Raw genomic sequence first — 286,281 nt, 5'->3', positions numbered from 1 at the left:
CCACTACGGCGTGCCTCATAATCAGAAAGTGGTTTTGGCACGTAAAACCCCAAATATTATTATTACTACTGTTGAAACACTTACTTTGTGTCCTCCCTTGCCCGATGCCCTTAAATGGGCCTCTAAGGTGTTTTAAATAAATAAACAAATAAACAAATAAATAAATAAATAAATCTACAACGCAGAAAAAGAAATCCGGGGCCCTATATCATTCCTCTGGAGACAAATCCCCGCTCCACCACGCGCAATTCGACAGCTGCAGAGGCCGCGCGTAGCCAGACACCGTAAAATAATTTACACCCTAAAAAGTGAAAAAAAAGGGCGTAAATGTGTGTATAACTCACACCCTTAGAGTGTCCGTTACGTAGATAACACCCTAACGGTGCGAGTTATAGACACATTTACACCTTTTTTTCACTTTTTAGGGTGTAACTTATTTTACGGTGCAGCCCAACGTGAGCGGCGATGCGACGCCCGCGACGAATGGAGACTTCGAGCGGACCGCGTTTTGGACCGTGCAAGCTATACATCTAAGAGGGGGGGGGGGGGGGAGCAGTGAAACCCATTATTCGACAAAAGAAAAAAAAACGCAGTCTCACAGTGAAAGTGTTACGAGAGAGAAAGTCGCGATCCGGGATGTTTATATATATATATATATATATATATATATATATATATATATATATATATATATATATATATATATATATATATATATATATAGTGGGGGGGGGGGTCATTTTTACAACTTCCTGTTATCAGTGTGACCTGCGCGTTCTTATTTTTTCTGTTCCGCCTTGCTTCACTCCCGTCTTTACGGCCTTTTTCATCTTGCTGTTTCTTCATCTTCACTTCCCTTCTCCTGATCTCCGAATTCCTTTCCAATTCCCCTCCCCCCGCCCCCGCTTCCTAAAGAGTACAGGCATGGCTTTGTGCTCCTGTCCGTGGCAGTTGCCAGCCTGCTCCTTCGCTCTCTCTCTCTCTCTCTCTGTGCACTTGTGTTTTCATATGTAGTAACAATAACAACAATAAGAATCCCTCAACGGAGCCGTGTCTTAAAAAAAAAAAAGAAGGCGGAATAAAACGCCCTCATGAATTTCCCTCGTGCAAACCAGCGCTTCGAGATGCCTTTGGCGGGTTTGAGGCGCGCTCCTCGTATGGGGACGTTTCACTCATAAAAAAAGTTAGGGCACGCGCGCATCGACGAATTAAAAGGCCCAAGTTACGGGACGCGCTCTTCACCGAAATCCGCTGCTGCAGTCCCTCGTCGTACACCGCGGCAAGTTTCTACGCACAAGGTCGAGCACGTCGTCGCACGTGACACAACGCGTTCGAGTGCCGAACAAAGGTTTGCGCTTTCGCTTCAAGGTTCACCGTGACGGTGACCTTGAAGGGGTGGCCGGGGGTGACGCTTTCGGTCGCCGCTCGAAATCTGCAGCGCGATCCGTCGTCGTAACGGCCGCACGCTATCACTCACGAGATATACGATATCAACTCAAGGTCGGTTCTCCGGCGATTTTTTTTTTTCTTTTTCCAAGAACCACTTGAAGCGAGGGAGGGAGGAAGGGTGTCAACTTCCGGCGCCCGAAAAAGAGAAACACACACGTATACGCGCACACGGAGGAATAGTGTGCCGCTGCGCGCGACCGAAAGGCCAGAGCATAAATTGCCCACCCGGCTTTATAAAAGATGGCGCTCGTAAAAGAACACGCACCTCCCGCTCACGGAACGCAAAGCGCGGGGACGCAGCAGCGTAGAATAAAGAACCAACTGCAGCAGCTTCTGCAGCACGCCCACGGCAACGACTCTCGACGACCGACTATATGCAGGGCTCCAAACGACCGTCGCGCAGTTGGTCCTGTCCTCGTGATCAACCTCCCCGCTATTATACGCCACCGCACCGATGATTCCGTGTCCTCGCAAAAATCCGCGCAGCATGGAAATGACGCGAGAACCTGCAGAAAAAAAAATGCACTCACGCGGATCCACTCGCTTCTGAGTGCACGCAGCTGCACCACATTTCGTTACAGTGGAGTTCTAACGTGTCTAATCAAGTTTTGCGAGCACATTTCGAAGCACCAGCTATATGGGGAGCGCATGGCAACAATATAATGCGTTCTGTTCTGAAACGCGTTATTCGAAGCAAACGCTAGGGGACGCGACGGGCGGACAACAACAAGTGCTACGCAGACATCGACCAAAAGTTTGCTGCACACGAGTTCAAGCCACATGGAAGGCTCCTTCGATGCGACATAGATGCAGAGCAGAATGCGCCGAGCATTTCGAAACAAAGCGCCAACAATATTCTGCTTGTCTTCGTTAACGCTGATACGTTCTATACTGCAGCGAAATATTAAGGTACCCCCCGAATTCATCGGTACAAACGTAATAGGGAGAGTTTAGATGTGAGTAATTACTTCAGCAGAAAAGCTGGAGATTCGTCTGTTAAATTACGCTCTTAGCGGGCGACTCCAGCCGGCGGGAACACAAGGCTATAAGGTGACGTGATTAAAAAAAATAAGCGCCATCTCTCCTCCCCGTTCAAGAAGCACAAGGCGCGATTAACGGTGTAAACTGTGCGCGGAGTTTATGTTCACCCTTCTTTACTAGCTTCGAAGAAGAACGGTAATCCTCTAATACGCCAAGTGGTTACACGATCCGAAGACGTGTCTCAACTCGCGCCTCCTCCCGTACGCTTCCGTGGGATGCAAATTGGCGTCCTTGACCGCTGGACCCTTACCAGACGACAGTTTTCTTTTTATCGATCCCGAGTTGCAGACGAATACGAAACCACTTCTGGTCGCTCTATCACTCTCTCTGGAGCGATAAACAACGAGACTCGGAACGAAAAGTCCGCAGAGTACGACGTGCGACCTAAAAGCGGTGTGGGTGAGCTCCGCCGCCCTCTGCTGATTGGACCGGAAACAATTCGGCTTCGCAAGCGCTGCATGCAATTAACAAGGCACGCGCGCGATGCAGACGACAGCGAAGCGAGCAAGCGACCGCGGCAATGTATAGCAGACGAAGACGATAATAACAGCAAACGACCTGGAGAGAAAGAGCTTCTGAAGAGGCTTGGCCTGGCTGCGCGGGCAGTACAGAAGTACCCGAGGTGGGAAAGGGGGCGGCGAAGAGTATAGGGTTAGCACGCGCAAGAAAACGCCGCCGGTTCGTTGACCTCCCAGAGGGCACCGTGCCGCCTGCGACGCCGGTTTCCTCTGATGCCGACGACGTGCGCGCGCGTGTGTGTGACGCAAGAGAAAACACCAACCCCGCGCCAACTCTTCCTGCTCCGCCAAGCGCGCAAAAATATACATGAGCGCACGCGCATTATCTTACAAGCCGGGCTCGTGCGAACGCGTGCAACACTGCTCCGCCTCACCCCCCCCCCCCCCCGCTCACTTTCTGCGCGCGCGACCACCGCGCTAACTTATCGGGCGAGCTTAATTACGGATGCTTACCGTATACGTATAGGGGAAGGAAAATCCGTACCGGCGATTAGCGTCGTGCATGTAAGGCACTAATGAGGAAGTGCTGATAGCTATCGGGCGACGCCTTTTCGACAGACAACGCCGCCACTCTCAGAGCCTTCAAAGCGCACAAAGCTTACGCGAAAGAGAGCTTCCGGTGATTAGCCGCGTGAAAACAAACGATAATGAGCAGATACCAGTATCTATCGGCCGCGGGGCCACCTCGTGCGATGGCCGCCGCTACTTTCACTCGACTCCCGTTAGTTTCGCTCATCTTGCGATGATGCATGAGCTGTTTGTTATATACACAATTGCCATTGCTGAGCATCTTTAAGCGGCATTGAAGAAAATCGCTAAACAGGTTTAGACTGATAAAGTACTACTTGAAAGGCGATCTCCGTTAACTTAGCGGTTATAAGTTGATTATCAGAAGAAAGAGTGGAGGTTAAAAGTTTTATTTCTTTATTATTATTATTGTGCACCGAAATCCTAGCGCCGTTACGTCAGCGAGACGTCACGAATCCCAAAGTATCTTCATGTAGTGGGGTAGTTGTGGTCCAGTCAAGGTTTTCGAAATTTGATAAGTTCAGTCCTCAGATCTTTATTAATACAATTTGTTTTTTTTTTTCTGATAAATAGCTTAGTATATATGGTCGAGCAGAGGCCGTCAATATCGATGACGTCACGCCTGGGTGGTACGGAAGCTTGTACGCGGCGTCGCCACTAGTATCTCGTTTCATTGCATGTTTTTCTGGCTTCCCAAGCCTTTTCTGGCGGTAAAGACGGCTTTCTTGGTATTGTAGAAGGGTAATTAACTGTCCGAGAACTCAAATTGAAATTGTTCTTTAGCGTCCCTTTAGAAGCTCTTTCAAAGCCTGAAGACAAAACGCAAAGTGCAAGGACCGGATTATTATGCACGAACGCGAACGAGTGAAGCAAGTTCTAACGAAACTGTCGTCTCAGTTGTGCGAACGTCTACCCCCTCGCTTAGTGAGTAATGTTACCAACACCTTCAGTCGCTGCATGCAGTTACACCAAAGTAGTAAATGGTGCCACAGCTATAGATAGTAAGCACCAGGGACCTTTCCCTTTCCCTTTTTTTTTAAAGAGCGTACTTAACTACATTTTTATAAGGTCACGTGTAGGTGACGTCACCGAAAATGCGCACCGCACGGTACCCAGGAACTGCCCCGAACAAGGGCAAGAGCAGGGCAGTGACCTCGGCGCAAGCGAACACAATTCTCGCTATACAGCGCTGCCCCTTTGTCGCTACAGGAGGACCACATGCTGCGACGCTTGACAGTCGCATGCACACGCGAGCGAGCGATCTGTCGACCACGTCGAACGAGCGTTGCAAAGCCGCCGAGCAGATAGACACCCGTATACGCGTCCCGCTATCGACGTCACATCGCTGCCCCGCCCGAGGGGGGTCGCGTGTATAAGAGATGCGAAAGACCAAGCTCCACGAGGGTCAGAGGGACAGTTTCCTCAACCCGAAAACGAGGTGCGCTATACGGCGCAGGGTTATCGTGCAGAAGGAACGAACCAAATCGCATTGACGAAAGAGTGACCGAACGACTCAACGCATTAATTGTGAGCGAATACGTTAATGTACGACTGAACGAATGAGTCAACGAAAGAACAATGAACGAACGGACCGGTGAAAGAGTGAATGCACGAACGGGTGCACAAATCAATGGATGAACCATTGTATCAATGAACGATTCAGTGACTGAGCCGAAGGAGAGAGAGAAATACTTCACTGAGCAAGATAAAGGGAAGAAGTTGTGGAGTGGCTTCCTAGTCCGGCAGTCCACCGGTGATCCAGGCGCAGGCTGCACGCTCGAATAAGGTGGACCCGGTCGACGAGGCGTGCGCTGGAGGACACGCCTTCCCCACCGCACACGGGAAAGGATTGGGGATGTGGGGTTGATCCGGGTTCTTATCACACTCCCACGGGTTGTGGTAGGACGGTAGCTGGACGCGCGCAGTCTTCTCGCGCGTCCAACTTTGCGGGTCACGTGATCGCGCGAACTCTACGGGGGGGGGGGGGGGGCGGAGCGTGCCTCTCCACCTCAACAGCCCGGTCGGGGCTGCGCATAGCTGGCGTAGCTGTCCGCGCGGTGGTGCGCACGGGCGGTCCACGTGTCGTGTTCTTCCTGGGGTCATGTGGAGTTAATCTGCGACAGGTGCAAAACTACGAAGGCGGGCTGAGTTAGACTGAGTTGGCTGGTGGCTGTGTTTCCGAGCGCCTATAGCGCTGAAAGTGACGTTGGCGAAGCGAGAGGCAGCACGAAGCTTTCGCTTAAGGCTACCGGCGCTCGTCGTCACCCCTCCGGTGTTGTGACAACGAGAGTTCGCGGTCGTCGAGTGAGATCGGTTTGTGTTTGCTCGGGCGCGGGTGACACCGTGCTCGTTAATTTAAATAATGAGCGAATGTTCACTGAAAAGTTATGCGGCCGATAAAGCTACGTACCTTATTTCGTGTAGCTGCACAATATTTTGCTATCGTTACCATTGCTTCGTCTTTCGAGCGAAACTGCGACTTTTTTTCTTTCCTTCTTGTGCAGCAGCCATGTCGTGCCTGCAGTTAAAGGCTTAAGCGACGCGCGCCGATTCTGGCGCCAGATTTGCCTCTGGGTAGAAGCGCTGCATAAAACTCGATACTCCTGTAATATACCTACGAATACGCGCGTTCAAGTCGAGGAATACCGCGGCGACCTCACTTTAAAACATCTTCGAGGAGCAGTCAAGAACATGAGGACGGGGAAAAAACCTGGGGCTATCGCGTGGCGAGTGTACGATCATATATTACCGCACGGGTATTCGTATTCCAGCGCTGTACTTTGCGCATATCGCCACCGACGGGCGGAAACAAGGAACTGGTCGGCATTTTACGACACAGATAATTTGCCCATAAAAAAGAAGAAGAAAAGGACACCGGCGCCGAATGGCGCTGAGAGCCTTACGACTGCATAAAACACCCTGGGGGCAACACAGATACAGAGGCATGCACACAGTCACGCAAATGGAGATCGCGGTACGCACGCGAGCGACCACATCACGAAGAATACCGAAGAGAAAAACTATCGGAATAGAAGCGTATACGTAGTGGTAAAGTTCAGCGCGTTATGTTTGGTTGTTTGTTCGTCTGTCTGTCTGTCTGTCTGTCTGTCTGTCTGTCTGTCTGTCTGTCTGTCTGTCTGTCTGTCTGTCTGTCTGTCTGTCTGTCTGTCTGTCTGTGCGTTCGTCTGTGCGTTCGTCTGTGCGTTCGTCTGTTCGTTCGACCGTGTGTTCGTCCGACCATGCGTTCGTCTGTCTGTCTGTCTGTCTGTCTGTCTGTCTGTCTGTCTGTCTGTCTGTGCGTTCGTCTGTGCGTTCGTCTGTTCGTTCGACCGTGTGTTCGTCCGACCATGTGTTCGTCTGTCTGTCTGTCTGTCTGTCTGTCTGTCTGTCTGTCTGTCTGTCTGTCTGTCTGTCTGTCTGTCTGTCTGTGCGTTCGTCTGTGCGTTCCTCTGTGCGTTCGTCTGTGCGTTCGACCGTGTGTTCGTCCGACCATGTGTTCGTCTGTCTGTCTGTCTGTCTGTCTGTCTGTCTGTCTGTCTGTCTGTCTGTCTGTCTGTCTGTCTGTCTGTCTGTCTGTCTGTCTGTCTGTCTGTGCGTCCGTTTGTACGTCCGTCCGTCCGTCCGTCTGTTCGTTTATCCCATTTTGTATAGGCGGAGCTTTCTATGGCTCTTCCCGTTATGTTGTTTGGACGGTTGGCTGGCCGAGCAACCTGTGCCAAACCCGGACACAGTGTCATCAAAGCTGGGCCGACGCCGTAAGCAACGGTGCTAATTCTCCTAGGGGGCAGGGGGAGGGAGGGTTGTCGACCCACGACCCCTATATGCCATGGCAGTGCGCGTAGCGCGTCCGCGACGTGCCCGCTTCGCCACGCGGGTCGACTCTTGGAGGCTCTGCAACGTCACGGCAACCACATGACTCTCGGCATTAACCAACAGGTTAATGCCGCGCACCAATAAAGTTCACCGCGCACCAATAAAGTGCGCCAACCAGCCAGCAGCGACCAGCTCGGCCTGATCCACCGGGAAGCTATTGCCTGCTCTCTCTCTCTCTCTCTCTCTCTCTCTCTCTCTCTCTCTCTCCGTAGTTATACGCGGTCTTATATTTCCTCCTCCAACCGTCCGCATCTGGCCCTATTCTCTGTATCGTACATTTACCGTGCCGTATATTTGAGGATCACTGCCACCATTCGTCATCCCACTCCCCGCAAATACGTGCACACCTCCGTGTTCCTTTCAACTGCGCTTAAAAAAAAAATTTAGTTATATTCGGTGCCACCCACATTATCATATGGACTCTCGAAAGCGAATAATCAGATAAGCAGGCTCGGCATAAATTCGCTCCCGTATGCGCTCGCTTCCGAGATTTCGGCTATAGAGATGGCGCACGGTGAGGCACATACCACGAACGTTCCGAACGTCGAAATAAAATCGAAAAGGCGCGCGCGCCGAATGTAGAACCGCAACGTTAACAGAACGCAGCGTTATGATTCTGTGCGCCGCTCTCCGTGAGGTTCAACCCAAGCGAGGTGGCATAAAGCGCGTTTCTATTGTGCGCGTATAATTTAGGCCGAGCGGGGACGTATTAGCTTGCATGCAAGCGGCCGTTTTTATCTGCATATGCGCAACGCCCACGTGATATTTTAGGGGCGTGTTTGCCGCGTTGTTTGCATGCAGGCACGACCTGGAAAAAGAAAAGGGGGGGGGAGGGGGTGGAAGCGTCCATTAATCTAAATTCGAGATTAGATAAAGAGGTGCGGCGCGGGCAGAACCACCTTCCTCCGCGCGACAACTTGCAAGCAACAAAAAGCGCTATATACTATATAGGGTGTGGGATTATTCGAAACTTTCGAACTTTGAATCAAGCGTATATTGTCGTACTAGTTTCGCTGCTCGAATATAGTGCTTTCTTCGCCTTGCCATAGCACCGCGGTCGAAGCGCATTTCAGATTTAGTCTTGGGGGTTTTACGCAAATGCCAAAGGAGTAACAAGACTATCTTTTAAACCTTAGTTATGGTAATGCGCGACCACGTGCCCTCCGAAGGGTACAGAGTGTGCGAAAACTCCATATTCGTTCGTAAAGCTGCATTTGTGCTTTTTTTTAGATAAGGCGTGTTTCATAATGTGCAGTGGGCTGACCTACAATAGGATTTGAACGTTGTTTTATACTAATTAGGTCGGGATCAACTCGGACCTTTTCCCATTCCGATTGACGTAAAACGCACACAAATACTTTTATGAGACAACCGCTGTTATAGAAACGGCTCATTCGATTTGGATTTAAACTCGTTGCATTTGAAAGAGAAAGTGTTCTGGCAGCTCCAACGGAAGCAGAATTTTTACTCGGGACCCGAATTATCTTCACAAGAATTGCCGAAAATCAGTAAGCATAAATAATTAGAAGCACGAGGCTTACAAATCTGCGACTCTGCATCAAAACCACGTGTCGCAATACTGTAAACTGCAATCTGTTACGAGCATCTGCAGCGGACAAACTTGATATATGTGTTTATAGCTTAAGCGAAATTGTTAGTGCTTACAGAGGTTTTGCAAATGTCCTACTGACAAATTAGTGGTATATCAAGAGAACGGTGTATAATGCACCAATGTCGTCCGTTTTAGATGTATTACTAGGGTCAAGTTTATATAACTGTGATATCGTTTTTCTTTTTTGATTGCCGAGTTAGAGTTGTAAACTTGGTATATCAGCTATTGAAAAAAATCTGAATTTTCGCATCGAAGATTCACTTCCTACAGTTACTACATTAACTCCTTCTAAAGGCAACAAGTGTCACCAAAATCGACGGAGTGATTGCTGAGAAAAAGAAATGCGATTTTTTTTCCCGTTTCACCGTATACAAATCTTCTAAAGGCAACAATTCTCACCAAAATCGGTGCAGTGGTTGCTGAGAAAAAGAAAGGCGCTTTTTTTCCCGTTTCCGCGTATTCAAAAAGAAGTTCTCCAACTAAAGCTTCCCAAGCGATATTTTAGGTTTACTTTGTTATACCCGATAATTCGCTATATCCTTGTTCGTTACACTGAGGTTCGAATGAGCTAATCGAGCTACGGCGCCGTGTTGTTCTCCCGTCCAGTTTCTTGGCCATTAGCGTACTATATCCAGAATTAGGAGCGTTATATAGCTCGCACCAGTCACCACCACTGTACAGCTGGTGTGGAAAATCTTTTCAACCGCGGGTGTGCCGTAGTACGCGATCTTATAGGAGCGGTCAACTTGGCCGATAACGCCCTCGTACGCTACATCACGACATCGAGGCTCTGCCAGAGTCGAGACCCTCGCTGCAACAACGAACGACGTACAAGGGCAGAGCGAGAGGCTCGATTAAAGGTGATGTCCAAATCCACGCACCAGCGACGGCATTCGCCCTGAACAACAGAAACAGACCTCGAGGGCTACGACTTTTGCGGGGCCGCAAGCTCCGGAAGTGATCGCGGAGCCGGAAACACGTCACCACGGCCATGTACGTATTAGACACCACCTTATTGTTGGTCACAAGCACACGAAGCCAACAGGAGAGCCCAGGGGTAAAAGCGCTATCCAGTTTGACTTTGCCAGAACCACGGTCGCGGCTGTCGATGTGGTCGGATTGGATGCATCCAATCCAGTCTTGAGGCGCGGGCCGGCAAGTCGTCATCGTCGTGGTCGAATGCATATGTACACACGGAGCTCGAACGTGCGCTCCCGTTTGTACGCTCGTGAGGCGTGGAAGAAAAAAAGAAAAGAAATGTAAGAAGAAAGAAAACTGATCTGAAAAAGAAAGGAATAGCCCCGCTGCCACGCTTCAAGGCCGCGCGGGCCCAATCTCGCATACAAACTAGCGTCTCCTTCGTCCCGCCTCGACCAGCCCATCCGGCCTGCTTTTTTGCAGCGCGGCCTTGAAAAAAAAAAAGCTCCTGCTTGCTGCTGCCGCCGTTGCTGCTGCAGCTGCACGCGAAGCAGGGACAGAAGAGGAGGCTGTGTTCTAAGCCGGCAAAGTGTATGCCCTTCCGAACAAATGAAAGGCGAGAGCCCCCAGAATTAGGCAACTCTTCGCGGCGTACATGTATATATACCGGACGTTGCAGCGACCCCTCCGGGCTCTCGTTTCACAATCTGGGCTTTGGAGCGGTCGTTGGAACGACGAGAGCTCGCGAGAGAGTGCGCAAGCACTCTTCGCGCGTGCAAACCGCCGGCCTATATGGGGGCCGGTTGGAAGGAAGCCCGAGCATAGGCGAGAGCTCCTTTCCAAGTACCTCCAACGCAAGACCGGCACGTTCGAAAAAAAACGTTACCCGCAAAACATAGCGCTAACTACAGGACCACGGAAAGACGAAACGGCGCAGGCGGCTGTTTCGAGTCTTTATGTTGCTACCGTATGATTAGCGCTGTTTTAATGCGTTAGCATTAGCAGCGTCAAATTGAAAAAAAAAAAACAAGTTTTAAAAATTATGGGGTTTTACGCGCCAAAACCACTTTCTGATTATGAGGCACGGCGTAGTGGAGGACTCCGGAAATTTTCACCACCTGGGGTTGTTTAACGTGCACCTAAATCTAAGAACACGGGTGTTTTTGCATTTAGCCCCCATATAAATGTGGCCGCCATGGCCGTGAGTGGATCCCGCGACCTCGTGCTCAGTAGCCCAACACCATAGCCACTGAGCAACCACGGCGGGCGAGGAAAAAAGTTAGTATGAAAGCTGGCCAGGTGTTGTATATATATATATATATATATATATATATATATATATATGTATGTGTGTGTGTGTGTGTGTGTGTGTGTGTGTGTGTGTGTGTGTGTGTGTGTGTGTGTGTGTGTGGGGCGGTGTCATCTGAAGGGGATCGACAAAAAGTTCGATGTGTAGGGAATTCGATATACAAAACAAAAATTTTATACAAAAACTTCAAGTTTTACAGAATGGCTACCACGAGAAGGGGAGTGCGCAGTCGAGGTCAGCAGAAAACTAGGTGCGGTGATGAAATTAAGAAATTCGCAGGCGCTAGCTGGAATCGGTTGGCGCAGGACAGGGATAATTGGAGATCGCAGGAGGGAAAGGTTTTCGTCCCGCAGTGTACATAAATAGGCTCATAATTGGACACAATAATTGCTTATATGGGATTTCAATACATCCGCGTTCGACTGTATCAGTGCAGCGCAGGAGTCACGCTGGTCCCGGAGGTACCATTTCAGAGAAAGTGGGTACACGACATACGTCGTATTTTTGCACGACACGTTTCTGACGTTTCGGCTGGCCTTTGTCACACGTATAGTGCGACACCCTCACTTGCTCTTCGCTCCCCGCAGAGGCAGGACGCGTGTCGGGCGAGCTCCTGAACAACACTTCGCAATGTGGTTCTGAACGGGGCTTGATTTATGGATCCGGAGCGTCACAGAGGTGCGACGTAATTCTAGCACATTTTTCTCTCGCGTTTACCCCCTACATAGTCACCGATTTGTGTTCCGGAACGTTGCCCCGACCAACTACTCCAACCACTCGCTTCTTGTACATGGTCAGGCTACATTGCACAAAATTGGCTATTGCGCGTGTACACTTCCCTGTAAAGCGTGAAAATGATAACCACGACGAACTTGCAAGAGCGGACAACACGGGAAGTGTTACACAACGGAGTACAGTACCTCCGTGTACTGTACTTCAAGGACTCCTGTGCCTAGCGAAAATTTTGGCTGCTATAGTGCATGGTTACCTTCATCGTTGTGTGTGTGTATTTCCTTTATCGATATCGAGAACTTTAAACAGTGCTACATGCTTGAGAGTATTACACAAGCGTTCATGGTGTAAGACAATTTACGTCCTAAGCTACACTTTAATTCTGACTGCGGAGTGATGTTAAAATTTTGGCAGAGGCACTTTCTGCAAATGTAGCCATAGGCACATGGAAGAAGGAAAGCGGAGAAGAGGCCCCGCTAGCTCGGATCATTTGAAAGGGTGTGTGGCGGAAGTCACGTGGTGTCTTTCGCAGAGGAGCATTGGGACTGGTGTGCCAAACGTCAACGTCGCCATAGCAACCGCGCTCCTGAAGCTATAGCTACTGCTCCCGACCTCCGAAAAGCGAAATTAATATTTGTCAACCCGTGTCTTTCTTGCAGCACATTCTGCTCGCGAGGCAAGCTGACTTTGGAGCGTAGTGCGTAAGCTCTATAAAATTGTGTTTTGGATCTGCGAGTGTGATTGTCAGGCCAGCAAGAGAGACATTCAAGCAACCACGGCGCGGGCCTTCGTCGTCTTCGTCAAAGTGCCACGGGAAAAAAAAAAAAACGTAGGAGCGCGTGTGCTTCACTTAAACCGTTAAACAAGTTTCGCAGGCTTTGTTCCTGACGCGCGTCAGCAGCACACACTTCCGGCGGCTCGTATAGCAATGCAAGTTCAAACCTCGCGACTGTCTGCTCCGGCGAGCTGATTGGAGGCGCAAAGGCAGATGGCACACCAACGTGGTTGCGCTTCCGGCTTCAAAAACGTGATCTCAGGGCCTCTCCTATTCCGATTCTTCACTCCATGCCATAGACACTACTTTTGGGTAGATATATGGCTACATTTTTTTTTTCTAGCTAGAAGCCGGCCCCAACAGCTGCGCTCTAAAAACTCTGCCGACTTCGCGTCCGTCGCAGGTGTCTCACCAGTGCCTTCCAATCATGCTATGCTCTGACCAGCTTCAACGCGCTACATCAGTTAGCCTGGAACGACAGAAAGCTGAGCTAGTTGGTAAGGATTCATTATGCAAAATAGAAGTGAGGCGTGCAGAGAGCATGCGCAGATGAGTTTCGTGTCTTCTTTCTTTTTTTCGCCTTAGTTGCTCCCTTCAGTTGATAGTCTGCGTTCGTGTCGCCCACTTCTCTACTCTTGTGTCCTGTCTGCACGCCTCACTTCTATTTTGCAGCTAGCCTGCCTGTGCGAATTCTTTGAAAACCTCCATTTCAGCATTACACTAGTAATATTTCAGCACTAAATATGTATAAAAGGCAAATAAAACACTGCTACCACTGCTAAACAGGACGGATAGCGGATGCTGCAAGGCGTGGATGGGCCGTAAAATTAGCGCGCTGATAGCCACGTATATACCGCACATTACATCTGAACTTTTGTTATGTGTGTACAACCTGCGGACTATGAATCGAAAAATACGGTAGTCTATACGCATGTTGGCATCCGTGCCTCCCGGTATGCGAATTCGTAAAACGCCTGGTGAATTCGAATAAGCGGCGAGTATCTCCAAGCAGATTCGGCCATGCAGCTTCAAGAACCATATAGGTACGTCCTAACGTCTGCCAAGCGTAACAAGCACACGCCCGCTCATCTGTGCCCATCCAACTGCACGCTACAGCGCGGAAAACGCGGCACCCACCGGGACCCCTTGAACAATACAACGCACAAGGGACCGCGAAGCGCCTCAACGGGTCGACGCCGCGCCGTTGCTCTCATATCGCTCGCAACAACATCACGCTCGCCATTGTCTCTGCGCGAGCGCCCCTATAACAATGGCCGACGCTACGCGGCCCGTATGGCTACAGCCAAGTTCACGAACGCCACAACTTACGGCACAGCAAACGGCGCGGCAACGCTGTGTCGTAACACGTGGGAACATTTGGTCAAGCTTTATTAGTAAGCCACGCTTCTGCAATGGCAAAACGCTGTGGGAGGCTAGGGAAGCCAGAAAAAAAGACTCGATAACATAACGCAGGTGGCGACGCCGTCGGGAACTTCCCGCACTATGGGAGGAGCCGTTCGTAACGTTCGTACTATCGGTGCCGCAAATTTTGAACGGGCGTCAAAACCGAGCGCACATCTCCCTCGCTCCCTCTCCATCTCTGTGTGTATATATATATATATATATATATATATATATATATATATATATATATATATATATATATATATATATATATATATATATATATATATATATATCATGAGAAGCCAACAAACACTGACACCAAGGACAACATAGGGGAAATTACTTGTGCTTAATAAATGAAATAAGGTAACGATAACTTAATCGAAATTAAAGTGGATGAAAAAACAACTTGCCGCAGGCGGGAACCGAACCCACAACCTTCGCATTTCGCGTGCGATGATCTACCAATTGAGCTACCGCAGCGGCGTTTCCCCACCCACTCTAACACTCCCGGGGTTCTACTAGCACACACAAATACCCAAGAAAGTTGAAATGCGAAGGTTGCGGGTGTGCAGTTCCGGAACGACACCTTGTTCGTCTAAATTGACCATCCGTCCGTCCGTCCGTCCGTCTGTTTCTCTCCTCTCTCTCTCTCTCTCTCTCTCTGTATGCGTGTGTCCCTATCTCACTGTGTGCCTTGCAATAAAGCAACTTGTCTCTTGCATAGCAAACCTCCATGAGAGACCGCTATCGGACGAGTTTCTTTTAGGTCCTTGGCCTAATGCAACCAGCGCAGCCCCGGTAACAAGAGCCGCTGTAGCTTTCCTGCAAGCCACTGGGCTGGACGCACGCCTTTAGAGATACCACAACTCTGTGAATTTGTATATACGCATCTCTTCCTTATACCATCATCGTTCATCAGCCCTTTCCCTCCCCGTCCCTTTTCCCCAGAGTAGAGTAGCAGGCCAGAGCAAGTTATAGCTCAGGCCGACCTCTCTGCCTTTCTGTAAATAAATTTCTCTCTCTCTCTCTCTCTCTTTGCAATAAAGCTTGAGCGATCGCTTCGAAAACGAAAATATCTTCCGCGAACGTGCACGATCGATGGTCCACTCCGACTGCACGTACGCAACCTGCGACGACGACGGCGAGCTCCCTGCGGAAAGCATTCATCTCGCTGTTTCAGCTTCGTGCAAGCACGCGGGGGATACACGTCGTGACACAACGGGCGCTGATGAGCCGCGGCAGCGCGTGAGGGGGCCTGGCCGGCCGCCCGCCATTAGCGGCCAAGGACGCCGGGCGGCCGTCAAGGTCGCCGCTTCCAACAGCAACGCGAGCGCCGAAAATATCCAGCCGTGTCCCGCCCACCGGCCGTTACCTTTCCTTTTTTTTTCTGAGGCGAGGGGAGGGGGGGGGGGTGTCTTTCCGCAGCTCTCCTTCTGTGAGTTTGTAAACAAATGCAACAAGAATACTTCAATACAATACTGCTATTGCACAACAGTGTTACGTATAACAACACCGTAAATAACAATACTTCTTGTTGTGCTTGCTGTTTTTATGCAGTGTTTATCGGTTCATTCTTTTTACCTCTTTTTCGTTCTTTTGCGACATCTTTGCGTAAATATGCAAAATTTTATCGTTTTCGTCCCAATATTTGAATCCCTTTATGCATCGATATCTCTTTACCGATTGTATCTTGTGATAACCTGTGCCATATGCCCCCCCACCCTCACACTATGCCGCTTCGTAGGCCAACGAGATCCTACAAAATAAAAGAAAAATAAAATAAAGGAAACCACATCGCATACATATATACACGGCCGGCGCGACCTGCTGGTATCCATGCGAGGCGGTCAGTGTGGCCAGCCTCGTCGGCGATTCACATCGCCCAGTGTATCGAGTGAACAGCACCACTGTGCGAGTCCAGCTGGGCGCAGGCCTTTACGGAGGCGTGCGAGAGGCCTTTAAGGAGGCCTAAAAGAGGCCTATAAGGAGGCCTACAAGAGGCCTACAAGAGGCCCGCAAGAGGATTTTGTGGAGGCCAGTGTATCGAGTGAACAGCACCACTGTGCGAGTCCAGCTGGGCGCAGGCCTTTACGGAGGCGTGCGAGAGGCCTTTAAGGAGGCCTAAAAGAGGCCTATAAGGAGGCCTACAAGAGGCCTACAAGAGGCCCGCAAGAGGATTTTGTGGAGGCCAGTGTATCGAGTGAACAGCACCACTGTGCGAGTCCAGCTGGGCGCAGGCCTTTACGGAGGCGTGCGAGAGGCCTTTAAGGAGGCCTAAAAGAGGCCTATAAGGAGGCCTACAAGAGGCCTACAAGAGGCCCGCAAGAGGATTTTGTGGAGGCCAGTGTATCGAGTGAACAGCACCACTGTGCGAGTCCAGCTGGGCGCAGGCCTTTACGGAGGCGTGCGAGAGGCCTTTAAGGAGGCCTAGAAGAGGCCTATAAGGAGGCCTATAAGGAGGCCTACAAGAGGCCTTTATGGAGGCCCGCAAGAGGATATTGTGGAGGCCTACGAGAGGCCTTTTAACAGTGCTGACGAGTGAAGGCTGCAAAGGGAGGCTTGAAGGACGGCGTCGAATGCAGCGGCCGTTGCAGGAAGGGCCGCAGGAGGTGTATAGGCCGCGGCGGTACGCGAGCCATAATAGTACGCTACGGCTGGAACTTTCGTCATTGAGGGCGGCGTCGGTGTAGACAGCGCGGCGATAGGGAAGGCGCGTCGCGAACTACCGCTCCGTGCCGCGTCTTGCGTCTCTCTGCGTGATCGGCTCTCACGTTTTGGGGAATCGGTGCCAAAGTATCCCCGGGCCAGGGGGACAACCCCACGAAGCGGGGAAAGTTAAAACGTCCTCGCGGGCCGCATGCGTTGCACGTATACCCGCGGTGTTGAAGACGACGACGACGATGTGTGCTGCGCGTGCTGTTTGGATCTGACTGCTGGTACGATCTGTTGGGAACTCGGCGCTGACGCCCGTGGTTGTACCTGGGTCGCAAGCCCCAAGGGTAGCGTTGGCCTGGCGGCCTGGGGTACAACTGGAAGCATCCGAAGGTCCCGGCAAAGCATGAGTCGACTGGTAACAACGAAACAACTTGTTTATTTTAACATCGCAAAGAGTTGGTGGTCAGGTTTGACCGAAGTAGAGAGACGGGAGAGCACTTCACTCAACAGAAGAAATCGGAGCCCTCCTTTTGGCGTCCGGGGGCAGCTGTTTTTATACTCTCGCAGTTGAGGGCAAGAAGGAACCCCTCAAAAGACGAGCACGTGAATGTACAATGGGCTAATGGTGACGCACACTGTCGTAGCGATGCCGTAGCACCATGTCGAGCACGATCTCGTAGCACCCTGTCGTGGCGCTGCCGGTCGGACACAATGACTGTAATGAGAGGATGGTCCCTGCTTTGGCATCGCCTGTTACGGGCACAATGACTGGAATGAGATCCCTGCTTTGGCATCGCCTGTTTCGGGCACAATGACTGGAATGAGATCCCTGCTTTGGCATCGCCTGTTTCGGGCACAATGACTGGAATGCGAGGATGATCCCTAGGCGGTCGCATCGCCGCAGTCGCGCCTGGAAACACCTGGCGATGAGTGTTGCGGCGACGACGATCGGGCCAAAATGTCTGCCGCCCCGCCGCAGTCGCGCCGGCAAAACCACGTGTCGCAGGCGAAACGCAACAGTGCGTACATATCGACCAGTAGTAGGTATACGCCATTCTCCTTTCTGTAATACTTTATTTTTTCTTTGTTTTTTACCTGTGATGTATATAGGGTCAAGGGCAATGAATGCAAACTAAGGAAATGTCACAGTCACGGACCACCAGGTTATAACAGGTTATAAGAGTCACTACTACCAGAGCAGCTGAACAAATTCTAAATCACGCGCGCAACGCTATGAAGCGCGCGCAGAATAAAACAAGTGAGAATATATATATATATATAAGAAGCCCGAGAACCACGAGAGACTCCGGCGTGCCGTGAAATTCGCCTCGCGTGCGCTTCACACGCAATGTTAAAAAAAAAAAAAAAGGCACGTCTTCATCTCATTTCTCTTCCTGCTGAATAAAGAAAGAAGAAAGATAACGAAGGAGATGAACGTTACCTAAATTAACCAAGCAAGCTGCGACTCTTAACACGGCGGTATATACGCCGCAGCGCCGGTGTCGTATATAGCCGCGTTACAACCTATTCATGCACGCGTATGTAAATTAAGCACGCGGTTCCGTAAACGCGCTCTCTCTCCTATATACGGCGATTCTGTTAAGCGCGGAGTTCCGCAACTGTTTTTCGAGTCGCGGTGAATTTTTCCGAGTCGTGCGCGACGGCGCGGCCGACGTCGAATGCAAACGCAACGCAACGTGTGCATAGCGTACACTAAAATAATTTACGCCCTTAAATGCGGAAAAGGGTGTAATTGTGTCTATTACTCCCAGCCTTAGGGTGCGATTTATACACCCGACATCCTGAGGGTGTGAGTTATAGACACACTTACACCCTTTCTCACTTTTAAGGGTGCAAATTATTTTACAGCGCTATAGCCCCGAGTTCGCCTTTGAAACGCAACATTAAATTAGTGTAAAATAAGAAAGTTGCCTCGCGCATATTTCATTTGAATAGACAACTTATATGTGCGTTTTGTTTGTTTGTTTGTTTGTTTTCTTACCAGTAATCCATTTTCTTACCAGTAATCTCAGCCGGCTACACATCCGGCTGAGAAAAGCTGAACGCGGTGAACGCACGCCTGCCTGCTATCCGACACATTCAGAAAACGATTTATATACATATAACTTGAAGCCCACGCTTGGACTTCGATCTAAATCACGCCTGGCCGTTGAAACGCTCATCAATTAGCGTTTCCTCTGGTGCGTTCACGACAGGGCGTCAGCAGTTGGATCAAGTCCCACGCGTGGGCTTCCCTCCGAGATTATATATATATATATATATATATATATATATATATATATATATATATATATATATATATATATATATATATATATATATATATAAAATGGGTTTTTTTCTGAATACTCACGGTCGCGCTCTGACGCAGCAGCAAATGCTGTACTACCACGTAGGCACGGTCGGGATGCCGAACTCGGCAGTAAATCTTGCGACACGTATATACGATCGAAATCGTCGAAAATCACCCGTGCGCTGCAAACTGCGCAGTTCAGTATAATTATAAGCGTAAAACCCTTGACTGCTCTAAGAGACAGAGAGAAAAAAAAAAACAAAGCATTATTTGTCGACACGTTCTGTCCGCATCACGTGTTCTACGTACAGCCAATCATCAACAAGATGCAGATGGTGACGTGCGCGGGGAAAAAAAAAATTCGCTCGAGGTTATTTGAACAGCAACACAAGCGAACCGCGGGAAAACGAAAAAGAAAGCAGTAAGCCGAGTAAAAGTGACGAAGTGGACTATACATAGTCGGCGTTCGTTCATTTTAAAATGTGCCGAGTGACTACAACCAACACAAGGGCAACGTTCGATCGACAAGAAACCAATTAGTAGTTTTGCGCGCTCTCTCGTCCTGTTTTGATGTGTCCGTTTGCGTTACGTTAGCGTGATTATATAGTGTCACTCGGTGCAGAGCTCCAGATGACACCGTGCGAAACCGCAGAAGAATACACGCGCGATACCGTATAACCGCGATACCCTGGAGGTTCTCCCGCGGTGCCTGAGCGACTGCAGCGCCAGATTTTTCTTCTAGCGTTCGTAGTGCGAAACTCCGTGGTAGGCGTTAGGCGTAGTTTTTATTTGTAACGCGATAGCGTTAAGGGCCCCGTGTCATAGAAAATCAGGCGTCCGGCGTCGGACGTCGCTCCGGCAGACAAAAAATATTTTCGTACCAACTACGGTTCGAAAGTGAGGCGCGCACGACGGACACAGCGGAGCCCTGCACTGAAAGTAGCCGACCATTGCGATACGAAGACGAACGAAGCAGCGGGCGAAGACGACCTCCAGGGAAGGACACGAGGCGGAACACGCCCCCGAAGAATCCGCCCCAGCGGCAGAACAGAATAGAACTACAAGAGCTCCAGTACACTTTTTCACTCACGCGAACCAAATACCGAACCACGCACGCCCAACCACTCTCCTATACCACCAAAGCTGCTCATACCTTGTCTTTTCATTCCTTACAAAATTATTCCTCGGAATTTTGGGAACGGCAACCCACAAGCAAATGTAATGAAAAAAAAAAGAACACATACAGCGTATATCTTTTATGTTAGCTCTTCTCAGACTGAAATATTAAACGTGCGAAACAATAACGACCCACGCAGGAAGCCGTGTTTCTACCAGAAAGCGTGCCTTCGCGCACGGCGTTCGCAGCCAGCGTTTCCCGTTAATTAAAAAATTAAATTGTTGGGTTTTACGTGACAGAACCACTTTCTGATTATGAAGGCACGCCGTAGTGGAGGACTCCGGAAATTTGGACCACCTGGGGTTCTTTAACGTGCACCTAACTCTAAGTACACGGGTGTTTTCCCATTTCGCCCCCATCGAAATGCGGCCGCCGTGGCCGGGAATCGATCCCGCGACCTCGTGCTCAGCAGCCCAACACCATAGTCACTGAGCAACCACGGCGGGTTAGCGTTTCCCGTGAAACGTTACGGTTACACATGAGCTGCAGTTGCCGGGAAGCATGAAAAGCAGTCAGGGGTCTTTGAATGCTTTCGCGTTCCATTCTTAACGGAGAGGCTTAAGCGTCCTCCTAATTTTTTGCTTAATGCGTTAGCATTAAGAGTGTCATAGTTAAAAAAGAAGTGTACGTGTGTGAAGTGTGGGAAGCCGGCCACGTGGCAGAGGCATAAAGAGATATATAGATATAGACCTTGAAACCGGTCGTCGTTCCACCAGCCGAGACTGTCGCGCAAATAAACCGAACTGCTAAGTTGTGGTTTTCATCTTTCTAAACACGCTTGGCCCACTGAAAAATCAGATATATATATATATATATATATATATATATATATATATATATATATATATATATATATATATATATATATATATATATATATATATATATATATATATATATGACGGCCGAACACCGTAGGTCTTGTATCTCGCACTTATTTTTCGAAATCTTTCCTTTCCATTGAACAGCTCGCCAAACGGTAGCTGGGATACACGGTACACAGGTGCGCGTTTGAATAATGGCCAAACGCGTCATGCCGTCTGCACTTGCAACTCCTTGATCTTCCTTTTTTTTTTCGTTCAAACGGCGCTAACGGAGCACGGAGCCAAGCCGAGACACGTTCGCTTGTAGTTAAAACCAAACGGACTCGCATTCGTGCCCGTATATTGGCATAAGTGGGTGTGAAAAAGAAGAAGAAAAAAAAAAGAGAGAGAGAACAAATTAGAGCGAGCCCAAATAAAGTTCGCGCGAGCGGCTGCTTATATATATATATATATATATATATATATATATATATATATATATATATATATATATATATATATATATACACACACACACACACAAATGAATCGCGCACCCATCTGCGGGCCTGTCTTGTTGGCAGGGGCGGTCCATTATGTATATATGTGTATACGTTACACTGCGGACTGTTTCGTAAATGCTCAAAACGCAATTATACGCGCCCTCGTTCGAAATAGTGACTCTGTAAGAAAGAAAGAAAAAGAACGTATAAAGAAAAGATGGACTTGGATGTCGGACTTCTTATAGCGTTTACGCTGCTCGGTGTACCAGAAGCCAACCAGAGGCGGAACGAAAAGAAAGGAGAAAAAGATAAACAAGACGAGGAGAGAGACGATTTGAGACCAACCCGTTGTGTAGCTAGCTAGCAGTTCGTTTGCCGACCCGGTGTGTTGTAGCACAATCTCGAAAACGGTGCAATTACGAGCGCGCCCTGTTAAACGCGGGCCAGCGAGAGGCAACGATTACCGCGAGCAACCATGCGGTAAAAGAAGTAAAAAGAAAGAAAGAAAGAAAAAGTTTGGCCACGGTAAGGGATTGAAGGCAGAGGAAACAAAACGAGAGGGTAGAATGTAAACGAGGCGAAGTTAAGGAAAACACTGAAAACTATGTGCGTGTGTGTGTGGGGGGGGGGGGGGGGATCAAAAATGAAAGCAGGGCGGGTTGTAGTACTTCTGCAGCTCCAGAGCAGAAGAAGGCGTGCTTGTTTGTGCTCGCACTTATACACACACACACCGTCATGCTTCAAAGCCTGTCGAGGTCTCTCCGAGGCATGTATTAATACGCGAATGCCAGGGATATCTTTATACGAGCGAGCGATTTCAAAGGCCAACAGCCACTGCGGTACGCGGGCAACGAGATGCAACACGGCGAGACGGCCTGGGCAGGTTTCGTTTTTGTCGGTCCTTCTTTTTTTTTTTTTCGATGAAGAATCTTAAGAACGCGGTGAAAGTTTCTCCGAAAGCTTGTATACGCATCTGCGTTTTCTCGCTTCCAGTCTGTGTTCCACAAAACAGAGTCCGAAGGGGGTAACCACGCGGGTCGACGGCAACGCAAAGCTTTCTAGATGAAAACCCAACCCTGCTCCCACCCACCCATTCCCATCTGTCCCCGGGACTTCGTTGACCACCGCATGCTGTTGCCATGTTCTGCCGAAAAAGCTTGCACGCACGACAGTAGCGGATTAACGAATTGAATTAGGCCGCCTGTCTCAGCTAACGCTAGCCAAGATGTTTAAGTATATAATAATAATAATAATAATAATAATAATAATAATAATAATAATAATAATAATAATAATAATAATAATAATGTTAATAATAATAATAATAATAATAATAATAATAATAATAATAATAATAATAATAATAATAATAATAATAATAATAATAATAAAGAAAAGAATTCACGACGCAAGATACAATCGTACAGGCCTATATAGTGTTGGATAGTCAGAGGTCTGGCGAACGAACACCGCATAGCTCTTTAAATCTTACCTTGCACCGTGTTTGCGAATTACCTTTTCTTTGAACGGCCTGGATCACGTTAGCTGGGACACCCTATATATGTATACAGCCCTTATCTGCATTGCCCCTACAGATAAGCCAGTGGCCGGATCTCTTCTCTATAACGGAATTAGACAGCACGCATGCCCAGCTGTGAACTTTGAAATTAGTAAAATCCCGCGGTATAGCAACACAAAGTGGAGGTGGAGGAGGAGGAGGAGGAGGAGGAGGAGGAGGGGGTGGCACGCACAATTTTATTTTTTCTTGAAGCATTTTCTTGCAGCATTGTTTGAGAACACTGCAGCCAGTCATCTCAAATTAACAGTTTGGTTATTAGATGAGAAAATGAAGGTCGCGTTATCAGTATTTGAATTTCGCGCCGAAACCCCGACGCCGGTACGTCAGTGTGACGTCAGGGACTCCAAAGTAGGTTTTCGCATTGGGCCGCGTCGGCTGAGTAAAGGTTCCCGAAACTTGCCATGTCGAACGTATGGTTCCTTTAGAACACAATGTAGGCAGTCTGTACCCCTGTATGTCATCAAAATCCATGACGTCACAGCGACCAGGTGCGGAAACTTCAGGGAGGCGTTGCCACTCGTCTTTCGTTCTTGCACTTTTTCTGGCTCACCAAGCGTCTTATTGTGGTGAGAATTGTGTTTTAGCGTCGTAGAGAGGTAATTTAATGATGCACAAGACATCATTTTTATCTTTAGTGTCCCTTTAAGGAGCCCGTGCCGCAAAAAAATCCGGCGTCGGTGTCGGCGTCCAGCGTCGGACGACGCCTCGGCAAAAAGAGTTTCGAACCAGATTTCAAACCACGCATAACCAACCACCTCTCTACAACCAAAGTTGCTCATGCCTTGTCTTTCATCCTGTACAAAGTTATTCCTAGGAATTTTGAGAATGGCAGCCCACAACAAATGTAATCTTAAAAAAAAAAAAAACACTGACAGTGCATATGTCCTTTATTTTATTTTTTTATTTTTTTTTTACTCATACTGTGGACCTGTCGGCCGTTACAGGGTGGGTCAAAAGCAGCACTTCAACAATAATTGCAATGCATGGTATTACAATAATACATATAGCACAAAAATAAAAACAAGTCAATATCAGTATTTCGGCAATTAGTACAGTACATGAATAGTGTTTGAATAGGTGAACATAAGCGAACAAAGAAGGTATATAAGCGAAATAGTCTGCAGATATTCCGATCAATATGACTATAAATGCAGAGTTAATAAACGAGGTCATACATCCCCCCCCCCCTAAAAAAAAAGTTTGTTTTTTCTCTTCTCAAAAAGCTCCTCTCAGAATGAAATATTAAATGTGTGAAACAATAACAGGAGATCGACCCACGCAAGAGGCCGCGTTTCTACCACAAAGCTGGCGGTCGCCGCCAGCGTTTCCCGGTAAACGTTACGGTTACGCAAGCTGCAGTTGCCGGGAAGCATGAAAAGCACTTTAAGAGTGGCACGCTATAGCTTTCCACTCTTAATCATCAGCCCGTTTAAAAAAAAAGAAGACGTTCGTATATCCACCACCGTTTTAGCCACCCTGGAAACATGGATAACAAACACACCGGGTTACAACAGTTCTCAAGACGCAGAACACAAGTGCAGCGAGAAGCCAATGGGAATGCTTCGCCAAGTAAACCGTTCAGCTATACAGTGACGTCACACACGGCTCTCCGCTTGTGAAAACAGCTGCGCGACAGGAACGTTCGACGGCGCGCCCACGAACCTCGGGGGCAAACAAAAACTTGGAACAAGGAACGAAGTTACCGTAAATCGCCGTGTACAAGCAGCAGCGCACGTGACTGGAAGTGTCTCCAGAGGAGCTCGCGAAGCCGCACCGCTGGGATGCGTTGGAATACAAACAGCAACGTCGTCGTTCTTGCAGAGTTTCCAGACGACGACGACGCAGCAGCAGCATTTCGCAGTTTTCGCGAATTTATCAATTTCGACCACCTGGTGTTCTTTAACGCGCACTCAAATGGGCGGCACACGGGCGTTTTCCATCGGAATGCGGCCGCCGCGACGGTCATTCGATCCCGCGACCTCAAGCTATAGCATATGACGCATCATGGTATGTCGGAACATGCGAGGTTTTATATGTTCGCACGCGATCACTGGATACAGGGGCATTTGGGTTCCTTAGATGGCGTTATGGGATGCATGGACTCGGCTGACCCGAGACAGGAGTAACTGGAGATGGACGCGTAAGAGGCCTATAGGTAAACTAGGCAGCTGCTAATGATCTGCACTCAGTGCAAAACAACTAATGTACGTCTGAGATTCCGTGAATACGCAATGTCGCTAGCGCTACGACTAGTGTCCCGGCAAGTCGTCCGGGCCCGGTGTTGCTAGACCTCTGCGAACGTAAATTTTCGTAGCGTTCCCATAATTACATAGTAGTAGCCACAGCACGGTTTCTGACTATTAGCAGCTGCAGTCAATCCACACAATGCCCTTTGATAAACGGAGGGGGGGGGGGGGGAGAAAGGGCGTTAAGCAAAGTCGCGGTTTCACCGCCACCTACCTTTGCATGACGAAGCGTATCTGCCTTTTTCAACTTAGTGATGGCGTGTATTTTTTTTTCTTTTTTTTTTGTATGAAGCAACAGGCACGACTCCTCGCGTATGCATAGAACGAAAGAGTGGATCGCGCGGCCGAGCTAATGAAAACCTTTTGATGCGACCGAGACATCTGGCCTCTAACGACCGAACGAAAGGCAAGGGTGTGACAAGCGTCGGCGACACACTCGAAAGAGCGTCACAGTGAGCGAGTAGAACAAAACAAAACAAAATCTGCAGCCTGCAACGATTTCTCTTGACTCATTTATTGCGACAGGCAACAGCTGACATCGCTTTCTTCTCAACGACAAGGGAAGTTCGTGCGGATAAACGCAAACGTTCGGCGAGATTTTCATACCCAGAAGCTGTTCCTTACAACTTACGGGTAATTTAGGCAACTGATTACTATAACCATCCTTAAAAGCAGTCATACTGCTTTGCAAAAGAAAGAGAGGAACGAGAAAGCACTTTACACTGATATTCCGCAACTAAAGAAAAGGTGTCATACTGGCGCATACGCCCACTGATCATTACTCCTTTTATCGCCCACGCAAAACAGCCAATCACGTTACACCTTGCCAATGTTGCTCTATGTCTCGCATGTTCTTAGGACGGTGAGATTTCTTTCCGAAAATTGTGCTCTGTGTTAATGCCAGCTGTGTTCTTGGTACGTTTCGAAATGCTACATGCGAAGAACCAATACCTCAACCTCAATGAATGTCGACGCGCACCTCCGGATGAAGCGGCAACCTAAGCGTTCTCGCTCTTTATTTCCTTCTTTTCGTCTCTTAGCCCCTTTCCCCTGTGGTGGGTAACAAGCAGGACACACGCCTGGTTGACCTAGTACAAGGTCAGCTAGGTACTAGTAGCACAGTACTCTGCTGCCTTGCCTTTCTCTCGCTCTTTCTCTCTCTCTCTCTTGTGAAATGCTTCTATTCCGACTGAATTCATCATATGGGTATAGTCTGTAGAAGCAGTTGGAGCTCGTGTAAAGGCAGCAGGAGCCGGAGCTCAGAACATGTCCACGTCAAAATAGGACACTGGCACTGCTCACATGAGGGCAGGTCATCAAGGGGCTTTAGGGAGGTCAACACCACCGCTGTTATTTATACTCCGGGGCATGCCGGTATTCGGAGCGTGAGCATGTGAAAATAAAAGGTGTTAGGACAGTGTATGTGATATCTGCACAAATCTGCGTCACTAATTTTGATACAGGCTCGATCGAAAATCGGAAGCCGAGTAATGAGAGAAGGCGTGTAGCCTGTCAGCAGTAATAGCAAAGTATAGGTGGCAGACTTACGTATAAGGAGTAACCACCCCGCCTGCACTGCATGTTGTGTTTTTTTTTTTCTGTTTATGTAACCAAATGTAACAGGATTACAACACAGAATAACGCGCACTACCAGCCTTTCTTCTTTCTTTTTCTCCCGTAATGACGGAGTCGGACAGCAACAACCTGCAACCAACCGAACAGACGACAGACCAAAAACCGCTTCAAACGGCGTGCTACTAAACTGTGAACACGCTTTAAAAAGAAAAGAAAAAAACGCCAGGGTCGTAGAAAGACGCCGCCGTCACGCGAAATGATACAGATGAGCCGAAGACGAGACAGCAAGGCAAGGGTAGGCACAGGCTGCAATTAGCGACGCGACAAGCGGAGGTTGCAAAATAGAAGAAACTCGCGCTTCCTGGGCTAGCGAACGCTGTTAGGGTGCGGGCACCTTGCCAGGAAGAAAAGCAGACGACATGACCGAGCGGCAACCGGTCGGCGCAGCGCCTCGCTCCGCGTAGCGTACAAGCCCCGGCGGCTGAGGGACGAACTAACAAACCAAAACAGACGGCAGAAAAAGTTGATGATCAAGAAGCGGACGTGGCCGGTGGTAATGAATGGGTTGGCGGGAAAACAGCGGCTTTACCTTTTCTTCTTCATCTTTTTATCCGTCTCCATAAATAAAACGCAGCACGATGTCTCGCGCACACTGTCGAGCTGCACAAATTAGAGAAAACATGGGCGTTGCTTTGTCAAACCCATTCGTCACGTCTCTGGCGTGTCTGGTTTCTTGCGAAGTCTTTGAGGGGGAGTCACGTCGAGCTCCACGCAGTTCAGCCGCCGCCGACTTAGATGTGGACAATCAGTGCAACCAGCTGCTAACGGAACAACACGCGATCTCAACTTCAAAGTCGTACGTCTGTCAAAAAAACGGTCACGTCGTTATTGTTTCTCTCCACCAGATATCTTGAGGCTTTCTTGCCACGTCTGGTACGCCGCCGCCGTAACATGGAATGTTGTCGACAATGCAAAACAGCAAAGCCTATCAACCGACGCGCTTAACACGAGATAACTGCACGCACCAAGAACAGCGGCGCGCCAAGGTTATTCGAAAACTGGCCGCGTTCAGAGACCGGCCAGATTCCGGTCCCACTGGCATTGGAGACCGCCGAAGCGAGACCGCTCGCCGGCGCAAAGTTCAGTCACGCCGTCGATCAAGATCGTGCGTCGCAAAAAAGGGGGCCTCGATTACGCTTTCACCAACCTTCCACATAACAAGATAGGCCGTGGCCATGATCGACAGCTTCGCTTACTACAGCGGACGCGTTTATGAACAAGACCGTTTCATTTGTCGACAATGAATGGCGAACTGCTGCCAACACACCGGCTTGAAGATAGCGAAAGCCTGCAGGAGTCACCGTCAAGATCTCTGCTCACAGAACGAGTGCAGGCGTTGTCGAATGCCGCAAATCGCGGCAGTTGCGGCTGCAATGCACCTCAAACACGCACGGCGTTGCAGCCTAAACTGCCTTCTGCTCGGCCGAACCACGCAGAAGGCAGGTAAAGAAACATAACAATAATAATGGCACGAATTCGAGCTTCAAGAAGAAACCAATGCAAATTGGTTCAGCTGTTTCGAAACGTCGCGGCCACAACAACAGAAGCCCGCTCGCGAACACTTTCGCATACGTGCCCATTCATTTCCGTCTGCTGACTCGAGCTTTAAAAGTGCAATCACCTCGTTGCAGTTCTGAATGCAAATCGCCGCTGACGCTACATGCCTATGAGCCGTACAAACGTCTTTTTTTTTTTTTTCCTGAGTTTGCGATACAAACGTCATCGCAATATTTTGCACGAGAGAGCGCGTTAAGAACAGAATTCCCAACTCACCTTTCAGGCGGTCATGAAGAGGGCGACGTTCACGGTGTACGTCAAGCCAAATATCCCCGCAAGCAAAACCTTCACACGGACGCCGAAACCACGGTATCCCGAGCACCACAGGCTAGCGCACGCACACACTTGCCACACGCTCTGACGGCTGTCAAATCGCACGATAGGCTTAACCGGAAGGGCCGCCGGCGGTGTGTCGGTCAGCAGGGGCGAATTCGCCCGCCGTTCCTCTTCAACAGCGCACGAACGACACCCGAGGCTGTAGTAGTACGGCTAGAAAGCAAGCCACCGCGAAGGCGACCACGAGCGGCGGTGTAGTACGGTGCGGCGAGACATTCCAGGCGAGTCGATGGAAGCAAATCCCTGCGCGTTCTCGAGACGAAAGTCGGCCGAGCCGACGTATGCGGGGGTAGCCCTGCGCGGTAAATGCGAGGAGAACTTGTCTGCATGCACGCCGCATGCACGCACACGGCTCCTTGCAGCGAACTTCGCCCAGCTGTTTCGCGGACACCTGTGCATACACACGCGCGAGTCAACGCGAGTTGCTAGACGTCAAAACAAAGCACCGAGGTGCACCGCCCACTTGCGACGTCCGTTTTCTCCTAGCGGACACTGTTAGAAACTCAACCGCAAACATCCTCATTATTTAGGTTTTCTTTGTCCTGCTGCGAATATAGTGTTATTTTTTTTTACTCTACTGGTTATGGCTTTGCTAAGCGGGTTGTCTTGTTTGTTTAGACTACTATAGCTCCTGAACTGATCGCCATCACTAAAATCTCGCAAGCCGCAACATGGCCTTTGAGATTTGTTGGCGCGCGGTCTCGGAGGCCAAGTGTTTAACGGCATGGCTTATGCAATTTTATGCAGATGACTCGGCATAGCTACGAGAACAAAGAAGCAAATCATCATTGCGATCACGACGTGTACCTATCACGCCTATGTGTACGCGTCAGAAATAAAAGGCCATAAAGGGCGCAACGTATCCAAGCACCTACAGCAAACCTAGCCCTCCTTTCCTTGCCTTGTCTAGCTTTGTCTGCCCGCCCAGCGTGATGATCATAGATGACCATATATCCTATCGGTAATTTTTTGTTGAAATGTCCACCCACAGATGAGGCGTCACGCAATTTACTCAGTGAGACCATTGTGTGGGACAAAACGCACAGTCGACTGGATAGGAAACCGCCTGTGTACTTATTTCCATCGCCGCTATTCCGGAGGCGTTATCCAGTCAATGCACGCTTCAAAACAGCCGTGAGCAACGCGCATAATTAAACTTTATCGCTGCACATCATAGTGAACTAGAGTACCACACATGTTAAGCACATGAAATGCTTTTAGTTCCCGTTGTCGGCGACCTACAAGTGACCTCGAACAAAAAGCCGGAGCCGTTATCCGGGCACTCAAACGAGAACATCCGGGCAACCAGTCAAGACCGCATTACATACGCTATAGTTAATTTCCCATACAAGTCACAAAAAATATTGATTCGGAGTTCTTCCGAATGTTCATCACAATATACCGTTCAAGCTGTACAACTTCGGTGAAGTTTTATTTGCCCTTTCCAATAGCGACATTTAAAACGCAGGCACAGGGCACTACACTCTTGATCGTCATCTCTTCACGCTGAGTGCTCTTTTTTAACGCCAGCGGTCCGTGAGGTCCGCGGCGTGCCGCGAATGGCTGGTTGACCGAGACGATGATTGCCAGAGGCTCTATCTGTGACAGGAAACTATTGCGTCCACATGTACCGGCGCACTGCAGTACGACGGGGTGCGGTGCGATGTGGTGGGGTGTGCCTTTGCCAATGTGCACTGCACCCATTTTGAGATTGTGTGGCTAATATCATCTCCAACCAATCAGCTTTGCCGGTAGCCATTTCACGCTTACGCATCTACTCTCATTACAGGAGAGCCACCATTTTTCTGTCACTTATTTATTTATTGATTTATTTCGAAATACTGCAGGCCAATGCTATAGGCCCAAGCAGGGGTGAAATCATGCATTCTTATGCACTGAAAGTATAAAAGCGTGCAATTTCAACAGCAGACAGATACAAAACACACACACACAAAAATACATAAAACACAATTTTAGCAGGTAAATAGACGTTCTAGTGCCCCAGTAAAATGTTATGAGGAAAAACCAGATGGCGGTGACGAATTCCACTCTTGCACTGTTCTAGAGAAAAGGCTGTATTTAAAACTGTTAGTTTAGGCAAAAATTGGAGCAGCTGCATGTACCACTCTTTTCTGTAATGGCTTCGGTCCTGGAAAGCATTTAACAAATAAATAAATAAATAAATAAATATAGCACATCCAACAGGCAGCTTTAGAGCTTTTCAGAAAATTCTCGCAGTGCGGCTTACGTACATTCTGGATGTCGAAATCGAGCATGCAAGACACATGCTCCAGCTTGTAATTGGTGCGAAACAGCCGAATGTACCAGTTATTAATGCGGAGGTACGGTGGCGGTAATGTAGTGAGAAACTCTATGACGGTGGCTATAACGGGGGAGAGGGGGGGGATTCTTGACCTTACGCCCACAGCTAGCTTGCCCACGCACGACCACTGACCACGTGCTACTTCACTGGACCCAAATATGTTTCCGGTGGTCATAGATAGAGTTTATTCTGGTGGTAATGAGCTGAAAATAAGCGTCGACTTCTAGCGCCTTAATATTGCGCAATTCTAGGCAAGATTGCACGGCAGCTTTTTAATTATAGTGCAGCTTCTGTTTGTGTCACTTGCCTTATTTGGAACTTCTACAAATATTAACGGATTACGTACCTTTTAACTGGTTGTGCAGTGGCACAGACAAAACAACAAGGTGTAAAGGTGGACGAATCGTACATTTCCGATGGTTGATGTCCCAGGCTATGACAACTCGTTTAGTTCCAACGGTATCTCATGTTCGCACTGTTTCAGGCGTTCAGACGTATGCGCAGCCTCACACAGTCACAGGCCTTATTTTCTAGTTATTATCTCTGCTGTGTGAACCTTCTATAACCTCACTAATAAAGTTCTTCGTCTTCATTGATTGTGGCACAAACTTATCGCGGTGTCTCGTTCCAGCTAGGTTGTCCGCGCGTAGCCTGCGTGTCGTCTGTTAGGAAGCAGTAGGATAGTGTCGTCATACGACTAACACTTGGATACCCATGATTAAAAGAAATGCTATGCGATGGCTTTAAATGCCCTTAGTTTTAGACATGACACGGGCATGGCAAGTTCACTTGTTTCAGCGTTCTTCGAAGGGTCTGCCAGGTAGTTAGAGCGCGACCTCTGAGACCGACCAACGTTTTCAATCTCGGAGGCCATAATTAGAGGGCGAAGCATGCGAGCGCTGCTTTAGTCGACCCAGATTAATCCAATCCAACCCGATTCGCGTCGTCGCTCATGTCCGCACCCGCAAATGGCTGGGGGCAACTTGTACCGCGAATACATGAAAATCTGCAGCGCTTGGCGTGCTGATCCCGCCAGGAGCGGCAAATGCCTCGGCGAGTTCGTCCGGCGTAGGGTGGCCGAAGAGTTCCGACAGAGCGAGCAGACCATCGTGCAGGACCCTCAGGAGTGCGAGCGTCGGCTGGACAGCCTGCGTGCCCTTGCCTCCGATCGGTACGCCAAGCAGTACCCGAGGATCTCCGTGTCGTCCGCTTTGGGGCTCACGCGCGCCGAGTGCTCCAAGCTGATCGTCGAAAGCCTGCACACAGCCCAAGGCGTGAAGGAGGACCAATCGCTGCTGGAAAGGCTGAAGGAAAGGCTGTCCTTCAAGACCGACATCCCCGAATCGTCGCCTCCGGAAAGCAAGAAGTGAATCGCGAGCGCGGTGATCGCGACAAAAAAAAAAAAAAAAAAAAAGCAATACTTTGTTTCGTGTCCTGCTACCCGGTGTCGCGAGCGCCGGAGAGACGGTCCACGACACGCGACCATGAAGGCGAGCTACGCCTGCGTTCATTGTGGTGAGATGCAGCAGCAGCTCTACAGGAGCTACGGCCCCGACCTGCTAAAGTTGTCCCGATGCGTGAGTATCCCATTGTTTCACGCTTTCAAACAGAGCCCAGAGGATATGCACAGAGGAAGAAAGCGTGTGGCGGACCCGACTAATGTGATCTGTTATACGAGTCGTATTTGCTTGTAGGCGTCACTTCATCTGGAAAGAGGGGTTTGTACCATTAATCTGTGCTGAAAAAAAAAAAAAAAACGATCTGCAGGACTATATATCATATCTCAGCCGTAATTGATGGTGGAACATGAAGTGTGGGATCTCTTTGACAATGGACCATACTGTTCATTCAGTGACAAAATTCAACCCGAACATATGCCACCTTATCGCACAGTTAGGCATTCTTTTGCGTTTTGCAGTGAAGCTGTGATGGCCTGATTATTCTGTGGGCCTTGTGACACACTACACACCTCTGTACCAACCAGAGTGGCCAGATTCCAGCCATGTTCAACATTTGCGCCACCATATTGGGCTAGTGAAGAGCTCCGGACAGATATTGGCTATATATATGTAAAGAAAAAAAAAAACTTAACGTAAGGAAGTGTACTGCCATATCGTCGGCATGGTCTCTATGTGCATTTCGCTGATCCCATTTTGGTTTCCCTCCTTCACGTTTGAAAAGCGTGTGGGGTTTCAAACGTGCCCTTGGGACAAAGGAACGGCAACACAGTAGTGCAGACAATCACAAGGGCGTTTATTGAACCTGTTATACCCCATTCTAGCGAGCCAAATTATCGCCCATAGACATGGTGATGGACACTCGGCAAATCGACGAAGTCTGACTCACCGCGACCGGATAGCCAGTGAATATGTTCGCACCCTTGCCAGACACCAGAGCTTAATCACTGGTGTACACAGTCACGCGAACGGTGGTGCGTTCGAATGATCATGTTCATCCATTCCGGTGTCCTGCTCCTAAGCCTTTCGCAGGACGGTCCCACGAACGGCCAGCAAGTGCGGGAAACGTACACGCAGCTGGCTGGCCCCAAGACAGAAAAGAAACAGGGTTACTCAGGCCTTTTGCGCCCGAGTAACCTCGCCGTTGGGTCACATTAGCAGCATGACGCTCATGCCCTTGTACTGATCTGCAACTACACCGACCACCAGTGGTGCCCAGCTGCATGGGCAAGCCGGATTACAGGAGGTGCAAGAACCATACGGACAAAACAACATCAGGAGACGCATGAGAGTCAAGCGTCCCCATAAGCGAAAGCAAGACACAGGACGATCAGACGAAGCAACGACTTTCAAGAGTCAGCACTTTGTCCGCTCGTCTTGGGTCTTGTTTCGTTGCGTGTCGGCCCTAGCGCTACCCTTCAAACATGAGGAAGTACAAACCCAGCCAGTTTCTCTTTCCTGCAGACAATTGACCCCTTAAACTTAGCTGCGACCACCTGGGGACTGATGTCTGTTCTAGTTAGTGAATTTAAGTCAAAATTAAATTCTGGGATACTTTCATGTGCGCACGGTGCCCAAGCATTTTTGCATTCTGCCCCCATACGAATGCTGTCACCTCAGACAAGACCGAACCTGCAGCCCCGGGCTCAGCAGTGAAACGTTACAACCACTGGGTCCTTCCTCAGCAATGGGTACTTCCTCTAGTTGGCTCTACAGCTATGTGCTCACATGCCTTTGAAAGGAATATGCATCACCTTAGAAATTTTGTCACATCTTGTGATAGACATATGTCCAGCTCCCACCATCCAGGGAAGTGGTAATAACCATTGCTTACTGGAAGGAACATTTCCTGCATCCAGGAAAAAAAACATACCTTAAATCAGACAGACACAGGAAAGGCCAGCTGGATGTGGGCTACACCTCTTAACGCCATTCTGAGTACATGCTGTGGTTTTGTGTCTCTGCATTTTTCTTCAACTATGAACTGACCAGCTCAACAAGCTGTCCATTGCCACTGACATTCAAGGGGGGGGAGGTGCATTCTGTAAATATCCACCTAGCAGACATAGGTATCCATTCTTTTCTGCTGCTGGCTGAGCAAGGGTGTCCTTGCCCCGTCTCCTCTTTCATGAGAAGGAGACAGGGTGCCCCCAGCCAATCAGCACTTCAGCAACAGTGCAATGGACATGTCCACTAGGTGGATATATACAGAATGCACCCTCCCCCCTCTCCCAGATATCTTCCAACTTGTAATTAGACTTCTATTGCTTTCTTTTATTTTTTTACAGTCCCGTTGCAATCATGTGGTTGACGAGTACATTGAGATGGAGTTCTCGATTGTGCTGATCGACGTGGTGTTGCAAAAGCTGGAGGCATACAGGCACATCATCTTCAACGTCGGAATGGGGGTAAGTGCACACGTCCTGCTGTGTCTCATAATTCGGCAGAAATTCTCAAGATGATTAACTGTCTTGGCTGCATGTGTTCCAGAAGCTGTAGCACTCTTTCCACTCTTCCCCGTTTTCGACAGAGGCCTTGGAAGATTGCCTTGCTCTTCCTGCTTGGTGAAGCCCTGGAACACTGGATGTCAAGGCAACAGACGCACAAGGCTGGTTATGACTTGGAGTGGCACTTCTATATCATCTGCCTGTTCCTCACTGCTAGTAGGTGTCGACAATGTCTTTCTATTTCATTTCTGTTCTTTTGTAATGGAGCGTTTGAACAGTTCAGTTGGTAGCGTCTGTTCGTAATTGAGAAGGAAGGTCACGCAGAGCAGGAACAGCTGGTTGCCCGAACGGCTCGCGCTCGTGCTAAGCACTGGCGATCCGGCTGGCCCACTGGTTCCACTGCAGGCACGGAACAGATGATCTGGCTGGCCTTGTCCTTGTGCTCTTCTTCTTCATTACAATTTCTTTTTCTTTTTTTTACACTGCTCATCTACCCCCCCTCCCTGCCTTTGATCTCCGTAATGCCCGCTGCGTTTATCTCGCTGGCTACAGCGTACTTGGGTTTGATTCCTGTACACGGAGGCCACATTTCGATGCAAGTTGAACGCAAATATGCTTGTGTTACTCAGATTTAGGTGCACATTAAAGAACCCCAAGTAGTCAGAACTAAATCAGAGCCCTCCACTTCGGTGTCTCTCATAACAAACTGTGTAGTTTCGGGACATTGAATCCCACAATTTGAATATGAATTCTCTGACTGAAGTTCAGGTCTCGGCATCATGAATTTACCTCTCTTTTGACTTCCATTTCAGTTAGTAATAAGCAATAAACAACCTTTTCCTTTTTTTTTTTCTGTTACTGTGACAGAAGTTAAAAGCTCTAAACTTGCTGTGGCTGTCTGTCCGTTGTTATGCTATCATCATCACATACCTGCGAACTCTCCTGAATTTTTCATAAAAGTTCTGAATTTCCATGCATTCTTCAATTTTATTAATGCTGTGCTGCATTTCATGAAAAGGTAAAATTTTCTTTTTTTTTTGCGACCAGCACTTCGGATGTCGAAAGATGATGTGGCACAAAATTGCAAAAAACACATTAAAAAAGCAATTGTGATATGCTTGCACAGCTTTTTTGTGGAAAGGGAGTATAGTACCATGCACCATAGGGGCACTTGCTTGAGGCAGGTTTATTCAGTGCAGTTTTTGAAGCAGGCCAAACCGGCAAAGAACGCCCATGTGCCATGCATTGAGTGCAAGTTAAAGAACCTCAGGTGGTCAAATTTAATCTGGAGTCCCCCACTACGATGTGCCTCATAACCATATTGTGGTTTTGGTACGTAAAGAGATCGCAGGATTTAATTTTAAATTGGCATTAGCAGAGTCGCTGGAAATGTCACTCTTATCTGAAAACAGTGTGCTGCTTGTCAGTCTCTACTGTTGCGAGTTTCTTGCTGCTGCTTGTGTGGCTTTGTCTAAAAGTAAATCATGTAAAGTGCATCTTGGTGCACACCTCCGAAACGTGTACACTCGGGGCATTAAAAAAAAAATTGTGCGCTTTTTTTTCTTTTGCTGTTTTGTATTTTAAATAGCGTGCACCAACTCACCCAATCTCAGCCTCTCTTGGAATAAAATGCAAATTTGTAAATTTGTCTAGATCATCTGATACTCACCCATGTGAGTGTCAGATGGTCTGCTCAGACAAAAATTCTTTGTCTGTTGATGGTGGAGGGGTGTGGGTCATTGCCATTACAGTGAGGGTACAGATATATCAACGTTTTCCTGTTTATTGTTCCAGTTCCAATGCTTTCAGTACAACGAAGTTTTTATATAAGCGTTTACATCTTCACTGTTTAAAAGCTTATTTGTGTCACCCTTCCAGGTAATGCAGTCTTCATTGCAATGGTCATCTTGCTCACGAGTCTGTGTACACGCTGCCTTTGTGATAGGTGAGTGCGCAGTACCACTGTATGTGGTACTGCATAGACTCGTATAATGATTGCGCTTTGTTTTTCCAGTATGTTTAAAAAAAAAGAAGCAGGGTTACTATGGCTATATTGATAGACAGCATTTTTTTTTTCCTGCTTGAATATTTCTCAATTCTTCACCTGTTTGCTTTTATGAAGATTTGTGCAGACTGAAGTGAAGTAACTGAAATAACCACAGCTACGAAATGCATTTTGTGTGCAACGTAACATATTATGCTTGTAAACTCACTGTAATACGAGGCAGGGTAATAAAACAAATATCTCTCAAGACAGATAATACATTTTGAAATTGTGTTCATAGATTGTGTGTCAAGGCCACCTTTTTTATCTTGTTCCACTCATTTATTGTTCTGGAAAATGTGGGTGTTCATAGCATGCATGCGGTGTCTCAGTGGTGCGATTCATAGGCAGTGCTCCTTTGTCGGCCATTGTATAGTGCTGCATAAGTGGAACTGTGAAACATATCGATAGTGTTATCTATGTTTATTAGTTGCAAAGATGTGCATGGATGGCAAGCTATTGCTTCCGCTGACTGTTGTTTAAAAGGCTGGATGCATGTTATCCTCTCAGCGCAACCCCATAGCTCTGCTGTAATGAGAGAGTGAAAATTTCTGGCTAAATCAACAAATAGAGGAATGACTGGCTTGTGCTGCCTGTATATTGTGCTGGCAGTGTTAGCCCGACGTAGTGTCTTAATAAAAAAAAAAGTCAACTCTCACCTCTGCAAAGTATCTTCAATAGACTATGTTGACAGCTCTTAAGTATTGCTCTCTTATTTTCCACAGATGACCGTATAGAGTGTGGGGTTGGGTCTGTCAGTAATCCATAGCTTTCAGTAGACCAGAACATTAATAAAGCAAGCAAGGGGCACACGACTTCATCACTGTGCTTCTTTCTTTTACATAGCAAGTTGTACTTAGTGTTTCCACTGGTTTGTGAAGCCTCTTGTCTGAAGCCTTCTGTGTCACATGTGCCTCAGAGATCTGTGCCGAGCTGGCACTTTACTTGCACTAGCAAGTTACACTTAGGCTATGTTCACACTTGGTCTCGGAGCAGGCGGAAGCAGAAAAAAGCATGACAAAATCCGCCCGCCTAGGCGGAAAAGCGGGTGGAAAACCAGGCAGCAAGCCCGATCGGTCTTGGACTGATTTTTTCGCCACGACGAAGCGGAAAGAGGTTCCGCTTTACCGGAATCTGCACTAGCATGTAAACATCCGGTCGTAAAATTTAACATTTTCCATTATTCATTGTCTATATTTAGGAAAAGCAACTAGCTAAAACTATCGAAACTATGTCTTCTTTATCTTCCATGGTAGACGAAAGTTGACAACACGTGCAGTTGCGCGAAATGATGGCTTTTAACAACTGACAAGTCAATGAATGAACGTATGTCTTGAAATAGTGTGCTGAACAGCGCCACCACGCGGACAAACGTACGCAAACTATATGGATGTGGGCGAAAGCGGCAGTGGTTTCTGCTGCAGTGGCGAAACAAATTTGAACATCTTGTACATGCACGGAAAAGATTTTCCGCCTGCTTGCAGTTTTCCAAATGTGGACGTAGCCTTAGTGTTTGCACTGGTTCATGAAGCCTCTTGTCTGAAACTTCTTACGTGTCGTATGTCTGATCGCACACACACAAAAAGGTTGAAAAAGAAGCAAAGGTGTGCTCCAAAATCTCGGAGACAACAACTATAATTCATCGAATGCGCACTAAGTGGCATCGCACTTCCACGCTGCAGCAAACACAGAGGCTTCACCACAACAAATATATCTGTGCCTTGCTAGTGCAAGTTCATCCACGCATTTCAGTGGCTCCATGTGCAAGAGAAACCTGAACTTGCTATCACTAGTTCTTTCACTTGCAGTTCCATGCAAACAGCCTTCCTTTTTTTCTTTGTCTTTTTACTCTTGTTGAATACATACTGGTCTGCTGAAAGTGACGTGAAAAATTTCTTGGCACAACCTGTTGTCATTTCGCAGGACATTGCTGGCACGAGCCGTGGTACTGGGCAGCTACGGAAAGCTGCTGGCACTCCCCGCCAACCTGTGGGGGTGCGACCGCTATCAGTCGCAGCTCTTCCTCGCAACCTTCTTCCTGTTCTCCCAGGTGCAAGCCTGTAGAGGTACCTGTCTTTCGCCTAATTCCTAGGCGACCTTTAGTATGCCCTGTTACATACCTGTGTTGTGGGCGTGTGTGCTGAGCTCATTACTCGAGCTTTCTTACACGAAAATCCCAAGGACATGTTCTTTGTCTGCCTTTGTCTAGATAATTTTTCTTTTTCATGCTGAAAGTTTTAAGCTTTGGATTACCAACTAGCACAGATGAGTGGCACATTGGTGGTGGGTTTGTCTGTTAGCATTTTCTGTATCAAGGCTGTTATGACTTGCACGTGGCTTTGTCTCCTCAGCGCTGTTTAATTTCTTTGGTAGAAAAAGCTTACTAATCTTTTGAATTTCAGGTCGTGTCAGAAGAGAGCATGGTTGCATACAGATGAACCTCAGTACGGAAATATAAGGAATTATTGGATTTAACGAAGTAAATCCAAAACATTTCTCACTGATACCAGCATGTAGCAAATACGTGCTTATAACGAACATTAAATATAATGCAGGTATTTTTATGATGGGTCAGACTTTGTCATAACGAGGTTCGACTGCATTAGCCAAGCCAGGCAGGCATCCACTTACATGTTACCTTTAATGATGAAGTATTGAAGCATTCACTGACTGTGTAGCTGAACTTCTATGGATGGCCAGTGTTTTAAATGTTACACATACTTTGTGGCATAATAGTTGTGCGGAAACCCGCAAGGTGAAGAGAAGTAATGAACGGAAAATGAGACATCCACCCAAACATACCTAAGTGCTGCAAAAGAAACCTATACAGGTTCCTCGAAAGAAAAGCTTCGCAGTTGAAGAAAAATTCGTTCTGGTCCGGGACTTGAACCAGGGGCCACCACCTTTCCGGGGCAGCTGCTCTACCATCTGAGCTAACCAGGCGGCTAGCAGATGGCAGGCGAACTTGAATTTATCAACAACTCAGAAGCAAAGGCAAGAGTTTGACGTAATAGTGAGTAAAGAAAAGCGAAGCTTTTAGTGAACCTTTTCTTTCGACGAATCCGTATGGGTTTCCTTTGTAGCACTTAGCTACGTTTGGGTGGATGTCTCATTCGTCTCACGCTGAATGTCTGTGACCATAACAGAAATGGGACGTTACATTTTGATGTCATAGTCTGTGCAAAGAGAGAACACTAAGCACACTTAAAGGGGCCTTGGCTGAAACACATATATAGCTAGTCGCAGAATGGCCTCGCTGCTAAAGGATGTCGTCTCGCAAATTTCATGCCGCAAACATTTTTTGAATCCTTCAACTATAGGTGGAGTTATTGCACCGATACCCAGCTTCCCCTATCTTTTCGTCTCCGCTAGCACTCTGGAAGCTACACAGCAGGGAAGCCAAGAGGGAAAAAAGCCCGGTCGAGAGTTGACGGTTGCAGTGGCGAAAAACTCGTCGTGGCACCTCATGACAGCTGTGGTAGACTGCGCTACGCAGCACGCCACTGCATAGGTGCATATTAAAGAACCCCAGGAAGTCAGAACTAAATCGGAGCCCTCCACTTTGGCATCTCTCATAACGAACTGCGCTGTTTCGGGACATTGAATCCCACAATTTGAATATGAATTCTGTTCTGACTATTTTTGTATACTATTTATATACTATTTTAATAGTATACTAAATGTATACTATTTTTTCATTTAACTCGAAATTAGCAATTACGTGTTACTAAGAATGCTCTCGCAATCACAACATCAGCCAATATCATTGGTTGGCCAGCTGCTTTTGATGCGATGGCATTGCAGAAGCGAGGGAAAGCAATTTTTTGCTGCGTTTGTCGCAAGATTGTAAATTCTCTGCTGCATCCAGTGCAGTAGTATTTGGTTCACATGTTCACAGCAGCCTCTATAATAGATTGATTATGTTCAAAAAGCGTTTCAGGACCCCTTTAACAAAGCATCCTAAGTTCTTCCATGCCAACTGAATGAAAGCTTCACGAAAAGATTAATATTGCACAGTGAGTGGATCTTTCTGTATTCTTTGGCACACGCAGCAGGCTCTCATTGCTGATTGGCTGACATGAACCTTAAGCTTTTGCTTCACTACATAATAATACGAATTCACTACGGATTTAATAACACAGAGTACAGTTGAGAGTTTGCAATGCTTTCAGTGTTTGACATTATAAAGTTTGTAACATTTTTGCGGGGTTTTCTTGCAGCTGTTACTGGATTGGGACGTCTCCAGACAGCGGCCATTGTGTTTGCCTCCTACAGTTTTCAGCGGAGCTTGAACATTTGGGTGTCCCCCTTCCTGTGACCGTGAACAGTAGCTCACCAGCCCTTGAACGTCTGTGCTAAGGAGTCTTCAAGTGGAGTCACCATTGAAGCACTCACCCACAGAGCCACTCGATGATGATTGATGAAGTAGACTGCGAGTGTTCCTTTCAGATGCATTGTTGACCTCCCGAGAATTTGAGTGACTAGCACATCATTTCAAATATAGCGGACTGTTAACTTACCAGTCTTACACGTGTCTTCTTTTACGTCATTCACAGGATCTCTACAAAGGTACAAGTTCTGCAGCATTACTAATTGTGTGCTTCATGTCTTAACCCTATCTAGACCGAATTTTTTTCTACGAAGGGAGAACTTTATATCATGCACATCTGAACAACAAAAGACAGAAAATCTTTTAAACTTCCTCGAGTTCTTGGCAACTGAATTGAAGGTTTTCTTTTTCTCATGAACATGCAAACAACTCAATGTGTTGTAAGCAGCATGTGTCCCAGTATGGGTACCCACATTTGTACACCATCACTTTGCATGCACTTGCACACAAACACTTGCATGCATGGGTGCTTGTCTGCAAGTACAAGCATGTATGTGAGTTTGTTTTTCGTACACTTTAAGCTTTTACCAAGATGGATTTCCAACTGGCCCAACTGCAAGTTCTTCTTTGCCAAAAGTGACAGCAGAGTGGATTTAGGATCCAAACTCCTACAGCATGTATGCCCAGCTTAGCATTGAGGGGTGTCATCCAGCGTTGCTCATCACCATGGATTTGTAGGTGTGAAGCATCCTATGAAACGTCAAGTGTGAAGTGGTGCACTATAATGCAGCCTTAGGAGCGGGCAGTTCGTTACTTAGATTCAGCTTTGCTAGCCTCCTCGTTTCCCATGACTCATCTCGCAAGGCACTCTGCTACAGATATGTGACTGAAATCTACTTGCAATCAAATTTAACATTTTTCATACTCGGGGTCCCACTACTGTTATGATGTTTCTTGCACGAAGTGGTGTTCTCATGAGCGGGAAATCCACCTTCCCACTGCAAGAGAAGCACACAATCATGACGACATCACGATTTCATCAGGGAACGTCGCCAGGGAGCGTCGGGTTGGGTGAGAGTGTGCTTCATAGCAGTAAAACATGTTCAGTAAGAACGAGAGCTGCAAAAGGCTATCAAATGGCCAGGGAGACATAAGCGCCAAACCTCAGCGCCTTCGTCTGCTCAGCGGCGGCGTGCAAGCCTTACCGGAAACAACATTGTGGGTGGTCCCTTCATTGATCCCTGCGAGAAGTCCTCCCGGTGAATGGTGCAAAAGAATGAAAAAAGAGTAAACACACCTTTACTGACTTTTACGTAACACAAATTCAGATGTACAGGGACAAAGACTTGATGAGTTCTTCACGAGTTTTGTGCAGCCTGGACTTGAAATTTGCCTGTGAAGCAAAAGGTAGCTTCGATAAGTATACACATGGTATTTTCCATTTTTAAATAAGATCTGCACATTTAACATCACAAAGCCCAAACACCATTCCCCATGTAAAAAAGAAACGTGAGAACAACTTGATCACCTTTACTTCTGGACACAGAGGACTACATTGGTACCAAAAGAACAATGAGATGGTATTTGAGTAAAAAATCATGTTCATTTAGGCAGCACCTTTTAAAGTCTCAATTCATGTGTGCGATGACCCACCGATGGGTCACTTGTCATATTCCTCTGGTGTGTCATGAGCCACCGGTGTTTTGCCAAGGGGTTTAATTCTGGAGTTTTACGTTCCAAAACCATGATTTGATTATGATGAATGCTGTAGTGGGGGACTCCGGATTAATTCTGACCACCAGGGGATCTTTAATATGCCACACAATGCACAGAATATGGGCATTTTTGCATTTCGCCCCCACTGAAATGCGGCTGCTGCAGCCGGGATTTCATCCTGCGACCTCGTGCTTAGCAGCACAACACCATAGCCACTAAGCCACCACGGCAGGCCTCGCCAGGGAGTTGTGTTCCTTTGAAACTTCCTCAAGTTAAAGAGAGATGGTGGCCCGACACGTATGATCAGAAGCAATAAGAATTTTCCTCTCCGTTCATTTCTATAAAAAAAGAAAAAAAGCACTTGTGCGCTGCAGAAAAGCCGCAGAGGGAATGACTGCCTTGACCCATGTCACAGCGAGTGTGTTAATCAGTATAGTAATTAATTAGTCATTGGTTTGCTGAGCTACACGCAATGGAACTTTGATCCAGTGTGGCGAAAACACTACTATGGGCTTCGAATTATGTTTCCCATGCCTAAGGTATCAAAATAAGCGTGTTCAAGATGATACATTTGGCTTTGTAGGCCTAACTGGAGCTGACAAGTCGGCTTTTTCACAATCTAAGGTACAGTGCAACATAAGGTCATGTGTCGTCCCTACTGGCATGTTCACAATGAAGCTTTTCCTTCTTAAAACGTCTTGATTGCCATAAGATAAGCTTTGCCTGTATGCATTCAATACGCTATGTTGGGCGCTATTTGAATGAGTTGCTTTAATGCGTGCACTATACATCCAAGAGGGTGGCAAGTTTAGCTCATTGGTGGTCCACAATTAAAATTAAACGGGCAGAGATATAAGGTTGAATGGGACCGTGTTTACTCTGCAGATGATATGGCCGGTACAACCAGTATAGCCGAACATTAGATTGACCCCAATGCATCGTCTCTTTCGTCTTGTTGGGGACCGTCGTCTTTGTCCCTCTCATGGCACCGTGACAATATGAACAGCAGTGTGTGCCTGCCTTTGTTCGCCTCGTGCACATGTACTCTGCCTACAGTCAGTCTATGTGCACCAGAAGTAAATGGCATGAAGTTCCAAGATCAAGGTTTACAATCATGCAATTGCATTGCTTCAAACCCTTAACTGCCATGAGAAGTTATAAGAGTTCATGAAAAGTGCAGATATTTTTCTTCTAAAAGCTATAGTAGCAGAAATTCCTATAGTGCTCTTAGTGCTCCTGTTATGAAAGATGGCGAAAGATATTCTGTATTATTTATGCATAAAAATTACAAGGTAGTGAAACCTTTTTCATGACAATTAAAAAAAATTAAATTATGGGGTTTCACATGCCAAAACCAGTTTCTGATAATGAGGCACGTCGTAGTGGAGGACTCCGGAAATTTCGACCATCTGGGGATCTTTAACGTGCACCTAAATCTAAGTACACGGGTTTTTTCGCATTTCGTCTCCATCGAAATGCGGCCGCCATGGCCCGGATTCAATCCCGTGACTTCGTGCTCCGCAGCCTAACACCATAGCCACTGAGCAAGCACGGCGGGTGACAATTTAATTTATCATCACCAGTTAAGGGTTTAGGAATGCTTAATAGCAATGTTAAATGAGTTTTGACTAGTAACGTGTTGTTTCAGAACTTTGTTTTCATTCACTCAGTGGAATAAGAATGTTGAATTATTGTGAAAAAAAAATTGTCTTTGAAGATCAAAGTTCTTTTTGAATTTCAAGGCAGAACTTCAGAGCTGGCACAGGAGTGCGACACCATGAATAATCTAATTGCTCGTACGTAAGTCGTTCTGGCACAGCAAAAGCTATTGAAATTTGTTTCGTTTAATCTTTCTTTACCTTACAATACAGTGTAGCCCCTCCCTTACTAGTAAACAATTAAATAGGCCAAAGTAGACACTGTCGCAATCAATGTCACTTATTGTGCCTCCTCTCACAGTAAAGAATGGCTTTCTTGGCACTGTAGAAGGGTTATTTACTAATATAGTTCGAAGGAATGCTAAAAAGAAAGATTAGCTGAACTGTATTATTAAATATGCTTCTGCAATACCAAGAAAGACACACTTCCTGTGAGAGGAGCCTTGCTAAGCCAGAAAATATGCAAGAACAAAAAAAAAAAAAAGAAACACTGGCAATGTCATCTTGATATTCCGGCACCAACTCAATGTGATATGATTTTTGACGGTGTATGCTAGAGCGTAGTCTATTTTTTAACTATAAGGCGGCGTTTATTGTATCCTAAAGGATCGAAAGGCTACGTAAACGAGTTTTGAGGACTTCTGCTGCACCAGAGTGTCCCAAATACAAGAAGATGTTTTGAAATTTGTAATGTCACACTTGCATACTCAGAAATGGTTTCATCACAACGTTCAAGAAATGAGACTGTGGCCTTAATTTTCTTCTCTAATAATCAACCTATTACTACAAAGTTAATGAAAATGGAGTTTAGAAAGAATGGTCTGTCAATCTATAAGTGTTTCTCTTTAGCATGCCAGAGTTGGAAGCACACCAGGTCCATTACTGTGCTTGGTATGCATTTTGCTTTCTCACTAGGTTGCATGCCACTGCCATTTTGTTAGAGAGCCGGGTTCCGTTCATGTTTTGAATGCATGTCACGTGCAGTTGATCTCTCAAGTTTTACAAGAGACTGCAAAGCCCAAAATGCACAGCTAAAGGGGCCCTGAACCACCCCTCGGGCTTGGAGAAATAACATAGTCCGCGGGTAGCATACGCTGTTGTGAACATCTCAGCCAAGTTCTGCTGTCGTACGCGGCCCTTGGAGCTCGCAAGCGGAGCACGAAGTCGCCTTTTTCTCAAACGCTCTCGTTTCAAAAACCCCATGCTCCTCGCTCTTTTCTGTGTGCTTTATTTTGTCATAAAGCACACTCCAATACGCGGCTGCTATTGGTCGCTGCGCTTGGCTACACCGCGGCCACCTCAAGGTGCCGCCACGAGTCCAGTGGCTAAGCGCATTGAGTTTCCTACAAAAATTACTAGAGGGAACTCTGGCGCTGCAGTCGTTGTCCTACCATGGGAATGATGGGAAGTACATGGATTTGTCTGATCTTTGTGCTTGTGGATTCAGACGTTCTTGTAACTTCGTATATTAGGCTATATAAATCTTATTGCAGTATCTTTCAGCGCAATCTATATTCTTCGAAGTGCAGAAGACGCCGGGAATGCGTACATTTGGTATTAATTGCAATGATTGAGCTTGTCCAGGTGGCCAAATCGAAACGCGCCAAGCGTTTCAAGGCACTGGCATACCCACGATAAATTCATAAGGGCGTTTCATTCGCTTGTGGATACATGTGTCCGTGGCTTAATGGTTTCAGTATCAGGCTTCTGTGCTAGAGTCCCTGTGTTCGAATCCTGCTGTAGGGCAATTTCAATTATGTTTATTTAATGATTTATTACGCAATACGCTGTTGAAAATGACGAGTTTCTAAAGTCACAAAGCCGTTTGAAGCCAAAAAGGACGAAGTTTAGGCAAGTCCATGTACTTCCCATAATTCCCATGCTGGGACAACCGTTCTCATTGCAGCTCCCGTAGACACTAGCGCCAGAGTTCCCTCTAGTAATTTTTGTAGGAAACTCTATGGCTAAGCGCACTGCGGCTCTCTGAGGACAGCCGCGTTTGGCTTACGTTTAGCACAGCAAAGGCACCAAAGCGAAAACTTGAACTGCGCGCCACGGTGACGTCTCCGCCGTACCCTTCACAGTGTGAGGCATTGGAGGAGAAAGGGGAGTACAGCTGGGAGGCCGTGTTTGCCGATAACTCCGCTTCTGCTCAACGTATAGAGGTACTTTTTTGCGGCAAAGTGGTTCTAAAATAGCCTAGCTTGACTTCAAATGTCTTTCTCCGCTTCGATAAGAAGTGGCTCGGGGCCCCTTTAAGCTCTGTTTTAGTATGTGTTGGTGACACACTGGCCTTCTATTCAATGTGTTGCATCAACAAACTGTGCGGAAATTGAGCATTTACACAAAATCCTCGCTTCAAGAACTTTTTCTGAAGTTGACAGTGCTTTACATACTAGAATGTAAGCAGAAAAGGGAGAAGGCAGCGACTTACATGCAGGCATGGCAGTGACTTCAACAGTCACAACGCTGTTGATGCCCAGGTTGGCAAGGGTTCCACGAATCAGACCACACGTGAATGCCAAGTACTGCGAGGAAGGCACATTTGTTTCAAGCTTAAGATGGTTGATCGCCATTTAATGTCATAGTAGTAGGCCATGCGCCTGTCAAATTCAAACAAAATCATGGGCATTTGCAGCAGCGTTTGTGGGGGCCACAAGACGGGAATATCTTCAGTGCACTTCGCCTTTCCTGTGAAATTCTCTCGCACTCACGATAAAGTGGATCACATCGATCAAAAGTGGCAATAGTATATCGCCATGACCATACTTTTGAGCAGCAAGCATCACTGCAAATCCTGATACAACAAGGAACTCGCTCGCTTTTCCAGGTTGCTACGGAGGTTTCTAGACTTAACGCTAGGGCCTTCCAGGGGCTTGACATCCGGAGAATGAAACAAAAGCGTTTCCTGAACGATCGCCACGGGTATTGTTGTTGACCACCTGCTGTGACTAGAGGAGATTATTCGTTGCACCAAGTACCAGTAAGACTGGTGTGATGTGAGCTCCTGCTGTTTGACTTCTGCAGAACTGCCTTACGAAGATCATTGGTCTTGGGGAAATGGCCTGGTTTCAGCTCCTGCTGTTTGACTTCTGCAGAACTGCCTTACGAAGATCATCGGTCTTGGGGAAATGGCCTGGTTTCAGGAGAGGCGCTGGTTTCAACAACACAGTTTCCCTCATTCTTGGTGGGGTTGAGGGAATCGAGGCACCGCATCCCTGGATCTACGAAACGGACTGGAAGTCCCTGAACATTTCACCCAGTCCTCTGTCCACCAAACTGACAAATTCAATAACGACGAACGGTAACCATAGTGAAATCTGAAAGGCCCAACGTTTTCTTTTTCTTTTATTTCTTTTTAAAGTCAGCAATTAAAGCTCGAAGCTTACCTTGGGTGCCATCTCAATATACTGTTTGTTGTTGGACAACTGCGTCAAGAACCGGAACTTGTTATCGTGTAGCACGTAGACTCCCTGTATCAGAAAACAAGGCAAATTAAATGAAAACTAGCCAACGCGCTACGCAATTTTCACAGGGCAACTAAATTCCTGTAACATACGTGGTGGTTTGTCCTCAGGTTGTCGATCTGTTTCTTGTACACCGCAGACCAGAACTCCTTGCAAATGAATTTAATCACATCCAGCTCGGTCTTGAACCGGGGCCAATCTTTGGTGAGCCTGCGTGCACACAAACGGTTTCGAAAAAGACCGTCCTTCCTTGGATGCATTGTTGAACTAAGGGATGCGGTTCACACGGGCGGCCCAATGCACCTTACCTTTCAACCAATCGATATCCAGTTGAGAAGCCGATCTGTTCCAGCTTGGTGACCGAAGCATCCTGCGCGGAAGATAAGCTTTTGAAGACAGTGCGCCAATGCCAATACTTCAGGGAGGTGGGAGACACCTGGCGTCGTTAATAGCGCGCAATACAAGCGTCGTTATTCGATACGCCTATCTCGTTAAGCTGAAGTACGTATTTGTCGACGCCGTGGTGCACTCACCCTTTCCGCAACATCGTCGTGGCAATAAATAGAGTTTGTCATTTCCATGAACAAGAACTCAAACAACGCGTCGTCCGCCATGTTTCTTTTCGTCGTCTGCTAAGCAAACCGCAGAATGTATATATTAATAATTGTTGAATTAGAAAAAAATATATTACGATAGCTACTGAAAATAATCTACAGCATATATTTTTCAAGTGTGGTACAATATTAATGGTGCAGTCATTGACTATTAATTGCTGCGGTCCTAAACAATAAATCTGAAGATGGCGGCAGTGAACGTGTTTTCGCAGCTGAAAGCCGAGTTTGAAGCGGCGCAAAAAAGTCTCAAGGATGTGGATGAAACCATCAAAAAGCTCACAGGCCGAGATCCTGAGGAGTTCAGGCAAGCTCACGTTTGTGTCGTACGCCGCAAATCGAGCCAACAAGCTCGCAACCAAATCGGCGACCGAGAAGCCGCAGGCGTCTGCGATCCGCGAAAATCGCGCGATGCGGTTCGCAGTGGCTTATTTCAATATCCCAAAAGCGTCTGCAGGAGAGACGTTGTGCAGCTCTCTCAAGGTTTTGAGTCGGTTTCCTGAGCTGCGCGCACAATGGTCGGTGTGGCTGGCGTTCACCGGGAGATCTGTGAACATCGCGTACTACGGCCTTCAGCGGCGTCGCTCTCGATTTTGTCGCCTCTGCATGTGTTGGACCACGACGCGTCTTTTGTTTTCCTTTCGCAGGAACCAAGCTCGCCGTCCGGGAGGGCCTGCGCAAGGAGCTGCCACCGAGCAAAGCGGACGAGAACGGTTCACGAAGTGGGTACCGATACGCATCGTTTGAAAAACGCGTGCATGCACGAGTTGCCATGGAAAACGCTGTCGAAACTGCCCGTAACAGCTGCTCCCATACAACAGTTCTCACAAAAGCGACGTCCTACCTTCAGATTGTAAAAAAAATTCGCACTTGCTTGTCTACTTCTTCGAGCAACAAGAGAACATCTTGAGTTACGCTAAGAATGGAGTTGCAACGCCGAGCCATAAATCTGCCCGCGAACACGTTCGGTCCCGGGAAGGAGCGTGACCGCGAGATTTCGGGCTCTCCGTTTTGGCAGCTCTCGGAGCAGTTTTGAGATGCCGGTTGGCGAGTGGGAGTAGAGAGTTTACGGAATTGCGTGCAGTGACGGCTGAAGTGTTCCCCGAGCGACGCTTAATTTTGTTACTGCGATGGAGTCTGGGCTTCGCAAACGATACGGACGCCGTGGGCTCGCCACACTGTGCGTAATTAATGTAGCCCTGCTATTTGGTGGTGTGACTGCTACCCGTATTGTGGTTCGCGCTCCACACTTTTGTGCCAGTATCACCAGAAACTTCTACTCACTTAGGCCGCAATTCTTCTTCCTTTTTTTTCGTTTTTGTTTCGCTTGTCCGCTACGAGCCGCGCTCATCAGCTGCTTTCAGCTGGTGCAGTTGAATTGTGGCACTCAAACGCATAATTTTGTGCACTGCACTCTTTCCATTGTCCTGCTCCCAACATAAAGTTCAACAGCCTGCATGTGTTGTTAGGGGAAGTCCTTTTTTCAGAAACAAGTTACCTTATTTTATATGTGAGTGGAATAGAAAAGGGGAACAGCAGGGCTAATATCCCCTTCTGTAACGAATTATGATGGTTGGCCAACAAATGTGTCAAAGTTACATAAGTTTATTCTGAGGCATTGCAGACTCCTCTGCAGGCTTGCACGCTACAAGTCTACTGGATGCCAGCTTGCTGGCTTACATACAATTTGTTTAGTCTGCAGATGAAGCGGGGCATTTTTTCAGTCTGGACATTGCGTGCAATAAGTGTGGTACGATAAGAAAAATAGACTTGAGGTTGAAGTGTTAAGTGTGTGCACGCCGACAAGCATGCAAGGTTCATTACATGCGCTTTTTATCAACAATTGCAGAAAGCCGGGTGTTGCAACAGGAGGTCCTCCTGCAAAACGGAGAAATCTCGGAGGACCGCCGCTGCGGTACGTCTGCACGAGATTGACGGGTTCCCCCATGGTGGTGTTGCTCGTGAGAGTCATGAGGGCAGCAGAGGATTAGATCGAGTGATTAGATTAGGGGATTTGCAGACATAATATGGAGTTGGCTAATGCAGCACAAAACTGTCTAGGGATCGCTGGGTGAGAGACGTTTGTGCTGCAGCAGACTCAAAAACAGACAGCTGCTGATGATGTTAACAGGGAGGTTTAGTGTGTCTGGTATACAGGTAAATGCAAGCGGGCAGGGTATTTTCCAGATCAGTGGTTGTGCAAACAGGAACGGCCTGCACGGTGCAGGAACCTGGTGGAACAGAAATCAACTAGGCAAACATGGAGCTAATATTGCAGGAAACAAGTGTATTCTATGTCGCTGCTTCTGTAAATTTTCGGCAGTGGCGTAATGTTGTTGCTGCCGACAATTTACAAAGCAGCAACATAAGATACACTTGTTTACTGCAATATTAGCTGTGTGTTTGTCTGGTTGAGCTGTACGCCACCAGATGGCTGCACCGTGCAGGCTGTTCACATCTACGCCGCCACTCATCCGGTAAAATGCCCAGTCTGCTTGCATTTACCCAAATACCAGACACACTAAACCTCTCTACTGGTGCACCTCGCAACTCGCCATCCTTCGTGTGGATTTTGCTTGACATATCATCTGCACGTCCCATGTTTACCTCAGGTGTAGGCTGGCTACACTCTATTTCATGCATAGCAGGCAGTGCTGACATTTGTATGCAAAAAAAAAATGGTGCATCACATACAGAATGTATGCATGAAGTAATTTGCTGCAATATTAAGCCTTATAATTCCATTTCACGAAATGTGACATAATTATTATGTGTGGGATATCACAGATCTGTACCTATGTACCACCAAACAAGCAGAGAGACACGTCCTTGCAAACAAGGTCCACAGTGCACCAGTTGCACTTGCACATATTACATTGCATATTACAAGCACAAAGGTTCACAAATAACGTGAGATCTGACATAGCCTGCCATCTACGAGTTGTATTTGGAATATATCAGATGTAGTTATATTCCATAAGAAGCATAGCAGATGAAAAGTAACTGCACTACAAACTAATAACCATGATGTTACTGTTCCTGATCTACGCGAAAACTTCGCCTCTGCTCTAAAATTATAAATTCATGGGTACTGAATAGTTTGCCCAGCATCCACTGCACTGAATCTTATGGGGGCTTTTGCATACAAAAGAAAATGTATCTGTTACACACTTCTGCAATATGTACACCACAAATTTCTCTGCAGGAATTTTGAAAAACCCTCGTAAACATTTCAACAGTTTCGCGTAAGCTTTTGACTCGTGCATAAAATGTGTCAGCTTCAGATGCTCTAACAACAGATGCTGTTTACAGTATACTGCAATACCGTTTTTTTGGTGCTGAGTAAGGTCGGTAGAACTCAGCTTTCTCTCTTAATGCAACAAATTCTATTCAGATTGTTTCACTAGTTGTCTAGTAAGATAATTTGTGTTTTTCACATGCATTTTTGGATGTGGAAGTTGAAGTTGGCTTCGAAGTAAAGCCTTCACTTAACTTTTGAGAGAGATGAAATGTCTATTATATAACATACTGTTATATTCCCGCCACACCTGTGTCCTGCAGCCATTGCAGTACTTAATCTTTACAATCGACTCTTGCAGGACACCAATCAAAGCTCCGGCAGAGGACAGCGGTGATGAGGAAGAGCTACCAAGAAAGGTATTAACTGTTGTCTTCTGCCTCTGATATTGATTAGTGCAAGTCAGCTTTTGTGGCCTGCTTTTCTGTGTACCTGGGCCTTCGCCCTGCAGTGGACATTAAAGTAGGCTGATGATGGTCATTTATCACGCAGAGCTGCCACTGCAGGAAACTGTCATCAACATATGCTATTGCATGACGCTCATGGCACAGAAACTTGGCAGTAATGCATTGTGAATGTTTGCAGAATTGCACCGAGACTGAGAGGAAGCAGAACTACCAGGGTGTTTGGGTACTGCAGCTTCCAGCAAGTGTCCTACAGATGTTCTTAAAAATAGTTGATTGAGTGCGCCTTTATGTTTTGTGTAGCTTTAAGGGGCAGCTCTGCCCTCTTTTAAGGTGTATGACTGTCGACAAATTTTGTGTCACTCATTAGGCACTTTGATCACGTTCCAAATGGCGTGGCTTCGTTTGGTCTTTCCCTGCTAGTTAACTTGGACATTGGCATGTATGCTTTCAGTTTGTGCCTTGGAAAGCTGGAACGCATGATTTGCGTTCCAGCTTTTATCATTACAAAGCTAGAACATGCGATTTGATCCCCTGCTTTCTCTTTGTAATGTAAGCGCTAGTGCCGAGATGTTTTGAGCCTGTGAATGCTTTCTCGGTTGTTCACTTTTCATTTTTCCCCTAAAAAAACTTTTTAGAAATTTTGTGTGACTAGAACCAGACACATCAGCATTTACAGGATATGGCAGCCCTGGCTCAGGGCCGGAAACGCACACCCATGGACACTGATGCACTCAGTGCTAGTCATGTGAAGTCTCTCAAAGAGTGATCGTATCCTTGCAAGTGATCAGCTGAAAATAATGCCACTCCTGTGAAATAAAGTGCACAGTCACGTTCAATCTTCAGCAGGCATCGTTTACAACCGCCATTCACGACCCCACTTTTAAGCATTGGGCCGTATGGTCACCGCTTGCAACCTTTCTGCGAGGAGCAATCCGCAGAAAGACTAACTTTGTGCTTGTTCAAGCGTATTGATACACTTTCCATGACGTCATGTCATCCCACGGTACACACACTGACACAAGCCTCTTTTCTTCTTGAAACCCTGCTCGTTGAGTGCTAATGCTGTGGTATGCTCAATTATGCATATACTGGTGTTACTATAGCAAACTTTGGAGGCGGCGTGCATAGTGGGCCTTGGAGGCCGTGGTTCATTGAATATTGTAAATAAATAAAATAAATCACCCAACCTCGTTGCCAACGGTCCAGGGAGCAGCTGGAGGAAACGGCCGCTGAGGTTGAGCATGATTGTGTATTCTTACAGCATGCTAGTCCTATGTGGCATTCATTGTCTTCGTCGGCTATGCTGTGGCTGAAGTCGTGCCACCACACAGCAAGCGAACAAAAATCCTGGGGTTCATTGTGCCCCAATAGCAGTACACACCAATAGACACAGAGCCATTGCGATGTGTTCACAATCTCATGTACTCCAGTTTGCGTCCGCGCTACAGGGTCTGTGTCATGCTAGGAACACTTGGTCCTCCCTGTCATATCAACAAAAAGAAGTTGAGCCCAAAGCTGCGATTAGCTGCAGCACCTACCGTTATTTCTTTGTGCAAGACCTACATCCCTACTTTGGATAGTTAAAATCTGGAAGAGACGTTTCAGTAAGCGCCACTTGCATAAGCAAGTTGGCATAGGCCTGATTTGCGTAATGTCTATGCCATGTATGTAAATGCTGTTTGGGAAAGAAAGAGAAGTCTGGGCCTTCCACAAATGTGGTATTTCCTTGTCTTCGTAACAGCTGTACCATACCTAGCACTTCCTCACGCACATCTTTAAACTTGCATTTGGTGTACGCTTCCTCGCGGTAAAGCGTGATTACCGAGTTCAGCAAAGCATTCGGCAGGCTCATGCCTAGTGATGTGCGAACTGTTTCCATTGGCAGGGCGGCGTCCAATCTTCGGTGGTGGCGGCACCCGCCAAGGAGTCGCTGCGGACGCGTCGGGAAGTGAGCGCTCTGCAGAAGGGCGACCGCAAGTGCATGGAGCGCAACCGGCGCATGTTTGGCATGATGCTGGGCACCCTGCAGAAGTTCCAGAGTGAGGAGACCAAGCGCAAGGACCAGGTTCAGGTGCGTTTGTCCCTTGTCCCAACGTTGTGCTTTATTTTTCATGAAACACACGCCAAGAAATGTAGACGAGTTAAAAGGTGTAGCAGCAGCCACCAACTGAAGCCTCTGTACCTGCTATATAAAAAAAAAGAAAGAGCATTTCGCATACACATCGATTGCCATATTTGCTCGATTGTAACACGCCCTCGATTGTAACGCGCACCCGTTTTCTGTGAGCAGAAAAAGAAAAACACGACCACCATTCGTTCCGTCTCCACACACGTGATCGCTTTGCTTTTAATTGCAGCATCGTGATGTACTCTGCATGTATTTGCAGTCGGAACTTCCATGCTGTTTGAGCAAACGCAGAAAACGGGAAAACAGATGGTGCACTAACCTAAGCCAAAGAAATCATTGCCTAAGCGCACGTACTACAGCACATGGAGAAAGCTATGGCATCTAGGCTCAAAGCACGTACGAGGCAGCCATTTTGAAATGCCGATGGAGATATCGTAACGCAGATTTAGACTCGTACTCTATTCTAACGTGCACGCAATTTTTCGACCCGTTTTATCGGAAAGAAAGTGCACGTTAGATTAGAGTAACTACAGTAGCTTACAGCATGTATTCATAAACATAGCAGACTTTGTTAAACTGAAGAGAAAAATGTCTTTTTCTTTTTGAATGTACATCCCTAAGTCATTTTATTTGCGTCACGATCAGTGAATCATTTTGTGACCACAACGTATTCCTTTACCCCCCTCACTCCCACCCCTCCCACGCAGTCCCAGAAACGTGCTGAAATTGAGCAGAAGCTGGAGGAGGCGGCCGAGCGCGAAAAGGCGGAGCTGCGCAAGGAACGGCAGGACTTGTTCCTGGCACGGCGCCAGAAACAGCAGGGCCTGCGTCGGCTGGAGCTCAAGCTGGAGGTGGCCCGCCTGGTGAGTGGGCTCTCACCTCGTTGTTCGCTTCGCTGTTTACAAAGTATGGCTCTTTCTGCAATTTTAGGAACATCGCGTCAAATACCACGAAAGGTCGATTCCGTTTGTGACAGTCATTTTAAGCGCCCCTCGCCAGGTTAGGCCATTTTAAGCAGACAAGCACAGCGTATACAATCGCTGCTGATGATCGTGTCCGCAAGGTATTGCACTGATGCGCACCACAACTAAAAGCAGCTCAAATTTCAAACCAAACGCCGCACGCTCTTCTTCTCAAGGAAGCCGCGCTCTCAGCCTCTCAGCAGGACAGTCAAGGTCAAACGCATAAACGCACCTACGGTACGTGCCGTATTTACTCGAATCTTGGCCAGCCCCAATTTGAAGCCAACGCCCGAAGTTTCGAATCCAGAAAAAAACGAAAAAACTTGCCTCGAATGTAGGCCGAACAAAAAAAGTGAGGACAGCGTTCACAAAAATGAAAACAGCATTTATTAAATATGAACATGCTGAGCTCACTCTACGTTATCGTCATTGCTGGCTTCGTCGCTACAGCCCAGACCACACGCACACTTACGGATGCGCGCCCATGCATGCGCGGACAGTGCGGCACTGCTCGCACGCATCGAAACGCGGCGCGGTCTCTGTGAACAGTTCCTCTCTGTTATCGCACGCTTATTTTCCTTATCGCTGTCATCTCCTAGTTGCGGCACTGTAGCGGCATCGCCTGTTTAGTGCCATTACGATAATGCGATGCTGTGGTCCACGCCGCACGCCAATACGACACAAGTCAAAATAGCGATGTCGCTCGTTTACTTCAGTTGACTACTGGCGTGGCTAATAGCGGCTGCGGTACTGACTTTTCCAGATGGCGCTAGCTATGCTTCAGATTTATCATTTCCAATTACAAACTGGCGCATTTTTTAAAACCCTCTATCCTAAGCCAACCCTAGAGTTTGGTATATGAGTATTTCAAAAAGAACTATCAGCCTAGATTTGAATAGATACGGTAATTCGCATTGCTGAAATGTCACTTACCATGACAAGTGACTTCGAGAATTATTCAAGGCAACATCAGTTATTCGTTGAACCTTTTGCTTCACTAGATGATTTAAAGGTTTGAGAAATAGTAAATTCTACAACTCGACTGTCTGCAAGTCTTGGCTTCACTATGTGCCGTAGCAAGAGGGACGTACTTCTGTTTAGTGTGCTTGTGTTTCTAGTACCAGGGTCCAGCACACGATTGTGCTCTTTGATCTGCTTGCATGAGCCTCAATGCTTGTGTTGCACTGACTTATCATATCACTAGTCGCATGTTCTTGTGCACAGTGCGCAAAATCACGCGCAGTTCGAAACGAGACCAATGTAACAGCAACAAAATAAGGCGGGGCCCATGACGCAGTCCTTCGGCACCGTTATTGGAGAATGCAGGGAATGAATTTCACTTGCGGAGGCTAGACGGGTCAAGTGGAGAGTGTGTTTTGGCAGTGAAGCTCACTTCCTTATGCATTGGTGACAGTTCAAATATTTCTGTCTTGGCTATTAATGAAGCAATTAAAAAATATACTTGCGGTAGAACACACTTTACACGGCACGTAAGAACTTCTAGCATGTAAGCAATATTTGCTACAGGGCCTGGTGATGGTGTTTAAGCACAGAGCCATGCAATATTCTAAAAACTGCATACAGGAAAGAAAATGGCAGCCCAAGATGCCATATAGAAGAGGGATATAGCGAAGAAACATAAAAACTTCCTAACCAATATCATTGGGTAGCAAATATATGCTTATAATGAATATCGGATATAACGAAGGTATTTTCTTGTCAGTTAAGACTTCTTTATAACGAGGCTCAAATGTATTAGAGTACCAAGGGAAGGGAAACACAGTCGAGGACTGCAGATAACTGGGTGGTGTGATGAAATTAACAATTTTGCAGACGTAAGGTTGGGTCAGCTGGCACGGGACAGGGGAACTTTGCAATAGCTGGGAGAGGCCGTCTTGCAGTGGACATTACATAAAATAGACTGATGATGATGATGATGATGATGATGATGATGATGATGATTAGTCGGATTCAGCTGAGTGCTGCGTCACTAAACGCTAACTGGATCACTGCAACTATTCATTGTCTTGTCAAATTTCACATGCTTCCTTTACGGTGACAGAGATGCTTCCTTTTTTTCTCCATGCCCTCTCTCAGCACGAGGAAGCCGAGGCTCGCCAGCGACTGCTGCTCAACTTCATCCACACGAGGACCAAGCCACACATCATGTTCAAACCGGCCAGGCACACGCCGGAAACGCAGAAGCGGCTCAAGGAATCCCAGAAACGCATCCTCGGTGGGTGTGGTGCCTCTACATACTGGAGGATTAATCGCCTTTTTTAACTGCCAGATATAGCTGCTTGTTAATGATTTGTTGCGTGGTGTACCACACGCATACATAACCAATATCCCCCAATGCACGTCATTCAAGATGGGCCCAGTGCATTACAAGCACAAATCCAGTTGTACTGATGTTAGGAGCTCCAATACAATTAATTGTTAGGTATAACAAAGTAAATCTGCAATGTTTCCCATCGACATCAGCGTGTACAAGCTGTTTGCTTATATAACGAATATCAGGTATAGTGAAGGTACAGTAAAGCCTCATTAATATGTACCTGCTTAACAAGGTTGCGCTGTATTTTCATGTTGGATGCAACTTCGTTACAACAAGGTTCAACTGTATTTGCATAATTTTCTGCGATTTTCTTACGAGCATCTACCTTTGAGGCTTACTTTTCTCGGAAGGGAGTGCGCATTTCAGTTTAGTAAATACAACACTCTTCACACAGTCCATTTGATTCTTTACTGCCCCCAACTAACTGTTGTCTTCCCTTAGCATTCATTCTGACACCCAGATGGGCTGCTAGCTGTTTTGTGCATGTGTTGTGCATCCTGACCAAATTGACTTTTCTTTTTTCTTTTTCCATTTCAAGCTAGGCTACCTAAACATATTGCATATTATACAAGTTCTTTCTTAGAGAAGTTAGGGCAGGCTGCAGAGATTTTGGCATGTCAAGTTTGCATTCCTGTGTTATATTTGGGTACTGAAGTTTTCTTAAAGAATTTATAAGCATTTCCTGGACTTTCTTTCTAGGCATATTATGTTAACATACATTATTATTATTATTATATTTTTTTACCCATTCAGTGTCATTCTGGCACATTTCCACTTGCGCGTCAAAACGAAACTAGGTAGGAGACAGTAAAGGAAGATAACAATGTGAAGACCATACGAAGGGTGCATTTGCCATTCTCCGTGTCATTCTCACCTTCTGCATGACCAAAAATAAACCGTTGCGTTTGTTTTATAATATCCGAGGGAAAAAACCTGGAACTGGGGGTGCATCTCTTCCGAACAACATCTGACACCGAAAAGGTTCATTTCAGTCTTAAGATTGCCTCTCATATTATGTTCCAAACTTGTATTACACAAGATTTTGAGACGTATCATCAACTTGTCTTTGTTGTGTAATCAGGGCTGCTTGTTTTTCTCTTCCCTAACTTTCCTTTCCCACGTTCCTTTCCCACGCAGCCATCATCGAGAGCCGACGCGCAAAGGTCAAGGAAGAGCTGGACGCAATCGATGAACTCTACCACCGCGAGAATGCACATCCAGGCGAAGAAGAAGAAGAGGAAATCCACCGGGACAAAGAGAACAGGGGCCCTGCCAAGGACAAGTCCGCAGACGAAGAGCAGGTTGCTGCGGATGGCGAAGGCAGTGTTGGCGACAGTAGCGCGGAACCAACAGATGCAGCAGTGGAGGAGCACGATCATGCCGGAGAAGAGAAGTCCGACCCCGCAGACGGTGGTGAGGTGACGGAACAGGCGACGGCCAGTAGCGAAGGCGCAGAACCGATGGACACTACGGAGCCCGAGGAAGCTGCGAAGGAGGAGTCCGCTGGCGACCAGGCCGCATCGGCAGGTGAGCCAAGTCGAGCAGAATCGTACACGGCAAAACATCATTATGATAGGGAGCTTTAGGTCTGTGCACCTAAAGTTATGGGACATAAATCGCTGGGGGTAGGTACAAAGGAATGCGAAAAGGTGTTTAAAAACTGCAAGCAGTGTGGGGCTTTGGGTACAGAATGGCGCTTTGGTGCACTATTTCCAGAACTTCCTATTAAAGTTGAAGGGGGAGTCGAAATTACTCGATTATAACCATGCCTGCTGTGATGGTTAACGTATCCCACCTGGTGAGTCACCGCTGAGTAAGCCAGAGCCAGCACAATATCCCACAGCCCACTGGGCCATGAAAGATAGCTTTCTGTAGCTGTCAACTCTGGTCCACCATCATCATACTCACTGAAGCAGTTCCTTATCAGGTTCCTTACCCTTGATAATGAAGCAGGTTTCTTATGAAGCCCAAGTGTGATAAGATTGTGCCTCGCACACCGTTTGCTATGGGCACGGGTGAAAACGTGCGAGGGTGTGCCGAGAGGGATGGTGGCCTGATGTGCACGATCCTCCCACATGACCAATGTTGCATATGATGGGATCGAGCGCGCAGTAATGCATATAGCTTTATACAATTACTAGCGGGAACTGTGGCACTAATGTCTAAGGGAAGCCGCAAAGCAGGGCGGTACAGCCAGCGTGATGGTTAACACATAGGTTTGTCTAAATTTCATCTTTATGACTTTAAAACGGCTCTGTGACTTTGCAAGCTGATCACATCTCAAAGAGTACTGAGTTATAAATAATTTAATAAACATCATTAAAATTGTCCAGCTTGAGGATTCGAACACAGGACCTCTAGCACAGAAGCCCGATATTTAAAACCACTACACCATGCATGCATGGGCAAATGGAGCCACTGCAATTACCAGTGAATCTGCCTGTTGGCAGAGCCTTCTGCATTCAGAAGGAAGTATAGACTGCTTTGAAATTTGGACAGGTGAAAGCAAATACGGCGTAATAAATGAAGCCACACAAACATCTGAAGCTGCAAGCTTGGAGGATCAGACATATCCATGTACTAACCATCTTTCCAATGACGGTTAGGTTATTATTATTATTATTGTAGGAAAATCTACACAGTAAGATGATCAAGTGCATGCCCTTCAAGGGTAGATATTTTTTTGCCAAGTGAGACCCCTCAGGGTTGAATATTTATATTGCAGACTTAAAATCTTAGATTTTTTCAGAAGAAGGTCACTGCAAATTTTTTAGATTGATCATAAAGTGACAAAAAGAAAATGTTTTCCATAGGCAAACATGCATTGTTTATTCATGAATATAGATGGGCTTCCGTAAGTACTTATAATAACAGTAAGAAAGTATATACACTGGAGTATATATCCCTATTTGGCACTTGGGTACTAGTCTGGATCGAAGTAATCGCCACTCGACTCACTTTTAGCAGAGCAACCAGCACGCTCGCCCATAGCGTAATTGAACCATGTGGGTCAGCGCATGCAAGAAAACTCAATGGTTTTGCGCTTGTCAGAAAAAAAAAAGAGTAAAAAACTTGCAGTAATCCTTCGTTCCGTTGCCAACGAGGGGCAATGAGTTTTCGTGAGCCGAGTCTCGAGAAAAGAAACGCAGGCATGGCTGCATCGTTTGCGTACGGTGGCATCGTTTGTGTACGCCAGCGCATACCTGTGAATAGATGTAATCGCACCTCTGTGAGCGACAGACAGGCCAGCATCTAGAGCTGACCCATAGTTTATCAACCAGATAGACATCAGTTTTTAGGAGTGCTAATAACAAAAACAGCCCGCGAGACCGAACCAAAACTAACCACCGCCCACCCTCGTGCGCGTGGATGCGCAAGCGCTTGTTGAAATGCCAACTTAAGGAAGCCATGGAATGAAAAGCAAGAGACTAAGGAGCAAATAAAAAATTACTTGTATCTACACAGGGTGGCAGCACTTACTGGGCAACAAAGAGTTGAAAAAAATTTTCCCGTCCTTAGGAAGCGCCGTAAATATACGACATCGACCATTTGAGAGTTGTTTGGAGCGCCGTATATTTGCAGCATTGGCCGTCAAAGGGTTAAGCCGGATGGGAGCGAAGGGTGTGCACTGATCTGCTCGCTCCAGTTTGGTCTCGGCTTCCCGCGTGTCTTTCCTCGGCATTCTTACGGCACGTGACATTACGGTACTCAAAGAAATCACAGTTTCGCCCAAGAGGTGACACAGTCGTAGCTACAGCGAAGCATCGGACAATTACACAAAGTAAGATTCGTAGTACTTTATGTTATATAAATTGAAGGAAAACATTTGCTTACTAAGTAAAATGGCACGGCATCACACACACAGACAGGACAACACTGTACAGGATAAAGACTTGTCCTGGACACTAATAATAATGATGATTATGATGATGAAAGGCTCCACAAAATGGAATGACGTGTGTTGTAGGCGGGCACATGCTGTCTGTGTCACTAGCAGTAGGGCTTGCAAAGGAACTTTGCATCTTCTCTCACTCGGTGTTCCATAAAAAAATATATATATTTTTTTGCTGACTGGTGCTGATCGTAAGCATGACAACTGTTTCCCTGCAGCGGCTAAAGAAGCTGCCGCTGACCCGGAATCCGCAGAGAGCACCGAGCCTTCTGAAGACAAGTCGACCGCGAAGGCCGATGCTGCGGCAGACGCAGCACCGGAGGAGCAGGCCAAAGCGGAAGAGGGTGCACCGAAGGAAGAGACGACGCCGGCAGCCCCTGAACCTCCCAGCATCAATGTGTTAGGAGACGAGAAGTTTGAACCCATCTACGACGAATGAGCTCCGCTGCCTCTTGCGGAGTCTGATCAACTGTACAGGCATTGCATTTGCACCACTCGGCAGCGGTGCTAGTGCTTCGGGGACCTTTGCTGCGAACTGAGCAGGGACTCGTGGACCGCCCGCCCCCTTCGACCGACCCCTGGAAAAGAAAAACAGGTTGCACGACCGTGTCTTGCACAAGGCTTGGAGGTCATAGTGCATATTCGGCACCTGGGAAACAGGAACGCTGTATCTCCGGCACTTGGCTGTTCAAAAGATCACACATACATATATATATATATATATATATACAGAGAGAGAGAGAGAGAGAGAGCTGGTGAGTGTATTCATGAACTCTGAACAGTGCGATCTCTAGCGTAGATTACATGGAATTAGAAGGCAAAGGTAACGTAGATGCGCAACTTGCTTGTGGTGTGCATTCATTCTGCTGCTGAGTCATTCGCACTATAGATCGTAATGGTTAGTCATTCTAGTTTGGGCAGGTCTTTTTTATTTTTATTTTTTTTATTATTTTTTTTTTTACATTGCGCTGAAGTTCTTGCTTACCTTTAATTTGTTGCCATTGCATTCATGTTCAGTTCAGAAAGTAATTTCAGTGTTGAAGTGATAAAACAATCTTAATAGGCTCTGTGCCATGGCACTTAAAAGAGTTTTCACTTTCGTAGCAGCACACGGTTCATCTGCCCACAGTTTCATTGTCATCCTCACATTACTCGAGTCTTGTCACTTTTACTAGCACATCGCATCAGGTTGCAAGTTTTACTATGTGGGGTCATTACACTCACAGTGGGTGGCCATTAAGCTTAAGAAGAGTCAGCCATTTAGTAACTGTACTTGGTGTAGCAGCTGCAAATTTGGTTCGTTGAGTACACCATCTACCTCCGGCTGAGAGACTTCACTTAAGATAATGGGACACACTTGTCTCGAATTCAGCGTGCCTCGGCTTTTTTTTTTTTCTAGTACTTTATTTGCTTTGAGCAGTTTCTAAATTTTGGTACAGGAGGGTGCAGTACTTGGCATCACTCGACATTTCACTCGTTAAGTCACATTAATATCCCTGTTATTATTGGTGGGACTACAATTTTAAGTTAACGGCTGGAACCACGTTCAAATGGATTGCAGCTAGTTATTGTGCACATAGAACCCTTTTTCAACTGACAAGGTTCAGCATATTGAGTCGGTTAACAAATGTTTCCAGCTTCTGTTAGCCTGTTGTTCTTCTTATGCTGACAGACAACATTGTTTTTTTTTTTTTTAATGCAGCTGTGCTGACTCGGAAATTCGCCACATTTATTGCAGTAACACTGTTCAGTTTCGGGTGACCTTCATAAGTGCAGTGTTCAACACAGCAGGAGACACACTCTGCAGTTCATGTAACCTATGTTTATTGAAAGGCTGAAGTGCAGCTGTCGTGCTTCAACCAACATTGGCACAGGTTTGTTCTGCAAGGGCTGTTCATAGGCTTTGAACATCTTCAACATTTATGTGTACAGTCATGACAAACAGAAACGCTCAATGTTGGAGTTCACATGTGTGCAACCGTTGGTGCATTGTCGACTAAGTTGCAGCGCAGAATTTGTCTCTCATCGCAGGTTGACTGTAGCCGTTGTGAGAGTATTTTCATGGTTCACTTGTGTACAGAACTGAAGCTCTAGGGGAAGGCCAGAGACCTCTTTCTCTCTCTGGTCTTCTCTGAGCTAGCGTGCATACATGTTGACAATAAAGAAAAAAAAAGTATTGTGTAGCTTGTGTTCCGCATTGCCTCCTTGTTTGTGTAAACCTAAGCACCCCGGTCTGCGTGGCTTTTAAAGGAGCTCCAAAACTGATGGGGCTCCTCGCAGCATTTGGGCATTGCAGACAGACATTCACGGTGTGTAGACCACGCAGTGATAACCGTGTGTGCAAGGTATTGCACTGATCTACACCACAAGGACGGCTGAAAATTCTTAACGAAAGCCTGCACGCTATTTTCGATGGAGGCACTCCGACGGTGTGCAAGATGACATTCAACTTCCGTGTGCGCTTCCGTAAAGTGTACTGTGCGCGCAACTGGCTCTGGAGGTGTTTAGCCCAGCAAGAAAACAAGAGACAGAAAAAGAAAGGGGGCAGGAGTCACTGGAGTGATGACGCAATAGGAGGTGCGGCCTCGACATGGGAGAAGAGGTAGAGAAAAGTTAAGAGAGAAGATTACTAGAGAAAGCTCTGGCACTGCAATTGTTCAGCTACTTTAGTAATTGGGCAATAATGGGTGGCACAAGGTACGTGAATTTGCCTTATTCTTTGCGCTTGTGGCTTCAGATGTTCTTGTCACATTGTTGATTACACTTCGTGTTCTCAAAGAGCAGGAGGGCAATAAGTTTCTTCTTTGTTGCTTCAGAACGCAGCATCTGACACGTTTCAGACTGCCGCAGTTGCTTCCGGCACAGGCAGCCAGCAGAAGCATGGCCTCGGAGATTTGTTTCTGTTACCCAGAGAGAGCCGTTGCCGGGGCGTGGACTTGGACACCACCCACTGCGAAGAGTTGCACTTATAATGCAGCGTGCTGTTGAAAATGATCAGTTTTCAAAGTTGCAAAAGCAGTTTTAAAGCCAGACGGACAACATTTAGACAAATACACGCGCTAACCGTCGCTCCCGTGCTGGCAGAATCGCCACGCTTGCTGCTCCCATACACACTAGCACCAGAGTTCTCCCTAGTGAGTCTTCTGGGCAACTATGTTGTTCACAAAACATATGCTCCTCTTTGATGCTCAGAGTTCCACTGTTCTAACAAAAAAAAATATCAGTGGGATAAGACATATGTAAGATATCATTGGAAGCAGTACAGGTACAATGATTCTCAATGTTTACCTCAAAACACGAGCTCCAGTGGTAGGCAGTGATTAATCTAAGGTTGACAAAAGCACAGGGCACAAGAACAGCATTTATCCGACTCCACGCAGTTTTCACAAAATGAGATGGATTGTAATAGTGTCCCAGATGCACCAAAATGTATCGGTACCTTTGCACCGGGTTGAAAACCACCACGGCAACGGTGCGAACGGCACAGCAGATGAATTTTACCCTCTACAGCTTCCTTCCAAGACCACATGCATAGCTGTGCTGCAAACCCCGGTATAATGGGGACATAGAGTTTCAGTTCCCCTTCGCTACCTCCTGCTAGTTGTGAACACAAAAAACGCACAACACCGAAACGAAAATTGTTTTAATCAATTTGGTTGCGTCATACTAACCACAACGGAAGAAGACTACGGACAAGAAAACCGTTTGTCAGAAACAATTCCTTTTCACATGAGTAATCAAGTTCCTTTGCAACATCCTACATCAAAATTCGGTTTGTCTATAAAGAGATTTGGGCATAGTGGCAGTTAAGGACACCTGTGCAGGTAAGGCAGTAATACAACAAGAGGAATACTTCACGATTTGTACATTTATTTCTGGTTTTAAACAAAGGAAGCTTCATATCTATATCACTTCTTTGCATTGTAAAATATCTGCCTTTTAAACATGAGGGCACATCCTAGTAAACAATCTTGTGGGAAGAAAAAGTCGTCCCACACCAAACGGCTTAAGCAGTAATGAAACAAAACGTAGCTGCCGTGGGATGATTCACACATACACCGTGTCAGTCCAAAAACACGGGACGGAGTGATGCCAAATAACGAATACTTTGTTACAATGAGCAACCATCTCTTTCTTTTTAAACGCTGCAAAAAATTATCAACAAATAAGCGTGTTTTACTGTCACAATGGCTTGCCATTTTATGCACATTCCAATGTGAGTCAGTACAAGAAAGGGGAAATAAAACACAGGCGTCATCACGAGAACATAGACAATCAAGAAATAACGTGGAAAGTACGATTGTTGGCCCCATGGCCACGCATCGCATGAACGGAATGTACAGCCATGACTGGGCGTCCAAGCACTCCGGAAAAGGACAAGAACTGGGAAACACGTTCTTGCACAAATGCACAATTGTCTAATTACAAGCGGCATATCGCGAAGATCGAACGACGATGTCGCTGCAGAAACCCGTCATCCCTCGGCGAATTGGCATTGACGTGGAAATCCGTGCGCTTTCTTTCACATGTTCAACATCTTGCCAGTGTTCCACACGCGTGAAAAGTGCGTGCAACTCGAACAATTAGCGAGTAACGAGACGTCCTTGGCGTCCATAAAAAATAGTTTTAAAAAATTCCAGCCAGCCTTCAAAAGTTGTTTGTCGGCTACCACCGCGGATCAAAAAATTGCAGAGATCAGTTGCTTGGTTGGAAGCAGTTTTTCTTTTTTCCTCTGCCACTTTCACAGACCAGCAGTCGAAGTCACTCTGTTGAGCACGAGTCGCACTACGACGGCGAGACGACTAGCTTGCGACGACTAGTGACCGTGGTGTCCGACCGTGAGGATCATGGGCAGAAGCGTGCCGACGACGATGGCCAGCACGTCGGTCCTGGTGAAGCCCTCGTTCGGCGGAGTGTTCATGCGTCCTCTGTTGTCCGCCTGGTGCGTGCTGTGACGCACCACCAGTTCGGGAAGGACGTGCACGGTGGCGACGTAGAGGAACGTGCCGGCGCTGAAGAGCAGCGCCACTCCCGTGGCGTTCTGAGACGCGATGGACTGGGGGGCACCCTGGAACACCAAAGCGCCATGTTGTCATCTCTGCCAGTAATGAGAGGCGGTTACTTTCCGGTGATAGCTGTACGACAGATATCGTAGCTTGCCCGATTCAGGGCAATGCGGTGGATCGGGCATAATGCAGATTTTGAGGTGAGCAATTTTGAAAATGTGCAAAACACGCTGCCACCTGACCTGACAACCTAAACGCAAGCCCTGCGGGTTGGTGTGGCAGCTTTATTAAGCACCGACTGGTGATACCGAGGCAGATCATAGTACCATCATCATAAGCCTGGTTACGCCCACTGCTGGGCAAAGGCCTCTCCCATACTTCTCCAACTACCCCGGTCATGTACTAATTGTGGCCATGTCGTCCCTGCAAACTTCTTAATCTCATACGCCCACCTAACTTTCTGCCGCCCCCTGCTACACTTCCCTTCCCTTGGAATCCAGTCTGTAACCCTTAATGACCATCGGTTATACCAATCACGGTATAAATACTGTCTAATGTCACACGATAAAACTGGCGGCAGTTCCTGTCCCAATCTAATAACTCTTAAAGCCAAAGCATCTGTTTACAATATACAAATGACTGCATGTTGGTAGGGTTGTGCAGAAATATTACTTCAAGACAACAAAACGCAACAAGAGGACTGTGGTAGTGAAAAAATATGGAGGAAGAGGAAAAGAAAACCCTGCCAAATGCACCACCTCAACAGCACCTCTTGAAGCACAAATCGGAACATAAAAAGAAAACAGATGAAGAATTACAAGCAGCTGTTCTCCGCAGTTGCACAAGCTGCAAGCAAACTGCTTGGTAGTTTGTGCAAAAGTTCTCGCATTACTTTTCTGTTGCTGCATGCATCCTGGTCTGTATAGGCGCACCTGATCTCCTTCCTGTTTCAAATACTGTGATGCACTATTACAAGTACAAATGTCAACTTATGACCCCCGATACTTGTATTACCTTGTGATAAGTGCAGGTGTTACCAGCGAGGTTACTTGCTGTACCTTGATGACATTATTGGTGGCCTTAAGTTTTGAAGGCAAGTTTTTATGGACAGTTGAGAGGCACTTCTTTGTTCCATTATTAATGAGGACACATTTGAAAGTATGCCTTCAAACATTAGCTCGCAATCCTTGCTAGCTAGTTGGAAGCTATTCATATGCGTGATCCAGATAGTGACTGCATAGTGTTCAAACATTTCACGGCATGCAAAAGGACAGGCAGCAAATGCCCTTCAACTCCAGTTGATGTGCTAGCTGAGCAGGGAGTGACTGAAAGACACTGCTCACTTGGCACTGCAATCAAACTTATACCATCAAACCCACTCAGTCGGACCCGGTTATAATGAACTGGTTCAATATTATAAAGTGATTCTATATATCTGGACTTGTATATAACAAATATTTATGAAGATTTATGATGAGTTCATTGCACACAATAGAGAAAAGCTGCTTGACAGTACTGAAACACTTTGTGCCGACCCGAGCATCTCAGCGCAGATTTAAACTAAACACAGCAACCAGACAGGATCTCTAGCTCTCTGTCGGGTTATGCATTGTGTTACACTGTACCTAGTTATGTTCAAACATGCAATCAAAAATACTCGGGCACGAATATGAAAAAGGAACGCTTGGAAAGCAAAAGTGGGAAAAAAAAGAAAGAAAGAAAGCCACTACAGGCAGTTCTATGACGCAAGCTGTAGGCACTCAAAGTTCAATATCTCCATGTACGATTAGTTTTAAGCAAGTTATTTTGCGTAAATTTTGCTAAATAAGTTCTGCTTGTTCTATATAGAGCAGAATTCACTGCATCTGGGTTCATTACACTATTTCGGTGTGACTCTATAACTATTAAACAACAAAGTGCTCACATAACAATTGCTCTTTGCGGAATAATCATGTTCACTATAACTGGGTTCAACTGTTAAAAAAACTGCCGACGAGTACAGCGGCTTGCACAAGTTCATAAAAACAAATGGGTGTAGCGTGGAAGACGAGCACATGAGATGAGGAAACAAAGGGTGATGTTTTATGTTTCCTTTCCTTGCGTCCTCGTCATCCACGTCATGCCCATTAGGTGCTGACATTGGCTGTGGTGGCTACTGCGCTTGCCTACTTACGGATCGTGCACGGAAGAAACAAAACGAATTCTCACTCTGTTTATGGCGAGGAAGGTTATGATGGCTAGTAACGGTGCTGCCAGCGAGAAAATGAGCAAGTGCTTGCGGATCGTGGGGCGCTCCACGGCCTCGTGCATGAGGAAGGACACCAAGGCGAACGCTGCCGGTGCCTATGGACAGAACAAGATGGTGGACATAGATCGACATGTTGAGATCGGCACATGGTACTTCTCATACGGACTAAACCCCTCCACATACTGTTTCACGGATCAAGTCAAAGGCCAAATGCAATGAAATTTCTCTCTGGCTAAAGATAAGTATGGTAAAACATCGCGTAGCGAAGTTGAAGGGGGAGAATGAAGGGGTGCTTATTTTGTTATATCCATTACTTTGCTATAATGGTCGAGTGTCCTCAAGGCCAACATCACAGGAGCTTTAGATTAGGGGCCACAAGCTGCTTGAGTACTTAAGAACCTAATGTCGGCTCAGGTTTTGCCAGGACCCAAGAGGCTTGCGTACGCAAAATCTAAAACTCTCTGTTGGTCACCAGGAGGTGGGAGGATAAAGTATTACAGCTATTGATCACAGGGTAAGCAAATACAAAACTTGCCGGGCACAGCATAAGAACTGCGAAAGACTGCTATTCGCCACATCGTCATAAGTGAAATTATACTTCTTTGTCCAGTGCAGCTGTCAATGTTAATACACTTTCGTCGTCGTGTGCGCACTAGAAGTTGGCGTAACAGCAAGCCACATAGCAGACATACACAAATGGTTAGCAGGAACGAGTTTACCAAATACTGGGGAGGCGTGTCCCCAGCATTTGGAAGACGCCTGGCAATGATGGCAATGCCAATGTCATTGCCATGTGACGATACGCATGCCAGTGATGACAATGACCCACGGGGCTCTCTTGAAGGGGCCATGACGCCAAATTTTCTAGCATTGGCGTAAGTTGGCGCAAGTTGGCGTAACAGCAAGCCACATAGCAGACATACACAAATGGTTAGCAGGAACGAGTTTACCAAATACTGGGGAGGCGTCTCCCCAGCATTTGGGAGACGCCTGGCAATGATGGCAATGCCAATGTCATTGCCATGTGACGATACGCATGCCAGTGATGACAATGACCCACGGAGCTCTCTTGAAGGGGCCATGACGCCAAATTTTCCAGCATGAATTATGCATTGCATGTTAAACCGCACATTTCATACAGCTGACAAAAATTCAGCACATTCAGTACGGTAGAAATTTCGCATTTGAAGTTTCCAGTTATATTGAAGCTGAAGCATACAGCAGTCTGGCAACACTGATGGGTGATGAAATGAAGTGCATTCTGTGTGGTCAATCTGAACGGTGTGTGTGTGGTTTCATTTTTGCTTGAGCTTAATTATTGGCAGTCAGCCCGAGGAACAGGCGTTAACGATGAACAACTTTAAGGATGAGCAACATGTGCTACAAAGATCGCACAAATATTCTCACCTTATGAAGCATTATGGCCAGGAAGACGACTGCCTCAGTGTCGAGGTTAGATGTTGTCGCTGCAGCTCCAAGCGCCACGCCATCAGCTGGAAGCAAAATTGCGGAAGTGAACATTTGCCTGTTGCATGCAATTTGCCGTGACCACAAAAGCTTTTGCAGTGCTAAGATGTAGAATAAGCTAAATTTTGTCACCTTGTCGAATATAAGGCACACACAATACAACACCTAATGTGCCTCCTACAGCCCGTGTCATCGTGCCTGTCTTAAAACAAATAGACCTACTAATAAGCCCATATGAATTGAGTGCAGTAACAGCTGTTGGGAGAATATGCCATGAAATATTGAGTAGGTGCCCCTCCCCCTAAACATGACAGATAACCACGGACGCATGATAACAAGGTGCCAGCACTTGTTTAGCCACACAGCTAAAATTCAGACATGCAAACAGCAATTGTCAAGGTGGGCGCATCAGGGGGCACTCGTGGAGGGTGGGCCAGCGGGGCTAGCCACTAAATATTATGGGAGTACAGCCCCCAACCCTCCCCCTCACCAGACATACATACATACATATGTGCGTGCAAATGTACATACACAAGAGCATGTATGCATGCAAATTCCCCCTTAGGGAGTCTTTAAGAACTGGGCTGCATGCCATAGCATCTTGGCACCTTGGCATTTCAGCAACTTAGCATCTTGGCATTTGGATTGGTACACTGAAGTCGCTATGACGGTCTTACATTAACAGTATAAGATAGCAGTGTCCGAGAGCTCTAGCCAAAATATTGTGGCTATGCACAAGTAGTACAATTGAACCTCCTTGCAATGAAGTTTCATCTGGCAGGAAAATACTTTCGCTTTACACTATATTTGCTGGAAGTATGTTTTCGTTACATGTTGATATCGGCAAGAAAGACTTTCGGTTTGCTTCATTTTATTATTTCATAATTTGTGATATGATGGCGTGACTGTACTCGTATGGCGAAGCAGGATTGGTTGAAATCACATGTGGTGACATCTACTAACCGGCAGCGTGGACCACTAAACCCAGGGTGGCTGTGAAGCTGCGTCCCTGCGTGTGAACGGAGTTCGTGCTTTCAGGGTCTGCAGAGGAGAAAGGAGAGAGCCAATTTATTTTGCAACAGGACGTTACACAAGAGAGAGAGAGAGAGAAGGATGTCAGGAATGTGCAAGATTGTTACCTAGCACTGCGCACTTTTCAAGCACAGGTAAGTAAGGGGGCTTCCAAATTTTCATTTACCAGACGGCACTAAGACACATCTGTCAGTAAAACAGAACTGCCAAATCGACAAGAAAAAAAATAACTGGTCATCTTGTCCTTGAAATGTTTGATCCTAATTAAAGTGATCCACTACTACTGCCATTGTGGTCGCTGTGCAGTTCGACAAAGAAAAGCAACCTGGGGCTCATGATCTTCAGTTCTCAGGGGTAGTTATGAAATTTCTGTTGTGCTTAAGATTAAGGCAAACTGCACACCATCTAAATGTGGTCTGCAGCTTACTTCCAAAAATATCAAACATTGTGACTGTCAAAGGCATGTGCTTATCTAGGCCATGTAATTTCTTACGCAAAAATCGACGAAAATTGAGGAAACAAAAAATGGTCTCTCTGTTAACGCCTCTCAAAATGTCTAAACCAGACAAAATTTATATTCTGCAGATGACTCCAGATAGCACCAATATTTTGCATAATTTTGTAAAGCATACAGGAAAACAACTCTTAATTATAATAACTAAAAAGCCATTTCACATTGCGGCGCATCTTGTTGGAAAAGGTGGCACCGGCCCCAAACTAAGCCTGCGACCTGAAATCACACTGTTGCACAAAGTGGCAAGAACAGGAACCTAAATAACACTTAAAAAGCAGGTCCAATGTTGGTCTGACAACGGTCCACTATAGACCAGTATGAACATTGGACACTCATTGGTTTTGTCTACTGTGGTGTTATTGTTTTGTAACAAGGGTGTAAAAAGCAAAGTGAACGAGATGACAGAGAGGCCATCTCATTTACTGCTTCGCACTGCACATATCTTCTTTCATTGCAAGGGAGAGAATACGTATTTAACGAGCCCTGACTTCCTTGTGTTTCACGGTCCATGGTAGCACAACGCCTGATAAGGGTCAGCAGCTATTGGTGGGCTGGTTGGTTGGCCATTACCATTTCAACGGCAGCCGGACTTGTTGAGACAGACACGAACATTAAGTTGCACAAACAGCTGCAGTTCAGTGCAATTTTTTTGTGTGATTTGTGTGATGGGAGACACTGCATTCATCATCACCATCAGTCTTTATATGCACTGCAAGACAAAGCCCTCTCCCAGCAATCTCCAATTACCCCTGTCTTAAGCAAGCTGATTACTACCTTGTGCCTGCAAATTTCCTAATTTCATCACCCCACCCAATTTTCTGCCGTCCTTGAATACTCTTCCCTTCCCTTGGCACCCATTCTTTAACTCGAATGGTCCACTGGTCGTCTGCCCTATGTATTAGATGGCCTGCCCAGCTCCTTAATTTTTTTCTCCTAATGTCAACTAGAATATTGGCTGTCCCCGCTAGCTATCTGATCCAGACTGCTTCTCTTCCGGTCTCTTAACGCACTCCTGCAGATTATTGAGACTGACTGCATTGTTGGGCTCCAAATTAATCTTTATTATCCAGGGTTCCTGAATGCGAACTCCAAGCTCAGTTACACTAAGATCTTAAGCTCCGCCCCTATCCAAATGCAGCTGCCGTGGTCACATGTCAAACTTGCGACATTACGTTCAGCGGCAGAGCACCACAGCTACAGAGCCACTGCAAGGGGGTTCATGATGGCATGCCTAGGACATGAAAATTAACTTGTCGACGACAACGCACCGCTAACAGCCATTGCTAGAGCCTTGTGGTGCCTGTGCTGGGAGATGAGCTGGTCGACAAGCAGCATGAAGAGGAAGCCCAGCACCAAAGTGATGCCCACTAGGTTCCGCGGGTCCATCGCTTCGAGCTTGCCGTGGAGGTCGTCGTGCAAGTGGCTGTGGCTCACTCCGCTGGCGGCGGTCAGGGTGGCGTCACCGGGCTTTTGACCACCATGCGCACCAACATCATGCACAAGCTCCCCTGCACGAGGGCCATTTTTGCAGATGATTATGCGCTGTTTGTTGCCAGTCACATGACTCTTAAAAGGCTGTCTTTCGACTGGTCATTACAGGGCACTCCAGCAGCAAGGCAGTGTAGGCAGCAAAGAAACTTTATTACGAGACTAAGCCAGCTTCAATGTGGATAATAAAGTCAGGTTATCACTGTTGGAGCTAGCTTTAATGCTGCCTTACACTTATAAAGCTGAAAGTAGGGTGGAATGGCTGACCGGGTAATGCATCGCACTTTTCAATTACCTTTTTGGTCTGTCTTATTTTTTCCATAAACTTTTGTATATCAGTGAAAAACAGTGCACTGCTGTCTTACATGATAGTGTATTGATGCCGGATCTCTTGGGAATTACTACTCAAAGGTGTAAGTTGCCTGTGGATAGAGTTCAGCTTAACGCACAGGGCATTCGCAATGGCATGTCCAATTCGATACAGGCACGCACCTGTTGTTAAAAAATGTTCTGTCATTTTCCTGCAGTCTCTGCAGACAGCGTTAAAATATTTTAGTTGCCCGTAAGCACTATTGTAGTTCCTCCTGTCCAGCGCTGGTTCCTTATAGTATGTGAGAAAGTCGAAAAGTTGTTAGACAATACAGTTAATTGCTTAAAAAACAGCTCAACTTTCTGAAGATAGCAAGCTTTCACAAAAATATCTCATTTGGTCATTCACTTTCAATTAACTAAAATAAGCATGAATACTTATATATAAAGGGATGGGGGGAATGACTTTTGAAGGCATTACTGAAGCACCACCACATGAAAAGTGATTGACTTTCTTTTTTGGCAACAAATGAATGCATTCAATGAATGAATTTGACCACTGTAGCCATACGCAACAACAACAACCATAATAGTCGTGAACAACTGTAACAGTGGAGTCCAAAAACAGCATAAGAAAATTACGGGACTACAAAAAAAAAAAAAAGAAGAAAACGTGAAATCACGGGTATGTGTGCTCTGAGCCTCTTTTGCAACACTGAAATTTACTAAACGCATCCGGACTACAGAAGCAACAGATTAAACTAATTCAAGAACGTTTATCAAGAACAACCTGCTACAACTTTTTTTTTTTTACCACCTTTGTGCAGGTAGCGCGTTACTATTCTGCTTGGCAGCTCCGGCGCTTCAACAGCTATAGCGTGATATTACAGAAGACAGGCAGGCGCCAAGAGTGAAGCCCACCGTCGTCCTTCTGGCGGTGGCATTACACAATCTTGTTCACATCGTTTCATTCCAAGATAGTGGTCCGTAGCAGACGACGACGGCATACGATTTACATCCGAAAGCGTTCCGCTGACGCGGGCCGTCTTGCGACAAGCCACGCAGTCCAAGGTCGTACTCACTGATCTCCGTTAGGTATAACGTGCTGATGCCTTCGGGGATGATGACACTAAGCGCCGTGCCCACTAGTAGCCCGGCGCCGAACACAGAGACCAAGTGTAGTCGAGCCTGCGTGGAGGGAACAACAACAAACCGATCGGAGATCAGCAGGTGTTCGCGGGCTCGCCAGCAGCCGGACACAATTCGCTACCCCAGCGTCGGTCCAGCTCAAAACCTCGTTCTGCCCTCAGGAAGCAGCACACGAAAAGTTCAAATGCTAAAAGAGTCACTGCCCGCTCGCTAAAGCGGTGCGATCAAACAGAAAAAAACACGTACGTACCTCTGTCAGAGGAACCGACAACGGAACCATACCACTCATGTAGCTGCCAACGAACATCGCGCCAGCCAGCGCTAGTAACATAACAAAGTCCGCCATCGCAGTCGTCGAGTGTGGAGCCTTCGATCAACAGACGCGGCAAGCGGAAGCTAGCATTTTGGGATCGTGCACGCAAATAATTACGGGTCTGCGGAGACCGCGATTGAATCGTCTCCCCTGTCCTATCGGCAACATACGTTTCGTCTAGGCGGCCATCATGCACATGGTGGTCTAGTGCCAGCGGCGTCGTTGCGGCGCCTCGACACGTTGCGAAACCCAACAATGTTTTTTCTTTGTGCTTAAGAAAGGTTTTGCGTCAGCGCTGACAGGTATCTTGGAAGCGACGAGTTCGCGCCCGAGCCGCTTTGTTTTCATACAGCTGCGATATGATGGACAGCTCAATTGCGAAAAAGATCGCGTATGTGGCAAAAGTGTTTTTTTGATAATCGATACTGTATTTGATAAATCGCAGTGTATAAAGCGTAGAGAAGTGCGGGTTTACCAAACGTAAACCAGCTTAATCACTCCATAGCGGCGCAACTCTTCGGTTGCCTGTTTCGTCGCGTCGTCTGCTATGCTAAAGTGTCGACCGCGAAAACAGCCGAAATACGTATCTAAGGTCAGCAACCGAGAAAGTAAACCCGCGACGAGCACATCGAAATTGGATTGGAACAGCATTACTACTACTTTTTTACAGTTTTGCTGCAGCTCATTTAATCATCGCCGGCATTATTTTAATTAGACAAATAATGCAAAAGAGCCAGTGCCGCCGTGCCTGCTGCATACACGCTTACCATTCCTGACGCGGTTAAGACGCGGCATCAGCTCTGCTACTCACTATCATAAGAAAATTAAAAAGAACAAACGAAATTGATTCAGTAAGTGTGGTGAAATGCTGCGAAGCGTTATAAACGTACCTGCCTCGCAAGATAGGTTGAACAAATCGGCGTCCTGAAGTCGCAGTAGACTTGTGTGAAGCACACCCAAGAGTATTGCAGTGAAGCATGTAAAAAGTGAAGAGGGGACACAGTCACGGAACATATATGTGTTCTTTAATGATGCACGCGCGCAACCTCCGTCTCCTAGCTGTTACATTACGCGCACCGAGGCCACTAATAAGTGCAGGCCTTCAGAGCTATTTCGGACGTGGCTGCGACGCTTTGAACCGTTGGTTTGTTGACCTCGTGAGCGAATGTCTACACGGTCATTTTTTTCTGAACTGTTGATTTCTTCCATAATGGCTACGTAATTCGTAGTTTCCTGTCCAACTGCTCTGGTCATATCAAGGTGTTCTCATTAGCTGAGCCCAGTTTTCGAAAGCGAAAGGAAGTTTTTGTACCAGTTGCCGTCGCCCATTTGCAACACATGTCAACGTCATTTTTTGTGTCACTGGGAGACCACCGAACGCGGGGAACTCACTCGCACGCGTGGAACTGCATGACTAGCCATGAGAGCAGCGTACGTGCCTCTTGAGCAGCTGCCTTGCATCAAAGGCCAGGCACCCTTGCTATGCTTCACCGCAAAACATTTTCTATGTCTAACCGCTTAACATATTTGTATTGCGGTGAAGCTAACCTTACGGAACCGAATTTCGCAACGCTTTTTAGACTCCTGCATCTCTACCAGCCAACACCAAACGCTTGTCGGTACGTCTCTTGGCAAAGGTCCAGCTAAATCTCCCCTGTTGGGAGTTGGGGGGACTCACGTATGTGAAAACTGCCAAGGCAAGCAGTTGCCCTAGTCAAGGCACGCTCCCCTGTCGAAACATTTGCACCGGCCTGTTCGACCACCGTTATCACCGCAACATATTTGTGTGTTGCGGTGAAGCATGCCGATATTGGGAAAGATTTACGTGAATCTGGAATGTATGGTTTCAGTCAGCGACGAACCTAATGTTCTACTCTCAACAAAGCAGATTTTCATGGCAGGATGCATGATGTCTTGAGAACTTTTGTTGGCTAATGCCATACATGCCAGGTCAGCTCTTGCCACAATAATACGCTTTACCGCAATACAGAAGAGGCCTCACTGCAGGACATGCCCGCCGTAGTTAGCCAAAACCTTGCGCGACTGTTCACTACAAAACTCATATCCTGTATTGCAGTGAAACATAATAAAGCACATTAGTCAGTTTAGAATGTAAAGAGCCTTGTCCTCTGCTTTTCTGATATTATGACACTCAGTTTAATGGAAACATGTATTCACTGCTAAAAACATTCACATTAAATTGGAGACACGAACACTGATGGCAGCCTGTGTGATGTTTTATCCCTTAATTTTGCTTTGTTGTGTACCTGCATGTTCTGTAGCAGTTATTAAATTTTCCTGTACTTCGTAAGGTGCTGATGTACAGAACATTACATCGCAAGGAGCCACTGCATAATTAGTGTTCAAGGACCAGTGTGATGGCTTTTCTCAAGAAAGGTTGGGGTTATTTTGTTGTGAAGGTTTTTTTTCTTTTAGAGGTTTAGAGGTAGTTTTATGAGAAGAAATCAGATGTTAGGAAATAGACCTCAGTGGCACAGTAATTTTGGCTGCCTTTTGCTCAAGTGTGCCCTAGACATAACTTTGCACCTGCACTGGACAGCAGCCTTGGCTTGGGAGACTAGTGGTATGGCATATTTAATAAAACTAGGCAACACATAGTATTACCGGTCCGAGAAGAGACCAGTTTAAATGTGTGTCGCCTTAAAACCTAGATTTTTGACCATGAATTCTGAAAAACCTGTAGCATAATTTGATCCTATAGATTTCAAATGCTGTATAAGTTTATTTATTTATTTATTTCCTCAAAGGTCTCTTGTTGAGACATTACATGAGGGAGTGGGAGTTGTCTTCTTGTTCACTGCAGTTGCGCTCGGCTTCTGTCCAAATGGGAGAGCACTTCTGAATAGCTTATGAGGGAAGAACTTGATTTACATACCTTCTTTTTATTTATCTCGCCTACAATCAAGATCAAATGTTTAAACATTTGATCTTGATTGTAGGCGAGATAAATAAAAAGAAGGTATGTAAATCAAGTTCTTGTGCTGTGCATGAACCTAACTTACAATGCCATGTTCAACAGCACAGTGCATGTAGCTCCATGGTGTTGGTTCATTCAAGCTAAGCATTACTACAGCCTTTAACTGTAGGTATTGTGGTATGAGAGCAGAGAAATAGATATGCAAAGACAGTTGGGCGCATTGAGACAACATCTTTTTTGCATGTGAAAAGGTGACAGATACACAAGAGGGGGAGAACACATGCACTTTTATATTTTCTCAACCACAAAAAAAGCCGGAGGAATAAGGTTTCTTCACTGTGCCATAGAAACTATGTTTGCTCTAACAGGCAATTCTGATTAATTGGATTCGTTCCTCTGCTGTGCATATGTTTATTTTCTTGAGTGTGCTTAAGTTTTTACACGTTAATGTTTCAAACTCGTTTTTATTTTCACAGACTGAACATCCCACGTCTTGGTTTGACTTCCTGGTACAGGATACTTGCACTTAACATGGAGTGATGAAGCAGAGCAGCATACTTTTATTTAGCAGACTTTAGCAGTATAACAGCAGTTCATTAAAAAAGATGTGTGCTGAAAATAAAGTGTTCCTACCCACATTTCTCGTTGTCTAATTATGCTTGTATTCCTGTATTCTCTTCATCAAAATCACTTATATGGGGAACTGATCATGATAAGTCCTCATGAGCATTTTAAAGAACAGCCTTGAACCCTACTGGTGCAGTGGTAAAATGTATAGATGCAGTGAAATTGAAACGGAAGGCAAAATAGCAAACACCAATGCATGATGCGGTATTTGTCAGACTTGTATGTCAGCAATTTTCGCATAAAACAATATATACTTAGAGCATACTAGCACTACAAAGCACCCATCTTTAATGTTAGGCATACATTGCTACAAGCTCTTTGAAAGTGGAGAAATTCTGGCTTTAATGAGAAACTATATATGTTAAAGGCAGCCATGAAAATGTATTAAGAAATTATGCAATGAATAGCATTGGCTTAGTTCAGAAAGCTTCCAAAGTTGTCATAAGGCCTTGATAGCTGTGGATAAGGGAACAGTTGTAGCCCTTTTTTTTTTTTTGGAGCATGCGAAATTGACATTAAAGGGACCCTGAAACGCTTTTGACGATTTTCTACAAATGTAGTGAGTTGTTAGAGTAGGTCCTTCTGATCATTAATTGACACATCTAAGTGCTCCGCGTAAAGCGTGTAATTTATTATAAGGTTTTAAAAATGCACATCGCTGCCGATCGCAGCACACTGTTCGGCGGAATTTAAGCCGCCCCTACCCATTTGACCGAAATCACCTATATGACGTCAGTGGGGCGAGCTATGCGATTGGCTGACCAGGGCGCGTGATCGATAATTTTTCCAACTTTACGGTAAACAAATTACCTTCGTAATAGTTGGAATGTTAGTTAATTTGTTTTTATAAAAAAGAAAGTAACATAAAGAGAACGCACAAGAACAATTTTTCAGTACACTTAAGCACTTCCAGCTTAAGTATTTACTAAGGTAATCGCAAATAGAATCAGGAACACCTTAGACTTCTGTCAACCAAAGGACCAGGCAGGATTCTGTAAAGGCTACTCAACAATAGACCATATTCACACTATCAGTCAAGTGATAGAGAAATGTGCAGAATATAACCAACCGTTATATATAGCTTTCATTGATTACGAGAAAGCGTTTGATTCAGTCGAAACCTCAGCAGTCATGGAGGCATTACGGAATCAGGGTGTAGATGAGCCATATGTAAAGATACTGGAAGATATCTATAGCGGCTCCACAGCCACCGTAGTCCTCCACAAAGAAAGCAACAAAATCCCTATAAAGAAAGGCGTCAGACAGGGAGATACGATATCTCCAATGCTATTCACAGCATGTTTACAGGAGGTATTCAGAGGCCTGGAGTGGGAAGAATTGGGGATAAAAGTTGATGGAGAATACCTTAGCAACTTGCGATTCGCTGATGATATTGCCTTGCTTAGTAACTCAGGAGACCAATTGCAATGCATGCTCACTGACCTGGAGAGGCAAAGCAGAAGGGTGGGTCTGAAAATTAATCTGCAGAAAACTAAAGTAATGTTTAACAGGCTCGGAAGAGAACAGCAGTTTACGATAGGTAGCGAAGCACTGGAAGGGGTAAGGGACTACATCTACTTAGGGCAGGTAGTGACCACGGATCCGGATCATGAGACTGAAATAACCAGAAGAATAAGAATGGGCTGGGGTGCGTTTGGCAGGCATTCTCAAATCATGAACAGCAGGTTGCCACTATCCCTCAAAAGGAAAGTGTATAACAGCTGTGTGTACCAGTACTCACATATGGGGCAGAAACCTGGAGACTTACGAAAAGGGTTCTGCTGAAATTGAGGACGACGCAACGAGCTATGGAAAGAAGAATGATGGGTGTGACGTTAAGGGATAAGAAAAGAGCAGATTGGGTGAGGCAACAAACGCGGGTAAACGACATCTTAGTTGAAATCAAGAAAAAGAAATGGGCATGGGCCGGACATGTAATGAGGAGGGAAGATAACCGACGGTCACTAAGGGTTACGGACTGGATTCCAAGGGAAGGGATGCGTAGCAGGGGGCGGCAGAAAGTTAGGTGGGCGGATGACATTAAGACGTTTGCAGGGACAACATGGCCACAATTTAGTACATGACCGGGGTAGTTGGAGAAGTATGGGAGAGGCCTTTGCCCTGCAGTGGGCGTAACTAGGCTGATGATGATGATGATGATGAAGCACTTCCGGCACACAGCAAGTGTCGTCTGCTTGTGTTGCAACGTACTCCATTTTGACGAGAGCTCCGCGGTCAGAGTTTTCTCGCCGTTTCCCACCGACCGCCTTTTCTTCCCGGGACTTCGTTGCCGCTCCCCGCGCCTCTACAGCTCTGAAGCAGTTCCAACGCGGCTGCCCCTGCCGGGGCCATAGCTGCCGTGGCGTGTTTTCTACACCATAAGGCTGAGAATGGGTGTCGTTGCTGTGGAGACGAGCCAAGGCCGCGCACCGTCCTCCATATGATAGACAGTGGCTTGCGGGGGTCAAGTGATTCGCAGAACGTCTTCCACCGTTGTTCCTCCAGCCTGTCCATACGACGTTGGATTTTCTTCTGTATACGTCGAGCAAGGTCATGAATTGACTTCGTGCGCCTGTATACGCCACGGATGGATGGATGGATGGGTGGATGGCAGGCAGGCAGGCAGGCAGGTATATCGGGTAGGTTTTTCTTCATTTTCTTCTTCTGCCTTGCAGGCACAAGAAGAAGAAAAAACAACGGGAGGCAAAGAAGAAGTCTAGGTGGCGCCGCCGCGGAACCAAGCACCATCCCCTATGAACTTCCGAATTGTTCCATGTGCCAGGATAGCATGATGGACACTTTCGTCACAACCCCCTGCGGCCACCTCTACCACCTGGAATGTCTCCAGTCGTGGCTCCAAACGTCCGCCACTTGTCCTATATGTCGTAAACCAGTCGATCTAAAAGCTGTAATCAAGCTACACGGTCCCACCGGCTGCCAAGCAGGCGAACTTTGTGCAGCCCAGCTCAAGAACGAAAATACAACCCTCAAACGTCAGCTGAGCGTAGCGGAGCACAGAGCTTCAAAAAACGCCAAAGTTGCCCTAGAAAAGACAGAGCAGGCCCTCCAGAGCATGGCCAAGCTGGCCGACAAAGAGGCCCAAGTTGCATACTGGTCGACATCCACCAGACTGTCCCTGAACCTCACACGGGACGCCCTTGCGACGATCCGTCGAATCACAAGGTACGCAATGTACGATACTGGTGTGTTCACACAACCGTGAATGCCTAACCATAATAATTGCATCAGTCTCAACGCTATTCTTGCGTCCTTTTCAGCACCTACGCAACGAGCCCCGATGCTGAAGTGGACAGGCATGAGGCAACCGGCGACCAGAGCCCGTCAACCCCCGTACTAACCGGCGACCACATCCCGTCGGCCCCCGTACTACCCGGCGACCACATCCCGTCAACCCCCGTACTACCCGGCGACCACATCCCGTCGGCCCCCGTACTACCCGGCGACCACATCCCGTCGGCCCCCGTACTACCCGGCGACCACATCCCGTCGGCCCCCGTACTACCCGGCGACCACATCCCGTCAACCCCCGTACTACCCGGCGACCACATCCCGTCGGCCCCCGTACTACCCGGCGACCACATCCCGTCAACCCCCGTACTACCCGGCGACCACATCCCGTCGGCCCCCGTACTACCCGGCGACCACATCCCGTCGGCCCCCGTACTACCCGGCGACCACATCCCGTCAACCCCCGTACTACCCGGCGACCACATCCCGTCGGCCCCCGTACTACCCGGCGACCACATCCCGTCAACCCCCGTACTACCCGGCGACCACATCCCGTCGGCCCCCGTACTACCCGGCGACCACATCCCGTCGGCCCCCGTACTACCCGGCGACCACATCCCGTCGGCCCCCGTACTGCCCGGCGACCACATCCCGTCGGCCCCCGTACTACCCGGCGACCACATCCCGTCAACCCCCGTACTACCCGGCGACCACATCCCGTCAACCCCCCCCACATGAAAATGGGCTCTGAATTTCTAGCTGGAAATCGTCTTTCCAGCCAGGTTTCCAACTGGAATCAGCCCTTCCAGCTAGAAATTTTCCAGAGCCAGCTGGAAATGGCAATTTCCAGCTTGAAGTGGAATCCACCTCAGCTGGTTTTTCAGCTAGAAGCAGCACTGCCAGCTGGAAGTTTTCCAGCTTCAGCTGGAAACAACTGGATACAGCATTTTTTAGCTGGAAACAGCGCTTCCAACTGGAAACAACTGGATGGAGAATTTTCCAGCCGGAAGTAGAATCTATCGACTGGAAAGTGGAGCTTCCCACTTGCATTAAGACATCTTTTGTATCTGCAACATGCCCATATTTAGCCCTAGGTGGTGTTTGTATCAGAACGAAGAGCTTTTACTCTTGCAGCAGCAAAAAAAAAAATTATTTTTATTCGTTTGTGTTGTGACACCAGCACAAACAATCGTAATTGCATGAACTGCATGGAAACGCTCGTCACTCCGGGTACCTTTGATCGCGATCGGGATCGATTGCAATCTAAAGTGTCCTGTGTGATCGAGTTGCCAAAATATTTCCAAGAAAAACTGCCACTTTTATTGAACCTTACTTGTAGTAGACAAAAGCGACGCGCTCTTGGTCGACACTGTTATCTTGCTACATGCGAGGAGCTTGCCCGATTGGTCATGATGAGCCGTTGCGCAAACGGCTAGTGTTTACAGCATAGCAATTCCTTCCCTAACATAAAAGAGCCTTAACATGTGGCACCTTTAGCAGTTCAGGCTGCAATGACCGCTGCTTCTATTTTTTCCTTTCTGCACGACGCCGCTACAATGGCCGCCATATTTGTTGAGTAGTTAGCTTTAGTCTCGTATCTTGTCTTGATGTACTCTTTTGACAGTAATAATAAAATAATAGCGTGTTATTGCAATATCAGTATTTCTCAGAAAAGCTCGGGTTTTTATTCACAGCAAACAGCAGCATTACAAATGCAGGCCGAATATAAAAAATGTGACAACGCCACAGGGGCCCTAGTTTCGTACAGCACATGGCAGAAACTGTCATGGCGAGGCAATTGTGTGAGACAACGAGCGTCTCTCGGGTGTGCGTGTGATCGAGTTTTTGTGAGGAACCTGCATGATCTTGCGCATGAAGTAATTATTTTGGGACGGTTTCTTCTCTGGACGGCGTTACAAGTACAGGCAAGCGGGTATCAACGGTTGTTATTGCTGTACTTTGTGGTGTTGTGATTCACCAGTGCGGATCGAAGAGCACCGTTTTCTCCAGCCCTGATTCTACAATTTGGAGGTAATTATTTCACTTGCTTATGTTTTGAGCGTAAGTTAATGTTTATTTTTATCCTGAATGTTGGCACGCTTGAGCATGATATCATAAGTCCCTGCTGTACGTGATGTTCGTATACAGGTTGATCATTTTTATGTTTTGCGGAATTTGTAGAAATGGCCTGTGGCAGATATCATAATTCTTGTCCCTGAGCGGAATTATTCGAAGAGGTGGACATTATTAGCATGCGAAATCGAAAGACATCTTCAAGTAATTAGCAAAAATTGACAAATTAACGTATTACCTTGCTGCACATATTGCAATGTATGTACGAATTGTAGCCTGCGAGTTTGCAAGATGGATCCAACTTAAATGAATTTCCAGAATTACATCAGTTTCGATATATTATTTTCTAAAGTGTGAGACGAAATAAATGGGCGTTCCAGTTACTTTTGTGCTCCAATACATAAAGCAGCGTTTTGTTAAAAAAGTAAGTAAACCAACAGCGCACTTTTACGGCGAGTTTGATGACACATATTTCCAACTGGTGTCATTCTGGAAAGTAAGTCCAAGTGGATACGCCTGGCAATCTCAATGGCTACAATTCGTAGATTGCGATATGTGCCGTAATGTAATAAATTAGGAAGTTCATTATTGAATTTTTTAGAATTAGTTGAATATGTGTTCCGATTTTTCGTGCAAGTAATCTCCTCCTCTGAAGGATATCTTCAACAGGCGATTTGTTAAAAATTGCATAAAACTTAAAATTATCACGCAGCATATGTGAAGTGCTTGCCAGTTTGCGTAAGCCCCTTTTGTCTCCAATAGCCCACTTGAATATAGTGCAGTGTTTGTGCCCAATGTTGCACATACGTACGTCTATTAAATACTAGTGCGTATATGTCAATCTGCCCAACGCAATAGAAGCACATTTATGGCGTGCTTTCACTGCAAGTGCGTGCTCGCAAGCACGTTGCCTCAAATGGCAGGCATTTGAATTGGTGCAAAACAACGATAACATAAAAGGACTGGCCCTCAAGCTCCTGTGTTATTCAGCAGAAAAATGCTTCTTGGGAGGCTCTTGAGTTACATCACACGCCTAGTTCAAAATACAAATGAGATCATTTGAATTCTATTTGCACTAAAGCCACAGTCAATGGCGCTAAACAATTTAACAATCATTGCATAGCTTCTGCAGCTCAAGTTGAGAGCCTCTTGAGAGCTCAGGTTGAGGCCTTACGCCACATAAACTGTAGAAGGGGCTGTGATGAAGGTAAACTGTGGTACTGTCCAAAGGCTGTTGATACAATCCACGTGACTTTGGTAAAGGTCCCTGTTTACTAGAACTGAGTGGATTAAAGTGATGATTGTTTTAAAGTTCACTCACTATGTCTAAATATTTCTTTCAGATGGTGTACAAGGAGATATGCAAGTGTATTCCACATCTTGAGGGAGATGCAAGATATGCTTCCGCAATCCTTGGTGCAAGTTTTCAAATAAATGGTTGCAAGTTTCAGCACCGTGCTGTTTTGGCTACATGTATTTTCACCGGATCAGTTGGTCCTGCGGCCAGTCACATTAGGAACTAACTGTGACTTGCGACAGCAAGCTAAGATCCATGCGAGTTCTGGCCAGTTTGTATCCTGCTTCATGCGAGCTTACACCCTTGGATTTCACCTGGGCATGGCTCAACACCATGGTGTTGTCGCCATGGCTCAACACCATGGCGACCGGTGCTGTGTGCCAGCCCGATCTGTGGGACTATAGACCCACAGTCCGGGCTGGAGATTCTAGCTGGAACCTCTTCCAGCTTAATTACAGCTGGCATTTCTTGCAGCTGGATCCAGCTGGAAGACGTTCCAGTTGGGACGTATTCTAGCTGGATCCAGCTGGAAGACGTTCCAGTTGGGACATATTCTAGCTGGATTATGGAACCGGAAATTTCACCCAGCTGGATTTTTTCCAGCTGCCTTCCCAGCTAGAAAAGTATCCAGCTGGGTGAAATTTCCAGTTCCATAATCCAGCTGGAAGTAAAAATATTTTCACCTGGGCCGTACTACCCGGCGACCACATCCCGTCGGCCCCCGTACTACCCGGCGACCACATCCAGTCGGCCCCCGTACTACCCGGCGACCACATCCCGTCGGCCCCCGTACTACCCGGCGACCACATCCCGTCAACCCCCGTACTACCCGGCGACCACATCCCGTCGGCCCCCGTACTACCCGGCGACCACATCCCGTCGGCCCCCGTACTACCCGGCGACCACATCCCGTCGGCCCCCGTACTACCCGGTGACCACATCCCGTCGGCCCCCGTACTACACGGCGACGAGAGGCCGTCGTACGTCGTACGACGTACAGGGGCGCGATCGGAGATATTTTGTTCGATACGCGTTCTGTTCAGTTGCTGCAACGTCACAGAGTTGCAGTATGCAAAATTTGTGACACCGGGGCGGAGAGAGCAGCCAATCAGGAAGCGGTGACCTCCCCGGAAGTTTACTTGCGTCGTTTGTCGTCTGCTTGCAAACAGTGTACTACAAAACCAAATGTTTCTCGTCTTCCAAGTGAATTAAATCTTTATCTAAAGAAATGTACTTTTTTCTTCTCAAGCACAAACACGTTTTCAAATAGTAGTACGTGTGACTACTGCAATTTATAACTATTAGGTTCATTGCGTCGTCCCTAGGTGGTGTCGCGCACAGCGAGAAGGAAAAAGAAAAAAAAACGACGGGAAGAGTGGCGCACTTTTCAAGAGGCAGCGACAACATCCCAGTGGCTCGCTGGCACCGATGAACTTGTCGATTTCTCTGTACAACCAACGAATTATTTGTTTCGAGAAACAAAAACGACGCCGGAATTCACTTTCTGCCATCTCTTCAAACGCGTTTCGCACCGCCACCCGCTCTCCTCCTTCCTCTAGAAAAGCCAGCGCAACAACCTAAGTTTCCAACGGAAGCGCCATTTTCTAGAATTAAACTATGAATTGGATTCAAACCTGCCATTTCGCAGCCGAAAAGGCCGCCTGCTGGATCCAATCCAATCCACCAGACGCGCCATGCGAAGCCGTATGATCGCTCCAAACTTCTCAACTCCCGTCGCGTTCGGACGAAATGCTCGGTGGGCGGATGATTGACAGGAGCGTGTCGTCATTTTGACGTCACCAAAAACGGGGCGGCGCCCCGCGGCTGGCGACGTCGGCGCGGAGTAGGCCAATCGCGCGCGCCGGTAACCGAACGAACGCGCCGAACAACCATCTCCGATCGCACCCCAGATGGCCATCGCCGCACATCCAGAAGACTGATTAGGACCTTGTCCGGCATCCTGGCCATAAAAAATTCATGCAGTTCATGCGTCCCAAATTGTTTAGTTATTACCGTCAGCATGCTATGTCCCACATATTCCCACTTCCTCACACTGCGTTTGAGAGAAGACTCTCGCCCACAAGGGTTCGACGGGATTTTCGTGGCGCGGGCTGCTTTCCCTTCACCCATTGGATAATGCCCATTTGGGATAACCGGTGGGTAACCGGCGGCCGCGGGGTTTCGAACCCACGACCTCCTGCAGCCGAGGCAGACACTCTGCCACTCTGCCACGGCTGCACATTGGTCAATGGGCAATGTTACACTATCCGACAGTGAGCCCCCTCGCATGAGAGCATTTCAGTCATCTTCAGTAAATGAATAAATTTTGTAAATTTGCAACATGCCAGCCATATATATATATAATTGTGTACAATCAAGCATAGCATCATTCCATTCTACCTGTGCTACGGTGTCCCTCCGTTTTTTGTCCCTTGGAGACAAACAAGGGCATTGTGTTGTCATGTTGGAAAGCACTTTTCTGGAGGAGGGTGTGTTAAGCTGTCACGAAGTTGGTGGAAGGTTTATGCGCCTTCTTCAGTGCAAAACACACAACCTTCCTTCAAACATCAACTGGGCATGCCAGGAGGATTGAAGCTATTCTTTCTGCTGAATCATGGCACCAAGTTAGGTTCTTTCAGGAGTGTATAAAGGGTCGTTGCGATGCCATGGGAGACGGTCGCTGTTGGAACTGTGCTCTATTTAACCAAGAACAATTAAGTTACTGCAATTGCAAATATACTGCAAATATACTGCAGTGCATTATTTGTGTGCAAAAAAGGAAAAGACTGTTACTAATTATAAGCAGTAGGCAGCTATATTACCATAATCTGGATATACACTTTCATCATGTGTTGCAACTTTTAGTTGCAATATGTTTTTCTTAAGTGCTCCCACACTTACTACTACAAGTTTGAGTATATTTCTTATTCACTTGGTTCATTCATACCTACAACCAGCGGTCTTCTCACTCTACATCAGCTATTGAATGCAATGCCCAGATATGTTCTCAGTCTACTTCAGTGGGAGTCACTAACACAGTGAATGATCATGAAGCATGTGTGTTCTTAGAAAGTGCCTTCATGTGATGCAGCTGTAAGTTAAGGTAGGGGATGCTTTAGAAAGCATGTCACGTGGCTTACATGAGAATTATTTTATGCCAGAAAGCACACGAATATTTGTTTATTTCTGGTATTTTCCTTCCTTAATTACTTTCTTGGTTCAGCGCATATATATTAATCAAGAGATGCTGGCTTGTTCTTTGTTTGCATTAGCAAATTACATTAATCATATAATAGCACATTTTACATACGTGAGCACACTAAAAGTCCCTTGGCGAGCAAAACATGCACTTGTCGCTTTGAATATCCCAACTTACTGTTTTAGTGTGTGCCGTTTGGACGTGATTCTTGAGAGGCACTACATCTGCTACAAGTATATGCGGTATAATTACTTAGCACAGCAGGTAGATCCATGAGTTGCAGACTGGTACTTACCACACAATGCAAATCTAACCATGCCTCAGGATTTTTTGTTTTCTTCATTCGCTTGGTTTGCCACAGGGCATAACTTCAGTATGCTTCAGGTTGTAGAGGTGGATACCGAGTACATATAAGGGGGGTGGGGAGGGCGGGCTTTGGCATGAACACTGGTAAAGGAAGTGTTATTTGTAGGGGTGGATGAATATTTGAACATGAATCGAATATTACATGCTAACTATTCAGGTTCTAAAATATTTACTATTTGGCATTGTTTATTACGTAAAACTAGCCAAATATATTGCAGTGACCGAATGTTAAAGTTGTTACTATTGTCCGTCTGCTAAAAAAGTATCAAAAATTATCACATGTGAAGCAACATAAGTTTTCCAAGAAATGCAGAAACAAAATGGGTAACGCAAGCTTTGTTTTTGGCTTCATGGTGAGAGGCTACATGACAACCCCTGATTTTTGCCTATCTATCATTTAAATTTATTGGCAGTCTAGTCATGTTAATTTTTTTGTAACCAGTGATCTTTTTCATGTAACGTGTCCTTTTACATGTCTTTACAGCAAACAAGTCCTTCAGCAGCTTTCGTTTTCCATTTTCACCACTTCTGATATATTTTTTTTTTTGGCAACCATTTATTTAGGACTTTTCTACAGCTAGTCATACAGCAGCTGTTCATTCTGAGAAATGTTATTTGCCACCAGGCTCTAAAGATATTGAGAGGCTGTTTATGCAGTTTTGGAATGACAAATAGTAAACTTTTACTATTTAAAAATAATACTAATCTTCCTTGATAGTTGGCTTTCTTTTATTAGTCAATACAAGCATGGTGCTTAATTCTAAGATAAATATGCCTGCTGTAACTGTATGCATCAGTGTTCGACTATTCGATACCTACTATTGCTATTAGAAAAATGTGATATTTGCCAACCTCTAATTATTTGCATTGAAGTAGTGAAGAGTTTGACAGCAGCCCGTCTGGTCTGGTCAAAAGAGGCACAATAAGTAGTTTAAAATTGGAAGCCAACCAGAAAAATGAAAAAATAAGAGCTGATTCAACTGGAGCTTTGTTCACAATGGTTGTGAACAAGGCTCTCATGTTGGAGCTGAAACATCTCATTTATTTTTTTGTTTGCATCAAATCTTCACCTGCTTATTATTACTATATGAATTCATCTAGCCCTAAAGAGGCGGAAATATATTTGGAGTACTACTCTCTGCATTTTCTTTCCATTGCTGAATTTTTTTTAAAAGTAACTTCATGCAGCACGCAAGTACAACTCGAACATTTTCATTCTTTCAAGAACGTCACAACTAGTGGAAGGTATTCTGCACTAACATAATTATTTCGAGATTTCCAGTAAATATGTAGTCCTCATAAACAGTACCTAAATCATTTTGGCCTAAGCGGTTATACATCCACCATGTAGGCTTCATCAACTTCTGATGTCATTTGGTCTTGGCAAACTTGTGACACAAGTTTGAGCATGCAGTCACTTCCCCCTACATTTGTTTCGATGAAGGCTTGCCCTTTGGTGCTGCTCTGGATCCAACGCCATTTCCTGTGATTACCACTACGGGCTTCAAGGCACACACTCTCAGGAAAACTTTTCATGCAGAAACCTGGTTCTTTCACACTTTTACTAAGACGGACATTGAAAGCAAGGATGGCATAGCAGGCACATTGTTTACAGAAGTACTCTATTAAGTAGCTCTGTAAGTATTCACCTAGTGGACATGTCCATATTGTATTCTGCTGAAGTGCTAATTAGCTAGGGGATCAAGCCTGTCTCCCTTCTCATGCATACCCCAGCCCAGACAATTAGAACTTTAGCAACAGATGAAATGGTCATTTCCACTAGGTGGACATGGAATACACCCCATGTGCTCTGTCCTATCTTTCCACCCTTCTCCGTGTATTTTACTCAGTAAACTACTGGTTCAGCATGTTGGTCACCTTAATCAATCTTCCAATAGCTCAGCACTTAAAAGGTGCACAATACAAATAAGGAACTGTAAACTCAAGCAGTTAGGTTGGCGATTGCCGCTGTTATGCACCATACAGGCTCAAGCAATGGCTTCACCGTAGCTTTCCAAGTTAACTTTACTGAACCTTGAATGTAGAGAAGGCAGAATATAAAAACAGACTAGCATTTTTCTAATGTGCTTCACCCCTTCTGCTTTCTTGTGTTGCTACAATCAGTATATTCAACCTAAATGAAGTAAAAAGAAAAGGAAATTGTGACACTAATTTCATTTGACTGCACCTTTTTAAAGGTATAGCAAGATTTTTTAATTGCATTAAGAGTTGTTACGTATGTTTCGATCTTAAAGGGCCCCTGAAACGGTTCGGACAAATTTTGTAGACGGGTAGGGTACAGCTTAAGTATAACACTCGCACCACAATTTAAGAGAAGCGTTACGTATTAATGGAGCTACAAGCAATTAGAAGTTACCCTCCTCCCTAGCCATGCTTTTCCTCCTTAACTTGTTTGCCGAGCGAGCGGGGCTAAGGTCCGCCTTCACTGGTTCTGCGTCACGATGCGACGTCACATCGTCCACTTCCGGTTGTTTTGGAGCCCGCCCCCGCCCACGCGAGACCTCCGCTAGCAGCTTGCCCGTCGACCCCAAGCGAGAGCTATCGAAGCAGCGTGCGTTGCGAGCATTCCGTCGTAGCGCCGATTGTGTCTGGTATTCCGGTAACCACAGGCAAGCTGGTCATTTCGGCAAATGACTGGAGGCATAAACTCAAGCTGATGAAGGAACTTTAGCGTAGACGTACGTGAGCGGCCTGATCGGTCTGTACGGTCCAGACACTTGTTGGCGCAGCGCTTAACCAGCCAAACAAAGCGCTAATATTGCTCTAACCAACTGTAAAACATTTTAAACATTTATAAAAACAACGTGTTGATGATTACACTCCTGCGAAAAATACACACCAGCAGCAAAGAAGAGGTCTCCTCGATTTGGCTTCACTTTCTCCACTAGTTCAGGCGGTGCAGCACTCTAGCACTCGATTGGATGGATGGATGTTATGAGCGTCCCCTTTGGAACTAGGCGGTGGGTTGCGCCACCAAGCTCTTGCTACTATGCTGCCTAATATCCTACCTAGGTTAACCAATGAAAAAAAAAAAAAAAAGAAACACTGTGAACTACCACGTCCAAATTTTCTGATCCCCTATTGCGAACTGTGCTTTTGTACCTCTCCGTGTTTTGTCGTTTCCCTACTTTTCTTCCACCAATCCTCCAATCGCCTCTTACTAATGTCTACTGCGGACCTGTTTGCTTTACCACTGCTCCCGCTGAACCCAAGGGCTTCAAGGAGGCCAGTGGTGCCTAAATCGACCGCTGGGTCGACGTCTTCACATTCTAATAAAATATGCTTTGTCGTTTCCCTAGCTTTACCGCAGCAAGCACATGCTTCTTCTTCCTTCTTATATCTCGCTTTATAGGTGCGTGTTCTAAGGCATCCCGATCTTGCTTTGAAAAGTAATGAGCTTCCCTTTGAGTTATCATAAATGGTTTCTTTCCTAATTTCGTTTTTTCCTCTTAAGTAGTTACTCATGGCAGGTTTCCTTTACACTGCCGCCACCCATGAGATTAATTCAGCCTCTCTGACTTTCCGCTTGACCTTCTCTGTTGCTGTGTTGCCCACCCCACAGGCCGCATACTTGCTGGTAAGCTTCCTAGTTCTTTTCCTCCACTGTGAATCAATGTTTTGCCTGTGCAGATACCTGAACACTCTCCCAGCCCATTTACTTTCCTCCATATTCCTCAGCCGTTCCTCATACTCAATTTTACTGCGAGCTTCCCTCACTTCAAAACTAGTCCAGCCCATATCCCCTTGCACAGCTTCATTTGTAGTCTTCCTGTGAGCGCCCAATGCGAGGCGACCCACTGACCTTTGGTTCCCGTCGAGTCCTGATTGTACCCCTGATTTAAAGCAAACAACCGCATTTCCAAAAGTAAGTCCTGGAACCATTACCCCTTTCCACATACCTCGGACGACCTCGTACCTATTGTAACCCCATAGCGCCCTGTGCTTCATCTGCATTTCTCTTCCCCTTGACTGTTATGGTTTCTTCCTGTGTTTCCATATATCCATTGCCTTCGTTTATCCATATACCAAGGTATTTATATTCTGTTACCCGAGGTATTTCTTGGCCCTGTATCTCCACTGTCTGTTCACTGTTTTCATTGAATACCATAACACCTGATTTTCTAACACTAAATTTCAAACCTAAATTTTTGCCTTCCTGTCCACAGATATTAGCCAGATGTTGCAAATGACTTTGCTTGTTAGCGAGCAACACAATGTCGTCGCATAAAATAAACCTGGGAGTTGCTGCTCTATTACTGTACCTGCCTGTTTGTATGAGAGAGTAAAGCCGATATTACTTCCTTCTAGCGCCCTCTTCATCCTCACCATGTACATCATAAACAGCAGCGGGGATAAAGGGCACCCCTGCCTCAGTCCCTTGTTGATATGAACTTTCTCCGCGCTCCTCATCCCTTCCCATTCAACGCAAACAGTATTTTCTAGGTAAATCTCTCCCAAAAGCTGTAGGCAATCGTTACCTAAGCCTTCCCCTTCCAGAATATCCCACAAAATGTTGCGGTCTACGTTGTCATAGGCTCCTGTAATGTCCAAAAAGGCCATATACAACGGTCTGCTTTCTGCTTTTGATATTTCAATACACTGAGTAAGAACAAACAAGTTATCATCGAAACACCTACCAATTGTAAAGCCATTCTGAAGCTCTCCCAAAATGCCATTATTCTCTGCCCATGCTTGAAGCTTTAATTTGATTGCCTGCATTGCTAGCCTGTATATTACCAATGTAATGGTCAACGGTCTATACCAGTGAATTCGGTCTTTCTCCCCCTTACCTTTATAAATTAAATTCATTCTACTTTGTCGCCAACTGCCTGGTATTCGTCTATCTTTTAAAGTTTTTTCCACTGCTTTCACCAGAGCTTCCTTACTTTTTGGCCCCAGTTCATTTATCAGCCTAACGGGAACCTCGTCTAGCCCTGTGGCTGTGCGCTTAGGAATTTTCTCTTCCGCTTTCTTCCAGTCTAAATTTGTCAGCACCAGCTCCTTTTCCACATGGGTCTCTTTCATGCTCTTTTTTTCTTCAATTACAACCTCGTCCTTGCCTTGGAAAGATTCGGCTGTTACTTTTTGGATGTAATTTATTGCCGCTTCTCCTTCCAGTCTGTTTTCATCTTTGTCTAGGATATGTTGTTGTATTGTTGTTGATTTCCTGCCTAATAATTTTATGTGATTCCAAAATATTCTAGGTGCGGCCTTCTTTTTCTCACGTATTTCTGACAACCAACGTTCACTTTCACCTTTTAATTTTGCTTGCACCAGTATTGGAACCATAGACTTTTTCTCCCGGTATATTTCCCATTTACTGGTTACTTCATCCTGTGGCAAATGCGCCTTCTTTGCCTGCCTGTGCTCTCGAGATGCTTTCTGTCGCTCGGCGATCGCTTCTCGTATCTCCTTGTTACACCAGCGTTTCGGATTCTTTTTTCCTTTCCAACGAGAATGTTTCTCTTTGCGCATTTCTGTCATTATTACTCTTAGAAGCTCACCATATTCCCACCCCTTACTTGGCCACTTCTAACAACATGGTGTGGTGTGGCTATCTATGATCACTGTATAAAACCGGGGCAAGCAGCATGTCTACAAAGTACAAAAGCTGGTATAACTGTAATGAATGATCTGCAGTCATCCGAATTGTGTTAAATCGCAAGAATTGGTCAAGCTCAAACACTGCAGAGTTTAAGTAGTCCTGGCACAATTTTTTTCTTATACGTGTGTAGCAGTCATTCAGTTAATTACACTACGAAACTTCTAATTCCTTCTATGCACAACAAATATATCCTTAATGCAAACATTTAAACATGCGCCAAAGGCAGTGTGGCCCCATAATCTGGTGAAAACATTGCACGGTAGTTCACAAACAAATGATGTATGCTGCAGTTCGTGAGTAAGCCATGCCATTATTAGTTCATTGAAAACTGAGCATGTTAGGACCACTATGCAGCACAACATTGGTCTTTCCTTTCTGTCTTGGTGCACACTGTGGAGTGGGTGCATGTTAAAAACCTCAGGCGATTAAAGTTAGCCGGAGTCCGCAACTATGGCATGCCTACTATGTCAACTATGTCAGCAAGTCAGCTACTATGTCAGCAAGTACTCTGTGCCGCCTGCCTACGGCTTGGCCAGTGCCTTGTCTTTGCTTGCACAGTGCCGCAGCCTTTCTGCAGTTCCTCTTTGATGTCACCAGAGTCCACTCACCACCATGGGAAACATGGACCGCCTCAGCCGCAACCCTCTGTGGATAAGTGAGGAGCAGGACTTGCCTGTACGACTCCTCCCACGGCCCTGCAACAAGTGCTTCTAGCACCTGCCAGCTGCATTATAGAATTTGGTATGAACAAATGGATTCATAGCAGTGAAGGTAATAGCCTAGCAGGTGGAGCTCAAACTTGTTGCTACTCTAACTGCAATTGGTCATTGTCATTTGGGTGGCTAAACCATTCAATGTATGGCAGTGAGTGTTCTTGTAATGGTGGTGTATTTAACAAACATTGGAGCCCAGACAGCAAGCTTGAGGTGTTATAAATGCAAATTTTCAAAATGTTATAAATTCTGTACAAGCACAGGCACAACACATAGATTCGACATAATTCTTATACCATTCATTCAGTATTTTAGTTTAATGAAATGGAGTTATGGAGGAAAATTAGCAATGAATAGGCAGCAGAAAGCCTACTTAGATATCTACATCCAAATGTTACAATATATTTGCAATCTATGCCATCCTTATTGCAGGCTCCCTTAGTACTGATGTCGGACAATTCCCGTCCCGACAAGGATGCTTTGAAAAAGACGTGGTCTGCAGCCAAACAGCTCCTATGCCAGTTTCATGTGCTGCAAGCAGACTGGCACTGGCTGACTGCAGCGGGTAACAAAGACCCCAAGGAAGACCAACGTCAACTGATGGATGCCTTCCAAAAGGTACAGAAATGAACACTTAAAAATTGCATGATGAGGTGACTGTCATACATACCAAGAGGTGTTGAAATGAGGTAAAGTGCAAAGGAAATGAACATGTTTTTTTATGACATCCTAGTAAAAAAATTTATGTGGCATACGTCATAACACTCATCAACGCAGCAGAAATTACTTCTACTTGTGACACACAGTCCACTGCCAATAAAAATAAAGCAGTGGCTGCCCTTGAGGTATTCAGGCATACAGGCTTCAAGACTTAAAAGCTATCCTGTGTTGACAGTGAGACTGCATGTGTTTTCTTTAGAAAAAAAAAGCCCTTACATCTTCGGGGCATGTGTGTATTTGCAATGGTAGCTGCCACAGACTTTCTTGCATTTCAGTAAGCTTGATTGTATGTTGAACATGAGAAAATGCATAATGCAACTAGTATTGCCGAGCTCAAAAGGAGGGAAAAATAAAATAAAATAAGCTTGCAGCAACAGCACTCACCATGGAAATATGGTAGAACATGTCCATCTGCTCATACTAATGTCTATAATCAGCAGTGCCATTGCAAATATCTCCCCATCCAATGGGAGAATAAGAAATCAAATACAAGAGGGAAAAGGGGACCTACTATTTGTGAGCAGTATTGCTTGTTTCTAGAAGCAAAAGAAAAGTTGCTTATATATTACTATAAAATCTGGTTTTTGCTTGTTTTCAATGATTCAATGCTTCTAAGCCCATCTGCAGACTGCAAAAAATGAAGGGCTGCTGGTTATATTTGTCCATTAGTGTAACAAATCAACTCATTGGCTACCTTCGAAATATTTATGCCATTAGGTCTGACAGCTTGTTAGACCACAGCTGATCATATCTTCTTTTCTAATTTACTAGTTGTTAGATTTCATGACTTTCTTACCTCACAAGGCATGTTTTACTAATATGCTATCTTACCAAGCATAAAGTGATTGTTTTATTTAATATTTAGTCAATCAGATTTCTCTCTTCCTCACTACTGAAAAGGATTTGTATTAGTACTTCTACTCCCAATTGAACACGCCTTTGGGAAACTTGGTTTCGTCTACCATTTTTATTTTAATCTTAATTCCCTTTATTTCCTATTTTGCAGGAAGGTAAGCCCACTGTATGATCAGCCCCTGCTAGCATGTTTGAATCTGTTTTTGTTTTCTTCAGCCCTGCTTACAAATAACAGCAGGACCCATACCTGTCGTTTTTCTATATCAGCTAAACACCATCCCCTTTTCTCTTTATCGTCTCTCACTCTTTATTTAAGCAATAACTTCCACTTGCTAGGTGTACCTTCTTATTCTCTTCCTCATCCCCACTCAGGGTGGGGTATAACCGTGAATGTCCTGAGTGAGATCTTACTTCACAATGCGTTGGCGAGCTAGTTGATGCGAATCCATGAATACATGGATGGATGGATGGATGGATGACCGACGCGAGTAACTAGTGTAAGAAACAGAGGATATAAACATAGGAAAAAAAAATAACAGCACAGGAGTAACTAGTGTAACTAGGACCGACGCGAGTAACTAGTGTAAGAAACAGAGGATATAAACATAGGAAAAAAAAATAACAGGACAGGAAGCAAAAGGCAATTTGTTCCATGTGCCAAGAGAACATGAGCTCATTCGTAAGTACGCCCTGCGGTCATTTATACCACTGGAAATGTCTACAGTCCTGGGTACAACCATCACCAACCTGCCCAATCTGCCGGAAGCCGGTTGACCTCAACGCTGTCATAAAACTACATGGCGCTACGAGTTGTCAGGCCGGCCCACTCTGCGGATCACAGCTCAAAATCGAAAATGCCAGCCTAAAGCGTCAACTCTGCATGGCCGAGCACCGCGCAACTAAGAATGCTAGAGTTGCCTTCGAGAAGACGGAGCAAGTACTCGACACCATGGCCAAGTTGGCCGACACGCAGGCTCAACTTGCGTACTGGTCCACTACCGCCAGACTATCCATCAACCTCAGACGGGAAGCCCTCGCCACAGTCCGTCGCATCACAAGGTACGCAATGTATTGACTGTACTCTTTAACTCAACCAGTTCACGGTTGTGAAACACAACCGTGAACGTTTCATAATGATTGCATCACTCTCGACGCCGTTATTGCGTCCTTTTCAGCACTTCCGCTACAACAACTGATGCTGACGTGGACACCTACGAGGCTGATGCACCACCCGGCGTCGCGTCCCCGTCAGCTCCCGCTGCCGCACCACCCGGCGTCGCGACCCCGTCAGCCCCGGCTGACGCACCACCCGGCATCGCGACCTCGTCAGCTCCCGCTGCCGCACCACCCGGCACACGAGGCCCCCGACCGTGACCATCCCACACATCGAGAAGACTGATTAATTAGGACCTTGTTCGGCATCATGGCAGAAACTCCTGGCCATAATAAAATTCATGCAGTTCATGCAAGTCCCAAATTGTTTGGTTATTACCGTCCCACATATTGCTATGGCAAACACACTGCAGTCAACAGTGAACACTTAGCACATTGATCAATGGGCAATGTTACACTATCCGACAGTTGACTGTTGAAGATTTCAGCCATCTTCAGTAAATGAAACTTGGAGCACATTTTTCTAATAGCGATAGTAGGTATCGAATAGTCGAACACTGATGCATACAGTTACAGCAGGCATATTTATCTTAGAATTAAGCACCATGCTTGTATTGACTAATAAAATAAAGCCAACTATCAGGGAAGATTAGTATTATTTTTAAACAGTACAAGTTTACTATTTGTCATTCCAAAACTGCATAAACAGCCTCTCAATATCTTTAGAGCCTGGTGGCAATAAGAGATTTCTGAGAATGAACAGCTGCTGTATAGTCCTAAATAAATGGTTGCCAAAAAATATATCAGAAGTGGTGAAAATGGAAAACAAAAGCTGCTGAAGGACTTGTTTGATGTAAAGACATGTAAAAGGACACGTTACATGAAAAACATCACTGGTTACAAAAAAATTAACATGACTAGACTGCCAATAAATTTAAATGATAGATAGGCAAAAATCAGGGGTTGTCATGATGTAGCCTTTCACCATGAAGCCAAAAACAAAGCTTGCGTTACCCATTTTGTTTCTGCATTTCTTGGAAAACTTATGTTGCTTCACATGTGATAATTTTTTATACTTTTTTAGCAGACGGACAATAGTAACAACTTTAACATTCAGTCACTGCAATATATTTGGCTAGTTTTACGTAATAAACAATGCCAAATAGTAAATATTTTAGAACCTGAATAGTTAGCATGTAATATTCGATTCATGTTCAAATATTCATCAACCCCTACAAATAACACTTCCTTTACCAGTGTTCATGCCAAAGCCCGCCCTCCCCACCCCCCTTATATGTACTCGGTATCCACCTCTACAACCTGAAGCATACTGAAGTCATGCCCTGTGGCAAACCAAGCGAATGAAGAAAACAAAAAATCTTGAGGCATGGTTAGATTTGCATTGTGTGGTAAGTACCAGTCTGCAACTCATGGATCTACCTGCTGTGCCAAGTAATTATACCGCATATACTTGTAGCAGATGTAGTGCCTCTCAAGAATCACGTCCAAACGGCACACACTAAAACAGTAAGTTGGAATATTCAAAGCGACAAGTGCATGTTTTGCTCGCCAAGGGACTTTTAGTGTGCTCACGTATGTAAAATGTGCTATTATATGATTAATGTAATTTGCTAATGCAAACAAAGAACAAGCCAGCATCTCTTGATTAATATATATGCGCTGAACCAAGAAAGTAATTAAGGAAGGAAAATACCAGAAATAAACAAATATTCGTGTGCTTTCTGGCATAAAATAATTCTCATGTAAGTCACGTGACATGCTTTCTAAAGCATCCCTGGTTGCCGAAGTCGGGCCAACCGTTTTGCAGTCGGCCGGAGACGTCGGGCCGACTTTTTGCCACGGACTTTTTGTTGCTTGGGTTCTTGATATCGGTGAATTGTTTGTAATTTTGTAGTTTAGCGAAGGCCCCGCCAAATGGAAATGTGTCACCCTCATTGATGAAGAGCCTGCTCTCGGCAACCAGTGAAAGGCCGGGAAACATTCAAGGAAAACTTGATCAGCTGATGGATATTGGGTGCCTGAACGAAGTTCATGAGGTGCTTGCATCATGCGACCTACTTCCTTATCATGATGCGACTGTTGCAATAGGAAGTGACTCGTGGATTTCCAACTATGTCGCAGGATATGTTGCTCGGAAGATGCTCAGCAAAACAAAGTGCCATAGTGCTCTAGAGCACTGCTCCTTCCAGCTGGCTTCGAGCTTCCAAAGGAAGTTTGCTTCACACAAGAGGTTAATAATGGAGGGTTGCTATATCCATCTCAGGAGCTTCATAAATTGATTATGAAGCTAGAGGATTCATTCACACATTGCTTCAGTGTCAGTAGTCTAAAGGCCAACAGTGTGATGGATTTGATTTCTTCTTTGGCAAGGAACAGGCTAAGTACAGTTGGCTGTGACAAACATTGCACAGGAGTAACAAACCATGTTGTGAATTAGTAAGATCTTGATGAGGGCTAGTTGGTTCATACTTAGAACTGAGGTGAAACAGCGCGAGAAAGACGAATAAGACACAAGGAAACAAATACCACAGACAAGCGTCTGACTGCAGTCAGCGCTTGTCTGTGGTATTTGTTTCTTTGTGTCCTCGTCTTTTTCGCGCTAGTTTCACCTCAGTTACATGTTGTGAAGTTTTATGCACTAACAAGGTTACATTTTCTAGTACAAGCACAGAACAAGGCTAGAGAGGGGAAAAGGCAAAGAATGCAGCACCTTAAGCTGAGGCATGTTATCTGATGGTGTGTTGTCCCTTGCATGGTGCGTAAATTTTTTTTTTGTTCTGTCTTAGGCTGCATCACTTGTTTGTCCTTACTGACTGACTTTGCCCACATACTTCTCCATCCCTGCAATAAAATGTGTTGTACTGCAAGGGCCCTGCTGCTTTTTCCGGCTTGAGAACGAAACACGCTCACAGCCGAGAGAAATACAGCGCTTCTTTTTGGCAACAACTTGCTGCGCTCTTTCACTGGCTAAAATACCTAAAAAAGTTAAAAAGCTAAAAAACTAGCTAAAGAAAGTTTTTGGCGAGAGCCTCCTACCCGTCAGTGTTACTCTCGCGTCTAGTACGTTTGTGTGTAATGCTAGGCTTGTTGTCTTCTTGTTTAGAATGACTGGCCACGTCGGCCAATTAGCATTTCATGTTCCTGTGGTGGGCAAGCGTCACATAGTCAACACATATTCCTCGACGCTAAAAAACGCAAAACTACCTGGCTCACGGAGCGCGCGAGCAGCGGAAGCGAGCCGCCGAGCGCGATCTAAGAGATCTAAGTGTCGACAGCAGCGCCGCCGCTTCAAGCATGATCTCTTGCTACACTCCGCGCCAGCCGATGCCCTCACCTCCCCTTCTAGCCACCGTAGCGCGGTCGCTTTTTTTCGCCCTCTGTGGCCATTTGTTGAACTTGAGAGTGTGCTACTCCTTCTATGCGGTCCCCGCACGGAGGCAAAAGTCATATGCCTGCCGCATTGCCCGGTAGCTCGGTTTGGGTTATGTTGTCGTGAAAGTTTTTTTTTTTTTAAAGAGGTCACTTTCTGAGAAGAAATCAGACGTCAGGAAATAGACCTCAGTGGCACAGTAATCTTAGCTGACTTTTGAGTGGTTTGCACTTGCAACTGGACAGCAGCCTTAGCTTGGGAGACCAGTGATATGGCATATTTTATCAAACTAGGTGACACATAGCATTACTAGTCCGAACAGAGACCTGTTTAAATGTTTGTCACCTTTAACACCTAGATTTTTGACCATGAATTCAGAAAAATCTGTAGCCCATTTAGAACCTGGATTTTAAATGCTGTATATAAGTTGGCTTCTTGCTCACTGAAGTTGTGCTCAGCTTCTGTCCAAACGGGAGAGCACTTCCGCATAGCTTATTAGGGAACATTCTTATTTACATACCTTCTTTTTATTTATCTTGCCTACAATCACGATCAAATGTTTATAGCACATGAATGTGCTGTGCATGAATCTAACTTACAATGCCATGTTGAATGCCAACACCAGCTACAATGCCATGTAGCTGGTGTTGGTTCATTCAAGCTAAGCATTACTGCAGCCTTTAACTGTAGGTATCATGGTATGAGAGCAGAGAAATGGATATGCAAAGACATTTGGGCGCATTGAGACATCTTTGTTGTGTGTGAAACGGTGACAGATACACAAAATGGGGAGAACACATGCACTTTCATATTTTCTCACGCACAAAAAAAGCCGGAGGAATAAGGTTTCTTCACTGTGCCATGGAAACTATAAGTTTGCTCTCAAAGGTAATTCTGATTCATTGGATTTGCTCCTGTGCTGTGTTTATTTTCTTGAGTGCGCTTTAGTTTTTGCACGTTAATGTTTCAAACTCGTTTTTATTTTCACAGACTGAACATCCCACGTCTTGATTTGACTTCCTGGTACAGGATACTTGCACTTAGCATGGAGTGATGAAGCAGTTCACTAAAAAAAGCTTGTTGGCGCAACCCACCGCCCCGTTCCAAAGGGGACGCTCATAACATCCGTCCATCCAACCATTTTCTCGCTTGGAGATTCGAGAGTTGTCTGCGGCTCGTGTATTTTTTTTCATCGGTTTTATTCCGGCCAAACCTAATAATCTCCGAGTTCGTGGTGTTGCCATCGGCCTGGCAATCATGGTAAGTGTAAAGGAATGGTCCTGCTGCTCAGTAATATCGTCGTAAGCTCTACCCGACGCGTTTGTGTGAAGCTGCTTTGCCGCGAGTAGACTAGTTTCAATTGAGATGCTAAGCCTAAGACGCTCGACGCTTTCGTTATTAACCTTTAATATTGCCGATTGCATAATTGGTGGTAGCCTCACCCCTGCCTCTTGCCTCATTCAAACGCCCTGTCTTCTATCCTTTAAGAGCATACCCTGCAGGAGTGTGCTATGTCTCGGGGAGAGAGTACAGCAGAAGCCGGCGTCTGCGAAACGCAGTTCTTTCCGCGAGGTTTGTAGCTGCAAGCGAATGTTTCATTGTAGAGTTCACTTTACATTTACGACAGTTTTTAGTATTTTTTTCTCGTTACTTGAAAAGTCACCAGGCTGCTGTTCGCGCTGGTTAAGCCTCAACGATGGGATTTTACGGAATCGATACACTCGCGCCGGTGTTAGGACCCTTCCAGAATTTTAAGGTCTGTTGACAGGTTGTGCTAATTGCCATTAGTGTGATCCGCTGAGCTTTGTTCTACATTGAGCGGCCCCCTTCAACTAAAGAGAACTGCACTCGTTTCGAATTGTCTCCATTTGTGAGGAAGTGGTCTGTGCCGGTGCGCAAGTTTGTTGACTGGCGTATATGTAGTACCTCGCGTTGTGCCTGTGCATAGACAGCTTCACCGCCGAAGCAGTTAGAAGGAACCATGGCTAAAAGGTTTTTTTTTTTTTTTTTTTGCGCGATGACTGAAGTGGGCGCTATGAATACGCGCAAGTCACGTTAGGGAGATTTATAATTTGGCCTACCAAGAATCCAAACTGCGTTTTGCTTCCCCTGTACGTCCACCTGATAGCGTCCTCCTTTATTTCTACAAATTTTGCCTCGTTGAAGGTAACGTATTGATTGTAGTTAACAGTGCTGTTAATGTCAGCCACAGTTGTTTTTTTTTGGAAGCAGTAACTCGCAAGAGCAAACTCGCAGGTCTAGTAATTTTAAGGCTCTCATTTCACTCGGCAAGAAGTGAATGAAGGTATCGTCATTTTGGCTCACTTGCACCTCGCATAGTGAGTAGTTTATTTTTACAACTATTTGGCCGAGCACCCCTGCGTGCGTCTTGCATGTGCTTCAGCATGGTCTCGAGAAGTTTGGATTTGGGGAGATGGGCGAGAAATGGCTGGCAGCGCCCCCTAGTACGTAGCAAGAGGCTTGAAATCATCCTTGCGCCTGGATGGCCTCACCCTGTCGTCCGGAAAGTCTGCGACCAGAAAAGGCAGCAGTGCAGCATCGGACAGCCAGGCGAGCTGGCCCAGCGTCTGTGCAGTGGCGAGGCCGTATTTGGGCAAGTGTGGTGTGCGAGATTGCCTGTTCACCCGAGATTTCAGTGCACCTTGAAGCAACAGTTGTCGAAATTGAGAGCTCCCTACTTCGGCCCCCCTCCTAGGATGCAAGTCTTTTGACATTTAAAATCTATGTTGAACTACTGAGGCTATGTTTTCCTAATTATAAAATTTTTCTTTATTCTTTGTGCCGTTTTTGTCATTGGCTTGGGCACGGTTTGGATGCTTTCACGCCCTGCGCCCATTGGCTGGTCCCAGAGATGACAACGGCATCCAAGCCAATAACAAAAGTGCTAAAAGAAATGAAAGTCGTTTGTTAGAAGATTTGGTCCTCGAAACGGTGCTGGAGCCTGCCGCGTTGGGGAGGCCTGAATTGTTTGCCCTGTGTCCCATTGTGTCCAGTCCCACACAATCCTGCTAGTCCAGCCCGGGAAGCCGGAGACCCGCACGTACTCGGACTATGAGTCGGTGAACGAGTGCATGGAGGGCGTGTGTCACATCTACGAGGAGCACCTGAAGCGGCAGAACCCCAACACACCCTCCATCACCTACGACATCAGCCAGCTGTTTGACTTTGTGGACCAACTGGTGGACCTGAGTTGCCTTGTGTGAGTATGCCTGCACGGAAAAAAAAAAAAAAAGCTTTTTCCCCTTGGCTGAGTGAGATGCAGCAGAAATTTCCCTTGTGCAGCCCTGTACCGCAAGCCGCATTTTTCTAAGGTTATTCTAAGAATTCTCAAACAAGATTTCTCGCTTACTGCTACTTTTCTTTTTTCCTGAGGTTTTGCAGTAAGATCAGAGATTTTTTGGTTCCATATTGGTGAATGAGACACTTGGAATTTTCACTTCACTGGTTCATTTGATCAAAAGAAATTAAAATACCACAGTCACATGCACTCGTCACCATCGCAGAAGTAAGCTGAAGAAGCAAACAAGCACTCACACCAAGGACAACATAGGGAACATCACTTATGCTTAATAAATGAAGTAAGGAAACGGTAAATTAATGGAAATCAAAGTGGATGAAAAAACTACTTGCCGCCGGTGAACCATCCCACAACCTTCGCATTAGGCATGCAACGCTCTACCAATTGAGCTGCCGCGGCGCCATTTCCCCGTCCACTTTCTTGGGTATTTATGTTTCCTAGTAGAACCCTGGGAGTGTTAGCCAGTGCCATCACTCACAAACCTTGGCGGCGGATGGGGAACATCCTTTCTGCCGCAGGCATAGCGAAGCATCAGCTCATTTTGTCGCCTGTTGGCAGCTATGTCAGAACAAATTGAAGTCACTGCTGCTAAGTGTTGCATTAAACAACATGGACCAAAAATTGCAATCTTGTTGGGAAATTTGAGTGAAAACAAAGCAAGCGCAAGATCTTTTGAAGTTGTTGGAATAAGAATGAGGCTCACTGTACATGCTCAGTGATGGCATTTTCAGGCATTCCTGCTTAGGTAAGGCAACACGGATAATTTGAATGCATAGATTTGTATAAGCTTAGCTCAGGTGCCTTAGTTGAGCAGGCAAGCACAGGACGGGTGTTTTTGCATGTAAGGAAGATGCTGTACTGATGGCTGCTGCAAAGATTAAAGACAGCAGACATCTGTAGCTTGGTTACATAATGAGAAGAGGAGAGCTGTACTTGCACAAATAGAGGTGACTGGTGGCAAAAGGGAGCAAGGTTGACCTGAACCTGGTGACAAGAAAATATTGTGCGGATTGTGCAGTTCACTGTGCAGCTTTGGGCAATCAAAACCCCATGGGTTATTCACTTTTCTGATCAGAAAGTTTTAGTGTCGATTTTCTACAGCATCGAACACTGCTAGTACAGGTGCGACATTTTCTTTTCACAGAAGGCGTGCTTGTGCACTAGAATACTTGTGAGAGATCCCTTCCATTTACTATGGCAGCAACTTTTGTGATCAGATGTAGCAGCTGATGTGCCAGTATTGCAGCAAAATATGTGAATAGATTTCAGCACCCTATATTTTGTAGCAGCACACTGGAAGTATCTAAAGTGTGCTCAACAGCCACCTAAGCTTTCTTCTTTTTGGATAATGTAGAACACTGTTTTATGACCATACTCTACCAGGCAATGCTGCAAAGACCAGAGTGGCTTTTTATGCCGCCTACACTTGCGAGCACAAAACAGTGCGTACCACATGAAAGTCGGGAATAGAAATCAGTTACATAATTAGGCATAACACTGTCTTTGTAAGTTACAGTTGCAGTTGAGAAGAAACGATTACGTGAAAGGCATTGCACATCTGGGTCTATTCACTACAGAACAAGTGGAAATGACAAGTTGGTACAACTGCACTCTTTGCACGGCCCCCGCGGTGCACTGGCTGCATTTGCAACCAGAACACAATGGGTCACTTAACATGAAGGAAGAATTATATACAAACAATATGTGATTTCACACATTAGTTTTGTCCGCTGTTAATATTAAGGTCGCTCAGAATGAGTGATCTCAGATTAGAAGCCAGTTTGCTATGAAACATGTAGTGTAGCAAGGTGCACCGTAATGCCTGGTGTACTTGGAATTTGTAAATTTCGGCAACTTTTACCTGATTTAACTCACCATTGACTCTGTGCCAACTTGCTACAGATTAGAAGCAGCTGTCACTCTGGCCTTATTTTTCTTTTCCCCTTTCGTCTCCATAGGTACCAGAAGTCAACCAACACATACGCACCATACAACAAAGCGTGGATCAAAGAGAAGATCTACATTCTGTTGCGGCGGCAAGCATCGAAGAGCCAGTCCTGAGCGGTGGGCGTTTCCTCGGCCGTCTTATCCAACCGCAGCGAAGCCGGCTGCCGGTGCTGCTCCTAAAATAAGTGGCCGTTACTGTTGCCCAGATTTTTTTTTTCTTTTTTTGAGTCTCGTCGGCCCACCCTCACATTTCACTTAATTTCCAAAGCTGTGTTGTGAGTGAGCATCTCTCCATCGGCTGTTTTTGCCATTTGCCAGCTGTTTGCATTCTCATCTTGGAAGTTTGTCGCATTTCGTCATTCATGGCGGTGCCGCCATTGCCCCGTTTTGAAACCATCATCTCGTCAAGGAAAGCGTCATTTTCCCGTGTGTCTCCCTGAACGTGCACCTGTTGTGCAAGTTTCGAGGTGTATAATAAATGTAAAAAGGTGTTGTGTGATAATACGTGTAAGCTGGCTGAATGTTCTTGCTGGTGGCTGTGGTGTTCTGCTGCTGTAGGGGCACCAGGTCTTGGGCCCGGTTCCCATCTGCTGCGTTCTGATTGAGTCAGAATGCAGAAATGCTAGTATACTTTTTAAAAGAAAATTCTTAGCAGATGTACAGTTAAACCTCGTTATAACAAAGTCAGTAAAATTGGCAATTTTCTTTACTATATCGTATTGAAATTCGACCCTTTATGCAAATAAGAGCAGTCGCCGGTCTTTTTTTTTCTTACGTGGAAAGACACCGCAGAATTTTCCGAATTATCGGGCAATCGAAAAAAGCAAGCCTCACTGAGAAAAAAAAATTCATTTTGATGAATTTGGGATTTGGCGACGAAGGATACGGTTTCATACCACGTCGACGACGTCTTCGTATCGGCGGTACGTATTAAGCGAAGCCAGCCACGTTTTCGCATGCGTTCCCCCCCGGTGGCTGATAGGGTTGCCTACAGTAGTACGAGGCTATGGCAGCGGGGAGCGAATGCTTCGTCTGCCTCTCCTCTTGCTCCAGCGGGTCACCGAAACTCGAGATTACGCAACCTTCAATATTAAACGCACCGGAAGGCAGCTTGCATGATGCCACGCCTTCCCAGCATGCCCACTCTTTCCACATGCAGCTGATTACCTCTAAAGCAGGGTGCTCGGCTGAGTATGCGCTGAGCCGCGCACCGAGCTTGACCGCGAACTCTCTCCCCTCCCCCTCTTTCTCTTCGCTCGCGTGGAAAGGCAGCACTCGTGAAGCCGCCATCTTTCGTGTGTCACTCTCGCACACTTTCCCTCGCACCTAAAGTGCGCAGAGCACAATAGGATCTTATCGCACTTGGACTTTATGCAGAATATTATGCTGCTCCACTTCAGGGGTCGCTCTTGTGGCACCATTTGAGAGGTGAGTTTGCAAGCAGCCGCTTGTAATCCTGTCATTTGACCATATGCGTCCGCGAAAGTTTCCATTTATGTTCTCCACATTCTGTTGCGGCGGCAGTGAAAATTCGTTATATTGAGGTTCTAACTACATGGTGTTCTATGGACAAGAGGTTATAAGAAGTTAAATAGTTCGTTATATAGAGGTTTAATTGTATGTTAATCCGACAAACCCGTACATCATAAACAGCGAAGCTCAAGATAAAGGAGTTTTCACACCCTCGAGAGCTGCTAGAGGTCTGTTTGCTGGCTCACAGCCTCACTTGAAAGCTGCATTGCAGCACCGCAATGACAGCAGTTGCAGCCGTGTGGGCTCCTAGATGACCTCCAATGCCTGTATAATGCGCAAGAAATGAAAATCACGGATTACACATAGAAAAAAAGATTTTTTAAAGTGTTTTAAAGGTCTCTATTCTTGAACCTGAAATGCGTAATTTTGTTTTTCCATAGCCTGTAATTGTTTGTTCCAATAAAGTATATGCACGGTTAACTTATCTTATAATCGTTGATTGTTACATTGCACTAGCATTTAATCTCGACCATGCCTCCATCGCACTAAAACTTCTGAAACACCCTTTATTAGCTTCGCTGAAACACGTGCATTTGGCAAACCCCTGGTGATCAAAATGAGTCTTGAGTCGTGCACTACAGCATCCATCGTAGCACCTGTGCCGCCTTGGGTTAAAGCCGTTGATCTTCACTACTACGTTGCACAAGGGAGGCTTTCTTTTTGTTTAGTGACGCTAGGATGAGTCTGTGTACATGAATGGGCACTTTGGTTATGTGACCTATCATACAGTGCATTTCAAAGCTGCAATCTTCTGCCAGAATGTCGGAGAGCTGTTCACTAATACCAGCTGTATCGTTCTCCTGTTGCAAGAATTTCCCTCGAACTTTTTTTTTATCTCGTTGCAGAAACAAGCAAAATTATCAATTTTAAATGCAAATCTGTTGTTCCCTTTCACACTGTGCACCACAAGTGATGTACTTGTTCAATTGTTCTTTGCTGCTTATCTTTTGCCACCTTGCGGTACTCACTGACATGGCATGATACATGACAAGGCAAAAACTGCTGAATCGCTATGCAGCACAAGCCACGAGGAATACACATAGGCATAGTTATGGTTTGAACAAAAGTCACTTGTATGTGCATTTTATGTAAGGTAGTACCGGTGATCTACAGCCACAAGAATACCACTCTCTATGCCTGATAACGTCTGTTTGCGAAGTGTCTGACAAAATGCATTTGCATTCCGGTAACCTTCTTTGAAAAAAAAAAATTCTGTTTTATGCATTGAAGCACAACAGTAATTGCAACCCCAATGCACTTCGAACACTTAAAAAATTATCTCGAAACTGGTGTAGTCCAGAGAATTCGTTCCAAGTGGACGCGCCTTGCGAACTCGCTAGTTAGACTTCGTATAAGTAACCGCCACCTCATCAAGTAATTTGGATCAAGGGTTAAATTGTGCTGTCTACTGCGGCAATTTTTTGAAAAGTTGGTGCAGCTGAAGTAGAGCACCCTGTAGAGCGCCTCAATCTTTTTAAGGAGATTTATATAGAGGTATATATAAGCATGGATGGATGTTATGAGCATCTCCTTTGGAATAGGGCGGAGAGTACACTTGGTAACCGCAATATTAGCTCGGCGTTTGCCTGGTTAAGCAACATCAGGTGGCACCAGGTTCAACCTCCTCCTTGTACACAAAAGTTCACGGCACACCGGTTCCACAAGGAATGTAAAGTTCTGCTATGAGCATCATTACAGTGAAGGCTGGTCAGATAGCCAGGAATTTGCCTTTTTAGTAAATCTCGTATGCCAAGGACATGTATGCAATATGCTAGAGTGAAAAGCATCTGTAGCATACCTGAGTAACTTATGCAGGCTAGGCGACTTTTTGTCACCGGGTCAATAGGCCACTGCCCCATTTCAAAGAGGGTGCTCATAAATCATCACCACGCCTCCGCCAACTCTGAAATCCCACCTGCGTGCACTGGAATACTGGACACGCTAAAACCCTCCATTGTGACGTTTCCTCTCAAATTCCCTGTGGCGTTGTGGATTTTTACAGTGTCTGCTTGAACCTGGGGCCATATTTTCTAATGATCCATTTTATTACAAATGGATAGTTATGTTACAAAAAGTCGGTTCTGGTTAATTCCTTATGAATAAGAAGGGGTTGGGTTGCGTTTATCCTTTGAGAATTATTTGAGCTATAAAGCCTCCTAAATACCATGTCCATGACTTGCGCTGCAGTTTTGCCGCGAAATATAAGGGCAGTTCGGGTTTTTTCTTTTTTTCCCCTCGATCAGTAATTCTTATTCTGCCAAATAATGCAAAAAGAGCTTTGAAAGAAATCTCATAACAGTTTATGGTTGTTTGTTTACTTCCTTCCTTGTTTGTTTGTCGGTTGCTCAGCAACGCACATGGCACACAAACTTTGCACCTGACGGTTTGGGTCACATCCTTTGCTTCAGAGTTCTGTTTGTAAAACCAGCTTATATACTCGGGGAAGCAAGGGGGGTGGGGAACAATTTCAAAGCCGTCGAGCGCGAGTTTCAGGTTCGGAACGGCCACTGATACAGCCAACTGAAAACAGTGGGTGACACCAGCTGCTCTGTTCTGCGGATCGATTCCATGACGGTTAGCTGCAGCATAATGGAGAAAAGAAAAGCTCGGAGGGAGTATTACTTCACGGGGCAGCCAGCCTTCGTAGGCCAACTCTCTGCAAAAGAGGGAAGACATCTATTGATGATTACCCTAGTCCCATGTCCTCCTTTAGGCCATCCCCTTCACCTTTTCGTGTATTTCATTTTATTTATATCAAGTACCTGCTGCGCCCGAAGGCATTGTTGCAAGGGGTTACATATGCTCGGATAAAATGCATAATTGATCAAACAAAAATAATGCAACAATAGAAAGGTTCACGCCACTATAAATTCAACAGCAATGCTCTGAACTATACTTCAGTGTGACAATCAGCAATTTCCTGCGGTTGATTCCACTGTTATATTGTGTGTGGGAAAAATGAGTGCTGGAAGACGTATGTTCTACAAATAATCTCTCTTATTTTTAAAGAGTGGTCACTTCTGTGAGATAAGAAGTGACGAGGTAAAAAGGTGAGTTTATCTGTTTTAACCATACCAAAGTAAATCTTAAAAAGCATTTCTAATCTCATGTTTTGTCTATGCTTAATAATTCCCACCCCAAGCTATCCTTAAGGGCAGTAATACTAGAAGTAAAGTCATAATTACTACAGACAAAACAGGCTGTGCGGTTTTGTACATGCTCGAGCATATTGCGGGTCCCAGGCCATACAGGCATACTCTAATATGGATCTTGCGTCCAAAAAATAAAGTACTATAATTTTCGGAGGAGCTAACTGGAAATTCTGTTTAACAAAATTTAGTATTTTGCAGGCTTTCGCTGTAGCATGTTCAACACGCCTAGTCCAAGTTAAATTCGATGAGAAATAAACACCAAGATACTTATACTGAGTTACTCGTGTTCTCTATTCTATTCGCTCTTTCACATCCCCCAGAGTAGGGTAGCCACCCAGGCGCATTTCTGGTTAACATCCCTGCCTTCTCTCCTCTCTATTTCCTCCTCCTACTCGTGATGTTTAGAGATTGTTCAATGTATAATGAAACAGGTATGGATCATGTTTTTCAAGATCTCTTTCAAAAATATTCCAAACTGATTTACTTAGCGTGCAATAAGCGACAAATAAGCAGATAAGTACACGCAGGTGCAGTCTCATCGGTGCGCTCGAGACAACCAGCGGTGTATTTGCCTGTTTATTCGGGAAGTCGGCACCGTACAAAAAAGAAGAAAAAAAGTCTGTCTTAAGTGTAGCCCGTGTGTCGTGTACATGGTGCTTACATTTTATTGCGATAGCATTTGTATGGACACTCCAGGCGCATTTCTGCCGTTTGCGTGATGTCCTGTATGAAGTCCAAGGGCGATGACATCGTCGCAGCGCGCGCCGTATGCTGTACGTGCGAGCCTTGGAGGGGCTGAAGTGCAGCGCAGTAACAGTCTCAGGACACCTCAACTGCGCTGCACAAGGGGGAGGAGGAATGAAAGGAGGCGGTCAACAAAACCCCTTAAACTTCGTAGTAGCACGCTTTGAAGAATGCCGCCTCCTGCTCGCGCGCTCTGGCCGACGCCGCGTCTCTATTGGCCTAATAGCATCACGTGGGCCCTCGCGCCGTGCATCAGCGCCATTTTTGCTCGAGAAGCGTCTGCGGAGTGGCGAGGAGCGCATGTTGGCGCCGTTGCTACGCTCGAGCAGTGTAGGCGGCGCCACGGTCGAGGAGGGAGCGTGAGAGAGAGGAGTGAAGGATGCGGAGGAGGAGAGAGTCGCTACTTTCCGAAGTTTAAGGGGTTGTAGTCAACAGCACCGGGACGCCTCGGACGCGGAAGGTGGCTTGGCGGTGGTGGCTCGATGTCGAGCGCGCAAGGCACCTGGGAGGGAGAGGGGGCGGGGCGTTCTGCTCCGGCGGCAATGCGTATGGCGCGACCGCGCGTGCCGTACGTATCTCGTCATTTCAGTGAAGGCAGTTTGTTCGGAAACTCGGGGGAGCTTTCCGTAGCACACGCGGTCATGCATTAAAACGGAAAGCTTAAGAAGTCATCGTTCTTAGCCAACTAATGTGTGCACATGCCTTCGCGACTAAATAGGAAGTGCGTGTCGCCAGCGTTCGGCAACGGCAAAGACCCTCCCCCAAAAAAAGAACGTTTTCCCAGTTATTTGCATCGAAACGAATCCACATCTAAGCCAATGAGAGAACGCAAGCGCGGCATGTACTGTCGTCCTAGCTGACATTAACTAAGCTGTTCCATTAAAAAAAAAAAGCACGGTGTAAAATTACGCTTGTAACACATTCAGAGTTCGGTCGTTAGAAGTCCGACGACCGGACACCGTAGGTCTTAAATTCGCATCCAACACCATGTTCTTCTTTAACTTTTTTTCAGCACGTTGGCTAAAGTTAGCTGGGACACCCTTTACAGACAGTACCGAACAATACTACCGAATGGTGCGTCTGAGCAACTTTTCCCGGCGCGTGGTTAATTTTAGCCGGATAGGTCTGCCTGTCTGAACGACGTATCGCGCTGTCCACTGTGCGTAGGATGAACGTTATCGCATTTTTTTTCCAGTTTCGTGTTTTATCGCGTACAGTCGACGACGTGAAGTATTCGAAAAATATTCAGTCTTTCGAATGGTTGCTACTCGAATCCTTCGTCGAAAGTTTTGAGTGTTCCCTCACTCTTTAAACAGTTAACGGCATTGTTTAACTCGACTACGAGGCAGGATCGTTGAGCGAAGCTGGATGTCAGGTTGCTGTATTACATGGTAATCTTGTTTCTTAAGTTTTTGGCGATTTTCAAGAGCTTTCCGGAAAAAAATAATGCCCTCACGCAAGAATGGTCTCATACAGTCTACATTTCTAGCCTTTCTTTAAAATGCAACAAAACTATTAGAATTCGATGTATAATAAATGCCGAGGAAAACGATTGTTCTCTTTCCATATCTCTTGGTGTTCCCGGGGGTGAACTTGAACCATATTGCCAAAATCACTTTTCTACGATACGAAAAAAGAAAGCCTACCCTTACCGTGACAAGAGAATTGGTAAGCCGAAAAGGCGCAAAAACGAAATGCGGATGGCGACGTCATCTTGAACTTCCCGCACCAGTCCACTGTGACGTCACATATCCTGACGGAACCTGCTCGGCCGAGCAGGTTTCGTCAGGATATGTGACGTCACAGCGGGCTGGTGCAGGCCCAGTTAATTTTCTTTTGTCATTAAAGATTGACCACATTATATCTTAAAGGAGCCAAAGAATGAACGTAACGAGTTTTGGGAACCTTTACTGACTCCTCGACGGCCCAAATACTGAACAAAAAATATAATTTTGAATGTATGACGTCACACTGACGTGCCGTAGCTGAGGTTCCGGCGCGAAATTAACAAATTAAGCCCCTGACATTCTCCCCCGCTCTAATAATCAACCTGTTACAGTGAAATTAACGGAAATTCAGTTTTGAAAGAGCACTTTATCGGTCGCAGACTGGCCAAGCTTCGTCAGTTAAGTCTGCGCTAGATTGTACAGCAGTTAAGTCTGCGTTAGATTGTACAGCAGTTAAGTCTACGTTAGATTGTACAACACTTAAGTTACGTTATTTTGTACAGCAGCTCTGGGCGAAAGACGCGCGACAGCTGCGGCGTGGGAAGCACTGGCAGAGGGGACTCGTGCTGGGTTTGTTAAATTATTTATTTTTGGCGTAACGTGGCTGCGCTCCAGGAGTCCTCGGCAACTGCACCAGGTGGTCGAGGGCGACGGCCTGCTCACGCCTCCCTGTCCCTGGATACGGAGAAAATGAGCATCGCCATCAGACGGGAGAAACAAAGACAATCGGACAGCAGCTGCCCGACAAATCCGCCATCCTATCAGCTCTGATTGGCTGACTGGGCCGCTACGCCCTCTCTGATTGGCCCGAAACGCCAACGCGGCGGAATATGACTGACCAGAATGGTACCATACGCCCATTGCGGGGCAAACGCTCCGTGTCCACCCATCTTTAGCAGAAAACGAATAGTAAATCTGTGGCGGGGAGGGGGGAGTAATACGTAGGTGTCCGCCTGTTTACCTGTCCCCGCCGCTGATTGGCTGGAGCTGTACGAGCGAGAATCAAGGAGACAGGCTGGGGCTCTTGTTATTTCCAGTTTACTGGACCCCCCCTCCCTTTTTTTTTTCTTACAGCTTTTCGCCGGTGCGTATACATCTGCTTCCTCCTGCTGCAAGTCTTCTCCCGGCCAGACGGTTTACCATCGAATTTTGGATTTAGCGGAACGCTAGAAAAGGTGGACGCCGTAGTGACGCTGTCAGCGCAAGACGCTATCTGCAAACGCAAAGCCCTATTCTAAAACTCTTCACTCCTGCGTGCCCCAACGCTAACACCCGCAAAGCTCTTTGGGGCCCCAAACTATTGGGGCCCCTATTTTAAAACTCTAATATGATTTCAAAGGTCGAGCGGCAGGGTTAGGACTGAAGACAGGATGCGATCGCCGATGTGACAACACACGGGGCTCTGGCGCTACGACATACGGGGATTATATGTAGTCACTTGCAAGTGCAATTTCCGTTTGTGGTCTGTGAACGGTGTGGCAGAACAACGCGACGCTGATGCGGAAGCAATTAGCTGAGCACATATGACACTTTGAGGCGGAGGAACACGCGGCCCACTAACAACACGGACTACATTCGCATGATCCCGCTCCTGATTGGCTGACTGACAATAACTGTTGCTTCAAGTTTACCCTCTCCCACTAAATTTTACACGTATGCGAATTGCTTGTCGTTATCGCATCACACGAACGAACAGATCTCGTGACTGCGTTTTGGACTAAGCAGACGATGCCTTGTGTCGGAGGAATACACGTGCTGCATTCGCACGATTGCGCTCCTGACTGGCTCTCGACCCCATTGCCACATTATTAGAACTGGTAATATATATATATATATATATATATATATATATATATATATATATATATATATATATATATATATATAGCTTGACTTGCGCTATAATATTGTCTTGCCTCTCAAGTGACCACAGTTATCGCAATCCGATGAGAATGACAGCTTTCCATGCTATGCACTGGAACTTACCAGACGATGCTTTGACGCGCTCGAAGACGTGCTGCAGTGCCGCCTAGTACAATTCGCGTGATTGCACGGCTGAGTGACGCCGTCTGTAGCTTTAACCCCAGTGACGTATTATCAACAGCATTGGAGAATCTGGAGCGCCACCATAGGTGGAAGTGATCTTTTGCATGGGCTGCGTGAACTGGCGAACGTCGAGAAGTAGGCTCGCTCACTCGGCATACGTTCGTGTAATCAAGGAAAATAATTAAAGCATGCGCGGGCCGTGCCTACAGATGGTGCCGGGCGTAGAGATTAAGTTCCGCCCACGAAACCGCCGCTCACCTAAACGTAGTCCCCGAGAGACGCCGCGGCGTTTCGCTAGCGCCGTGACGTTGCGGAAATAAGCGCACATACTTGGCTGACGCATCTGCACAAGTTCACAGAGTTGGACAGCCGTGTGTTTTCCACTCGCTGCCATTATTATGTTCACGCGGTTTCTTTATACCTGTCTCCCAAGCGCTCTCCGTTATCGCGATCCGAAGAGCATCCCACGGAAAGTTACCCTCGGTTATGCCAGTACAGGTGCACCGCGTAGACGGTACAGCGACCTCTTTGCGATAATACGGAACATTGCGGGTCTTGCTCGAATTCGGACACGCTTCTTTGTCGCGATGGTTGACAAAAGAAGATCGTCTCATGTTCACGGTGGCTGCGTAGACCGCGGCGCGTGCAGTGAGCCCTTATCGAGACACACCCGTGGAACAAGCGAAAACCAGACGGCTGCGTGAGCTGGGCTCTCTCGTTCTGCCTCCCCCACCCCCTTCCCGACAACCCCCTCCAGCAGATATGTGCACGCTCTTGTCTTGCAAGCAGACGGGTGAACGCGACACCACGCGCTTCACCCCTGGTTATCTATATCTGCAAACCTTACTGGGCGATTCCCCCAGCATTTCTCCGAAAAAGTTTCTTTCTCGTTTTCTGTTTCTTCTCACCACTCCTCGGATTGCTAATGCGACACGAGCATCTCTGTACGCTCGTGGATATGGGGCGAGCGCTTCCGCTATCGCCGTTTCGCCAGGAGATACGGCCATGGGCCCAGCGTGCGTGTCCGTGCCGTCTGGTCTGTTGGTGTCCGTCTGCAGGGAGCGGTCCTGTTCAAGGCCGGCCGTTCTCGCCTGACGCGCGATTCCTACAAGTGATTCTGAAAGACGACCGCTTTCGCTGAAAACTTTCGGTGGCGTACGGGAAAGGGGGCACGAGGTCTGTCCTACGAGCCCGTTTCACGATTATGCGTGTGACACCGGAGTGCACTGGAAGCTTAACGGGACGTGCCGTTACCGCCGTTCGAGAGTGAGCAGACGACGCTCTGACGCAGAAGGACGGGCGTATTTCGCGTGATCCCACTCCTGATTGGCTGGCGCCAATCTTCAACGAAGATAGCGCGGCGGAAAAATACAATGCGGTGAAGTCTTTTATGAGGCATGGAGGCATTAATTAGTGTAACGTGCGCATCAATCGTAGTGCTACAGCTTCGGCCATTCGCCAGTTTTGCACGTGCTATAGCTAATCCACGTTCTGCGGAGGAGTGGCCCCGCCTGCAAATCGTTTCCAACAAAATTTGGGGCATTTTGCTCACACTGAACGCGCGCCCACCTTTTTTCGGGCTACGCCACAGGTGCTCAGTGTACCGCCCCGGGCGCATAGACCATTGTGGTCACAAAACCGCGAAGATTGTCTACACACCTTTCATCATACAGTGGCGCTGATTAATGCATGCACTCACAGAATCTGGACGGGGATCATGACGCAGGCGATGGGGTACTTGTTCGTGCCTTCTTTGTCGTAAACGTACACAGCGACGTCGACCTTGACCTGCGACAGTAAAAAAGAAGAAAAAAAATTACGGAGGTCGAGCCCGTCCTGATTATACAGTACACAAGTTACATCACTGCGTATCACATGCTCGTGCGCAAACTAAAAGAACAATGAAAGAAACACGCATGATAGATGCCCACACGCGATACATGTAGTGTGTCCGTAGTCGTGGTGCACTTTTGACCGTTCGCAGGGAATCAACGAAGCAAGATAGAAATACGAAATTTTCACCAATTATGACACTTGGAAAACTGTCCAAGTTTGGTACCTGTTCAGTGCAGTTCTATGTGGCCTCCATTTGCTGCCCCACACACATCCAAACAATATTCAGGTTCTTGCCGCACACGGTTAAGGACGTCTGGTGCAACATAGCGAATAACGTCTGCGATTCTCTGGTGGCGCTTCGTTGTACGCGCGACGATATTCACGCTGCATTTCGGTCATGGATTCGAATTTAGCGAGCCACAGAACACGCTGAACTTTCCTCTGTACCATCCACATCACTACTGGCGTAGGCTGATCCGCTGCTGCGTAGTTCATGGTGCTGCGTCATCACCCGTGTGCGCACACCCTTGTGCATCATACTGTACGAAAACGTGAAGAGCGTTGCTTTAATTTGGCGAAGATTTCGGATGTCTATCTTGTTTTGTTGCTGTCCTGTCATCGGTCAAAAGTGCACCATGACTTTACGGGCACACTGTATATACCACGTAAGACGCATATATCTATAGACACGATATCTTGTGGCACAAGGTCTTGTATAGATGCAGGCGCAAAAGTACCTGGAGCCGTGTTCTCTGTCGATTACGGCCGGGCATACTTTTACGTTCGCGTGACGCAACTATGTGCGACGTATATATACGGCCACTCGTTCAGCCTGGACGCGGGCAGCTGATGCTTGTTTCCCAAGACAAAGCAAGCGTGCGCATTTGGTTGGACACGAATAAACTAACAGTGCGAAGTGAGAACTTGGACAAAAGAAAGAAGTGACGAACACGCGGCGCTCAAAGTACACACAGAGCATAGATGCTTGAGCCTCGAATAAATGTAGAAAGCTACGTTGCACCAAGGTGGCTGCTTCCGGGCGATCTTGTCTGTATAAGAGTTTGGCTTCTCTGTCACTTGGATATATTTCTTGGCTGCGTCTGGCATCAGCATGTGGGGAATACTCCCCCTAGTATACCATATAACTGCCACGTGATTATGGATGTTGCGTGAGCAGCCATTATGGTGGCATTTAGATGTGCTCCCAGCTGCGTTGCACATTTATGTTTAAGGCTATTAGCGCAGCTCAGGACGAGCAAAAAAGGAAACAGGTAGGGGTAATCAAAGGGAACGGAAAACAGGGTGAGCCTGTTTTCCGTTCCCTTTGATTACCCCTACCTGTTTCCTTTTTTGCTCGTCCTGAGCTGCGCTAATAGCCTTAAACAGTTATGACATACCAACTCGCCCAAACTGCCACGCTTTTGCACATTTATGATTGACTCTGTGCCACAATGCAATGTGTCATATACTGTGCTTTCGAGCGACCAGTCGGAAGAGTCTCTGGTACTATAATGCATTAGATATGTTCGAATGATGAAAGTGAAGGCGGAGTAAAATGATTTTTTTTTTTGTTCCCGTGTAACTATATAAGGGCCCCCTGAAGCAAAACGGCCTCTTTGTAGCTGCGGAGTCGGCACATTCGTCTGCTGATTTTGGCTGCGCAACTTTTTAAACCTAAACTCTTGAAACGGTTGCACCGGTGTATATATTTGTCCCACAACAATAATCGTCGTCTGCCTTGCTTGCGCTTCCTTTCTTGAGAACTCGGCGCTCGCTATCCTTCCTGTCGAGAATGCTGTGTCACGCTGATAATTCGCAATTGACGTTCGTGACTTGAAAGTACCGTGCTCGCAACGTTAAGAGAAAGTAAATGCGGGCAAGACGGATGACGATTATAGTTGTGGGACAAGATACGCGCCAAAGGGTGTACATTTTTTCAAGAGTGTATCTTGATCCCTCAGAACAAAAGGGAGTACTGGCAACTAGTCCTCTTTGAGGGTGTAGCTGCTTGTGCAGCGCGTATTCGACCAAAGGTTTAGCGCGTACTCCCCGGAGGGTACTTTTACTCGTGTTGTACCTGCAGTCGAACATAGCGTGCCCTTATCGGGGAGTACTAGAACAGTTGAAAACGGAGGCAAGCACGCGTACAAGCAGCTACACCCTGATAGAAAGAGTTACCGGCACTCCTTTTGTAACCGGCAGTCAAAAAAAAAAGTTTACACCCTTTGGAACTTATCTTGTACTCGAAGAATAATATTGATTTATCTTGCGTGCCTTTCCTCTTTCTTTTAAGGCTGCTGCGTCAGATACTTCCAGGTAGCGAACGGCATGCGCGTTATCAGCATGACATAGCGAGCGCAGAGTTAAGAAAGGAAACGCAAGCTAGACAGGTGACGATTATTGCGGGGACAAGATACACCCCCATAGGATGTAAGCTTTTTTTTAGAGTCTATAGAGCGTTTTTCTATGAATGCATTGATCGACGGATGTGTATGGACATTAACTGTGTTCCTTTCTAAACAGCGTACAGCAAGGTGGCACCGAGCTAGCTGGGCTTATACTTTTTTTTACTATGTCTCCTCTTGGGTAAGTTTATCCTCTTCTCCTCTTATCCTCTGTTTATCCTCTGTCTCCTCTTAGGTACGTTTATACCATAGGCTGAATTAAGTTAACGTGTGACGTTCATTTCGCAATTTTTGTGTCCCCCTACGGGGGCCGTTTCGGTACCCGTATCCCTTGTCCACAATGAACAGTAAAATCAATTGCCTTTGGAAAAGACCCATATGCACCATGCCACAAACCTATATGATCATGTATGTTTACATCGGAACGTACCGGTTTTCATACAGGATCTTATAGAATCACATGGGATTATGGATACAGGGCATATATGGGGCATATCGGATTTTCCAATAGGGATGGCTCTTAACGATTGCACAGAGCCATTTCATTTACTGTCCACCGTGAACCGCATACGAGCTGCTAAACGCCACGTTTTTATAGTCCTTGTATATTTCGTTTGTTTTAACATTTCTTGCAACCACGTTTCTCCCTCGCCAGAGGCGAGGTTTCAAACACGGTTTAAGCACTCTCGGTTATCAAGTGCCACCCCGTCGTGCTGTTCTTTTTTCGCCACAGTACCGAGCTCGTCTGTGTGTACCTTTGGGAAGAAGGGCTTGACGAAGAAGGCCCCCGTGTGCTGGTACGTGTGGCCCGCTCGCAGTCCCCGGTCTCCCTGGGAGCACTTGACGTCGTCGTCCACGGACGCGGTCGAGTCGCAGATGCTGGTCTCGCGGCCGTACGGCACCATCACCTTCTCGAAGAGGCCGTAGATGCGTCGGTACACGCCCCGGGTGCTGTTGTTCACGTCTGCGTTACGTGTATACCCCGGCCACCGATGAGGGAAGCGTCGTGGAATCATTTCACTTACACCGGGTTAATTACGCGTTCCATATATTCCTCTCTGGCGATCAGCTAACGATGTGGTGGAAATTTGGACGTGTTGGTACGCGATATTCGTATTGACCTTCGTTGGTACGTGGTATTCGTGATTGTCATAGATGATCTTCGTAATCAACAATACAAAGCGCTAGCGCTTTGTATTGGAGAGCTTTAGATTAGGGAATCGCAAGCGGCTTGCGTACGCAATAAATATAGGGGCGACGGTACAGAGCATGCGCAGACCCGAACGTAGGGGAGGTCTGCGCATGCGCTGTACCGTCGCCCCTAATTCTTGCGTACGCAAGCTGCTTGCGATTTCCTAATCTAGAACTCTCTATTAGAAAATTTTATTAGGGAGTGCGCATTTAGATTAGGGGGACGCAAGTTCTTGGAGGCCCCCTAGTGCTTGGGGCCACGCTACAGCGCATGCGCAGTGCCATGGCTGCATGCGCTGGGGGGCCCCAAACGCTTGCGCCCCCCTAAAACTCTCTAATTGCCGTAAGTCTTTCTTGCGTCTGCGTTCGCCCTGCGCTACTTCTATACGTAGATCAGCACAGTGTACTTAAAGAAAACGTGTGTTCAATTAAGGAGGCGAAATAAGTGAGTAAGGAGGGAATAAAATGACTAATAATGAACTATCGTAGTAGGTTATAGGGATTGCTTATTTTAGACCATATACGTAATTCTTTAAAGTTCTCTGCGGCAGATAGCGTAATCGTAGTCGTCGAGCTGGATTACTCGAAACGGCGAACGCTGCTCTCACTAGAAATTATGATGCATACTGGACTAATTAAGGGTCGCTAATTATCTCGTTAATTAATTACTTCGCGAAGCACATTGCAATTTACTAATTGTAGCCAGTGAGCTTGCAAAGCAAAGCATGGTCCACTTGGAATTAACTCTAAGGATCGCACGGGTTAGAAATGTAACAAATGCTAACCATGTATAGTCTACAACTGGAACTACGCCGTAAGAACAGATATTATAAATGTGTAAATTGCATCTCCATTAAATTTTATCCCCAATTCTTCCCAATCCAGGTCTCTGAATACCTCCTGTAAACACGCTGTGAATAGCATTGGAGATATCGTATCTCCCTGCCTGACGCCTTTCTTTATTGGGATTTTGTTGCTTGCTTTATGGAGGACTACGGTGGCTGTGGAGCCGCTATAGATATCTTCCAGTATTTTTACATATGGCTCATCTACACCCTGATTCCGTAATGCCTCCATGACTGCTGAGGTTTCGACTGAATCAAACGCTTTCTCGTAATCAATGAAAGCTATATATAAGGGTTGGTTATATTCTGCACATTTCTCTATCACTTGATTGATAGTGTGAATATGGTCTATTGTTGAGTAGCCTTTACGGAATCCTGCCTGGTCCTTTGGTTGACAGAAGTCTAAGGTGTTCCTGATTCTATTTGCAATTACCTTAGTAAATACTTTGTAGGCAACGGACAGTAAGCTGATCGGTCTATAATTTTTCAAGTCTTTGGCGTCCCCTTTCTTATGGATTAGGATTATGTTAGCGTTATTCCAAGATTCCGGTACGCTCGAGGTCATGAGGCATTGCGTATACAGGGTGGCCAGTTTCTCTAGAACAATCTGTCCACTATCCTTCAACAAATCTGCTTAATAACTCCTAAGGCTTTCTTTACTTCTTCCGGCGTTACCTTCGGGATTTCGAATTCCTCTAGACTATTTTATCTTCCATTATCGTCGTGGATGCCACTGGTACTGTATAAATCTCTATAGAACTCCTCAGCCACTTGAACTATCTCATCCATATTAGTAATGATATTGCCGGCTTTGTCTCTTAGCGCATACATCTGATTCTTGCCAATTCCTAGTTTCTTCTTCACTGTTTTTAGGCTTCCTCCGTTCCTGAGAGCATGTTCAATTCTATCCATATTATACTTCCTTATGTCAGCTGTCTTACGCTTGTTGATTAACTTCGAAAGTTCTGCAAGTTCTATTCTAGCTGTAGGGTTAGATGCTTTCATACATTGGCGTTTCTTGATGAGATCTTTCGTCTCCTGCGATAGTTTGCTGGTATCCTGCCTAACGGAGTTACCACCGACTTCCATTGCACACTCCTTAATGATGCCCACAAGATTGTCGTTTATTGCTTCAACACTAAGGTCCTCTTCCTGAGTTAAAGCTGAATACCTGTTCTGTAGCTTGATCTGGAATTCCTCTATTTTCCCTCTTACCGCTAACTCATTGATCGGCTTCTTATGTACCAGTTTCTTCCGTTCCCTCCTCAGGTCTAGGCTAATTCGAGTTCTTACCATCCTGTGGTCACTGCAGCGCACCTTGCCGAGCACGTCCACATCTTGTATGATGCCAGGGTTAGCGCAGAGTATGAAGTCTATTTCATTTCTAGTCTCGCCGTTCGGGCTCCTCCACGTCCACTTTCGGCTATCCCGCTTGCGGAAGAAGGTATTCATTATCCCCATATTATTCTGTTCCGCAAACTCTACTAATAACTCTCCCCTGCTATTCCTAGTGCCTATGCCATATTCACCCACTGCCTTGTCTCCAGCGTGCTTCTTGCCTACCTTGGCATTAAAGTCGCCCATTAGTATAGTGTATTTAGTTTTCACTCTGCCCATCGCCGATTCCACGTCTTCATAGAAGCTTTCGACTTCCTGGTCATCATGACTGGATGTAGGGGCGTAGACCTGTACAATCTTCATTTTGTACCTCTTATTAAGTTTCACAACAAGACCTGCCACCCTCTCGTTAATGCTATAGAATTCCTGTATGTTACCAGCTATATTCTTATTAACCAGGAATCCGACTCCTAGTTCTCTTCTCTCCGCTAAGCCCCGGTAGCACAGGACGTGCCCGCTATTTAGCACTGTATATGCTTCTTTTGGCCTCCTAACTTCACTGAGCCCTATTATATCCCATTTACTGCCCTCTAATTCCTCCAATAGCACTGCTAGACTCGCCTCGCTAGATAACGTTCTAGCGTTAAGCGTTGCCAGGTTCATATTCCAATGGCGGCCTGTCCGGAGCCAGTGATTCTTAGCAGCCTCTGCTGCGTCGCAGGTCTGACCGCCGCCGTGGTCAGTTGCTTCGCAGCTGCTGGGGACTGAGGGCCGGGGTTTGATTGTTGTGTTCATAGGAGGTTGTGGCCAATCCTGCTCTGGTGAGGGAGTGCGTTACCGGTTCTGGTCACCGGGATCAGGCCACACTCCAGGCCTGTTTGTGCAATTTTATCAACACGCGGATTTTTTTTTTTTAATCCGGTGGAAAATTGCCGGCACCGGGATTCGAACCACGGACCTCTTGCACGCGAGGCGGGTGTTCTACCGCTACGCCACCGCTGCCAGGGCATTTATAAGGGGCTCGGCGACAGCCACTAAATATACCAGACTTCTAATCTGATGACTCGAGGTAGCCCCGTCAGTCAGAATCGAAACATCATCAAGGGCAACTCGCGGCTTATTGTCGCAAGCAGAATGTCTGCCTGTGTTCTCGACTTGCCTTAGGGAGTCTCTATAAGGTCAACGTCGTTATAAGTTCACGGTTCCAATTGTCAGTGCGGTGATGGGAAGCCCGCGATACGCGGGTGTACAGTCTGCTAACTGTACACTTGAGCCTTATCTTGTTTGCCTCTGAAGGGCATATCCGTGGGTAAAACGACAAGGCATATACATGGACAAAGCGATAAACCAAGTACACGTACGGAACTGCATCTCGAGCTTGGCCGATGTGTTCCTGTAGAGCGGGCACACCTCCGCAGTTTCGCATCCTTCCAGACGAGCCAACGCGTGCTCACCGGGGTCACCCTTCTTCAATGTGCCTGCGTGGAAAACAAACGCACGTACTGATTCCTGCACCATTGACCTAGTTAAAAAAAAAGAAGAAGAATGGAGGAGGGGGAGGAGGAGGAGGAGGAAGGAAGGAAAGGTAGGGTGGTCAACCAGACGCACGCCCGGTTTGCTGCCCTGCACAGCGGAAGGGGTTTAAGGAAAGAAAGGAGAAAGGAGAAGAAAAGAAAAGACAACGACGGTACACCAGGTTATACGAGATCTCCCTTTTTTTTTTTATGTAACATCGCCGAGCAAGTTACAAGTTAGGCTCGGTCTTGCAGACGATGCTGGTTGTTGTGAATCTGGTTTACTGAACCAAAGAACATTACTAGGGACCGCGGTCCTCATGTTTTGGCGACGTTGTCAGGGCTAAATGAAATACCGGAGCTTTTGGCTGAGATCAAAGTTTTGACTATGCTGATGCGGCCGACGGCCTTTGGATCGGGCGATCACAATGGTAATTATTGGATCGAGCCAGTACGCTTACTGCACTACAACGTTTTCACGTTGTGGGCTGTATGTATACTAACTACATGATAATCCAGAGCTTTGAGGTTTGGATAGCTTGCGCCGAACTGGTTACTTTTGAATCTTGTTCGTTGCAAGAATGTCGGGTCCGCTGCAGAAGGCGCATTCTTTCTAAACTGTCTACCCGCAGCAGGGCTTATATGCAGGATGTCACTATCTGCCCGTTAACTCTGCTGCTGTGTCCTCTGCTCGCAGCAAGAAGTTTAGCGAGAGCACAAGTCAGTCTGCTTACAGCAGGAGATCGAACCAAACCACACAAACTTTTCTGCTGCCCGTCTGCATGCCCCAGAAGGCATAAACAGACGACACTTTAAACTTTTATGCGGTCCGTCTTCTCGAAACAGGAGGTGGGAAGATTAAAACATTTATACTATCCAGAGACGCATAGACGTCTAAGGATGATGATCCTCCAGTCTACATGCATGTCGCGCCTATACCGAGTTCTCACGGACAAATGAACAAATGATGTGTCTCTTACAATTGATGAAGGGCCTGAATGGAGCTTCTTCTGCGAGCTCCTGTGCTCGTGACCAGCAGACGAAGATGACGAGGATGGCGGCCGCGGCCGGCAGGATGTGGCGTGTCGACAACATGACTGGTGTAGATTATCTTGCTTTCTTCGGCGGTGTACCGAGACGCCGGCGGTTATGTGGAATCGGTAAAGGAGATCTCGTCTCTCGGAGGAGATGATCCACCAGCGAAACCACACGCGGTCGCCTTGACGGGCACTACTGGAGTATCGCGAACCGAGGCTCGTCTGGACGCTCGACCCACTGCCGACCGCAGGATATGTGGGCCCCGCTTATCGTCCCGCGGGGAGGGAGGGAGGGAGAGACGAAGGAGCGCCGCGTCGCGCCCCGGCGTGCGCGGTGACGTCACAGGAGAGGGGGCTGCGTGTCGCCCAGTGTCGCCTGCTTGCTTGCTTCTCTTCTCCCGACAGTCTTGTGAGTTCCGCTGCAACGGGGTAGAGGATGGGGGGGAAGCGAAACACGAGCGCGCGCGCGCGAAGCTCGAAACGCGACACCGAGGTTCAAGGTTCTCATCTACGCATCCGCCGCCCACTAGACGCGGCCGCACTGAGGCGGTCGATAGGGGGTGGGGGGTATACGGCGTGCGGGCGTTTATTTGTGTGCAGACGCGGCTGCGAGGAGTCGTCATGGCAGACGTCATGTGTGGCACGATCGGGCGCGTGGTCCGGTGAACGTGCACCCCGTTGTTTACGACAGCCGCATTGCCAATGTCACAATTGCCCCGCCTTCATGTTTTCTATCTCTTCGCTTTTCTTTTTTTTTCGGCGCTACGCACTTCCGCTGACAGCGTCGCGCGCGAGTTGTTGTCCCGTTCGCGCAGCGCACGATTTTGCGCGCCGTTCACAAGGGCACGTGACCAGCGGTATAATTCGGTGCTACACGAATACTGAGGCAGAACAAGCGGATCGCAGAGCATGATCACGCGCTGCAACGCGGTAGAAAATGGCATAGTTTCGGTACCTGCGCACGTGACCGCACGACCGTGAAAACAGGCTGACGAAGAGAAAGTACATCTCTGTTGCTTCGGTGCGAAGTAAAAAAACAAAAAAAAAACGGCCGTGGCTTAGCTTGGTTAAGCCTGGTGATTGCGAAGCAATAGTGACCGTAGCGCCCCTGGTGAGAGGAGCGGGAGTTAGGCCGCCGTTGGTGGCTACCGCCTCGCCTCGCGACAGCGATAGATGTCAAGTATGCACCAACTCGCCCAGAAAGAAGTTTTAATGGCGTTAGATGGGGCCCCGTTTTTACACAGCTGGTGTGACGTCACACCGACCGTAGCGCCCCTGGTGAGAGGAGCGGGAGTTAGGCCGCCGTTGGTGGCTACCGCCTCGCCTCGCGACGGCGTGAGATGGGGCGCCGTTTTTACACAGCTGGTGTGACGTCACTCTAGGTCGCGTGGTGTGACGTAAGGCAGCGAGGTCACGCTAAAGGTCAATGGTGCCTACCAACGCCTCGCCACGGAACGGGCTGAAGTGCGACCTAAAGTAGTATTGCTTCGCAATAAAAACTCAGTGCCCTTCCACTCTGTGAAGAAGGATGGACCAGCGAAGCCGTGTATGTGGGCCCCTTAATGGCGAACTCCACCTCTGCCGCGGGTCTGCAAACACGATCGTTGGCGCGCATTGTATGCTCTGCGCTTGTCAGCTCAAAATGGCCAGACCTGGGAGGCATAGAGTTTCATACACTCTATGGTGAGGGGCCCTTTAACAATCTGCGCCATTGTTGCCAACCGCTTCTTCAAGAAAGACCCTATACGTGGCGGCCGGAAAAAGCCATACGTATGTTACCTTGACCCTATACGTCTGACCCTACACTCTAAATTTTCTCGTTCAAATATTTTACTACGTGATAAGATAGCAGGAACGTTATTACTAAAACCGTAGATTTCGCCAAATGATTGTCGGACGGCCCTACGGCCCTACTAAGCAGCGAAAAAATAATAATAAAAAATAGCCCTACACTGGGGTAACCCCACGGTTGGCAATAGTGCTCTGCGGTCTCTGTCACGCCGAGGTAATGTCATGCAAAAGACAAAAGATAATGTTCAATAGCCTGGCGAGGGAACAAGAATTCAGGATCGCCAGTCAGCCCCTAGAGTCTGTGAAGGAGTACGTTTACCTATATATCAGCTGTTCCGTGCAGCACTGTGGAAGCTACACGAATTCCTAACCAATAGGAAGGCCGGAAGCCCCTCGAGATGTGCTCATCCAAGCCGCGTCGTCGGCGGCTCAGCGTCTACTTGACGCTTGCTCGCTACCGTCACCACGTATATATATATGCCCGCCGTGGTTGCTCAGTGGCTATGGCTTTGGGCTGCTGAGCACGAGGTCGCGGGTTCGCATCCCGGCCACGGCGGCCGCATTTCGATGGGGGCGAAATGCGAAAGCACCCGTGTACTTAGATTTAGGTGCACGTTAAAGAACCCCGTGGTGGTCGAAATTTCCGGAGTCCTCCACTACGGCGTGCCTCATAATCAGAAAGTGGTTTTGGCACGTTAAAAAAAATAATTATATATATATATATATATATATATAATCTATCGCCATCTATTAACTAGAAATCAAGCCAGTTTTACGGCTCGCATCAGTGTCTGTGGTCCTAGCTGCGCAAGAACAAACAGGCGATCTCAATAATTACGGCAAGACGTACCTAATGCTTTTACCTCAGCTTTAGATTAGACTTGGCAATGACGGATTTCGCCACTTGTTTCTTGCTGACAGGCCGGAGCGCCGGTGACAAGCGCGAATTCGGATCGAAGCGGGTAGTCGGCGTTGTAAGGGCACTGCCATTTTGCTGTCGTTGATCACGGTTAGAGTGGCTATTACGATTACCGGCGGTAACTGCCACAATAATTTTCAGCGTACGACGGGTTTGCGCAAAGGTCCTAGCATGTCACGTATCGCTGTACCGTATCATGTCGTGAACAAAAAAATGAAACTCTCTAGTGTAGCCAATAATCAGCCAGTTACGCCCGGAACTATATGCCTGCGCGCAAGGATATTGACTGTGTACGCCTCGTACCTTCAACAGCTGCTCACGGTGTGGTGTGGCAAGGTAGTTGTGAGATGGAGTGTAGCTCACAGGGGACCCGGACCATGCGGCGGGAATTTACAAATGAAAATTGACTGGAGTGCACGCGACAGGCATAACCAAATACTAACTGGGAGCTTACCACTGTCGCTGAAAAGAAAAGCGCACAATCATTGCATTCTACCGGTGCCAACACATGGGGCAGGAACATGGAAGGTTAACAAATAACCTCGAGCGATGCAACGAACAATTCTAGGCGTAACTTCAAGTGACAGGAAGAGAGCGATGGGGAATAGAGAGCTATAGCATGTATATAGTCGATATTCTAGTTGACATTAAGAGAAAAAGACGGAACTGAGCAGGTCATGTGATGCGTGAGTGAGTGAGTGAGTGAATAAACTTTATTGTAGGTCCGGCGAGGACGCGAACTCGTCGCGCACCCGGCTAGTCCCACGTCGGGACCGGCAGGTCTAGCCCAGCAAATCCTGGCCGTCCAGCGTGCCCGCGACCGGGCCGATCGCGGGCACGCTGGACGGCCAGGATTTGCTTTTCTAGAGCGGGGCTACGCAAAAGCGAGTCCCACTCCTCCTTGATGAACTTGGGGTATGTCGACCCACACTCCCACAGCATGTGCGCTAGAGTGGAGGTCTGGCCGCAGGAGGGGCAGGCGTCGTCGCGATACACGTCCGGGTAAGCCTCGTGGAGAACGGACAGACACGGATACGTACTGGTCTGCAGAAGCCTAAGCGAAACGGCTTGCGCCCTATTCAACTTGGGGTGAGGGGGTGGAAAGACCCTTCTAGACATGTAGAAGAATTTAATAAGCTCGTTGTGAGTAGCGGGAGCGTCCCTGTGGCCGTAGGGAGGATGCGTAGGGCAGATAACTGGTGGACCATTAGAGTTACAAAATGGGTGCCAAGGGAAGGGAAGAGCAGTCGAGGGCGGTAGGAAATTGGTTGGGGTGATGAAATTGGGAAATTTGCAGGCGCAAGTTGGAATAAGCTAGCGCAAGACAGGGATAATGGGAGAACGCAAGGAGAGGTCATCGTCCTGCCAGTGGACACAAGAAGACAAGAAATGGGCTGATGATGATGATGATAATAATGATGATGACGAGTCATTGGACACAAGAAGACAAAAATGGACTGCTGCTGATGATAATGATGATGTCTACCCGATGCCTGTGTGCGTTTGTCGCTTGAAAGTTCTGGAACCGCCACATTTAAGAAAGAAAAAAATGCGCTGTTGGTGGACGAGATAAACCCCCCGAGATTTGCAGTTTTTTTTTCTTTTTTTTTTTTGTTCTTAAGAGTGCCGTTCCAATGTTCGTGATAAAAATTTTTGCGCAGCTTTCTTTCTCCAGGTCAAGTGGGCCTGCAGGCTGCGTGGTATTTTCTTCATTCAGGGTGCTTGCTTTCAATACGCGAGAATGATGATATGAACAACGGGATGGATGTGTACCGTTACAGAAACAATATAACAGAGCACTTCTCAGCCCTCATTACGGCATACCGAATCACTGCCTGGGCTAACTGTGGCTAACTATAGAAAACTAATTTCCTTGCTCGTTTTTTCTTCTGTAAATTTGCTACGCGCAGCGGACGAATGGCGTCGATTGGCGTGTATGCAGATGGCTGATATAGCTGAGAACAAGGTACAACTTGTTTCATGCGTGCAGAACCTGCACTTTGTCTGCGTGCGTGGGCGTTACTGAGATGGTGCGCGTGTGGGCGAAAGGGACACCTATAGCAGTCGGGCTTTTACAAGGTGCTCGAAAAATGAACTGGCTGATTAGCGTGCAAAAATAAAAAAAAAATGAAGTCATTGAACAGATTACGTAACACCCAATTTTGAACAATATGTTAGAGTAGAGAACTTGTTTTTTCAATTGGTACACTCAGAAAAGTAATGCGCCACTTCGAAAATACTTTCAAGATGCAATTTACGATAAGCTAAAATATAAACAAAGCGAAAGAAACAGAGCGTAGTGCTGACAAATAAGTTTAGTTGGCTGGTATAGAGCAGCTGTCTCTCGAAGTGAGCATCTGACATTCACGGTATACCCTGTAAAATAATTTGCACCCTTAAATGTGAATAAGCGTCTGAACTGGTCTGTAACACCCATTGTTACGCCCTTAAAAGTGAATAAGGGTGTAAATCAAATCTATAACTGACAAGCTTCACTCTTAAAAAAGTTTAATTAACCCATTGTGGCTGATCTTGTCCCACAATGATAATCGTCATCTGCCTCGCTTGCGTTTCCTTTCTTGAATACTCGGCGCCTGCTGCTTTCCTATCGAGTATGCAATATCACGCTGATAACGCGCAAGCCGCTGGCTACTCGGAAGTACCGGGCTCGCCGCGCTAAGGGCAGGAAATGCGGGCAAGACAGATTTACAACTCCCTTCAGAGACAGATTTACAACTCCAAGGAGTTGGTAAACGTACAGCTACTCGAGCAGGGCATTCAAATTACGTGCAGGTCACATAGTACCCGAGGAACGTGTACGCATAGCCTCCACCGTGGTGCACGCAACTCGCCGAGAAAGGCGAGCGGTCTCGACAGCTATAGCTAGCTGTGTATACGCGCGTCCGAGCCTTCGCTGCAGGCTTGATAAACCCGCGGCACGCCAGACGCACGCACGTATCAAACGCGTTCTTGACCGTGTCACCTAGCGTCGCCGTCGACGTGCAGCGATGATATGGCGCAGAGCACGCACGGACAGACACACAAATACGGGCACATAGGCGACACACCCGCACACACACACTTCTCGACGACAGCCCCTCCTCCCTCTGTTAATACCGTTTTCCCATTCTCTCGCTCTTTCTTTGTTCTTCTCCTTCTCGACAATTTTTTATGTTCTCTCCGACGATCTCCAGTTTCGCGGTGTCGAAAGCGCGTGTACAACTAGCCCGGCGGTGCGACATTCTGCGAACGGCCGAGTTCTTCGACGACGATTGCGCTTCGTGCGTCGAGTGTCACCTCCGATGAAGAGCGAGCGGGGCATCGCGATTTCAAAGAATCCCCCCCCCCCCCCCCCCGCTCACTGGTCCAACCATTGCCGTCAGAAAGACCGAAAGAAGCAGACGAAAAAAAAAAGAAATAAACACGATACCCGATATACGTGGAGTCTTGACCTGCTAGGACAGAGCGGTTGATGTGCTATATAGGGTCTCTACTGTTGAGGGGCATAGATCACGTGCGAATTTCCCCGTCTGGCAAGCGTACAGACGATCGCCCAGCTTTGCAGCAGACGACTTGTTGTTGGTGGTGCTGCTGGCACCAGATAGTTTTAAATTATGAGGTTTTACGTGCCAAAATCTTTTTCTGATTATGAGGCACGCAGTAGTGGAGAAATCCGGAAATTTCGACCACCTGGGGTTCCTTAACGTGCACCTAAATCTAAGTACACCGGTGTTTTCGCATTTCACCCCCATCGGAATGCGGCCGCTGTGGCTGGGATTCGATCCCGCGACCTCGTGCTCAGCTGCCCAACACCACAGCCACTGAGCAACCACAGCGGGTCTATAGAGTTTTAGGTTAGGGGACGCAAGCGGCTTGCGTAGCAGAAACTAGGGGCCACGGTAGTGCGCATGCGCAGACCCCCTAGGTCTGGGTCTGCGCATGCGCAGTACCGTCGCCCCTCGTTCTTGCGTACGCAAGCCGCTCGCGTCCCCTAACCTAAAACACTCCACTGTTAATTCTACACCTCTCGGCATAGACGCAGCTTCGGTTGGCATCTGCAGATGTAGAGCGCCGGCGAAGTGAGAGGTGCTCCCTTCAAACCATAGATCGCAATGTGCAGTCGGCGTCAGAAGATTACGGGACGCGCGGAACCTGAGAAAAAGAAGAGCCGAGTATTTCTCGAGAGACTGTAAGCGTGGGCATCCTAGATATTAGGTTTCCCTCTACTTGTACTATATAGTTTGCCTGGCCAATGTGTACTGTTGCACTGTTTTACTGGATGCACTGGATGGTTTACTGGATTTCGGCTTTTCCGCGGAACCAGCGTTCCAAAAACTTTAAACGCCGACTTGGCACATTTGTTTTCTACGTCCCGCCAATGAACTTCTACCTATCCACCTCATTATTGAAGCGAAGGCAAGAAGCTCGCCAACAGAATTTGCCCAGTAGAAAGAGGTATAGGGAACCTTGAGTTACAAAGAAGTGAGTAGACGATGACCAAAACGAGATCAAGGTAAAAGCAGGAGCCAACGTTTCGACAAGTGGACTTGTCTTTTTCAAGGCGCTGTTTACTTCGTTCTCGTTCAGGTCACCGTCTTGAATTTCATTCTCCCGCCTTCCCCGTGTTTTCCAAAGTGAATAGAAAGAAGTCTGCGACAGGAATTTGAAGAAGTCGGCTGCAGAGAGCAACAGAAGCAGCAGAGTGTGGAGAACGTGGCGATAAGTGGACAGAAATGGGACCAGAGCGCCGTGCTTTGAACGAGAAGCGTGTAATAGCCACACGTACAGTACATGCGTCCGTAAAGTCATGGTGCAGCTTTGAGCGGTCACGGGAAAGCAGCAAAACGAGACAGAAATGTGAAATCTTCACCCAATGAAAGAAAAGGAAAACTCCCCAAGTTTCCGTGGTACAATGTACAAGGGTGTCCGCACACAGGTGATGACACAGCACCGCGAACTGAGCAGCAGCGGGTCAGCCCACACTCTCGCCTGTCGAGATGCGGACGGCACAGAAAAAAGTTGAGTGCGTGACTTTTTTCGTGCTCACTCTTCTTTCTGTCTTTATTTCCCCTTTCCCTTCCCCTAGTGCAGGGTAGCAAACCGGATGTTCTAGGGTGGTTGCTTGGGCTAGTTGGCAATTCATGATCAAAAATAACGTACAGCGCGAAGGACAAGGACAGCGATAGACGACAGCGATGTGTATGTCGTCTATCGCTGTCCTTGTCCTTTGCGCCGTTACCTTATTTTTGATTTCGGATGTTTTAACCCTGGTTAACCTCCCTGCCTTTCTCTCATTTGCATCTCTCTCTCTCTCTCTCTCTCTCTTACTGTGGCTTGCCAAATTCGAATCCGAGACCAAAGTGCAACGTGAAATTCGTCGCACGTACAACGAAACGCCACCAGAGACTCACGGACGTTATTCACTCTGTTACACCAGACGTCCTTAACCGCGTGCGGTAAGAACTTGAATATCGTTTAGATGTGTGTGTAGGCCACGGAGTGAGACATTTAGGAGGTGAAACTCCCCTCAGCGCGAGCGAGCGCGGGCGACCAGATAAGGTCACAACTGTTGTATGCGCCGACGGGGCCGTGTACAGTGGCGGCGCCATGCGGCGCGTCGTAGAAGCCGCAGCGAAAAAAAAAACAATGCAGCGCCCGGGCAGGATAGAGTTACTGTATGTGCTACCTACGGTAGCATATACACTACTGTATACACTACTGTAGCACTACGTTACTGTATGTGCTACCTACGGTAGCATATACAGTAACTCTAGGGCAGGCGGCTCCGGCGCGCTCTCAACGGCGGTCATTTCTTTCCAGGCCGCCAGGCGCCGCCAGCACGATAACGGCTCCGCAGGCTTGTGACATTTTCTGGTCGCCGCAAACAGCGGAGTTTCCACTCCTAAATATTTCTTGCTCCGTGGTGTAGGCCAACAAATGGAGGCCACATCGAAATGCACTGAACAGGTACGAAACTTTGAGAGTTTTCCCAAGTTTTATTTGGTGAAGATTTAGCATTTCTATCTTGTTTCGTGGATTTCCTGTGACCGGTCAAAAGTGCACCATTACTTTGCGGACACACTGTAGATACGTGCAAAGTGTTCCAGCTAAGTCTGGCCAAACATTAAAAAAATAAATAAATGCGCGTGCGCATTATAAGAATGCAACAAACTCGGTATTGCTCGCTGTCCTCACGAGCAACTCAAAGTATTATTTGCTATGAGCTTAGATGATTAAATATAACCATAGTTATCTAACCAATTTTTAAAGCATTGATTTAAACGCAAAATCTTTACTGTCGAAGTTTAATGCAGAACCATTTCCGCGATCGATAGCTAACTTATGCCGTAAGAATCTATACATTTTGTAACACCCTTCGCAAATTTACATTGCGTAACAAGGAGAGGAAACACTGACATAAACGCTTTGGCGGTGTACGCACCAGATGCAGTCCTTGACAGCTGCAGGCGCTTCAAGGTTTGCTTGACCTCTGCTTCAGGGTATGGTATGGTATGGTATCCCTTATGCGATGGCGCACACCCACTGAGGGGGATTGGCCAAGATTTGGATGAAATTAGGCTATCTTTATGAAAAGCTGAAAATGGTAAAGCTAACTGGAGGAAATGAACAAAAATAAAATGTTTAAGAATTCAAGACAATCTCTTTGTAGCAATTATAAAATCCTCCACGGTTGAGCAAATATCCCTGTGGCACTGTCCAAGAGAGGAGGCTCCTAGAGAATGGATATTTATAATTGAAAAGCTCAAACCAAGCTGTGTAAATCTTGATTCTAGATTTTTTCTTAAAGAAGTGAAACGGCGGCAGAATAAGAAAAAATGCTCTATTGTTTCATCTTCTCCACAGACTGGGCACACAGGGGAGGGCACCAGACCAGCCCTGTGACGATAGAAGTTCAATTTTGGTATTCGACAACGTAATCGGGTAAAGATGACTTCAGTTTTTCTGGTGTGAAAAGAATTTTTAGGCCAAGGGAATAGGAGGTGTCGATATTCTGAAAAATTTGCTACAGCTGGGTTCAAAAAGTCTTGAGTAATTGTATATCTCCTGAATCTAGTAGTCGTCAGGTAAGCTATTGTAGGAAGTAATGGTAATACAGGGCCACTGAGGGCCGCTCTCGCGAGACTGTCAGCCATTTCGTTCATGACTAATCCTTTATGCCCAGGCACCCAAAGCAATCTAATTAAATTTATGTGGGCAGGCACTAGAAAATGAAATGTACGTAAAAGGTTAGTGACACCATTTGCTGTGAGCGAGGAACATAAGGATAAAGAATCTGTTATAATTACTACCGCCGATGTTGACAAATTTAGTTTGCGTAAGGCTAGGACCACAGCTAGAAATTCAGCCAAAAATACGGAATAAAAGTCCGGAATCCTAATTGCAAATGACCAGTTTAGAGCGGGAGAGAAAATGCCAATTCCAGATTTTTCTTCACACTGTGATGCGTCTGTCGCAATGACCGTACTTATAGATAAACTCAATAAATGGTCCTGTAATAGGCCGTTTAATATATTATAAGAGAGATGTTTAGCATTATTTGGGTAGATGTCATCATATATAATTTGTAGGTTCTCTCGCACATCACTAATAGGCGGTACCTCCCAGAGACGTACATTTAAGGGATTCAACAATGTTTGTACGAAGACCACCTGTGGTGTATGAAAACGATGCCAGTGTACTCCGAAGAAAAGTGCAGGCTGGGAAATGAATATGTATTTCAATCTTGTAATAGGGGATTCATACAATTTCAAGACTGTTTGCACCGTCAGTAACCGAAATCTACACAATATTGAGGGCAACCTGACTTCTTGGTGTAATATGTTATTGGCAACACATTTCGGTAATCCGCAACACAGTCGCAGGGCTTCCCGCTCAAGTAGAACAAGGGGACGTAATTTATAAGCTGGGGCACCAGAAAATAAAACACATCCAAATTCTAAAATGGGCCGCACATACATTTTGTATATCATTAAAAGTGGATCTCTCCGCATTCCCGACCGACTATTGCACAGCTTACGTAGCATACCAACTGCTCGTACTCCTTTTTTAACTATATGGTCAATATGGCCGAGCCAGTTGAGGGAACCGTCATATACTACACCCAAGTATTTCACCGACTCCACTTGAGGTATAGTCTCGAGGCGATAGGATATCGCTTCAAGTTCCTTTATCTTCTTCTGACGACCGTACGTTGATGATGACATCGGAGACAGCGGCGCATACCCACTGTGAAGACTGGCCAAGAATCGAGCTTGTGCAACTCAGACTATGCAGGGCCATTGCATGGTGTACGCGGCGGTTATTCTCCGAGGAGGACGGCTCTCCTTCGTGAGCCCTAAAGTCATCCGAGAATTAAGTGTACACGCACCTATGCCGCCGAAACGTGAAGATTCCTTGTTACTAGCACAAGCCATGCGTGATGATGCCATCGTGTCAGCGGGTTACCAAACGATATGCAGCTTAACATCTACACTGGCTCACTCGGTTCACTGAAGGAACTGAACAAAGCTACAAACACATGCGAAATCTCGAAACAAATGCGTAGGACTAAGTATAGTCGTCACACTTCAACGTTACACAATGCATCGGAACGAGGACATGCCGGAGTCCGTTCGACCACCTGGCTGGCCGACCAAACAACTCACTCACCACATTTTTCCTGAAAAACCCGCCAGCCTCGCTTTCTGTCATGGCCGTATTTACCGAAGGTGCCGCAAGGAGTCGCTGCAGCTGTGTGCTGCAGCGACTCCTTGCGGCACCTTCGGTAAGTGCATACTATACATACAATACAATATGTGTGCATGCAGTATGTATAATACAGTAAGTGCAACTATACATACGAGAAATAATCGCAGAGAAAAAGGGGGTGGAAAAAAAGAAAAGAAAACGCGCACGTCAACAGGCTCTTTCGAAGCCGATTTCTCGCCGAGGATTCGAATAAGGCACACGATGGCCACAAGAAGCCATCACAAGGCTTTACTTTTAACAGTCCGGTTCTGTCTCCCGCGTTCAGTACAACGCATAAACCTTCACATTCACTCGATCGCACGCTGATCGCAGTGGAGGGTTGTGAGCGTTCCACCTTGATGCGATCACAAAGTATGCGGTTCTGTTCCCCTCTTCCACAGTGACGAACGGCTTCATTCACCAAGCGCCACTTTTTTCAGGCCCACAGAAATATACTTAATAAAGGGAAAATCAGACATCCACTCGTTCGTAGCAATTGCTACAAAGGAAACCCATACGGATTCCACGAAAGAAAAGCCTCACAGTTGAAGAAAAATTCGTCCTGGTTCGGGACGAATGCAGAACTAGCACGTCAAACTCTTGCCTTTGCTTCGAGTTGTTGACAGATTCGACTTCGCCCTGCTATCTGCTAGCCGCCTGGTTAGCTCAGATGGAAGAGCGGCTGCCCCGGAAAGGCGGTGGTCCCGGGTTCGTGTCCCGAACCAGGACGAATTTCAACTGTGAGGCTTTTCTTTCGTGGAATCCGTATGGGTTTCCTATGTAGAAATTGCTGCAAACGGATGGATGCCTGATTTTCCCTTTATTACGTACTTCTCGCCACCTTGCGGGTTTCCGCAGAACTAGCACGTCAGAAATATACCGTAGAAGGATCGACATTTGGGCGAGTTGGTACTGGTTGGACATCTTGAAGGGGCAGCGCAATATGACGAAGACAGAAGGCAGGAACACACAGGACAGCGCTGAACACAGGACAGCGTACACGACAGGCCCACAGAAGTTTTAGGCGTGGCAATAAGAAGCCACACACACACACAAAAGTTATCTCTAGACAGTTCCGTTCTCTGGCTCGCGTTAGCGGTGATGCAGGGAGTTCACATATGTGTAAGTTGTCACTCCTCGTACGCGGCTGATGATGATATTGATTTAAAGAAGGAAATAACGCTTATAACGTTGACCACGCTGGGGTTGTGCATATATAAGCGTCACGCTATACCAGGCTACCAGCCCAGAGACGCTTCCGGGCTGTACGTGCCAAAGCACGCGCCCATGTCGAACTGCGGTCCCTCATCCTGTGGCACAGGCAGCTCGGACGGTCTGCACGGCAGGGGCTCGCTCCAGAAAAACGAGTGCAGCAAGGCCTGGAAACAAGGCACGTTTTTTTTTTTAAGCTGCACCAAATTTTTTAAGATTACGACAGACTATAAATCGCGGCAGCGTTATGTTTACCATTCGAGTGTACGGATTGGCAGCCTTTAGGTACAGAGCAATTTCCGCAATTACGTGCCGAATTAGCGAAGTCACGGTAATTGACTTTCTAATTATCGACAACAGGTGGCTACAGCAAATGAGTATTACCTTGGGTCCCGTCCTCGACACTAGCTGTCCCAACGATCAAATTTTGAATAACGGATTTCATGTGAGAGCTACGAGAACAATTTATTTATTTATTTATTTTATTTCGAATACTGTTAAGCCCTTACGGGCTGTCACAGATTGAGAGAATATTTTAAACACATTTACGCAAAAAGCATTTCCAGCCTCTGTCGAAACATTTCGACTGAGCGGCATCCCGTGAACACATTGGCATCGAGTCTGTTCCATTCAACAACGGTTCGAATGAGACGTGAAAATTTGAATGTTTCAACCCTTGGCGTGTAATGCTGAATGGCATGAGGGTGATTTGTACGAGCTGGTACTCGTACTGGACGTCGTAGATGTAGGCCTGGATCTATTTTCATCTTTTTATTATAAAGCTCGTGCAGGAATTTCAGCCGCGCTATCTTTCTTCGTTGAGACAAGGGTTTTAGACCGGCCCTGTCAAGAAGCGCAGTCGTGGACTGTTCTGTGTCGTAGCACGAACAAATGAACCTGGCCGCTAGCGTTTGGACTCTTTCTAATTTACTAATTTCGGTTTGACCGTGAGGGCCTCAAGAGATACCTGCATATTGCAGTGCTGGCCTTACTATAGTTTTATATGCCGCAAGTTTAACGTCAGGAGTGGGATTCCGTAGCCTCCTTTTTAGGAAACCAAGCTTACGTTGCGCATATCCGCAAATCCACTCAAATATGTTTGCCCCACCTCGAATTATCGGTAATGGTGATTCCGAAATACTTTACATACTTGGAACGCTTGATTTCTTTCCACTTAATGGAATATGGATATTGTAGGGGAGGTTTTCTTATTTGTAACTGTCACGCAAGTAGTTTTTTCAAAATTAATTTTCATGTCGCATGTAGCACACCAGTCACTGATAACTTTCAAAGACTCATTCGAAATTCTTTGGTCACTGACACTTTTGACACAAGAAAACAAAACACAGTCGTCCGCGAACAATCCCAATAAACCACTTGATGGACACCAACTGCAATGTCATTAATATACAATAAAAATAAGACAGGTCCCAAAACTGACCCTTGCGGGACACCTGACGACACGGGCAATGTAGATGAATGACTTCCAGATATTCCGACAAATTGGTACCGGTTATGCAAGTAGGCTTGAACCCGTTTGATTACCGGAGAATCAACACCAAGGTCACACATTTTTTCAATCTGTTTCACATGACACACCCTGTCGAAAGCCTTTGACAGGTCTATTGCAATCATATCTATTTGCTGCCGGGAGTTAATTGCTTTTGCAAAGCTATGTAGCATTTCGAACAGTTGGATTACTGTCGACAGGCCCTTTCTAAACCCGTATCTTTTGCTGTAAAACAGGCTATTGTTTTCTAGATGTTCTACTAACTGCTTTGCACTCATATGTTCCAGAATTTTACATGACGTACAAGTTATTGAAATGGGACGATAATTATCCACAGAGAGATTATTACTTGCTTTAAAGATTGGTACCACTCTCGCTAGTAGCCGGTCGCGTGGCGCGGCTACTACAAGTAAAAAATAATAGCCAAGAACCTTGACACCCAGTCACAATAACGTTTTAAGAATTCATTGGGTATCATATCAGGACTTGGGGATTTCTTGGTGTCTACTTTGAGAATTATGCCTTCTTTTGAAATACAGAGGTTGCTTTTAGCACTCGATTGTCGATTTCTTGGAATGAAAACGTGAAGAAATGATTAAATGCTTCTACAACCAGTTTATAGGTTTGCTACACGTGTTTCCATTTAAGAGCGGCAGGCTCCTTGAAACCGAAACTGGCTGAAAAAAGAGCGTCGATCTGTGTCGTCAATGCCCCCCCCCCCCACCTCCCCCTATCTTACTTTGTTGTAGCGCAAGCCTGAACAAGGACAATGGAAAGGCACATCTGACACACACAGCGCTTACTTCGTAATTTACTTCGTCATCCCGTCGGGCGCCACGCGTCCACTTCCACCGACGAAATGCCGTTTCATGAGCCCAAGGCAATGACGAAGCAACTTTGGCGGCCCGCCGGCATCGAAGCGCTAGGCCAACGCCGCAGACAGCAAGTAGATAGCGCAAGCTGCTCGTGGGGGCCGGAGCGGTGGTGACCTCGGAGACGTGACGAAAGGCGGGGGGGGGGGCCACATCGACGACACAGACGCTCTTTTTCCAGCCAGTTTCGGTCTCAAGGAGCCTGCCGAGGGGAATTAATTGTTCGCGTAGCTCCCACATGAAATTCGCTATTCAAAATTTGATCGTTGGGATAGCTAGCGTCGAGGAGGGGACCCAAAGTACACTCATTTGCTGTAGCCACCTATTGTTAATAATTAGAAAGTTGATTGCCATGACTTCGCTAATTAGTTACGTAACTGCGGAAATTGCTCTGTATCTAGAGGCTGGCTGCCAATCTGTACATTCGACTGGTAAACATAACGTTACCGCGATTTACATTTTTCTAATTTAAACAATTTAGTACGCAGCTAAAGAGAAGCTAGAACACGCTATATATGCATACGACTAGATATGTAGGTATGATAACGTGTAATTTTTTACGCGTTGGCGTAGTGTGCATGCTCCGGGAAACGAGATAATTACAGGGGACGAGCTCTATATAAGAAACCAAAGTTTATTGGATGAAGCCCGAACATCGAACTTACAGTGCCGGTTAATGCATGCACACATTGGGTGAACAAACAGCACGGGGAACTGCATCGCCCATATATAGTCCAGCACTTTTCGCTGATGGATTTCTGCACATAGACTCGGGATGTGGATATCGTGCACGATATCTATATCCCGAGTCGATGCACAGAAATCAATCTGGGCGCGGTGACACGGATCGTCGTCTAGCATGCAAGTTGGAATCTCGCTTACGTGCAACACACTTTATTCCTCGTCTCTCTCTCTCTTTCTGTTCCCCACTTTCTTTCTTTCTCTCTTTTTCCCCCGTACGTCTGCCTTCTTTACGTTCGTCCCCTGTTCACATTCAGTTGCGTTTGAGGTTTCTTTCCTCAAGGAGTGCCTCCTCGTCAGTGAAAACTTGAAACCTGCGTTCTGTAGGACTCGTGCTCGCCACCTATACTATAGCTTGCAAAGGGCCTATTAACTATATGCGCCTCTCTTCGGTCCACAACTGCTATACTCTTATATTTTTAATATAGCGTATCGTCACCGGGCGTGCCCGATGGCGCTGCGTGTCAGACGAGTAAGCGGATACTGTCATGAAGCTGCGTACATTGTCCTTCGAGGTTGAACGAATCACTCTTTCCACAGACATACCCGTGCTTAGGAGCGTGAGCTTTATACGTAGATCACGTAGACCAGACCTGTAAGCGCGCGGGAACACAGGCAAAATTTTCTACAGAAAAGCAGACGGGACATCGCCATTTCTTCTCACAACTTAAGCTCCCCCGTCTCTTCTTCTCATGTAAAATTTTGCCTGCGTTCCGGTGCGCTTCAAGATATGATCAACATGAACCTTAAACAACTAGTATATATAGCCCGACTCGCCGCCTTGTTTCACTATACAGTCGAAAACCCTTAATTATAACGAAGTGCTCCGGGGCTCCGCGAAGTAGCTACACTGGTCACTTTGTTGTGCAGGCCGCGCATCGCGCAGCTCTCTGTAGAACTGGGACAGATCTATTACTTCGTTATGTACAGCTCGTTTCGTTGTATAGAGCCGTTCACTGTAAAAGCGCTCAACCGTATGTGGAGATGTTTCCAGAGCCTCATCGCAGCATATGCTTCTTCATCGGCTGCTGAATGGCGATGCAGGCGTAATCCGTGTAAAGCCCCTTAAACTTCGTAAAGTAGCGACACTCTCCTCCTCCACCTTCACTCCTCCTCGTTTCTCCTCTCTTTCACGTTCCCTCCTCGACCGTGGCGCCGCCTGCACTGCTCGAGCGTAGCAACGGCGCCCAACATGCGTTCCTCGCCACTCCGTTGACGCTTCTCGAGCAAAAGTGGCGCTGATGCACGGCGCGAGTTCCCACGTGATGCTATTAGGCCAATAGCGAATGCCGCCTCCTCCTCGCGCGCTCGGCCTCGGCTCTGGCCGAGGCCGAGCGCGCGAGGAGGAGGCGGCATTCTTCAAAGCGTGTCGCTACTTTACGAAGTTTTAAGGGGTTTTAAATCCGTATACATACTCTGAGGTGATGTGTCCTGCGAAAAAAGAAAATTCGCTTCTTAGACAGTAGGGTCCATTGGCCGGGTACTGCGGCTGCTGGTACACGCTTCCTGTCGCGTCAGAGCCCGCGCGCACGACTCGTGCAATGCATCGCGGAGCCGCTGGATCTCGTACAATGCTTAACGGGCAGTCTGAGGTTCCAGCTGATGGTGGCTGAGCATGAGCTGAGGTCATGTCCGTCGGCCACTGAGATGAAGGTGGTGTTATAAGCTTCCGTGAAGTGTGTGTGGCTCGACCCTTGGGCCTGGCGAGTTGCCGGTTGAGTTTTATTTTACCTTCTGGAATGATATGTTCTTCTTTTCCTTTCCCGCCCTCTGATCAGAGCAACAAACTGGAGGATTATTACCTCACGCCCCGTCTGTCTGCTTTTGCCCAAAATATAATAATACCGTCTGTCTTTTTCACCATCATCATCATCATCATCATCATCATCATCATCATCATGGTTACGCCCACTGCAGGGCAAAGGCCTCTCCCATACTTCTCCAACAACACCGGTCATGTACTAATTGTGGCCATGCCATGCCTGCAAACTTCTTAATCTCATCCGCCCACCTAACTTTCTGCCGCCCCCTGCTACGCTTCCCTTCCCTTGGGATCCAGTCCGTAACCCTTAATGACCATCGGTTATCTTCCCTCCTCATTACATGTCCTGCCCATGCCCATTTCTTTTTCTTGATTTCAACTAAGATGTCATTAACTCGCGTTTGTTCCCTCACCCAATCTGCTCTTTTCTTATCCCTTAACGTTACACCTATCATTCTTCTTTCCATAGCTCGTTGCGTCGTCCTCAATTGGAGTAGAACCCTTTTCGTAAGCCTCCAGGTTTCTGCCCCGTAGCTGAGTACTGGTAAGACACAGCTATTATATACTTTTCTCTTGAGGGATAATGGCAACCTGCTGTCCATGATCTGAGAATGCCTGCCAAACGCACCCCAGCCCATTCTTATTCTTCTGATTATTTCCGTCTCATGATCCGGATCCGCCGTCACTACCTGCCCTAAGTAGATGTATTCCCTTACGACTTCCAGTGCCTCGCTGCCTACTGTAAATTGCTGTTCTCTTCCGAGACTGTTAAACATTACTTTAGTTTTCTGCAGATTAATTTTTAGACCCACTCTTCTGCTTTGCCTCTCCAGGTCAGTGAGCAGGCATTGCAATTGGTCCCCTGAGTTACTAAGCAAGGCAATATCATCAGCGAATCGCAAGTTACTAAGGTATTCTCCATTAACTTCTATACCCAATTCTTCCCAATCCAGGTCTCTGAATACCTCCTGTAAACACGCTGTGAATAGCATTGGAGATATCGTATCTCCCTGCCTGACGCCTTTCTTTATTGGGATTTTGTTGCTTGCTTTATGGAGGACTACGGTGACTGTGGAGCCGCTATAGATATCTTTCAGTATTTTTACATACGGCTCGTCTACACCCTGATTCCGTAATGCCTCTATGACTGCTGAGTTTCGACAGAATCAAACGCTTTCTCGTAATCAATGAAAGCTATATATAAGGGTTGGTTATATTCCGCACATTTCTCTATCACCTGATTGATAGTGTGGATATGATCTATTGTTGAGTAGCCTTTACGGAATCCTGCCTGGTCCTTTGCTTGACAGAAGTCTAAGGTGTTCCTGATTCTATTTGCGATTACCTTAGTAAATAGTTTGTAGGCAACGGACAGTAAGCTGATCGGTCTATAATTTTTCAAGTCTTTGGCGTCCTCTTTCTTATGGATTAGGATTATGTTAGCGTTCTTCCAAGATTCCGGTACGCTCGACGTCATGAGGCATAGCGTATACAGGGTGGCCAGTTTCTCTAGAACAATCTGTTCACCATCCTTCAACAAATCTGCTGTTACCTGATCCTCCCCAGCTGCCTTCCCCCTTTGCATATCTCCCAAGGCTTTCTTTACTTCTTCCGGCGTTACCTTTGGGATTTCGAATTCCTCTGGAGTGATTTCTCTTCCATTATCGTCGAGGGTGCCACTGGTACTGTATAAATCTCTATAGAAATCCTCAGCCACTTGAACTATCTCATCCACATTGGTAATGATATTGCCGGCTTTGTCTCTTAACGCATACATCTGATTCTTGCCAATTCCTAGTTTCTTCTTCACTGTTTTTAGGCTTCCTCCGTTCCTGAGAGCATGTTCAATTCTATCCATATTATACTTCCTTATGTCAGCTGTCTTACGCTTGTTGATTAACTGTGTTTTCTGTGTTGATGTTGGCTAAAGGCTGTCTGTCTGTCTGTCCACCCGTCTGTCTGTCCGTCTCTCTCTCTCTCTGTCTGCGTGTCTGGTTTGTTTGTTTGTTTGTCTGTTCGTTAGGTGGTGGGATCACCGCACGGGCTCACCTTTGAGCACGTCACCCTCCTCTCTGGGTCGTAGCACACGAACGACCTGGCCAGGTCCCTCGCGTGCTTGCTCACGTCGGGCAGGAGGGTGCGCCAGGGAACGCCGGCGCTCTCCGAGAAGCTGATCTTGTGGTAGTCGGGCAGCTCCTGCAGGCCCTGAGCGACACCGCTTGGTCAGACGTGTCGCGCGGGAATATACGCACGCGCGAGACGCGTTCTCAGGATACGCTAGGTTACGAATCAATCAATCAATCAATCAATCAATCAGTCAATCAATCAATCAATCAATCCCCCCTCAAATAAAGGAAATACCTTATGCACCATATCCGCATTATTATGTGACCACGTGCAACCGTGTATAAAACCCCGTATAATCCAATATATATAAATTAATTCATTATCTCATAGATGTATGCGTATTTATGGTTATGACCGGACTTTATAAGGCAGGGTGTCAATCTGCCGTCTGTTTTCTGAGAACACACGACTGGGCACCTGTGGGTGTAATCTCGCTTTGCTTTGTTTTTGTCTTTCTGCATGCCGTAATAACCCTTCGTGGGATCCTCAAGGTAAATAAATGAATTGAAAAACAATGGATCGCTTTTGCTTGCCGTGATTTGACAAGTGCTTCAGGTAGTCCAGAAAAGGAGTACGGCGCGCGGAAACCTTAATGGCGTAATTTATTCGAAGGCGACTTTTTTTTTTTTTGCCTTTGAGATTTATTACTGTTTCGGGTGTCAGCGTTAAACCACTAGATTGAAGGAATGCACAAAACACAAACCGCAAGACACTGCACGTGTACTTGCAACACAGCGTCACGTCTTCATAATTAAGGATTTCTCGTTTTTTTTTTCCGAGTCGCCGTGCTACTCATTTTTGAAGTGGCGTTCTGGCAACGACAAGAGTCACCAACACTGGCCTCAACTGATCAGAGATCAGTTAACATACCGGAACACCGGAGACGTCGATACCGGCAACAGCGCTGGTAGCGACATTTTGTGACGCTTTCGTCAACCGCAACACGTTAGAAAAAATTTTCGATTTAGCGTCATTGGTCAGACAGGAATGAAAAAAAAAATGATTTCTGTACGCTAAGGATTGTTTTGTACGGACGCCTTTGTACAAACAGAATTGTAGGACGCGGTCGTTGCAATTATACAGTTACGTGCACACCAGTTGACGTCTCTGTCGCCAGTGTTTCGGTGTTCCGTAAAATATATCTATCACGTGTAGTGGCACACTAAAACCCTCCGATCAGTTATTATGATCGACCAGAAAGCCCCGCCTCGACACCACAACTTTTGTTCAATACCCACCGGCCAGACTTCTTCATCCGGAGTTCCGAGTGCTTTTATGACGAGGCACAGTTGTTCGATGTCGCTTTCACCCTGGGGGTGGGGGGGGGAGGGGGGAGGAGGTAAGAGAACCAAAGTGACCCGTGGCGATGTTCACCGCATAAAACTTATTACACTTTCCGCGAAATTTTGGTTGAAATTTAACGATTCCTGAATTCTCGTGAGATTTCAGGGCGTTGCATGCACCATGGTGTATCGTCCTATTTTCACTACTTTAACTTGTCATTAGTCGTCAGAATCAGCTCCCACGAAATATCGCATCCTCGGACATCGATCACGACTCATTCATTGAGAGGTTGCAGTTTTATTTCTCGGCGTTAAGTGCTTATCTAGTTCCCTTCCCTTCTTTTTTAAATAGTCTTGTCGTAAATATGTGTAAAGCTTGTATGATACTGTATGCTGCTATAATGTCTGTTGTACTCTTTCGTACGCATAATGTTTAATGTATTATTCTAACATTTTGCTTGACTATATCTTTATTCATACATATATTTGTCTTTGACACTTACCGATGTCTGTTACGTTATCAGGTTTGATGGGTTGTAGTCCATCCTATGTAATGCCCATATGGGCATTACATAGAAAGCTTTCAGTGCACTTGTGTCACCGCTGTGCATGAAACACTTCGCGGTTTTATTGCGTCTGCTGTGAATTCTAGCGATAAATGGGTCTAAAGCCTTTCAACTTCAGCTTTCTCTACCTTTCTTCGCGCATTTGGCAAAAAATGGGTCCCCTATAATAGCAGAAAGATAGAGCATGTCCGTAATTGTAATCGCAGTTCACGAAATACTCGTACACGAGGGAGAAAAAACGTGCGCAGCAGCGCCACCTTGTCACTGTGACGTCATCTAGGGGACACGCAACTAAAGTTGCAACGTGCGGCCATGTTCTGCTCTGCTGCTGCGCAGAGGCATTGGCGAGAACAATCGTCAGCGTAATTTTCTTTTTCCGCTTCTGGGAGAGCAACGACGTAACATGAAAACGCTTCTAAAGACGTGGTGGTTGAACGAAGGCTTCAAAATGTATAACCTCACTCGGAAGTCGATGCCGCTACCATCGACTTCCGCAAGAGGGCTTCCTTACACGACGGAACTAGGCCTATATAATCACCACGCTCCTAATAGTTTCTGCAGTGTGCCAGAAACTATTAGGAGGGCAAGGTAGCAGCGACGACGCCATCGGTTCGCGCGGTCGCGCCTTTCTTGCACTTGTAGCTGAACGTCCGCCATTTTTGGTAGGTCAAAGTAGCTGTCAGGAGAAGCGCACTTCTTGCGGCATCTTGCATGAGGTGGCGTTTCCTTGAAGCGTCCCGACGATTCTCTCGTGACTGATTTTTCGACCGGAAACAGTGGAGCACTCAGAGAATCGGGGCCACCGGTTTTATGAAGAAGCAATTAAATATTGCGGCACGTTTCCTGAATATTTGTTTACTTGTTCATCCACAGCGCCCTTCGGCATTAGAGTGCGTGTGTGTGTGTACGCCAAAGTTTTGAACATACATAAAAAAAATGCAGGTATAACACGGGTTATGCATTACGAGCGTCAACAGAAAGCGGCAGATGAATAAGTAGCATGAAACGGAGCATCGTCGACCATCACCATTACCAACCACAAGCGTGTCAACAGCAATAACAACCTTCATCGGTCACTTTAAAGAAAAAAGTAGAACATTTGCAAAAGCTGAAGTTTGGCAACAGCACATGAGGTACATTTTAAAAGGAGTGAAAAGCTAAAAAAAAAAGAAACAATGCCCGCGGATGACTCTCTCCGCAAAATGGCAATGAAATTACTCAATTCCAAATGAATAACGTAATCCTTCTTTTTTTTTCTTTGTCCGTTTCTAACTGGAGTGAGGGAAAAGAAAAACGCTTTCCTGCAAATATCACTTCCCTGTCACTTCCCTTTACTGTTCGCGAAAATGAAAAAAAGAAAAGAAAAAGAAAAGAGGTTCTGCACGATAACGCGCACACGACGAGATTAAAAAAAAAAAAAAAAAAAAACTCGACTTAAGCGATACGGCTTCAGCACACCAATCGGACTTGTGCCGCCCTCTACTCAACGTTGGTAAAGGGAGCAACAAGATCAGTGATAGGGCGCGCTTCCAGTAGATGGCGACACCATATTATTTGCTAAACGGCACGTAATGGGAAGTATTTCTTTAAAGTTATGAGGTATAACATGCACGTCATATTCGACTAATTGTAAGGCCAGCTTTCCCGCAAGGCTGTTCTTACCTCGCTTTCATTTGAATGAAGACCGGTATACCACCGTTAGGTGCGCAAAACAAAATTTTTCGTGCCTCATCGAAGAGAACGACAAACATCTTTCATGTAGTAGAAATTCTGCCACAGGCTTCAGTCAATTAATACTTTCTTATGATTACTAAATGTCATTTAACAAGTATAAAAGTTAGGGCGTATGCTTAAGAGGTATTTTAATTTGACACTGAAGTTCACCTCGAAGTGTCCGACCTGACGTCATCAACGACAGGAAGCGACAGGGAGCGAACTTTGATAACATTGTGTGATGATGTTACTCGTAAAAAAAAAGAATAAACAGGAGTGCCCCGCACATTTTTTCTGGCTGTGCTCAGTCACGGTAGTCAGAGTGATTGAAGGAACGAAGCGTTACACATATATGTCATAAAGCTTTTCCGATAACTATAGAGTGATAACTTGACTCACACGAAACAGAGGCGAGCCGTTCAACATCTCGGCGAACACGCATCCCAGGGCCCTGCGAATCAGGTGAAATACTCTCACTCACTCACTCACTCACTCACTTCACTGTCGGCGCAAGAAGTAGATTCGTAAGGCCCACAAATCCCGTCATAGCACCATTTTGTATGCCAACGAGAGCTCGAATTTTCGCGCATGCTATGACTTTTAATCGCCAGATTACAGCTACCATGCATGTCACGATATGGCATTGTCAGCATGCTCCGAGCACGTGTTCTGTTACGAACTTATTGAGGGCCCTGACGGGTACATGTATATGCTCAGGTCCCGGAAATAAACTCGTCGTTGAAAGCGTGTGTGTGTGTGTGTGTGTGTGTGTGTGTGTGTGTGTGTGTGTGTGTGTTTGTGTGTGTGTGTGTTTGTGTGTGTGTGTGTGTGTGTTTGTGTGTGTGTGTGTGTGTTCCCTGTCGCGCCCTTTTGTACTGCGAAGAACTTCAGTATGGCGCACCAACAAGCCGAACGTATAATCAGCTGTGAACAGGGCAACAACGTAGCGTAAGTGACGTCGCGTGAACACTCCCTTTATGCTCCTCATTCTTTCTCTCCTCCCTTCTCCCCTGCGCAGACAGCTGGCTAGAGAAATGTACTGCCTTGAGAGGTCGACTTGATCGCCTCTTTTCTTTAACGATGAGCCTTTCCCCTTTGAATTCCTTCATTTCTTCCCAAGCGCATACATATAACATCAAACTGACATTAAAAAGGAACATTAAGTTGCGCTGTCTCTACCATGTACAATTACCGCAAGCCAGAAACTACGCGAGAATGAGACGCAGGTGGCGACGCCCCCTAGAAGTCTCCGTACTTGTATAGGTTATTGTGACGTCATGGATTTTGAAAGCGTCTACCATGGTCCGACTAAGTCAAGGAAAACGAATTACCTTAATTGCGTTCTAAATAAACAAAATATGATAACTCTCCGGGTGGGCGGTGAGGATAAGGAGGGAGTTGGGGTGGGCGGGTGTTGTGTGTGTGTGTGCGGGGGGGGGGGGTATGTTGGACTCAAACATGCGAAAACACATTGAAATCCGTGATGTCGCACCAACGTACCGGCGTCGTGGTTGAGGCGCGACGTTCAGAAAAGAAAAAAAAATGAAGAAATGCATTTCCTTCATTTCCTGAGCTAACAAAACAGCGTGTTCTTTCCCGCCAAATAAATGAAAAAAAATTGAGCCCCGAAAGAATGCGAATTCACTAGAATAAGCTAATTTAGCGTTGATCTTTAGTGTCTCTTCACTGTTTTATTTATACTCACAAGCGACGCCGCGCGCCGTAATAATTCATTAAAATAATTTATCTATTTTTTTTCGCCTCAGTTTTACTTCTCTAAAAAACAAGAGAGAGAGAGAGAGAGAGAGAGAGACGGAGAGAGAGTAAGGAATCCAGACGGGGACCGGCACTCTGTGTTTAACTCGGCGGAGACTGAATATTGATTTTTTACGGCGACCGCGCGCCATCTCTCCCCAACTGCACCTCGATTTCGAATGAAATGGAAAATGAAAAAAAAAAATAAGGAGAATAGAATATAAAACAGAGAAAGTAGAAAGAGAGAGATAGAGAGATGAACATTCGCCTCCTCGCCAGAGATCAATGCCGGGTCCGTAGCGTTGGGCTCCGTACAGCAGCTCCGGGGCCCGGTACCACCTGCGCGGTTGGAGGAAAGTGTGTAACAGACGTCGAGATCGGGGCCTCGGGTCCGTTCAATTTCTTCAAATTGGGAACCCCCGTAATCTTCTAGCACACGCTGTCCCGTTCATGCACCGTCTGTCCCAGCTATATAGCGTTAGCCAAGCTGTTAAAAGAAGATTACCGCAGATATTATTTTCCATAGTGTGGGACGAAGTACATGGGAGTTACAGTTACTTTTGTGCTTCAACGCAGGAGAGAGTGTTTTGCTTTAAAAAAAAGAAAGAAATTGACTCGCCATCTCAACCCTGCGAAAGTGGATGTCGCTGATGGGGGTATGCAATGTTTTATTACTTTAGAGTAATGGTCGTAATGGTAATTTAGAATAATGGCAGTAATGGGAGTAAGGGTAATTTTGACAGCACGCCGCCGCTGTTCGTATTGCCGTTTCTTTTTCCCTTTGTCACTCCTCGTATTCATGCTGCTACTCGGGAGTCCTAACTATGCATGCGTTGCCTACTCATAGCGATGCTGCAACAATGAAATCAGTTGCTAGGCTGGTTCCTTTATACACGAAAGGCTAGTGACGTCACTCCCCACGTCGCAAGCTGCCGTCGCCACGGCAACTTGCGCAACAGTGATATTTACCGGGAAACGTGGCGCTACGTGTCTCGCATTGTTATCACGGGCGCCTTACCATCAATTGTGTGGCTCGGATGCTTGTTTTGTGCTTGTTCTTCGTTGAAACGAATGCTGTTCTGTGTGTTGTATGCGTGATTCTGCAGAATGTATGCGCTTTCCGCGTCACTTTGCGGGATCGGCCCACATTCTTGCCCACTGACACGAAAAATGCCGACCAACGACAGGCTAACAGCTTCGCTGTAAAAGGTAAGCGGACCAACGTGCAATTTTAAGGCGAGTTTCGGTGGCGCACACCTCCAAACTGGTGTCATTCTGGAAATTCATTCCAAGCGGATACGCCTGACGAACTCACCGGCCACAATTTGTAAATTGCAATAAGATAATTGTGATTGTAAAATTGTAAATAAGATAATTAAGAAGTAATAATTAGTGGGTGTTTATTAATTAGTTCAGTGCGTGCTTCAATTTTTCACGCTAGTAGTGTCCTCTCCTCTTAACAATTCAGATGAAGGACTGAAATCCTGTTATCTGAAACAGACGATTCTTTGATTCCATAAAACTTAAACATGATGACCCCGTGTATCATGTGGGGGCATACGACACATACGGTATATCAGAACGTACGAGTATTTATATGGGGGTCCCCATATATGTTCATGCGGTATTACTGGATATGAGGGGTTTTATCGACAAAAGAGGGTGCCGATAGCAGAAAAGGAAAGTTTGCCCCCGCCATGACGTCACGAAAATGAGCGAGCGCAATTACCTGGCACACCTGAACAAGTTCCCCCGAGATGGACTGCGCTGTGTGCAGCTGTTCTTGGGTTCTCACACCCGACTGCTAAAGCACCTTAAACTTCGTAAAGTAGCGACAAGCTTTGAAGAATGCCGCCTCCTCCTCGCCCGCTCTGGCCGAGGCCGACGCCGCGTCGCTATTGGCCTAATAGCATCACGTGGGCCCTCGCGCCGTGCGTCAGCGCCATTTTTACTCGAGAAGCGTCTACGGAGTGGCGAGGAGAGCATGTTGGCGCCGTTGCTACGCTCAAGCAGTGTAGGCGGCGCCACGGTCCAGGAGGGATCGTGAAAGAGAGGAGAAACGAGGAGGGGTGAAGGCGGAGGAGGAGAGTGTCGCTACTTTACGAAGTTTAAGGGGTTTTACCGTCTGCAGAGTATAAGCGCCCGCTTTCGACGGAGTATAGCGTAAAGCGAGAGGCCGCGCGATATGGTGCGTACCTCGTAGCAACGCCAGAGCTGTGTTCCCGGTCCCGCGAATCCAGACAGGCGAGTCCGAAGTCGGCCAGCTTCAAGATTCCTTCGCTGTTCACCAGCACGTTAGTTGGCTTCAGGTCCTGCATCGTGTCAGTCAGTCAGTCAGTCTTATACTCCTCCTCACCAACTACGTGCAGTCCACCGAAAGGTACGCTTCGCGTCAGCCAGCGGAGATCAATGAATGAATGATATTGAAGCAGCGCACTTAAATACTGACGCGTTCGCGCACACATGAAAAAGGACATACACACGCTGGTGATGAATGAGTGAATTCTGGTGATTGTTGAATGAATTAATGAATGAATGAATGAATGAGTCAATCAAAAAAATAGTCAATCAATCAGGGGAGGAACTGCAGCGTGTGAGCTCTCGCGCAATTGAGTTGAGGAAGGGTTGGGTCAAGGGGGAGGCACTGTGGCGCGTGAGTTCTCGAGCAACCGAGTTGCGGAAGGGGTGAGGTGGAGGGAGGGACAGGGGAGATTACAGTGCGTGAGCTCTCGAGCAACCGAATCGCGGAAATGATGGGGCAAGGTGGATGGAGGGGCAGGGGAGATAACTGCCGCACGTTAGCCCTCGCGCAACCGAGTTGCGGAAGGGGTCAGGGGGACGGAGGGACAGAGGAGACTGCAGCGCCTGAGTTCTCGCGCAACCGAGTCTAAGGGGGAGGGAGGAGCAGGCCAGTGACTGCAGCGCGTGAGCTCTCGCGCAACCGAGCTCTGGAAGGGTAGCGTAAGGAGGAGGGTCTATAGAGTATCTCTCGCGCAACCGAGTTGCGGGGAGGGGCGGGTGGTAGGGTTTTTTGCATATTCGTTCGCTCGTTCAGGCTATTCGCTCACACTGACAGTCATCGTCGATGGTTTCTGCACAAAACCTTTTGTAAATTAAATGACGAAAGAAAGCAAGACAACTATATACAGTAAAAGCAGGGTGGTAAAAGTAAGAAACAAAAGGAAACAGCAAAGGTAGGCTATTAAAATCGGCGTACTTTTGCGTTTCGTTTTCACTTTTTGCATTATAAATCAAATTTTCTTGGCATGTCACACATTAGCCATCTATATTTACATGGGGGCATAGTGACTTTGTCCGAAGCATTGAGCTCTAAATAGAGATAATTTTAATCAACCTGAGCAAAGAGAATAGTAAAAGACGGTTGAAGTATTGGTGGCGTAAATAAAGGCAAGACACACAATACAAAATGTATTATTTATTTAAGGAAACAATTTAATTTTTCACGTTCGATTGTGTGTTAACACGAGCCATGTGCAGATAATAAGTGCTGAATAAAATAAGAATAATGATCGAGATTGGTGGCATCAGCTACCATCCCGTTTCAGAGGGAATGCATCCGTATCCTTCCATCGACTGTTGGGACGCTCGACTCTCTCGCGTCTCCTGATGTTTGTATTCCCCGCATAGCACTTGCTGCGGCAGCAGGGGCCTGCGTAGTTGTGCGGTAGTACGAGAGGTGGCGCGAGTCTTCCGCTGCGAGTGCCACCTGAGGGCGCGGACACACGGGAACAAAAGGAACTGACTTCGTTCTCTTGGGCGCCACTGTACTTGGGCTGCGGGAACGCGGCGCGTGCTCGACGAGGCGGGAAGGTGAGAGGAAGTAAAGCCCCTTAAACTTCGTAAAGTAGCGACACTCTCCTCCTCCGCCTTCACTCCTCCACGTTTCTCCTCTCTTTCACCCACCCTCCTCGACCGTGGCGCCGCCTACACTGCTCGAGCGTAGCAACGGCGCCAACATGCGCTCCTCGCCACTCCGTAGACGCTTCTCGAGCAAAAATGGCGCTGATGCACGGCGCGAGGGCCCACGTGATGCTATTAGGCCAATAGCGACGCGGCGTCAGCCAGAGCGCTCGAGGAGGAGGCGGCATTCTTCAAAGCGTCGCACTACTTTACGAAGTTTAAGGGGCTTTAAGCGGAAGAGGAAAGCGTCCGCGGAGGGAGCATTACGTCACGCAGCCAGCCTCGGCAAGCGAACGCTCCGTGAAGCCACAGTGGTGGCCCAACACGTGACCTATTGCGTCACGTCTGCCTACGAAACGGGAACACTAAAACCAACCACGCACTATGACGCGCAATCACGTGTTGGGCCACCACTGACCCAGAAGATTTCGGCTTCCGAATCGCGTTACGGTATGCTCCATCCTCTTGTTTCCTTCCTCCATGGCGGGACTGTCCCACGGACGGCCTTCCCGTTCGCGCGTATGCGCTGATTGGCTAGCTTATTTTTACAGAACGCGCAATAAATGCCCTTTAGTTTGTTTCCAGCACTGCGTTGTCGCACCTTTGTCCCAGGAGCGCGAGTGGGACCCCACACGACACATCAACCACTCATATAAAGCTTGCGTCCTCTGGGAATTATCTTGTCCTCAAACAATAATCGTTATCTGTGTTGCGTGACTTTCGCGCTTCTCACGCGCGTTATCAGCGTGGTGTAGCATCCTTGGCATGAAAGTAGCGAGAGCAGTTCTTTTTTTTTTTTCTAGAAAGGAAACGCAGGCAAGGCCGATGACGATTATCATCATTTGGGGACAATACGGCCTCTAAAAACAGTTTGCACCCTATGAGCCGCATTGACAAAACGTTTCGATATGGGGCCACTTCGAGTGGATAAACGCGCTTTTACCGGCCGCTGTTTATGTTGTGGGATTGTGTATTTGCTCGTTTTATATTTGGTGCCGCCGTGCATGGTAACATATAGCATGGGACTCTATACGTTCACACTACGGCAGTCGGAGCCAGGTACAACTGTGCTGTACTCACACATAACACCGATGCCAGTTTCATATGTTCGCTCGGACAAGGAGAAACGAATAAGTATGTATTTTCAGTGTTCCTTAGCAATTCTTTTGCCTCTGCATGGCTCTTTGCGCTCGCCATTCAATGTCTGCCGAAGTGAAATAAAGCACTGAGGTGTATGTTTAAAGTTAATAGAGAGTTTTAGCCTGTCAGTTTACGGAATGCCGAAAGACTGGAGACGTGCGGATGGATGGATGGATGTTATGAGCGTCCCCTTTGGAACGGGGCGGTGGGTTGCGCCACCTAGCCCTTGCAACGCAGCGGCGTTGGCGGCGCCACACGTGGCGATGACGTCAACTAGAAAACATGCACTGTAACGGCAACGACCGTTTCTTCTACCTGTCTGCTGGTGGAAAGGCGTCAGAAGGCACAAGCATTGGTGCATATACTCCATCTCACAAGCTGGTACGTTGCAGCACTGTCGAAGGTGCGAGGCGTACTCAAGCGATATCCTTGCGCAGTGCCATATAGTTCCGGGCGTAACTGGCTGATTATTGGCTACACTGGAGAGTTCTACTTTTGCTCACTAGGTGATACGGTACAGCGATACGGGACATGCTTCTGACACGCATACACGCCGTGTACCGAGAATTTCTGTGGCAGTTACCGCCGGTAACCGTAATAGCCACTCTAATCGTGACAACATGGCAGCGCCCATACAGCACCGACCACCCGCTTCGATCTTCATGAATTCGCTCTTGTTGCTGGCTGTCCGCCCTGTCAGAAAGAAACAAGCGGCAAAATCTGTCGTCGGTAAGCCTGATCTCAAGCTGAGGTCAAATCATTAGGCATGTTTTATCGTAATTATTGAGAACGCCTGTTTGTTTTCACGCAGCCAGGACTAGAGACACGGTACCGAGCCGTAAAACTGGTTTGATTTCTAAATTTAGCAGATGGTGCCACAGCATTAGCATGGGGTGATGTGTAGACGATGCGGAACGCTATAAAAACCTAATTGTTCACTGCATCAATAATTTACTACTGCGCTCTAGCATGGTACGTGATGACAGTAGCGAGTAAACGCCAAGTAGACGCCGAGCAGACGCTGTGGCGCAGGCGAACACTTTTAAGGGCATTCACCCATACTACTTGCTAAGTGCGCTGCAAGGTAAGTGCAGGGAAAGGGTACAGGTAAAGCGAATCCCTGCTGTCGCATGCATGTAAACGCAGATTATAGTTACGGCGCCAAAATATTTTTCGCGTCAATCCATCAACCATGGTGCATGTAAAAGGATGGCAAGCAGACGGTGAGCAGACGACGCGGTGCGGATGAGCACATCTCGATGGGCACTCTGCCTTCCTATTGGCTAAGAATGCGTGCAGCTTCCACAGTACTGCACACAGCTTGTGAGATAGAGTATAGTAGATTGCGCCTTTTCCCCCCTTCTACGCGAACAATGACACAACGCAATAACGTTTCTAAGGCGTTGTAGTTGAAGAAGGCGTCACGAGATGGCGCTACCAGCTTTGCTACTGCCGTTCACGGCTCCGATAATCCGGATTAAGAAGCTTACGGACAAACTAAGGATCTCTAATAGCGAAAGTCGTCGTATAACGAACGGCTGACGCTTTGCTTGATATCCATGGTTATGTATCTACTCACGTGCATGGCGCCCTTACCCTGTGTAGAATTCCCATGCTGTGGCAGTGTTCCAAGCCGCACAATAGCATTCGCATGCAGCACTTGACGTGGCCCTCGGTCAGAGGGCGCTCGGGGTTGTGGATCATCGTGGAGAGGTTGCAGCACAGCAGCTCGAATACCAGTAGAACACCGCTACTGCTGGCGATCACCTCGAGCAGCCTGACCACCTATGCTCGGTTTCAGCAGCGTCCATGCGAATGATAGCAATCCATAAAAATTAGGGCAGCAACTCTCCACTGGGGAATTGCCATACAGTGCGCAGCATTGTTTGTAATCGTGATCTATGGAGCCAATACTCTATCCTTGAAACCAAGACTGCCGTGTTTTAAGAGACAAGCAACTCCAAAGAATGCCACGCACACTACGACGGTGTCTCCAACAAACTCGTTTTTACCACCAGCCTTGTGTTTGATAAATAAATGTTGTAGTTGTTTTTTTTTCTCGCGTAATTGGCCCGCTGACATGCACGCTTCTTCCTGTTGCAGATGCAATTCTCTGGTTGCTTGCGTTTTCAGTGCGTTACGTCCTGCGCAAGCTCTCGCCTGTAAGGCCAAATCGAAGCTCGCTCGCTTGCGCGAAACTAATTCACAAGGGTGCACGCTCTGTGCCGTTTGTCGATGCACGCGTCTGTGGCGTAATATAATGAAGAAAAAAAAAGCGTCCGTGGCGTAATGGTTTCAGTATCGGGCTTCTGTATGTTCGAATCATGCCGCCGGATAATTTTAATAGTGCTTATTTAATTCTATATGAAACAGAACTTTGTCCAAAATGATGAGTTTACAAAGCAGTTTGGAGCCAGAAGGACGAAGTTTAGGCAAATATGTGTATTAATCATCACTAAGGTGCTGGCTGACAGAATGACGCGTCGGAAGTTCTTGCGCCCACGAGCAGGTGGCAGTGGGCGTACAGAAGCTTGCGCATTCGCAGAAATACAGCTGTTCAATCCTAGATGGCGGTACGGGTTTTTTGTGACACGAAACGGAAGGTCGAACGGAACGGAGCAGGAAATGACTCCGGGAACCTAGCCAAATAATACACTACGCGTTAGCGAAAATGTGATTCAGTGATAAAGCTTCAGAAATCTACTTATTTTTGACGTCTGCGAGAAAAAAAGATAATGAAATATACTTTTTTTAAAGCGCAGCTCTTAGACACCCGTTCCTGCGTTGAGCGTCGGCCTCGGCGTAACCGACAGAACGAGCGGAGGCTGAAAGACGGTGAGAGCGAAGAGAGCGCGAGGAAGAAAGCGGAGGAGGAGGGTACGCGGACGCACGGGGAGAAAAGCGGAGGAGCAGAGTGTGGCGAAAGGGTGACGAGGGAAGCGGCAGTTCCGCACGAGACGTGCTCCACGGCGGCAACCCGCTACGAGATGGCACCATAGTAGCGTGCGCCATCACCCGGTCGCCGATGGAGGCATGCGGTGAGCCAACGCCTCCTAGATGGCAGGCTTATGGGCAAGCGTTTTCTCTGATACCATAGGTCTCCTCGATTTGGCTGCACTTTTTGCACTAGTTCAGAAAAGTGTCGTGCCAGTGCAGCGCCAGTTCTTCAAGTGTAAGCGTAGCGCGACACTAGCGCTCTCAGTGCAGCGGTCAAATCGAGGACAAAAGTGCAAGAACGTACAGGCCTTCGTCTGCTGCGACTGGGCGGCTGTGGCTTTTCTTTTGTTGGTGTGTGCCGCTAGCTTAAACGTGTGCGCAATGGCCTTTTTGGTCCTGTGGAAAGAATTTATGTATTAGTACCTAGAAATTAGTTCAACTTCGGCATCATTATTCAGAAAGCATGACCGAGCGCGGTTTCCACACATTTCTGAATCATATATGGCACAACGTTTCAAACGACTGACCGATGTGGTTTTTAACGTCGAGGTAGCGGTAAGCTCGTGAAAATTAATACAAACGACTGTGACCTGAGGGAAAATCCCGGCCTTCAGTGCACTTAGCAGCAGCTGAACCCGGAAAGCGCCCTTAACAAGATGCTGCGTACACATCCTGAAGAAAACTGGCGTCCGTGCTGCGTTACTAATAACAGGCGCCGTCGATGCCTTCTACCAACACCCGCATGACCACGGAGGCGCATGTGTCGTCTGCTATCAAAAGCCTTGCACTACGTGCACGAGAAAAGAACTTGCGGAGAATCTAGTGCCGAAGTGCACATGAACTCGTGCAGCACGACGTCAAATCGAGTGCCGAAGTGCAAGTGGCGCTAGCTGCACTGGCAAATCGAGTGCTAGAGTGCTGCACTCCCTGAACTAGTGCAGAAAGTGCAGCCAAATCGAGGAGACCTCATATGTGGAAACAAAGCCCTGGCGTGGGTTTGGGACCCACTGCGCATGCGCTACCTAAAGCCCCTTAAACTTCGTAAAGTACTGCCACGCTTTGAAGAATGCCGCCTCCTCCTCGCGCGCTCTGGCCGACGCCGCGTCGCTATTGGCCTAATAGCATCACGTGGGTCCTCGTGCCGTGCATCAGCGCCATTTTTGCTCGAGAAGCGTCTACGGCCACGGTCGAGGGGGGAGCGTGAAAGAGAGGAGAAACGAGGAGGAGGAGAGTGTCACTACTTTATTGAGGGGCTTTAGCGCTACCTCGCCTGTGGCGCCGCCGCCGGTAGAGGATGCGCTCCGCGCAAGCCACGCGTTCCCGTGCTCGCGCTTTCTTTTTGAACGATGAGTGACGCAACCGGTGGAATACAAAATACCTAAAGAACTGTGCTGAGATTTCGTTTTAGGGAGTCTCGTAATCATCGGTGAATTTTTTCGTATACTATCTACGAAATGTGCTATTATTTTCTTTTTCAATGGATAGCTGCTAAATCACCATAAACTTTTACAGCAGACCAACAACGAGTGCTGTGTGCCTTCTTTTTTTTTTTCGTCTTATACGCCAGGTACCAGATGTCCTCTATAATTTCAATACTTGCTGTAAGGTAGAAGCAAAGCGTATTTTTAATATTTATGGTGTTTAAGACTCCCCGTGTGGTTTTTCAAAACACGCACGGCGTCAAGAATCTTAAAGGCCATTGTATTGTGTTCCTGGCTCGCAGACTGCACAATCAGAACTAACAATAAGAACTGGATCCCTGCCGGCAGAAACATCGTTTAAAGTTCTATTGTATTACTGCTTCGCAGATGACACATTGTAGAACTAACAATAAAAACTGGATCTGTGCTGGCAAAAAAACTTCATTTAAATACTTCTTTTGCCAACATAAAAGAATCCACCAATATTTCGAGTTGAAATCTACGGCTTTTTCTTTACAACCTGTGGCAACACTGCACTGAATCGACGCATTATATAGCGCTACGTGTGTGGAACGCCGAGCGAGAGGATCCATGTTACCAGAACCTATTTAGGAAAACGAACAGTTTGGGTCCTCCCATCTTGAAGACGGAGGCTTTGGCGGCGGCTTCAAGACTGCCAAGATCTCCCGAACACCTAACAGCAACCGGATGGAGACAACTTGTATTTACTATACAAGTTACGAACAGTTGAGGAATGCTTTCTTAACACATCTTTGCTGTTTGACAATCTTGAGCGCTTCAGTGTAGTTCCCCCGGGCATTGGTCCTTGCGTTTATACTGGGTGTCGCACGTAACTTGTGCCGAAATTATGTAAGTGCCGCGTAGCTGGACAGAATGAAGGTAATGTTGTTTGTCGTCGCTTGGAGCAAGTCAGACAGTTTACAGCGAAGCTGTATGTGGCTACCCGTTTCGTCCGTCTGTCGGTCGCCTGTACGCCTAAAACTCTTCCGGCGCAACCCCATGCGCTCGCGGGGGAAAAAAAAGAAAAGAGAGAAAGAGAGGCGCGCGATTAGCCACCACCACCTAGATAGCACAAGGCCTGTTTACTCCGATCCATGACGTCACGCTACCTAGCCCGAAATTTCAGGCTGGCGTGATGAAAGCGGTGACGTCAAAATCACTGTTGCCAACTCGGTGGCATCCCCGTTAGATTCTGTTGAAGTCGGGATATAACGTCATGGATTGGAGTGAAAAGGCCTTATGCTATCTACAGGTGGTGTTGGATTAGCTGCGCCAATGTTGACGTCGTTGCTCTCCGTCGCAGCCGAGCGCGCGCGCAGCAGTTTCTCTCTGGCTCAGAAATGGGTAGGCCACACGTCATACGTACTCCTGAGCAGCAGGCAGCTTTCGATCAGCAAAGCCGCAAGCAGAACAGGGAACGAGCTCGTCTACGCCTTGCCGGTGCTGCAGCCCGGACACAAGAACAGGCTCGTGCAGCCGAGCGCAAACAGCAACTGCGTACCGAGGATCCGGCAGCCTACCAAGTCGTCGTTTAATGAAGCGTCGGAATTAACCCAGTGATAAACACCTGTGCAGCACGTTTTGGCATCGCTGGTCAACCATTTGTACGGAGTGCTCGGGCGGTGATTTCTTTATGTTGCCTAATTACATAATCAGTTATCATTAATTAATCGAGCTCTCAAATATTCCGAACAAAAGTGTCAATGAGAAAATTGTAGACCGTCCTAAAAAATTACCGATCAAGCTTGCTACGCAAGTTTTTTTTCTCAGCCTGAAAGAATGCCACAAAAGGCGTTGCGCGACTACCGTGTGTCACCATATTGTCGTTTTTGTTTTATTGCGACAACAATAAAAGAAACTCCAGACGAGTTCTCGCTATATCGCCGTGATGTACCGCAGAAAATTCAAGGCGCGGCGAGATCCCATAGCGCGCCGTAGGCTGTGGGTGCGAGGAAAAGCTTCGTAAAGTAGCGACACTCTCCTCCTCCACCTTCACTCCTCCTTGTTCCTCCTCTCTTTCACGCTCCCTCCTCGACCGTGGCGCCGCCTACACTGCTCGAGCGTAGCAACGGCGCCAACATGCGCCAACAACCAAACGCTCTCCTCGTTTATAGGCGGTCACTTTTGTTTGCTGTAAAAACGAATAACATTGCCTACAGTGAGCGGATTCCCTTATCTAATTGGTTGACATGAGGCGAGGAGCGCGCACTAGTGGAGAGGGATTCGATGGCGCTGAGCCAGTGCAGTGAAAATCGATAACCGGGTGAAGAAGGTGGTGCCGGCGTCTGCGATTGGTCCGCTTTCCCTTACTTAGCTTGAGGTGGCTGGTCGAAAATCGCGGCGGCATGCAACAGAAGGTTAAGAATGCCGCTAAAACGGATCCTCAGCAAAGAATAGTTCGCATAGCGAGGTCGTAAACGTGCCGAAAGTACTCGAAAACGTTACACGGCCACGCAAAAAGTTTTATTACACGCAAATAAACCCATGGTCTCCGGCATGTGCGAGTAGCCAGTGCTTGAGCGATCGGTGGCAGCCATCTTTTATTCTTTTCGGGACGGGGCAGGCTGCGGCTATTCAGAAAAAAAAACAGTTTTGTTCGGCATATTAATGCATCTTTGATGCATACACGTCACTTTGACGCGGTGAGTTTTCGCGGTTTTGGGTGAAGTGGGTGGGAGTGAGTGAAGTGGGTGGAGCCCAAAAGCTTTTGACCAATGGCCGAGGGCTAATGTCAAAAAGGCGTCGAATCAAAAATAACCATATTTCTTTTGTTCGGTCCAATGATGCATAATCAGTCTGTACGCGTCATATCAGACGGGGAGCCATGGCGGTTTTCGTGACGTCGTGTGACAGACAGGCGCAGTGGGGTGTTTCAAAAAAGTTTTTGACCAATCGCGAAGGGCTGATTGCAAAATTGGAATAGAAAAGTTTGGAATAGCTTTACGTTATGGCGCCCAATATCTCGAAACTGCATGGCGGCATCCAAGTGGATACGTCTTGCGAACTCACCCGCTACAATACGCAACTTGCAATATGTGTTGTAACGTAATTAGTTAAAAGTTAATCAGTGATTTTTGTTAATTTTAGTTGCATATTTGTTTTGATTTCCCGTGCTAGTAATGTTCGCTTTTTTGAATAATCCGGTGCAAGAACAAGAATTATGCTACCTGCCTCAGGCGAGTTTTAAAAATTCCGGGAACCTTAAAAGTTATCAAACCGTATCTGCCACGTTTGGTTTCCAATTAAGCTTGAGTTGATCGAAAGACAGCGCTTGTCCCGTGTGTCTTCGGGTTCTGTGGGCAGCTATTGTGGATAAGGAAGCGTTGGGATGAGTTCCAATTCGCCCGATTCGCCATCCTGGTGCAGTCCTACGCAATATCCATGATTTGCATCGACCTTCTTCTCTTCCAACCACACGAATTACCGCTGCGTTCTTGTAACTATTAGGAAAGCATGGCATTAGTGTACCAGAACAACGTACTTCGACTTATGTTATTATGCTTACACATATATGTTATTACTATATGCATTGCCATATCGCTCTTTAGTTTGGGCCATGATAGCGTTCTCTATCACACAGATACGGCATATGTTGTACTGCTTGTACTTACATTTTCGTGTTCCAGATGTTGTATGGCCTTGATTTCCCTATGATAAGGAAAAAAATGGAGTGCGTTCAGCACATAGCGCGCTTGAGAACGAGCGAGAGGCTCAAAATCATACCTGAGAGTCGCACGCGGCAGGCTGTTGTCGGCAGCTCTGTGCGGAATTTTCTTCACAGCCACTACCTTACCCGTCAAGGAGCACCGAGCCTTCAAAACCACACCGTGCGCGCCTTCGCCGATCCATCCGAGCGCCTTGTAATTATCCATCGTTCACTCTTTCAGCGGCGGTGCATCGCACCTCCAGGTGCTTGTTGTGTACGCGCGCCCGAGGTTGCTATGGTGCTGAAGAGCGCGCATTTTGTTTTGCGCAAGGCCCAATCCAGTTTGAACGAGGCGTTCTGGCATGGGAGAAACGCTGTGACGCTGTCTGGGTAAACGAATCGAAAAGTGTTTCTCTAGTTACCGCGACTGGCCGTCGCAACTGATGCTTCGAAAGCGCATGCGACGTCCGTACGTCGCAGTATAGGTCGAATTTCCCGCGTTTGTGGTCGCCCGCCTCACGGAACAGGAACGCGTGGACAACGGCAAAAAGAATTGGGCAGTCGGAAGCCTTTTATTCCGTCATTCTTTGAAACACATCAAGCACACGCCCTGCTAGATATTTTTCGCTCCCGCTGCTGTTGCCTACCGCCTCCGCCGCTGCTGCGATGCTGCTGTGTAGATGTCGCTAGTCACAAAAGATGATTCCGACTCCTCCAGCCAATCAATGACTGCGAAGCCAGCTCCCATTTGTTTGGTGTTCGTGCTGTAGCGTGTGTATGGTATTTGGCGGTGAGCGTAAACCCTCATGAATGCCCGTGTAACGGGCCGACCGTTGAAATATTGTTTCGTCGATGACCATCGGCAACAAGCGTCGACGCCGTTACACGCCCTGGCGTGGCGCAAGCGACGCCTCGCGCGGTGAATGAGAAGAACCGGCTTCTCTCGCAAACATAGCCGCCACCGACCGCCGCTCTCCTAACATGGCCGACATGACGGATAACCGGGCAGCAGCGCTCTGGAACACGGCAACACTGCCGGTCGGCCTCTGAAACGTCATTTCTCCGCCGTCTACGCGTAGAAAGTGTGCGGTAAGTGGCCCTTTTCCGCGGCGACCTGCGGGCTTGCGTGGAGATTTCGGTGCCAGCAACGACACACCAGTGATCGAAAGAAGGTAGCGCTGTCCCTCGTAGCGCCGTGCCGGTTCGGACGCGCTGCTGGGACGAACATTTTTCGCGGGCGCGTTCCCCGGGGCAGAGCAAACGCCGCGCCTGCGGGCTCGCGACAGCAGCTCCCGCTACGAGCGTGGATCGAGCAGGTGTGTGCGTGTGTTCGAATGCACTGCGGGGACAGGTCTTTGCCGCGTAGACTCCCTCCGGTCGAGGGAAGAAAAAAAAAATGTAAAAAGCACCGAAAGAATAGAAAAAGGAGCGGCGGATGTCGAGCTAGTCGAACGCCGCCGCTTCGCAAAGCGCGCCCAACGCTTAGGCTTAGTGGCTGTGTTTGAAGATTTTCGAAAGGTTTTGCCTTGAGGAGTGCCCAGGAACAAGCCAGCAACGCGTCGCGCCGATCTGAAGCCTAAACGGCGCGGCGCTCGCAGTTCATGTGTGCATCTGCCACGGGTCCCGGCTTTTGCGTGTTCCGTTACGAGCGTTGCCCTGCTGGCCGAGACCCCCCGCGATTCGGTGTGCAATGCCCGCGGAAGCGTCTCTTCTCGGCGTTTCCGAACAGTGGGTGATGCTCCTTGCAGCGTTCCCTTTAAAACTGACGCGCGTCTCAAAGTTGCCGCTTTGGAAAGCCTTCGACGTAGTACGAGGCGTGACTGCTTGCAAAGAGCGTGTCGTCCTTTTAACTGCAGTCATTAACATTCTTCGCAGGCCCTCGGCGCCTTATTGGTCGTGTTGTAAAATATGCTTTTCCCCTTCGCAGGGACCTCGAGCTGTAATCGGTTTGTAAACATGATGATCAACGACGCGCGTCCGCCGTTATGCTGGTGGCGCGATCCTCGGCAACTCGCTTTGATGACGCGAGGGTCTTGCGTTAGCTGTTACGAGCTAGCAAAAAAGTAGCACTGTTGCTTCTCCCCATCCCTCTCGATCTTTTCTTTATTTGCGGCGTTGCAGTGCTTCCGTCCTACACGTAATGAGCCGTCTGTGTGCTAGTGTATGTAAACGATACGTCTGGACGCGCATTTGCGTCTGCTGGTTTAAAATTCCGGGGCTACACGATAACCGCTAACCTAAATCGCTTTAGTAGCGCGATGGAACGGGACATGTAGCCCCTCTCGGTTGCGGTCGTCTAGGTGAGGTCAAAGCTCACTTGCGGCGCACGCAAAATAAAATAACAAGAAGTAAGCGACTTTATCGAAGTTGTAAGTCTTAGACTGGCGTGTATCCCTTGCATAAAAAGGCTGCAACATTGACGCTCACACTCACTATTATGAGGAATTTTTTTCTATGTGTGCAAGTTCTTAGTGCCTGCACTGCAAGTATGCTCACTCAATGAAGCAGGTCAGAAAATCTCTCTCTCTCTCTCAATGTATGTCTCTGTGCTGGTGTTTGCGGCAGGGTGAAGTAATCAGCAACTGAAACGAAGACAGCATGGAGCCGGCTACAAATGGTTGTAAAGATGGCCCAACTCCACTTCTGGTACAGAACCATTCTGAAGGAACACCTCAGCAGGTCGGTCTTCCGATATCATCACCTCTTGCGTGGCCACTTAAAAAAAAGGGGGGGGGGGGATACATATTAGCCTAGCACCTCTGTGCTACAGCATTGTCTGCCATCAGGTGATCACTAACCTCCACAAAGTACTTTTCCTTGTTAAATCCTTTCGCGACCCCTTGTACATCAAGTTGCTCATTGCCTTTAGTACTTTTCAATGTTGGAAGCGATTTCTTTGCTCATCCCAGATATGAAGTCAAATGCATGAAGAAGTGTGTGGAGGTGGTTTAATTGTAATCTTGTTGTCTGTCTTCGAGAAAATTGACACTTGATTTAGACTATGCCATTGTGTAGCCACAAATGACGAAAAACAACTGTGAAGGGAGTTTTTATTTGAAGTATTGTGTCGTGACACAGAAATCTATGATGAAGCATTAAAATGACAACCCAACATGCAGCGTTAAGTCTTGAGATCTCCGTGTTCGGACAAAGGGGATATAAACAAGTACACGAGGACGCGGCTAGTCCGACCATGTACATGGAAATGCTGCTTTAAAACATGGTGCTCAAACAGAAAATTTTATTTTTGATTCTTGTTGCATACCACTCAGTAATAGAAACTTACCTGGAAAGCAATTATCTGATCCGTCTTCATGTCGAAAGAGGATATACATTGTGGCTTCGTGTTATGTACTCTTGGGAGCAAAGGTGTAGAGGCCTTAGAATCAGTGAAAAGGGAAAGATTTGTCACTACAGTGTAATGTGAAATTGGGTCAGTACTTTGCAGCTGGCCAAACTTGTAAATGTAGGTTGTAACATATACTCGATTTCGTACTGGTGTCCAGGCTACAAAAAAATTTTTCTTGCTGCATCTCCTTTATTAGGCTTTAGCCCACGACTGTATGTTACCACCACTTTACAGCTGACCTTTGGAGAAAGCTCATCTGCGGCAGATATGTCACTCTGTGCCTTCTAATATTTGTAAGAACGAGAAGACAGGGGGTTAACTGAGGGGCCGGTTTTATTAATCATGTCATGAGAAGCCAACAAACAAAGACATCATGGAAAACATTGGGGAAATTGAATTAAAGAAATAAGTTAATGCCAATGAAAGTGGATGCAAAAACAACTTGCCGCAGGTGGGGAATAATCCCATGTCTTCGCATTACGCGTGCGTTGCTCTAGCCATCTAATAGATCTAATATTTGTATAATTTTGTGCAACCACTCTGTTTAGGTTACAAACTATTTGGTTGGAATTGCAGGCATCTTAAATGTTAAGTGTGTGACTGCTTGCAAATTGTTTTGGAGAGAGATGACACAATAATCATAAGTGCAGAAAAGTAGGATGATGTTACTAGTAGGTTGTCAGTCATAACATAAAACCCTGAAAACGAGGAATTTTGTTCAACTTTGTCGGTCCTGAAAAATTCATGAAAAAATGATCATACGCTGTCATGGAATTAGCATTAAGGGGAGACGCTCCTTGAAAAAACATTTCTTCAATATTTGTGCTAAACATCTGAAAATCCATCCACTTACAGAGCATTTCAAGCAGATTTCAAATATGTCAATAATTTCTGCGTAGCTGCTACAGTTCTTGAGTTGAAATCCTACACAATGGCAAAACAGTGATTTTGCGGGCACTGTATTGGGGGTGTAAAAACTTTTGCAAAACGCTTTGTGCTGTAGCTTATTTAGCTCTTTGTAGACCTCAAACTGCCGATATCTATTCAAACAGTGTGCACAATTACTGGAATTATAAAAAAAGATGAATTAGGACACTTCAGCTAATTTTTTTCACAATCACATGAAAATAACCCTGTAGTGTACACTTACAAATGCCTTATAGTAATGAAATTTGGCGTACATACTTTTGAAGATATGTACAGTGCTAATATCTACGTGAAATTGCAATACCTCCAAGCAGTAAGTTGCAAAAGTACATGGTTACATTTCAGAGAACTGAGAAAAAGAATTAGTTAGGATGTTCTGATCTTTTTGCATGGTTTCAGTAATTGTACACACTGTTGGCTAGATATCGGCACTGATCGACAAAGAGCTAAACAAGTTACAGCACGATGCTTTTTGTGAAAATTTATTAGACAAAGAAGTGCCCATAATGATGATTATATTTTGGCATTGTGCATCACCATTACTCTAAAACTTTTAACAGCTACACAAAAAGTAGCGCCATATTTGAAATCTGCATCGAAAACACTCTACTTGACTGAATTTCGAAACCTCTAATACAAGTAACAAAAAAAAAGTTGCTTCGAGAAGCGTCTCCCCTTAATACAGTAGGAAAAAACCACGAAGAATTGGGAAAATTTGAAAGTGCCAGCTTAGTAGGCACCCCGATTAGGTGAAAAATGTTGCTCTAGCATTTTTAAGTACGTTTCTGAGCTGCGCAAAGCTATGCACTTTGCATTTGGTATTACCACTGTTGTGTAGGTCGTTCTTGGTACATGGTACCTGCTTCATGTATTGTTACACATTGTTTGCTCTAATTCCTAAATACAGTTCCTTTTCCAAAGCTTTACTTGAATGAGTAACGCACATTTCAGTTTGACAGCGTAATTAGAAGTTGCCTTATGACCTGTCTGTCATCTTCTGGTAGTTCTGTCTCTTCGATGCAGCTTTAATGTGTATACTGGGTTCTGAATTTCGGGAGACATTCGTTAACTTGTGTTCATTGATGTTAGCCTTTCACATTGGGCAGTACGTGTATTGTAAAAAAGTCTCAAATACCATTTATGCGGTACATTTTACAGTATCTGCACTCACTGTTTCGGGCCTACTACTCATTGTATGCTCCATTTTCTCATTCCCTCCATGTGTGCATTAATGAAATTAACTAATCAATTATTGTGCATAATTGTTGTGAACACAATCTACTTTGAATGTGTGCCAGTTCTGGTTGCTGGATGACAAATGTGTGGCAATGAAGATGCCCGTGCTGGCACATTTTGACATACTTTTCGCAGTACCTGTGGTTGTCAGACTTCAAACCTGGAGAAACAACTTGCACTGCCATTGTGCAGGGAGTTTTAGCATGTTTTGAAGCGTTTGTGCAACTTGGTGAAAAAGGATGCTTGGCAATATCTGCAAGCCAAGGCAGGTTCAGTGGCTTAATCTCGCGGTGGAATGCTTGCATTGAAATGACAGTGTTGTCGGGCTCTACACTACTTTAGCAGTGGTGTAATTCCATACAGCACATAGTACCTATGTTGTTCAAAAAGGGGTTGGTTAGCTAAAGTTAACTAGCTGATGGTAGCTAGTTATGATGAGCATGTAGTGCACCATCAAAGAGTGGCTGGTTAGGTAATGATAGTTATCTAATTCTACGAGACATAAAGCTACGAGACATTACATCTATATGCATGATGCATACTTTTATATGTGGCACACTATTTTTTGGTTGAGATAACGAGCAGTGAGACAAATTGGCCTTTGTAGCATTGCATGCCATGTGTGAAACAGACTACTATGGTGTGGACAGTTCCGTTGCATCCTCTGCAGAGAATTTGTGCGGACTGCTAACATTTGCTGCAAGTTTGCGAATACTGTATGTGCTGCAGTGGCTCGGTGACTGCGGTGTTCTGCTGTCGAGCGCAGGGTTGTGGGAACAATTCCCGGCTGCAGCCGCCTAGTTCCGACGGGGGCGGAATGCAAAATGGTTGTTTACTTAGATTTAGATTTACTTTGCGGTTGAAATTAATCCAGAGCCCTCCCCCACTGTGGCAGCTTGTTTCATAGCTCGTGCGGGACTTTGGGATGTTGGGAACTCCACTTTGGGAACGCCACAATTTGATGCGATTTGTCAAAACTGCCACTTGACAGAACAAATTTCTTAACTTCACTTGCAGGAAAAGAAGTCACCTGAAAAGCATGGCACAAAGGCTGCAGTAACCCAGGATGCACCCGCCGTCACTTCGAGAGCAGCTCGTCACTCTAATGCAAACAGGTCAGCTTCACCAAACACGGTGTTTGGGCTTTTTTTGCTGTCTGGTTTACCGTCAATGGGCATTTGCATTTTAACTCCTTCTAGCACAATGTTCCACTGCAATTTCATTAATTTGGGCTGCCTTGTGCTGAAATGTCCTTTATTGTTTTCTGAAGGGAATGCTTTTTTTCTTTTTCCCTATATACATAAGGTAAACAGCGCAAGGTAAGAGGATGTAATATGTGGTACTCCAATGCATTCTACTTTTGCTGACGATAGCTTATGTCAGACACCTTAGTCTAGACAACCAGTGAAGCTTCAGTGATCATATTCCTCTCAAAGGCCTGATGTGTTTTGCATTAAGCATACTTGAGGAAGACTTGAAGTAGGCAGTCCAGAAGCCAACAGGATGCCATTGTGGTGTAGTACGCAACAGCGACGACAACTGAAAGCACTGTCCACTTGCTGCACAACAGTACTTTCAGTACTGTTTCAGTACTGCCCCACACCGAGCATTCGGTGTGGGGCAGTGTTCATGCTCACCTGCTTTGATTCAGATATCAAATAGGCCTCCTCGCCTCCCCCCCCCCCCCCACACACACATTCAAATTCCTTTCCTTTGCAGCAAAGCATCCTCGAAAAGCGGCACAACATCCGCTGCAGCATCTACGGGAAGCAAGGCTGCATCAGCTGCGGCACCAGCTACCGTGGGAAACTCCGAAGGCGCCACGCCTTCAGCAGGAAGTCGCCGAACCTCACGCAACTGCGCCCCTGGTCCCACCGCTGGGGCCTCCGCCACCGCCGGACGGGCGCCAGCAAAACCACCGCCTCGTGAATCCTCTGGCAGGCGAGGGGCCGCAGCTGCTGCTTCCAGCACTGTGGAGAGTGCAGCACCCACCAGCAGCTCTCCGCCTGCGTGAGTGACGTTTGCCATTTACAACTTTTTTCTTGCTCCATAGCGTCTTGGTTTTCTTATGCTGGTGTTTCAGCGACTGCTCGTGCGTCTGTACGTTTAGTTTACTTTGTTTAGTTTAGCCAGCACTTTTGGTTTCGTCTCACGGGCTGGTTCCATTCATGTGCTCCTAAAATCTGATGTCTGTCTTGTTTCTAATCTCTGAAAGGGCCACCGCTAGATGCTCGCTTGTCTGTTGCTCACAGGGGTGTGATTACATCTGCTCATAGGTGGGCGCTGGTGTATACAAATGATGCCGGCATATAAAAATGATGCTGCCATGCCTGTATTTCTTTTCTCGAGAGTCTGCTCGCAAAAACATCTTGGCGAAAAAAACTTGACCCTCAAAGGGTTAAAAAAAAAAAACCATGTGGTCAAAATAAAGCCGGAGTTCCCCGCCACAGCATGCCTTGTAATTGGATCGTAGTGTTGGCCCGTGCAACCTGCAGAATTCATTTTTCTTGCCTCTTCACTGCAGGGCGGCAAAGGAAGCCGACACCACACCGCCTCCTCGGAGAGCCCGCAAACGCGAGAGTCCGCGGTCGCCAGGCTCCTCATCCGACACGGCGGGCGGTGGTGGGTCGGGGCGGGCAAGCAAGCGTATGCGGCTACAGTACCAGCCCTTCCAGTCGCCGGGTGTGCTGCCCACACTTGTGCTGCGCACCAGCTCTCCCAAGGCGCCCCAGCAGGAGGACAAGGTGGTGGTGTTCCAGAAGGGCGAGTTCCTGGCCGTGCGCAACGAGACCGGTGAGTGGGAGGAAATGGCGGCAGGGGGGCTGCGTGGTGTCCTCGATCCACTGAACTGCGTAAAAAAACGCACCTTGAATGCGCACTCGGAGAATGACACGAGTGCACCCCTGCAGCTGGTTGCAAGCGTGCACCTGTGACGTCTTTTCAAGTTGTGGTGTTGCCAAAATAACTGGTGTGGAGGCATGACAGACCGTGCAGTTTCCGAGACATATAACTCCATAATTTAGTAAATTGTTAACCACTTCTGAGACTTGGAAGAGCTGGGTTTGGCCACATGTTTCTGGTAGAAGAGGGCAAATATCTACTTTTCCAAATATGAATAGTAAGTATTGAATATTGAATAGTCAAATCCAGATGCATATATTTACAGCGGGAATGGTCATTTCGGTATAATTAGGTACGATAGTTATACTGGCAACTGAAAAGAAATAAAGGAAATTTTAATCAGTTTTATCCACATAAGCTAAATTAAATGGTAAAAAAAATCGGATCTTTTTGAAAGAGAAAGAAAAAGTTGCTGAAGGGCATGTTGTGGTATACACAGGGAGAGAAGGGCCCGTTGCAAGGGAAAGAGCACTGGTTGTAATGTAAAAGATGAAACTGCTACATCACTAGGCTGCAAGAAATGCTAAGTGGCAGACTACAAGCAAAAATAACCTGTTGCCATGTTGGCGTCGGCCGCAAAACCTAAACAAAGCTTGCATTACCATTTTTATTTCTACATTGTTTCGAAAACATTTATGTTTTCACTTTTGATAACATGATACATTGTTTAGCAGACGGAGAACAGCAACCTGACTTTAACAGTTAGTTATTGCAAAATATTTGGTTAGTTTCGTTATTTGAAAATACCGAATAGTTCATTTTCAAATAAGAATATTTAGTGTGTAATATTTGGTTCGTATTTGAAACTTAGATTATTCGCCCACCACTACTTTCTGGTAAAAACTGCCAAGGATTAGCTGAGCTCGTTAGTGGTACTTTATTACTAAGTGCCGGGTGAGTCTTCAAATTTTCTGCTTTAGAAATTACTCACATGTGCCACAGCGGGGGCAAATCGCGCTTGCTAAAGGGCCACTTGTAAAACGTGTGATCTCTTTGTGGCTGCTATAGCAATTTGAGTTTGCGCCTCGGTATAATGAATTATCAGATAAATTGAAGTAAACCTAAGAGGTTCCTTGCTGATATCAGTCTGTAAAATGTGCTTATAACAAATGTCGAAACTAAGGAAGGTAGTTTCATGTCAGGTACAACTTCTTTGTAATGAGGTTTGATTCTGCCTAGTGTTTGCACTGGTTTGTGATGCCTTTTGTCTGAAGCCTGTCGTGCGTCATATGTCTAATAATAATTAAAAAAAAAGGAATAACTGTGAAAAGGCTTCACAAGAAGGTGCAAAGGTCTGTACCGAAACATCGAGAGGACGCGACTGTAATTCACCGAGCGCATGCTAGATTGCACCCCCAATACCGTGCCCCAGCAAACACAAGACGCTTCATGAAGAGCAAGAGAATGCAAGTTGGCATTGGAACCTATTGCAATTCCTTTACGTCAGTTTTGTTGTGAACAGCTTTTATACTTTATCAAATTGCTTAGTACTAATTTTGAAACTTTTGACTCGAGTAATGTATAAGGGTGAAAAGCAGGGCTTTACTTGCTCCTTGCCCGTTGTACGCCTTCTGCTGGTGATGACGGTAATACAGGAATCTCTTGTTGTGTTGTAGGGAGCTTCTACGTATGCCGCACTGCACAGAACGTCTACAAGAGCAGCAAGCGCTTCAAGATCCAGTGGCTGAACAATGACAGCGAGCCAGATATTTACGCTCCTGACTTTTACGATAACACGGGTGAGTCGCTGTCATTCCAGTTTTCCCGTCTTTCTTCGGTTTAAAATGTCTGCAGAAACCAAGAAATTGCGAGGTGCCACACTGTAGTTGACTGGGTTTCGAAGTCCACTCATTCTGTATGCGAGGGAACCTGAAATGTACAGCATGTTCTATATGTTTGTTTCTTTTAGCTCAAATTTTAAGAAGAAAAAAAACTGTATGCTCGTTTCTTTTAGCTCAGATTTTAAGAAAAAAAACTTGGAGGACACTTAAGCTTCGCCTTCAAGAGTGGAACGCGATAGCATTATCGCACCCAGTTCGCACCGCAGACTCATTCGCTCGGCATGCTCTTCAGTCACAAAAACGAAACGTGCGCCTGAGCAAGCGGAACGAACCAAACTCAGTGTCTCGGAGGGAGAAACGATCTACGCGAGCGAAACATCGTGATCGGCACGGACAGCCGGGCCACGACGCACCATGAAGGCGGACATGATCGTGGGGCTGACGCCTTGATGGAATCGTCCTCTATCTCGCTTGGGAGCACCACGCAGACGCATGACTCCTCACCAGCAGCACGGACACATCACATGGGACGCTTTCCCACCAGACGCCTTACGGCGCAGCGATCACGTCAGAGGCGTCCCGCATCGGACGCTGCACCTAGAAATTGCACTGTGAGTGGAAAGAGGAGCCGCGTCGTCTAAACTCGAGGGTTCGAGTGACGCACGCTGGAAGTTGGAAGGGGAGAGAGTGAGAAAACTTATTAAACACAAGGGTATTGGGGCATCCTCGCACCAGTCCCCGCGCGGCCCCAATGCGCTCAAGTGAGACGAAGGGGAGAAGTGGGCGAGTGGCGCGCCACCTGTCGGGGCAGCGCCGTACATTGCGAGGAGGGGTCTTCTGTGTTTGCCGCAAGATGGCTCTGCATGTGCGCCAAGCGCAGAAGAAATGTAGCGGAAATGTACTTTGCTACGCGTTTAACTGCGACTTCTGTAATTCACATGCTCATAATTACCGATATGCACCGCAGTATAACTTTCTACGGCACGTTTCTAAGGCAACACCACATTCACTAGAGGCGCTTTTGTCCCGCTTTGAACCGTTGAACTCATGGCTGAGTGGTAGCGTCTCCGTCTCACACTCCGGAGACCCTGGTTCAATTCCCACCCAGCCCATCTTGCAAGTTGTTTTTATTTATGAATTGCCTTCCGCCATTTTTCGCTCACTGCCAACGCCAACGACAACAGCTAGTCTGTGACACGAGCTCCTTACTGCTGTCACATTATAACTGCCTGGAGCATATGGCTCCGTTCGGCCTGTTCACTTAGATTATTTAAGAAAGCAGACATTATATTTACCCAGATAAGTAAAGAAGCCCTTAATTGTAACACTACTCCAATTTTCATATTGCAAATTTAAAAAGAAACTTGAAAATGTTAAGTGAATACAGTCGCCGACCGTTTATTCGAACTTCACGGGGACTGCGGAAATGTCCGAATAAACAGGTGTCCGAAAAAGCATATTAATAAAAAAAAATCCTTTATTTCCACGCACCTATTCGGGCTCGGCAGTAGGCTTGAAGAAATCGTGAATGCACCGTTGCACGCTGTTCTGTTTACGTGCAATCAAATAAGCCTGAATCTCTGAGAGGGTCGTACGGTCACTATAGGCAGCTGAAAGCAGTCACTGCTTGTACACGCTCCGCATGCAACGGCAGTGTAGCACATGGTCCGTCATCTTCCGACTTGGAGTCATCGTCCAGCGGTGCTGCAGAAACCTGACGAATGATCTCTCCGTTGTCGAGTTCTGCGCATGTCAGTACAGCCATGTCAGCATGTGTGAAACTCGAATGAGACGGTGTCCGGAATCGCAATGCAACTACTGCGCAGGTCTCAGCAGAATAATTTCGGGGTCAGTAGGGAGCACATCGGAATGCGACAAATCCTTGGCCTCCCGGCACCCGCTTGCCAGCATTCCCCAGCGCAGTCTGCATGGGCATTGTCGGCTCCATTAGACACTTGACACGATGTTTCCGTATGCCGCTTGCATCACCGCAACCTCGACACAGCACACAAAGCAAACACCGCCACGTTGACACCAGTCGCACAAACAAAAAACGTGGCCTACTCGCAGCATCCTACATGAAAAAAGAAACAAATCAGCTGCTGGATTGTCTTGACATGGCTTACTAAACTGAGAGCGGAAATGCTGTGGCCACAAACCAGGCGAAAACGATGATGATGAGTGGGGATTTGCAGTAGCGCCACTTTGTGGGGCAGCAAGGAAGCTCCGTTCAAAACAAAAATGGCGTTCAGCAAGTCGAACCGTGCACCGGTCAGAGTCTGTGCATGGTGCTCCCACTCAAGGAGCGTCTGAAAAATCAGACAAGAGCTTGCAAGGTGTCTGAACTTTTGGCAGTTGTTATACATTATGGTCTATGGGGAGAATGGCAGTGCCGTGAAGCAGACCAAATGATTTAGCATGTCGGAATTTTTGGAGTCTGAAAAATCGGTCGGCGACTGTATGCAGTTGAACATGGATGTAAAGAAGTAACCTTAAAATGTTGCTTTATTTTTTGCATATATTGGCATGCATACTAATAAATACCATATTTACCCAAACCTAATGCACTTTTTTTTTCTGCCTGTTACAATCTGATATGAAACCTAAGCCTCGTCTGAGGCGTTGGCAACAGCCTGTCAGAGCTGTAAGACGCAGCGTCATCGCCATCACAAACTGACAACAGAGCACATTTTCGTGGAGGTTGTTGTGGGTTCACTTTGTGCTCTACTACGATTGGAGTGGTATTCTCGCTCAGTCACTTTTGGTGATACTTCGGTGCGACAAAGCACCAGATGCCTTAGTGTTTCTGGTGCTGTGCCAAGCTCACTTTCTCTTGGCCACATACTTTGTCAAGTCTGATGCAAAGTACCATATTTATTCAATTCTAAGGTGCCCTCAGCTGTAAAGTGCACCCACTTTTTGTGACCAAAAAGAAAGAGAAAAAGAACGCCCTTGATTGTAACGCACACCTGTTTACCTTAAACAGGTGACCTTAAATACCTTAAAAGAAAGTCCTTTGCAGTACTGTGCACCTCATTCTTTCATACAGAAATACAACTTTCTCTCGTTTGGAAAAACAAAGGTTTAATCCCTGTACACTAAAGTTGTGATTAATAAAAAGTCGGTTTCGCCCAAAAGGCAAAGCATCAATTGCGATTGCAAATTAGTGGACAACTATACGAAGTAAGGATACAAGTTTTATTGGCTGTATAAACTTGTAAGCATTCGCTTACTAATGCGGCCACAAGCAAACACGAACATGCCTCACTCAATGACCATGAAAACTCGCTATCAAAACGCTGGAATGAGGAAGTGCATTATCAGGAGCGGGTGAATTGACCTTCGTGCTGCATAGACACATAGACTCTGTCCTCTCCTGTTTGCGCCAGTCCCGCACGCAAGTTTCGGGAACTCCAAAACGTTGATGATGCGGCTCGATTTCCGTTGGTCCCTGCGCACATGATCACATTCCTTTTAATTGCGTCCTCATGATGAACTCGGCGGATCTTCATAGTGGAGACTTCCATGCTGATGGAGCAAATGCAGAAAACGGGAAGACTGATGGTGGACTAACCTAAGCACATGTACTGCAGCATATAAAGGAAGCTATGGCAGCTAGGCTCGAAACACACACGAGGCAGCCATTTTGAAGCGCCAATGGAGATATGGTAACGCAGATTTAGGCTCGCACTCTATTCTAATGCGTATGCAATTTTTAGGCCCGTTCTATTGGAAAAAAAAGTGCGGGTTAGATTAGAGTAAGTACGGTAATGTAAAATCTTGCAAAAGTGATAGTAGTATCTCTAAAAGTGATCGCTTGAGGATACTGCCTCTGTGCACTTCGTATTTGTGGCCAATGTAATGCAAATAAAGATGACACTGCACCTCTTTCATGAATGCTCAAATAAAAAAAATTCTGTGAACGTTAATTCTGCACATCTTGCTTTTTTCTGTTTGCAAACATAAGGGAATGCTATCTTTTTATTCTATAATCCGGGGGCATACAGTGCAGTCCACTTATAATGATACCACATATAACGATACATTGGTTATAACGATGGGTTCACATGAGAGTGTCATATTATGCATTAGGTCTATGGGGAAAAAAAACCATTTATAACGATAGGTTATTCCCTGCATATTGGATATAACGATCAAAATTTTACCGTCTGGATGGCGTTTTCCGTGCCAAATAATCGTAACATTTGCGTTGCTTAGTTCCCTGAAACGAACGATATCGAGACGAGGTGATGTTTACCTCAGCAAGTTCGTATATGCCGCCATTACCGCATAGCGCGTCCCGCCCCGCCCGCGCGCCGGAGAATATCTGAGTAGGCGCAGCACGCCACAAGATGGCGCTAGCTGCTTCGTGTGCATCGGCCACAATCTCTCCGAAAGAGAGAGAAAGAAAAAAAAAGCGACAAGCAAAGCGGCGCGGCGCGCCCCGTCCCGCGTCTCTCTCTCGCGCGATAGCAGGCTGACGCCACCGAAGCAGCGTGCAACCAACGATTCAACCCAGTTCGAAGATGGCGCCGACAAAGCGCAAAGCTGTGTCGCTTGACACGAAGATGGATATTTTGCAGGACTCTCGACATGGCTTCAAGGTGAGCGCCCTTGTGAAGAAGTATGAGCTCGCCCAGTTAACGATATCAACCATCTTGAAAACCGGGAGCACCGCGATTGTGAAGGCCGGAGCTATCAGCGGCCATGCCGATCAGCGGAACAAGGTTAGAGACCCTTTGTACGCCGATGTTGAAGAGGCGCTTTACCAGTGGTTCATCACCAATTGCTTCAAAAAGGCGGGCTTTGTGCGTAAGGACGAACTTCCCCAACCCACTGAGACCAATACGGTGGAAGCCGCTGACATAACCGAGCTCTGGGAGCTCGTTCCTACTTGGTGACACAGGTGGTGTGTCGAAGGAGGAGTTTTGGACTGCAGACAGTGCTGCCTCGTTCTGCGATGAGGTCACCGACGAGGTGATCGCCGAAGATGTGCTGTCTCAACAGACGGCAAAGTTGCGCGACCGTGGCGACGGCAGCAGCGACAGTGACAACGAGATTGACAGTGGCTCCTTGACCCTGACCTCGATGTCCACGCAAAGTGAACTGTCGTCGATCAACTCCTTAATTGATTTTATGCATGCTAAAGGATCGCCGCTAGTGTTCGCGCAGCAGCTGGAATCCATGCACACCGCGGTTGTGAAGCTGAAGCTTTCGCAAAAGCAAGTGTAGATTTCGGACTATTTAGGCGCGCCTAACCCTTGACACGCCTAACCTTTGACTCTATGCAGTCGCGGACGGGTTTTTCGAACTTTAAGAATTTGGAATTGATGGATATGCTGGACTTCACAATTGCACCGACAGGGTTCCCATAGAGCTAATGCATTTTTGCGACCGATTTTCATGAACAAATTTAGGGCCCAATGTTCGGTTTTCCAGACTAAATGCCTCATTCCGAGCCACCCTACCCAATCTTGAGGGCCCCCTTGTTGTATTTCCTGCTCGCTGGGCCACTGCTCTGTAGCCTCCAAGATTGGGAGGCTCATACTTTCAAAAGAGTGCGCGTGACATCTTCCCGTCTTGGAGGTTATGCTCACTCTTCCTTGGCTGACAAAACGCTCCAGGGGATGGCACAGTTTGTTTTATTTTTTCGGTTAGTGCTAGCATTGTAATCGCCTAATGTGAACCCCCCCCCCCTTTTTTTTTAAATGTTTTGGTTGCTTTTTGCATACGGTGTGTGAACAGAGCAGGTGTGTCTTGGAGCTGATGTCACATCTTTGTGTGTGTGTGTTTGTGGGGTTTTGCATCTGTGTGATTGGCACCGCCTCATGTGCCTTCGCGAGAGCCAAGTGGTACGAAAAAACATGGCTTGTTTTTTTATCTCCATGGCGACCTCTGGCAACAGAGATCACCAACATGGTAATGCTCTTGTCCGACTGCATACGGAGAAATTGCTCTTGCACAAATCCAAGCAAATCTGATTGCCTTCAAGCATAGTATGAGGCAGGGCGTTATTAGAGTTCTTTAAGCTGCTCTAAGCCTAATAAATTTGCCATTTGCATGCCATTTAGTAGTAGATTTTTCTGTATGTGTTCGTTAGAGTCAAGCAAATACAGCAGCTGCATGACAAGTCATAGTTGCAAAGTTTTCTTGTTTAAGCTTATCTGTCATACTGTTTATGGGCTGCCTTTTTTAGTGTCATAGCATCTTTAGCACTTGTCTTTTGCATTCTTTGATGTTTCACTCCTTCTTGCACACTACAACATGGATGGGCCCTTCACCAGTGACATTGGACTTCCCCTGTGCAGATTTTGAGTGCGTGCTGACCAACCTGCGGATGCGGCGTGTGGACAGGGGTCGCTACTTGTTGCCGGACGAGGAACGCAAGCGCACGCTCAATATCCTGCAGAGAGCGCTCAACGTGGAGAATGGTATGGATATTCCAGATCCTCGGCAACTAACCATGGACGGAGGTTCGTATTCTCGGTACACTGGTCCACCCGTTTCTCTCGCCGCTTTTTTTTTTTTCATCCCCCTTTCACCCTCTTTATTTTTTTTCATCTTCTTTCCGCATTGCTTCCATCATCCCCGTCTGCTGTACGTTTGTGTGTCTGGTGGTTTTTATTTCTTTCTTCCCTACTCCCAACATGTGTAACGTGTGTCGGTGTTTTGACTACTCCTGGCACCTTTCCGCTGCTACTCCCTGGCTAGCTGCTGTGTGTGGCCTGGTTGGGTGCACCCTTAGCTACATGCTACTCTACGGCTATCCCCCACGTTGCTTGCGTCTTCGCCTGTGTGGATCCTCCCAACCCCCCCGAGAGTCTTGTAAGGTAGATTCACTTGACGGACAGAATCGCCAATTCATTCTGTGAATGCAACATGGCGAGGTTTGGTGTGCACCAGACCCTCTGCCACCGCAAGCAGCTCTCGTCTTTGGAGCCCTCGTGCATGGTGAGATTCGGCAATGCTTTGGCGATTCGGTCCGGCTGGTGAAGGCAGCTTTTAACTGTGCATCGTTTCTTCTGCGGCATGTAGCCAAAATTCAGCGAGGGCGCGCCTCATTACGAGCGCCGCCCTTTTGACAATGCAATGAAACTCAGCAGGGGGAGGCATTGATTGGCTAGACCCTTTTCTTATTTTTTTCCTTTTTTTTTTATCATTGGTGGGAACGTTTTCTCAAGTTGAAGCGAGGTCCAACTTGGACATCTTAATAGCCAGGGGTCTACAAAGTCTTAAAACATCTGACTGTTGCGCTCCATGAAAGCGCTGAAAACTGCTGTCAAAATACTCAAGTTGCGTGCCCCCCGCCTTTGGCTGCATTCCAAAGGATTCGTGAATGAGGTGTCGGCGTGAATGTGGCATGATATCGGTGTGTGTGTGATCCAGGGTTGTGCAGACGTGCCATCTCCTTTGCGTGTCTCTCTGGCAGTCACTGTGCGCTTTTTGTTGTGAATGGCCAAAATCTTCAACCTCATCTGGTTGCATTGTCGCACAGCTCTCGTCGGAAGTGGGTGCTGTGCCATGTTGCCTTTGTGCTTGATGTGAAGAAACCAATCTTCCCCCCCGTATGCTTGCGAGTTTTCTTGATGTTTAGTCTGGATACAGCTAGAGTGATGAAATTTCTTGCATGTTGTGCATGCCACCTATTAGGCATTGCGAACCAACGTGGAAGTCCCTTACGGATCTGTCAGTTGCCTAAATGTTGCCATTGCGGCTAACCGGTAAGACGACGTGCATCCCGGATCCTTCCAGGTGTAGATTTCATTTGTATCAACACGCGATTGTGTGGCCGATATTACGATCCGGACCATCTACTGATAACTGCTGGTACTATGGCACACAAATATGCTATGCCCGACTCCTTCGGGCCTTGTTCAGGATGTAAAAGGCGAAGGTTCTCTAAGGCCCTGGCATGACCTGTGGTGGGCACAGACACTGATGATATGTTTAAAGATGCAAAAGCTTGGCAATGCGTACGATCGTCGGTGCCTGCCCATACCTGCACGTGCCAGAATTGTGGCTCATGGTCGGCACAATATATATGTAGCCTGGCAGCGTGCGTCTCCTTCTTTGCAGCTCAAGCTCGTGCCCTTAATTGTAAAAGCAGTTATCAGATTGCATGTACAGTACTATCGGTCACACGATTGTGTGGTGCTACTAGCTGGCCTGTGCTGCGAGCAGTGTGTTGGCAAGGACAAAAGTTTGTTTTTAAGCGCTGTCTCCATTCCAGTTCACACAAGTGGAAGTTTCACTCGTAGCAATTTACTTCTGAAGGGTGCTCTCACCCTCGCTTGAAGGAACCCTGGTGCGCGCATCTGGTTTCTTGCCACATTTTCTTTCACTTAGATTTGGGTTCTGGGTTTTCTAATGTCTGGTGAGCTGTTGGAAAGGTCCCGTGTGCAGCCTTAACTTGAATCGGTAGTCATTGCAGCCCATCTCGTTCACTAGTTCTTGGAATTTACAGATTTATGCATGGCGAGAGCCAGGGAAGCACTCAGCACTTCATCACTTGTGTTGGGGGATCAGTGGCTGTGGCAATCTGCTGCCGAACACAAATTCCCCAGCTTAGTTCTCAGCTGTGGCAGTATTCCTGTAATTCCAGTAATGGCATTCAAGTAATGGCAGGATGCATAAATGCTCGTGCATTGAGGTTTGCATTTGAACCCGAGGTGGTTAAAATCGACCCGAAGCCTGTGTCATTGGGGCCGCTCTGCATAGCACAAGTGTTGCCCTCTATTTTTAAAGCTCCAGTCGGTCTTTGCAATGTCGCGTAATTAAAAGCACCAATCTCTCAGTGCCGAAGGCATTTATCAAAAGGCACATTTCTTTCTTCGAGGAATTATTAGTTGTCGATCCTGCCAGCCACGGTGTTTCAGTGGCTATGTCACTTTGCTGATGAAATTCTGGTCGTGGGTTCAGTTCCCGACCACAGCAGCAGCGTCTCAATGCGGTTGCAGTTCGGAAATGCTCATGTACTCAGTTTTAGGGAAGAAGCGCCGGGAGTCGAAATCCATCCGGAGCCCTCCACAGTGCAATCTCGGGACTATAAACTCTAATTTTTTAAGTAGTTGGTCCTGGAAATGTCGTTCTTGTCCCAGTAATGTCCTTGGAATGACTTGCCAAATGTTTTGTTCCTTATGGTAAGCATGCGGCAACGGTTGTCCTACTTTTCCTTGAATTCGTCGTGTCGACGTGTTGCATCTCTCAAGAGGTTAGTGGCGCATGTTCATTCGGCCAAACCGAACCTTTGCTGGTTTTGTATGTACGTCAAAGGTTTGGGCACACTCCTCCTTCCTAGAATTCTTTCGGGTCCTGGGTATAGCTTTGGGCATCGTGCTGTCAAAGTCGGTTGTCCTGGGAGCTGTTCGGGTAATTCACTTCCTCTGTGTCAGGCTTTGTGGAAGTCTGCTGGCTTCTCTCTTTTCCTTTTTTTTTTTTACTTCTTCTTCGGAGTTCACACATTTCTCTTCCTATTGGGTGGACAGTGTTTACCGAGCTGGGTGTGTGGCTGGTTGGATTTCTTGCCAGAGTTGACTGCTAAAGCCGTGGAAACGATAATCATTTTACTAAGGTTTTACTAACATGCAAGTCAGCTGCATTAGCACAGCCCACTCTGGCTTATCATATGAGGCAGAATTTATTTTGTCTTAAAAATTGTTGTAACTGCCAACCCAGGGGGTTTATGTTGTAGCACAAGCTGTTAAACACGTACCATGTTTTCAGCAGAGTTAGGGGGAAGAAAAAAAAAAAAGATTGAAGACAGGACATTTGACATAGTTATTTTTCCAGCAACTTATTATTTGTAGTTGGGGCCACATATACATAGTTATTTTTCCAGCAACTTATTATTTGTAGTTGGGGACACAAGGATTTCAGTGGCAGGCACATATTGGCGATCTCATTAAATGAAAGCAGTAATTTAACCACCGTAACGAACTTGCTTTTAGTTTTTGAGCTGAAGGCTGCCAATGGCAAAGCAGTGCCCGCTCTGTGAAGGTCCTTGGACACTCGCTAGTTTTGAGATTTCTGCTCGCAGAATGTGAAGCAGAATGCATTCGCAGCTCTCATACTCTCGCCAAAAGCCTTCACACACCATGGAAAGCTATTTGGCATGTTTATCTATCCCTTTCACACTATTTGTGGACAAATATTTCTAAACTGGTATTGGACCTTATGTTGTAGACAAGGGCCAGATATTATAGCTATGGCAGCCTGCTTTGAGCACTACATGGCTTGAAATAATGCAATCACATAATGGATTACTAATTCAGGTGTTTTTGCAGGATAGAACCTGTGTCCAAAGCTGCATTTCGATGGGGTTGCAATGCGGGCTCATGTAGAAAAATGCAAGCAAAAAAAAATTGGTGGACGCTTAAGCTTCGCCTTCAAGAGTGGAACACGATAGCGTTATCGCACCCCGTTCGCACCGCCTACTCAAATGATCTACGCGAGCCAAACAGCCGGGCCGCTACGAGCCATGAAGGCGGACGCAATCATGGGGCGAGTGGCGCGCCATGTGTCGGGGCAGCGCCGTACATTGTGAGGAGGGGGTCTTCTGTGTTTGCCGCAAGATGGCTCTGTGTGTGCATAGAGCGCAGAAGCAATGTAGCGGAAACGTACTTCGCTACTCGTGAAACTGCGACTTCTGTAATTTACGTTGTCATAATTGCCGATATACACCGCAGTATAACTTTCTACGGCACGTTTCTAAGGCAACACCGCATTCACTAGAAGCGATTTTGACCCGCTTTGAACGATCGAAGTCGTGGCTGAGTGGTAGCGTCTCCGTCTCGCACTCCGGAGACCCTGGGTCGATTCCCACCAGCCCATCTTGCTAGATGTTTTTTATTTGTGAAGTGCCTTCTGGGATTTATCGCTCACGGCCAACGCCGCTGACACCGATGACACCGGCTTTTCTGCGACACGAGCTCCTTAACGCTATCGCGTTAAAAAAAAGTGTTTCTGAGTTAAACTGACAATTCACCACTTCAGTCTTCCTTGCGTAGCACACAATTCAGCTTTGGAAGGGGAAACCCCATTAATCAATTGCTTACCACGTTCTGTAGATGTTAGGCCGCTGATTGGGCACTACAGACACATCTTGATGTCCACCTCTGCTGATAATGTGTTAATGAAATTGCTGTCTTTGTGTCTTGTGTACTGTCTTTAAAGAATTTATTCCCCTCTGCTGAAACATGTGGTACACAGTTTGTGGTAACTGCATGTCAGTAGTTGCCCGGCCCTGTTGACTTAGGTTGACTTAGTAACTGACCTTGTACCCTAGTTGCCTGAGCATACTAACCAACGTTAACCAGGACCTTAGCTGTAGCCTATCTCCATTGAATTGCAAGGAATACTTAAACCTATCTCCATTGAATTGCAAGGAATACTTAATAACTTTATAAATACTACTTGCAGTTACTGTAGTTCAATGATTAAGTACAGCTGGGCTATCCCGGCACCCAAGCATTACCCTGGTAAGCCATAACTGACATTCAGCTTATCCCTTAACTTTTGAGTTGTTTAGAAACAACTGCATGAAATCCTCTTTCTGATTTGTTGAGATTTGAAAAATATTGTTTCAATTCAATTTTCGTATTTTCTCAGAATCGTAAGAGAGCTTTTTCTGTAAAAGGGACTTCTTCACAAAGGAATGTACATTAATTACTCTCTCAACAAGTGTTAAGTCACGTAATCCACAACATCTCCTAAAGGTTGCGAATTGCGGTTATTGTGTCCGTGTAACTAGGGTATTAGCGCTCAGAAAAAAAAAACATGTTGGCTTTTAAGTGATGGACCGGGTGACCTGTGTCTTTTTTTGAATGACTACTAGCAAGCTTGTGTGGAAGAGCCCCCCTCCTTTGCATTTTGTTCCTCTTACTGTTGTAGTGCATGGCTCTCTTGGCTGCAGTTGTTGCGGTTCTCTAAGCGACACGCAGGGGGTGCTGCCGCCCCACATTTCTCGGCGATTTCCCTCCTGCACCGCTGTGCTGCCACCTCTAGCATTGTTTTCCAACCCCTATTGACCATTTTCTTTTTGTTTTATTTTCATTTTTAGCATCAGCGCTCAAGTGCCAAAGTCCTAGTGCTGGCTGTGAAAAAATGCGTGTGTAACTTTGTATAGCCTATCACAAAAAAGTGAAGGCCAGTCGGCCGTTGCCGGCAGTGGCTCGCTGGGCTTCACTGTCTTGCGATAGGCTTTACTGTACTCCATTTCATACATAGCAGGCAATGCTACGAAGACTAGCGAGACTTGTCTCTGTGTTCGCGTATGCACTCAAGACAGTGATTCACACATGAACGGTATTAGTATGCATTGCATTATTCAGTGTAAGATCAAGCCCAGTATGAGCTAATTATTACTGTATGTGAAAGGAGTCGCAGGTCTGAATTGAACACAAGGAGGGACACATTTCTGCGACTCACGGCCACAGTGCATCACATGCGCCCGCGACTCAAAACATGGTTTTGTTACTTCTGCAAGCACGAAAGCGCATAAATATGTGGTTTGTATAAGTTTGCATTCTGTGAGTTAAAGTTGTAATTTGTACACTAAAACCTCGTTGATACGATCCTGTTACGTACAATTTTTTTCCCGGCACCAACGTTCCCTATTCAGACAAAAAAAAAAAAAAAATAGAGAGAGAAAGGAGCCAATACAATTACAGTTCTCCTTTTACCGGTTCATACGTTCCCAGAAAAAAGGATCTTTCGGCACCAACATTCGGTGCATTGCCAAACTGCGATCGTATGGTATGGTTTCGCACCACTAGGGTTCATGTACACAAGAAAAGGCGCGAGGCGTGCAATAAGTACCTTCACCTACCTGTTGCACAGCGCAGTGCCATTCGAAGTGTACTGCATGCTTTTAATGGGCTATAACCAAAACGCACCACCGTTCCGTGCCTCAGGCGGCACGAGGTAAGTGTCACGTTTCACTCTGGTGCCTTTGTATTCCGGTGTCACGCCGGAATCTCCTAATGATTCGTGCAACACTTCGCATTACGTTGATGGCAACTACAGCTGAGTATGTCAAAATATTTAATGACTTTGGATTGTACATTGTCTTGCTTAGTATGTTTCTTCTCTCCCCCTCCCCTCGAAAAAAGAAACAACAACAACAACATATGAATGAGGTTCTACTGTACATATGAAGTAGCTATATGGGAGGAGGTGTCAGATTAATAACAGCACTCGGAAACGTGCGGAGTGAGGTTTCCGTGACCACACTACTTGCAAAGCTTCCACAGCGTGCTTGCCAAGTATGAAAGGAGTATGGTCGAACCCATTTATAACAAACTCGATGTGGTCATTGTATATTAGTAGTTCGTTATGTGTGAAGTCACCCTTCAAAATGTGCAGAAGTTAACTACATTAAAGCTGGCATCAGCAGTTACAGTTCAACACCACTCGGTCCGAAAAGGGCATTTTCAGTCTCTTCATTTTTGTGCCTGGCACTTTCCCACATCTAGCTGCGCATCTCTTCTGAAAACGTCATCTAAAGAATGAAATGCAGTGTTGTAGATAATTTGAAACTGTGCTCAGCCGGTACCGATCACCTGCCATTTCTTTCGTTGAGCTTCTTTGCCATATTTTGCCATCAGTGGAACACGTATGAATTCTGCGAAATGATAGAGTTGGCTGGAAGCGGAAACTACTGCAGCATGGCAGTATTTTTCGCAGAGGTCTTGCCGTTCAGGCTGCAGCATCAGCCACATGCGCGCCGAGAGCCGTAAAGTTAGCTTTTCTATGTTGCTTCGACCAAAGAAGCATCAAGGTAAAAAAGGTAGAATGCCATCGCGAACCGTCACCTGCTGATAACAGCGGAGTAGCCGCAGACTCTTTGCAACTTTGCACGTCAGTCATGGGGTGGCACCGTGTTGCATTCACACACTCTGGCCACGTGAATTTCGACAACAATGGTAGGATAGCAATGCTTGAGCGACTGCTGGTCCAAATTGGTTCAAATTGTCCAAGTAGTCATAGTGCATCTGGTGCCTCATGATTACTTTGTTTAGTGCAAGACAATGGACTCAAAAAAGACAACCAGGACAAGGCGCTACTCTCAACTAGAGTAGCGCCTCATCCTGTCGTCTTTCTTGTGTCCGTTGTTTTGCGCTAAACAAAGTAATTATGTATTCGCACCAACTAGTCCACCAATGCATTGCAGTGCCTCATGAATACGCAAAAACAAGAGTGCCGTGCTCAGTGCCGTCCCGAAGCACACTAGAGACATGCTAGCACGGTTGAAAGCAAGTGGCTTTCCTAGTGACTTCTGAAATGCACGCGAGGCGCTAGCTCGCATTTCTCGACGGTCGTGTCTTTGTTGCAGTTGGACCGGAGCACAGAATGCGTCGGTTTGGTCGCGCTTTCGTGCTTCGGAAATTCGCACGCACACTCCTTTTACCGTGACTGAGATTGAAGAGTTTGTTGCAACATTATGCAACATTATGGCACTTTTGAAAATGTTGGTTATATCTGGGCGCAGATTTCTTAGGCACGGTTGGAAAATCGTAAATACAATGAAATGAGATCGTTTTAATCAATAAATTGTTATCTGGGATCATTATAAGTGGGTTCGACTGTATAGTTGCATTGCACTTTATTTTCGGCCTGGTCTTCCCTCTGAAGTAGTGGATCGTACTGTGCACTGAGAATATATGGCCTCTTTCAGCCATGTGGGTCATCTGGAGGTAAAGAAAATTGTTTGAGTGAAGTACTTCTTTTTATTTTTTGCTGTATGTGTTTTTCGTGAGTTCTTAATGCAGGATGTCTTAGCCCTTTGAATGTACTAAATGTGGATTTTTCAACTTTTACATCCAGACTTTGACAGTTCTTTTTTATTTGCTTGCAGATGTCTTAAAACCTGGCTTGATGTTCGTTTGAGATAATGCAAGAAACCATTAAAAAAATAATTCGTGTACTTCTCATCTCACCAATTAAACAGTTATCGTCATGTCAGTAATTGCCATGTTAGAAATGGAAGGCCTAATTTTGACTGCCTCACATTATTTCAGTTTTACGAGGCGTACAAGTGATTTGTTGCAATGTTTGCTAGTATGTAAATTGCCTCGTGAATCAGCATGCTGCTATATATGCTGCAATAACATTCAGCTTATCAATCCATTCAGTCGCGTAGTTCATCTTCATGCACTTCGTGTGCAACTGTAGACACCTATACGATGCCTAGAAATAAGAAGGATAATGTTTTAAATGGCTGGTTAGTGAAGACAGCTTAGAAAATGCTGTAGATGTCTGTATGCTTCTACTGATGAAAGGTTATGTAATCTGTTCTCTTTTGTTGTTTTTGATAGTAACGATATGCACTGGTCAAATTTCTTGAGTGGGCTTGTTCTTTTCCAAGCACTATATACGTGAAATTAGTCTACAATATTACCGCACTGGAAGTATACTTCTCAGTTTATGCATGGAGTTCATAATTGTAAGCGCAGCAGACCACTCTGCGAGATTCAGGGCTTGAAATTGTGGGGTTCTCCTCCTTGCTCTTGGGACAAAGGAACGACAACACAGTAGTGCAAACAATCACAAGGGCATTTATTGCACCTTTTGTAGATCAATGCCTGCTAGCCGAGTTGCTATCCACAAAACATGCCGATGGGCGCGCGACAAATCTAGGAAGTCCGACTCACCGCGACCGGATAGCGAGCGAATATGTTCGCCCCATGCTGGATCCCAACGCCTGGTCGTTCGCGCGTACGGTCACGCGAACGGTGGCGCGTTCATGTATTTTGCTTTTGTATTATGCTTTTTACTCATGTATCGCATACAATTTTTGGGGGGGAGGAGGGTCATGAATGCAGGTAGTGTGAACAGTCGCTCCAGCCATTGCGGCGTTACCTACTATGTATGACAAGAACTATGTGGAGCTTTGCGTGGGGACAGATTGTACGAGAGTGAAAAGAGTACGTAGATTGTAAAGGGTAAATGGGCTGTCTTTGAGATGATTGGTGTTGCATCTGCACTTGGTGAGCCATGTGCCATGGTTCCTATTGATAGACATGTTTCATGAAAAACGCAGACTTGTAGAACGGTCAGGGGAAGTGTCAATGTCACGGTTTGGCGATGGTAATGCCACATTTCTCGTCAGCTGTGTGCTCTTCTGCGCTCATGCCTCTTCCCGTTCTGTCGTGCTGTGGTGGTTGGAGCAGTGGATGTGTCCTTTGTGGGCAAGGAGGAAGAGGAAGAGCTATCCGAAGCCTCGCCGCCGGCCACGAACTTCCGCGGTCGTCGCCGAACAAGCCAGAAAGAGGACATCGACATGGAGGAGGATGAAGACTCAGATTCTGGTTTGTGTGGCAGTCTTAAACTTTTTGTTGCAAATTGGCATAGGTAGGAAGCAAAAGAATGTGCCTATTAGAGACTTTTAACCTGTTCGTATGCATATTACGACTTACAGAGTGCTGAAACACCGCAGACGAGTACACGAGCACAACCACTTGCGGTGCCTCGTTGTGGCAGTTATTTTCACTACATCGCACAAAAGTATTGCGTTCACAGGCTATCTGCTGCCTAGCTGTTAGCATAAAGGCATCAGCAGCAGCAGTAGTCACTAATTTATAATGTGTATTGTGCTAACGAGGACGACACCAGAGCAGAAAAGATGGGACAGACACGAACTAGCAACTTATGAGTTCTTCTTTTTTTTTTTTTTTTTTTTTTTTTGCTGTGGTGTTGTCCTCGTAAGGGCTATACAAATTATAAAATGAGAACGAACTAGTCAGCAGTGCTAGTAGCTACAGTCATTAATGTACGGAGACTTTCCTGTTGCAGAAACAGTCATGCAACAAGGAAGTGTTTGCATTGTGGTTAAACAAAACCGCCACAAGACACGTCTGCTGGCACTGCTGCTGCTCCTTCCAGTCATGTCGCCGGTGTTCAGGCGTTACGTTCACTGCAATGTTTATAAGGTCATGTTACAACTGTCACGTCTTATACCGAACCTTGTTATGTAATCATGGCGACTACATATGGAGACATCAATTACTTCAGTTTGTTTTAAGTGTTAACGATAGGGTAAGGAGGATGAATATAGCACTGAATGTAAGGGTTCATTCAACTATATTCCTGCTATGGCTGTGTTTGAATTGTTGCCATAGACTGCAAAGTAGACAGCTTAGGGGGCAGCGGCCATCTTAAGTCTCTTTCCAATTATGATGAAGATGTCAAAGAAGCCTGCTTTCCGAAGACAGCATCGAAATCAAAAACGATGCAGGTGACTTTACTGTCCTTACAAGATGGCAGCTGAACTTTAGGCTTGGAAACTCTACTGGAAGTTTGTCTGGACACACAAGAAAGTGTAGACACGAATAAAAGATATTCGTCTTCTGCGGGTTTCCGCAGAACTACTACGTCAAAGTGTAGACAAGCTTTCCCATGTGTTTAATGTAGGTTACGTTGCATGTTTATAGGTTTGCAGACGGAAAGAGTTTAAATACAGGTTGTGCGCTTAGCTTTGCCTTGTTGCCGCAAGGTAGCGTTACATTGCAGAAGCATCTTCCGCACGTCTTCCAGACAGTTCCATTACTTCAGCTCAAAGCTGTTTCCTTAGCTGTGTACGTAGACATTTTCTGATGCTGGCCGGCACTGGAACACTCCCTATGCTGTGGCTTTACTCGCATCTATGTGGAGCTCGCTCCAGATCCGTACCACTGGCTCGGATCTGGAGCGAGCTTGGAACATCTGGACACCTGCCAATAAGCGGCCATATGCAATAGCCATTAGCGGGTATGGTTGAAAGCAAAGTTACGGACAATTTTGTAAAGCTGACACCAAAACGGCCACAGCAGATCTCTCGCTAGTAATGGATGTTTCAGCTGTCGTGTGACTGAGCTCTTGTACTAATACCCAGAATCAGTTTCTTTTCTAATTATCACTGGCTGGAGGTGGTGCAAATCTTCATGTAATGAGTGGGAATTATGTCTGCGCTGTGTTTGCATAGAAATATGCTATGTAACAGTAGGTCAAAGAATTTGTGAGAAACGAATGACAAGGCTGATGCTGAATTGTTTGTTTTGTTGCAGAATGATTTCCCTTACTACGACAAAACGTAAGACATTATTTAGTGTATCACTTATAGCAAAGTGGAGGGCTCATTAGGGAATGATAAGAGCAGAGCTCTTGCTCTTATCATTTGCCAAGTTGAGGCATTGGAGTGATGCAGAATTCGAATATTTTACGAGCACAGTGCTTGACTCTTGTTTGAAGCAACATGCCACTGAAGCTCAATGGTTATGGGGTTTCGCATGTGGACAAAAGGTTGCCTATTGGTTTTCTATGGCCAGAAATGTATAGCCACAATTTTTTTTTTTCATCTTTTTTCTCCAGATACTGGAAGGCGCTCGAAAGGTGCCAAGGGCCGTCCCGTGGGCTCACGTGTCAAGCTGAAAGGCAAAAAAGGTGTGTCTGCTTTGAAAGAAAGCCTGTGGTGCCTAATGTTGAAGAGTGTGGTTGCTCACACTTTTTTTTTTCTCTTGTGGCTAGCATCGAAACCTGCCTCATCACCTAAGTGGAGCTCGAGTACTGCACCCATCGAAGCATTGAGGCCCAACCCCAAGGTGGCTCTTCTCGAAAAGGACCCATACTTTGAGTCAGCTAGGTAAGAAAGGACCCCCTGTACCACACCTGCACCTGGAATGAAACTGTAGACCTCTGCTACAGGAGTGGGAAAAAAATTAGGCATTGGGGAGCGCCATGTTAGTGAAGTTAGTACTTTTTGGCAGTGTATATTCCTGATGCAAGGGCCTTCCGATGCGACAAAGCGTACCACCTATACAATGGGCGACAAAATCAGCTACATGCCTCATATGTGAAAATTAGCATCTTTTCTTTAAAGGGCACTGTACAGGCTCATTCACACCGGTGGCTTGAGGAGTTTGTGAGACCATTTGTGACTGGTGACTAAAAAGCGACTGAAGGCAATGGATGCTCACACCGGCAAGTGCGACCGGCCAGCCGCCATTTGCTCACTATTGCATCGTTACGTAAATTAGGCATCAGCGTATGCAGACGTCTTGTTCCGGCACATCGGATTTGCACGGCAGTTTTGCAACTGCGATTGCACAACTAAGAAATCGAGCATCAAGAAACAGGCCCAATATGGTCTCTTCTTTAGAAAAGCGACCATCTGCGATCAACTTGATTGCGCGATCACTGTCAGTCACAGGTGTGAACGAACCTTAACCCTTTATGAACGGGGCATATAAATACCCAGAAAAAAAATGTTTATTTTTTTATCTAAATGTGCAAAATACATCCAGAATAAGCGTAATCAAAGAAAAGAAAAAAATATTTTGCGGAAATTTTTTCAACAATAGGGGGACAACCCCAGGCAGAAAACTGAAAGTAGGCTTTGCTCCCAAGCCACCTAATGCTCCATCTTCAATTTGTATAGATAGGTCTCATCACATGGGAACCATAGGCGTACATTTCATTTGCTTTACATGTGTGACACTACTGCAGCTGGATATCTTGCATCAGCCAGTCTCCTCTGACCTTGCTTTAAAAAGACAGCGAATCGTGTGCCAAACTTCCTCTTCCTCGCCCAGTCTTCCTAATCTAAGCCAACAAATGACGCTTGCTGCCTCTCATTCAGTGTTGGCCGAATACATTTAGCCGCAAACTTCATACTTAATACTGAAACTCTGCAAGAAAAGTATCTTTATTTCTGGTATGTTGCCCGTAGGCAACACTCGTCAACAGAGGGTTAAGAGCAAGCACTTATCCTGGCTGTAGATTGCAGGGAACGCTAAGTGTTTGTACAGTGGACAAAAAAATGTGGCCATGTATGAACTAAGTTGCAGTTTGTGGGGTCTGAAGTACTCTTGGCAATAACCAAAACTACAATGCAGTAGTGTGGACACAAAAAAGGGAATTTTTCTGTCCATACAACAATGGGAGCTAGCCAAGATATATTCAAGGAGTGCAGTCCAAACCCGTGATAATGAAATCCCGCGACTACAAAATTTTCGCTACAATGAAGTATTTTCGTATCTCTGGCTAGCGCCCATAGGATTCAGTGCATTTCGTACCTCTCGACAACGAAATGTCGCTGTATTATAATCCCACATCAACGAAATTCGGCAGGACCGTAGCCCTGCGTATTGCCTACTAGTGCAAGGCTAGCAGGCTCCAAAATGTGCTCAAATGCTATTACTTTGCACTGAAATTGCGTAAATTACCACTACGTTACACTTGCGTGGGTGCCACCGTTTTTGTTCACAAAACAACCAAGCGCCAGAAGTGATCACGCCGGAAATACATCATGGTCACCATCTTGTTCGTTGATCACCCGTTTGAAGCGGCACACATGTTGCTACCCTTGCTACCGACATGTGACAACGGTTAGTACAGTGCGTAGTGAGAAAAATGCAGCAAAAACAAGCAAATCCACGTCGGCGGGACGGGGAATTGTTTGCGACGCTTGAAATGGTGGTCGCAGCATGGAGTGCCATGCATCGGGCAATGATTGAGCGATCGTCCGGGAATACAGATTCCTTGCTTCGAGAACGCAGGTTTTGGTGCCACCTGACAGGCACCGCGTGCAGATTCGGCACCAGACGTAAATTTGTGCTAAAGGGCCGTAATCTCGATTGACTTCCTGCAGTTATACGAGATACGATCACTTTCGCGCTAGGCACCGGGCGCCTCGGTGCCCACGGGTGTGCGCTGGAGGAATGCTGCTGCGTGCATGAAGCGCTGTTGCTCTGCGTTAGGTGCTGAGTTAAGCAAAATCTTGCAGAAGTGATTGTATCTCCAGAAGCAATTGACTGAGAGCACTGCTCCACAGCAATGCTACCACTGCTGATTGATGCATGCGGCGCACTTTGTACTGTCAGAAATGCGGTTCTATATCCTCGAGCAAGCTTGCCAAAGTAGGCTAACGAAATTTTGACAGCGAAGTTTCATTACGTGTTGCATTACCTATCTCTGCTCGCTCATTTCGCAACAACGAAGCAACAACGAAATTCTCGCGCAAGCGAATTTTTGCGTTCCCAGCCGATTTCGTCATTGCGAGGTTCACCTGTAGTTGCGTGTTAAAACACGCTGAGAAACCACAGAAGTTCAATTCGCCACTCATGAATAGGGAGCGAATAATTTTTTCATTTGTCGGGACACCATTGCAAAAGTAGGTCTCATGCAGGCCTGCTGTTGTGCAAACGGAAGTATTTCAAAGCTATTGCGTTTTGTCTTGTGTCGGTGCTGTGCTCTCTGAGGCCAAACAGGAAGCCCTTCATGGGGTAGCCTTTCAAAGATTGTGAATACCCATGTTCTTAGATTTACGTGCACATTAAAAAACCCCAGGTGGCCCAAATTATTCCTTAGTCCCCCACTACGGCGTGCCTCATGATCAGATCGGGGTTTTGGCACGTAAAACCCCATGATGTAATTAATTATATTGCAAACGAGTGCATGATTGGTCCGAGCACTGTGACATCCTGCAGCTGGAATGCAAAACCGAGTTTCCCTCCTGCAATAGTTATCCATGCCACGAGGCGGTGCTAGCATCGTAACACTCATGCCCTCTCTTGTTATAGCTGCATGACTTCGACACCTGCTCCCATCGGCACATGTGGGTAATGAGGGAAGGACGAAAGTCACAAGATGCAAGAACTCTGCAGAGAAGACGATTGCAGGGGACACAAGAGAGCCGAGCAACTTCATAAGTTTACCCAGGCTCTTATTTGATCCTAGGTCCACTGTATGCCACTTGGGCATGTTGCCAGAACTATGTGCCAGCTGCTACAAATGCACCACAGACATTCGTGTACTGAAATTATGACATCAGTATCGTGTGGGCTCTAACATGCTTAACTATAACCATGAAGCTGCATAACTAAGCATGCATAACTAAGCTGCATAAATTGAATATTGTTCGTGCGCTTTTTTTTTTTTTGTTCTTATGTGATGCTTGCTTGAATGCCACCTGTGGCTGTGCTTGACCAGCCAAAAGCTCCTAGCTCCTTGAATTGATAAAACTCTTCCAAAAGCATGTACACACGGTCGACTCAAGGTGAGAGGATAAACGTTTGGGTTGTGAAAGCGCAGGAGTGAGTAAGGATCCGAATGTAAATCCTGGGTTTCTACCTTGCCTTGGCAGCCCCGAACCGGTGCCGGTGTCCACATTGGCAGACAGCAAGCTGCTCATCCGTGCAGTGCTGCTGGGTGACCACACGTTGTTGAAGAGCTACTTGGCAGATCAGGACCGCATGTGCTCGGTGAGTATTGGAACTTTTTTTTCAGAAGCTGCACAACGGTTGAATTCGCTGACATTCTGCACAGCGCAAAAGACGAGGACAGAAGAAAGAACGCAACTGGTGCTGTCCTCTTCTGTCCTTGTCTTTCGCACTGTGCAGACGTGTCAATATTGAATCGCCAACTTGCCCAAGCTTCCACTTTATCAAGTTGCATTCGTTGGGAACACTACTGTTTTAACTGCTGTTAAATAGGCACTTGGTAGTGGTGAGGTCGACGCTTCGTAGGTGGTGCGCTCGTTTGCAAGCGTGGCTCCACTTGTTTCATGTGGTGCAGTTGGGGCTGGTCCGCAGCGTGGATGTGAGACTTAGTGCTCTAGACTACAGCGCGATCCGAGAGGACTACCACTCCATGCGCCTCCTCCTGGCTGCCACCCAAGAGCGGCTGGCTCCAGCCCCGACCAACATCCTACTCTGCGAGAAAGGCCCCGACAGCTACAGGTGATGGAAAACTTCAGCGTCTTGGTCGTGTGCGTGAGTTTGCAAAGCCACGGACAGCAAATGGCAGTTCTACCACCCAGTTCTGTTCTGTTTTGGGCCAATATGTGCAGTCTTGTGCAAAACCCTACAATATCTTGCGCATTTGTGTCTGTGAAGTTAAAGGTGCAGTACTCCAGTGGGCTAAGATATCAGACCGCCTTGCAGCTTTGGTTTCCCGTGTGTTTTATCACTATACACAGTCAAGCCTCTATATAATGGACCTCAATTTGGACCTCAACCACACTAATAGACCTCAACCAGACTTCGCGTAGTTGCCTATTTGCTATCGCCATGAATTCTCAGCCTTCCTGGCGAAACTGTGACATTTTTTTTTCTTTATAAGGACAAATATTCGTATATATTTGTACTTTCATCTTTAATTTGTAAGTGCCACCTGATGACGACTGCAGGCACTAAGTGTGACCAGTCGTGGTGTCCAAGATTTACGGTGCCACAGGATGTAACACTAGCAAGTCTCGGATGCCTTTTGAGCAATGCCGATGCATTGCCCTTGGCGCAGTCTGCACTGCATGCCCTGGCGCTCATAACCATGCTATTATGGCCAGACCTTCTTGCGATTTGTTTATAATTGCTTAGTGACAAGATGCTATCCACCAGGAATATCTAGGGAAATTGTGAAAGTGTGCCTTCATTATATCGAAGTTTCACTGTATATACAGAACAGATCCTCACACAACAAACTACACTTAAAGCTCGCTCTAACGAAACCCAATTTTATGAAGTTCTCTATCTAACGAAGAAATTTCCATTCCCCGGCAGGTGCCCATAGGGTTCAATTTTATCATCAACCAGAGTTAATGAAAACAAGCTTGGCTGAACTCAATTTAACAAAGTTTTCCTGTAGTAAACGAGTAAAAAAAGCTGTAATTTCTTTCTACTTTTGACACAGATGGGTCCTTCTTCGAGTGTGCACTCTTAAGCTATTGCACTAAAACATCTAGGCACCATGGTCACATCTCTAGCTTTATTTTGACGATGCTGCACGCCGCGCCCATGCATAGAACAGCAGACTCAACATTGCCTCGCTAGAGGCAGCTGTGGTTGCTTTCGTTATTTCATGGTTTATGCGACAGATGGTTGGATTAGCGGCAAATACAGTGCCGCATTAGCTTTGCGTGTCCCTACGTCACAATTTTAGATTTCGAAGGACCAAAAAGTTTATTTCTCAATTTTACAAACTTCCCGATTTAATGAAATAATTCGAGCGTGATCATCACTTCGTTAACTCGAGTTTCCAGCTGTATCTGATGAAACATTTCACCTAGTTTTCACTGTCACATATAGACTTTCAGGGGTGATATGCCGTGAGCACAACACCAGTAAGCAATTTTGGTGCAAGCTGTAATCACACTTCTGTCTGCCTGTAGTGACACTGTGACAGCCAACATACTTACTGACAGTTTTGCATAAGCATATGTTCTTGCACGTCAACGCTATCTTGCGACTACTTGTAGAGAAAGGCAGAATTGTGAAGGTACACGCTCTTCTAGGAACCTGTTTCTACTCCAGATTATTTGGACGTTTAAGCTAACCCCTTGTAGTCCCATATACTCGGTTTCATATATCAGGTGCAATACTGTGGAGGCTAGAGGTACTTTTTGCTGTGGCTGCTTCGTTCGCACTTAGAAATAGTTTGGTATATTTTCACCGACTTTGTGAAAATGCATTTTGTATAAGCTCCGCTCTGAATGAAAAGAAGAATTTACCCTTAGAAACAGACAAACCATGTACTCATGTGGCTGCTGACACATTGTTTTAGATCAGTTTGCCTTTTGTTTGTTTTTTATTTCCAGCTTGTCACGCCAGCCTCACGTGCATGCTCGCCCGAGCAAACGCAGCTGGCGCGTAGCGAAGGATAGGTGGAACGCGCGGAAGGATAAATTTTGTTGACCGTACGTCTTGCTTAGCATCCACAACATTGTACCTGATGAATGGAGTGGTCATTTTTCAAGTAGTACTATGTACATTATAAAGGTCTTCATAAGGGTCAAGCTTTGACTGGATATGTTTAACTCTTATAAGCAGCTTAAGGTGTCAAAAATTTGGCTAGGAAGTTTGCCGGCAGCGTGAATCTATAATCTAACGTTTTCTCATCCTGGGCTCCTTTAAAAGAGTGCACTGATTCTGTAACAGCCAGCAATTTTTTATTCACTTGCGTCTTCTGCCTGCATCTGCCCTGAAGGCTTGTTTCATCTTGATGTTGTCGCTGCACTTGCGCAGATGGCTGGCGACCGAGCCTGGCGCCCCGTGGCGACTTCCATTGATCAGAACAGAGGTGGCTAAAAATGGGAACTGCGCTTTGCTCTTGGTGAGTTGCACATGCATTTTGTAAACATATCTGCATCTGATGTTACGCCTCTCGCACTGCTGTAGTTTGCGAAACATTTCTGTTTATTTGCCAACTCATTCGCGAACTGCTCATTCTCATCAAGCACTGCATGTACAATTGTGCATGCCAAAACACTACTCGAAACAAACTCGAAATTAAAAGCACTGATGAAAATAATTGCGTTTATACATGCTGCATACGTCTTAAGAATTTGTCATATTGTTGAAGAGCTGCAGCAAAGCGCAGGAGTTTTACGCATTAGTGCGGCAGTGTGCGACGTTGGGCTAGTTGGAGTTGCATGGCTTCTGATGTGCAAGACAGCTCAGTAGGATGATGACATTTAGGAAGACAACAAGTACTCTGTTTGTTTATTTACATACCTCACAGGCTCCATGGTTAAATTATTAGGAGCAAGGGGAATACAATGTATGTAGTTACAGAAGGAAAAAGAGTGTAACTTTGTGCCATAGTTCACAAAACAAATACAGAAGAACTGAAGAGTGTCTTGCTGTGCCTTCTTGCACTTCAAAAGTCGCACCTCAGAACATGCAGCCATTTTTCGACTGCTTTTCCTTACCACCATGAAACACTGGTCTACTTTTTTGAGAGCACCAGGTGCCCACGATTACAAGAAAGGGCTTAGTTTGGCAAAAGGTAGCTTATATTGCATGGGTTTTCATAGTAACTGTTGGTTGCGTGGTATATGCAAGTGGCCTACTGAGCCCCAGGAGACTACCCTAGCAGCACAAAAAAAAGAAACAAGGGCCAACATGAGCCCAACATGAGTTCAACATGAGTTCAACATTAGCCCAACGTGAGTTCAACATTAGCCCAACGTGAGTTCAACATTAGCCCAACATGAGTTCAACATTAGCCCAACATGAGTTCAACATTAGCCCAACATAAGCTCAACATGAGCCCAACATGAGTTCAACATGAATCCAACATGAGTTCAACACGATTTCAACATTAGCCCAACATAAGCTCAACATTAGCCCAACATGAGTTCAACATTAGCCCAACATAAGCTCAACATGAGTTCAACATGAGCCCAAAATTGAGCCACACTAGCTCAATATTGGACAATGTTTGCTGAACATTGGGATCCTACGTTGCTACTTGCATATGCGTAGGTTAAACATTTGTGGTCTGGGTTTTGTTCTTGAAGTAAGCCACATTCATTGCAACCTAACAGGAAAAGAGCAAAATAAAATTTCCAAATCAGTTTTTCATATGTGATAGCCTTCTGTTGCAAACTCACTATTCTCCATGGTGTTTATTGAACTTAGAAACTCTGTTTCAGTCGCAGCTGTGAAAAGAATGGGCATCGTTTATTCAAATATTGTTGTCATTATGTGCCTAGTGACTTCACATGCGATAGAAGGCAGGCTCCAAAGAAGCATTTGAGACACCTAATATGAGCATGCGGCAGCATGTAAACTTCTAAATTTCGGAGAAGCAATGATCTGCAGCAATAGGTTTGCGTGAACTATGTAACTGGATAGCTGGCACTGTAAGTTCTCTAGTATGAAATTTTATTTGTTTCTGTCGCACTTTGTAAACCATTATGATTCCAGCTGCAAACATTGGGCCAGAAAGGGTTAAGTGCTTCACTTTGGGCAGCCCGTCATAATCCTTGGAAGTGCTGTCTTTTCAAGCAACTCTTGGGGCCCTTTGGTAAAAGATTGTCTTGTCTCATCGTGGATTTGCAGGACAGTGACCAGTATGTCCGAGAGTACGGAATCGACCGGAAGCACGCGGTGCAGCTTGCCGTCAAGCATGGCGTCTCGTTTCAGACTGTGGACCAGCTTCTTACGGGGCAGGTGAGCTAGGCTCCATGCCTTTTCTGCATCAAGTTGGGATGGGGTGACAGAAACTTTTCAAAATACGTCATATGGAGTTCCCTAATAAAAAAATTCTGGAGGAAACTGTGGCACAAGGGCCCACTGGAGCTGCAAGAATGATGGTTCAGGTAGCATGGGAACGGTGGGTATTACCTTAATGGGAAGCTTTAGGCTGGGGGTTCCTGTCTAAATAAACGGGAAGGAAGAATTCATTTTTCTTGGCAACCACTGCACTGAATTTGATGGAGTTTAGTTGCACTCAAAAGAAAAAGTTAAAACCTAGTCGCTCTCGGAAGCGGATTTTTCTTATTTAAGCCAATAATCTTGTAATAAAAATTGTTGAAAATTGTTAATTTTTAGAAAACGAAACTATCAAGTTGTGACTTTGTGACTCGGCAATGAAGAACGATATCGCACTTCTGTAAATTTCACCTAATCTAAAATGGACAGAATTTATGAATTTACATGGTTCTTAAAGGGACACTAAAGCAAAACAATAAATCAGTTGAGACTAATAAAGCATTGTTTGAGAACTCTGCAGACGGTCGTTTCAAAATAATAGTTTGAATATTAGATGAGGAAATGAAGGTCAAAGTATCAGTATTTGAATTTTGCGCCGAAATCCCGACACTGCTACATCAGTGTGATGTCAGGGATTCCAAAGTATGTTTTGGTATTTGGGCCGCCTTGGCTCAGTAAAGGTTTCCCAAACTTGCCATGTTTAATATTTGGTTCCTTTAGAACACAATGCAGTGATTTTGTACTGCAAGATAAATAAATAGGCCCTAGAAGACTCTATCCAAATCCATGACGTCACAGTGACCTGGTGCGGGAACTTCAAGGAGGCGTCACCACCTGTATTTCGCTTTCATGCTTTTTCTTGCTTACCAAACATTGTTTTTGGTGTTGTAGAAGGGTAATTTAATGATGGAGAAAAAATCCTTTCTCTCTCTAGTGTCCCTTTAAGTGCACCACTATTACGTGAGTAGGACTTTTCCAAAACCCTCGTAAATGTAACATTATCAAGCAAGATCAAGATTGATATAACTAATTCTCTGCTTTGTATATCTAATGCAGACCCAAGTTGTGGTTACAAAGTAAGAAAATAGATGTGTACTTGAATTTAACCTTCCCTCAATTTATAAAAGAAAAATATAGTATGCCCCCCACATTCACGATCAGAAAAAAAAAATGAAGAATTTGCCTTCACAAAAGGCACTTTTTTAAAAATAAGCTGTCATAATGAAAGCAGCATGTTGTCGCCATTTGCACTTCGTTGGTCACAGGTGTCAAGCACACAGGGGCGATACTCTCCAGCAATAACCTTTAGAGGTAGTTAATATAACTTCCGGAATTTTTTACCTGACTCTGCATTGGATTTGTAGAACTATGCAGCTGACACCGTTTGTGGCACTGGGCACAGATAGCGATCTTGGTGCGGCACCAGAAACGCTAGTGGCCGTATATACACCGACGCATCCGGCGCCGAGTCACGTGAAATCTCGCAAAAGTGATACTATCTACGATAGCGGTTGACCAAGAATACCGCTTCAGATCAGAGTGAAGCACAAAATGAACCTACAGCAACTTCGCGAAAATGTGCTTGATCGCCATTTTGTGCTGGCGATGATGCAGCAGCTGGCGGCTCTGATGGTAGGCTGTTGCCAATGCTGTGAACACTGCTTTGATTTTGGATACCATTGTAATGGCGCAGGCAATTTTTCAGACTTGTCAGCCATATACTTTGAGGGTTTCGGGGCCGGGACGAGCAGTCTTACGAAAGCGAAACTATCTCCGAAAGTGATAGCTCGAGAATCATCTTCCACCATGCTGTGGAGCTTGTTCGAGATCAGGCAGTTCTTAAAAGACCCCACAACCATTTCACTCGGGGTAGTACCAGGCCCCTACAAGGTCTACAGATCAAGCCCTTGTAAACGGCCTTGTAGTGAAAAGGGCCTCCCACTGGTCCTGCCATCTGCAAATTGTTGACTTGACACTAAGGTGCATTAGCGCAAGCTCCTGGGCCAGTTGGTGCATGATGAACTTGAAAAAAAGTGGGTACCAGTGAAACACAAAGTACGCGCACACAAGGAAAAGGCGTTAGACATGGCTTTTCCTTGTGTGCGCATCCTTTGTATTTCAGTGCTACCCCCTTCTTTCAAGTTTTTCTAGTTGATATTGAGCCGTGGCGGAGTGTCCCAGCTCCTCGGCCATCAAAATTGCTCGTCTCTCGAAGCGAGTGTCATACAGAACATGCTGTGTCGCCATAACGTCGCAAATGAACAGAGTTGAAGCGTGAAAGTCTGCAGCATACTGTACCACTGTAACCATAATACCAGTCACAAGCACCGTGAAAATTGCATCGATTGGAACAGAAAGCAAGTTTTCACAGAAGTCGACTTGAGTATGGATTGGATTGAAATCTATAATAATAGCTTTAAAATGGATAATTTGGACGTTATTTGAATGTAATGCTAGGGTCGAGTTAAAGCAACAAAAATCATGAAAAATCTCTCCTCATGATCAAGTAAATATGGCAGTTTCGTGTTATCATTAGGCCTAGCTGCTTTGACGTTCTCTGTCACGCTTCCTGCTGTTCGGTGCCGTATTTTTAATAGAAAGAATTCACCGCTCTCAGAGAGAGAGAGAGAGATTGTGAAGAGGAAGAAGCACTGTCGGCAGTGGCGTTGGTTTCCAAAAGTCAGCTTCGCCGCAGTACAGATATGTAACGCGGTCAAGCATGCGCGGTATATTGCGGTGAAGCATACCAAGAGTGCGAAGGTGCCACTGTCATGGGACATCAAATTGTTTTTAATTATACCCAGAGTCTCCTGTTACAGTACAAACACAGAGACACCTCATTATTGTACTGGCAGGCCGTTAATGCTATTTTGGATGTGGCTGTCACAATTTCAGCCCTTGTGGGCAGGTAAAGGCATGCATTTTTTTTTCTTTTTTCATCTTCTTTTCCCTTTTCAGATGTTTTCACAGTCCCTAGGGAATCCAAGAAAATTAACATTCACTGCACTTCTTCCCCCCCCCCTCGTTCTTTTTTTTCTTTTGTTCGAAAGGATGCTAGCATAGCCAGGTCGACATGCAGTAAAAGCCCTCACTAACTAGTGCTTGGAAACTTCTGTTGATTCTTTTTTAATCTCAAAACTTGCTTGTCTATACCTTCCCTGGGTTCTTATGACTTTAAGTGAAGCTTTTATATTTCATTTTTTTTTTGTTGAATGATGTTGCAAAAACGCCTACATTCTTGGTTAATGACTATGGGCTGATGTAAATGCCAGTATTTAAATGCCTGGCCACCCTTGCCCTTCCTAAAAAAAAAAGTGAATTCATGTCAGCAGGCTTTGCAGGCCTGGCTTTTTTTATTAGTTTTGCAATTTGTACTGAGGCACTTAGATCTGAGGGCTTTTGGAACTATTTTTTTTTTTCATTATTTGAGATGGGCATTGTGCACAAGGCTCTCCATAAATAATTGAACCAATGAAATTGTGATTTCAGGAGGCTCCAGAGGAACTGTGCAGCCACATTGTTGAAGCCCTTCGTCACGGTGAAATAACCTTGGCGGGGTCATTAGCGATTCGAGCTGAAAAGCATGGCTTGTCCCCGCTGCACCCATTGTTTCGTCAGGTGCGTTCTTTTCACCTGTACTCCCCCCTGCTGTTGTCATTTTGGAGGGCTCAGAGGCAAACGTTAAGCCTCGCTATCCTGAAAATGTTTCGGAATTTGTTTTGTGCCTAGAGATTATTTCATTGTTGAGAGACACAAGGTAATATGATGAAAGGGTTTATATCGACTTGACATAACAAAATGAACCGTTTAGTGAGAAGTTTCGCCTCCCATGCAGGAGACAATATCAGTACGTGCCACTGAGCACACAACTAGAATCGTGTTTCAGGGCCCACATATATCGGGAAGAGAACCGCAGTTTGTGTCGCACATTCTTAGGTTGGTTGTGGAGGCAGAAGACATCGTTAAACAAACGAGTCAAAGCACTTCAGGAGTGCGAAACAGCTGGGCTGCTTCTATTAATGAAAAAGCAACCTTATGATGATGGTAGCAGCAGTTGGCAAAAGGTGCTTTGTTGTCTTTGCGTAAAATTTTCAACCTCGAGGCTCTCATCACACTGTTCTGCCGCTCGGCCGCCCTGGACAGGACTTGTTACATTTAGGTGGCCGCAAAAATGTACCATTCATGCTCTTGTTTGCTCTCGGGTGTTGTTTTTTGTTAGCTGCGTAATTGTACTTGTGCTAATGAGCCTTTACCCCCCCTCCCCCCCTCCGTTGCCACAGGTGCTGTTGAACCGTCAGCAACCACTCTTGGAATTCCAGCCATCTGCAGTGCTACAGAAGACATTGGGTCCCTACGAGGTAAGGCTGGTAGTTATACTGCGTTTTACATTCAACGGGCAATGCTACTGAAGCTATGCAATGCAGTCATAAAGGTATCGCTCTGCACATTTCGCACTTCAGTTCTCCCTCTTTTTTTTTTTTTTAATCTGTCACGCTGTCTACGGAGTAACTGCTCCATATATAACTACAGCTCGTGGATGTAGGGTTATGTGAAATAACACATTATCGGCGCACCTTTGCACTTGCAGTGTGCAACATTCTGTTCAAAAATAATGTACAGCGCGAAGGACAAGGACTGCAAAGAAGGCATACACAGCGCTGACTTCCAACAATATTTAATTGCGTTGCCACATTGTGTGTATATATACAGGAAAGGGCATGCGCAGAAAATGAAAGGCAGTCACATGGGGTGTTCCAACAGCAAGTCACTGAACTAAGAGCATGGTCACCAGAAAAATTTTAAAAATAAAAAAAACATTACGATTGCTATCTGTTTAGATACGTGACTTCACCAGGGGTCAGCGCGATAGAGGGGGCACTAACGCAAATACTACCAAGTTTTCTGATGAAATCAGCTTCCACAATTTCCTGGGTGAGCTGTGAGCTGTGTCTCGCTAAAACTTCAGTATCTTCAAAGAGGGGCACGCAGTCGCAGTCCCAACAATGGATGCCCAAGTGGGCCTTGTACTGTGCTGTGGATGTTGTTACAGTGCTCTCTTAGTCGATCGTTTAAGCACCTGCCTGTCTGTCCAACATATTTACTGCCGCAAGACAGGGGAATTCGGTAGACTACATTTTCTGCGCATGCCCTTTCTTGTATATATATACACACGATGGTGGCAACACAATTAAATATTGTTGGAAGTCAGTGCTGTGTATGTCGTCTTCACAGTCCTTGTCCTTCGCGCTGTACGTTATTTTTGATCATGAATTACCAACTAGCTCAAGCAACCACCCTAGTCAACATTCTGTGTTTTGGTTGCAATCGAAAGTGGTGCACTGCAGCTGCTGGTTGCAGAACCATGCCACTCTGTTTGTTCGATGGTATTGTATTTATTCAATTATGGGGTGTTCATAATTATAAGGTGAGGAAGGGTGCAGTTGGGGGGACCCGAGATGAAGAAATAAAGTATGCACACTAATGTAAGGCGATATAGAGTAGTGAAGAAATTATATTCCGACTCGGCAGGGATTGCCCGAAATACCGAATAATCAGATGCTCTCCAAAATAATTGTGATAATCAGTTCGGGTTACATGCAAGTTTTGCCTTGAAGTGTGACTTCACGGCAGCGCAAATTTTGCCTTATGGTGTGGCTTTGGGTTAGCTATGGGTTTCTACTGCTGGGCGCAAGATCGTGGGTTTCAGTCCGATGGGGGCAGACTGCAAAAAGTGCTTGTGTACTTAGATCTGGTGTGCATTAAAGTGTTCTTGGAGGGGGTCAAAGTTCACCTAGAGCCCTCCACTATGGCATCTCTCATAGCTTTGGTATTTATTTGGGATGTTAAACCTCCTAAATTGAATAAATTTTGTTACATCTGTGCAAGTACAAAATTTGGAAGCGCCTGCTAGCGCAAGACTGTTCGAGTTGCTCAGCAGTAGTCAAGACAGCTGTTGTGAGTGAGTTGGTACTTGTTCACGAAAGGGGAAAAGATGAAGGCTCGGGCGAAAAACCAATTAATGCAAGAATGACGGCAGGACGACAAGACAAGACCGTCGTCTTTCTTGCATTTGTTTTGTATTTGTGCTAGGTTTTTCTATCTCTCTCTCACATGCAGTACTGTCGTCATTTGTCCCTGTGAACACCACCCGCAGGTAACAGCCTTGCACTGCGCTGCGGTGAACCCCGAGCACAGCTACCTGGCGCACCTGCTGAGCAGCGTGCCGCATCTCGAGGTCCAGGACGGGCAGGGGTGGCAGCCCCTGCACTACGCCGCCGTGGCCACCGGCACTGCGCCACTGGAGCTTCTGCTCGCCAGGTGGGGAAGGGAACGCACGATCGCTGTCGGCATCTCATTTTCTCCGAGATAGATGGTCGGGATTTCTGTTTGATTCACGTGTGGTTCATGGCATTGGTGTTTTCTGCAGAAATTAGTGCAGGGAACCGCAATGCTGCAATTGTTCAGCTAACATGGGAATGATGGGTTGTAGATGGATTTGTCTAGTCTTAGTGCTGTCACTTCAGATGCTCTTGTCATGTTACTTACTACACTTCTTTTTTTTTTTTTTTCGATGTCTTATTTTTCAAATGCATAGAGGCAGTAAAATGCCGTCAAATTATTGTAAATTATAACGCAATATTTCATTCTATATGTTCAGTTTCGTGTGACATTCTCTTTCTATCCTGTTGTATTGGCATTTTTTTGGGGGGGAGTAATGCAGTTGTGTGTAATGCAGTTGTCTTTGTGTGAAGACATGCCCGGCAGTTGTCCGTGCTGGGACGGGAAGGGTGGAGAGAATAGAAAGGCTGCCTGACTTTTCAGTCTTTCCTCTACGCCCATTCCACTGCCCTGGCTACTCCACACAGAATTCCTTAATTCCTTGGACACTGTTGCTTCCCCTCAGCCATCTGCTCCTACTTAGATGAAATAGACACTATTTTGCTTGAGGCCTGCATAATTTTCTTTTATTGTCTTGCATCATTCTGTTAATCACTCATCGTAATATGCACATACAAAATCCTAATGCATAGATCGCGTATCATTCAAATAAATTGATTTTCAGTTCAGTGTGTGTTCTTTAAAAAAAATAATTGTAAACAGAGTGCAGGCAGTGGTGTAGTCTTAATTATGTGGATACCATTGTGCACTACTAGCGTGTTCACAACCTGGTTTGTGTTTTGTCAATGGCCAGAGGGACGTCCGTGCATGCCATCGACAAGAACGGCGACACTCCGCTGCACAAGGCTGCTTGTGCAGGCCGTTCGAGCAACCTGGAAGTACTTCTTCGCTTTGCCACAGGCACGTCTGGCTCTTTGCTGCAACTTGTCCTCAGTGTTGACATCTGCATCCCTGCATTGCTCTCTGTTCACCAGTAGTTTGATTTGTTCTGGGAACGGGTGCTCATTTTGTATTGCGTCGGCATGGGGATGAGCTTGGCCACTGAGAAATGTAAGAGGAAGGCTGATGTCTCGGGTTTTGCATAGACCCCTTGTTCAAACAACTGTGAATTGTGATCCCTTGTTTTTAGGGGTGCGCGAGTATCAAAATTTTCTAACACGAATTCTCAGCTTCGAATATAGAGTTGAATATCGAATAATGATGCATTTATGGGCAAGTTGGGCCAATTTGTTATGTTGGAACATTGCAATTGCATTGTCAGTATTAAAAGACTAGACTAGTAAGCTGTTATACTAAAACATTGTGTATTTGGCTCATGTTAACTTGGGAAATTGAGCAATTCTCACTACCTATCCTCTTCAGCCTGTGCCTTATACCACATCAAGTGCCTGTAAACTCGGAGGCATTTCACCCTGAGCCAGTTGTCACTCGTGGCACTTGCTGTGAAGCAATAAGCTCACAATTGGGGATGGCGCTGCACACACACACACACACAAAAAAAAAAGAAAAAAGTGCACCCTCGCTGTTCGCAAACCTGTGCCCCTTGCTGTCAAGAGGCTGGCTTTCCCACTAAGTTTCAACGTATAGTGGGTAAGTGTCCTTAACAGGCAAAATTTCGCTAGCAGCACGAAATGAACACAACATTCAGCACAAAATCGCCCCATGCTCTTAGATTAGACAGAAACAAATGCTAAGAACCGTGCTTGCCCCCGCAGAGCCAGTAGTATATTACGTTTGATTCAAATATTCGAATATCCAACTAAATATTTGAACATTTCCGAATATCTATATTTGTAATCAATATAAATACTAAAAATATAATATTCAATAATATTCGAACTTTTTGAATATCTGCATACTCCTACTTGTTTTAATTAATTGTGAACAAGAGGTATATACAAATCTGGAAACTTCATTGCACTGGTCTTTGACCTGTTCTAAAAGAACCTACACAAATACCTGAAACGTCTTTCTTATTCTATCTTTTGCTTTTCATTTGTCAGGTCTTCTTTATTGTTAAAAAAGATATTTCAAAGTGTCAATTTCTAAGCTTTTTCTTTTATATTTTTTTAAACATTGGTCAGCGACCTATTTTAGTGTAAAAAGGAATCTACAAATCCCAAAGTGTTCTTTTTGTATTTCCCTCCTTTTTATTTTTCTCATTGAACACATTGTGTTGCACTGATGGTTGTCGCAGGTGCCGAGAAAGGTGGTCCATTCAGTGCGGTGGACCGACCGAACAACGAAGGCTGGACCCCTTTACATCTGGCTGTCAAGAATGGTCACCTGGTAAGTCAGGCTTGGGTTGTCGCAGATGCTTTTCGGACCACAGTGGCAGGTCTGAGGCAAAGCTTGGTGCTTCGCAGGTTTCTCTTGCCCCCTTTGACGCGTACACTTCAAGGAACACTCGTTGGGGGTGGCTTGCCATAAGACATTGTGTTTTACGTGTTGCATGTGTAAGGCTCCTGTCACATTTGAATTCAAGGAGTGTTTCGTGGTGTCTCTTGTCAAGCGCCCAGTGATAGTAGCTAGATGTGGTACCGTAAGCAGAGGCTGGCTTGCAGACACAGATGGGGCACTCCGGTTGTAAGCATTGCCGTCTGAGTGCTCCTGAGTCGGAATCGGAAGGCCTTTCAGCCTTACAAGCAGTACTTGTGCGTTTGCTCTCTGCTCCACAGGAAGCCGCCCAAGTGCTGATGCGTTACAAGGCGGAACCAAACCGCGCCCGAGGTGCTCCGTACAGCCAGATCAGCCCCCTGATGTGCGCAGCACAGGAAGGCAGCTGTGACATGGTGCATGCACTGGTTGAAGCCACTGGTCGAAGGCTGGACGAAGGCACTGTGGAACTCCTAGGTGCCCATTCTGTTTGCCGCATCCTGCCTGCTCCTTTTGTCGCAATAGCCATGATATCGACATTCCAGGCACATTTCTGCCATTCCCGTTATGTTCCTTATAAAGTCCAAGTGCATTAACAAGCAGCCGCACGCTGTATTCTGTGGGTGAGAGTGAAAGCGTGCAAGGGCGAGCCGAAAATGATGGCAGCTCGATCTCGTGCAAGCAAAGGAGGAAGGCAGGGAGAAAGCGCGCTGTTTTCTATCGTGCGCAAGGTAGCAGGGGGAAGGAAGGGGGGGGGGGTCTTCTCCGGCGGCAGCTGTGCATGGTGCGGCTGGGCACAGCCACGTGGGCCCGATCTTGAAAGCCACCAGCAGTGTGTGCAAAGTCGAAGTGTGTCGAGGGCTGATGGTTACATGTGTGCTGCGCTCTCGCTGCTTAGTTCGCATTGAATCAAGAGGCAGCATGAAGGTCAATTTGCTCGCTGCTGCTGCTGCCCCTCTTCTTCACAGCAGCATTTCCGCTGAATGTGTCTGCGCTCACTTAGTGAGATATGTTTGTTTGCCTGTGCGTGGCGTGACACCATGGTTGTTAATGTAGTTAGTAAGCAAATGTTTACAAGTTTATGCAGCCGATAAGACTACTGCTGTGCTTATTTTGCGTAGCTGTCTAAGAATTTGCTATTTCAGTCTATGCTTTGCCTCTTGGGTGAAAGTGCAGCATTATTTTGGTGAAGATGTCTTTTGCTTATTCCTCCACTTGCATGTACAGCTCTATAGCTATGTAAACTAGGTCAGTCTGTCCCAGTGAATGTGTAATCAAAGGTGGAGACTTGTCACCAGTGCATGATATGCTCCCTCACTAGGGTTTTAATGTTTTTGATGTGGCTCGATGTACCATTTGTTGAGATTGGCAAGCATCCATAATTTTTTTTCGTGTGTCCGTCAGAGTTGTACAGAGTGTTTGTTGCATTGATAAAGAGATGCAGTACTACACAAGCTGCTTGGTATGATGCCATGGATATGGCAGTGCTCTTGAAAATTTCAATTTGGGCTTGGTATTGTTTAATACAACACTTACATTCAGTCCCTGCCTAATTGCAGCCAAAATGAATGGCATGGGCATGTCTTCTGCAGCAATGCTGAATGAAAAATTGAACGGTTTTCCTGGGCAGAAAGAAATGGCATGTCTTCTCTACATTCACTGTCCCCATAGCACTGCGAAGGCAAGTGCCATAGTAATCGCCATAAGGGTAAGACGCATTCATGTCGACCAGTCAAGGTTACTTACTTGGCAAGGGCAAACTGTAGGATTGAACAAAAGGCTTGGCCCCTAGAAATGTATGGGCACCAGCCAAGGCCTTTCAATGGGATCAAATTAACCGAAAAGTGTATAAGAAGTTTGCTGTATTCTTATTTTGCGGCTGCTCTCAGGGTAACCAAGTCTTGCGCACACACTGTTAGGTATTTCGTGTAACCCCTAGAAATGTATGGGCACCGGTCAAGGCCTTTCATTGGCATCAAATTAACCAAAAAATCCTGAAGACTGCTGTATTTTTACTTTGTGGCTGCCCTCAGGCTAACCAAGTCTTGCACACGTACTGTTGGGCATCTCGTGCAATGTCCTCTGCCATAGATACGTTTGTAGTCGAGGCTGACTTGATCTGCGACTCGATCTGGTTCTCGTCGACTGACGCATTTTGCGTGCGTGTTCCAGACGAGTGTGGGCGCAGCGCACTGACCCATGCCGTGCTCAACGGCCAGACGGCCGTGTGTGCCAAGCTGTTGCGCCTCGGCTCCAATCCCAACCGAGCCGACGTCGGGGGCAACACGCTGGTGCACTATGCGGCTGCCTATGGGTGGCTGAGCTGCCTGCGCCTGCTCGTTGAGGCTGGGGCAGCACCTCACAAGCAAAACAGTTCCAAGGTGAGGTTACATGTAACGGGCATTCTCTTGTTGTCTGTACGAGTGCAACAAGTCTTGAGAGTAAGTAATGGTTATCAAATGGTTTCAGTAAAACTTCATTTGCGCCTAGTAGGTGGTAACGCACCCCATATCAAATGATTATCGACAGCAGCTGAACAAGGGAAGGCTTGGCCTGGGCTAGTGTTATGACGAAGGCAAGTCCCCATGTCGAAATGTTGACCTTGTTCAGCCAGGGAGAAAAAAGAAGGCTAGGCAAGCCTAACCTAATATAACAGGCCTCCATGTCCCCTTCAGTCACGAATTACGATCGACTGTCGATGAATGTGGGAAATTTACAGAATTTTTGCCAAGGTGCTGGAGACTCCATAGAAAGCAAGTCAGGGTGGGATGAGAATAACTCTGTGCATGTTATGGAGACCCATCATAATTATATTAATTAAATATTCATTTATGGTGCCTTCAGTCATGCTACATCTCCATTAAAATATTGAATCATCCGCATGAATTACGTGCACAGGTTAATTATTGGGTGCAAGCATTACAACAAGGGGAAAAAATCTTTTGCTATTACTATCGAAATGCCCCACTTCAAGCGTCCTGTCAAACAGGGTAGTGCCTTCACCAAAGCGGCCGTCTGAAGTGATACATTTCATTTAGGAGTTAAATGGCTGTACTTTAGGAAATCAGAATATTTAGTTTACTCAAAACTTTATGTTCATTGTCTATTCCTTGCAACCACTGCATAGTAGTGGCAAAAATAAGTTGCATCCACAGACATGTACACCGTGACTGAAGGGGATATTCATGTCTGTCTTTGGCCTTCTTTGTGTTCTTGCGTAGGGTGTATCACTAAATAAATGCGTGGTATAGAATGAAGCTCTGAGTTGGAAGCTTTTAGCATGCGTTAGCATGTGCCACTTATACAGTTAAACCTTTATATGTTGAACGTCAATACAACAAAATTTCACTGCCGTTGCGAAGGAATATTCAGACAGCAAATGAAAACTGCCACGTGTGCAGATGCTCAAATTGTTGAATTAATGCGGCTGCCAAAGCGGGGCAACATAACAAGACCCTGTCATCGTGTTCCGTATAAAGTCCAAGTGCGATGAGATCATATCACATCTCTCGCCATATGTGCCATATGCTATGGGTACGTGAGTAGGCTGATGACGTGAGGGTGATCCGAAAAGGATGGTGGCTTGATGAATGCAGCCTTCCTGCGCCAGCAAGGGGAAAGAGGTGGCGGGACGGAATGGGAGGCCAGGTTGGCTCCCATTTCCCTCTTCAGTGCAGCCATGGTGGCGCTTGGCTGTCAGTGTGGCTGAGTGTATACGCAGCCCATGTGCCATGTTTTAGCGGTAATCTCCCGCATGTGCAAAGACTGGGTGAGCTGATATGGCAAGGCATCAAGCACTGTCGCCCGCTGTGGTTGCTTAGTGGCTATGGTGTTGAGCGACGATGGCCACATTTCGATGGGGGCGAAATGCAAAAACATCCATGTACATAAATTTATGTCCACGTTAAAGAACCCTGGGTGGTCCAAATTATTCCGGAGTCTCCCACTACGGCGTCGTGCCTCATAATCAGATTGTGGTTATGGCACGTAAAGCCCCATAATTTAATTTTAGCTCCCAGGTGGCCAGAATTTACCCAGAGCACTCCACAACGGCCTCTCTCATAGTCTGCAAGTTGCTTTGGAACGGAACATGATTGTGCGTTTGTGTGCAGGTCACACCGGTGCAAGTGGCCTTCCTCAAGGGTCACATGGGTGTGGTGGATTACCTGCTGGACCAGCCAGGCGTGGAGCTCAACGCCGACGCCCCTGCGGACTCCAGCACCACAGGACGGACCCTGGCCATGCGTGCGTTGCGTTCACGCCTCAGCAGCTCCGTCTACACCCGGCTGCAGTTTCTGTTCGAGCGGCAAGGCTCGGATGCCAACAAAGTTGACCAGGAAGGCAACAATGCGGTGAGTTGTACTTCACAAATCCTAGCCGTAGCAGTAGTACCGTGTATACAGCATGAATATCCCGCTCCAATTTATTTATTTATTTATTTATTTATTTATTTACCCTCAGGGCCTTTGGGGCGTTACAGAGGGGGTGGGTACATGGTTGAGCAAGAACAGAATCTAAAGTTGCAGGTGAAATCAAGAAAGAAACAAAGAAAAACAAAGCACACACATACAGAAAGCACATAGTGCAGGGCTTTAAAAAAAGCGTTCGAGGTACAAAGAAAGAGGGTGGGACAGTGAACTTGAAGGGATTTTACCAGGGCAGTTTACTGGCTCTTTATACATCACCATAAAGGCACAGAAAAATTCCAGAAAGGCACTGTTGTCATTCTGTTGCATTTTGCGGAGCGAGTAAAAAAAAAACTCGCTCAAGTTAGCAGCTTTCTTGCTACGTTGCCAAGACCGTCATAAAGTTGTGACAATGCATGATACAGGACAAATGTGGGAGAAATCAAAGCCACGTCAATCAATCGGTAAATAAACTTGCTGAATGACCCACAGTGAATTTGTTTAGGGCAGCAGCCATCACAAGGGACGGCGGTGCTTGCCCTCACTGTGTCCTTCTTGAGATTGATGTTAGCTTTTGATTTCTGTTGTCGCAGTTACACCACCTTGTCCTGGCTGACAGCGAGTTCCGACAACGACAGAGCTTAGAGGAACTGGACTTGGTGAGTGCCACACACGCAGTTGCCACCTTTGGTGAAGCAGACTAGCGTTGCGTTGCATTGAGCAGTGAGTCTCATCGTCACCTCCTCCTTTTTGCTGTTTTCCAGAAGCAACCATCATTAGACATTGCTCACATAGAAGCTATGCAAGCTCGGCTGGAAAAGGTGGGTGTCTCGTTAAGCTTCTAATTTGAGGCATTGAAGATGCGTGCCTTTTCAATTACACCTGCTGTGGAGCTTGGCAGCGTTTTTAAGTTCGGAAAAGAAGGGATTCTTTTTTCTTCTGGTTGAGGTTTGCTCCTTATTTAAGGAAAATTGTCCTAGTCTAGTGGTAAGATAAATAAATCCTGCCCTCTTACAGAGACGACGTGCTTGCAGTAAGTGGCAGAGATTTTTTTCCTTTCTAGCTACACATTGTTTTGTGCATGCTCTGCATGTAATCCTAGAAGTCGCAGCTATCGTAAGTTTGAAAGAAAAAAACAAGGCAAGTAGTCTCGCTCGCTGGGACTTTCTGTGTGCGCCATTTGGCTAAACTACTGCCACTAAAGCAAGTATTTCTGGTCAGCTGACCAGTTTTCAGCTGGGGTCACTCTTGGTCTCTGCCTACCTCCGCCTACCAGCAAACCCTGGTTTTATTGTTTAGTAAGTGTTTATGAACGAGAAGCTGGTAGTATCAGTAGTAATTGGTTGTTCATTTGCCTTTATAATGAAGAAAAGTAAGGAAATTATTCTTTGACTGCACTGTAACTGCCCAGCTATATTTGCCGACACCTGAACGGTGGGCAGCAGTTGGGGCGGGGTTGATGACGGGGAGAGAAGACGTAGAAGGAGGGCGAATGGAGGCCTATGCCTGTTATGTGGCAGCATAGCAACCTGTCCTCAAACTGAGGGTTGAAACCAGACATGTTTCTCGTGTCTACAGGAGCGTAAAGAACATGACCATTGGTTGGAGCGGGCCACGTTGTTTCTTCTGGGCAGCGGTTGCAGCCCCACTGCTCTCAACAAGGAACAGCTGAGTCCATTGTCTCTGGCTCTGCACAAGGTGAGGTGCCTTGCTTGGCCCTTCCCGCCCGCTGAAAAAAAACATCTGTTCCCTTCTTAGTTTGGTAGATACTGATTGCTCTCAATGTGTGTGCTTCTGTTTGCGTGCCGGTAGGGGAGCCTCCTGGTTGTGCAGCTCTTGGTGGAAGCCGGCAACCAACCCGAACCGGCTGCGCTGGAGGCCTCTCCGGACTTCCTGCGCCAGGTCGCCCTCTTCGCCAGGCAGAGGGACGTCCTGCCGCTGCTCAACACCCTCCTCAAGGTGCATCTGCTGCGCATTGCTAGAGTAAAGCTCGCGGAGTAGGTGCCGTCGGGGCTGTATCTACACAACTCCCGTGGGGCGTTCTTTGTTGGACCATACAGAATTTTAAGGTAGTGACAGAACCAGGCAGTGTGATTGTAGCCCTTGAGATGAATTACTCAATGCGGCAGACAGTGCTAGCACGCGTAATCAAAGTGCGTAATCAACTAATTAAAAAGAATTATTTACTTTTCCATTAATCACTTTATGGCACTTATTGCAATTTATGACCTGCGACCTGTGGGGAAGCATCACTGGGGCATTCAGCCACAGAGACTCGGCCGAAGCATGGCAGGGGCAAAAGGTGTGGACACGATAGCCAATCTTGCCACAAACACCATTTGTTCGCCGGCGCCTCTGCCATCATCTTGTGCATGGTTTCTAGCCTTCTTATGCTGGTGTTTCGATGGTGCTTTTCTCAGGCAGGGGATGTTGCAATTAATCGTGGGCCATATTTTTTTGCCTTCTCACCTTCTTGCCACGTATAGCCCCCTCCTCCGAGCCCCGAAGGAGTCAAGCTCGAGGAGGAGCCGCGATCGCTCCGCGACATCCTCCGCATGCAGGCCAATGGGCACGACCGCGACGGCCTCACCCCGCTGCTGGTGGCCCTACGAACCCTCGGTGAGCTGCGCAAGCCGACGGAAGAGCAGAGCGGCCGACTGCACGCGCTGCTGCGTTTTCTCCTGGAGGAGCTGGGGGCCGACGCGGCTGCGGCAGTGCGGGGCATCCGGGGGGGACCCTCGGCCCTGCACCTGGCGGCTCGCTGCCCCGGGGCGGCGGCCGTGGACCTCCTGCTCCAGCACAAGCCCCTGCTCGAGCCGCCGGATCAGGATGGCCTGACCCCCCTGGCACGAGCAGTGGCCAGTGGGAACAGCGCTGCTGTGCACTCCTTGGTAGGTCATCGAGTATTCGCGCGCATTGTGTTGCTTTTAACAGCAACAGCCAATTTGGGATTTCACTCTCTCCCTCGTTGAAAATTTTCTCAGAAACACTTTGTTTTGCATTGATTGTTGTTGGTAGTGGCGGGAATGTCGATGTTGGCAGTGAAGCTTAGCCTCCTGAAATCATGGGTTTGCAACAATTCAAATATTTCTATCTCTGCTAATAATCAATTAATTTGAAATGTTCTTCTGGCAGAACACTCCCTAGAGCTCATGTAACATCCAGCGCATAACAAAAATTTCCCATGTGTCGTGTTGAGGGGTCCTTTAAAAGATGTTCTGGGTGTCAGGGCACAGGATCACACCAGTTGAGAAAATGACCAGCTTACGCCAAGTCTGGGCAGTGTGGGCAGGTGTGGAAAACAGTGTAGTGTAATTGTTAAGCTGAGGCATGCCTGTTAGGTCCACGCTTCACTAACACACTGCCAAGGAATTACTGATTGTAATGCAGCAGTTGTTGGTGCCTTAATCAGGGTCAACTCTGGCGGATGCGTGAAGGCACGGTCACACAGAGTGTATACGTGCTTGGTACTGTTCTGTGGTGCTTCAGTGGCTATACTGTTCTGCTGCTAAGCACGAAGTGGCAGGGATAAATGCTAATAGCTGAAGCTGGCATTCCTCGTGGGATCCAGGTACAAAAATGTTTATGTTGAATTTGGTGTACATGCCCAAATGTGGCCCAGATCAATCTGGAACCGTCTGCTACTGCTTATCTTCCCATAGCCCAGGTGTTCCTTCGGGACATCAGCCCTTGTAGATTGCCAGGTGCCCTAGTGGGGCATAGTAATTGTGTGTATCATAACCAGCACCAAGATTACCTACATAGCACAATTGACTACCTCTAATCTCCCTGATGGTTAGTGTGTCTGCTTGAAAAGCCTTGAAGTCTCTGCTATTAAGAGGTTGACCATTTAAAAAGATCACACTTTGCTTTTTATGGAAAGAACACTGTGACTCTAAGTGAGATTCTCCTGAGTGGTGGATGATGCTGAATGTTGCAGGTCGCTGCTGGGGCCAGTGTCAATGTGGATTTGCATGATGGTGGGCCATACCCCGTAAGCCTCCTGGTCTATGCTGCCATGTGAGTGATTTCCCCTTGCTATCGGTCTCTAGTTGCAGTTATCGTGCAGTCACTTGTGGCTCTTTTATTTTTGCTTGCATATTGTCCCTGGGTGGTGACGGCAAAGAGGCAGGAGACGGTGCCATAAAGAGGTCATCAGAAAAGCCAGTTATTAATGGGCGTGAACTTTAGGAGAGCTTGCTGTTGAGCTAGCTGGCACAAGATTTCGAAATTTAAGAACAGTGTTATGATACAGAACAAGAAATTGAGACTCACACTTGCACCCAGAAAGCGGACGGCGCTGAAATGACGAGGGTGGTGCGCACACTTGGTAGTCAAACCTAATCACGCTGCAGTCGAACCACGTTACAACAAAGTTGCATTCAAAACAAAAGTGCTCTTGTTATATCCAATATTTATTATAAGCATATACAGCCAACGACTGAATTTTCGAACACCCAGATTTTTGGACATGCCCGATATTTCGGGCGTCATCGCAACACCGGCACGAGCCCTATAGAATCAATGTACAAGGACATCTGAAGTTTTGGATGCTCGAACCCACCGCCATCCAATTTTCCGGACTTTTTGACGCAACGGAAGGTCCTTTGGCTCCTCGCGCAGCGCCCTTGCGAAGGAAATCGACTTGCAGCCGAAGCATACCACCGCTTTGAACCACAACTAGCCGAATCTAGCCCGTCACACACCGATTTGGTCTGGCCACACTGGCTATGTTCATCGTCGCACTTCCAGGCGGAGTTTCCAGAGCGGCGCCATTTCGTTTGTTTGCGCAGGCCACGTTTTGGCTAGCGTGGTGTGTGGTTGCGCTGTTGTGTCAAGTGTGCTCTGCGACGCTAGGCCTAGGTGCTTCGACGCTCGTCAGCAAACTCCACTGTTCGCAACTTGAGGATTGAAAACTTGAAACGCAACTTGAGGATGTTGGAAATGAGGAGCCAATGTCTGCGCCGCCAATAAGCGCCGGGTTGACGCGAGCACTGTTGACTCTTTCATTGGTGTACAGTGCTGATATGACCCTTGCTCAGATCGAGGCGAATATGGTCGTATGCAACCGGAATGCCGTCCTAACCACAATCAACAAGTTCTTCAAGCCACTGCAGCAATAACACCGGCTGCCCGACAATGCACATGTACATAGTAAACCGGCAGTCGGCTGCATACAGAGTTTTTGAATGCCCTTTTTATAGCCACTTCACTGATGCTTTGGCAGGGTTTCGGAAGCCTGGTACTTCGCCCTTTACCCTCTAGATCCGAGAAAAAAAGAAAAAAGGTGTGTTTTTGCATGCATTCATTTTTTCGGACTGCCTCAATTTTCGGACGTTCTTATGTTCCCTAGAGGGTCCGAAAAATCGGTCGTTGACTGTATTTGTTACATGCTGATATCTATGATAAACATGTTAGATTTACTTTTTTGTACCAAATAAGACACGATATTCTTGGTCATGTCTCTAGTAGGGGCGGATGAGCTTAAGAACAAGGAAACGTCACTCAAATGCTGTTGCAATCTGTCAAATTCGAGTGGCATTTTCTTAGCTGGCACTGGGTCGACATGTCCATTGAGGCACTCCTAAGGCGATGCATTTTCTCGTGGCAGGAACAATCTCCCCGGTGAACTCATCCAGCTTCTCCTGAAGCACAAGGCCAACCCAAAGGCTGTCAACCATGCCTCTGGCAACAACGCCCTTCATTACGTGGTCTCACACCGGAGCAACCCGGGTAAGCATTGCCCTTGGCTTGAACAATATCTTGGGCCAAGAATTGTGCACTTGTTTCGTCAGAACTGAGTCTTGCTTGCTTGCTGCAGCATAGTGAGTGCTGTGAAGGGATTACGTAGCGGCTGTTTGTTCATCAAGCAAGAACAGATCTCTGTGCGTCGCTTATATCCTTTCTGATTCACTTAAAGCGATGAAGAAAGTAGCTTCACACGTTTGTTGCGGCAAGGGTCAAGAGCGGGGCGCAATGGTTATTCTCCTCCGTGTGACTGCGAAAAAGATCACTGCTGCAGTGACTTAGGACATTGAGATCGTAACTGCAAACTGCTACTTGCCGCGAGCCTGTTGTCCTTCCGTAGCTTGTGGGCACCCTCATTGCTCACGCTGAACTCCTCTTCACGTGAAACAGACCTCATGGATACCGTGCGTGCGCTCCTGGACGCCGGAATTGACGTCAACTCGTTGAACATCAGGGGTCGCTCAGCGCTGCACCTGGCAGCCAATGCGCACACCGGCATGGCCGAATGCTCGACGGCCCTCGAAGAGCTGCTGCTGCAGAAAGGGGCGCGGGCGGACGCCAAGGACGGCCGAGGGCGCGTCGCGTTGCACTACGCTTTCGTCAAAATCCACAGGCAAGCTTCTTTTCTTTTTCTTCTTCTCTCAGTGTTAATGGAACGAAAATGTTTCCACTGGGGCTCGAGGTGGACAGAAATATGAAAATTTTGGGAAATTTTGGGGAAACTGTGGCAAGCTTGGGAACATGGCGAAAAAGATGGTGGTCCTACTCTCAATCCCTGTACCAGAATGAAAGGTTGCATTCTAAAGTAAGTTGGGCAGTTCACTTTGTAGCACCCCGCTACAGTTATGTGTGTGACATTTCTTTCTTTTCCATGAAGGCAATGGCTGTACACTGCAGCTTTCTTGTACCACATGTCCCATATTTGTGCCAATCAATATCAACAAAAGCATCTAGTAATAGCAGTGTACTGCCCGCAGTAAATGCAGGCATTTTGGTGCCTTTTATAAGACCACCTGCATGTTATCATCTGATCATAGTGGCTCTTCCAGCAAGTGGGTCACATATTTACAACACTCAAGACGAGACGCAACATGAAATTGACAGTATGTGCATTGACATCAACCACTACAATATGATCTGCCATTACACAGCAACAATCAAAAGAAAGTCACTTGCTCGTTAGTTGTGTTGAGTGGCCGTCTAGCGTCGGTCTTATTTCGTGTTCCATTTTGTTGCAATTTCTAATATGTTTGGCTGTGTCCTACCATCCTTGTATGTTAGTCCTGCTGCTACATTAGGAAATCTTGTTTCTATCACTTCAGTGCCCATCCTGTCTACTTCACATATTGTTCCATATTTAGCACTGCAAATATGTCACTCATTTCAAGCTACCAACTAGCCTGCTTTATGCCTTGTGTGGTCTCACCCAACCTCTTCGGGGCAAAGGAACACAACACGGTGGTGCAAGCAATCACAAGGGCATATTATTGCACCTTTCATACACTGATGCTTGTTAGCCGAATTGCTATTCACAGAATATGCCGAACGGCGCACGAGAAATCGCAGAAGTCACTCACCGCAACCGGATACCAAGCGAATACCGTATTTACACGATTGTAAGTCGACCCCCCCCCCCTCGTATCGCTTGACCGGGGAAAAAAAGAAATAAGAGAGCATATCGATAACGAAAATTTATTAGTGGCTGACATGGTCACTGGACTACTCGTCTTCACTAGTGCTGCCATCGTCATCGTTGCTTCGGTCCCACAGCGCTTCATGGTCCAGCGTGGGAAATTTCCCACTTGCCATCACACAGGTGAAAATTTCGCTTCGCTGCAGTCGCCACTCTCGCACCACCCGTTTAGAAACATCGAAATTGCGGCCCGCTGCGCAGTGATTTGTTTCTTCGGCGTAAAGGATGGCAGCCCTCTTGAACGCTGCAGTGAACGAGTGCCGAATGATTAGTGGGCCTGGAGCACTCGTGATGACTGGGGAAGCATAGAAGTAGTATGTAGCCGGCAGTCTAGTGGAATGCGTCAAACCAATACCAATGCCTTTAAAACAGAGAAAGAGAAACTCGCGAGCGGTGTCTGCTCTTATGCTGCTCTTCCATGAACTACTGATACTCCCCACAAGCACCGCCGTTCTGAGGATGCCGCCGCAAATGAGAACAGCGGCGCTTCCATCAACTATCGACACTCCCCCATGAGTGTTGCATGCACTGTAAGACTCTCAAAAATGTTGAAAAACCCTTCCGAAAAGCAAACAAACACGCAGGATAGCGAAAAGATACGGGTAGGGCCATAGAGCAAACATAAAATTAACTACGTTGTAGCTCCAGTTGGTATCGCTTTTTTTGGCGGGGCCATGTTTTGGTTTCGATTGTAAGTCGACCCCCCAACTTCAGACTTTCAAATTTTAAAAAAGGGGTCAACTTACAATCGTGTAAATACGGTATGTTTGACACCAATGCCCGGTCATTAACGTGTACGGTCATGTGAATGGTGGCGTGTTCGAGCAGTCACGTTCATCCATTCTGGTGTCCTGCTCCTGGGCCTCACAGGACGGTCTCGCAGAGGCATGGATCGGTGCACTTCCGGAACGTCCGTGCTGCTTGCCGACCCCGAGCCAAAGAGAAAGAGCCTACTCCTGTCACGCCCGACCAACCCCGTCGTTAGGCGTTAGGCAACTCTCGTGCCATCTTTCATAATATGCTGCAACCACACCGACCGCTGCTGGTGCTTAGCTACGAGGAGAAGCCGGATTACAGGAGACATGAGAGCCGTGTGGGGAAAACATCAGGGGACGCGTGACAGTCTAGCATTCCCACAGCCTTAAACTCTTCCAAGTGCTTAATTTTTTTTCTGTTTCAAACTTCCTTCAACTTGCTTGCAGACACTGGGACAACTCGCCCTGTGACCCTGTGGAGCTGGCTACCTTGCTGCAGACGACCCAGACACCCTTGCTGGAAGTTCAAGACAATTTTGGCATGACGCCGGTGCACTACGCTGCCATCCGAGGATCGTCCATGTGCATGCACTCTTTCTGCAGTGTGAGTAACTGCTTCTCGCGCCGTTTTAGTCTTGTCAAGTCTTGGTTGGTCCTAATAAAAGTGCACGGAAAAGGAACCTCAAAGCCTCCCCGCAGGTTTTGGGTATTGCAAACGTACGATCGCAGTGCCTAGATCGCACTCTGACAGTTGTGTCTGCAACGTGCTACATCAAAGTACAGTTATGATCAAAAGTTCACGTGGTGGGAGATCTGAGAAAATGGACAATATTTCCCCAGCATGGCCATGCAGCGTGTATTTCGAATGTGTTCCATGTACTAGCACACACGACCAGCATAGCGCCCTACTGCTTTATTGGCTGCTTGCTAAAACTGAACTGGCATTAGACTTGTTTTCGGAACCTGGATCCCAGCACCAGTCGGTGCTAGTACCTGGAACCAGCACCTGGAACTTCTCTCAGGTGCTTGTCTGGGCATTGGGAAGAGCCCCCGCTGCAGGAAGGGTAGATCGCCGCTTCGCACCATCTCAGCTGCTGCTAGATCCTTTCGTAAGGGGGACATATGGTGTATAGAGCTATCTTAGGTATTTTTTGACCAAATTTACTGAAAGACATGGTCTTGTCCAGCTTTTTGAGCTGATTAAAAAATTTGATTATTTTTTTCGTAGAGTAAATAATTATGGAGATAGATAGAAGTCCATCACTATTGTTTGTGGAGGCAATAGGTAAGAAAATATTGGGCAGAAAGCAATAGTAATGTATGAGTGGACCGCAGAATGTTTAAGGAGGGAAGTGCTGCAAGCAGTTTTCAAATCCTACAGTTGGCAGTTTAGCAGCTCATAAAAGTTCACGAGCAATGGGGTGCACGTTTGGCCACCACTCATGTGCGGTGAAGTCTATGGCGACGCGGCATCACCGCAGATTGCACACAAGGTGATTATCTCTGTGGCGAGATTACACTCACATTCCCCTTCATCCACTGCCACACCGCTACTTGCGTTTTACACAAGACGGCAGAATATTTATAGAGTTGCGGCTTGGCATAACGAATCGCGTCTGCATTGAATCCGAGCTAGCAGTGGCGACATCAGCGTGAGCGAGCAAATCCGATTTTCACTTGGTAGCCGGCGTTGAAGCAAAGACTTGCGGTTTTTCTTGAGCCACCTTCACCTTCTCAAAATTTTAAAGATGTAGTAGTTGTGCTGGAATGCCTCACGAACACTGGCTTCTGCAAGAACCGCATTCACCTGCTAAGTCTATTCCACAGTCACGAGGGAAGGCTTTTCAGCGGGGCTTGGCACGGGTGGCAAACTATTTTCGCTGTCTTTGAAAGCTACTGCGCACTTTTGAAAGTTCAAAACCCGTCTTCTTCTGTTTGCTGAATTTATAGTTTGTAGCAAACTGAATTTGACATCGTTTCGTACCGTGTTGCGCACAACCGAGCGACCCGGGCTAACGACAGCGAAAATCCACCAATGGCATGGAGTGCTTACGGTCACGTGTCTCGGTCGACGAATGGAATTGCGCATGGGGACAACTCTATAGTGGGCTTTTTCTTCAAAGTCATTCTGCGCACAGAGTAGCTGTGCTGTGAAAACTAATGAAGAAGAGTCGCTCTTTCAAACAAGACCAAAATGGCTGCATTCAGAAACTTATAATGGCAACTGCGCGTCACAAAGATAAGCCCCCTTCTTTTTTTTTTTTCTTTTTTCACATTTGTCAGTAACAGTGCAGCTCACTGACGTAATGTGACACGCCATTACGACTGAAATGCGTGAACAGATGCGTGAAAATTTCTGAGATAATGCACCAGACACTAGAACCAAAAATGTTTTCGAAAAAGTGATTATTCTGCAATTTTTCGGTCTCTAAGACTCGTGTCCCCCCCCCCTTCACCCCTCGAACAGTTGTAGTCGGGCATGTCAAAAGGGCTAGCTGGCCCATGCTGTCGTCCACCTCATCTATGCTGAGGACGTTGTTGAAGAGAGGAACAGGTTCTCATCGAGAGCCAAGTGTACTGGGTTTATTTACAATATTTACGTGAAGAATAGAGAATGTTGCGCCTCGGCTGTCTACCAAGACTGACTAAAAGTACTCCTGAGGAGCTGAAAAAGTCAGCTTAAATCCCCTCTGTCCTCCCTAGAGCCTTAGGCCAGGGAACTCTGCCGTCACACCTTCCTCCAGCTGAAGCATCCAAAGTCGCCTTGAGGGTGAGGGTGCGCACAATCACTCTGGGAACTTTGTTCACTGAACACAATCGGAGAAATACTCTCAGGCACACCTGTTTCACTGTCCCAGAGAAAGGAAGGAACGCTCGTAGACGGGAGGTTTCACGCTTAACTCGTTTGACACGTCTTGGCTCCTGGGATGGCCCACAAACTGGCTGGTTTGATTGTCGATCAGCTTTGGCAGCTAGCGTCGGGTGTAAGGAAGCAGGGAAGAAGATTCTTTTCCTGGAGTTTCTTGGTCCCAGCCTCGGGGTCGGCAGCAGAGTGGCATCCATCAACCCCGTACTCGTCAAACGTGTCTCGCCTTGGTTACACCGCTGGTCTGTCCGATGGGACGTATTGTCAGCTTCACGAAGCTGATTCATCGTAGGAAAGCAGGACAGGCTCAAAGTTCGCTGCCCCCACTGGCTGATTCGTAACACCCCGCAAAGCGCGAACACATGCCACAACAAAGGAAAATAAAACAACTGGTTCACATTTATTTATAACCACGGAAAGTACATTCATACATGTATGTTCTTCTCTTCGCAGAAGGTGAAGACAATAGATATCAAGGACAAGGCTAACAACACACCCTTGGGCTTGGCAGTGCTCAACAACCACCCCACGTAAGGCACTACTTTTCTCATGTAAATTTTTCTCTGGCATGGCTGCTTGTATTGTGGAACAGGGGTGGACACCCTCAGAGCAGTGCCTTTTATCACAGGTGTTGGTGTCTTTTTAGTGCTTATTGTAATGTCTTCATAGCACTGTTTTTAATGTCTTTTGCTGTACTTGGTGTATTTTGATCACAGTTTTGGGGTCTTTTTAACTCTTTCTAGCATCTTAAACACTGTGTTTGGCATCATTTTAATGCTGTGCTTCTCGCTGCATTTAATGCTGTCCATCATTTTAACGCTTTTAACACTGTGCTGCTGCCATGTTGCTCTGACGACATGCGTGTTGCCCCTGTAGGTGTGCACTGTTGCTGCTCCAGAAGGGCGCCCTCCCCACGTTGGACTTGGTGATCCAGCGGAACGATCCGCCGCAGACAGGCCTACGCTGGCTGTACGTCCACAAGAAGATCCGGGCCCCGCTGCAAATCCCCATCCTGCAGGTGCCTGCCACAGTGTTCTAGTTCTTTTTTTTTTTTTCCCCGAAGCAGCGTGTAATGTTTTTGCATGGGCCACCTTTGGCGCGCAAAACAACGAACACCTGACAAGATAGGCTGGCCGCACTGTAAGCAGCAGCCACCGAAGTAGAACCCAACCCTGTGCCTCACGCACTAAAGAAAACGGCGCGTTTCCACCACAACTTCCTCCCTTGCACGCATAATATTTAGCCGCGATCGTCAGCTGACCCTCAGAAGTCGGTTGTCAGCCCGTGTCGACACGACAAAAGTACCCTTTATATGCTTGATTAAAGAAAGAAATGCTGCTAATTTAATCCGCTGTAGCCGATAGTCCATTGTAGTGCGGTCCGTGACAAGTGAACTTCGTTGCATCAATAGGTAGAACAAACTGAGGCAGAAATAGTCTGTTAAATCCGAAAGTCTGTTGTAAGTGGGCACGTTTTAACGAGCGTACGCTGTATATGGAATTCTCAGATGCAATGATGCAAAAAAAAATTTTGCTATAGTCGTGCTTTATTTCATTAAGTATCCTGCTACTATAATGAAACCAAAAATTCAACACCTAGGGCAATATTGGTTACGGGAAGGTGAATATAGGTTTGCTCACAGCTCGAAATATGTATATTCTGGTAGCAAATGTCAAAAAGTTGGCGAGCGCACTTTGAAACTGCAAATTATGGGCACAATTTGCACATTCCGGCTAACAGTTCGGCTTGGTTGGCCCACAACCAGTAAGTCAACATGCCTAACATGTGTGATCGCACTATTTGAAACATTGGTGGAAAACACATTAGTGACTTAGCATTCTTGTTATGCCTTATATTGGCAAAAGTCATCAATGGGTGATCAAATTGACTCGAAACTTCTTGCTGCTCATCGAAAGCACCATGCTTGCTTTTCTTACACAGAGATTAGGTCCCAATGTTTTTTTTTTTTCCCCTCATCAATATGACTGCGTTGGCTTATACTCGAGTGTTTTCATATCGGATTCAAACTTCGTTAAGATAATGTTTGATTGCAGAGACATTTGCATGTGTATTTTAACAGCTTTTAAGCATTTTGTGCTCACCATTGCATTTTTTTCCCCATTTAAAACAAGGTTCCATTTCTTTAGGTTCCCAGTTTTTTAGTCGAGCACTTGACATTTTGTTCGCCTGGTTATTCTGGACATGCAAGTGCAGCTGCTGGCAGGCAGTGAAACCAGGAATGGTGTTCTTGAATGATCACTTGGGGGAACATGGTTATTTTCCCGAAATAAATCATACTCGTAATTATAATGCCAGCAAGACTGAAGAAGCCGTAAGAAATGGACGTGGCCTGAAATCAGTGAGAAAGAAACTTGGCATAGGACAAACCAAGATACATGCGCTGAAAGATAAGCAGGGTAATATCATCAGTAATCTCGAAGGTATAGTAAAAGCAGTGGAAGAATTCTATACTGGCCTGTACACTACCCAGAGGGCTCAGGAAAACTCCATTTGATACAGTAATGAACAGGATACAGAAACTCATCCTATAACTAGTGATGAGGTCAGAAGGGCCTTGCAAGACATGAAACGGGGAAAATCGGCAGGAGAAGATGGAATAACAGCGGATTCAATCAGAGATGGAGGAGACACTGCTTGGAAAACTGGCGGCTCTTTATACCAAGTGTCTATCGACTGCAAGTGTCCCAGAAAACTGGAAGAATGCAAACATTACACTAATCTACAAAAAGGGATACGTTAAAGAATTGAAAAATTATAGACCCATTAGCTTACTCCTAGTATTAGTCTCAAATGTTCCTGCTCTTACACTAATATTTATGTCCATAGCGAAATAGAACTGCTTAGGTGAGCGCACTCAAGAAAATTGTGCGGTTGTGTGCCCGTCAGAAAAGCAAAACGTGTGACAAACTTCGGCTAATCTTCATCTCATCGCCAACCAGAGGCAATTAGATATCACGAGTCTCCCAAGAAAAGAAAAGAAAAGAAAATGCATGCACGGCAGCATCCTTCCTATGCTCACCCCTGTGACCACTACATGAGCGAGAGGAACATGTGGCCGCCCTTTGAGCGATTTATAACGAGATAACCATCAGTTTTGCTAGCACAAGAAGGCGAAACCACCAGTGGAGCAAAACCCAAACTGCCGCCCATCCGCGCCGTGCGGCAATACACAAGCAGTAGTATATAGACGCGCCGGAGGAAACTAGCTCTAAAACAAACCATATTACGAAAACCGAGAGGAGGCGCAAGAAAAAGTTCCCTGTATTCCCACATAGTGGCAGCACATGCCAGGAAAGAAAAAAATTATGAAATTGGCGTGCTTTTTAAACGGACAGAGGGCGTCGTATATTTACGTCGTTGACCCTGAAAGGGTTAAACTGGGAAGGCTTGGGAGTATGGGTTGACGGCGAATGCCTCAGCAACCTTTGATTTGTCGATGACATTGTTCTATTCAGTAGCACTGCAGACGAGTTGCAACAAATGATTGATGAGCAAAACGAGAACAAGGTGAAAGCAGGAGCCAACCTTTCGACAAGTGTACTTGTCTCCTTCAAGGCAACAACGCGAGAAGACAAGTCCACTTGCCGAAACGTTGGCTTTCACCTTGTTCTCGTTTTGCTCAGCATCCTGAATTTTCATCTCCCGCCTTCCCCCCGTTTCCCCAACAAATGATTGAGGACCTTAACAGAGAGAGTGTAAGAGTGCAGTTAGAAGATCAATATGCAGAAAGATGATGAATAACCAGGCAAAGGAACAATAGTTCAGGATTGCCATTCAGCCTCTAGAGTCTGTGAAGGAGTTTGTTTACCTAGGTCAATTACTCACAGGGAACCCTGATCATGAGAAGGAAATTTACAGAAGAATAAAATTGAGTTCGAGCACATACGGCAAGCATACTCAGATCCTGACTGGAAGCTTACCATTATCACTAAAAAGAAAGGTGTACAATCAGGGCATTTTACCGGTGCTAACTTATGCGGCAGAAACTTGGAGAGTTGAGGACCGCACAAAGAGCGATGCAACCAAGAATGTTAGGTGTAACATTAAGAAACAGAAAGAGAGCGGTGTGGATCAGAGATCAAACGGGGATAGCTGATATTCTATTTCACATTCAGAGAAAGAAACAGAGCTGGGCAGGTCATGTAATGCACAGGTTAGATAAACGGTGGACCATTAGGTTTACAGAATGGATACCAAGAGAAGGGAAACGCAGTTGAGGACGGCAGAAAACTAGGTGGGGGTGACCAAATTAATAAATTCGCAGGTGCAAGTTGCAGTTGGTTGGCGCAGGACAGGGGTAATTAGAGATCGCAGGGAGAGGCCTTCGTCCTGCAGTAGACATAAAATAGGCTGATAATAATGATGGTGATGATGGTGATGGTTACTTTTCTGAGGTTTCGATTGACTCGGCTTTGAATGTCTTGGATCATACGGCTGACAGCATTCGTGTTTCTATGTGAAGATAGCGAGCTTGGCAAAGTGCCAGCAGCGTCATGTATTTCAACACGTCTAGTGCCGAGTCACGCCAACTCTCACAGAAGTGATCTTATTTTTGAGAATCATCACTGGCGCCCCAGCACCGCCCCAGCACACGTTTTGCGAAGCTTAACTACGCACCTCTGCTACTCTTGAACCTTAGGGCAGTGCTTGATGAGATGACTGGCCCGAGAAGTTCTTGAATCCTGCCTTGGAAGAAAATGAGGTAGGCTCATCCTATCACGCTTTATATTTCTGCAGGAGCTTGTGAAGCGGTCATGGCAAGGCATCCTGCAGCACATCATCGAGCATCTTGAGCTTGGTGGCAAGGGCCTGGCTCTCACTGTTGAGGTGCGTGTGCTGCCAGTCGGTGCCCTCGTGAATCTGCGCAGTGACTTGTGAAATGTATTGTCCGTGAGCCATCATTCATAGTCTTCAGGTTGGCCAGTTTGTAACTCCACATCTTGGGGTAAAAATCTTACAATTCCAGGGGTAAGGAAGGTTACCCCAGCTGGTAAAATTGGCAGGAGAGGGGGGGGGCGGGGGTAGACAGCACCTGCCCGGGTAGAAATGTGGCTGGCTAACCATGTGTGAAAACACGGGAGCAATGGCTTGCTGGGGAATCGCGCGTGACTCGCTTGGTGGTGCTGGTAGCGCTTGCAATTGTGTGCCAGCCACCGGGGGACGGCTTCCCCTGTTTTCCCCGAATCCTCTGGCGAGTGTGCACCCAATGTGTGAAGTTTGCCACGCGTGCGACCATCATGAGATGCGAGGACTCCCACACAGGGCATGTCCAAAGTAGGTGGCGGGCATCCGCTTCAGACGCAGGAAGGGATATTGAAGACATTGATTTCATATCATTGATTGATTTACTGACCGACCGACTTACTGGAACTGTCTCTTCTTCATAGGCGGCCCTGAAGAGTTGTTCATATGAGCTGGCTTTGAGGCTAATTGCCAAGGTGAAGCATGGCTGGACCCTGTACAGCGACAAGCAGACCATGTTGCATGTGCTTGCACGGGAGGCTCCTCGGAACGCCCAGCTGGAAATGCAGATCAAGGTCAGTCTCGGAACGAGCTTCAATTTGTCCCCTTGGGCCAACTGCTGCTCATTGTTTCATATCGGTTGAAAATGTTGGAAGTCTACTATGTTTCTGTACTTTGCCAAGTCTAACGTGCACTTGATTTTGTAGTAAGAAAAATGTATGTGTCCATTTCTTCTAACATAAAATTAGGTTTGCAGAACTTATCACAAAATGTAAACTTATTCACATTAATGTCCATTGATGTCACTGTCAGACGGCTCTTCTATCACTGCTTGTGGACTACAACACGTCCTCGTTGTAGTCTGTTTCATATTCCTAATTTCTTGAACAATTCTTTAGTAATTGCAAACTGGTCGACGGCCTACGCATCAGCTATTTGCTTCACCACTTGGTCGTGCAACACATATGGGTGTTCAGCGTTGCCCAGAAAAATGGGAAATGGCTCTTCTTCCTTTAGCTTAGCATGTAAAGTAACTTGCCTTTTTAATGAGTTTTCATGATGAAAACAGCACATCATTGCCGCCATACTACGTCTATAGTCGGAATTGCACTTGTATGGAGTGGTCGCGTGACCATCTGCATTGCACGTTTGTCCTATTGGGAGAGGTTTGTACATGACCTAGCATGTGGCATGACCATACGTGGTCTCATTGCAGTTTCAGCTTGTGCTTTTTTTTTTTTCATAACATTGCAGCCAAATCGGCCATTTGACCACTCTACACAAGTGTGATTCTGACTGCACAAAAGCTTTTTGCTGCCATCTTGTTATTAGGTTGTGATTATTATGACAGTGGTGATGATGGTCGGCAGTTGTCGATGCTGCAACAGTGGTTTGTTTTGTGCCCAATTCTAACAGGGTTTTTTTTTTTTTCACATCTATCTTGTTAGAAAGAGAAAAATGTGTGTCTTAGAAACAGTCCTGTAATCTGTCATATTGCGTGAAGTACAGTTCATAATTGAATCAAGAAGAGTGCTCTCTGTATGGAGCCAGAACCTAATGCAATGTTGCCTCATGTGAGAATACCAGTATGCAGGTAACAGCGGCATAACGTTCAATGCTTCAAAATCGTGCAACTCATTGCAACAATGAGGCTAACAATATATTTATGTGGCTGCCATTAAGTTTTACTCTGCAAACATTTAGCCTTTGACCCCTGCTTAGATCTGTGTGCACTGTAAATATGTCGGCATGGTGCACTAACCAAGACAAAGTCGATGTGCATGGTAGTTCAAATGATTCGAGGAATAGGTAAGTTTTAATTATATTTCTCTACTCCGTCTCTTCTTCATGTTCGTTATTCACTCAATTCTTATCTTCATATTTCACGCGCAATTTTGTCAATCTTGTGCAGTGTTGGCACTTGGTTGACTCTTCCCTTTTTTTTTTTTTCAGTTTTTTACATCTCTGGTATATGCCCCTCGCTTCAGTTTTCTTGTTGCACTCATGCTACCGTGAGGCATAGGGCTTATTAGCCCCAAGTGTTTATGGCTTCTACAAAACACACTCCCAAGCCATCGGCTCTCTACTAACCCTGCTTCTCAGACTCTACTCTCCTCTGTCCCGAACTCGGTCGCTTTGTGCCATCTGGTGACAGTTAAGGTTAATGGCCCTTTGCGGCGGCACAGCAAAGGGCAACGGCAACACAGGCATTCACATCCCAACTTGTTTATAGCTACGGTGGAACCCCAGCTATACGTCCCCCCCATTTTGCGACAACCCGGGTTTACGGCGGATTAGCACAGTCCCGGCGAAGTCCCCATAGAAGCAATGCATTATATACCTTCGTTATCAGACGCGATTTCACGCCTGACCTGCATTATACGACGACCCACACGAAGTGCAGGACTGAACAATGGACATAAAGAAAGTGCTGCGGGCCTTCTCCCTCACACCGTCTCTCCTTCAGAAGTGTGCCCCTTCGCATGCAGAGCGCATGACTCCACTAGACTGGTTCACTACGGCGCAGCTTCCTTCCCTGCTTCGTCTCATCGTTGTTTCACTTCCGCTCCCAGCAGCCACCCGCGCAGTGGAATGCGTTGTCACAAAGCACAATCACCAACTCATTCAAGCATTGTGGCCGCAAGCGAGAGACTTCGTACAAGAAGGCCTCCGGGAATGAACCATGGCATTGTGCGGTTATTGCGCTCTGCAATGCCGCGCGGCATTTGGAAGAACCACTGCACGAGCATGATAGCCACTAGGGCTAACATTTCCCTTTGTATATAAAGACCTTCCACAGATAGCTTATATTTGCAAGAATATTGTATATAGTTTCTTTTTGGTCAAAATGTATTTTTCGAATTCTTTGTAATGTTCTCTTGGTGTAAAGAAGCATCTATGTTTTTATAAAGCTTTCTCATTTTCATAGCAAATTCTTTTAATAAATCTTTTTTTTTTTTCAAAGAATTGTTAATAAATGTTTGTTTAAAGATAATACCATTAGAAAGCACATTCCTTCTACAAGTTGATACTGTACATTCTAATATCAAGGATTTGCTGTAGCAGTAAACTATCCTAAAACTGCCTATTTTCCTGCGGACAGGAAAGTGTTAAGCGTCACCATGACCTTTGCCGAGTACGTTGAGGCCTACAACAATGTTGCTATCTGTGGCGAGGTGTCGCCGGATGGCGCCACCAAGGAGGCTTGCCTCGTGAGGCACCACTGTGACATCGGACGAGGACGACGACACTACAGTCTTGCCTTGCCTGTGCCGACCACATTCGCTCATGTGCTACGACGCATAGACAGCATCTGGAGCTTCATGTGCTCATGTGACACCTCAGAGGACCTCCTTTTGGGCGTTGCCCAACTCGAGCAAAAGCTCTTGCTTCTCGGATCGAAGAAGGTGCAAACGAAGCTTACCGTTTAGCACCCAGTGTTCCACGGTACGCTCTGGCTGGCAGGAAACGCGGCAGTGGATTGTGGTACAAGGTTTGTTTTAATAAAGCACGTTTGGCACCTGTACTGCAGTGTTCTTTCTGCATTTGCCTTTTTTTTTTGTGTGTGTGATCTGGGTTTCCAAGCCCTGCAGAGTATTAGTTTGTATTTTACATCAAAGTTTCTTGTAAATGCGTTGCGTGTGACCATGCTTTTATAGGCATAACTTTTGTTGTTAGGATCTTACTACGCTCTGGGTGTCTACCATCCGGGAAAACCAGTAATTCTCAGGGATTTTGAATAGTCTGGAAATACTCGGGGGAAACTTGGGGGAATCTGCTTCTATTGGGGAAAATCAGCTGTAATTTTATTGAAAGAGAACGAAAGTCGCGCTAATTCTCGTACGAGTAACAGAGAGGAATTGTAGCAAATTGACTTTGACGCCGTGTCGTCGATGGAGTAGTTGGCAATGTACAGTCGACGCCTGATTTTTGGGACATTCCAGATAATTCGGATGGCATTGTGGTAACACCACATACCCCATGGAGTCAGTGTATAAGAACGTCGGAAATTTAGGACTCAGAAACCCTTCGCCGTCCAATTTTCCGGAATTTTTGCCGTGACCACAGGTCCGAAACAGCATTCATCAAAGCCACCACCGCTGCCATTTTGATTATCTCGCCGCCTTGAACTGGCGCTCTCGCACACAGTATCACTGGCAGACATAGCCACCACCACTGCAACGCTAGGCCTAGCTGCTTCGATGTTCGCTATTAAGCTTCCTAATGTTCGGTGTCGTGTTTTTCATTAAATCAATTCGCCGCTGTCGGCCATGACACTGACTCTGCCTTTGAAATCCTCGCGATTGGCTTCGAAACTTGGAAAGCACGGCACATTGCATGATGCTGGTTTCCGAAAGTCAACTTTGCCTCAGTACAGTTTTGTTACGTGGTGAAGCATATGCAGAGTATTGCGGTGAAGCATAAGAAGCATGGGAAGGGCAATTGGACGCAGTATGTATTCCTTAATTATACATGCGTCCACACGCCATCTCCTGTTGCAGTACGAGCACCAATATGTGTAATAAGTCTGCTGGCAGGCGTTTTCGAATGTATCTGTGGTGATTTGAGCTCTTAAGGGCAGTAAAACCATGCATCTATTTTTTCGGACGTTTTCACATCCCCTAGGGAGTCTGAAAAATCGGACGTTGGCTGTACAACTGACCGCGAAGATGCTTCAAATGGTCTGTGGGGCAAACGCGTGGTGGAAGGAGCACAAGAACAGAAAGGACCTACACATTGAAAAATAAACGGGAAAGGAAGCGTGCTGTCACTTCTTTCAAGGGGCTTGAGCTCAAAAAGCAATGTGTTCGCAGACGCCGCAGTGCAGATGTCTCTCATCCAAGCCAAAATGAACTCTAAAGCAGTAAAACACAACACTGAGGCATTGTGCACAGGCTGAGAGTATGTCAGCTGCAGTTGAGGTTGACTTTCCAGCTGCTGAGAGAGAATCTCGCATGTGACAAAGTTTAGGCCTCATATCAATGAGCTTGCTATCTGCCATCAGTTGATAGAAATAGCTCATATTCGAAAATATTTGCTTCTGTATGCACCTTTTTATTTGTATTTGAAGATGTTCGACTCGATTTGCAATAGGCTTTACCATTGTTTTTAAAGATAATTTATTCGCTGTGCATCTTACTAACTCATCCCTTCTGTTTTCTTTTTAATAACATAAACAGCTACTCTTTACTGTTCAAACTGGATTAAGTAGTTTTTTTAATTTTTAACTTGCGTGTCAGCCCATCATGACATAAAACAAAGTTCAGTGCCGCTCGCTAATATTATAAAGGCCCTCTGGGAAAACCTGGAAAACTCGGGGAATTTGGAAATGTCAGTTTGGTAGACACCCTGTACACTTTTTCGTAGTCCTGAGAAAGTATAATCTTATAATCAGGGTTCCACTGTAAATACTTATTTATTATTGTGTCCTTAGTTGCTGACTACTATATTACATGCTCTCTGCATGGAGAAGTATCATTTGATACCATTTTCATGTTCATACGGCATCTGCAGGTCACCTGATTGACTATATTTTTCTGGAAGGGGCTACAAGATATATTTACGCCCATTCCATCTGCTGTCAGCTGAGAAAACCTTGCCTTCAAAAAAAAAAAATGAAATTGGGGACATAATCATTCACAACAATGCATATACCTTCATGAAGGCAGCACATGGCGCCATTGTTAGTTCAAAACAAAGCACTAGAAATTATTTTTTCTGAATTCATTCACTGCCGCTTCACCTTGCTGGGATGTCATGCCCAAAGGTAAAACACAAGCTATAAACCTGCCTCTCCACTTTGCACACAGGAACAGTGTATCTCAATGTCCCCCCTCCTTTTTTCTTTCTTTTCCTTGTCACGATGCTTCTTGTAATGATAGGAATGAAATCACTTTGTGTTTGCACTGATCGGTCTGACGATTGCGACTGCTGCCCGGTGCCTTAGGTGGCGCAAGCTTTGATGGACAAGGGAGTACCAGTGATGGCACGGGACGAACACGGATCTTCGGTGCTGACGTATGCGGCCATGAACTGGAACTACACCCTGTGCCAGTTTTTCCTGGACAAGATGGGCATGGTGGCGGCGGCTTGTGCCGACCAGGACCATTCTCTGCGGACCCCGTTCACAGCCGCCTTCTGGAAACTGCAGAGCGACCGTCTGCCGGAGGACATGCAGTGAGTCTCGCATGCTTCCTGCTGCCGGTTGCAGCTAGCTGCAGGTAGAGCTGGGAAGGCTTCGTGGCACATTTAGACAATTGGACCGATACTCTAGCTACAGCTCTGCAGGGTATGCCGGGTGACAAAATGGCAGTTCATGGTTCGACGTTGCTTAACTCTTTCTGTATCGCGAATGAAACCAGCTCATTGGGGTACGCTTCGATTCCTTGTGTAAGTAGCTAGATCTGTACCTCAGCACAACGTTAAATACAGTAGGACTTCGTTGATATGATCTCGTTACGTACGATTTCCCTGCTTCAACATTCACGATCAAGAATGCAAAAGAAGACCCAACACAGTTAGGCTTTTTTACCAGTTCATAAGTTTCAGACATATACGTTTCCAACCACTGGATCCCATGTAAATAAGGAAAATCACAAGACGTGCAATCAAGAATAGTAACCGCCCACCGCAGCAGCTTTCGTGTAATACTTGCCCGCCCACTTCAAGTGAGAATGTCGGCATGCACTCAGTTTTCTGTTCCGGTACCAGCAAATAAATATCCTCCCAGATCATCGCATGCCACGTTCACAGCTTTCGCCACCAACCCTGTTGCAATAAGCAGCTTAACCTATGTGTTTCACAGTGCATGGGGCATAGTGCCATTGGTAGCGTACTGCACAGATTTAATAGGCGATAACCAAAACATGCCACCTCTTGTACCACCATTCCCTGATGCAGCCAGCACGAACTGAGTGTCATTTTTTACTCTGCTGTCATTGTAGGAATTTTATTCTGGCTTCACCCACCAGCTGGATTTTGTTTGTTTCCCGTTGCTGCCACAAAATATCTAATAGAAAAAAAGCCAACATGCATCTCGGGCTCCAGCAGCTCAGCACACCTCAATGTCTTGTGCTGCAATGATTCGCACTGAGTCAGCATGTGAAAACTTCCCACCAAAATGCCCCACTCGAAGTACCCTCTGACCCAGATTGAATTCAAGAAGCACAAACATATGCATGCCAAAGCCACAAAAACGACAGTGCACATCTCGGGCCGCTTGAGCTCTGCCAGCGTGGGGCGTCTTGTGCTTTGTTAACACTAATTCTGCTCGGCAGTTATGCTAGACCAACTAGCTTTTTCTGTTGTACCGTTTGGGTTTTCATTCACACAGTCGACTACACAGAGGCTTGCTTCCCATATACACAGGCGAAAAAACATGGATTGATGCACCAACCAAAGAAAGAACTGAAATTTAAGTTGAGAATTCAATTTCAGTTCCTCTTGGGTGCGGGGGGTTGTCAGTGCATCAGTCCGCATCTTTTCGCCATGTGCTTTCCCGGCCAGACGGGTTGCCAGCCAAACCTTGGATTTCATACGTACAGGTCGTGGTGCCTCTCGCTGCTCGAAGCCGGTGCCTCTGCAGACCTGCTGACCTGCTTCCCGCTCCAGAACCTGGAGTTCCCAGGCACGACGTGCCTGACCGACGTCACACGTATCCACTCGGCGTCCCCAACAGCTGCCCGCCTGTCACCCCTTATCCTGGCCGTGTGCAAGCGCAACTATGCAGTTGTCAAGATGCTGCTACGAGCGGGCGCCAACATCAACTTCCGAGATGGCCAGCAGCGCACAGCCCTCATGTACGCCGTCAGACTGGTGCGTATCACCAAGCTCGGGAGGCTTGTTCCCGGTCCTCCTTTTTTTCACAGTGGGAAATAATTTAGGCTGTGGAAAGAGTTCTTTGGCGGTGGCATGGCTGGAACGGGTGTTTGAGGGTTGGTTGGTGCAGGCTGCTGATGTCGCATGGAGCGGATGCCAGAGGTCAGAGAATACTAGAGAGTTTTAGCATGTCCGGTATTCTGCTAAAAGCAGGCAGACTGGGCGTTCTGCCGGATGGGTGGGGGGCAAGTGTGAGTGGCCGGCACGGTGCGGACCGCTCGCGTTTGCACTCCCGCCCATCTGGCAGGTCGCCCGACCTGCCTGCATTTAGCGGGATACCGGACAGGCTAAAGCTCTGTAACGAAACAAACCATACCCCGACCTCTACAGCAACATGCGATTGGAAATCGGGCACTCTCATCACTGAGGAGTTGCGTAGCTTCTGTGCATGGGCTGTTTGTGCGGGGTTTCACAAGTCAAGCCATAAATAAAGCTTCGTACTACCTTGCAGTGAATGACCATTTTACTTTAGGAAATCTTCCTCTTGTGGAATTTCTGCAGAACTGATTTGCAATATTAGTGCAAAGGTTTGAGCATGCACAATCCAAACTAGGAGGATGGTGATGCCTGCACGTGTGTTTTTGAGAGACAAAAGTATGCACTATGCCCATGAAGAGTAGCTCGGACTGTCTACCACGTAAAAAATTGAAGCTGATGCAGTATGACAGCAGTTGACAGAAATAAAAGGTTGTTGAGCAAAAAAACAAAAAAATTGATAATGAAACGATCAAGCGGGGATTGTCAGTGTAGGGTAGGGCGAATGTGAGTAAAGTGGTAAATGTGGCTGCCAGTCAGACGACTTAATGTGTAATACCACAGTCACATGCTCACTTTCAATGAGCATTGAAATCTGATCACTGAAATCCTTAAGTCTCATTGTCTCCCTTCCACGAGTTCGCATAATGGAGCCAATTATGTGTGCGGACTTTGATGGCTTTTAATTTCAGTGGTCCTCAAAAGCGGGTCTGTGGCTGTAGTACAAGAGCTGCAGGTGTGTTCAAAGAAGGAATTGGCAGCAATCAGTGCTGTCTGGGCAGACTTTGGTTCACCAGTGCAGATATCTCTGTTATCGCGAATGAGAACAGGTGTTGCCTCTCCCCCTTTTTTTTCAAAAAAAAAAAGAAAATATATCTCGCATTGCAGAATGACATCAAAATGGCCAAACTGCTGCTCAACGCCAGTTACGACCCCGACCGGGACACCGACCCATACGGGGACGTGCGGCGCACGAGCTTCAAGAAGACGAGCCCGGTGGACCTGACGCACCAGGACATGTACGGCTGGAACGTGATGCACCACGTGGTGGCGCCGCTGGCCAACTACACCTTCTGCTGTCCCGCCATGCTGCAGCTGCTGGTGCACGTGGGCACGCCGCTGGACGCACCCGACAGCAACGGAGTCACCCCGTTGCAGCTGGCAGCTGCGCGAGGTGTCCCCACCATAACGCATGCTCTCCAGGTGGGCGGGGATCCTTCTCGTGTCTCATGCCTTGCTCAGTTTTCGTGCAGTAATAAACTTCTAGAGGAGGTCCTGAAGCACATTTCTTTAAAACCTGAACAATATGCTGGAATGAGTTCTTTCGGTGACTCTCCTTGCGTATTGTTGCCTTATGTGAGACATATTTTTAGATTTAAAACTTCATATGTTCTCACACCTGCTGTATCTCTTGCCCTTTAGTTCTGTCATGGTATTCTGTAATTTCCTGTAAAATAACATGTGTGGCTCTCCTGCGCTGTGGGAATCGGTCGTGTCTCAAAATCGGCAGAGATTTTGTTTGCGCATTCTGGTGCCATGCTTAGAAACCAAATGGGAAGCCTTCCATTGGGCAGCATTGCCAGACACATGGAATGTGCAGTTGGTTTGCACGCAGGGCTGTCCTACAGTTCAGTAGGGAGCAAGTTTTTGTAGTGCCCAAGTTATCAGTGCTGTCAGGTGGCTCAGCATCCGAAAATTTGCGCCATTTCTTGTAGCTACGTAACTGAGATGCTGACTACCACCATTGCATGTGTGCTATTCAGGGAACGTAATGAGGAGATGCGAAAGTGGTGCAGCGAAGACGAACGTCAGGGTACACTAGACAGGTCGGGCATCTGCTTTTGTGCTCTGTGTTTGGTTGTGCATACATTTACCACACATCTGATTATTTGCAACATGCTTATCATGCAACAGTTGCAGTGAAATCTCTGCATAGGCTTGATGCTAGCATCTGAATCGATGTTGAATCGCCGTGTGCACATCTTGCCTCTTTGCAGGCCGCCATGCAGTTGTCTCACGACCAGGTGCCCAAGGTTGCAGTGCACCATCTGCCAGTGGCAGCTAACCCCAAGGAGCTGGATAAAATCAAACTCCCCGCCCACTTCAGTGAAGACTCGAAGGAGTTCCTGGAGAAGGTCTCCGCTGAGGCAGCTTCTAACCAGAGGGACTCGCGGGAGGCGGTCCCTGACCCTTTTGCCAATATGGATGACGGGTGAGCCTCCTCTGACAGATTGCGAGCTTGCTTACATGATGTAGAATACTCTCTTCTCACTCTATTTGTGAAGCACACGCATTCTTATGTGCCATCTTTGTGAAAAGTTTGTACTTTAATTTTAGTCTTCCTTAGGTTGCGTTTCAGCTCAGGGTTGTTGAGTGTGAAGCTTCAAGCTAGTGCCACCAGGAGGTGCGCAGTGAATGTATGCTGTTACAAACAAATAGCCTTGCAGCTGACCTTTCTAACCTGGCAGCATGAGGCACGGGACAAGCGCGGAAGATCACAGTGGCTGCTAGAGTAATAATCGAGCCCAATCTTACTGTAAAGAAGCTGCGTTCAACCCAAAAAATGCCTTCATTATGTCTGTTATCTGTTATAAGCACATTCCTTACACGCTGATGTTGGTGAGAAAAATCTAGGCTTTTACTTTGTTCACTGCATCGAGGTACAACTGTAACAACAAAATGAGAACACACTGCATGCACTACTACATACAGTTAGACCTCAATATTACGAGCTTTAAGGTAACAAAATGCTCACTGTAACGAAGTAGTAAACATTTTATAACTTCATGTCCATAGAGCACAATGTATTTTTAAACTCAATATAATGAAGTGTGTGTTTACCCGCAAGTTCAGTTATTAGGAAATGTCACTGTGGCTGGAAAGGAAGACTGAGGCAATAAATTTATAAACTACTGTGGTTTGCATTGGTCAAATGGTAGCTGTAAGTGCACCTTTCAATTTGTGCGACAAAGAGCGGCTGCCGATAGATGATTACTTTTATTGGCATTCCCTTTGAAATGGGGCAGTGACAAACACAGTAGAACTTCGTTCATGTGTTCTGGAAAAAAACGCGAGAGAAATGTACTGACTGGGAAAACGTATGATCCGAAGTCGCAAAAAAATTCAGCAGACTCTGCTGTAGTTGACGTTTACATAATGCGAAGCATTACGCTAATCATTGTAGCGCGAGACACCAAAGTGCGCCGAGCTGTTGGGCCTCGATTGGTTCTGGACACATCATTTTTGTAGCTTCAGGAACCTTACATTTGCGCTCCTACGATTCGGCCTGCGTCAGTAGCTTGTTTGGGCGGGGTGTTTTGGCGGGATGTTTTGACATGCCCACTTGGCAAGAATCAATTGTTGGTGCTCGAGACGCGCTGTGTTGCTTTCCTATTACGTAATCACGTGTATTACGTGTTTTAAACACGTTAATATTACGTGTTTTAAACACGTTAATATTACGTGTTTTAAGGCTGCGACTGGAAGCCCAAACTAAAGCAAGCTGGCAGGCAATGCCAGAATAGGATGCCATCAGTATGAAACACGGTGCTTGCTTCGGACCACCTGCAACAGGGAACAGTGGTAGATTTGAGTTATCACCTGTCTAAAGCGTGCAGTACCCTTCGAACGGCACTATGCTGCACACCTTGTGATACAGATAGGTGAAGATGTTTATCGCAATAGAATTGGCTTCGATAGATGTCATTGCGGCGTGCGACGACCTGCGAGGAGATTGGCTGGTACTGGAAAAGGAAACCCAGTGCATGCCGACATTTTTCGTGCGGCATGGGCAAGTACTGCTCACCATGTTGTGTGCCTCACGCATTTTTTTTATTCGCATGGGCTCTAGCGGCTGGCAAACATATACGATCGCAGTTTGACGATGTAGAACATTGGTGCTGAACGAATGCGTTGTCTGAGAACGCATTAAACATTAAAAAAGAGGTGAAACTGTACAGTTATTTCCATTAATTCGACCCTGATTGAACTGGCGAAATTGATCTTATTAGCCAGCTGGTCGAATTAAACGAGATGGAGAAAAATATGCCAAAGCACACCGCTGTTTCATTTTGCAGTGTTTTCTTGATTTTAACAATCCCCCGGACCAAACAGGCCCCCACTTTCTATGTTTCTGAAGTGGAAAGCTTATGTAGGATTGGCATTAAAAGTCTGTCAGCTCCGCCACAATACATTCCTGTTATGCGGGAAAGCATACAAGTATTGCGAAAGTGGTCTTTGTTTTGTTCCTGATTGCACTGCGCAGGCAGTTTTTGGCCGCATGTTCTTAAAAAAAAGAAGTGCACGTTGGAATCTGGTAAATACTGCAATCAGACGATTGTGAGCTACTGTTATTGTTTGAACATCTTCCTAGGGCAGGCCAAGAATAGGTGCTTTCGATGATGATGATGAATGATGTGTTCAACACATTCACTATCCCCTAAGCACCGCCGAAAGAGGCGATGCCAGTAAAGAGGTCACTGTTGGGGTCACTATAGGAGTCAGGCCCTATACTGCTGCATGCTGACTGGTCAAGTTCGAATGATGTTCTGGGACGAAACCGGGTCGTATCAGCGAGATTCTGCTCTAGTCACCTAGCCTGTTCGATCTAGCAGTCTAGCATTTTGCCTATCACTCCTTGAGCTTTTCTTGCTTCATTAAAACCTCTATCTCTGTATTGTGCAGATACCTCTATGCCTGTAATGGCTCCGGTTTTATCTATCTCTCCTCTGCTTTTTTTCCACCAGTACTCTAAAGTCTGTTGCTTATCTCAACTGCTGACCAGTAAATACTTCCGTCCGCTTTTAATCCCAGCGCTTCTGGAAGGTGGACGTTTCCTACGGGTCTTGCTGGGTGAATATCTTGGCATTCCTTTCGGTGTACTGAGGGCGCCTCGATGCCAGCGGCAACCCTCAGCGCGGATCAAGGCGTTCTAGCCTCCCTAGCCGCTGAAGCGGAGGAGCATCTAGACACTCCAGCGGCGGCGAATTTAGCTGGTCATGGCCTCCAAGATGAGCCGCAGTGTCGATCAGCGGCACTAGAGGGCCACATGCATCAGTGCATCGCATCGCACACTCTATGCAGCATAGTTCCGTATTCCTTGGCATGCCTTGCGTCAGCACCCCGTGTGGTGTTGTTGTTGTCACCATGTGGCAAGTAACGATCATGAATAGCAATAGAGGCACGTGGCGGAATGCCTTTGCTTAAGGACAAGAACGAACTCTGCGAGAAAGGGGATGGTATCGGGATGCTACAGAGCTCACTGTCAATGATCTCAAAATCAAAAGAAGCTGTTCTTGACTCGCTGAAGAGAAGGACAAATTCCCAGTGAAAGGAACTGAAATTAACCAACACTTACATGTAAGTGTCTTCAGTGATTGCACTGCTCTTGGGACAAGTTTTGGATCGACTCGTAAGACTTTCGTAGAACCAATTCGTAGGGGCAGCCGAAATTCCCGACATCTAACCCGATCTTGTTCGATCATTTGTACATGATGTGCAAGTGATGTTGGGAAATGGAAAAAGTGGCGGCCATAAATAAAGTTGCCGTAATTCAGGATGTTGTCACCTGGCTTTCGCGCAATATTAAAAGCAAAGCTTTCCTGCATTGTTTGACAGGTTTTGATACAGCGTTCATCGGGCCGTATGGAGAGCAGCGGTTAATTGAATTCTGTGACCGTAGCATTTGGTGTCGTACCATTTTGGGGCGACACCCAAGGTCATGTTGGCAAGGCGGGGCGGCAGAACAGACGCGGAAGCTTCACATACACCGATCAGGACAGTGCGTTAGACCAGGGTTTCTTTATTTTTGCTTTCTGTGGGCTATACAGCCACCGTGTAAGGGAACTTTGTCGGTGCAGTATCAAGCAGGGAAAAACCACCCGCTGTGGTTGCTTAGGAGCTGTGGTGTTGCGTCGCTAAGCACGAGATCGCCATATCAAATCCTGGCTTATGGCAGAAACACCCGTGGTACCTTGCATTGGATGCAATTTAAAGAACTCCAAGTGGTCAAAATTAATCCAGAGCCTCCCCACTACGGCATGTCTCATATGGTTTTGGCACGTAAAACCCCAGAATTTAATTCTTAATCAAACAGTGAAAGTGTTCGCTGGCTGCCAAGTGCAACAAAATTGTTCGCTTTTTGTTTTGATTGAAGTTTGTCTTTTTATACTGCCCAGTTATTCACACAATTTTATGGCCCCTTCCATGCCAAAATAAAGGCATGATAATTCTTCTGCATCTATACTATGCATAAAAGGACGAATTTCTGTGTAGCATAACGTAGAAACCTCAATATAACGAAGCTGATAAAATCTAGACTTTAGTTTGTTGAAGTTTATTTGAAATTCAACCTTATGGAAATAAGCAGGGGTGTGTGAATATCAAACTTTTTGAATTCGAATTCTGTACAATTACTTCAAACTATAGAAAGTTGAACTAGCTGAATAAGGACCAACACGGCATTTGTGTTCTTCGATTCTCTTGTGTCCATGTCTGCATGCCTTGACTTCTTTCACTCAGTTTCGAATATCGAATAATGATATGCCATGCAATTATTAGCAAATTTGGTTATTTAACATGTGGAAACATCGCAATTACATTGTCATTGGCAAAATGTTTGACTAGAAAGCCGTTATACTAAAACATTGTATATTTGGGTTTATTAACTTGGAAAATGGAGTAATTCCCACTAGCTGTCTGTTCTCGCCAACCTGTGCCTTACTATACGTCAAATGCCCGTAAACTGGGAGACGTTCGACCCGGAGCCACCCATCATAAATTCTATTTACTGTTGGGCAATAAGCTCAGGAATGCGGGTGGGGAGGAGGGGCACTGCAAAAAAGTGCACCGTCACTGTCCGCAAACCAGTGCCCCTTGCTACAGTGAGGCTGGCTTTTCCGCAAAGCTTAGGCGTTTAGTGGCTAAGCATGCTTTGTAGGTGACGTTTCTCCAGTAGCATGAAATGATCACAAAATTATATCAGAGACATTCTCCGATTAAATAAAAACCAATGCTAAGAACCGTGTTTAGTTCCACACAGCCTGCAGTATATTCGATTTGGTTTGAATGTTCTTAAATATTTTTAATTGTTTCCTAATCAAATAAGGAATATGATAGTCTACAATATTCAGAATTGTTGAATATTCGGACATACCTACAAATAAAAACAGTTGCTGACCGATTTTTTCTTCTGCGGCAGGGACCAAAAAGGATCTCTAAATTTATGGGCAATCGTAAAGAACTAATTTAAACTTGGAAAAACGTTTATTTTGCTGAATTTGAAAGTCAACGACTAAAGATACGTTTTCTTGCCATATCAACGATATCTTCACATCAGCGGTTCAGCCCGCAAAGCTTTCACATCCACTCCGTCACCATAGCCCGCCGATAGCGTTGTCCCAGTGTGGGTGACACTATCAACGTGCCACTCCTCACAGTCCAACCAATGCAGCATCAAGATGATGCAAAGGACAATAACATGTTCATGGCCATTGTGTCTGTCTGTTTCTTTGTTTCTTTGTTTATTCACATTTCCTGCGGTGCCGTGAAGACACAATTGCAGGGGGATACAAACATACAACATTCAAAGATAGTCATGCAGCATGGGCTCAACCTCTGGTAAAAAAAAAAAAGGAAAGAAAGAAAAGGATTGTTCAATGTGAAATCAGATCAGTCAGTGTGAGGAAATAAGGAAAGTGAAATACGAAGAGGTAAGAGTAGCTAAGTGCATTAAGTACATCAGATGTCTGCTGCAAATTTGCAACATTGTGCATGCACAAGAAATCAAGCAAGATCTGGTACAGCATCCGAAATTTTGGTAGCTGTTATACAGTAATACCTCGCTAGCTCAAAATATTAAAACCCAGAAAAAAATTCGAGATAAGCGGATTTACGAGGTAAGCAAAGCTGCAGAAATTGCAATGAAAAGTCAAGTTCTTTCTAAAAGATTCACCACTACTGAACAGTTTTTCAACAAGGGCTTCTAAGCTGGCTCTTTGTAAAGATTTAAAAGGAAAAAAAAACATACCAGAGATATCAATCAGCTCTGTTTTTCAGCACTGCCATTTTATTCAGTGCATAAAAATTGCGTAAGGCTGAGCTGCTTCACACATCGCATGAGCCGATCATTCCCACCGCCGCACTGAACTTTATTTCGAAGCAGGCGAGGCATGTTTCTTGCTTCAGCTGATGTTTACACCTCTCGAGGTCTTTCATCGTTGCCGCCTTCACCGTCCTCTCCGTTTGTAGCAACAAACCAGCGTTGTCCTGTCCTGTGTGTTCTTCCTTTTCTCTTGTGCTCGCATCTATACCTGCTGGAACCATCACGCTATCATAGTGCACCAACTGGCTCAGAAAAACCACCCAACTCGGCTTACTAACTAAATTCACAAGCATGGTGGCATGCACGTTCAGGCAAACCTGAGCAGATCTCACTCTGTGACTCCCTAATGCTCCGTCACTGCCACAATGCTGGCGCAATGAAGAGCACAGGCCGAGGGTAGCAAACACTTCGTCTGCCTCTCGCTTCAACGCATCGCCGAAACTCGAGATTATCTGATCTCTAGCACTGTGTGCAGGAAGGCAGTGCTTGTGAAGCCACCAGCCATCCCGTATCGCCCAGTCTTTGTACCCACCGCATATTACCTCCACCATAGGGTGCGCTGTTCGCGTCTGTGCTCAGCCGCCCTGAAAACCTTGTGCAGCCACAACAGCCAAGCTAGAGGAGGCGCACGCAAGAAGGCGGTGCACATCAAGCCGCCATGCTTCTCGGCCCAGTCACACGATTTTTTTAAGTATAAGTCGCATCATGTGGAACACAAGAGGATCTTATCTCGCTTGGACTTAATATGAAACATTACAGCAAGACGGTCTTGAATTTAATACTGGTACTGGTACTCAGGTGTATCAGACGCTGCTCCCCTTCGGCGACCGTGACCTTCTGTGTGACAAGCGATTTTAGAGGTGTGTTTGCAAGTAACTGCATGTAGTTCAGCCATTTGACCATCTGCACCCACAGCAGTTGCCATTTATTGCCTTTGTATTCCTTCGCAGTAGCAGTGAAATTGCGTTAAATTCAGAGAGCTTATGAGCACTTCGTTATATCGGGGCTCAAAATACTTGGTGTTCTACGTGCAAAAAGTAATAAAACGTAAATACTTCATTGCATCGACAGTTTTGTTATTGAAGTTCATTATATCCAGCTTTAACTGTATTACATGCAAATTAGAACACATGTATAACTAATACCTGGAAAAAGAAATATTGCGACATGGCAGTCAACATCCAGCCCGCTTCACAAATTCAGAAAAGTTAAAAGCACATCGGTAAAGTCCAAACAATTCAATAACAGCTGCAGACTAGAAGCTTATATGTGTTGCTTTCATCAGTAATAAGATGCGAACTTGGTCAGTTTGCCATAATTGTGGTTGCGAGCGTGCGCATGTGCTCTTGCCCTCTTGATTTGCAGGGAGGTGGTCATGGACAAGGCTCAGAATGTGCCGTACGACGCGCTCCTAACCATGGTGGATTTGAGCTATGGCCAGTTTGGTCTGTACAGTTTTTACAAGATGCAGGTATGGACCCCCTTCTGTGTGCTCAGGACCAAGTGTTCGTTGCTGATGCCATCACACGTGATCCATTCTCTTGTGCACTTGTTTACTAAAAGGGCTCCTTGCAAGGTTGGGGCATTACAAACTGACGGGCCTGGCATGTAAATCACGCAGCATTGCCAATCTTGCCTGTGGTGTATCAAACAGCTGCTCGGTACAAAAACAGCTTAACTTTCTAAAAGCAGCTCGTGCGGTCTTGATTTGAAGGCTGCCCTCTTTCCACCAAGAGGCAAGGTCACACTCACTAATGCCTCTAATAAGATTCACTGCTTGCAGGGTCACCTATTATAACAAATGACCTCGGTAAATTGCCCTATGCTGAAATCTCAATACTAACCCTAGGAGGGCGCCTCGCAGCGAAAAGAGGAAGGGGGATAAAAATAAATAAAAGACTGGGCTCGTGTTGAAAGCATGAAGCAATCCCTCGGCTCTGGTACAGGAGAACGTAGGGAAGAAGTGTCACTTGCAGACGCTAATCAAGGCAGAAGGAGAGTATATCTACATTCGTGATGAACATCAGATCCTGACAGCACAGCAGTGCGATATCTCAAATGTTTGTATCTCCTTAATAATGCAGCAAATTGAAATATTCTTGCAGTAAAAAGCTCCCTCGGCAGCTCCCTGCAATTTTCAGTGTACAGTCGAGCCCACCTCTAAGTGCCCCATTTAAGACGAGCTTTCACTTAAAACAAATGAAACCCTTGCAACCATTAAAATATACGTTATTTCAATGACACGAAATCGCACATACAACAAACATCTTTGAGCCTGGCCGATCAGTTACAGCAAACAGATGCCTATTGTCCACCCGGCCTCCAATTTGCCGCTTCGAGTGTCGCTGTATTCAGATGTGTAATTATGAGGGCAGCCTGCGTGGAGGTGATGGACACTTGCGTCCAGAACTGTTTTTGCAAGGTCGGCTTCTTCAACGTAGTACATGATGTCAAGCCCGATGCTTCCGAAGAGGATCAGTCCGGCGGTGACTTGTGGCAGCGCGTCTTAGGCTCCGACGTGGAGGCCATGACGTTGGCTGAGACGATTTTATTTCTGCTGATGAGGACACTGACATTGTGGAAGCGTGCATGGACGAGGGCACCGTTCATGAATAAATCGAATGACGATGAAACCTTGGAGCCAGCACCCATAAGCATGGCTGTAGCAATGGGCTACATAGAGGGCCTCAGAGAACATGTCTATGCCAAGGGCTTTGGCGAGGGGGGCTCTTCTGCTTTAAATAAACTGAAGACTGCCCTCATCGTATCTTCACTGCAGAAACAGACAAGCATCCCTAATTTTTGTGCAGATGAATAAATTAAGTGTTCTGACTAGCTTTTTAGCTGTAGTCCATTTACTACTAACCTAAGGCTATAACCGATTGATGCCATGTGACACTCAGGTTCGTTACAAGCGAGCTCGACTGGCCAAAACATTTAATAAGACTTGATGCGGGGCCTTTTAAGTGCTGTCAGGGTTGTTGTGTTTGAGTTTTCAGTGCAAGATATTCACAAAAAACGTATCGTCACATCATCAATGTGGTATTGTCAAACATTGTTATAATGAATTTGACACTAGAATACGTTTGTTGCATCCAATATTTGTTACATGCTGCTACCAGCAAAAAACATTGATTTACTTATTATATCTGCTAATTCATTATATCAAGTTTCAACTGTACACCTGTGAGCAAAAGTAATCGGACCATAATGTCTTAGAAAAAAAAAATACTTCGTAGTGACAATGCGCAAACTTAAATTGACAAGTGCACTGGAAGATTCGCATGCCAAGATTTCCAAGTTCTCACTTCCAGGTTAAATCCAGAGGCAGACCAGAAAATCGGCTTTATAGGGAAATCCCTAGTCCATGTACTTTTGCTCACCAGGGTACCTGGTTTCAGATAGATAGGGCTGTCTTATCAGATGTTGCATAGGTTTTGGAACTGGTGTGATACATTCCAATTAATCCATCTAGGGAACCATGTTCTCAAACATGGTTCCCGAGAGACACCGTTGTCATGGAAGTGGGCACACATGACTGTCTGGCATATCTGTACAAATCCTATTTCACTTAGACAATGCTGTATTAGCCCCTGCATTCTTAGGTTGTTGCCTTCTATAGATTGCTCAATGACTCATTTCTGACGTCCACACCAGCCTTGCTGATCTCTTTCGATGTGGTCAACTTGTGTTGTTTTTGCTTGTGATGCGCAAATTTTTCTTACACAGCTTTGGCCTTAATGTTGTACTAATTGTTCCCCACGTGCCCACCTGTGTGCTGCTGGCTGCATGCGACACGTTGTCACCGTGCCCTGTGTTCTCTTTCACAGCTTATTCAGCGAGGAGGACTCGTGGTGCTATTCTGTCGCTGGGGCCGCGTTGGTGACTCCGGCCAGTGGTCCCGGTCGTGTTATTCCGCAGTCGCTGAGGCAGCTCGCGAATTTGCGCGCCTCTTCCGCTCAAAGACTGGCAACGCTTGGGAGGACCAGCAAAGGTGAGCCAAGTTGAGTGAACCAAGACCAGGCGTCTTCGGCAGTCCTGGTTTTGAATTAGGTTGAATCGAGATGGCTTCCCGGGTCACATTGCTTCTACCTTCCTCAATAATCATCATCATCAGCCTATTTGAGCCCCCTGCAATTATAAGGCATCTCCCACAGATCTCTAATTACTATCATCATCACCATTTATTGTCCCTTAATGTTGCACCTATGATTTTCCATTCCATCATTTGTTGCATGGTCCTCAGCTGCTTCTCAAGCTTCTTTGCTGATCTCCAAGTTTCTGTCCCATGTGCAGGCAGTGGTAGAATTCAATGATGGTTCGCTTTTCAAGAATTAATCAGCGATCAACCAATAAATCATTTTTATTTTGGTATCCAGGACACTGGGTGTATACAGACAAAAAGCCATCTGTCAGGCTTGACAAGGTCTGCACACCTAAACGTCAAGGTCTGCACACCCACACCCAAATGCATGCAAAACGTAGGCACCACAGTAAATTGCACATTGCGTCAAATTGTGTTAATAAAAGCACTCTTGAGTGCTGTGAGATACGTTAAAACAAGAGAGAGAGAGAGATAGCTCTTAGCAATTCTACTGCTTGCTGCTGTATGTACAAAGTGAGTAGAGGTATAGCTTTTTCAGTTTTACATGCTGTCACGTGCTAGTTGCATTTTCTTCACCGAGGTATTTTTCTGCGAATCCGATAGCAAGTTGGCTGGCGTGGCTTGAGTATCTCTGTGCACATTACGAGATTGGTAAAGCCTGCTCTTCTGAAACACATACCTTAGAAAGCTTTTTAGCACTTGAGTACAGTTTGCACATCATTGAGAAGAAGACATAGCTTCTTGTTGGCGTGTTTCGTTTGAATTTTGAGAAAGAGTTCAGGGTGGCGCAGTGGGAACAAAGGGCACAAATGAATTCGCTTTGTCTTCTTTATGCTTGTACACCGGTTGCACGTGCACATGTGTGTGCGTGTTCATGAATGTTGGCATGTTGTTCAGCTTGGACGGGAGTTTGAGTGCTCTGCAATTGACATTCTCCAGCTTCAAGGCCCAGCCTCGCAAGTTCCGGGCCGTGCAGTGGGAGAAACGCAAGAGCCCTCCACCCAGCAATATTCCCATCAGCCTCGGCGATCCATGCAAGTCATTGCTTCACCCAGCGGTGCTGGATCTGATGCGCAAACTGGTGGGTAAAGCCTCCTCTGCTGCCCCTTTGAACTTTGGGTTTTGTTCTAGCTTTTGCTTAAGCTTGGGCTTACATTTGGTCTTTAGTGTGAGCTTCATCTTGAGCTTTTGGGTCCAACGGTTTTCCCTATTCAGGCATATGTCATTAGGAAACTGCTTAACTGGATTGAATGAAATTTCCTTATCCATACCTGGCCCTTGCGCCAATAAAAACCAAACATTCATTCATTGAATGAAATTTGTTGCATGTTTAAGGCCAAATTTTTGCGGCTCATGGTCACAGATGCTGATTTAGACCCAAAAATGATTTATATAACTTGACAAGAGCTGAAGTTGGCAAAAGAAAGAGTGGAAGATATTTTAATAATGCTGAATGCACCTGATAAAGTGTGTAAAACAAAGTTGATGTAATCAAATTTGGCAGCATCGAGGATATATAGTTACCTTTGAAATGACACTGTTGCAAAACTCATAATCGTAGTAATAGATGTGTGTAACCTGCATCATTGCACACCATTGCACACAGCCTGGCTCTGCCGTACTCATGCTCTGTGATCGTTCGGGTTTGGCTGCAAAATACTAAGGGAACAACAAAGCCGGGCCCTAATAAGTTGGAGCCATCCCTTACACTTTTGTTGACTATGCACCATTTGATGCACTGCTTGTTCAGACTGAGAATTGTGACTGCTTCATGAAGCAACTTGATTAGACGTCTGCTCCTGTAGGGATTTCGTTATTGTTGAACTTCACCTGTCTGTTAAAGTTGCTTCTTCACTATTTTAAAAGTTGAAGCTGCGAGTCTAGCACGACTTGCCATTTTTCTTGGGGCCTTTAGGCTTCCTTTCTTGCGATGTCTTGCCACTTTTTGTTCTGTCACGAGACAATGTGTCCTTTAGGAATGGTGGACATTGAGTCTTTTCACTAGTTCACTTAAAAATTTTTGCACCCTGTTTAATTTTTTAACATTAATCTCTCTAGAAAAGGACCAAACTGACTTTCTCACAATGCAGAAGTGCCCTAAATATGGCGGCCAGCAAATTGAATTGGCGATTACTGTACAGCTGGGTGCTGTTCAATTACTGTTTTGTTGCGTATGTTGGGAGTGAACCCACGATACCATGGGCACACCAGCTGCGTGTTATTCAGCATTTTAGCCATGGGCAAGCCGGCATATTTTAGGTAAACATACATTGCGGTAAAGCCAGCCTGTTACTTCTCCAAAGGGTTCATTGCAAGTGCCCAGTGATGACGAGGTGGTCAACGCGTATGATGTGTCGCTGCGTCATGCAGGCGAACCCCGAGATGCTGGTGAGCGCCCCTCTGCAGCTGGGTGCCCAGGGTCAGGTGGCGCTGGAGCTGCTCAGCGCCGAGTCCCTGTCCACCGCGCTGGCCCTGCTCGAGGACATCCACCAGCTGGTGCGCGAGAAGGCCTCGCTGCAGGCTTCCCTGGAGCGCTCGGCTGAGCAGCAGGTAACACATGGAAGGAAGCCCCATGAGCAAATGACAGAAAGGACGAACCTTCTAACACTAGAATGGAGGCATGAATGAATGGCTTCTGTTCTTCACCAATAATAACCTTTAGCGATAAAAGTGATACAGTCAAACCTCATTAGAACGAAGCTGCATCAGATGGGAAAAAGCCTTCGTTATGCACCGGGTGTCCCAACTAACGTTAGCCAAGCTATCTAAAGAAGAAAAAGAATGCTAAAATAACATCGTGCAGAATACGGTTATGACAGATTTGAACAATTGACTTTCCTGGTATCCGCCTGGAGGCAAGCATCACTGCCATCGGAGACACTCTCTCCCTCTGCCTTTAGTAGCGTTCCCAAGCGCTGTTCCTTCCCGGCCTTCTCCCACACCGGAGCCACGGGACTTGCCACAGCATAAGCCCCTCCTCCTTTCTTGCGTGATTGCACTCTCTGCATTGGATGATTAGTCACGGTCAGTGGCGAAACAAGCACTCCAAAGAGAAATTTGTGCGTGTGACTATGCCTCTCTCGTTAACAAATAGACAAACCTGGTGAGGGACCTTTTCATCATTGCACCATCTATATTTCATGAAGACGCTGGCAACACAATACTTGCGAATATTTGTGGTACCTACTTTCCTAAACCCTCATCATAGAAGGCAGCCGGCTGTGCTTTCAGCCAATTCTGTATGCTGGTCTGCAGCTCATCTGAGTCAAGCTCCTGTCCACCTAGACAGCGTTTAATGTGAACAAAGAGATGGTAATCAGAGGGAGCCAAGTCCAGGCTGTACAGTGGGTGATCAAATACTTCTCATTGAAAATGCTGCAGGAGCTTCTTTGTCGCAGCTGCACTGTGCTGCCGCGCATTGTCACGAAGAAGGATAATGCCCGATGACAATCATCCCTCTTCGCTAGTTCCGAATTGCCTTTATAAACGTTAAGAGTTCTGCTGTACCAGGCCGCAGTGATGTTCATGCCACGTTCCATGAATCCCACCAAGAGAACACCGTTGTTGTCCCAGAATGCAGCAGCCATACACTTTCTACTGGAGAAGGTTTGCTTGAACTTTGCTTTCGGGGAATCAGAATGCACCCACCGTGTGTATTGCTCCTTCATTTCTTCAGTTTCGAAACAGACCCGTGTCTCGTCCCCTGTGACGATTTTCTTTAAAAAATCTTGCCCTCCATCATGGTAGCGCTAAGAGTAACGTTAAAGCTGCACCCATTCGCTGTGTTTTGCGATAGTCGGTCAGCATCTTAGGAGCCCACCTCGTGCAGAGTTCGCGGTGCTGGAGTCTCTCACTCACGATGGTATAGAGAGCTGACCGTGAAATTTCGGGAAACGAAGCACTCAACGCAGAAATTGTAAGCCGACAATTTTCTCAAATCGCCTGATCCACTCGCTGAACGAGATCATCAATTGACACTCGCTTTCTTCCCTTGCCCACCTGCATCACAAGCATCTGTGTGCCCTGCCTCAAACTTTGCTGTCACCCGTGAAAGTTGTGCCATGCACATTACTCACTCGTCTATGAATTTCGGCTGCATTGCAGCCCTCAGCATGCAGAAATCGAATGACAGCACGCACTTCATACTTAGCGGGAGACTCTCTTGCTTGACGTTTACGTGCTCACTGCGCTAAGAATTGAAAACTGCGACCTCACGCTATGGATGGACACACTAGAGACACTGTGCAACACATCTGCCCACAGCGTCGTCGGATTTTCACTGTGGTTCTCATTGCGCGACCGATCGGACCTTGAAAAAAAAGATAGCCTTCGTATTAGCAAGTTTGGTTATGTTAACATGTTGCAACATCACAATTACATTCTATATGGTAAAAAGTTGGACTAGTAAGTGATTATACTAAATGATTGTGTATTTGGCTCATGTTAACTTAGAACATCAAGTAATTTGCACTAGCTCTCTGCTCTCGCCAACCTGTGCCTTATTGTATATCAAATGCCCGTAAACACGGAGACATTTGACCCGAGCCAGCCGTCACTCATCGCATTTACTGTCGAGCAATAAGCTCAGTATTAGGGTTGGCACTGCTAACGAGTCTGCAAACCTGTGACCTTTGCAATTGAGAGGTTGGCTTTTCCTCAAAGCTTGGATGTCCAGTAGCTAAGCTTCCTTCACAGGCGAAGTTTTGCCAGCAACACAAAATTATCATCACATTCAGTGCGAAGTCAAACACTTGAGATTAGACAGATGCCATTGCTGAGAACCGGGTTTGCTCCCTCACAGCCAGCAATATATTCGATTTGTTTCGAATATTCGTATCCAACTGAGTGTTCAAAATTTTTCGGAGTGATTATGACTATTAACAATATAACATCCGATAATATTTGAAATTTTCGAATATTCGTCCACTTGTACGTGCAACAGAAAGAAAAGATTGGAGGTATTACCATGGACAAACAAAGACGAAAGTGAGATGCAGACAATTTTATCATTGCAACATAGTAATGTTCTCCTGTAAAAATGTTGGTTCTTCTCATATCCCGTACACAATTTTGACTGCCAAATTATTTATGCACTCAGCTTGTATACTGTGAGCGCTTTTCATTACTCTCCTCATCTACATCTGTCCATGTCATCGCCATCAGGTGCATCATCTCTCTGGAAGGGTTCATAATAAAGTGGCTGCCTTATGGAGGTGGACTAGGTGCCCCTCATGGTGTATTACGCTCTTCTGTATTGTCCTGCCAACCACCGTAAATAAACTTGAACCTTACGTGATTACCATTCAAATCATCACACTTGGCCTCACCTCTCTTTTCCCTGTGCCTGCTGGTGCTAGAACACTGTTCTGAAAGTGAAGGCGATTCGTGCTCTTCTGCTCACAACAGGAGGGCAAGCTTCAAGAGCTGCTGTCGCGCCTCGTGGAAAAGAGCGAGGAGCTGTACTGCCTGGTGCCCGTGCGGGGCCGCCGCTTCGAGAGGCTCGAGCCTCTGTTTGAGGAGCGGGGCGTGTCGCGCCATGCGGACCTGGTGCACAGCCTGGTGCACCTGCACCTGGTCCACCAGCTGCTCACTGGAGCGCAGCTCAGGGCAGCTGGTGAGTTTGAAAACTGTCGTTTTCACTGAGCTTGAAGGGGCTACGAAGCACGCTTGTCCACACCCTCCGTGTTGTGCTCGTGGTGGACACCTCCCAGATGTTGAACATCTGCGGTAGTGCACTGCTGTACTGACATACCGATATCCTTAACTCCCTTAAGGGTCAAAAGTGACCTTAAAAGCAATTATATCAACTTGCTTCGTGTTTCGTTCAAGGAAGCCTCATTTTACCGCTTCACTATGCAATATATATGTACTGTTAAACCTCGATATAATGTTACTTTTTAAAATTTGTCCATAGAGCATAATGTATCTAGAACCTCAGTGCAGTAGACTTCCATTATTTCGATTCCGATTAATTTGATCCTGGCTGAAGACCTGGCCCGGCGCCCATGCATTTCTATGGGCCCCAACTGTTGTTATTTTGATCCTAAAATTGGGCCTTCTCTGGATCATTCGAACTTGACCAGTCAGCACACATGCGCCTGACCCCTATGGCGACTCCAGTAGGGACTCTTTTTTAGTGACAGCGTCTGTCTCGGCCAAGCTTAGGGTGCAGTGAATGAGCTTAACACACGTCATCTCCCATCGAAAACTGTTACTTTTGGCCTGCCCTAGGAAAATTTTCAAGCAATAACCATAACTTACAATGTATGACTATGAGCAAAACGTGAACAAGGTGAATGCAGGAGCCAGTGTTTCGACAAGTGGACTTGTCTTCTTCGTTCCTTCATCTTCCGTCGGTAGAAATCCAGAGAAAAGACGGGGATGTCTGACTATGGCATTTGCCCGATTCTAATGCCCCCCCCCCCCCCCCTCTCGGTAGTTGGGGGCTGAGAACGGCCTGCACAGTGCAGTAAGATGCAAAACCAAAACCGCCTTTGCAGCTTTGTATGCTTTAACACATAACACAGATGTATTGCGGCGAAGCTGACAGGAAATCAGTCACCATTGTGCTACACTTTTCTTTCCTTTTCTGTCTTTTTTCCCCAAAAAAATTCGTTCACATTACATTAATACTTAGTTTAGATGCTTTAATGTCATTTCTATGTTCTCTACTTTGGACACATGGAAAGTGGGCATTCGTTTATTTGGGGGCGAGCCAGAATTGGAAAAACACTGACAAATGAATCAGCAGTGTGTTTGGGCATATTTTTCGTCAGCTTGTTTAATTAGCGACTCCGGATAATTAAGTCAGTTTCGCCTGTCCCGCTAGGATCAAATTAACAGAAGTTAACTGTATAACAATTCCGGTATAATGAAGCGAATTGCCTACATTACCGGCTTCGTTATATTGAAGTTTAGCTGTACTTGTCATTGCCACAAACGGTACAGTTAGAAATGAGGGTAAAGGTACAGCAAACGTGCGATTCCAGAAACACAGTATTTGAGCGCTGACAATGTGCTGCCATCTATCTAGCAGAAAACATAGTGCAATACATGTGGCCCTGCAGCTTTGACGAAATAATTACTGCCATCTGTGTTGCAGAGCACGAAGACTGAATCAACGTGGCTTAAAAATTTCTGGCGTCTGTGTAGTTCTGACCTCTATTTCCAACGCTAGCACTGTAGCTGTCTCTGTAGTAGAAGAAAAACTTTGTTTTTAAACTATGTTAGTCGAAGAAAAACTAGTTCGTCCAAATCTCTCTGAAAAGGGTATTGTTGCCATTGACGAGCTCAGCTGGTCCAAAACACTTTTTTAAAAATGGCGGAATAACTTTGTGAAAGGGAAGAAAGTGGAGGGGAGCAAGCTGCCCTAAGACAGCCAAACTCTCAACTCTTTGGAAAGCACAAGGACAAGGATGACTTTGATTTCTTTACGTTGTGTGTTGCTTATTTGTTGTATGTCCTGCGTGTCCTTTCACTTGTTATCGCATTCACGCAAAGTAGTATCCTGTGCTTGCGCCTGCGTCTCCAGTTTTCGTTAACCCCTTCTGTACCACCCTATTATCGGAAGTCCTTAGCAAGAGATGGTCAAATTTTTTTTACTGCGGAATTTGTTATGAAAAACAATGTTTCAAGCACTTATCTCACCCATGTATTGCAAAACTAAAGTTGAACAGCCGTATTATATATATATATATATATATATATATATATATATATATATATATATATCATTGACTAGAAATGTAAAATTGCAAGAAAATATAAAATATTTTCAATGAGCTGAGCTCGACCTCTGCAACTTTTTGCAGAAACTGGGATGAACCTAGCTTATCTGTGGCACAGGAGGTGTGAAGGAGCCCGAGTCAGCCAGTCAGGAGACGCAGCGTAGTCTCCCACTTGTTGGCTAACACTATAATGCATTCCAAAGTTGTTAGATAATAATCAAAATTGTTGGACAACAAAGAAACTTAAGAGGAAGCTAAAGACCATGCAGTGAGTGATGCAGCAGAAAATGACGGGTGATATAGATAGCAAGACTAGCATGTATGAGAGAGCAGAGATTTAAATATGGAGTTAGGCAGATTATGTGATGGTGGAGTAGATATACCCTGGCCGTCTGCCACGGTGACAGAATGGGGGGCAAGGGAAAGCAAATGCGGTCGACTGTGTGGTGAACAGGCAGCAATAATAATCTGTGCCGTAGACAAACGAAAATTTTTGAAAAGGTTTAATCCATGGAATATTTGCATAATGATGGCCCAAATTACTGTAGCCATTAAACATTGGGTCTGTGGCTGAGTGGTGCTGAGCGGGTGCGTCCGAATAATCGAGCGTCCCGCAAAAAGATCATGTTCTGAAAAAAAAAAATTTAAATTAGTTCAGCAGTGACTGTATGTGTTCACACGCTTTTGCCATTGGTTTTGGTCTAAACTGGATGCAAGTGGAAATCGTGTCTCACTGGTGTCAGCACAATGATCGTAAACAAGCTCTTCAAATTTAGGCAGTTTGCAATGAAATGCTGATGGCAGGTTTTCCTGTGCCTTTGTTTTCCTTCCAGAGGTGCACCCCCTGGACTATGCGTACCTCCATCTAGGCTGCAAGTTGTACCACCTGGGAGAAGAGAATCCCGAGGTCCAGACGACGTTGCAATACGTTCATAATTCTTGTGAGTGAGCCCTTTCGTTTCGTTGCATTCACGTGCTTTGTGTTCACAGCCACTCACCATTGCGAGCAAGTTGCTGGCGCGTATAAAAGGCTTTGTGAACTGTGTGTGTGCCAGCAAACACTCTTGCAAGGGCCAGTTTCCTTTTGCTTTCTTGCTTTATTTTCTCATCTTTCCTTTTCAATGTCTGAATCTTCAGATTCACACAGCCTATCTAACACACAGCCTATCTGAGACAGTAATAGGGGCGCTACCGATTAATTTCACCCACCTGGGGTTTTTTCATGGCGCACCCAAAGGATGGTAAACAAGTAATGTGTGTGTGTGTGTGTGTGTGTGTGTGTGTGTGTGTGCGTGTGTGCGTGTTTCCCCCTGTCCTATTCAAATGCAGCTACTGTGGCCAGGAATTAAACCCGCGACCTTGTGCTCTTCAGCAGAATGCCGTAGTTACCGAGCTGTTAGGCCGTTGATGTCCTGTGCATTGCTCGTTTTTCACAGCGTAATGTTATCATTCTATGTTGTGAGAATTTCCAACATTGATGCGTCTAAAATTGATGGAGTTAGAGGATAATTTGTTGTATCCTCTTAAAAGTGTCTGTTCTATGTACAGCAACAGACCAGAAATGTCGTCAGGGGCACAGATTAGACAGAGGGATAAGACAAAGTAGGAAGGTATAAAACGAGTTTGTTTTGATGCAAGATGAGCAATTGGAGGATTTCTGAGAGAAGCCCTTGTCCTGCGATGGACTTCCAAATGGAACAGATGATGACAGTGATGGCACGCTGTAGTGAAGTTGGTTTCCGCGACCCGGCCTTCAGTTTGTGCTTGTTTTTGCAGCTGAGAAGCCTCCCAAGATACTGCGGATGTTCCGGCTGACGCGCGACGGGGAGCTCCAGCGCCTGGAATCCTGTGGAGTGGACAACCATTGGCTCTTGTGGCACGCCGTTCAGCCGTACAACCTGTTGAGCGTCCTTGCGAACGGGCTCGAGCCAAGGCTTTTGGTCGACCATTGGATGGGGGACCACCAGACCAAGGTAGCACCTTGCACCCTGCATTTGTGTTTACCTTTTTAGTTGTTTGCAGGCAGGCTAGCCAGTTAGCCAGTTTCCCAATTGACATTGGGAAAACAGAGAGGCCTCGCCCTGGAGCCGACGGCTTGCTTGTAGCTAGTTGTTTCATTTGTTTGTTTTCGTCAATACCTCAAAGGCTCTTTTAAGAGGGCATTACATGGGAGTGCGCGTGTTTAGCTAATTATTTGATTGCTTGTACGAAGATTGGCTGGGGTTGGTCGGTAGAAGGATAGATTGTAGCTTTAGCAGGCAGGTTATCCCAATCTTCGGCAGTTTGTACCAAAAAAGAAGTGATGCGAACCTGCAAAAATGGGGGAAGAAATAAACAAACTGTGAGTGGGTGCAATGGCAGTGTTATGCAAAGGTGAGTGGAAGAACTTGTGAAAGAAAGCAGTGTTTCCAATTTTCGGCGGTTCTTAAGACAGGGACACTGTCAGTCGTCCTTATAATGAAATGCAATTTAATGAAATAATGGATGTAACTAAGTAAGTGAAATTCCACTTGAAATCTTCATAAAGATTCATATTGCAGTACATCAGTAATGGATATAACAAAGTAATTCTTGTTCCTCCTTTAACTTCTTTATAAGGAGGTTTCTTTACTGTATTAGGTTGGGCGTGATGAAGAATAGGTAAAGTGTGCTTTGCGGCTCAAGGGCTTTTAGAATGTTAGTAAGATTAACTTGACACGGGTCACAAGTCGCACAGGGGGTAAAAAAATGGAAAACCAGATTTGTATGTTTAACATGAGTAGTATTTCGCAACTTTTGATAGTTCTCTTTTGTAACATTAATCTGGTGGTTTGAGAAATGTTCTGTGTTTTGTTTGCAAGAAATGTGCTAGAAATATTTATGGTCATGGTGACCATATATAAAAAAAAATCTTTTAACAATTTTTTAAAAGTATTTTAACACTGCGCAGGGCATCTGCTTGGCTGACCGCTTTGAACAAGCACGTTGGCTATGCCAGTCAGGCTCTATGGCCCCGGGTCCTAAGTACATGCTCTTGTGCGAGGTAAGCATCTCTCACGGGTTTTGTGTGTTTGCTTTCATCATTTGACCTTGGTTTCATAACTTCATCACTAAGCTTTTTCTAAAGCCACGTACTCCTGTTAAAAAAGTTGCGAGGCATTAAAATTGCGCATCTTTCTCAGCCTGGACCACGCCTTATTCAGCTTCCAAATGAGGATGCCATATCTTGGGTGAGGCAGCCGTTTAAAAAAAGGAGAGAGAAAGAAAGAATTAGATGGCTGTTGGCATTCTCGCAAATCTTACTGTTCGCCACCATTGTCCTTATTTGTGGGTACTTTTTCTAAAGCCAAGTACTCCTCGCTGAAAAGTTGAAAAGTTCCAGGGCATTCAAACCATGGCTATTTATCGGCCTGCGTCACGGCTTACCCTGCTTCCAAAGGAGGGTGCTGCAACTGATGTCCACATTTGTGGACGCTGCTTCTCAGTTTCAAGATGCCTTTTATGTCATTAGCTTTGTTTTCTCTGAGCTCATGAAATGGCACAACATAAATATTTTAAAGTAGTTATTCATTTGCTTGTCCACTTCATTACTTTTTGGTAGTGAGGAGGATAAAGCTTTCGCATTGTTTGCCACTGCTTCCGATAGTGTTACATAGAAGGAAATGTGGTCACCGAAAAATATTCATCCCGGTCCAGGGTCCACAGATTGAACCAAGGACCTTCCAGAGGTCAGGGCAATTGTTCTAATAATTCAGTAGAACTTCGCTGATACCACAACATTTCGTACTATTTCCTGGTAGCGACAGTCGCAAGCGAGGACACGCAAAATGACCCACTACAGTTACACTTCTTTTTTGCCGGTCATTATGTTCCCGTCAAATACCAGCATTCAATGCATCGCCAAACTAAGATCGTGTGATAAGTGTTCCAGGTGCTAGATCCCATGTTTAAAGTAAGACCTGATGCACCTTGTGATTAAGAGGAGCATGTGCCTGCCCGTGTGACGTGAAAAATACTCGCGGGTTGTCGCATGTCGCACTCGCAGCTAGCACCGCCAACCCCATTGCGATAAACGCCTTCACCTGTGTCGCAACGCGGGTGGCATATAGTGCCGTTGGAAGATTACTGCATGCCTTTAATAGGCAATAACTTGAACACGCCACCATTCCCTACTGCAGGCCGTGCGAAATGAGCATCGTGTTTCTTTCTGGTGGCTTTGTATTCCGGCGTTGCCCGCCAGCTCGATTTCGTTGCCATCTTGTGCAATAGGAAAACAGCAAAGCGCATCTCGGGCCGCTTGAGCCCCACCAACTCAACGCGTGTCAGCATCTCGTGCCACGATTCTCGCTGAGTGGGCACGTCAAAACTTTCCACCAAAACGCCTGGCCCGTAGAAGCTGCTGGCCCTGGCAGGATTCGAGGAATGCAAATGTAACCTTGCCGAAGCCGCAAAAATGCCAACGCACATCTCGGGCTGCTTGAGCCCCGTCAACGTGGCATGCAGCGGCATCTCGTGCTGCAACAATTCTCGCAACGCTTTGCGTTGCGTAATATTGACTGTAGTGGAGCCTACCACATTATTCTACGCGCATCCTCTACGCATATTTTCTCACGTTTCTTTCTTTTCATTTTTTTCCCCATAACGTATGAGTGAGGTTTTACTGCACATGAAGCACAAGGGCGAATTGGTCAATAACTTGGAGCAGTGCAACACATATTAGCCAAGTTAATTCAACAGGAATCTTCAATGTTGAGTGTAGATACGTGTGAGTAAAAGTTGAATCCACAAATGTTGTAATAGAGAATAGTCGTAGCACTCTTTAGCTGGGCCCTCATTTTCTGTGAGCTCTTCCCTGCTACTTGAGGACGTCTGTGAATTTCTGCATTTGTTACAAACAGGTTGCCCTGGGCCGGTGTCGGGACCTGGACCTTGGACCATCTGGCAACACGGAGCCAGGTTCTCCCGGAAGTCACGAGAGTACCCGTGCCCTCGGTCGCTGGCAGCCGCACATCCTAGGCACAGTCACATGGCACAGTGAGTGAACAGTCGCGCCACTGAATGATATGGGACATGGTAGTCATAAGTTGGGCTTGTTGGTTGACCTAAACGTAACATCGCAAACACCTAAGACGAGCCACAAAAAGGAAAGACACGACACACACTGGCGCTGAGATTGTGTGTGTCGTGTCTTTCCTTTTTGTGGCTCATCTTAGGTGTTTGCGCTGTTACGTTTAGTTCAGAATTATGTACCAACTAGGCCCAAATGAAGTGTTGTTGGTTGACCACCTTGAATTTAACAAGCACAAGGGACAAGGAAAGTCGAACACACCGTTGATTTCCTGCACTTATTCATAGGGCAGACATACATAAACAGACCAAAATAAAAAGAAGATGGCTCATTTTCTCGTACTGCTTTTTCTTTCACTCTGTTCATAAGTGCCTTCATTATAAACACATTGTTCCGAACAGTTTGGAAGACTGTTGTTGGCCCTCATATCACACAGGGTTGCTGGTATTGCTGAGATGACCAGTCAGCACAATATGTAACGAGAAATTAGAAGGAACCAAATCCAAAGTACGCCTACAAAATGTAGTAGCGATTGTAGTTTCGAACTTATCCATCGTACGCTGCAAACCTGGGGCCTTTGCAAAATAAATTGCATACAGTAGAATCTCGGCGATATGAATCTCTCGTGACTGCGCAAAAATTGGTGAAGTCGTAGCAGAGACGTAGGCCGCCCTGCAACAGGAATGCAACTGGTACGGCCCCTCTGCCAGCCTGACAACAGCCAGAGCCTGGCGCTGCCGGCGTGCCTGGCCCTTCTCACTGGCTTCACTGGGGATCACGAAGGGTCTCAATCGTTTATATCATCCGTCACGGCATGAAAAGTGGTTCGCAACATTAGAAATTTATCACGTTGTAATGTAATGGACTTGGGCCAGCCAGGACTTTTGAAAAATCCTTATCGGGCGTGATCCTATCACTGAGATTCGCTGTATCTTGAATTTGCACAAACTGAGCTGTTAGTTTTGTTTCCACACCTACAGGAACTTCTCATGCTGCAGGTTCTTCAGTGCCACTGGGTCCTACCAACAAGGACGAGCCCCATCAAAGCCCGCTGAATTACAATGAGTATGTAGTCTACAAGCCAGCGCAGGTGTGCCTTCGCTACCTGCTGGAGTTCGAGGACTGATCAAGCGGCAAGAACAAGAAAGAGCCAGACCTTTTTAGATCGGGGTTGGGAGGGGTGGGGGGGAAACACTTTTCACTGGGGAGCGGTTCAAAGAGCCCATCTCTTACCATGGGATTGAAATTTTCTTCTCTCATCGTCGTTCATGGCCATTGGGACGCATACACTTCATTGTGCGGGAAACGTCTAAACGCGCGCACTTTTTTTTTTTTTTCTTCCCCCTATATGTACAGTCCAAGGCCACGCTAATTAGTTGGCTTTGGCAGCAAGAGAACTGCCTCTCAATAAAATGTCAGACATAAGCGACTCGTGTTCTTTTCTTTTCACACATTTTTGCATGTCCGTGCTGTGCTTGCATGTTTTGCAATCATGTGTATGTTCATATGTAGTGCACAGACATCACTTCTATAGCCACTTGCAGCTAGGGCACCAGTAAAGTGAAAAATTTCTGGTGAAAACTTTCAAAGTGAAGACTCACATTTTTACTCAGTGAAAATTTGAGTGTTTCCTTTACCCTTTCAGTGCCCCTCTCTCTCTCTCTCTATTTAGATGACGCATCCCCAGCGTTGAGATTTTTTCTCGAATATTAGAAAATAGACCCAACCATTCGTTTTTGGTTGTAGAACGGGAAAATAATAGCACAATAATAGGAAATCCACTCTTAGTATGATCCTCGCATTGCTCTCTTCGTTCAGTTCCGACGCGATAGCGCCGCGGTGTTATAGTCAAATAAAGATTAAAATATAGCCTTCTATAAACATATGATAAATGACAAACGCGCAAGAGTGGTGGCCTTTGCGCTATGTTGCAAAAATTTGAACGAAGAATCGCTGTGACAACTGTGCACAAAGTCCGGGAGCCACCCCTTACAGCTTGTGAGATTCTCATTCGTGCTCTTGGGACAAAGGAACGACAGCACAGTAGTGCAAACAATCGCAAAAGCATTTATTGCACCTTTCATAGATCAATGCCTGTTAGCCGAGTTGCTCTCCACGAAACATGCTGATGGGCGCACGACAAATCTAGGAAGTCCGATTCACCGCAACCGGATAGCGATCGAATATGTTCACCCCATGCTGGACACCCAACGCCTGGTCACGCAAACGACTCGTTCGCTCGAGGCCTCGCGAGACGGTCTCGTAGAAGCATGGATCAGCGCACGCGCGGCACGTCTGCGCTGCTTGCCGTCCCCGAACCAAAGAGGAAGAGCTTTCTCCTCTTGGCGCACAAGTAACCCCGCCGGTAGGCAGCGTTAGCAGCGCAACACTCACGCCATCTCTCGCACTGCGCTTCAACCACACCGACCGCCGTGGGCCCCAGGCCACGTGGCGAAGCCGGATTACAGGAGACGGGAGCTATGCGGGAAAACAACGTACCGGGGGACGCGTGAGAATCGCGCATCCCCACAAGCTGCAGATGCGCACCCTGCGTGGCATGCACACACCCACAAAGGCTGCTTTCTGAAACTGAAGGCTGCTTGCGTGAACCCAGACTAAGCAAACCCAGAGAGACTGGAAAAATGTGCTTCTTGAAATACACAACAAATGGTGGAACTTACCGCAGAGCTCGCCAACTTTGTGTTACTGCACGCATCCGACTGGAGAGAGTGGAAAACGCATGTGTATGTTGGTGATATGGCGCGACAGAAACTTGGAAACACACCGGTACGTCGGTGGCACTGAAAGAGCCACAGTGTACGTGTAGGGCATGGGTTGATTGCTGTAAAGCTTGAAGTAGCTCATGTTGTGGTGCCTTTTTACTGCGACGGAAAATAAGAGTTTGAAACTTCGCAGTGGTCATCCTTTCCGTTTTGCCATCATGCTGTGCAGTTATCGTCAACTTGTCATTATCTGGTGTTATCTTTCGACTCTCATCTTCGCCTTTGTCATGTGGCAAAGAATGAAACCGCCTGCTGCCTCTGATGGTGATTGAACTGGTGCTTCTACAGTGACAATTTGAAAGCCCGGCCCACTAACCGCTGTGCTGTTGTGCACCTTTGGTTCTTGGCATTTTTGCGTGGTGTGCCTGTAATTTTGGAGGCCAGATAAGGCTATACTGTGGCAGACAAGCACAGAATCTGTGTGCATCCCAATTAAGTTGTTCCTGAGAAGATGGCAGTGTGTGCTGCCATAGCCTGTCACTGTCCGCAGCAGGCGGGTTCAGAGCAGAAGGAACTGCTGCCGTGCACCAACATTTTTGTTTTGCTTCCTGCTTTCTTCGTGCAACAAAGTCTAGATAGAGTTGCTGGTGAAGCACAAGGGCAGCAAGAGTAAACTTTGTGCGCAGCAGGCCTCGAAGGTGGTTGACCTCCAGCTGAGGTTTCGTGGCCTAGAAATCTATTTGCTTTGTCAGCGAGCCTCACCAACTTTTAAAAAATAACCTGCTCTCCTGTCGTGCCGTTTTTCACTTGCACTCTTCCCTCCATATATTTCAAGAGGGACTTGACTCTGATGCACCTCACACGGGCTGGCAGGCTTGTATGCTATATTATATGCACCAATGGTGCATATAATATATTATATGGTGCACCAATGTGAAAGAGAACACTTTGTGCATAAAGCTAATCATTTTCCTTATTTTTATGTTGAAATAAACTTCCACGAGTGTCATTCAGTTTGAAAACTGTGTAGGGGATATCAGCGAGATAGATTCTGCCTTCCACTTTTGCAGGAATCTTTGAATATAGGTGAAGTGTACTCTTTCATGATGGTGCGACAAGCAGATCCCTGGCCAAATTTGACATTTCGTAATGTAATCGACAACCTTCGAGTGCCTTATATGGGTCCCTTTTCGATCAAAGTCAAATTTGACTGCACCTTGTCCCATCCAGGTCAGTGTGAATGCGCATTTTAGGTGTTTACCTTGACTACATTTTGATTGTATTACCATATTACCAAATACATTTATTCAGAAGGACAGAATGTTTGACAAGTTGGCAAGGCTCCCGTTCTGCCTTTGGTACCCATCATTTTTTTTTCGTGGTGAATTGGGATTGGCTAGTTAGTTTCATATAATGAATGAAATGAGCAGTAGTGCAATGGCGATTGAGGATGAGAACACCGAGTGTTCATGGCATCCGTTTCACTTTCTTGCGTCCTTCGCCTTCCACGTTGTGCTACATTTCTTTGAAGTCCCTTTGATTTTCTTGAGAAGAAGTGGCCTCAAGCAGTGGCATCCAGCGGCTATATATATAGACCATGCAGAGCATTGCGCTTCAATATTTAGCTGTAGTAGATGAAAAGCAGCCATCATAAAATAATGGTCCCTTGTGATTATCAGGCGTCCTGTTGGCACTTGGTATGCAAGTCACACTAGCCAGTGTAGGCAATAGAAGATATAAGAATTTCATCTGTTGAGGTGGTTCAAGTCAACTAGTGTGGTGACACTTTCAAGAAGAGTTGGACAGCACGTGTTTTTGCCTTGTTTTGCCACTAGGAACGTTGGTCACGGCTTCGAGTTTTAATTGCTGAATTTCCTCCCTCTCTCTCCCTATACATATATATATATATATATGTGTGTATGTGTGTGTGTGTGTCGATTTCTTTCTTCTTTTTTTGCATTGGTAGTATAACTAATGTTTATGCAAAGAGAACATATTTTTGTGGTGCTCTGTACCTAATTGCCTCAGACTGGTTTATGACGTGCTCTTTTGCTCGGTAAGACTGCAGCTACAATATTGCCAGCCATAGATAAGTTCAAAAGGCAAGGATTGATGAGCCAGTTTTTTTTTTTTTTTTTAGGACTTTCTGGGCTTTTTGCCTTTTTTTTTCCTCTCTCTCTCCTGTCTTTAAGTTTACGGTTAGTTCTATTACCGTTATGTTGTTTTCCTTGACAGGAGTGTTGAATGCTACAATATATAAAATTGTCGACGATTGCCTCATAGCAATATTGTAGTGAACACAGACCGTTACAGGCAGATTGCGAAAATGAGCGTCTTTTCATTTAGTGCTTGCTAAAAAATAAGCGGAGTTCGGTGGAAGCGTTATAGTTCGGCTTCGCCTCAGCACGATGCATAGTGCTGTGAAGCCCACACTCGCAAAGGGGAAATTAGGTCGAGATCGAATGCGAGCGCCTGACGAAATTTCGAAACATTTTTCGGCGAAGTTCTCGCGCTTTTCTCGGTTATAGAAGCGAACCGAAAATTTTGGTGACTGACGCTGATTGATTCACGGCCACCTCATTCAAGCCACCGCTGTTGACGTTCTTGCGGACAGCAGCCGGGAGTACTCGGGAAAAAAAGCAAGGGAAAAAAAAAAAACGGGGCAGCCAATCGCAAACTGGCTCGGCAGCCGTCAGCGACACCCCGATTCGTTCATGTTTCTTGCGCTTCTTTTTGTGTTGGTTTAGCGCAACTGTCAGCGCGCACACGTTCGTCTCTTCCTGCGGCGCTACCACCATACTTCCAAGATGCAAATGCTCACAGGTAAATTGCACGCTTTGGCAGCGACCGCTTGCAATCGGCGCGGCCGTCCGCAAAGATGCCGTCGACGCGCCGGGTGCGCGGAAAGTAGGGCGCGTTAGGCCTAGTCGACGCTCCGTAGTAAATAAAAAGCACGTTGCGAAACCTAAAAGATGGGAGGACCGAGCAGTAAATTGGCTGGCTTCTGGCCTGTCGTGCAAACTCCCCGGGAACCAGGGAATGCGTGGCATCGTTCCTCCACTCGTTCCGTTTGCATTCGCATTCGCCGCACGTTTGTTTCGACTCCCGAATCTTCGGGCATCGCCGATGCGGATATGCGTATGTTGCTCGCTGTCGCGTTTCAAAGGAATGTTGCACGAATCATACGTGCACGACCGATAACGCGACTACGCTTTCGCGGCGCAGATACTGAGCTAGCTGCTGCGCCAATGATTTAGAGTCCGAGGTCCGTCCCCGACTTCACCCTGCATAATCTTTTGGTCGCAGTGCCCGTTGAGACGACCGTCTACCTCGGTGCCGTGGGTGTGATTTTGGTGATGCTCGGAGTGTTCTACCTCTACCTGAGCAAGAAGGTTTGCTTCACAACGGTAGGAGGCTTTCCCTGCTGCGACGGCCCCGTTTCATCGCGTGAACGGGAGCGACAGGTGATCGCCAGGAACTTGGGTAAGACCTGTGCGTTGCGCGGCCGCATTTGGCTTTGCCGCATTGCACTTGCGCATTGAGGCGTAGCTACGCGCGAGCACCCTGTTGCACATGTCTACGAGTTTCGTGTATTTTATCTGTTGAGTGCGGCGCTCGTTAGCTTTGATAGCCAGATTAATCGAACAGTGTGTTTCGTTTATGCAGGTGGTGATTAAAAAAAAACTTTGTAGCTGAGCTGTTGAAAACTTGTCTTTTTTTTTTCTGTGTGGATTGCTTGCACATAATTAAAATTGCTCCGTACTATTACATTCCGTTAAGAAAATTTTGCCAGCGCGCACTAAAAGTGTATTACTCTGTACGTGTTAATATTTGTGCTCCTGTGGAACCTAAACGTGAAACGACGTTGGTTTGAGTTGTTACATTTTGCTTTATGAAATCATTGTTGTATTGCCACCGTGCACTCATGCGTGAGACTTCACTTCTGTGCAAAAGGTAGTGTAAATCATAATCTTGAAACACGTTGACTGAAGTGATATTTCGTAGTTTCTCCTGTCCTATATGACTGATATGTCTAGCAAGCAAGCTGATAATAATTATGACGCTTAGAGAAGCAGAAGTGAAATCTAGACTGCAAGGGCATCTCTTTTGTCATTATTGTGTACACAGGAGCAGCGTATGCTTATGATGACGCCGAGTCATCAACGGACAGTGACGAAGAAGTGATACAACAACTCCACCATTCTGCCAGCCTGCAAGGGGGCTTTCTCAACAGCACATCATCTAGGAAGGTGTCAAGCATGGGCCACTCCACTGATCATGCGCATGGTAATTAAGTCACACATGTGCTAAGTCAGGCACATTGTTTTCACCGTTGCAAGGAATGTCTTCTTGCGGTGTTTTAACTTACGGTGTAAGTGCGGCAGCATGGAAATGACAACCTTATTTTGCTTGTAGCTTCCTGCTGTATATGTGAAAGCACAACATTTACTTCCTTTAACTTTTGCTGCACATGGCAATTTAGTAATGCCCCTTTTAATTAAGTAGCACATTGTCGACAGTGATGTTTTCTAGCAGTGTTCTATTGTAAGAATGAGGTGGGCGGATAGGAAAAGCTTTATATATTGATTGCAGCTCTGTGCTGTTATTATTAACAATATATCATGCAAGCCCTCACGAGTAAAGTTGTGGTGTGAAAAAACTGGGACATAAGGACAGACACGAATTTTCATGCCTGCTTTTTCTTTCACGCTTTAAATCTATATATTATATTCATAATGGAACACCGACTAGCTCAATTTCAAGCCTTCTTTAATGTCATGCAAGCACAGCATTCGTTTTTCTTAATGTTTGCTCTGTAAAGCTGGTACACACAGTGCTCCAGTGAGGGAGCCTACACATGGAGTGTTGTTTACTGACTGTAGTAGAAGGATTAACCATCCCTAAATTTGTGTAGGTGCTGTTATGTGCCTTACACCCTAGTTTTCCAGCGAACAGGCATCAAGTGTTTGTTATGCACTTATCGAGTTGTCTGTGTGTGCATGAATAACCAATATCGACGAGTGCTCCGTTTTCGAGACCAGCCAAGTGCAGTGCACAGAAATGGACAGGCTTTGCACAATACTGGACACACTTGCACAGTGGATTTGTGTGTTGAAGGGCTATTCACTGTGTACGACTCTGTATGCACTTACACATGCATGTCAGAGTGGTGGTACACTTTTTCGTTGTTGGACCGGCCTTAGTAGCCCAATGGCTATGGCAATTAATGCACTGCTGAGCTCAAGTTCATGGGCTCGATCCTGGCCTCGACGGCCGAATTTTAGTGCTGGCAAAATGCAAAAACGCTCATGTACTTAGGTTACGGCGCATGCTAAAGAACCCTTGATGGTCAAAATTATTCTGGAGTTCCTCACTGTGGTGTACATGCCTTATAATCATATGGTGGCTTTGGCACATAAAGACCCCTGAATTAAATTTTTTAATTTTTCGTTCTTGATGCCTACTGCATGGACAAAAGAGACACCATTTTGACTATTAGAAACAATGAGGCAAGCTCACGCTGACACTTGATTAATGACTGCCAGAGAATGATCATACCTGACTGAGAGTATCTGATTCATTTTTTTTAGGAGTGTCAAAGTAGAGAAGAGTGTATGTGCGTGAAGCGTAGGTAGCTGGTCATATGTGGTAGAGTAACAGAGGGAATGGGAGAGCTTAGAAGAGTGTGTATGTGTGTATGTGTCTGTGTGTTTATATATCGTGCAACTGACAGTGGTCTGCTCTGGGTCATCGTCAGTTGCACTTCACTCCTCAAAGAGGGAGGACTTGTGCATGTGTTGAGTGAGCTCCTGAACACCTTGCAGTGAGTGAGGTGAACACGGTTTAAATCATGGAACAGAGACTTTGAAGAGATGCGACATAATGCTAATGCGTTTCTCTTAAATTTACCACCAAATCACCACTTAATTGTTTTTTTTTTCATGGCATTTCTTGCATTGCATCTTTGTTGCAGGCAATGGGCATCTGCCACAACCAGATTTGGTTTCCCTTGCGGAGAATGGACGTGCCGTATCCACAGGGGCAGAGGCAGCGGAAGCAGCAGACACAAGCAGGGCTTCTTCTAAGGCAACGCAGGGAAGTTCAACAGTTCGCACCGCTTTGCAGTATGAGAATGGTGCTTTTCTGAAGGCTGAAGACTCTCCACTTTCTCTGGCAGCATGTGGGGGAACCGATGTAAGTAACTAACCTAACCTAACTTCACCTAAGATAAAACACAAGGCTGTCTGGGAAAACTTTTGCACACAAAGAGTACAGCTGAATATGACACTTTCTCCCGCGTGGGTTGTACATACACTTTTTTTTTTCTTTGTTTATAATGCGTGGTCTAAACACACATTATTTATACGGTTTTAAACCATGTGGCAGGCTTACACTGCCACTTGCTTGGTTACTGCCAGCAAATGCTTGCATCATTCCAGCATTCATGACACCCAAGCTACCCGCCATGGTTGCTCAGTGGCTATGGTGTTGGGCTGCTAAGCACGAAGTCACGGGATCGAATCCCGGCCACGGTGGCCACATTTCGATGAGGGCAAAATGTGAAAACACCCATGTACTTAGATTTAGGTGCACGTTAAAGAAGCCCAGGTGGTCTAAATTTCCGGAGTCCTCCACAACGGTGTGCCTCATAATCAGAAAGTGGTTTTGGCACATAAAACTCCATGATACCCAAGCTATTTGTGAACTGGTGCACATGGTGCATATTTTTGTGTGCAGAATTCACATCTCCTTGTGAAGCAACATGGAAGACAGTTTTCATCACATTGTCTTTTGTGTTCACTCTCCAGTGCAATGTCTGCAAAATGTGAAAGGGCAGGCCGTAGCAGTGGTTGCAGCAGCAAATGTGTCAGGGACTCGCCGTAGAACAGCCTAGTGTTCTCATACTTACAGAAAATAGTGCGTGCGGGATGCATAAGCTATGCTTTTTCATTATGTACTGATATTTTTGGCTTCCAGTGAAGATTACAAGTTATGGAGGTATATTCACAATGAACTCAGTGAGTTAATGCACTTTATGGTGTTACTGACTGGCATATCAGAAAGCAGATATGCATGCACTTTCACAGCAGAAAACAGTGGTTAATCTTATTTATAGTAGTACACGGGCAGCTTGACATCTTCTATTGCAGGGTAGAAATGAGATGCAGACAGGACTCATTTCAGTATAATGAAAGGCTAGACATGCCAATACTGCCGCTGTTCTATGCAAGACAGCGCTGCAACAGGCGGGCGAGGGAGCAGTCAGTCCGTTATATTCAAATTTTTTTACTGTTCCAGATTTTAGAATAACGTCTCTTTGCCTTTGCACAGTTTTCTGCTCACCATATCGCTGACTCTCGTCGCATCGTTATTATTACGTGTGAACATAAATTTTTCGCTGCTGTCTTCAGGAGCCCATGCTGCTTGACTTGGCCGAAGAGGAATTGAGGTGCGTGGCCGAAGCTTCCGGTCTGCATGGCCCTGGGCCTTCAGAGCAAACCACCCGTTGCGGTGCCCTTGAGCTCATGTTTGAGTACAATGAGTCAGCTCGCAAGGTCATGGTCACCGTCCTGAGAGCGCACGATCTGCCCAGTCGAGACCGTGGAGGAGCTAATAGCGTGCAAGTGAGTTGTGCGGCTTAAATAAAGAGTATGCGAATATATTTGTGAGTGTATGGGCCCGTGCAACCAAGAACCACACGTTTGTGCTTTCTTTTATTTATTTCTTTAGCAAGAACTGCATAGGGATATATATATATATATATATATATATATATATATGAGACTTCACCTAAGTTGCTGTCAAGTCTTGTCATTCTCACAAGGTCCCACATCTTTTGCACAGTCCTGCCTTTTTAGATCACCGTATAGTCTCAATTATATCTCACAGTTGTGCCAATTTTCCCTTAGATGGTCTGTGACGAGCTGTCAAGCGATAGAGTGTGGAAAGCTTTTCACCTGTTGGTCAAGCCAGGTATCAAATCCTCAACAAGCCATGAAGTAATAAAGCAAAGCAGATGCTTTGAAATTGGTTGAGCTGATGGTCAAAATTATGGCTTCTGAACATTGAGACCCATTACTCAACTTGGTGACCGGTTCAGTACTGTCAGCACACACTTTAGAAGATCTATAGTACTGCTACCTGCAAAGCATGCCACATCAAATGTCAGAACACAAAACATTACAATAATAAAAATGGAGTGTAAGGCAGCAGATAACTTCGATTTTGCAGTAGCCAAATCAGAAAAATAGTGGTCATGATGATATTATGGGGTAATATAAGTACCCACTAGATGTTGGGGGAGTAAGCAGTGACAGTGTATGTGTTAATGTGAAGGAAGCGTGCTCACACATACTTCTGAGTACAAGATCAGCAGACCTTCCTTTTATTCTTCGATTTTTTATTCATACTTACACCTGTATGTTTCTTATCATGTGCGAGCAGAACAGCCAGACTTTAGATTCTTCCAAATGCTTCATATCTGCATGCGTAATATGATTTAACTTAAATAGCGCACTGTACTTTGCCTTCTTGCAGTAATGCTGTTAGACATGCACATAGTAGTTAGCTCATGAGTGCTGTTATAATGCGAAAATTTCTCTATTTCTTTAAGGTACGACTATTGCTGTTGCCCCATAAGAGGCAGAAATTCAGAACAAAAATTAAACAATCGGGCGAGGATATGACCTTCAATGAAACCTTTGCCTTCGCACGGATCAGCCCTGGTAAGGCATTTTGTGTCGGACTGCAGAACCATCCTTAAATGTGCGAATGTATTTACTAGAAAACAATATATATATGCAAGTTGTTACATTTTATGCGTAGCTTAGTAGGGCGAGTGCAGTTCTTTAATTTTAGTGGTATAACCAAGAATTTAGAAGTGGTAGGGGGGAGGGGGGAAGCTGTGATGTGTTCTGTCATTTAAGAAAAATGGGGGGATGTTGTTGCTAATAGCTGGGTCTACTTCTGCAGTGATGTGTAAAACACATATTTAGTAATGTTGTAGTAATGCTTTATTGAAAAATTTGTTTACCTTTCTAGTTACTGCAAGTATATGTTCCCCTTTTCTTGTATGCTTATGCACAATAGGAACAATGGTAGGTTGCGTAGAGACTCGTTGGTTTCTGATTGGAGAAGTGAGGTTAACGCTGCATGGCCATAACAAGGTACAAAGTGATTAAAAATCGGCATGCACACTCCTGAGATGAAGCGCATCACAAATGTGCAATTTCATAATGCGCATGTTCGTATATTTCTTAACTTTGCGCCTTGTTCCGGCTGTACAGCACAACTCAGCTTTATGAGCCATGGCAACAATTATGCATGCTTGACTAACACAGCAGAAAACTAAGGCTACTCCTGCATCGCAGCAAGAATGCATGCTTGGAACACTTGCAATATGCAGTGATTATGCACAGATATGCTATGCGACAGTGTGTGCATAATTAAAGGTTGGCATTGATAGTGTAGCAGTTAAAACTAGTTCATGCTAACCTAATGAGTTTCTGCATGCATGTTCACTTGGTTCACAGAGGAAGTGAACACTATGGGGTTGCGTGTACGGTTGTACGGGTGCGAGCGCATGCGCCGAGAGCATCTGGTCGGGGAGACTGTGCTGCCTTTCCAGTGCTTGGCTCTCGACCAGCCTTCCACTATGTGGCTCATGCTGGAGCCGCGCTCTAACCTGGCTGTAAGGCTCGCTGTTTCTCATCTCTTCAGATTGCATGTCCCCGTTCTACGATTTGCATTCTGTTGCCATAGCTGCATCTCTTGCATTTGAATAACAGAATTCCTTCTTATGCCTGTTCCTGCCCTGGTCTCATTTCACTTTGTTTTGTGTCCTAACACACCCTAGCTAGAATTCTTTCTGTGATTTCGTATTTTCGAATAGCCAAGAAGATACAAGGGTTAGAAAGGGTGAAATGAAGATGAAGACAGCTTTATGTACATAGACAAGACAAGTGCTCTTGTCTTTGTCTATGCATTTGCCTTGTCTACATGTTTCTAACCCTGTCTTCATCTTCATTTTTGTTCATTAATCTGTTCAAAAGATGTGAACTAGCTATCCCAGCAAGGTTCAATCTTAAGGTACAAAAGTGCTTGCTTGGCTTTGCACGCAAATTTAACAAAACTTACACACTCATGTTTACACGCCAGTAAGCTAAAAACTTGCCATGCTTTGGCTACACTGATGCTGTCTGTCATAACCATGCGTCATCATAATTATCGTCATCAGTTTTTAAAATTTTGCGGCAGGACAAAGGCCTCTTGTAGTTTAGTGTCAGCCAACCTCCCCTGAAGCCCGTAAATAAAAAAAAAATTAACCTTATCACTGGAGCTAATCCTTTGCTGCTCCCACATGCATTTCCATTTCCTTGGCACCACTTTTACTTTACTTGACCATTGGATAAGAACAGTGATTTGGGCAAGTTGGTCTAAGTGCATGGTGTAATTGTTGTTGCAAAGCACAGAAGTAAGGAAAGAAATGAAAAAGAAGGAAGGTTTAGCAAAAGAAAGACAAACAAACAAGCGCTCGTGTTTGCCTTTGTTTCGCTAACTCTTCATTCTTTTTCTTTCTGCACTTCAGTGCTATGCACCGAAAAAATCACACCATCTACTGTATAGACAACTTTACCTTGTCACTGCCAGCTTGGAAGTGTTTGACATAGGAAAATTATTATTTTGAGAGCTCCTGTAGACCATCTTTCTTGTGTGTGCAGTCAACCACAAAAGTTTACAGACCGCGAGATCTGAGAGAAAGCTGAATATCTCTGCAGCCTTAGGTATGCAGCCTGGCATTTGGATTTCCAGCCTGTACAATTAATGTGAACAGCACAGTATTGTACAATTTTACTGGCTACGGCCACAAACTCCTTGTAAATTTCATTCATTTTCAGATCCTGCGGTCTGTAAACTTTTGGTGTGGACTGCACATGCATTATTCCTGCATGCCATCATAATCAGTGGCACACAGTTCATGTTTTTTTTTCCCACACTAGCCACACACGTAACCATTTCACTCTCGTCACAGCACTGGGATTCCAAGTGTGAGATTTCAAGCTTGGCTCGATCAGACTCAACAAGCTCGGCGCAGTCGATGCAGCATGGGGGTCTGCCAGAACTGCTGCTGGGGCTCGCCTACAACGGCACGACTGGTCGCCTTGCTGTTGAGGTCATAAAGGGAAGCCACTTCCGCAACGTCACCATGAACAGGGCCCCAGGTGTGTACTGCCCGCTTTCGCACGTTCAATGTCTCGTTACATCCGCGAGTGACTTCGAAAAAAAAAACCAGGCAAACTTGTGCAGCCTTTGCGGAATGATGGTCATATTTCCAGCAAAGCTGTTAGTGCTCCTAGGACCCCCTCCACCAAACCCCCTTAAATGAAAGAGGTTTGGTTACCATAACTTTGATGATTCGGTACAATTATTTAACTCTCACATCTGTAGCATCACACGCACATCACCGTCATGACATTCCCCCCTTACCATCTTCTTTTCGGCATGTAACTGTTTCACTTAATTTCTCAAATAGGTGCAAATATCTTAAAATGTAGCACTTTCGGCATTGACACTCTCGGTGTCTATGATTTTGGATGTTTCTAGGTCACAATAACAGCTTAGCTGTAAAATTTCGAGCTTCGCTGCAAGTTTTGTAAAACATTGTGTAAATATTGCAGTTATAAGAGTGCCAGAAAAAAATGGGTGCTAGCAGTTGACTTCTATTTACTAAAAGCAGAAAATACACATCGCAATGTATACTTTCTAATGAATTTCATTCAATGCCCTATCATTATTATAGTAGCTGTATGTGCAGTCAATTTACTCTGCAGCAAAACCTTGTTATTACACACAAAATGTGAATGTTTCTTGTTCTTTTTTCTTTTGAAAACATCGTTCAACCAGTTGCTCTGTGCAGCATTCTTCCTGGTCTTCTTATAAATGGCCCATGTGGAAATTGTGCTAATGTGTATCCTGTAACGCTCGCTTTTTTATCACTATAATTTAAAATTACCCCTTTAAATTTTTTTTGCAGACACATTTGTGAAGCTTACGCTGATGTCTTCAAGCGGTCAGGAAATAACCCGAAGCAAGACGTCTGTTCGGAGAGGGCAGCCAAACCCTCTCTTCAAGGAAACATTTGTGTTCCAGGCATGTATTTTCCTGTCATGATTGGCTGGCTGCATTACACTATAATCTAGCGACAACAGGAAGGAAGACAGAGAGAGAGAGAGAATGAAACCTTTATTTGAAGTAGTGACTCGTCAGGCGAGGTGGGAGGGTCCCTTATTTCAGGAACCCACTGGCTCGGATCGCCTTCCGGGCCCGGGCGAACTCGTCGCCCGGGCCCGGAAGGCGATCCGAAATGGGGGAGATCATAGCCTCCCCCATTTCAGCGAGGAGGTTTGGGTCTGCATCTGCTGCTACTGGTTGTGCCACTGTGATCCTTGCTCGGGTGTTCTTGCATTGTAAGAGGAGGTGTGCCAGGGTGTCTGGCACGTTGTAGTGTGTACAGGTGTAGCTGTATAATGTCGGGTGGAAATGATGCAGTAAGACCAGGAAAGGAAGACAGGAAAAAAACTTTATTTAAGGCCAGCACTAAGGCCCAGTAAAGAAGAGCGCTTGCTCTGCTAAGCCCTGTTGTTGATGCGCCGAGTTTAAGTGAAGCCAAGCACTCCGGGAAGTGGGGAAAGGTGAGGGAAATAAGGAGAGGCAATGGCAGTGTCACATAAGTACAGAATGTGTTCTGTATCTGCCCTTATCTCCGGACAGTTGGGGCTGTCAGCTGTGCTATGCCATCCGAAGTTGTAGAGCATTAGTTGGGTGAGCATATCTCTTACAAGCAGTCAACTGAGTTTTGCAAAAGGCCAATACGTCTCGGCAAGAATCTGTCGTATAACTAGTCTTCAGAAACTGCAGAAAAAAAGTCGTATAAGCCGCGGCCTGGTAAGCCAGAAAGAATAGAAAATTAACTACAAGTGCTGCCGCCTTCTTCACATTCCCGCACCAACTCCCTCCGACGTCAAATTTTCATAGCACCTGTTCAGGGCTAGTTGATTGCCTGTCAACAAAAATAAGACTGCAAAGGCATTCTTAAGTGAATAGGTACTCAACCTGCAAACTTCTTCAGAAAGTTTTCTGCAAAAAAATATTGTGAAATCTCTGATGTCATGCTGATGTCATCAAAACCTTGTTTTTAAGTGTGAGATTGAAAAGCAGCAGTGTTGCATTCATTTTCCTCACTTGTAATCAAGTAATCAACCTTTCTTTTTTTTTCATGAGAAATACAAAAGTGTTCTGAAAGCACACTGTACAATTCTATGTTGATCTACTGTTTCTCTTTTGCATCCTTTTAACACGCACTGAAAGCATATATATGTATATATATATATGGCCAACCAAATCTTGTTTACTTGTTTGAATTTACTCGAATTACAAATGCTCAGAGTTTGAGCTGTCATGAATTGGCTCTAATTGCATTATACTAAATAAGTCATGCATGCATGGGTATGTGTAAAGACAATTTATAGTGCTTAAACCTGCATTTCGAAGTTGAATTGATTTGGTGAGTCACAGAATCTTTTGAATTTGAACAGCACAACTTGAGACAAAGACAATCTCTGTCATTGTCTTAATTTGCCCCGTTCAATGTTCAGGGTACTCTACTAATGATCCCACATTAGTGCTCTCAAGTCAAAGAATCATCAACGACATATTGTGTGACTTTTTTTTTCTTTTCTTCCTAGGTTGCCCTCTTTCAGTTGCCAGATGTGACGCTAATGGTTTCTGTTTACTACAAGCGATCCATGAAGCGCAAAGACATGATTGGCTGGTTCTCACTAGGCCTTAACAGTTCTGGTGAAGAGGAACTATCTCACTGGAATGACATGCGTGAGAGCAAAGGAGAACAGGTAGGACACCTCCCACACATAGCATATGGTACAATATAAGCTCGACAAGTTTAGGAGATTTCATTGTGAAAGGCACAGACAGACAGGAAGAAAACGACACGGGTGCTCACTGAGAATTGATGGCCATATTTATAATGGAAGCAGATGAAACAAATTCTTGGACATGTGTACATTGGGAAAAAGTGTTTGTGTGTGTATATGTGCGTTTTGTTTTTGTTGTTTTTTCATCCCGGATGGAAGGTTTAGCCACCAGGAAGCACTTTGGTCACCTTTATTCATGACTGTTCACTCTCTTATATCCCTATAGCCAATCATATTTTGTTGGATGAGAAATCTGAGGTGTAAGTCTCTTTCCCGTTTATTGTGGAAGTTAAATTTGCTATTGGGACACTCATGTTTATCTTTGAGTTACCTTAGCAGTTATGACATCATCTTAATATCACCTTGGTCACCTTAGCTGGTGCTACTGTATTTTACTCATTCAAGAAATACTTTTCTTGTGGCTATGCTTCTTTCCTTATTCCTTTCTAACCCACGAAATGTTAACTCGCCGCACAAAAAGTTGCCAACTTTAGAAAGACAAGTTGTGTGAGGCATGCATGAAATTACAGTTCATCTGCCATGATGACCCAATGGGCTATGGCACGCTTCTGCTGGTAACAAGGTCGCAGGTTTGATGGTTGGCTTTGGCAGCCACAACTTGATGGGGGGGAAAATGCAAGAACGCTCAACTACTTAGATTTAGATTCACGTTAAAGAACCCAAGGTGGTCAAAATTAATCCAGAACCCTCTACTACAGTGTCTCTCATAGCTTCAATGTTGCCTTGGGAATGGCCCCTATGGGCCATTATTCAACCAAGGCCCTATGCATCACACACGTACATAGTGACGGGAACCTTACTGCAGCTTATGAGGTCAGCTGGCCCCCACTAAATCGGTTGTAGGCATGATGGCCATGTTCACACTTCTTGTGCCTTCCTTCCTCTCCTTTTTTCCTTTTTGCCTTCCAACACGCTTCCTCCTGCAAACTAGACATGCATCTGGTTGACGTATCTACGTTCTATCCTCTTTTTTCCTACCTTTTCTCTACCTTCACTACATTTCCCTATTTTCCTCCTCCTCCTCCCAAACCCTGCGAGTCAATCAGTCAACATTACAGTGCATTAACCGTTGCACTCCGCTTGTGTTCTTGCCAGATGTGCAGGTGGCACGTGCTCCTTGACAGCTAGCAAGCTGAGCTCGTCCACAGGACGACTTCGCTTCCATGCCTGAAGAGAAGGACAAGTCTTGCAGAATCAACTCAGTGAGAACAAGGGAGCTGCTCGTGTGCCTGCCTCTGAGAAAACTTGAAGTGCATGATATCTTTGCTTGTGTTGAGGACAATGCTTGCTTTTGGCTGTTTCCTTCAGACGAAAAGAAGGCTGTTCCCTTCAGCCTTCAACGCTCCTCAGCTGATTTTCTCAGTGCTTGGATGATGCAAACATCACAGAACTGCACTCTAAGTGGGACATCGTTTTGCTCATTGATAACTTGACAGAAATGGGAAATACTGCACGATTACTATATAGTTCAGGCAACACCATTTTGTTGGCTTTGCTTACGAGTGCAAGTTTGGGGCTTTTCCAAAAGGTCTGGAATGTTGCACATCTTCGATATGAGCACTTGACTTGCATCAGGCTTTGGAATGCATGCAGAATATATTGTTACCTCTTCTTATGCACTGAGCCAGGTGATCTGTATCATAGATACAGTGCTACCGACACTGTTGACGTTATCTTCTCACATGGCAGAACATGAGAGCGCCCTGTGCCGTGGCATTGGCCTACTGATGCCTTTGCTCTTCAAACTGAACTGAAGTATTGAAGCTACTCACGGAATATGTAAACACAATGTGTGCTCCCCTCCCATTTAATGTCTTTTTGATGTTGGCTGAAGATCATCCAAGGTGCCCTTCAGGGGACAGACGCAAGGGTTCTGCTGCAAGTATACTCAAACATATCTGTGCTCAGAGAATGTGCGTACCTTTGAGGTGCACACAGTGCACATTTTGTATGTGTGGATGGAGTGATATGCACTTTTTTTTGAAGTTTGTATGCAACATGACCGGTCGCTGCTTGTGGACGGTGGCCGTATTCTTTGAGATATGTGCGAAGAATGTACTGCATGGTTCATAAAGGCGTTTATTTATTTATTTGTTTATTTAACTATATATTTGTTCATTTATTTGGTTTTTCTACATGTGTGCTTTGTTTGAATGTTGTAAGTTTCTGTGTACCCGGGCAGTGTGCTTTGTAGTCAGATGGCCAGGATTTGGTTCTTTATATGAACACATTTCTGTCCTCATGCTTTTTCTTCTCGGTGGGTGTTTGTTGTAGCACAGCTCCAATTTGTAGTTGTCGTGTTTTGAAAAGCCTTCAATATTTGGTATTGCTGACTTGTAGTTAAACAGGAGAGCTTCAGTATGAACTGTGTTATTAGAACACTATAAGGAATGTTCTGCAGGAACCACTAGGTATATAAAGACCAGAAGTAGGTCGTACAATTTATGTAAAAAAATATGTAGCAAACAAACAAAAAAAGAAGAAATAGACTTAAGTAAGCTGTCTTAAGAATCTTGGTCACAAACTGAAGCTCCTCTTTGGAGAGTGTAAGCTGTGACACGTTAACGGGTTTGATGTTTGTCTGTTATGCACTGCTTGCAGGGAAATCAGTTTTCTATGTGATCAGTCTCGAATAGCACATCCCGCATAGTTTTTCTTGGGATACCTTTAGCTGGCCCCGTAACCTTGCACTTTCTAGGCATTCAGTGCTCCAGGTACATGTGTACACGTGTATGTGTTTGTATAATTGCCAGGGCTGCCAGCCCGAGGAAAATCTTTCATATTGAGCGAGCTGATAGGAGGCCATGTGAAGAATGTGGACATTTTTTACTGTGAGGGAATGTCTAACTTCCTGGTTTTTGCAAGCTTTTAAGTTATAAATTTATCTTTTCTGAGGAATACTGTTGATAGATGCCCACAGGTACATACAATTTTGTCCTCCAGTAATTTAGTTGTCAAGTTCAGAAAAGTGCATTGCTGCTTTGCAGTACTTGTCATTGCAGCATTTCTGAATAACTTAGTATCACTATTCAACTGCAACTCTGAATCTGCCTTGAAATTTTGTCCTTAGTATTCACTTTGCTCTAATAGACATTTTCCTTGGCTAATTTGGCTGTGAAGACTGTAAGTTCACTTTAGGAAAATAAGAATGTAAATATGAAAGCTCTTAATGCCACTTTGTTTAGCAATAACTTAAGAGACAGAAGGAAAGAATGAAAAACTCCTATCACATTGTTTGTAACCTTTATTTTGCAGGGTAGGCAGCCCTGGTATGCATTGTCTATTGAGTCTAAACATCGTCGGTCCCCACGCACAGTTCTCAGAAGTCTGGGAAATGTACCGGCCGAGGGCACTGTACCCTTGTCTCGCCTTGGGCCGAGATGCCCAGCGTTAATGCTGGTGGTCGCCCCTATGGGAGTGTGGAAGCCTTTCTTTTTTGCCTGTTGTCCCACTGTTGGGCCTTGTATGAACACGCGTTTCTATATTTTGCAAGCATCTTGGCAGCCTAGTCTGCTTTCATTCTTTCGAGCTTGAGCACTGCCTTCGCACCGCCCCAAGAAGCAAAATGAGCTTATTGTTGAATTGGCCCAACATACATTGATCGACTGACCAAAAGTGGCCTGCTCCTGCAGCCATGCTGTAAATGGTTTGGATGGACTTAGAAAATGAGATGCAACTTAATGCATCCCAATGTTGGGCCCCCGATGTCCGCTCGATGTGGGCAAAGGCTGACTTGGCAGATGTTGGGCCCGTGATGGCAAGCTTTCTGTAATGTGATTGGTACAACACAAATACATTGTGTTAGCCTAGGCTTTTTTTTTTAAATTAAAGCCAACCTACAACAAACCTTTGGAATACTTGACTGGTTGCTGCACAGTGCTTTGACAGTGTTGTGATGGTCCTGCAAAACAACAATGATGCTATATTACACGGTCTATTGTAGCACTGTTCTGGCTTTGCCAGCACAAGGCTTAGCTGCTTCATGAAATGACCATTGAAGCTTTGTAGGAGTGAATATAGAAAACAATTAATCAAATATATCATTGGATGCAGGAGATATTGGATCAATTTGCAGCTTAACTTGATTTACAAGCTACATTAGTTTGCAGCAGGAAACCAACGAACTTCCGATTAATAGTCAGCCATATGCTCTTGGGGCGCTGCAAGACCCTGATGCATGAAGGTAGTTCCCACATGCAGAAGCACTGAGGTAGAGCTCAAGTTTAATGTGGTTCATATTGAACTAACAATTAAGTGTGGAACCATGTTTTGTTGTGCCATCCTGGCTGATATGTTGTGTAGACTTGTCATGTATCAGCAGGTAGTTTGGTGCAGCAGATTCCTTGACATACGAGAGTCGCAGCACTCCTTAAAATGCATGCTGTTGATGTTGAGAAATGCATATTAAGCACAGTGGCCCTGAGACCTCAATGTTGTTAACCTTGTATGTTTGTTTCCGGCGGGCGCAGCAGAGCCTTAAGTTAGCTAAACCTGCTGTCGACTGGGTGTTGACTGTAAGACCTGCAGTAGTTGTAGCAATTTCGATGTTTCCACCGACATCTAATTTTGTGAAAAGAATGACTTTGACCCATTACAAAGTACTCTTCTGGGCATTGTTATGACCTGTCATTGCACCTTTATAAGCATTAATTACAGTCCTTCATTAACTAGCATGTGCATGTTCTTGCAAATTTGATGCCATTTCCTTTTTTAGCCACATCGAGGCATCCACCAGTAAGGTGCAAGATAGATTCAGAACAAAATTTTAAGAAGCACCGTAGTGTTTGATCTGTGCACTTGTCAAAACCGTTGTGCAGTTTTTCACTTGGGCTGCAGAAAACTTGATGCATGTTTGATTTTATAATTCTGGTTGTGCCAAGGAAAGTGGCCAGAAATATGTTTATAGCCGAGGAATGTTGCAGAATATGCAGCAACTGCTCTTCAGGCATTTTTGAAGTGAAGTGCTACACAGTTTCTTGAACAATGAACTGTTCACTGTGAACAGCTTGCACAAATTGAAGGTAACATTGCTTCTGGTACCACATGTGAAAATCTGCTTGTTCCCTGGTTGCACCATTACTCAGGTTAAGAGTACCACATGGCTACTGCTGCTTCAAGTGCTGCTGTCACTGAAGCAGCAGTTTTGTACGGATATCTTAAAAAGTGCCAAGTTAGGTTTGTCTGGGAAGGTTCCATGCACTGAAAGAAAATGAGAGAATGGGTTTGCATTGCCAGTGCATAAGTGAACAATGCAATAACACTGCTGCAGAGCCGAGACGTTTCCATGTTAAGTAGATATCAATCCAGGTGAAGACTTTGTGACTGGTTCAATCTTAAGCTTGCATCGAGTGAAGAACACATGGTCTGCCGGGTTAGCAGTTCATTTAAAGTGATTCCTGTTTGCCGGATTACTGCTTCTTTGCATTTGGTTGCAACTGGCAAACGTTCGCATTCAAAATAGTATGTGGAATTCAGTTATACTGATAATTTCCTCTTTAGTAAATTATATTTCAGAAACCAGTGCGATTCATTCGGTTCCACTGGTTATCTTTAGGGCTCAGTATAGACAACCAGCTCATTGCACGAA

At 46.2% G+C, this 286,281-nt stretch overlaps 13 protein-coding genes and 1 long non-coding RNA gene across 21 annotated transcripts in view; 8 read left to right on the top strand and 6 right to left on the bottom strand.

Moving 5' to 3' along the window:
- LOC142588871 (uncharacterized) overlaps nt 1-29,415 on the bottom strand; it is a 517,173-nt gene extending 487,758 nt beyond the window's left edge. Inside the window, exon 1 of the mRNA XM_075700690.1 lies at nt 28,851-29,415. The gene's annotated coding sequence lies outside the window, so the exon portion shown is untranslated. The remainder of the gene's footprint in view (nt 1-28,850) is intronic.
- A 2,805-nt stretch (nt 29,416-32,220) lies between these two features.
- Nucleotides 32,221-32,668, top strand: LOC142588040 (ubiquinol-cytochrome-c reductase complex assembly factor 2). Its single transcript, XM_075699482.1, has one exon. The coding sequence runs from the start codon at nt 32,262-32,264 to the stop codon at nt 32,661-32,663; it is 402 nt and encodes a 133-aa protein (XP_075555597.1). The 5' UTR covers nt 32,221-32,261; the 3' UTR covers nt 32,664-32,668.
- Nucleotides 32,669-32,682: 14 nt separating this feature from the next.
- Arv1 (ACAT-related protein required for viability 1) lies at nt 32,683-41,760 on the top strand. The gene is made up of 6 exons (XM_075699481.1): nt 32,683-32,870; nt 35,039-35,158; nt 35,281-35,413; nt 37,076-37,142; nt 39,165-39,307; nt 41,462-41,760. The coding sequence occupies exons 1-6, from the start codon at nt 32,778-32,780 to the stop codon at nt 41,557-41,559; spliced, it is 654 nt and encodes a 217-aa protein (XP_075555596.1). The 5' UTR covers nt 32,683-32,777; the 3' UTR covers nt 41,560-41,760.
- A 1,088-nt stretch (nt 41,761-42,848) lies between these two features.
- Trs33 (trafficking protein particle complex subunit Trs33) lies at nt 42,849-49,055 on the bottom strand. The gene is made up of 6 exons (XM_075699480.1): nt 48,946-49,055; nt 48,721-48,782; nt 48,505-48,622; nt 48,335-48,418; nt 47,380-47,473; nt 42,849-42,964 (listed from the first exon to the last, which is right to left on the bottom strand). The coding sequence occupies exons 1-6, from the start codon at nt 49,024-49,026 to the stop codon at nt 42,930-42,932; spliced, it is 474 nt and encodes a 157-aa protein (XP_075555595.1). The 5' UTR covers nt 49,027-49,055; the 3' UTR covers nt 42,849-42,929.
- Nucleotides 49,056-49,199: 144 nt separating this feature from the next.
- Nucleotides 49,200-64,241, top strand: Pnn (desmosome associated protein-like protein pinnin). The gene is made up of 9 exons (XM_075699474.1): nt 49,200-49,330; nt 49,671-49,745; nt 50,873-50,938; nt 52,623-52,680; nt 54,614-54,799; nt 55,564-55,719; nt 57,916-58,054; nt 59,294-59,683; nt 62,267-64,241. Exons 1-9 carry the CDS (start codon nt 49,212-49,214, stop codon nt 62,485-62,487), a joined length of 1,410 nt encoding a protein of 469 aa, XP_075555589.1. The 5' UTR covers nt 49,200-49,211; the 3' UTR covers nt 62,488-64,241.
- Nucleotides 63,432-75,801, bottom strand: Zip102B (Zinc/iron regulated transporter-related protein 102B). The gene is made up of 7 exons (XM_075699475.1): nt 75,512-75,801; nt 75,195-75,300; nt 73,584-73,823; nt 71,733-71,810; nt 70,710-70,795; nt 69,263-69,397; nt 63,432-67,116 (listed from the first exon to the last, which is right to left on the bottom strand). The coding sequence occupies exons 1-7, from the start codon at nt 75,605-75,607 to the stop codon at nt 66,865-66,867; spliced, it is 993 nt and encodes a 330-aa protein (XP_075555590.1). The 5' UTR covers nt 75,608-75,801; the 3' UTR covers nt 63,432-66,864.
- A 5,800-nt stretch (nt 75,802-81,601) lies between these two features.
- On the top strand, nt 81,602-83,126 carry LOC142588870 (uncharacterized). Its single transcript, XM_075700689.1, has 3 exons — nt 81,602-81,689; nt 81,815-82,322; nt 82,418-83,126. Exons 2-3 carry the CDS (start codon nt 81,913-81,915, stop codon nt 83,124-83,126), a joined length of 1,119 nt encoding a protein of 372 aa, XP_075556804.1. The 5' UTR covers nt 81,602-81,689; nt 81,815-81,912.
- Nucleotides 81,632-98,701, top strand: LOC142588036 (uncharacterized). 3 transcript variants are annotated; one of them, XM_075699478.1, is made up of 5 exons: nt 81,632-81,769; nt 95,547-95,690; nt 96,095-96,280; nt 97,962-98,296; nt 98,413-98,701. In XM_075699478.1, exons 3-5 carry the CDS (start codon nt 96,110-96,112, stop codon nt 98,609-98,611), a joined length of 705 nt encoding a protein of 234 aa, XP_075555593.1. In that variant the 5' UTR covers nt 81,632-81,769; nt 95,547-95,690; nt 96,095-96,109; the 3' UTR covers nt 98,612-98,701. The 3 variants fall into 3 exon arrangements, with proteins under 3 accessions (XP_075555593.1, XP_075555591.1, XP_075555594.1); XM_075699476.1 differs by having other exon boundaries at nt 81,663-81,778; XM_075699479.1 differs by lacking the exon at nt 81,632-81,769 and adding an exon at nt 92,580-92,921.
- A 4,147-nt stretch (nt 98,702-102,848) lies between these two features.
- e(r) (enhancer of rudimentary) lies at nt 102,849-107,509 on the top strand. Its single transcript, XM_075699473.1, has 3 exons — nt 102,849-103,001; nt 104,756-104,961; nt 107,019-107,509. The coding sequence occupies exons 1-3, from the start codon at nt 102,999-103,001 to the stop codon at nt 107,119-107,121; spliced, it is 312 nt and encodes a 103-aa protein (XP_075555588.1). The 5' UTR covers nt 102,849-102,998; the 3' UTR covers nt 107,122-107,509.
- A 7,220-nt stretch (nt 107,510-114,729) lies between these two features.
- LOC142588032 (uncharacterized) lies at nt 114,730-126,626 on the bottom strand. The gene is made up of 5 exons (XM_075699472.1): nt 126,319-126,626; nt 125,186-125,302; nt 121,206-121,414; nt 117,909-117,997; nt 114,730-114,838 (listed from the first exon to the last, which is right to left on the bottom strand). The coding sequence occupies exons 1-5, from the start codon at nt 126,431-126,433 to the stop codon at nt 114,823-114,825; spliced, it is 546 nt and encodes a 181-aa protein (XP_075555587.1). The 5' UTR covers nt 126,434-126,626; the 3' UTR covers nt 114,730-114,822.
- A 12,005-nt stretch (nt 126,627-138,631) lies between these two features.
- LOC142588031 (cyclin-dependent kinase 20-like) lies at nt 138,632-165,184 on the bottom strand. Its single transcript, XM_075699471.1, has 9 exons — nt 164,538-165,184; nt 164,426-164,462; nt 158,032-158,220; nt 153,571-153,686; nt 151,651-151,713; nt 150,019-150,070; nt 147,296-147,367; nt 145,980-146,135; nt 138,632-139,212 (listed from the first exon to the last, which is right to left on the bottom strand). Exons 1-9 carry the CDS (start codon nt 164,684-164,686, stop codon nt 139,072-139,074), a joined length of 975 nt encoding a protein of 324 aa, XP_075555586.1. The 5' UTR covers nt 164,687-165,184; the 3' UTR covers nt 138,632-139,071.
- LOC142588029 (poly [ADP-ribose] polymerase tankyrase-like) lies at nt 161,390-265,388 on the top strand. 6 transcript variants are annotated; one of them, XM_075699466.1, is made up of 50 exons: nt 161,390-161,539; nt 167,026-167,139; nt 170,990-171,087; nt 171,692-171,982; nt 172,497-172,765; nt 174,490-174,612; nt 180,963-181,127; nt 190,824-190,961; nt 193,000-193,071; nt 193,156-193,270; nt 196,772-196,889; nt 197,203-197,366; nt 199,647-199,734; nt 201,468-201,578; nt 205,110-205,238; nt 205,901-205,978; nt 207,775-207,938; nt 208,813-208,919; nt 210,217-210,308; nt 210,698-210,872; nt 212,568-212,776; nt 214,508-214,747; nt 215,395-215,460; nt 215,566-215,622; nt 216,380-216,499; nt 216,614-216,760; nt 217,288-217,692; nt 218,742-218,821; nt 220,413-220,534; nt 220,940-221,162; nt 223,445-223,601; nt 226,317-226,393; nt 226,740-226,881; nt 230,622-230,711; nt 231,272-231,421; nt 236,794-237,023; nt 238,391-238,661; nt 239,868-240,182; nt 240,977-241,191; nt 243,792-243,830; nt 248,446-248,551; nt 250,911-251,074; nt 252,125-252,266; nt 253,556-253,735; nt 256,592-256,799; nt 259,746-259,853; nt 260,689-260,885; nt 261,842-261,934; nt 263,790-263,925; nt 264,958-265,388. In XM_075699466.1, exons 2-50 carry the CDS (start codon nt 167,059-167,061, stop codon nt 265,083-265,085), a joined length of 7,395 nt encoding a protein of 2,464 aa, XP_075555581.1. In that variant the 5' UTR covers nt 161,390-161,539; nt 167,026-167,058; the 3' UTR covers nt 265,086-265,388. The 6 variants fall into 6 exon arrangements, with proteins under 6 accessions (XP_075555581.1, XP_075555585.1, XP_075555579.1 ...); XM_075699470.1 differs by lacking the exon at nt 161,390-161,539 and adding an exon at nt 165,202-165,549 and having other exon boundaries at nt 180,963-181,085; XM_075699464.1 differs by lacking the exon at nt 161,390-161,539 and adding an exon at nt 165,202-165,549.
- Nucleotides 265,389-268,870: 3,482 nt separating this feature from the next.
- Nucleotides 268,871-282,800, top strand: Syt14 (Synaptotagmin 14). Its single transcript, XM_075699463.1, has 11 exons — nt 268,871-269,505; nt 269,989-270,165; nt 270,811-270,969; nt 272,657-272,877; nt 274,095-274,307; nt 275,297-275,408; nt 276,216-276,373; nt 277,715-277,904; nt 278,717-278,832; nt 280,428-280,592; nt 281,790-282,800. Exons 1-11 carry the CDS (start codon nt 269,490-269,492, stop codon nt 281,820-281,822), a joined length of 1,560 nt encoding a protein of 519 aa, XP_075555578.1. The 5' UTR covers nt 268,871-269,489; the 3' UTR covers nt 281,823-282,800.
- Nucleotides 282,801-283,920: 1,120 nt separating this feature from the next.
- Nucleotides 283,921-285,413, bottom strand: LOC142588028 (uncharacterized). The gene is made up of 2 exons (XR_012829658.1): nt 284,542-285,413; nt 283,921-284,460 (listed from the first exon to the last, which is right to left on the bottom strand). It is a non-coding gene; the product is annotated as an uncharacterized LOC142588028 (long non-coding RNA).
- Between the last annotated feature and the right edge of the window lie 868 nt (nt 285,414-286,281).

The sequence above is a fragment of the Dermacentor variabilis genome, chromosome 7 (assembly GCF_050947875.1).
Source record: "Dermacentor variabilis isolate Ectoservices chromosome 7, ASM5094787v1, whole genome shotgun sequence".
Classification (NCBI taxonomy): domain Eukaryota; kingdom Metazoa; phylum Arthropoda; class Arachnida; order Ixodida; family Ixodidae; genus Dermacentor; species Dermacentor variabilis.
Note: the sequence above shows the minus strand (reverse complement) of the source record. Positions and strands in the feature narration are given on the sequence as shown.

What these genes read in the sequence shown, in the direction of transcription:
- Arv1 (XM_075699481.1), top strand. Translation starts at nt 32,778, where the DNA reads ATGAAGGCGAGCTACGCCTGCGTTCATTGTGGTGAGATGCAGCAGCAG. An exon ending in TGCTAAAGTTGTCCCGATGC is followed by an intron (nt 32,871 to 35,038) that starts GTGAGTATCCCA and finishes ATTTTTTTACAG; the next exon opens with TCCCGTTGCAATCATGTGGT. An exon ending in TCTTCAACGTCGGAATGGGG is followed by an intron (nt 35,159 to 35,280) that starts GTAAGTGCACAC and finishes CGTTTTCGACAG; the next exon opens with AGGCCTTGGAAGATTGCCTT.
- Pnn (XM_075699474.1), top strand. Translation starts at nt 49,212, where the DNA reads ATGGCGGCAGTGAACGTGTTTTCGCAGCTGAAAGCCGAGTTTGAAGCG. An exon ending in AGCTGGAGGTGGCCCGCCTG is followed by an intron (nt 55,720 to 57,915) that starts GTGAGTGGGCTC and finishes GCCCTCTCTCAG; the next exon opens with CACGAGGAAGCCGAGGCTCG. An exon ending in CGACCAGGCCGCATCGGCAG is followed by an intron (nt 59,684 to 62,266) that starts GTGAGCCAAGTC and finishes GTTTCCCTGCAG; the next exon opens with CGGCTAAAGAAGCTGCCGCT.
- Zip102B (XM_075699475.1), bottom strand. Translation starts at nt 75,607, where the DNA reads ATGGCGGACTTTGTTATGTTACTAGCGCTGGCTGGCGCGATGTTCGTT. An exon ending in TTTAGTGGTCCACGCTGCCG is followed by an intron (nt 70,796 to 71,732) that starts GTTAGTAGATGT and finishes TTTTGCTTCCAG; the next exon opens with CTGATGGCGTGGCGCTTGGA. An exon ending in CCTTCCTCGCCATAAACAGA is followed by an intron (nt 67,117 to 69,262) that starts GTGAGAATTCGT and finishes TTGGTGTTCCAG; the next exon opens with GGTGCCCCCCAGTCCATCGC.
- LOC142588031 (XM_075699471.1), bottom strand. Translation starts at nt 164,686, where the DNA reads ATGGATAATTACAAGGCGCTCGGATGGATCGGCGAAGGCGCGCACGGT. An exon ending in CTGCCGCGTGCGACTCTCAG is followed by an intron (nt 164,463 to 164,537) that starts GTATGATTTTGA and finishes TCCTTATCATAG; the next exon opens with GGAAATCAAGGCCATACAAC. An exon ending in CGGATGAAGAAGTCTGGCCG is followed by an intron (nt 146,136 to 147,295) that starts GTGGGTATTGAA and finishes GGTGTCGCTCAG; the next exon opens with GGCCTGCAGGAGCTGCCCGA.
- Syt14 (XM_075699463.1), top strand. An exon ending in CTTCGCACGGATCAGCCCTG is followed by an intron (nt 275,409 to 276,215) that starts GTAAGGCATTTT and finishes CTTGGTTCACAG; the next exon opens with AGGAAGTGAACACTATGGGG. An exon ending in AGGAAACATTTGTGTTCCAG is followed by an intron (nt 278,833 to 280,427) that starts GCATGTATTTTC and finishes TTTTCTTCCTAG; the next exon opens with GTTGCCCTCTTTCAGTTGCC.
- LOC142588036 (XM_075699478.1), top strand. Translation starts at nt 96,110, where the DNA reads ATGTCGGACAATTCCCGTCCCGACAAGGATGCTTTGAAAAAGACGTGG. An exon ending in TGATGGATGCCTTCCAAAAG is followed by an intron (nt 96,281 to 97,961) that starts GTACAGAAATGA and finishes AAATGTCTACAG; the next exon opens with TCCTGGGTACAACCATCACC. An exon ending in ACAGTCCGTCGCATCACAAG is followed by an intron (nt 98,297 to 98,412) that starts GTACGCAATGTA and finishes CGTCCTTTTCAG; the next exon opens with CACTTCCGCTACAACAACTG.
- LOC142588870 (XM_075700689.1), top strand. Translation starts at nt 81,913, where the DNA reads ATGTGCCAGGATAGCATGATGGACACTTTCGTCACAACCCCCTGCGGC. An exon ending in ACGATCCGTCGAATCACAAG is followed by an intron (nt 82,323 to 82,417) that starts GTACGCAATGTA and finishes CGTCCTTTTCAG; the next exon opens with CACCTACGCAACGAGCCCCG.
- Trs33 (XM_075699480.1), bottom strand. Translation starts at nt 49,026, where the DNA reads ATGGCGGACGACGCGTTGTTTGAGTTCTTGTTCATGGAAATGACAAAC. An exon ending in GGATATCGATTGGTTGAAAG is followed by an intron (nt 48,623 to 48,720) that starts GTAAGGTGCATT and finishes GTGTGCACGCAG; the next exon opens with GCTCACCAAAGATTGGCCCC. An exon ending in ATATTGAGATGGCACCCAAG is followed by an intron (nt 47,474 to 48,334) that starts GTAAGCTTCGAG and finishes CCTTCCTCGCAG; the next exon opens with TACTTGGCATTCACGTGTGG.
- LOC142588032 (XM_075699472.1), bottom strand. Translation starts at nt 126,433, where the DNA reads ATGTTGTCGACACGCCACATCCTGCCGGCCGCGGCCGCCATCCTCGTC. An exon ending in ATTCAGGCCCTTCATCAATT is followed by an intron (nt 125,303 to 126,318) that starts GTAAGAGACACA and finishes TTTTCCACGCAG; the next exon opens with GCACATTGAAGAAGGGTGAC. An exon ending in TCAAGCCCTTCTTCCCAAAG is followed by an intron (nt 117,998 to 121,205) that starts GTACACACAGAC and finishes TTACTGTCGCAG; the next exon opens with GTCAAGGTCGACGTCGCTGT.
- LOC142588029 (XM_075699466.1), top strand. Translation starts at nt 167,059, where the DNA reads ATGGAGCCGGCTACAAATGGTTGTAAAGATGGCCCAACTCCACTTCTG. An exon ending in GGCCGTGCGCAACGAGACCG is followed by an intron (nt 172,766 to 174,489) that starts GTGAGTGGGAGG and finishes GTTGTGTTGTAG; the next exon opens with GGAGCTTCTACGTATGCCGC. An exon ending in GCATGCACTCTTTCTGCAGT is followed by an intron (nt 223,602 to 226,316) that starts GTGAGTAACTGC and finishes TTCTCTTCGCAG; the next exon opens with AAGGTGAAGACAATAGATAT.
- LOC142588040 (XM_075699482.1), top strand. Translation starts at nt 32,262, where the DNA reads ATGGCTGGGGGCAACTTGTACCGCGAATACATGAAAATCTGCAGCGCT.